General features: G+C 41.4%; 5 protein-coding genes across 6 annotated transcripts; 2 read left to right on the top strand and 3 right to left on the bottom strand.

Annotated features, from left to right (window-relative positions):
- Window positions 1-25,868: 25,868 nt before the first annotated feature.
- Window positions 25,869-26,651, bottom strand: lrrc3b (leucine rich repeat containing 3B; the record flags this gene model as incomplete). The annotated part of the gene is made up of 1 exon (XM_079175538.1): window positions 25,869-26,651. The coding sequence occupies one exon, from the start codon at window positions 26,649-26,651 to the stop codon at window positions 25,869-25,871; it is 783 nt and encodes a 260-aa protein (XP_079031664.1).
- Window positions 26,652-58,916: 32,265 nt separating this feature from the next.
- On the bottom strand, window positions 58,917-60,797 carry oxsm (3-oxoacyl-ACP synthase, mitochondrial). 2 transcript variants are annotated; one of them, XM_079175484.1, is made up of 3 exons: window positions 60,725-60,797; window positions 59,608-60,643; window positions 58,917-59,353 (listed from the first exon to the last, which is right to left on the bottom strand). In XM_079175484.1, the coding sequence occupies exons 2-3, from the start codon at window positions 60,597-60,599 to the stop codon at window positions 58,954-58,956; spliced, it is 1,392 nt and encodes a 463-aa protein (XP_079031610.1). In that variant the 5' UTR covers window positions 60,600-60,643; window positions 60,725-60,797; the 3' UTR covers window positions 58,917-58,953. The 2 variants fall into 2 exon arrangements, with proteins under 2 accessions (XP_079031610.1, XP_079031609.1); XM_079175483.1 differs by having other exon boundaries at window positions 59,608-60,732.
- A 281-nt stretch (window positions 60,798-61,078) lies between these two features.
- ngly1 (N-glycanase 1) lies at window positions 61,079-66,945 on the top strand. The gene is made up of 12 exons (XM_079176714.1): window positions 61,079-61,223; window positions 61,576-61,690; window positions 61,835-62,062; window positions 62,647-62,809; window positions 62,917-63,136; window positions 63,381-63,502; window positions 63,931-64,076; window positions 64,581-64,691; window positions 64,790-64,975; window positions 65,109-65,294; window positions 65,956-66,133; window positions 66,224-66,945. The coding sequence occupies exons 1-12, from the start codon at window positions 61,123-61,125 to the stop codon at window positions 66,397-66,399; spliced, it is 1,932 nt and encodes a 643-aa protein (XP_079032840.1). The 5' UTR covers window positions 61,079-61,122; the 3' UTR covers window positions 66,400-66,945.
- Window positions 66,946-67,155: 210 nt separating this feature from the next.
- On the top strand, window positions 67,156-85,386 carry top2b (DNA topoisomerase II beta). Its single transcript, XM_079176169.1, has 36 exons — window positions 67,156-67,664; window positions 69,133-69,297; window positions 69,958-70,048; window positions 70,951-71,014; window positions 72,361-72,506; window positions 72,604-72,701; window positions 73,584-73,796; window positions 73,938-74,111; window positions 74,208-74,309; window positions 74,399-74,536; window positions 74,624-74,762; window positions 75,004-75,161; window positions 75,622-75,747; window positions 75,835-75,945; window positions 76,053-76,158; window positions 76,263-76,372; window positions 76,740-76,832; window positions 76,951-77,065; window positions 77,321-77,442; window positions 78,122-78,270; window positions 78,380-78,611; window positions 78,875-79,009; window positions 79,144-79,344; window positions 79,479-79,674; window positions 79,998-80,089; window positions 80,336-80,491; window positions 80,882-80,965; window positions 81,091-81,288; window positions 81,374-81,509; window positions 81,887-82,048; window positions 82,628-82,841; window positions 83,064-83,149; window positions 83,798-83,896; window positions 84,115-84,246; window positions 84,342-84,427; window positions 84,933-85,386. Exons 1-36 carry the CDS (start codon window positions 67,530-67,532, stop codon window positions 85,089-85,091), a joined length of 4,923 nt encoding a protein of 1,640 aa, XP_079032295.1. The 5' UTR covers window positions 67,156-67,529; the 3' UTR covers window positions 85,092-85,386.
- A 7,063-nt stretch (window positions 85,387-92,449) lies between these two features.
- Window positions 92,450-179,751, bottom strand: LOC306708776 (retinoic acid receptor beta-like; the record flags this gene model as incomplete). The annotated part of the gene is given in 10 exon segments (XM_079176708.1): window positions 92,450-92,594; window positions 92,722-92,728; window positions 92,731-92,820; window positions 94,503-94,661; window positions 98,983-99,187; window positions 103,887-104,063; window positions 112,820-112,980; window positions 124,499-124,640; window positions 139,957-140,105; window positions 179,562-179,751. Coding segments are annotated over 10 exon segments (1,425 nt in total).
- Window positions 179,752-246,957: the final 67,206 nt, after the last annotated feature.

Here is a 246,957-nt window from a genome sequence, read left to right as displayed (position 1 = left end):
CTGTAGAGGCTCAGTCATTTTAACAACTTATTTTATGTAACTTTGCTGTATTTTTTATTTAATTCTTAATCTAATAAACCTTTTTTGTTGAGTACTGGATAGTTTTACCCCTTAGAGGCGCTTTAAAAATATGAAAATGTGAGAGGGGACAATCATTCATTGGTATAATAACAGATCACAGCTAGATATTTCTTTTAGATTTAATGGCTCACAAGCCAAAAAAAGTCTTCAGCCAGTTGTTTTCAGTCCAAAGTCTTTTCACAGAGTGATACTGTGGGTTCCCCCCCTACAGCCTAAAAAACCCTGAAAAAGCCGGTGTATGACCAGAGTGTGATTTAAAGGCTTCAGTGAGCGAACATCGTTTAAACTGTTAGCACATCACATCACTACAGACCTACAGTAGAGCAACTGTACAGCATCAACGAGCTGTCACTTCCTGTGTGTTTATAGGAGCAGTCAACGGTTAATGTGAGCGCTTAAGATGAAGCATCCTCCATTCGTCGCACTGGTCTCATTGCAACTACACTCACACACACACACACACACACCTGACAGACTACTACTGGCCTACAGTGCGGACCGCTCTCCCCGTTGCTTCCTGTGCTGGAGACAGTTGACGAACAGCAGAGCGGTCAAACATTCAGTCTGAAACGATGTGACCTCATCTCTCATGTGAAGGGTTGCGCTTAAACAAAGACACTACACAAATAGTGACAAGACACGCAAGTCACAATTCCTGGCTTTTTTGCATTGAAGATGATGCGTCTGGGCAGCACTGTGTACTCTCACATACAGGGCTAGAAATACCACAAGCACATGCTCAGCAGTGCTCATATAGTAGGTGCCCGGTACTATCCACAAAAAAAGAACGGTTCTAGTCTAGCTTCTCTGCTTCTCTGCAGTTGTTCAGATTACATTGTCAAATGTGGAACAAGTTCCACTCTCTCCGACGTCTGTGTCTGCAGCTAAAGCTCCAAGCCAGTGTCACCGACGAATGAAGTCGGTGCAGGAAAACACCGCACCAGCAACTGAAAAGAGACATGCACGGTGCATTTTGCTGTTCTAAAACTACCGGAAACAACGCAAGCGAGTCTCCAGGAAGCTACGGGTTACTAGAGGAGGTCCAACCAGCTCAAGAGGATACGGACGCTTTCTGACAAACCGCTTCCCACGACCTCAGACATCATCCCACACTATTATTCTTATGAACTTCTCTGTTGATACTACCGGGCTCCGTTCACATTGCCTCGGAAAAAAAAGACCCAAATTAGATTTTTCGCCTCTCAATTGAGTTTCAGAGATGGAGAGTTAACAGAATATCCCAATAAAAACGTACAAGGCAAGTTTAAGATGAAAAACACTTGTTACATTTTCATCACCAGGTACAGTGTTGAACTGCTTATGCTGCAATGTTATACCAGAAGATAATCTCTCATAGGCAGCTGTTGCGATGAATGTTACTTGTCTGGTAGTAGGAACTAGTAGGACTCGTTGTGGCTAATTAGCAGCTCTGTGTGAGCAAGAATAGCAGGTGTAGCCTTGGACAAAAGCTCGCTGTATGTCGTGGGGTATTAATCAAAATGTGTATTTAATGGAACAAGTATCTGCCGGGTAGAACAAGAGCCACATGTCACTGGAGAATGGATTCATGGCGATGAAAGAAGAGTGGAAATAGCAGTACTTTGGTGAAGAGTCACATAATAAATTGATGAAATTATTCATATGAGAATCTCTACAACACAACACTAAATAGATCTCATTTTGGGGATTTCAAAAATCTAATTTCAACCACGAGTCTTTGGCTTAAACTCATATGTGAAGGCATGACTTCTAAATACAACTTGCAACCTATTTCAATACACACAGCATTGAAAAAGTCAAGAATAAATTCACTGCAAGAGAGCAAACTGAAGAGCTCATCTATATTCGTAGAAAGATAACTACATTTAGTCAAAGCTGGACCACAAGCGTCCAAAACAGACGTTACACTTCGTCTTTTCTTTTAAACATCGCTGTAAAGATAAAGGCCGATTTAAATTAGACCTGTGGTGTGATCGCAGACGCACAAACCTGAAATAGGCCACGTGCAAGCCTCTCACTGCATATAGAGCATCTCCTCCATTGATGCCCTTAGGAACAATCAGGCTGAACTACATTACACCAACACCAGAACAAACTCACACACAGCTCTGTCATCACAGACGTCCCTCTTGGTATTTGCCTGCCACGCCATCTGACACTCTTCTTTCTCTCTGGCTGAATGCCTGACCTGCCCATCTGTGCTATGTCATTGCCTCTATATGCAAACAGCACAGACAATGTGCCACTTGGCTCCGACCGCAAGACACCGCCGATTGTATTCCCTCCATGATAGCCTGAAATGTTTAATCCCTGCTTGTACTTGCTCTTGTTTTGTGAATGTCAACAAGGTGAAGTGTACGGTTGTGTGGCTTTGTTATGGATGTAGGTTACATCCAATTAGATTAGAATATCATGAGTCAGACTGCAGTGGGCTTTACTTTGAACACACATTAAATAAATGACGGTATTACTTATGATCCAGAAATGTACCGGACATCACTTTGTGACTTAGCTGACAAGTTTTCTGCTTTCAGACGGACCTGTTTTACCACCTGAGAGGATAACATGTAGGGTTATCTACATAGTATCTATGTATTTATATATCTATGTATCTAATGAATATATGTATCTAATGTATTTAAGTATCTAATGTATCTTAATATATCTTAATGCATCTAAGTATCTAAAGGTATCTTAATGTATCTAAGTATCTAAGTATTAATGTATCACTGTATCTAAGTATTAATGTATCACTGTATCTAAGTATTAATGTATCTAAGTATTTAAGTATCTAATGTATCTAAGTATTTAAGTATCTAATGCATCGAAGTATCTATGCATCTAATGTATCTAGTTACGTGTCTAATGTATCTTTGTATCTATGTTTTTAAGTATCTAATGTATCTAAGTAGCTCATTTACCCCTTGACCTCATCCTCTCAGCTAGTTCTCCAGTAGTATTTCTGGTAAACAACGTTAACAGTCGTATCATGTTTGCGGTTGGTTTCATTGCAGCAGCAGCAGCAGCAGAGAGTTTACACCTCTCCCTCCTGTAATGAGCTTTCTTTCTTTGTGCAGCTACTGACGATAATGACAGACACAGGAAATGCCATGCTGACGTATTAACCGACTATCGTTAACATGTCGACGTTCAAAACTAAACGGTATTCATCGAGCTCTCAACCAAACCCCATTCATAAATCTGGAGGTATTACTCTGCTGGAATGTTTACTTTTAACGCTAACGGCTGAACGTTGTCCCAAAAAAAAAAAAAATCATTGTTCGCACTCGTTAAGAGACACTTTTTAAGTCGGTATACGTCGAAAAAAACAACGTTACAACTACGGAAATATAGACTTGGGTCAACTTTACACACTAAAAGAGGGAAATGTTTTTTAATAAACGGAGGAAACTTACCCATTATTCCGCCGTCTCCTTCACCAACCAATGCTTCTCTGCCTGACATATTGCCTCTCTCTCTCAAACTCAGCACTCAACTCTGTAACTAGCGCTGAAGCAGCAGCAGTAGTAGTCGAACCCAGAGCCGTTTAAAGAGAGTCGCGTCATCTCTGTCCACTCCGATGGAACGCTTCTTTTTTACAGCAATGGCGGCTCATGACGCTACGGAAGCCCATTTACGGCAGCAACAAATAAAAAAGATGAAAAGTAATATATATAAGATATATAAGATTGGGCTTGTGAATATAGAGGTGTGGATGTAGGTGATGGAATAAGCATATCAGAGTACGATGCATTATAATAAAGTTAACGGTGAAAAATAATCAAACCTTGGTGAAAAACACAAGGTGTATCTCAAATAAGACAGCAATAAGGAATCATGCTAAATGCATATTATACTGCCATATTATATAAGGAATCAAACTAAATATTCTTAGTATTATCATAATCATACTGAATAATATGCTATTAGAAAATAATGCAAGTTTAAGGCACTTCTGTATTGGCTTAAAACTTCTAAATATGTATATACTACACTTAAACTAAAGTGTTACATATTACCAGTCTATCAAAGGAACAAACAAATTTTACTTTAAAAAAAACACAAAATGTATGTATCTAGATACGTATCTCGTTGCTCCATAGGAATATTCTAAATCGATTCATTTATTTACTACTTATTAGCAAACATAACAATTCTGTCCCTCTGTTTTATGCAAATCTCCCGCCAAATACTTCCCTGAAACTATCTGACTCGTCTACGTGAATCACGTGACAATTAAGCATTGTGCGCTTCAGTTGACGCGACTCTCTCTTTATATGGCTCTGGTTGTACCTAGTGGGATCGTGGGATACGCACATTATTGGACGTAATGGCATGTGATTTACGCAAGAACGTCAAAGCAAAATGCGTAAACTGCTCTTGGAGAATCTCGACTGTGATGCCTCGAGAGAACCAAAAGTTACAGACAATTACGTCCTCGTGCTACAGTTAGTTGCAGTCTAATACCATCTAATAATATGAACTAGGAAAACAACCAAGTAGATATGACCAGTATGGGAGGAATAAAGACTTCCAAATGTTTACGCGTGTCTCTGATGATACTCTCTCTGTCTCTTGGGAAATAAGACAGCAGTGCCATCTAGTGGACATTTACATTAAATACAATTTACAATTAATTTTGGAACTAACCTGGAGCATTCTAATCATACAGATCAAAAAGAAGCCCATCGTTTTTTATTTACATTTAAATAGTTTTTGGATTTAAGAGAAGTGATGGCAGACAGTTGGAAAGCTGATTATCTGTTCTGGAAGTGGAGAGAAACAAGACTTGATGAATTGTCCAACAGCTGTGTGAAGTTATTGAACTTATTCCATTGCTGGTTTTTGGGAAAATTACAAAACCTTCCAATTCTGGTGAGAAAATCTGAAATGGAAGGAAGCTGCATAGAGGAATGATTGTAACAAGGCATCTCAAAAACATACATTAGAAATATAAAATGCAGTATATAATTATGAGTATATATTATAAAATAAAAGAGTAACTCAGATAAGCACAGTGCTTCATTCAGTAAATCTACAATGACCGTTAGTGAGTGAGTGAGAGTGTGAATGGAAATCCATCTTGACGAGATATTTCACTCTGGGCCGAAAGTGTTCGACCGTCCGACGGTCAGAACGAGAGAAAGCAACAAGGACGGATGGAGAGATACTGTACAGTGGATCTACAGAGCTGCTGCACTGCACGGGAATCTGGGTGTTTTTTTGTTTCTGTCAAAGAGCACAGCAGACATGAACCATCGCAAGGCAGCAGCAAAACAAACCAAAAAAAAAAAAAATCAATGCTCAGAGCTGCTTCACCGAGCTGCACATACGTACACGACAACAACCTCTGGCTGTGAAATCAAATGAAATGGAGTGTGGCAAAGAGGGGGAATGAGCGTGTCACATCCATTATGTGAAGCTGGCAGCTGATGTACACAAGGCTTTACATGCGCCATCTGGGTCTCTGTGTCTGCTCAGTGTCATTATATGCACAACTGATGAGGATGTTGTGTTGCTCTTGCGGATGCTGGAGCTGTTGAAGACTCTCAAAAGACTGTGATTGATATAATTACACTGCTTGATAAATATTCTTCATGGTTTCATAGTAATAGTGAAAGGAAAGATTTGCCTTCGTTTTGTAAATGGAGCTTGTTATCGTCTACAAATAGACTTTGTTACAACAGAAAAACATGGCATGTGTTCCTGTAAAATAAAAACACAGTGTTTCTCTGTGAATAGAGTTATTTTATGAAAATATGTGTTTGACAAATAGTCTGTGGCACCAATGACTAGAATATTGTGGTCATATGTTTAGTGTGTGTACATGTCTCTTCTTTTAGTGCTACATATCTATACTTTGTTCTATTGTTTTGCCTTTTTATTGTTTTATTGTAATCTAATTTGAAAATGTTTGTGTATACACACACCATAGACTGTATGGCTATTGCGTTACATTGCATTTGATTTCACAGTTACAACTAACGAAGTGGCTGCTAAGTGTATCATGTAAGACACATTATTAGTCATTTCTCCTCAACTACTTTATATACTGTTGGGGAATTAATCTAACACATATGTTTGCATTGAATTTCATCAGGCGATCGTATATTTTGTACGTAAAATCTTGATCTTCAAAGTATAGCTCCAGATAAATGTAGTGAAGTAAAGGTATAAAGTACAATTCAATCGAGGCACTCAAGTAAAGTGCAAGTACCTCAAAACCTGGCTTAAGTACTTGAGTAAATGTACTGTGTATAATATAGGATCTCTGTAATGACATACCAGCACATACTATGTGCTGGTATGTCATTACAGAGATCCTCGCTGCTGCTTGGTCCTCAAGTTATGGCATAACGCACACACAAGGTGTCAGTGTAGCATAGTAACAGTAAGCCTGAGCCTCGCACGTTTTGTGAATAATGATGTAGTTATACAAGAAAACTCTGACCTCATGCTTGATTGTTTTGCTGAGACGCCCAGGCGCTGAGGAATCCCAGTGAATGGAAATGTTTAGTGAATGGAACGACCGCCATGATGGAGCAGCACGAGATTTAATACCGGCACTGGGATCAAAATGAATGCACACACACAACAAAGCCATCTGGGATCCAAATAGTCCTTTCCATGAATCTAATTTCAAACTAAAGGGATGTAATTATTATTCAGCGTCACATGCACAATTCTAATTTCATCAGCAGGGAGGTAATTTGTTTTCTCGCACGTTTAGGATCTCATCGGCTGAGATGGAAGGGTACCATGTACCTGTCTGCCGTGATGATGCGTTGTCAAATGACTCAACTTGTGCAAAATGCTCTATTTATTTCCCCTCCGGTGAATTATTTATCAGTGGCAGAAAACAAACAGCAACTTTCCTCATCATCAACGCAGTTTGTCTCCGACCAGCGACAAACAATTGTTCCTTTTTGCCAAATCAGCGTGGGTTTGCTCAGTGCTCATTTTATCCACTGTATCTATTTACTGTCCTGGGGGGGGGGGGGGGGGGGGCGCGTATCATACATGAGCGACCTGGCCACGCAGTGTAGTCGGCGTGTGTAAGAGAGATAATGAATGGAGCTGCCTGTCATCTCGAGCAGCAGCTCATTAGGAGGGAGAAGAACGTGGGCTCTTCCTTCAGAAGCAGACCAAGGGAAGCTGGAGGCCTGCAGCAGCCCAACGGTCCTCTCACTTTAAAAAGAAAATTTAAATATACATAACCTCAAGAGAAAGGCGGGAGGACTTCATATTCCAGTCATTTCTTTGCAGGCAGGGTCGTGTTATTATGCCAAAGAAAAGGCTGTGGATTGAGGGCCTTTATTGTGGATCTTTCAGATTATTCATTTCATTTCTCGGGTTAATTTGATGGACACAAAAATCTAATTCACCAATCAATGGAGAGCAGAGATGATGGGGAAATCATCATAACATTTTTTTAAAAATAGCTTAAAAATAAATTGCATCAGTGGAGCACTGTAAGCTAAAGGTTTTGGGATTCTTGTCAAAGTATAATTCAGTTCAGGTAATGTACCGTACTGCAGTGAGTGCATTACTGTGCAATAACGTGTTTCAGGGTTAAACATCACTGTTAAATGATGCAAACAGACTACAGGAAATCATATACATATTCAATAAATAATTTGTTTTCGTGCCCTCTGCTAACAATTTAGCATCACCGAGCTTTAACCAGGGAAATAACAAGTGAAACTAATAACATGAACCAATGCTCTGTTACATTTTAGGTTATACCTGTGCTCCAGAATGAGCACACCTAAGTGGAAAGCAGCCATCATTAACGCTATTGCTAACTCCTGTGTTCGACAAGTATGCCTCACTGCAATGAGAAATGTCTTTTAGTTGTATGGAAAGCCAGTTAGGGATCATGTCCTTGTCAAATATGGATGTTTCTTAATTTTATTCCAGAAATGACCCCGGCTGCCTTGTAGCTCCTGGTTTGTTTTCTGGCTACTAGCATAAGAAATAACCTTAAGAATCCCGATTTGAACTACAAACTCGGTGCTACGACAAAAGCAGAGAGACACCAGTACGAAACACAGCCTTCACAATGCCAGGAGACATGTGACCTGGCGACAGGCAGATTTGCATAGTGAAAGTGAGGCAATAGGGAACCAATCTAAAGGCTGATCATTATTCTACAGCCGTTCCATTGTGCATTTACCTCGTAATGATAAGTTGAAGCAAAAATGTGTCTATTGCCACATTCCACAGCCCGTTTCCTGCATGTGTGAATCAAAGACGGTATGGTGTGAACACATTTGTCACCGCGGTTTCAATCTGGCTCCGCACTCCGCTGGCATCGCTCTCTCTTTGATGCCCCTGCGTCTTTGACATAAAAGCCCCATTGTCATCATTTATTTCCAATCCGAAAGTGCGTTTCTGTTTCATCTCCCATCCACCACAACACAAAGCCATCAGCAACGTGCTGCTGTTACAGTCGCAACCTTTTCCCATTGACTTGGAGATTGAGTTCACCCCAAAAAAATAAAAACGCCATAGAAAAGTATAGATACACAAAAAACAACAACACAAAGGGCTTTCCTTGAATAACTACAGTACTAATCCAGACTTCTTTTTAGAAATAATTGAACACATCCATTATTTGAGGTAGATTTATAGTCTTTTCTTCCTCCTCACTTTTATCTCCAGGCTGATTTGCTTCAGTGTAGGAAGTCCAATTACTGAAAAGTGAAAATGTCCAGCCCCGAGGCTGGAATTATAGCTCTTTCACAAGACACCACCGTCGAGATAAGTAAACAAGAGCTACTGAGCGGCTTCTCCGTTTATCAGCCTCCACAAAGAGCTAAAAAATCACATATGAACACTGAGGAGAACAGACGCGAGGCCTGCGTGTGGTGATTGTGTGTGCGTGTGAACAGTCTTTTCTCCTCTTTGTTCATATGTGATAACCGGAGCTCAGTTGCCCCATCTGTTGCCACATGGTGTTGGTCCCCACAGCAATGTGAGCAACGCTTGAGTGAGAGCACTCTGCCTGCGCTCGTGTATAGTGCATGTTCCAAATTACGTTATCGTAATAAGATAAGAAACATGACTAATGGTGGGTCACAATTAGAGCCATGTTAGGAAGGCTTGTATTTTGAATTAAACATGATTTGAAAGATTTATTGGCATTTCAAGGCGTGATGTCGCAATTATTGGAAGAAAGAATCAACCAAATGGGCGACAGGCAGCACGACGCACAGACACATGCAGAGAACATGGTTACAGTAATTGGTTGGAAAGGAGTATGTGCTCTGCTTACTGATTGAACGATTAGGAGGGAGTCGAGGTGGACAGTAGAAGAAAGGAGGATGAAAGGAAGGAAAAATGAGAAGCAGCTTTAGCTAGAGGGAAATGTCGAACATAGCAGCAGAGCACAGGTGGGAGAGCGAGGTAGTGTGACTTAACCGACCTTCGCTACACTCCATTTTTATCATAAATATTGAGATATGAGTGCATATATTGACATGTCATTGTGTGCTATAATAATAAGTGATATAATACTGCGGTATATTGACCACAATAGAACAGATGGAAGAGTTCTTCGAGATAGCCGAAGATAAGCAAGTAGCCACGCTTCTCAGCGTAATGGGTGCGGCTACTTATGGGCTTTTGAGAAATCTGGTGCAGCTCGGAAAAGCCAAAAGATGAGAAATTTGATGAAATAGTGGCCGTTCTAAAGGAGCATCATGAGCCAAAGCCTTTATTGGTAGCTGACCATATAACATCAATATACCACATTCCTGCTTATATTGACATTTGATTGTGTGCAATAATAATACTAAATGTGAGAAGACCCCATATTTGTCTCATTAAAGTTAAAAGAAGACTTACCGGAGCATAAACAGTCTCGTACAACATACAGATTTGGACTGAAACAAACTGACTGTCACACTCTGCTGATTGGGTAACCATGAAAGCTCTCGGCTAACAAGCCTCCCAAGTTACACACACAAAGCAAGCACAAGTAATTACCTCTGCAGGATTACAGGGAAAAAAAACGACTGGCCCAATTTTCATGGTGGAAGGATGTGGCATGCGCCGAGGAAGAGCCCATTACATTTTTGGAGCGGATCCGAATCACAGGGCCGATACTCGCATTATTATTTTTTTTAACTAATGGAAACAGCATCGGTGGAGGTCGGCCCTCTGCAGCTGCCTGGTTATCTGTGTTCTTCTATTTGCACTCACAGGTACAGACTAAAGTATGCATAATTTAGTCTAAGTTACGCAGTGTTGCAGTGTAACACAGTGAAGCTTGTGATTAGCCAGTTAGAGATGGTAAACTTAGATGTATAAAGAGAACTAGACACAGCGTTGGAGGCTCATTCTTAAGAAAGATGCTCAGTGGTGCATGAAGCAAAATAAAGTTTGACTTCCGAGTATAAAATTCAGATGAAAATACTCAGATCTTCGGTCGATCTTTCACATCTATGGGTCCATAGAGAATGTGCACTTGTGTTTCCTTTAACCCCGACTCCCAGCCCTCAATCCAGTCTTATTCTTGGGCTCAGTCACGTGAACGGAGGAAGGAAAATAACTCTGGATTTAGCTATTAGTGCAAATTAGGGCTATTGAAGTGTTCGTACTGGAAAGTTAATTCATGTAAAAAAAAAAAGAATTCTCTTTGGGACCGATGGCAACATGTGATGGACCCAGAAGTCTTGGACCCTGATCTTCCTGTTGGCTCGAATATTGCAGATTTCCAGGATTGGCCTAAAAAAAGGAAACGGGATCACATGATCACAAATCTATCGAGTCAGGCTTCAAGTAAAGCCGAGCTTTTTACTTCTGCCGATTGCATTCGCATAGAAATGTTCTTCATTTATGAAGATAAGCTTGCTGAACAAAAGGTGTATCATAAAGTATCATAAACTTGTGTTTGCCAAAGAGCTGATGTTCTGCAACTATCCAAAATCTAATGGAAATTGGCTTTTTTTGTCGAGGGAACCAGGTATGTTGTTAACTTCCAGGGGTTGTCACACAAAAAGACGTCACCCCTGCAGCACTCTATTGGCCAGATGGTAACTGTCAGAACAACTGTCTAAGCCGTGTCCTTCACAAAGTCCTGCTTGTTTTTATACATTTTTTATGCATTTGAGAGAAACTGCCATTTTTTCCATGACTCCTTTCACTCTCAAAGCTAAAGAAAAACATCCAGAGCCCAGTTGGTTCTGCTGGAAAGGTGGGATTTCTTTGAAACCACCTACTCAATCCTACGCGAGAGGAGGCTGCAATACAGAGATTTTGCGAGATGGTAGCAAGTAAACCAACTTACAGGATGATAGAATGAGGTATCCGCTTTTCCACAAAGCACAACCTAAACAAAGAGGCCTTTAGCGGAAGTCAGCTTTAATAACTCGGTCCATGAATCAACCGGAGACTCACCGATAGGAAAACACATCTTTAGAGGGCTTCAAAGATCCATACTCTAAAACTTTGCTGCACATTTTCCAATGCTTTCCGTCACCACTTATGTGCCTTCATTAGCTGTGTTAGATATGTAAAACTAAAACATGTTTGATCCGATTGCAATGCTGCATTGCCAAAGCTGTGTTGCGTGTGTGTATTAAGATCACTTTGATTATTGTGGAAACATAAAAAGAGCAAGTTTGTGTGTCTTCGCCTGACTCATCTGTGCACAAACACATGCAAGTTCATTCCTCAAGGATCAGGAGGTGAATCATTCCCAGATTGGCTGATAGCCGCGGCTCCACATCCTGTGAACGTTCCCTCATTATTACAATGCAGTCACAGAAACAGTGGAAATAACTTGGCTCCTCCAGCTACCCGCCATTGTGCGTTTACACAAAATGACATGTTTTTCTTTTTGCAAAGTGCAGCGTGTTAATTTAACAGCCAATGCTTTCTGTTTTTTTAATTATTCATTTTTGTAACTTAATGAGGTTTCGCACCTCCCAGTTCACCTGCAGCACCGTAGGAGTGGAGGAAATGAATGTTAAAGGAGTGAGAGAAACAAGTGAGCGTCGACAGTCATGAGGTGCGAAAGTGACTAAAAACAGATTGTCTTCACAGGCGCAGGCTCCTCCGGGTCAACCCACATACTGTACGGGCATGAAGAACGAGAGCTGTGACCTCATATGCAGGAGAACGCATGTTTGTGGTGTTAAAAACAACTACAGTAGCGGCAGAGGTAAAAGCAGAAGCATTGTGGGAGTTGTTGTGGCCTCAACTTCTCAGACTTGACACAGATGTTTGAATGCATCACCTCGATTTTACATAATGCTGACACCAACTGGAGGAGAAATATGTGTGTGAGAGAATTGCTTTTTTTGATAGACGTTAGGTGTCGTATATGTCCCTTAATGTTCAATTAGCGCTGTCACTATTGTTCAAATTACCCAAACTGAATATTGTAATCACACAGTATTTAATGTAATATTCTAATGGATGCTAAACAAAATTGGACTGGCATTGGATTTCTATGTATTTATACAACCAGGTTGATGTGACAGGGGGTTAAATTAGATGCGTCAAATTAAACTTGTATGCTCTTAAATTCTTGCTGGTGTAACATCACACTCCAGGTTTCTCCACCAAATATGTGTATATATCTGGCCACTAAGTACGGGGGCCCCTTGCTAATGTATCTTACTCACTAATAGCACACAGGTCTGCAGGTTGCATTCCCTGTCTTTAGTGGTTAATGTCCTTGCATAGCTGGACAAGCTATTTGCAAAACTGCGTGCGCACACTTACGTACGTCATCTTTGTTTACAAACTGTAAAAGGGTCTCTGTGAAAGAAGTTGCAATAGAGATGAACCCACAGATTATTTTTCCCCCCGACCCTGCAGTTCCCCTCAGCTCTACGGAGCGTTTTGGCCTCTTTCAGCTCGTTGTTTCGCAGCTCTCAACAGCATTGTTTTCAGCAGCAGCACCAGGGAGCAAAAAAAAAACTTTACAAACTGACTACAAACTACCTGCCCGGCACCAAACAACAGACAGACATCACGGGCGGAATACATTTGTCAGCCCAATTAACAGCAGCAGATGAAAAGCACAGTTTTTTGTCCCTTTTCTTTTATCAAACTGCTTGTGCATTGTGTTATTCGTACAAATGAGGACATCGTTTTCTGGGTTTCCGTGCTAAATTTAGCAAACCCTTATGAAGGGATCATTGTCAGAGCTGAGTAATCTGGCCGGGAGGTAATGATTTGTGTGAGAAGAACTTGTGCGCTTCATTACATCATCAACATATAAATATTTCCAGATGGTCCATATTGTCCCTTTGTAAGGCCGACAGGGTGTCTTTCCTCTGAGCTCTGCTTAATATATTATTGTCGACAGTGCAGGAAGGCAGACGGCAACCGAGGCAATGAATTGATAATAATCATGCCAAAACACAATATTCTCAGACAAAATGCAGTCAGGTGGAGGCAGCGCAGGCAGAGCCTGAAGCCATTCAGAGAATCTAAGAAGCATATTTTCAATGTGGCCATGACGGTGTTCAAAGGCCCTTTTGACTGTGTCCACTGAATCGAGGCTGCCAGACAATAAGCAATGAAATCACTCTGAACTCCATCCTTAGTTTGTGTCTGACCTCCATTACATCTATTTTTGTTCTGTGTTATTGGACGTCTTTGCTTTAAATGTAGTAGAAAACGTCAGGTCAAGACTATTATCTCTGGAGTTATTTCATTGTTTAAATTCTATTTCCCTTTTTTTCCACTCTGAACATGGCCAGATTGTCCTCCTCAGAAAAACAACACATCGATCAAGCTTGAATGTTCCTTTTGTGTTCAAGATTCACTAACTTGATTTCTTCTAGTACTTTCAGCCACATCTCATGGCCTTCAACATGCATTATCAGGAAGCTATGGGCATACTAGTGAGGTGAATAGTGTAACTAAGTAACAAGGGCCCCAACACTTCTATCAGTCTGTTTGTATTGTATATTTTAAATGACACAATGTTTCTCCAGTAATACTGTGTTTACTTTAACATTTTGATGGAAATAAACCTTCAGCAGAATCAGTACAGTTCAATATATTAAACTGAGTTATTAATTCACTTTAATGAAGGATTATGATGCGCTATCGATGCTGTAAAAGCTTAGCTCTTGTAATGGCTGGTAATTGTTGCAAACTAATCCACCTAGTTTTGCAAATAATACATTATAATAAAGACACTACAAAGAGTGTTGTTTGTAGTCAATTTGCATCTCTTTCTTGTTATCTTGAGTCTCTTTGTAGTCATTTGTGTTCGTCAGCGTCTCTTTGTAATTGTTTTGCTTGTCTTTGTGGTCGCTTTGTGTGTCTTTGTAATTCTTTCGTTTGTCCTTGTTGTCGTCTTGTGTCCTTTTTTTTGTCATCTTGCGTCTCTTTGTGGCCATCTTGTGTCTCTTTGCAGTCTTTGTATTTGTTTTGTGTCTCTTCGTTGTTATTTTGTCTCTTTGTGGTAATTTGGGTCTCTTGACCCTCAGGCCCCCTGACACCTCGCTCTGTGCCCTTTAGGCCTTTTCATGAATCCATCCATGTTCAGAATGTTGTCCACTGTATTAACTCAGTCATTCAGTATGCTTTGCATTTTATAAGATTACATTTGTGCGCATGAAAGTAAGTCATTACATATGAAGTGTTAATAATGTTAAATTAGTGAAAACTGTGGTACTGTTCCAGGAAAGATTTGACAGCAGTTTGCTGCAAAGCCTTTATAAGGGTTGTAAAGCTGTTGTTGCATGTCGTGAATTTACAGGCAACGGCGACTCTCATCCTGTGAAGCAATTGTCTGCCACATGAGGAAAGTGGTTGCCACTGACCTCCGGAGTCTAGAGGAGATCCATCTTCAAAGTGCTGTCTGGGTTACTCTTATAAAGAAGCCTGCAGACCACACTGCCCACTCTGTGGGCCGCCCTCACTGCCTTCACCTCACTGCCATTAGGTGGAAGCTATTGTGCTGTTACAGTAAGTACTAACAAGCCCTTTCAGAAGAAGGTTCTTACCCGTCGCTATATGGATCTTCAGCATCATAACTGCATTTTTTGTTGTTAATGGTAAAGCCATTTGGTTTCTATTGAATGCTTCACCTATAGTTGTTTAGGGGGAACATGCTTTGAATGGTTTAGTTGTTGTTTTCTTACTGAAATGTAACGTGCTATGCACACATTATGTTAAATGTTATGCTTTGGTGTATCTTGTAGGTTTAATATCATTATATTTGCTTAGTTTTGACCTTTAAAATTCCAGTGTGGCTCACCGCAGTTGGCGAATACACAAACTCATCCTGATTTTACTGGCCATCAAAATTGAGATGAAATCAGCAGCAGAGGGTTTTCCCACTGAGCTAATGTTTCTAGGAAGGCTCATTCTGGGGAAACTACCCCGTCTAGTTTGGCGGTGCATTCCTTTCTTTCGTCGTGATTAAGACAGCATGCAAAATATTGAACGTGAACTTCAGTCATTATAAATGAACTGACGCTGGGTGTGAGGTAATTATCTTACAGCACATTCATAATCATTCTGTCAGTGGACAGTTTTACCTCCTCTGTGAAATCCCTGGAGGCCACCTCGTGTCACCCACCACACTGATGGATGCAACTGTTTATGACCACCTGACCGATAAAAGAACCCAATATCACATCACAGAGTCGGTGAGTCACAGTGGTTTAATATGCATCTTGTGCCTCTATACATACAGTAAACAGGCAACAATATTTTGTATCTTATACAGAAATCCTGTCAGATTAATTCCAAACAACCAGCAAACAAACTGAAAGCAACAGCAACATAAAACAGCATAAAACAGCTAAAAAACAGGTAAACCAAACAATACAAAACGACACAACCATCAACAAGGAAAATTAATAAATAAATACAAATAAACATACATTTTTCAAACAGATACATTCAATATCTCATTAATTTGGGGAAAAAGGGTGTCAGTCTCTACTGATCATTAACTCACTACTTTACTGTAGCAAGTGCACATTAGTCTAACTATGTGTTTTATTAAAATTTAAAACACTTCAATTTAGTAATTATTCCATCTGTTATCTTCAGGACATGAGAAGAACCACGCTGAGTTAAGAAAAATCACGAATATCAAAATCATGATGGGGCGAGAGGAAAAGTGGCTTCATCCTCTGGGGTCCATGCATGTCTGAATAAAAGTTAATGGCAATCAATGCTGTTTCGCCTTGGTTTGCTCCTCTTTTGCTGTCTTTATTCATGCTCACACGTTCACATCTACATTAGTGATGTTACTCACTGACACACTCCACGGTTACAAATTCATAAATACCTTTAATTAACCGTCATCCATTGTGTCCATTCCTGTATTTGTCGCGGCTTAGAAGCCGGGTTATAAGAGTATTTATCTTCTGTCGCATCCCAATGTTAAATCGTGTCTTGTAGTGAGTGGCTTATGTCTGATGAAGAATAATATAATATGATAAATGATTACAAATATCTGTCTATTTGTAATAAATGGTATTGACATAAAAAGGCGTGCGTCAGCTCCTTACAACTGCATTGCTATGAGTAGTCATTACACTCTGCCCCACACGTTTGTATGAATCATGAGAGTCAATCAGTGTGACTGAGATCGACTCTACGTCTTAGTGACAGATCCAAGTGATCAATGTTGGCTCACATGGCTGCCACGAGCCAGGAAAGCTCCTTTTATTCAATATTAATCTCTGCGTTGTTGCAGTGAAATTCAATACTCAGGGGCAGCTGCCTCAAGAAGTGGAAGTGATCGGACAAAAAAAGATGTAAAGATGCATGAATAAAATGAAATATCTTCTCTTTTGGAGGATGATAGCATAAACTTTAAGAGTCGGTACATAGTCACGCTCTACTTTTTCTCAGTCAGTCTGAACATTTTATATATATTTGTTACTGTCAGACAAAGCTTTCAAAGGCTACATTCGGGTTTGCATTAGGATAAGCAAATCCTTGTGGACCAGCAGAAAATGACAAGTGATTTACCTTGAAAATACCTTGAAGTGCGATTAAAAAAAAAAAAATAGACGAGCACATTCTGTTTCCTGTGATGAGGCAAAAGAAAATTAAAACACAGGAGTGAAATTACTCTCGAGAGTTGAATGCAAGCTCTTATCTTGTTGGCTGAGGAGAAACGTTTATGTGCTTCATTTCAGAGGGACTTTAAGGTAAAGTAAGGACTAAATATTGGAGTTACATGAGTACAATTTCTACCGTAATGGAAAACTGAATACAACAGAAAGTTAATTGCACTGTACTTCCTGTTTTACCCAAGGACACAGTGCACAGCGGTTTCATGTCTGTGAAGGTCACCACTTGCCGACTGAATACGTTTTGTTCAAATAATTCAGCTTTCAAATTACAGGGTGACTTTTAGAGCACATTCATCATCATTTTATTTCATACTGGAGCTCTGTGTTTGCGACAGCCTTCAGGGAAACAAGACAAATTGTATAACGATGTTCTGTTTTCTCCTTCTTGATGGGCATTTCATTTACAAGTCAGGTTGTTACATAAACTGTGTGATGTACACAGAGGCTCAAATATCTTTGGAAAACATTTTCTAACATTTAGTGATAATGTAACACCGTCTGTATAAAACAGACCAGACTTAACCAGCAGGGAAAGCTAACTAAAGATAAACCAAAATAGACAACACAGACGTTAACTAATGTACTGCAAACAATACTAAATGAACCATGAGTAAGACGAAGCAAAGTCTATGTATCATCCTTTATTTGTTTGTCGATGTACAGTATGTGCACTGTGACAGTGTGCATAGGCAAACAAACTAAATGAGGAGATAGAACAATGAAGTGTAAACTATAAATAAAACTCAGGTGAGTGCAGAAAGGTTACAGACATCTGAATAGACTTACTTCCAATGATTAGCATCGTCACCATCAACACATGCTTTATTCATGATGTGATACGTTAGAGATTTCTGTCATGTGCAAGTGACAAGAACAATATCTGAATCTCACTTCTCAGTAGAAAAATATTTGCCCTTAAGGGAAATGAATGTCTGATTAAAATACAATTGCATTGAGGCTTGAGATAACAAAACAAATATGTGTTACTTGTTTTTTTAACCACATGCATTTCCAGTGTTGATGCCTTGCTTGTTACTCACCAAAACACAATAACTCTATAATACTTTACTTGTTACAACAGCAGAAAAAAGACTACACATTAATAATCAATTCCTTACTTTCTGTCACTCAGTCCTGGTTTGTCAAAAGGGGCCTTTAAACATCTCCAGAGCCTTCACACCCACACGTCACATCTTCTGTATTTAATAAATGCAGGGACAGAATGTGAGACACTGTAATCTCTTCACTGCCAGGTAGCCCACAGTTTAGAGATATTAATGACATCTTGGCAGAATGATGGGAACCCTTCTAGTCACACCATTCCCGACTGAAATCCGAGTTATTCATCCCTTTTTTGTAGTTGTAAATAATTTATCCTAATGTTTTTTTTATTTTTAAAAGGAAGTGAAAAAGGTACTTAAGGAAATTTCAGAAATGCTGATATTAGTCTCAGCTGGCTGGAGGGGTATGTCGGTGTGTTATTTGAGTGTGGAACGCTGGACGCTTCCCACCCTCAATAGTCGCCATCTTGGCTACGTAGCGGAAGAGAGCGAGAGGTCCCGGGTCCAAATCCCGGACAAGCCCCCCATATGTTACAACCCGGCTCGAAGGAACAACATAAATGGGAGACCAGACGAGTTGAAAGTGATAAATAAGCACATTTGTATAAAGGATAACGTTAACTAAAACAAAACAAAGCAAACATGGAGAGTCAGTAATCAGTGATGTCACGATATGGAAATGTCTTCAGCAAACAAAACGAAACAGCAGCCGTGTCAGCCAAGGAAGAGAACGTCCATGTTCAGGTGGAGAGAATATTTTCTTTCTATGGTACTAACGTAGTACCTACATGGTAGAAGCCTACATGTCGTGGGTAGACAGCGTGTCGGTGGTATTAAAGAGTGCGGATCGCTACGTCATCTAACTGGACCCAAGTGATATTTACAGGTATATGCCGTTTAATAAGCTGCAGCTGAGCTGCTAATCAGCTAGCCTGAAAACTTACGTTAACAGTGCACTTTTGTTTGGATGTCAGTTCAACAAGTTAAAGTGCGGGACAAGACATGTGTTTTTGTTAGATAAGAAGGAGACTTGAGCAGGAACGCTGTGGCTCTTTTGTTGGCGGCTCAGTGTGACCGTGTGCTCTGCCTCTGATAGAACGCTGACCTTTATCAATAAAACGTTGTAATTGGATTCAATTCAAGGCAATCCCGTCCCTCTATTAACACATTGTATCTATCTTTCAGTACCGTTGCCCTACAGTTAACCTTTAACACTTGCACAATGCATCGTCTCATCTCAAAGAGAGGCCTTTTAGATGGCAGTTGACCTCAGTTCTTCCTAACTTTCCCATTGATGAGAGCTTTATGGTTTTTATAGTATTTCTGGGCAAATATTTATCCTTAAATATTTCTCTGAAAACAAAAACAAGAGGCATCAGAACAACGGGGCCTGTGCAGACAGAAAGGTCACCTACGTTTGATGCCTTGTGTGTTGTTACACTACTCATTTCTGAGCTGTCACAATCCTGTAATGCAGTGCTCATTTACTGCCTAAAGCTGTTTATTTTTAAATCAACAGAGAGAGAAAATAAAGCCATGAACCAATGCATACCTCCTTTATTTCATTTTCTGTATGTCATGCTATTACAACACAACCATGATAGTCAGTGCTAACATTTTCATCCTCGAGTGTGAGTTTGTCTATCACATCCTGTCTGTGCACGGAAAACTGTGATATGGTACAGTATAGTTTAGTTGTACAGCTCTTTACATCAGCATGGTTGAGTCCGTTTATTTTTTTTTTTCTTCTTCTAATTTGCTAAATAAACCTAAATCGACAAATCCACTAAACAGAGAGAATCCTAAACTAAGAGAGGCTTCAGAACAAAGACCAGAGTTGGAGAAAGAAGACGTAAATAAAAAAATAAAATGGTGAGAGAAGTATTCAGGCACTTAGAAATACTCTCGGGTCCTTGGCTACACTGTGCTTCATTACATTGTACATGCATTTTAGAGCCTATCCTGATCCTGTCATGAGGAGTATGAGGTTGCCTCTACAAGACAAGGCTTTAGCACATTCAAGAACAACTAATTAAAGGGATTTCAAGTATTTCACACAACATCAACGTTCCTATTTACATGTGATCCTAGCGTTCTCTACTTACGTATTCTCATTGCATATCCCCTAAGACGTCATTTAACAACCATTATTGTACAAAGTCAGTGACAAACGAAACATGAAGCGAGAGGAAATTTCACAAGATATCAGCAACACCCAGTATCCAACATGTCACCGATCATGTGCAGGGATTCTTTTAGGTTCTTATTTAAAGTAGTTAGTATTTATAAAATGAGCTTTTTTTTGTGATAATCTATTTTCCTGTACTTTTACATACCAATCTTGTCTTTCATGTGGCTTACATTGGATTTCTCTAGGCGTATGTTCCAGCGGCCATGATGGAAAGGAAGCCATTTGAGAAAATGACAGCATCAATTTTCTCTTCACCCACTGCCGGGAACATTACTGTACACAGTGTTATTAAAGGGAAACGATGCATGCACTTGCTGCTTGGCTTGAATGGGGATGGTTGCGTTGATTTGTCATGACTGAGATGATCGCATACGTCTGCCATCCCCAACTTTGAGAAATCTGTCCTCCCCTTGAAAGGGCCCGGTAAGAATGAAATCGAGTGAAGGCAAACGGTAACAATTAACAGTAAACAGCATTGACTCTGAATGACTGAAGTAACCACAAAACATCAACAAGAGATCACTGAAACTGACATTTAGCCTTGTGCTTTCTTCTGATCAGTACAGATATACAAAGACTGACTGACGACAGCTGACTGAAGACAACAGGAACATAGACTTCACAAACTGAGGGAAGTAACGTACAGTACAACACAGCAACAGCCTGTTCACCAAATCCCTAAAACCGTAGATTCCAAAACATCAAATCAGACACTCTTAAATTCCTTGACAGAATAATCGTAACTCACTTACTAGCTAGTTTACGTCTCGCAGTATTCATCTGCAGAGGGAGTTTGCTCAATTGTCACAGAGAGGGTTCGGTTTTTAAGGAACTTCGGCCACGTGATAACCAAAAAAACAACAAAAAAAAAGTGAATGTGACCTCCACACCTTTAGTTTCCAACTCGCAACCTAAAGGGCGCACAACTTCCTCCATTGGCACTGATTGATGGCGTTAGATGTAACCAGATTTGGATATTGATGTCCTTGTTGTTTCGCCAATATAGCGTTCCTTACTACTGTTGCTTTGGGAGCCATTCACGAGGGTCTTGTCTTAGTGAACCAGCAGAGATCTTAAGGTGCTGAATGGTTTCTGGTAAATACTGATTCCCATTGACTTGAATACTTTGGCTGGTTCCCACTGGGATGCTTTATGCGTAATCAAACAGTGTCCATCTTGGTCTTAACTTGAGAATCTCACTCCTTGTAAGTATTATTAACGACCACTGGTTGTGACATGATTGAAGTTCCTGTTCAAGATAGCCATGTCAAGTGAGCAAACTCCATCTGCTGATGCAGAGTAGAGATTAAATGAATTGTACAGTGAGTCAAGATTATTTTGTGGAAACTATTCCCAAGGTCAAGAATTAACTGTCTCACTCATTCAAGTTTAATTTTAAAATGCCATTGGATATCTACTGTTCAATATCCCGTAACATTCAGGGTCTTCATCAATTACAAATTTCTTTTGGCAAGAATATACTGTAGTTTCCTGCCATAGTAATTCAGGTAGCCGGATTAATTTTCAAAACCAATGGATGTATTAGATAGCATTTGCTTTCAGCTAACTGTACCAAGTTTGTTCATGTTTTAAGGCATACAAATACTAGAAAAAACAATTTAAATGCACATGTTCATACAAGCAGAATGGCCAGTTTGGAGCCCAAATAATGCTGTACATTTTTATGTTGAGTAGCCCAAACTGGCGTGTAATGATGGGATTCTGTAGGGGTGCAAAGCATACACTGGTTGTCCGTTAAATTCTGAAAAAAAGGAAGCTGTAACGGACAACAAAGCTCTTCGGCTAAATCTGGAGGAACCTTTGGAATAGGACATGCCTTGTTGACCTGCAATGACATACTTGTTCTTATGAGACTGGTGCTAAAATGACGTATCCTACTGTTTTCCACATGCTCTATCTGGTTGAAACTGTGAAGCTATAGCGTCACCTCTGGCCACACACTGTTGGGTCTGTTCAGAAGAGGTCTTTATTGCTCCTGAAGCCACACCCAACAGCGATGTAACGCTGTGCTGACACACCCGGGTGTACACTTGTACATCACTGCAGCAAAGGTGAGAATTTAAACCACTGAAGGTCAGTTTGTGCAGTTCAGCTGTGATTTGATATGATTTTAGATTGTGCGACAAAGACTGCAGAACCTTCGGTGTTTCTATGCAACTGTAAAGAGAGAAGGGGGAATCAGAAACGCTGCACCAAGAATAAACTGATGATTGCTACACATAGCACCATAACCCAAAGTCATATGACAGACACACTTTCAAATTCAAGGTTTCTGCATCGTATGTGCAAATATTCTGGAATTTAAGTACTAAAATAAGATTAAACCCAGGCATAGGTTAAAAACACGTAACCCTGTTTTAATTACGTAACGTGACATATTCTTTGATCAATGTAAAATGAATTTTGATAATCTAAATAAGTATAGAACTGCAAGACAGATAAATCAATCTAATATAAATAAACATTAATCTTAGTATGCTGCAAACGTCAAGAGTGTTCTTTGACATTATTTACATATGTCTATTCAAATATGTCACATTTTTCATGATTGTTAATTGTTGTTTTGCTAGCCAGGACAACCTTTCAGGGCATGTTTATTGACCTGTTGGCACACAAAGACCGTAATGTGTTTGGGGATAGTGACAGAGCAGTTAATGGAGATGACTCACTGTTTGGCAGGTTGTGCAGCCATCATGACAAAAACTAAAACTCATTATATCAAAAAAGATATGATCATGTCATAATGATGTATTTTTCTTGTTTTGAATACAAACCACTTTATTAAGTATGAACAGGAAACGTATCACTTCATCCAGAAACGTTCTCGTTATTACACACAAGGGTGTAGGTTTGGTTTCATATTATATGAAATGATCTACTATTTCCAAAGTCAGCAAAGAACCTTTGAACTCAGTTACGATCAAATTAAAAAGCTTTTTTGTTAATTTACTGCATTATCTTTGATTGAAGGTCAGCTCTAGAATGAAGAGGAGTTTGTGTACTATTATTAACGTACTGTCTGCGGTCTTCATCACAATGTGCATACAGCCCTAACAACCTCCACCAAGAAGGTGGAGCAGCTTGTATGTTGCCTAAGAGGCGAATGTGGGGTAAAAAAAACAGTGTATTACAGTGTGGTGTCTGTAGTTTACTCACGATTGCTTGTAAAGCTTATTTACTGTGAGTGCATAGTGATAACTGAGGGCGACCATATTAACATTCAGATTAGAGCTACTTCCATCTGGGCTTTGGTGGTTGGAGAGTAAGAATGTGGTATCTCTTTTTACTTTATGACCATGATGTCATGGTTTGGTTGTTCGGCTAGAAATCAATTTAATATGTAGCAATGGACCGATATCAGTTTTAACGAGCTAAAGTGCTGCGTCGTTATAATAACAAATGTTTTTTTGTTTTAATTAAATATACTGATATTGTGTAACGAAAAGAGTTTCTTGGTATGACCGGATAAAGTGATATGTGGTTGTGAAAGTTTCTTGTTAAAACTCAATCATTTAGCATGTAGTAATAACAAAAAACGATGTCATTGTCTTGTCCACCATGAATACATTTTCCTCATAAAATCTCCTCAATTATTAATCCCAGAGCTACTCAGGAGCCTCCAACTAACCATGTCACCTGAACTAAAAAGCCTTATTCTCAAGCCTAAACACAAATCATAATTTGGATTAGCATTACAATTATAAAAACGTCTGTATAAAACGCATAATCCATAATGGCAGTATTGAAAAATAATGCATGCTATTGCATGGGCTATTTGCCCCCACATTTACATCCACAGACCACATTATTGTTCAATAGCTGCACAAAAGTAGATTATCCTGCTTACACCATGGCCACTTGCTACATTTAAAATATAAGTGTTGTTTCTTTATTGTTTGGGGCAGTACATTCTTTAAATATAAACTTTGTGTGGGCACTATCTTTGTCAACCTTGTAATGAACGTTTCATTCCTACTCCAACAAGCTCAAGACTCGTAAGACTTAAATTAGCAGCGTTCCAGCAATGACAATTCATTCATAATGCCAAAGAGAACATTGCATCAGACAAATGTGATTATCTGAAAATAATCCAGACCTTCTGACCAATCAGGAAGCTATGGAGGCCCATTTCCGCCCCAGTAAAGGAAAAAGCATATTTAAAATCCTAGGTCTGACAAAAATGAATGGTAAATGAAAAATAATGAGACAGCATGGCCCTGATCAGCTGCTGCTTTCCATTCCTTATCAGTTTTAGGTTGCTTTTGTGTCATGAACTTGTAAAAACTGTGACCCTGCACCGTGGCTGAGCTAATTCAACCGGACTCGTAATCGTGACGTAGCAGGTTACCGTTGACAAGCTAGCTAAAGCCAGCTAGAATTTTGACTCACCATCTATTAATTTTGACTTAAAACGTAAAGGTTTTGAAGTCATTTAATACATTTATCATTTTGAGTGGGAAGGGGAAACTTTGTTATATCTTCAACAGGCTGACGCAAAAGCCGAACATTGTTCATTTGCACCCACATTGCAACGATACGAAGACGGTTGAAAGGTTTCCCTTTAAGACAACATATCAACATAGAATTTGCACTTAGAAAGTCAACATTTCTACAAAGTATTTGATAATGTTGAGTAAGTCTTTATATTTCTAATCATTCCTAACCTTTCCTTTGTTTTGTTACAGAAATGGGCTTCCATAGCATCCAGCATTCTCTGTGTCTGCGACGTGGTTTTCTAAATGCTTCAGTAAGTGCTTACCTGTCTCTATTGTCACTATATTTTTCATTTTGAATTGGCTGAATAAAAAGCTCAAGGCAAGCAGGGATATAAGACTACTTTATATCTGAATACCCCATATCCAAGGCCTTACTGGTCTAAAATATAACACAATGTACAGATCAATTAGTCTCCATAAGCAGGTAATGGCCTCAGAAATGCTGTCAGTATAAATATTTAAGCTCACATTTAATTTTAAGGGGAATGAAAGAAGCAGTTGTGTTTGCAAAACTCAGTGTACATTTTAACGTGGGGCTTTGAGATACCAAAATGAAGGCTCTGGGAAATGAAGTTTAGGGTGTCAAGTCTTACAAATATATTTCTTTTTATCAGATATTCCAAATTTTCATCTATAAAAAGCCATTATCATGTCGATGTTTGCACCTGAGATTAAAATTTTCAAAGCTCCATATGCAATTTTTGTAGAAAAGACAATGTTGGTGTTTGACTAATAGACTCTCTGGCCTTCCTTCTCATCTCATCTCAGACCGGACATCAACAAACCCTGGTTAGAACATATACGACAGAATCCCTAAAATACAAAGATTTCTCAGCAGAGTTGATGCTCACGTCACCTAAAAGTTTGAAATAGTAAACACTACAAATGTGGGTCCTGTTACAATAAACATTTTGGTGTTCATTAGGTTCGTGTCACTTTCAAACTGTCAGACAACAGTGCTTATGTCGTCAGCCTCGTCGGGTTTCTTGGGCTTGCTGGGGAGAGACTTGAGGTACTCCAGGTGGCGTCGGGCGTCCTCCTGGTTCTGACGGACATAATACACTACATATGAAATGACCATGGCAAACCAGCCGAACATGGTCACCAGCATAGCGTAGTCTGTGGTCCTTTTCGCCAGGCTACAGAGGTCAGTATCCACCGCCAAGAAAGGTCGCCCCTCCTGGTCACGGAGCTCCGAGCTCCTGCAGAGGACCCGGGCGGAGGCCTCGTGGTTGTGGACCATCCCGCCGATGGCCTGCTGGAGGGCGCAGTCGCAATGCCAGGGGTTATCGTCCACAATGACGCGGGCCTTGAGCCGAGCGAAGGCATCCTTGTGTACGCTAGTGATGCGGTTGTGGGAGAGGTCCAGCACCTGTAACGTTGCCTCGATGCCGCTGAAGGCACCTTCCCCTAAGGTCTCCACCGCGTTGTATGAAAGGTTGAGCTCCCTCAGGAGCCTGAGTCCGTGGAAGGCTTGATCCGGCACGGCGCCTATCTGGTTGTGGTCCAGCCTCAGCAGGACGGTGTCGACCGGGAGGCTCGGGGGGATCTCTTTGAGGCGGGACTGACTGCAGGTCACGTTGAGGCCGTGGAGGTGGGGGTCGCGTTGGCAGAGGCAGCCCTTTGGACACATGCTGGCCGAGGGGAAGCACAGGGCCATGAGGACAAGGCTCTGAAGGAGCAGGCACATGGGGATGGAGCGCGACAGCCACAAGTCCAGCAAAGTCATACTGACCGGCCGTCAGCAGCATCCCGCCTGGGGCCACAACACTGCCACTGGTCCCTTACACACATCGCATAGTGGCGACTGGTCCTCACTGTCTGCCTACTGGGGATCCTGGAGTGTGAACAGATGTTATCATGCTGCGTTGAGGCCTGAAATAAAATTAAACAGAAATACAAGGTGAAAAAATAAGATATACCTTATATATACCTTAAAAGGTGAACCTTTAAACTTGTTGTTTCATCATCACCATGCAATTTGGATACTTGTGTTAGCTTGATGTAATTGTTGACAATTTGACAGGAGCCCATTTTTAAGTAAGTCTTTGCCGTCCAATTCCAAACTTATACTAACTTAAATATCAAAAAATATGTACCTGACGTATTGAAATAATAGCTATAGCCTACTAAATCTAACACACATGTTTCGTATGTGTGTAAATTGTTCCACCTTTTTGGTCCAGACTAAATAGTTCTAAATAATTCTTTAGAAGCATTCATGGTGTTCAGACTCAGAGGATTATTCCGAATGACTTTGACACCGGCTCATTGTGCCACTCTGATGTTGACAGTGTTGGTTCACAGTGAAAATGTCTCAACAACTATTTTATGGATCAACATACATACATTCAAGGTCCCCACAGGATTGTAATCACTTTGTGACTCTTTATCTATCGCCTAATGACATTTCTGCCCTTGGCCAGATATCCCTTGGTTCTATTACTGTATTTTTTTACATGCATACCTCTGTCTCTGTTATGTTTAATCCTTGTACTCATATTAGGTGTAAGATATGGAAACTTGTATTCTCATCTCGTATCCAGGTTGCTGATCATCTGTGAGGGTTTCTTTGACTCCTCAACAAATGATAGTCTCTCATCTCCGTACTGAAGTGCAGGGAAATCAGTATCAGACGTTTCAGCACACACAGTCAAGAGGACTGCATAGAAATGTATAAAGAAACTTTGACGTGTTTTGCAGCTGAATATATTCTGCATTAGGAAAAGATGACCTGAAGCTTTCCCTTGATGCAATTTTTAGTGTTTTATCAGGACAGAAGCGGGCATTTTTTGACAGCTGACAGCAAACATCTGCCTCCATAGCTGAAAGCTCGGCAATATTATTTAAAAACGACTGGATTTTCCCCGATCCTGAGCCTATGGTTCAGTTCAGGACATCCTTAGATCCACTTTCATTTTAGGACGTAAATCATTAAAAATCTTCTGTTTTACTGATTAACTGGAGTTGACGTTGCTGCACGGAACGTTTGCATGGAACATAAGTATGTGGTTGTAATTAATTATAATCTGGTTATCCAGAGAAAATAAACATCATGGCTCACAAAAGCGACAGCCAGCTGTTTCAATTAATATTATGACAACAAGCATCAGAATCCTCTCAAAATGAGGTGTATATGGCAGCGCGACCATTAACTTCACTTAACAATGTAACGCACACAGAGACATCTGTTAGACAGAATATTTAAAAATAGATTAGGCTTCTGAGATCAGTTAAAAAAGTCCTCTTCTTTTATTCCCCTCCAACTGTCCAGCCTAAACACATTATGCATAGTAAATAAACACAGTTGTAACTTTCTATCTGTGACAGAAGTAGGAAAACTAGAAGTACCGCCTCGCGGTTGTACGACTCTGCCAACCAGACCAGTTCCCAAGTCTGTGCAAAATGTCACCACTTCATCATTTTATTCTATCAGACATTTGTGTGAAATTGTAAGTAAGTAACATATAAATTATTGAGGTTAACTAAAAAATGATATAATCTATAATCAGGTCATTCTTGAGTGCAGGTGGATGTTTGTGCCAAATGTAAAGAAACATATCACAATAGATATCACGTTTATGGAGCGGGCGGACTTACAGACACAATATTAATGCCGAAAACATAATGCCACCGGCCACGGCTGTCTCATAAAAATACCTGTCGATAGTATTTCCACAACAACATTGATGAACTTCCTGATTTGTGTGGATGGAAATAATATGATTTATGATAAGCGGTGAATGAAGATGACTAATTCTACATCCTTCACCTCACACTGATCTCAGACACTTCTTATTGTTGGAGTGAGTCACGTATAACCAGTGGTGTTCACATTTAGTGTCCTTCATACCATCATCCGCAGAAAGAAGCATCCTTTCATATGTTCACTGCAAAGCTTTACTCTTCATTGAACCCCGGTAGCTCTTTTTTTTTGTCTTCAGCAAAATGTATTCATGCACAGAAAGTTTTACAGTCCGAGTTTGTTTACGATATATAGGGGCTCAGCAGAAAAATAACCTTTAACTTAATTTCCTTTTTGTACACTTGAGGGCATTAAGATTTATCTAAGAGACCTTGAGGAGTAGAATAGAATATATGAAAAGATATAGTCTTTAATTTCTCTGTCCCAGCTCAGGACTGTCTAACAGCAGCCTAGTGGGAGAGGCGAGGGATTTGTGAGGACCAGTGGCAGCATCCGGGCCCACATCAAGCTGTTTACCCAGCTGCTGCTCTGCCACGAGAACCTGTTGCTGTATAGAAACTGGCTTTGTCTATTAAACCTGCACTGTGCTAATGGGAGGCATGAGCTTCTGACATGTGACTAAAACCATGTCATAGATTACCTGCTGGTTTGATCAGGAAGAAGAGTCACTGCATACTGGAAATAACAAAAGCTGGATCAACAGGGAGTGGGGGAAAAAAATTATCTTACAATAAAATTCAAATATTTACTTTGTCGAGATGATTTCTGACCATTTGCTAGTTCACATGACACAACTGGTGAAACAGAAGGCGGCTTTAAATTGTTAAATTAGGTTAGCGCTGATCGCCATTGTTTGTTCATAAAAGTGCCTACAAAACAACACAATGGCCGTTTTATGTTTTGCAGGTATTTGGTCGTAAACCAAAGTTTTTGACGAATATAAAATTTTGACGTGAGAAGAAAAGTCTGAGGATCACCGGATTTATTACAATTCGTCCTGACGGAAACACGAACGTCTGCGCCAAATTTCATGGCAATCCATCTGAGACATTTCTCTCACAACTTTTTCAACAACAAAAAAATCACAAGAGTCCTTCATCTTCAGGGCAGCACAGATGTGTGTAAATGTCAGAGAAAGCCATCTGATGCTTTGAGATATTTGAGTCTGGACCAAAGTGATGGACCGCCAAAGCATTTCCCGCCCTGCAGCCACACGGCCGGCGTGACTAAGAAACAATTGAGCTGTCAGATGGAATTTGGAGCCATTAGCTTGAGATGATATGAATATGCTGCTACGTGTTTAACCAGCAGCCCTGTTCTAGAGTGTTGTCCTAAACAGCTCAAGGCTCATAGATAGACTGTGTGCAACATTCTTAGTTTATATTTAGCACGCATTCCTAAAAACAAAGATGTTCAAAAGTCTGGTGATATTCTGTCATATATAGTTCTGTCGACAAATTTCATGAAAAGTCCAACATTCTCCGTTGAGCCATAGAGCTCCATTGTTGTCCATAAACTATTAAAACACATCACTGTGACACACTGTTGCTCTACCATGAAAAATGTTTCACTCATATGAACTCATATTTTGACTCAATCCCACAATCACCATCCTCCTGCCACAAATACTCACTAGACCACCAAATGTGGATTAATCTGTCGATGAAAACCCAAATAACTGCACTATGCTCTAATAATGTTTGCAAAGAAATAGGCCAGCTGTTTAAAAAAAACTGGTGTGTGACCTTAGTATCTCCAATTTCCGTGAGGTTAAGAGTCACTGAGTGGGTAGATTTGTCCAAAAAGAAAGGAGGCGGACTAACACGTCGGTGGTTTTTGGTGTTTTCATGAGATTTCACTGAAAATAAGAAAACTATTAGCATTGTTAGCTTATCTTGTGGTCCTGACTTGTAGAGGGCTTTTTCCTGAGAGACGATGGATCAACAAAAGTCGGGGGAAAAAAAAGCACAAATAATAATGGGTTTGGGTTTTTATATTTTAGGATATTGAACTGAATTCAAATATGAGAAAATCTGTAATATCTTTTGAGCGTATGGAGTAGATTTGCATTTAGGTCATAAATCGATCAACTTATAGCTGGTGCCCAGTGCACATCAAGATCCACTGGCTGAATGCACTCATCCATTTCTGATATACTTGACTGCTTGACTGCGTTTCCATAGCTGCCTAAAAGACCTGCAAATATTAGGCACATTTGTCAGAATGGAAAAAGCAACATGACGTGGGACGAGGGCTGCTGGTGGCCGCCGCGTTAAACATCTCTGCAGTTCAATTTGCCAATTTGCCACATAGTATTAACTGATGCACGTTTGATGTAATGAATGAAATGCAGAGAAGGAAAATGAAACCACTGTCTCCACAGTAAATCATCTGTTGATTGTTTGTTATTTATTTATGCTTTAGAGCGCATCCGCCATGAAACAATCAGTCAATAACTTTGTTTTTCATTCACTCTCTCTTCTACCGCTCGCCCTTTTTGTTTTTTAGAACGAGTCCGGAAGCCGAGAGCAAAGCCAAATTTTACATTTAAATGTTAACTAACAAAGAAAAAAAGCTCTCCTCTCGTCCTAACACGGCCTTAAATCGATGCTCGAGATCTTCCTTGTTTTTCCTATTGTTTTGAAGCAAGATGTGGGAACTTCAGCAGCTGCAGTGTCTACAGACAATAGCAGTGCTTTTATGTAGTTGCAAGCGACCGCCACATATTAGCTCTGTCCCGTCATACGCTAACCGTGCTAAGCCTGTCTTTCTGTTGTGTGTTTTCCCTTCTGATTTATCCCCACCACTCTGCCAACAACTTACCCACGTTTTGGCGGCTTCTAATTTCAGACCCTGCTCTGTTCCATCGCTCTGCATTTAATATTAGACTTTTAAAAAAAAAACAGTTGAGAGAGGTCGTTCTTAATTTTCCTCCGTGTGAGACAAGATTTCACTTAACCTTCTGAACCAACAGTTCGTCTCATCTTCAGTCATGTATTTTAAAACTAACTCACGTTTCAGGATGTGAAATCCTCCATCGAGCATTTTTGGTTAAGCCCCAAATTGAATACAGCAGGGTTACCAGTGGATGGATTCCTTACACAAATGGATTTGTATTATACTCGTTTTTAGAAGGTAGAGAGAAGTTGGTGTTCTTACACAGAATTTCAAGCAGTGTGTGCAACCGAGATGTCTCCTTGTCATGTCAGAGGTTCTCGAGCAACACCTCCGCAAAAGTTGGATTTGTCTTCCCAGTGTTTCAAGGATTCTTGGCCTGGGTTATTAAACCTCCCACTAGTATTCATTGATTATGTAGCAGCACATTAAGGTGCCTAATGATTCAAGGCTGGCATGGGAATAAATGTCCCATTCACAGAGACAGAACAATGCTGCTGTGAGTAATTTAGAAAGCTTCCAGGGGATTTTCGGAACTTTCCTCAATTTAAGATATTCATTGTTTCTGCTTGATAAAAATGCTCAATAGGCCCGGACTAAGAGATGACACAGAGTGTTAAAGGAGGGTGGGGGGCAACTTGATGGGGCGTTCACGTTTATTCTCCTCGTTGGGATCTTATTTTTCTGATTCTTCCGACATGAATGCAGTACAAAGTCTTCTGCATTTTATTATGGACTGTTTATGAGACGTCGCCCACTGATTTGTGGACTGACATTTTGAAGCCTCGAGTTTTAGCATTTTAGTCATCGCCATCTTTGCTTTTTGGCTTTCGCTATTTTGTTTTTTTTGTAACTAGAACTGACACTAAAGGGCGGAACTAAGTACAACCGAACGCTGAATGAGACATTTTTAGGCGACCAAAATGTTACGACTAACTTTCATGAACCTAAAACACACCGAGAAAGGGTTAAAGTTCTAAGATAAAAACAGATCGGGGGAGACCCGTCAATCATAAGGTAGCCACGCCCTAAAGAATACTCCGCTTTATGGTCTATTTTACTAAATGAACATCACGCTGTATCGAAGAAGACTTGAAACTAGAGATTGAAACTCATGTTTACGATGTTTACTGAGGTAATAAATCAAGTGAGAAGTAGCGTTATCTTCTCATAGACTTCTATACAATTCCATTTTTTTTGGCAACCAGAGGAGTCGCCCCCTACTGGCCATTAGAAATAATGCAAGTTTAGCTTAGCGGCTAGCTGACTTCTCCTTGCTCATAGCTCTTCTACTCTTACTTGGTTTAAGTCACTGCATCTCCCGACCTCAGGTTGAATTTCAGCCTGCATGCACGTCTTTTTGTAGACTAACAATGTTGACACACAGAGCAGCTATTATCGTTAGCGAGAACAACAACTTAGTGGACTGTCGAGTGTTTGAATGCCGTCTAACTGTCCGAGGGAGAGACGAGGGAGAAGTGGTTGGAGGATTTGTAAATGGAGGATAACAGCGCACGCGTTCATAAAGTCTCTCCTCCAAAGCGTTCATAGTGGACGGACGCAGTTGTGAGATGAATTAAAAGAGGAGCACTTGTGAGTGAAGAGGGCATGCTTGTCGGATTGTCCATTTTGTAAAGTTACAAAAATTGTAAAGCAGCCCTCTCTTGATTCCACTACGGAGGTTTCAAACACTTATAGTTGATCCAACAAGGACCTCATTTGAAGCACACCGAGGCCTTAACCATCGTTTCAGCATTTCAACTAGCATTTTCATGACTATAATTCAGTGTTTATCAGGTCTTGACTACACACACTTGACTAAATAGCCATCGAAAGGCTGTTGGAACAATTTTCTCTTCTCAGCAAAGTCTAATCTACTATCTGATGGATTTAGAAATAATTTACCTACATGGCACATCAGAAGAGGTGGCATTATCTATTTATATTGTAACTTATTGTGGAAAAAAGTGTGAGAGAGGTTAAGTGTGTGTGTGTTTGTGTTACTAAGGTAATAAATAAAGTGAGCAGTAGAGTCATTTTCTCATAGACTTCCATACAATCTGACTTATTTTTTGCAACCAGAGGAGTCGCCCCCTGCTGGTCAGTGGAGTGAATGCAAGGAACTTCCGCATTGGCTTCACTTGTCAAAACCAGTGGTTGCCGCCTGTCACACACACACATTCATACACTGACGACAGAGGCTGCCATGCAAGCTGCCACCTGCACATCGAGATCTAAACTAACACACATTCATGCACAGACTTCTGGAGCAATTTGGGGTTCAGTATTTTGCCGCCGATTAGAGGACGAGCCGCTCTACCTCTGAGCCACAGCCGCTCTAACATGTTAACAGCATGTTCAGCAACCCCAAGGCGGCCAAAAACTTAAACACTTAATGCAGCTTCAAAACATAAAGCATAAAAACATTATCGTAAGAAAAACACATCGATCGGATAGAACAGTAACAGGAGTCGAGATTAATCTATCAGACTGTCAATTTACCATTGAGCTGACGTCACTGTTAAAACTCTTACATCATCATTTGCACAGCATATTGTCAACATATGAAAATGCTAATAAACCGGTCTGATTCATACACAGCAGTCCTTCATGTGTCTGTCTCTGGGTGAAAGCTGATAGCTCTACCTTTAAAGGAGGCAAGTTTTAGGAGAATACGGTGGTCTCTACCTGCATCAAAATTGCCTGCAATCACAATGTCTGTGCTATTCCTGAGAAGAGACGAGCTCGCAATCAAAGAATTATTAGCCTACTGGTGAGAAGCACTTACTGTCCCTCTGTCTTTTTTACAGCAAGACTGATTGCAGGGCAGGGCTGGCAGAGCCGACATAGCTCAACCTCCACAACCTCGCAGCAAAGCTGCTTCGCTGCTGTTCGAGGGTTGGATTGCGAAAGGTCACAATACCTCACCTGTGAGAATGAGGGATTATATGCTGTGCATCAGCTAACAGGCTAAAAGAATAGGGGACATCTGGGACAGCAAGTGGACAGCTCTACGTACATGTCTGCATGCAGAGATCTGATAACTCAAGCACAGGATTCTGGTGTAGTTTCTACTCCTGAGTTGTATACAGCTCTTATTTTCCTATTCTTTCCTTTTTCTTCTCCATTTATCTGTACTTACAACACCTGAATGTCCCCTCATTAAAGGCTTATCTGCAAATAAACAATTCAACAACTCCACTATGAATATGCAATATGCACAGACTGTGTAAAGTGCCTTCCACATTGGCAAACATGCTTGGACACATTTAACTCGATTTAACATCTTCAGTTCGGCTTATATCTAATGCAAGCATTAGCACTGCCTATTCATTTCATTTAAGCGTTTAGAATCGGTTCCCCTGATATTCCAACAATGTTCTCCTACCAGAGTAAATCCATAAGAAAAAAAAACATCTATTTCTAAAAGTTGTTTGGGTTTGAATAGCAATTGACACTCGGCCAAACAAATAACACATTAGGCCTAAAGGGGCAATTTTAATCGAGCTTGTCTGAGACGCGTTCTCTATTCCAATGAGACAGGACTCCATAATTGGTGTGGGGTTTTCCTCGTCCGTCAGTAGTCGGGTTGACGCCTTGAGAATGTGACAGGCGGAATAACCAAATAAGAATCAACGCAACACCTTCTGGCCGGGATGCACCTGCGGTCTGCACGGACAGCAGGGATACACAGAGAATCCTCACATGTGGAGAACCTCCCTGCCTTAATCCAACTATTGAATTGCCGAATGCATTAGATTCAAAGCTCTGCTTTTACACGACATGGCTTTGCAAACACAGCCTGTCGTGTCTATGACCTGAGCAAACAGCAGCAGACAACAGAACAATTACCTTCCCAAATAGACGTAATGTTATCAGCGTTTGCAGTCCAATAAACTGTGGCCCCGATACGCCTCAGAAATGGAAAGAACGTCACGCTAAACTCCATTCAAAAAGATGGTGTTTCAATATATCAATCTTTACTGACAAGCAACAGTTAGACTTCTTGTTAAATAAAACACAGCTTCTGAATCTATAGGGGCAACAGTATATTTCGGCATACACCGAACACACCAAGCCACAATTATTTCTGCAGCATTTTAACTTTTATAAATGGTTCGCATTGGTAGCTGCCGCCCTCCGCGGTGCATTTTATTGGAAAAAAAAATCCTAAGAAATTGCAGTTGAAGCAGGAATAAAGTTGGAATTTTGCAAAAAAAATAAAAACGGATTGAGGCTTCTTCCTACGCCGAATGAACACATTGCTTTTAAACACTTGAGATCCATATTTAATTTAATTTGATATCTAGTGTATTTTTGGTAATAACCCAAAAACATGAAATAGTTTTTTCTTTGATGGCGTTTGGCACGACGTTCCTTCTGAAAACATCACGCATCAGCCTACCTGAACTGCCGACACCATATCAAAGCCTGATGTCTAATTGTGAGAAGAAGACAAAAAACAGAACGCAAACTGCCAAGCACCAGTGCACATTTATAATCATCCAATAGCTACACTGTGAATCAAATGTATAAAAAAAAACCAATTCCTCCATGCACAAATTAATAAAAAGGCAGCCACCATAGCAGAGGACAGACAGCGCAACATAATACGGCAGACAGGCATAAGAGCAACAGGCGTCACAAGTCTCCTCACCTGCAGACATAGTCATTAGCTGATGAAATGAAAACGCTCATGTCATATGAAGCAGTTCAGACAGGCTGTGGGGGCAGCCTGCCTGCTGAAGTATCCGCTCACTGATGAACAAGTCGCAGTGTGAATTCGCATCTTTACCTTTCAGTATGAAACACTGCACAGGAGTGAATGGGGAGAAAGGGAGGGGTTCTCCCTGTGAAGCGACCGGGTATCAAAGACGACGCCACGTCCGGTCTCAACTTTCAGTGTAAAAACATAAATGCTGATTGATGTTAGAGGGAAATGACTGGAAGGTAGTGTAAAATATGGACTCATAATTAAGGGAGAATCAACGAAGTATAACTACAAGTACATTGAGGGTTTTGTTCTGGATCTTTTTGTGTTTGTAAAAAGATATGAAGCGACTGGAAACAGTACCGACTGGAAACGATTTAAGGAACCCAGTGAACCAAGGACTGGACTTACTCATCCCCATTATTCAGGGTCGGATGAACCTGAGGCTCCAGAGGAAAAGTAAGATGATGAGCCTCTATAATCTTTGAGTTAACAATGTATGAAAGTCTTAAAATATGATTTTAAAACAGGCAAGATAAGGTTTGAGTGGCTGAAAGACAACATGATTTTATAATAATAGTGGAGTCGGTCCATTACAATTTGTTGATCTTATTTTATTTATGTCATTTAATAGAATTTTTTTCTGTTTTAAAAACGTTTTTGGCATTTTACATTTATTCAATTGTGACAGTAGAGACATGAAAAGGGATGCAGCTAAGGTCCCCGGCTGGAATCAAACCAGTATATATGGTGTGAGTTTCAACCACTAGGCCAATAATTCTCTTTTTATTGTGTTTTTAATTGATGTGTTTATGCATTTGTTTTTAATTAAATACATGTAAAAATACAAATACACGACTCTTACCTTGCATCCCACAGTACTGCACTTTAAAGGCCCAAACAATCAATCAATCAAGCTGTCTCCAATCCTCAATATGCGACAAGACGTTATACAAGATAGCTGACCTGTCTATCAGATACATAGTAGAGGAAACACTCCCAACGCTCCCCAAAGTGACAAACGCTTTGCTTTTATTTTGAAAGCAGAATCCCCTTGTTTCCTGGCGGCGCCGTGGCTGAATACAGCAGCTTGATGCAGCTGTGGCGTTCACCATGTAGAGAGCAGATGAAATGAATGGGAAGTCATCATGTGGCAGACAGCCAATAGATCTTGCATTTGCGTGTGTCTGTTAATGACAATTCATTTCCAAAGGTCAGTTATTGTTCTGATCTATTATTGTTTTTGAGTATTGCTGTTGGTGTCATGTGGTTGCAGTTGGGGGTGGGAGGATTATTTGAAGGACCAACAGCTGCTGGTGCCCTGGAACATACCAGAGATTGCAGACAGACTTTCTATGTCTATATCTATACAGTATACAAATGCTGTCTCTACAACAGAGTTCGTTTTTAATAATATAATGTAACATTTTACAGCTTTATACCTGTAACTGAATGTGAAGCCGTGTTTGGGAGAAATTAAAGTTATGAGTGGTATTTACTCATGAATTGTCCTGGTGTTTCAGCGGTTCACACCGACCCAAACAGAACCAGGTCACAGCACCGCACATTCCTACCAATCCTGGCCACAGCCATGTGCCTGGCAGCCAATCATTCTTCATCCTCTGTCAAACAAAGCAGATACAGTAATTAAGCCATCACCCAAGTGTTGTCCACCTCTGATAAAATAATGGCAATCATACAGTCGTGGGCGGATTATGAGACAATGGGCCCCTGCACATGGAAAACGCCCCATCACGTCTCCTGTACTGAGCAAGACACACAGACTTTATAGTGGTTTAGCTTCTTTTTATCGTTGTTTAGTGTCTCTTTGTAATCATTACGCATCTCTCTGTGGTATTGTGTCTCTTTGTGGTCATTTTGCATCTCTTTGTAGCTGATTTATGTCTTTTTTGATGTCATTTTGTGTCTCGTTGTAGTTGTCTTGTGTCTCTTAGTGGTTGTTTTGTGGCTCTTTGTAGTCATTTTGCATCCCATTTTCATCTTCTGTCTCTTTGAAGTCATTTTGTGTCTCTTTGTAGTTGTTTTGTGTCTCTTTGTAGTCATTTTGCATCACTTTGCAGTTGTTTTATGTGTTTTTGTAGTAATTTTGAGTCTCTCTGTCGTGGTTTTGTGTCTCTTTGTAGTCATTTGGTGTCGTTTTCTAGTCATTTGGCGTGGCTTTGCAGTTGTTTTATGTCTTTTTTTAGTCATTTTGCGTTTCTTTGTAGTTGTTTTGGTTTCTTTACGGTCTTTTTGTGTATCTTTGTTGTGAAGAATGAGACACGGTCTTGCTATGTGACACATACGGCGTGTAACTGGAGCTGTGATGTTGGAGTGCAATTTTACGTGTTTGGATTATTTGTGTGTAGTTTGTATGCCTCTTTCTTTCTTGTTAAACAAACATCTGTTTTATAGACACATCTAATAGTTATTTTTGTGTGAGTGTTGGCAATACGTTAATAAATGCAGGTTGATCAGTCTGCCGGCATGCCCCTTCAGTCTTTCCCTTTTTGATTGATCACCAGGTATTGTGAGGCTAAGTGTTGTCTGTAAATGACCAACCTGTAAATAGTCAACTGTTTGAACGAGGCTGAGACTTGAGCTGCAGACAACAGTCCGTTGCTGCTCTTCTGTGTGACTGTACTGCAGCAGCCTCCCACTCAAACTAGCTATCCATCAGTAGTAACTGTCACCAGCATCATTTCCCCATTTACCACACTGACAGTGAATATTCACGTATCTTATGTGTCTCAAATCTTAGTGTGAAAGCCATGGTTATTAATATTGTCATCAAAAAGGAATTTACTCTGCTGCCAAAATGAAGAATTACAGTTCTCTGGAGACTCGTATACATTCCTCAGCGGTGGATGCGTACTTGTCGTATTGTGCTTGACATTGGGTTTACGCTCCGGCCAGTGAATCAGGTGAGTGATTCTGCTGTACATCAGATTGATCCATCTTTGGAACAGGTCCTGTGCAGTGTTGTGACGTATTAGGTCCCAAAATCCCATTCCCATGTGAGTCATGACTTTGCATGTCCTGTCATCCCCTAACACACTTACCAGAGAGTCGCTCCAATAGCTGTCAAAGCATTGCTCTTCTTTAAAGCCAATCCTTCTCTTCTCAAATGTTGTATTTCGGCAGTGAATCTGTGCTCGTTCCCTTTCTTCTGGAGGCTTAAACAAACCTTGACTTGGATTTGTCTCTGATCAAGCAATCAAAACTGTTTGGTCTCCTCTTATATAACTACAGGCAGACAATATGAAAAAATTTGTTTTTTGAACTCTAAAGCATGTAATCATGTTCTAGTGGAAACCAAAAATGTGAGTATGAATCTGTCCTTTTAATTCCATGGTCTCTATGATTTCATTTTAGGTCGAGGGGCAAGTGGCTTATAAGTCGAACATAGAAGGAGCAGAAACCTTAGGCGGACAGTTTGGGGGCAGGGCAGATTGACTTACTGGAGGGAGACTTACTGTGCGTACCCATACTATATAGTATGCCAGAAAAAGATTTAGCATGTCCCAATACATAGCATGTAAAATGCAGTATTTCCAAAAGTGAAGGTCACAATAAGGTACGAAGGTACGAGCCATCTGGAGGTCGAGCAGGAGGCCGACGGCAACGGCTTCACCCCTCTGGGGGCCAGACAGGAGGACGACCAATGAAAGACCCCGAGGTCAGCAACGTAACGACCACTCTGGTAGACGGCTCAAAGGTCATGGATGAAGGCTCAACGCGGCCACGGGACACCACTGGAACTTGGCCATGGAGAATTTGAGGCCAGGGAGGGCAGCCGGCGACCAATGACCCGGCTGGAGGTTGAACCAGTGGAGAGCAGATCAGGAACCTGGAACTTGCAGCAGACGGTGACAGGCATGCTGGGGGCTAACATGCAGAAGGCTACCCGATTGGGGTGATGGCTGGAGGCTAGCAGGCTAGGACTGCAGACTGCAAACTAAGGCGAATAGACTGGAGTTGAGTAGCAGTCTGGGAAGCCAACTGGAGGTTGGCTCACTATGAGGAAGGCTGGAAATCAGGGGTGTATAAAAAAATCCTTCAGCCACTCAGGTAGAGAACGCCTTAGTTTTCCAGTGTGCCACCTTTGGAGCAGCATCCTTGTCCTTGTAAATAGATGAGGGAGTATGATAAATCATTAAGTTTATCCTCAAAAGAGTCTGCTGGGTCCATACCGGTTCAGGTTGTGTTGTGAGCAGGCAGGTAACAGACGAATCCAGAAAACAAACCAGGAACACAAAACCGCTGGTAAACTAACACCGATAACAGGCTGGACTTCTTCTCACAAGGAGCGATGACCAACTGACAATGTAACAAGGGAAGCACACAGAGAAAATAAAACAGGAAACACTGAACGAATGAACGAAACCAGAGAACACAACAGAAAACCAAAACCAAAACCCAAATCCTCCACACAAAACAGAACTGATCCAGACCGTGACGTAGAGAACTAATAAGCAATTTACCAAATGGTAAAATCACAGCTGGCTGACTGGGAACAGAGAGATCCACGTATCAATCCTGCAAACAATCGTAGTCTGATCTTTAGTCTCGATCGTTGACAACGGGCTCCGTTGGCGGACTCTGGCGTGCTGGTTGCCATGGAAACCGAGTGCTCAGTTACTCACTCCATAAATTGAATAAGTTTTCGGATCGACGTGAACGACAGTGAACGGTCCACACTGCAGCAGATATGAGAGAGACTTCCCCACACGTTTTCTCCGTTGATGTGTCATGAATACTAATTATAAAAGGTGAACCTCCGGGAGGAAAATGATGTCATGTGACGTGTACACTATGCACACCTACACACACACAGTATTTATCATAAAGGTAAATGATGCTGATGTTGTTCTGATATTATCTCTTCAGACCTTTTGATGCAACAGACAGCATCACAGGCAGGCGCCTGGGCGATCCACATAGATTTTGTGTTGTGCTGATTTGCTTAGTTTTATTATTCTGTTTTATTTACAGTTGTCCTAAAACTTTTGATCCACAGGGGCAATCAAAATACTATTTACCAAACTCCTTTACATTCGTAAAAAATCTGCCTTAAAAGTTTAGCTGTGGTAAAAGTTTCAGATGTGGACGAGAGTCATTTGCATAATTCACTTCAACGTTACCAAATCCACTAATTGGATTTTAAATGCTGGTGTGAACAGGCCTTAAGACTAAAATCAAAATTGAGAGCCAAAAATTCAACACATTGTCATTCTCAAATGGTCCGATTCCACCGCTTAGTCCCCCTCGGCATCTGAGACTAGAAACCCCCTCTAGTGTTAGTTTCAACATGTCAATATACGTGTCACGGGGTGTGGAGGTGGACCCAAACGCAGGCACAGACCAGGGAGTATGGGTGTAGAGGTTTATTAACCAGGAAATCAAAGTGGGGGGAAAACAACCAGGGCGCAGCAGGGAAATCCAGGGAGGGCGAGGGTGGAATCCAGGTAGGAGGAGGTAGGGCAGGGCAGGCTTCTTGCATGCACACGGTCTTTTCAAAATGAACTTCACTGGAAACAACTCAGTTAAGGTTTATGCAACAAAACTACTTGGTTAAGTTCAGGAAAAGATCGTCATTTTAAAATATCTTTGTAAAAACTACTGAAGGACTCAAGTCACGTCATAAAGAAATCAACGTTGACTTGTCCTGTCACATTGGGAACGAACTGCGACTCTTGTTGCCGACAATTAACAATGCCAACCACTTGAAACACAAGCGTGGGGCTTTGGGGCCAATTTGTTGGACATCCATCTTTGAAATTTTCTAACTTTAGGGATTTATGGTAAATGATTCTTGTTGTTCTTATAATCGCTAAAATATTGATACTATCATGATTAATGAGACGGCTTATGATGATGCTGGGAGTTGTCTTTTAAAACTCTTGGCAACTCCGTTGTGACGAGGAACCGAACTGCTCATTTATTACAACGAGTGCATCTCCAAAAGGCTCATTAGCACAAGATGAGTCATTATCCCACAGTGTGAGGACCAACGCCCGTTTCCACTGCGCCCGCAGGACTCCTTCAGACTGTTTCCACTGACGTTTAGAGGGACACAACGCACAGTAATTCTATGTAACTTACAGGAAACATGGTCTTGATTTGTTCCCGTCTTTAGTAAGTGGTCAGTCTTCCCGTATAGCCTGGAGATGATTATGGGCTGTGTGAGCAAAGAGAGGAAAGAGAAGCATAATAAATGCTCGGGAGGCTTTTATCTGCTCAGTACACAACTCATTATGCCGTTCACCTGATGTGAGGTATATAAACTCCCTGTTCAAATGTCACGGGACGACTCAAATGTAATCTCACAAATATGTACACACACTGAAGTCTAACAGAAGAAACACTTTGTCTGAGAGGCCAAAAACTTTTTTTTTTACACAATATATCAACTAATAAATCATTCATGAATTATTATTATATCGCATTAGGATGCAACGGGCCCTGGCTGTTTCTTTGAACATCAACATGACCATCAAATAACGTTTTATTGATTAATTCATTATTTTACTGTGACGCTCTAATGGAAAGGTCAGCCGCTCCGATGCTGTGGGTAAGTAGAGTCTCGGTGGTCGATACTTGATGGAGGAGTGTTTAACAGCAGAGCACAGATGGAGGGATTTCTTTAACTGGCGCTGAACTGAGGCAGAATGTCCTCCGTTTGATATGCGCTCAGAGAAGATTAAAAGGATAGAAATTCATTCATGAGTCCATGTTCATTTATAGATGCATTGTTTTATTCCGCTGTTATACGCCTAATCCCAAATATTTCTAAATCTATTGATCCATCGTTCACTCCGTCAGTCCACCTGTCTGTTGAATGCTTTCACAATGACTTTTATGGATATTCAAGGTCCCCATCAGGATGATTCCCAATGTTTTTGGTGTCTCATCATTGGATAAAATCTTTTACTTATTTTCAAACAGAATGGAATTGGTTAAAAGGATAGTTTGAGTGTTTTGAAGTGGGGTTGTATGTAGTACTTATCAGTCAGTGTGTTAGCCCGCCCCCGGTTTGGAGAAACAGATGAGAGCAAAGCAACGTAATGCTGTGGACGGGGGCAGCAGCAAAACGTGTATTAGTTACCTAAGAAAAATCAATGCTATTATCCGACGTGGTACTGGATTGAAAGTAAAACTTATTTTTACTTGTGGTTAATGGAGCTGGTGTCTTTGCACATGGACGGATAGAAGTTTGCCTCCACCTCCACCACCAGAATTCCCCTCAGGTTTAGGCAACAAACCAGCTTGGTTAGGTTCAGGAAAAGGTCATGGTTTGGGTTCAAATAAACCCTTTCTGGCAGAAAGCCCCTGAAGGTATACTTCCCCCATGTGCAGGCTTTGAAGAAAGCATAAGTTTCACTTTTGGTTCTGAAAACACAGTCTGACAGCAGGAATTAAGCGATGAAATATAGCATACACTTAAACTGATGTAGATTCTTTTAGATGGTTTTGCTGATACTTGTTGCAACAAGGAGCCTGACGTGAAACGTTTTTCCCGCTCGGCTGCTCCTAATACGTACAAATGATAAATGTTGACGGCTTTAAAGACACCATTGGCCTAATTTAGTGCCACCCTTAGGACAATCTTTACATTTTTAGGTCAACTATGAGCAATGCTGTGTGAAAGAAACTGAAAATCATCAGTATATTTTACATTCTGTTCCGCACTTGTATATCATGGTGTGGAATGAATATTGCAGCAGCTATGGGGTTGTCAGTGGAGCTTTAGACTTCAAATATTATTCATATTAGTTAACTGAATTGAAGCTGGTATATGTGTCTCAAATGTGGACAATAACAATACAGATATTGCATTCATTTTGGCATTGTCTCTGCATGATGTAATGGTTAGAAATGGAGGGTCTTTGGTTAAATAAAAGCCAAAGACAACTACACTAACGCAAACAAAAAAACATCTGTGATTTGCTGCCTCTTAATAGATATATTACAAAGACGAGACTTATTGAATGGTGGCAAGTGGAATGCAACACTGATACCCCCATAGATTGAAGACAAGCACTCCAGTTAAACCTGCCCTGCAGAGAAAGGGGCTAAAAATGGCCTGCCTTCATACAGTAATTAAATATGAAGAGGACATGATTATCCAACCATTTCACCCTCTGATCTTCTATTCTTGCCCTTCTGGGAAGACTCTCACATTCATCCTCAGCCTGAAACTTCAGCATGAAAGAATGAGGGAAAACCCTCACTGTCATTTACAGTTCATTAACACTTCACAGCACTGAAATACAGTCGGATCTGTAGGTCACATTTTGATCTGCAAGGAAAAACTATAAAAGACTTCTGGGTGAAACTTTTCAGTCTAAATTTAGAAGCAATCCTTAACATTTATGTTTGGAGATTCAATGCACATTATGGATGATAATTGCATAAAACTGCAGCAGAGAGAAGACAAAGGTTGCACTGAATCCGACAGTTAAAACTGTAAAAAGGGAGAAATTAGACCATTTGTGCCTGTTTTATATGCAAAATAATACATTTATTCTAGTCTGTTTTAGTCTAGTTTGAGTACACATCCATTCACAGCGCTTCTGTGCAGCATCATCAGCTATAGCGTTGGTGTCCAGGGTGTCCGTATTGGCGGTGAACACAGGTTTTGGTCTTTGTAGGCACGAGGCACCAAACCTGGTAACCCCACTGTGACGACAGACTCCAGGAAGATGCACACAGTCACTGAACCCGGGTGTTTGCCAAGAGATAGTTCAGCTACAGGGGCGAGAGCTCCAAGCATGAACAAGAGGCTAGTTTGTTCTTTGGTATCCAAGAACTTATTTACCAGCTGCTTTCTAATTGTTGTCCTCAAGCTGTTTGGTGCTGGACAGCTACCACATGATGGGTTTATCAGAGTTTTTGTTGTTGTTGTTGTTGAAAACAGCTGCCTGCTGCTGCTGGAAATGCTAATGATGAGAGCACAGTCAATTATTCTTCGTGGGTTCTTTACTACAAGGCGACTCCTTTCCTTTGTAATTTGCCTAGCAGCCATTAGCCAGTAGGATACTTTGGAATTTTAATTATTATCTTTATCTACAATTTCAAAAGCTATATAAGTTATACAACATGATGAAAGAAGTGTCCACTAGGGCCCAGTGACTGAAGATTATCCATAATAATGAAGTTCATTATATAAATTAATGGACGTAGCAAGAAAATATGGACCTAATTGTAGCGACAGCCCCCCGCCACCTCCACTCACCGCTGGTGCCCCCCATTATTACATCTCCAATATGAAAATCATCTGTCTTCCATCCACCTCCTCACATACATTCACGATTAATCACTGCACTCAAATTGGAATCATGGGCCCTTGATTCCACTAATCAGTTGTCATAATGACATTTTCATCAGCGGTTTCCAAAATCTGTCTTGTGAGGGATGTTTTGTTTTCAAGATTTTCAAATGAACACAGCAGTATGAAACACTTAAGGGACAAATGAAGACATTTGTTATCAGACAGTCAAACAATGTCACACTGATTTTCAATAAAGGACTGCTTCTTTGTCAAGGAACTAATGTAGCATGTAATTATAGTTATTGTACACTGTATAAATTCTTGTTCTACTCTAAAGGAATACTTCACCCGCAAAATGATCATTTGTAGATCTCTTAAATTCTTGAAGACTTTTTTCTGTTTTCCTCGCATGACTCCTGGCGAACGGATAATCAAGAAATGGAGAAAAGTCTTGATGAAATGAAGTAAATGCGTTTAACATCTTTTTAATAACTCTCACACTCATATTACTTTGTTACCTCCTTCTCTGATATAGTGCCACAGTGGATTATGAGATGATATGTGAAACCATCTGATAAGATAAAATATAAAGTACAACGTAATAGAAATGGAAATGCACATTCGTATTCCCTCTGACTTCTTACCCTGAATTCTGAGGTGAATAACCTCATTTTGATCAACAGTGGAAGATGGAAAAAAACGTCATTACTCTCATGTATCACACCTCCGGCTTAAACAGCAGACCAAATATTCTTAACTCATCATAATCCACTAATAGCTTTATCCTGGAGCTTTGAACATCTATAGATGCAGTAAGTAAGATTTTGAATCAAGGACTTTTTCATTTTCATTGTTGCGTTGGCACATTTACTTAAAGCCCCGTTCTGAAATGTCTGAGATGAGTTCTGGGCCTTTTAATATTTATTCAGATGAATGTAATTCACACAAAGATGAAGTTGACGCAAAAAAGTTTCTGACCAAGTGTCGGTGTGACGAGTTGGGATGAGAACATGTTGGTTAAGACGTGTATTGAGGACACAATGCCGAGGTCGATGTCAAGTACGCAATGTGCAGACGAGAAATGGAAAATGGACGATGCAGAGACATTAGTTACCTGGGTAACACAGTATATGGATGGATACAACCCTTTCCCAGTTTCATCTTGTGTGTGTTCAACCTTCGTTCTATTATACTGAACTTATAGCAGATACAGTAATAATACCTGCAGTGGACCTTGAATAACCGATAAAGCATTCCTTCATTTGCGTCAATGTAGTTACAAATCTATTGAAGCGTAACCTTGGCCTAAAAATATATGAAAGCGGGCCGGTCGCCCTGCCAGTCCAATCTAAACCTAATGGACAGATTGCAATTAAATTCAAAAAGCATATTCACAGTCCACAGAGGACTTTAGGATGCATGAACTTTCCTCCAGCACAACCCTCGGGTAACGTCCACGATATCAGGCAAAGAGTAGAGCGGTAATGCCGTCTACGAACGCACAGAGCTTGACAACAGTGGTGTTAGAATCAGAACCGTTTATTGCCAATGTGTGTTTCAGATACAAGGAATTTGTCATGGCGGGTTACTCATGCACTGTGACGCTGATTGGCTAGTCGTTCATCTAAATTTGGAGGGGATTGGGGGATTGGTGGGACACACAAACAAACACACACACAAACAAACACACACACCGCTCTGTAATTACAGTACAGTAGATAATGGCCCTAATTGTCATTATTGTGTTGTGACAGAAGGCTGTAAAATCCTCACACTAAAGTTTATTCATAGCAGAAAAGAAAACCCTTGATTATAAAGATATGCTTGCCTAGCTTTTCTATTTTCTCAGTTGTAACTAATTAATAGATTGTTTTGTAGATATCAAGATGTTCTGTCTCCTTGTAAAATACTGGTGAAGCTATGAGATACGGCTTGTTAGAATGGCTGCTCCCTGCAGTGCACAGATGTACCGAATGGTAGTCAATAGGAATAGGTATTGTGATCAACGGCGACTACAGGCATTCTAAGATTACGGTGGTTGTTTGTGCAACGTGAATGAATAAGTGACGGGCCTTTGCATTGCATTGATTGAAGGCACGTTTTTGCTGATATAGGTTTGCGGCTCAGTGTTTTGAGAAATCTGTGCTTTGTGAGAAGCGTGTGTTGAATTCCTGACAGCCCGAAGGAGGCGGCCTAAACGTCCACCCTACAACGGTGCCGCTCCAACAGTTTCACCCTGTCTCATGAATATCAACACTGTCGAAAGGCCATTTTAAAGAGAGCGAACGACCTTGTCACCAAACCTGCGGAGAAGACGATAATTCACAACGAGGGAGAGAGTAGCTGCAGCAAGACGGACGTCATTCGACAATCTTCCATCATCTCATGAGACCTTGTCCCTCTGTGGATACGAAAAAAGAGCAGATGGTGGAGGCCTCTCGTCCATCCCGCTACTCACTGCAATCTGTCAGTGGAGGGATCCACTCAGAAGATGTTTCTCGGTGATTTCCCGGACAGAGCGCGGCACGCAAACGCTATTAGCCGATACGGACTCTCACAATCTACAGCAGATAATTAGGCCGCGTTTGCAGAGCGACGCTGCTCCTGAGGAGAGCTTATTGAGTGGTCGGTTCGTCGTGTTTTACCATGTGTTCTTTAGTGGCAAAACAAATGGGTAGTCCCCGAGTGAAGGACGAATATACATGTGTGAGAGAATCCACAGCTGTGACGAACAGATGGCAATCTTTACCTTTGCTTTACCTTTATGTTATGGTTCAAACATTAATCTGACAAATGACATGAAATACTCTAACTACCATCTGTTTCTGTAAGACAGAGATTGATCACTTTTGAAGCTGTGTAATAGTGTTTTACAATTTCTAAATCATTTTGAGACATTAACACATACAAGCCTCCACCAGCCTTTACACTGATTGGGATAGACACCACAGGCGTAGATTTGGGTAAAGACAGTATAAAAAGGTGCTTTTGAAATGAAGTGTCAATCTCTTATCACGTAGAGTTACCAGTGAGGTTCAGCAGAGTTGCCAGGTTTGTGTGTTTCCTGTAAGAGTGAGACATGTGGGATCTGGCAACCCTGACTTTCAATGTGATACAAAGGAACACCTCAAAATTTGAAGCAGGTGGTATTTTCACTCAAACAAAGTTCAATCAAAGTAAGAAACTGTATGGTTAAAAAAAAAAATGTTCGTTTAGAAATGTTCAGAAAACGTGCACACACACAAACCAAACTGTTTTAATCAATATTTCCCAAAACTCTTCCTTTAAGTAATAATAACTTTATTTATATAGCACCTTTAAAAACAGAGTTTACAATGTGCTTTGACAGACAGCAAGACAATAATAACAACAACAGAAAGCTCAACAATGAGGCCCAACACAGCAACTAAGGTAAGAGTTATACCCGGATACAACACTACAATAGATCAAATGAAAAAATCAGTTGATACAATAAAAATAAAATGATAAATAAATAAAATAGTTTTGTCAAATAATTTTGTGAAATACTTTTTGTAAAATCTACAAATAAAAATAAAGCAGTAAAGCGATGACATCACATAAAAGTCAGTCTGTAAACATTTTAAGAAGTGATCCCTGCGACCCGTATCTCCTCAGGCAGGTCGTTCCAAAGCCGAGGGGTCCTCATGGCAAATGCACGGTCACCTTTAGTTTTGAGCCTGACTTTGAAACAGCCAGAAGGGCCCCATCCCAGGATCAAAGGTGGTCAACATTTCCTCTATATAATTTGGGGCCAGACCCATACGTGATTTAAGTGATCAGTAAAATCTTAAAATCAATTCTAAAACGAACAGGGAGCCAAAGAGAAGCAGGATTGGAGTGAAGAGATGCCGTCTGTTAAAACCAGTGAGAAGCCTACATATACATTATTGGTAGTTGTATTGTTGTATTGTTGCTGAATATGAAAATATATAAATACTGGTATTGAATTCCCACACTTTAGTACAACCCCCCCTCTAACAATAGATCAGATTTGGTGGGAAAGTGTTGTGTTGTTTATGCCACAAAATACTAACAGAGCTGAAGTTTTCAGTGCTGCCGCAGCAGATGGTGAAAGGTGTGAACAGCTAATGAATAAAAGTGAAACAGTAATAAAAATGTATGAATGAATGAGTAGCTTTCATTTCATGTTAATAATACCAAGCTGTCCCAAATGCTACACTATGAGCCTTTTGATACCGTCATTTACATGTAATTTGTTTGATAATAATGTGGAGAGCAACAATGGGGGATTTCTCTGATGACTCTTTTTTTTTTTCTAACCAGGATGGAGAGACTCATCACATTATGCAAAGAGATTGCTGCAGTCCTTGACTGTAATTGTCCACAGCAGAATATTCTCTTTTGGAAGATAATTACGAGGACTACGGCAGAATGCAGTACAGAACCAACACATTTCAATTGGCTAATTATAGTACACAGGGTGCTTTATAATGACTGATAATCACCAAACATGATTATAGCTTGTAGAAAGCTCATGTGAATGTCATTAGGATTATAATTGCCACTTTAATGAAAAAAAAGAAACTGTGTTGGGTGCATAAAATTTGCAAGGAAAGAATGATTGAGATGCAATTATTTGACTCCTCGAAGCCAAAAGGCTTTTTAGTTTGGGACGTCAAAGCTGTTCGCTTCACTGTGTGCAGAATCTCTCGAAACATCTTTTTGTCAACATTTCAATAGCGAGGCTCTGCTTTCTGAGGGAGAATGTCAGAGACGGTATGCAGCTATTGATTCTGTAATTTTGGTGATGCAAGATGGTCCTGTTCACTTTTAAGATGAACAGCAAAAGAAACGTTGTGTACAAATATACTGAAGACCCCATGTCACGGACACATCATTTGAGGTTGGTATTTTTTAAATGAAGGACGAAATGAAGCAACTTGCTGGAAACCAGGCAAGATAATGTATGAAGGTAAACTGGTTTGTGGCGCTTGTCCTTGCGTTTTCAGATTTCTTTTAACCACATTGTCAGCTCTGGCTTTCTACCGATGCACGTGGAAGTCCAGTCTCAACGGCAGCTCCTAATCAAGACAAACCACAAAGGTATCTCTACAGGTGGAGAGACATTGTGTGTCCAACATCATCGATTACCATTAAAAGCACTCAAAACAAACTCATTACAGATTTAATAGGTATTATTGATTGGTCGTACAAGATTATGAAAAGAGACTGCACACCTGCTTGATTATGTTTTCTCTCTGAAAACCTTTGAGCGTAATAACGTGATGCATTTTCCATTAAAAGTAATAAGCAGCTGTATTGAGCTGTCACCGGGGCCCAAACTGATGCCAACCACACGTCAAACTAGTCACCAAAGTATTGATCACAGAGCCTGATGAAACGCGGTAAACAGTTTGAGCTGTCTTTGCTCGTTCCGTGTAAAGCTATCCAGCACCTTACACCTCCCTCTGCTACAAATGTAACTTGACAGGCTGGTCATTCGTAGCTATACCTATGAAAGATAATGCGCTGCAATTCGTACACACAAAATTAAATCGTATGTAATCCAGGTGGTCATGAAGCCCACGCTGGGCAGGCAGGATGGCTGGTGGATGACTCACACAATAACTGTCGCCCAGGAGACCGTCGTTTGCGAAACGAGATTTATTTGTGACGTAACTGGCGTGCTTCAGTAACAACTGCCACACATGCTGCTTGTCCTGGAGTTGACTCCACCGTCAAAGGATGTGACTGATGAAGTAAACAGTCAGAAAACTTGTGAAAGTGAAAACCTAAGTGAACCGACTTTCTCCAGAAATCAAACTTCTTAAATGTCTACTCAACGAGAAACCTTGCTTCTGTAATCCATGTCGAGAAACTTGATTTCCTCCGTTAGATTTCTGCTGAAGGCCGATTTCACTGCCATGCCTGTTTTCTGATCAGCTTTTCACATGTACACATGTGCAAAACAAAGACTGCAGAAAGGGAAAGTCGCAGTGGACTGATGGATGAAAGGTGAGATCCCTACACAGTGCACTGCACTCTCAGGTCTCATTTAGAGTAAGATCTCTTATGTTTTGAGCAGTTTCATGTAAGAACTATTTTACTTTCAACCACTGTTCCTACATGACACTGCTCACAAGGTCTGTGGATTATCAAAAATACGTATCTTTTTAATTTGGGGGTGACCTGTCACTTTAATTGTCAGACCTGTAGTCTTCAGACCCAACTGACGCTGACTCAAGTGACTGGAGGACATTTATCAGACTTCACACCGCTCCCTCTGGAGGCACAAAAGACTTAAAACAACTTTTTTTTCCACCCACATATGTACTCCCTAACACCTGGAAACACACTGGATGTGTCAAATTGGTGGAGGTCACTTTTAAGTGCATGTAAATGCACCGAGTGTTAAGTGCCTACAACTGGCCTGTGGAGAATACCGAACACCTGCCACAGAAAGTGTGGATTCGGGGGGGGGGGGATCTCTTTGCTTTGTGTGTATTTAACTTCATTTTGCTTCAAGTTTAGTTTAGTGTTTTGTTTGTTTTCTGCTTAGTTAACATTGAGTTAGTAACAAACTGTCACCCTAGTGTCTTGGTTTTGTCCACCCCTCATTGGCTGAAATGGTTTGGCCAGCCACCGTATATGTTCCCCTCATGTGTCTTCTATAGGTCGGTTTGTGTAAGTGCCTCAAAGACTTTTTGTGCCCAATGATGATCCTTTTATTTATTAACATACTAACAAGGACCATGTGCACTTATTTGTCTTATGATGTTCTAAATATGTAACTTTGGTCCAACAGAACTGTTTCTCATGCTTAGAGAGAGAAAACAACAAACACTACAGTTCATTAAACTAGTCTGAAATATCAGCCTCACACTTTACTTTTCACAGAAAGGCGTCTCTTCAAGTGAAGTGATTTCACAAAGTGCTGTCCCGCTTCTCACACAGCATTTTCAGCATTGCAGCCCTCACACCCTGCTGCACTTAGACACCGACGGCGATGTCACATGAGACGTTTAAAGTGTGTGAGGGTTCAGGGCTTCGGCGCTGTTAAAACAAACTCAGCTCCGTTTGTCCGCTTAGTCCGGTTCGTTTGTTTTAAATTATGAGCAATCACAGTTAGGATGTTAACAAATAAATCGGACGACTCACAGGAAAGTTAGTGATATCCACACATTTTTTAATCCGGTCTTGAAATACAATCCATGTCCTCTTTGCCTGACACAATGCAGTGGATTTTCGAGACGAGACCTTGAAAAAGTGGTACTGAGACCGGACAAATCTCAAGTACTACAACACTGAAAGACAGTGTCCGGTTTTCTTCCAGCTCTGTGCATCCTTTACACTGAAGCTACCTTCTATTGTTTTCACATTGTTATCATAAAAACAGAGCCTTCCTCATATGCTTTTACATATTTATGATTTCAAGCATTTAGAGGGACGCAGATATGTGATTTTTACTCCTATTCATTTATGAAAGCAGGAAAACATTGCTTTGTCAATATACTTATTTTTTCAATTTCATTTACACCATAGTGTGAATGAAAAAATCCAACTTTTCACAAAAAGCCTGAGAGCTGGAGGAATGGCAGTCGCTGTAATCTTTCATATTCCTTAGAAATGTTAATGAATGTGAATTCACATTAATGCCTTTGGTGAAGTTCGTGTTCCTGTCTGTTGATTTCTCTACGGTAGAAAAAAAACATTCACCAGAGAGAAAGTTTGTAGATGAGTTTGAATAAAAAACCAAGTGATAATTACAGGCGTGGAGTCAGTTATTACTACAGCTTTGTGAAGGGATCATTAGCATTTGTCTTTGTTGGTTAATTATACCGTACGGGTGTCAATCAGCAATTACCAACAATTAATTTAAAACAAGAGCTAAGGAGAAGATAGAGGGTATGAGAGAGACACCGGCGCAATAAAATACTTCATCTGTATTCACCTTTGAGGAGAAGCTGATGCAACAACATACAACAACAACATGTGTGGCACCATCCTTGACCTCTCCCGTATGCACTGACCGACACTTTTAGTGATGTGACACTCAGGAACGACAACAGCATTTGGGTGCTATCTATTAGTCAAATGGGCCTTCTTGGATCATATTTCATCCTCTCACCAATATCATGAACACACAAATGCTCCTTCTTATCTGTGTAACGCAGTGCCGGTTCTTGGTCTAAACGCTGAGTAAGTACAGTTTATATTCGAATAAACCGGAATCAACGTCAGATTTCACCGGGACGAGGGCGAGATGTGTTTGATTCTTTGGGGAAAGGTCAGCAGTGTGAAGTAACATGTGGCTGGCAATGAATCAACGGAAACATTTCCCAACTTTTCAGGGGGGTGACCTCCTCAACTCGTGACTCATTGTCAACAGTTACACTTGTGTGCACTTCATTTTTAAAACCCTGAAGAATAAGTAAACAGAAAAAATATCTAATTTAATTGAACATAATTTTGTTCCTGTTAACCCTCGTCTTAGCAACACGTTTTCAAGGAATAATGTGCAGATAAAGAATACATTACTGTCAGAAACAACCATACAAATATATTTTTTTATTTCCTCTCAAAACTTTATCAGCTATGTAATCAATGTAATCTGAAAGAAATATAAATATAAAAAAAGAGTATTGTTATTGAAGCAAAGTTACAATTAATTTGCACACTCTGTTGAAACGAAAATAGACAAAGCTCATGAGAATCTATGTCTCCTTCAAAATGACTGACAGACGGCAAACCCCCTGATAGTGAGATACTTTAAACATGACCTCAATGAATAGTTTTATCTATTAAAAATGCATAGGCAAGGGATTGAGGATTTTTTATTTATTTTTGATATATTTATTATATATATTTTAAAAGTTCAATGCAATGGCATGTAGTTTGTGTTAAATACTGTTTGTTTGTGCAACAATCCTTGTCTAAGGTACTTCATGTACAATGAGATTCATGTGACAAAGTCAATAAAAAGTTGATCTCAAAAACAATTCATATGCAGAACTGGTCTCAGGTCAATACATTGATATTGAAAAAAGCACTGATTAAAGCAGAAAACAATGATATGAAGGCATTGGGAACAGATTTATCTGAAGGGGACCCCAGGTGGCCGGATTAAAGTTAATCATCTCATGGCCACTCAGACGACTCTTAACTAATTGGATAAGTATACATTCAATTGCACTATAATGTGTTTTTAAAAAAAAAGAGTATTACTGCAACATCCCGAGTCCATTTGATTAATCCAATAACGGCTAAACGATCCAAAGCATTCCACAACTGAACAAAAGGCCAAAACATTGGATCTGCATAATGACCACAGCAGAGGAATGAAGGCTATCCAGTGTGAGAGAGAGAGAGAGAGAGAGAGAGAGAGAGAGAGAGAGAGAGAGAGAGAGAGAGAGAGAGAGAGAGAGAGAGAGAGAGAGAGAGAGAGAGAGAGAGAGAGAGAGAGAGGTCTAATTTTAGAACCTGGTGATAAGCTGTGCTCCATGTGGGACAGGGTGATATCAAAGGGAATGCATGCTGACTCTGTTGCCATGGCGATCATAATTCAGCTTGGATGTCTCCTTAATTAGGAGGCAGGGCTGTGCAAAAAAAAGAAGAGAAGAAGAAGAAGGAATAACATGAACGAAAGAAAGTCATCATTACAGCAACAGGAATCAATAGTTCCTGCCCAGCTTGGGCACTATTGATATGGAGTAGAGTGGAACGGGTACACTTAGCTCTCTCAGAGTACACAGGGCAGGGGAGGAAACATGCATCATCATCATCATCATCATCATGATGCAGTGCTGCTGCAAAATCATCATCCTCCTGTCTGTGCGTGTCATGCTGTAAAATTCTTTTGGGGCATAAATGTCCATTCACTATTATTTAAAGGTTGAAAACCTCGTGCATGTAATGGTACAGTGGTTATAATTTATTCCATAATGTAACACATCAATGGAGCATGATAGCTCTCGCTGCAATGATGCAGAGTCACAAACTGCTGAATAACACCGACTCACGCACAGTGCATCAGGGTAGGAAACCAGAGAGTGATGTACGAGACCTGAGGCCACAATATTCCCCATGAAGATGCCGGGCTTTCCTTTCTTACGCGAACAAAAAAAAAAGAAAAGAAGCTTTGTTGCAACTCATTCATCTATGCCAGATTATTTCAAATTAAAAAATGGATGAATAATTGATACATTCATTAGCTGGCTGTGACATCCAGAGGAGCTAATAAAACGTAATCTCTAAAAATGGGTCTGGAACGACATTCCCCAGTACAGTGATTCATCAACTGTGTCCGGCTTTACATCATGCTACTAAATTCAGTCGGGACAGTACAATTACTCATCAAGTGAAATGCAGAGCAAAACGTCCAAGCTTGCCACAGACAGATCAGGAGGCGAAGGTTTCAGTGTGAAACTTGGCTTCATGCACTACTTATATAGGCATCAAAACAGAGAGACAGTGTGTGCAAATTGAAGGTATATTTAATATATAAGGAGCATGATTTATTTCATCCCCTGGCTGCAGGATCTTAAGATGTTGGTTTAAGTTAGTTGGTTTGTGGATCAGTCCATTTGGTCCAAATCAGGGTATTTCCACTACTGGCCTGATTACCACAACGTTCGGATGGATATTCATGGTCCCCAGAAGATGAATCATGATGATTTGATAACCCTTTGACCGGTTTAAAACACCTTTGTTTCCATGGCTGGTTATCTGTTAAACTGTTAGGCTTGTTCCAAGGCTTTGACTGCGGACATGCATGGTACCCAGAGGATGAATCTAATGTTTCTTGAAGCACCACCATCGAGGCCAAAATCTAATCTCATTCACAAGAAAGATCAACGTAGAACATCAATACTCCCCAGAGTCAAGGCTGGATTACCAACTGGGCAAAGTGGGTAAGGGTTTGCGGTACTTTGATTAATTAATTAATTAATTTGGGAGTTTGGGAATAAGTAATATCATCTGGCATAATCATGGGTGGATTATGAGACAATGAGCCCCTTTGCACACATCACCTCTCCTACATAGGCGCAAGACACACAGACTTTAAAGTTGTTCAGCCTGTTTTTGTTGTTGTTTTGTGTCTCTTTCCCCCTTTTCTTAGTGATTTTGTGTGTCTTTGCCAATGTGATCTCACAGAAATACTTGAAATGGCCACGGCCTCATCACGGTTGGCCTTAAAATAAATACGGAACGTAAAATGCATGTATTTGCAAAGATGTCAATTTATTCCTGCAACACTCCGAGAACAATGAAATGGTCTTTTGTGGTGTGTAACGGACACCGCCTGGAGCCACTAATGAGGCTTTAGTCTTGTTTAATGTCTGCCCACTAACAATATCCTAAAACCATTTTCTCTCCTACTCGCAGTGGTTTATGGGTGAGGAAGGGTAGGATGAACATATTTGGTTAGTGCATAATAGAATTGGGATAATTGTTTACGAATTGTGAAATGAATAGTAATTGCTTGAGCTATGGAGAAGTAGATGCATTTTGCACATGTAATATATATTTACATTGTTTTCTATATTGTTTCATTTGTATATTAAGAGTTTGCTGCATGTTTAATATTCTTTTTATTTGTTATTTTAGTTTTTACTTATTTGCATTTGGAAAATGTGAACACATATGTTCTCAACAATGGCCACTCATTGTCCGTTCATAGACATTATATGTCTCGCCAATAGGATGCCTGACACTAACGATGTGTTTCTTATCCCTCATGAAGGAGGAGAAGAAATGTTGTTCAGTCTTTAAAGAAAGGTAGCTTGAAAACCTGTCCTTTTCCCTTCGGGGATTTCTTTCATTCAACCCTGATATAACGGTACTATTTAACCTCTTTTACCCTCTGCTCTGGTCATCCCTTGCCATTTTCACAAGTTGTGAATCGCAAAATGAAAATAAAAGGCCGAATCCAAAGGACAACAACACAGAGTCAGAGGTCTTGGTTTTGAGAGTGCCTTCATAAGTGATCACAAAAGGCACTACTGTTAGATTGGCCTCCATTAGGATGTTATTAAAGTCGGCTGCACACACCTATACAGCACCACTTATTTCCTAATTGCAATAAATTGAGCTTTGAGGCGTCTGGGTTCCTGTTTAAAGAAAACACAGCTTGGATATAGGACGCTAACAAGAGGCAATTATCATATATTATCTTCCTAATATGATTATTCATATCAACCTTTTAAATTGGATGATTTCCTCTCAATCTACTCTAATGGATCTAAAAGCTTTCTGAGTCTCTCTTGCTGCTTCTCTTCAGAGCACTTTGATATTTTGGAAAAGCTCTAAAGGGACTTCAGAGGAAGACCTCCAGTCAGTTGGTGCTGCTTGTAAATGTGGTGGTGTTTATTTTTCTGTTGCACTAATGTGTCTGCTGAATGTCTAAAACGCTAAATGTACATGAACGCAACACGCATGACTCGCTGTGAACCAACGCCACCTGCTGGAATAAAGAGAACGTCTGTTTCAGAGTGACTGTGGAGCTCAGTGGATATTCCAGGTCCAATGGTGAAACGCTCATTTAACAAAGGTATCGGGAACGGGTCATACATGTAGGAAGAGTACATTTACTAAAGTACAGAACACTAATGGCAATTTTGAGGTACTTTTTTTAGAGGCTACATTTCACTGGGAAATAATGTACTTTTTAATCCACTACATTTCTTTGACAGCTACAATTACTAGTTACTTTTCAGAAAAACAAAAACATATGATAGCTTATAAAATACAACATATAGTTTAAGATATTAAACAAGTGGTTCTCAACCTTTTGGGTTTGTGCGGTTATAAAACAATTAATGGAGTAGTCGCTGACTAGAAATAAAATAAGCAACTATTTCTATTTTGAAAATCAAATAATTATAGAAGTAGCTTCAAGCTAAAAATAATGAAAGTTCCCCGTTCAAGATTTTCTGCTTTGCTTTATATATTTGTAAATGTTATATTTTTAGACAGTTGGTCAGACAGAAGAAGACATTTGAAAATGTCACCTTTGTATTTAAGAAATGATAGAGCATTTTTAACTATTCCTTTAATAATATATAATACACATCTTAATCTGTAAATCTGATCCGTTGGCCACTGAGCGGCTCTATTGGAGCCTTGCTCTACGGCACCTCGGTAGTGGTAATGAGTGAGAAACAAGGGTGGATTGGTTACTTTCCACACCCAGATTGATCCTTCCGGTCACAAGCCTGCAAATATTGACAATAATATTGTGGAGCAAAGCAACACACGAGCCAGATCCATGACACAGTTTACTCACATTTTTAAATTTCATAATTTGCATGTAAAAACATTTAAATGTCATTGACATTTTCCTTAAATCAGTTCATAAGAACACACAAACAACTAGTAGTACTTATCAATTCTACAGACAAAATACTCATCCAGTGAAACTCTGTGATACAGATGTAAAGAATACACAATAAAGACTTGTGTCATCAGATGCTGGTGAGACACAGTGAGGCGTTGGTGCCGCCAAATCCGAATGAGTTTGTGAGGGCGACCCGCCGGCCCTGAACGCGCCATGGCTGCGCAGTGTGGGGGACGTAGTTCAGGTCGAACTCCGGCTCGGTCCGGTCCAGGTTGAGGGTCGGGGGCAGGACCCCGTGGTAGCAGGCCAGAGCGGTGAACGCCGCCTCCAGGGCCCCCGCGGCCCCGAGCAGGTGTCCGGTGGCTCCCTTGGTGGAGGAGACGGCCAAGTTGTCAACTCGCTGGAAGAGCCTCTTGATGGCGGCGTTTTCGGCCGCATCGCCCAAAGGTGTTGACGTGGCGTGAGCGTTCACGTACGTCACGTCTGCCGGTGAGACGCCGGCGTCTCTGAGGGCTGCAGACATGCATCTGTAAAGACAGTGGACAAAGTTGAAACTATGAATGAAATGACTATGTGTAATGTGAAAGGCATCTCTTGTAGTGACAAACCACAACGAAATATCACCCAACTTCTTCTATTCTGTTAATCTTGTGTGACCCTTTGAATAATGAATGACCCCGATCCCCAGACTGGGTGCAACTGCTGAAGTGACAGTAGTTGCAAGCACAAAAGGTTGTCTCTTGCGTGCTTGAACAAACTAAACAAACTAAAAAGAAGTCACCTGAATGCTCCATCTCCATCTGCAGTGGGTGCGGTGATGTGGCTGGCATCGCCAGCGAGTCCATAACCCAGGATCTCTGCGTAGATCCTGGCTCCTCTCTTCACCGCGTGGTCCAGCTCCTCCAGGAGGAGCACCGCCGCTCCTTCGCCCATCACAAAGCCCTCTCGCTCTGGGTGAAAGGGCCTTGACGCCCGCGTGGGGTCGTCGTTCCATTTGGTGGCGAGGGCGCGTGCCCTGGCAAAGCCGGCTACTGACAGAGGCCCCACACAGGACTCTGTTCCCCCTGTGACCATTGCATCTGCATCCCCGTGGGCAATGAACCTGGCGGCATCACCTATGGCGTGTGCACCTGTGGCACACGCTGTGGACACTGCATGGTTGGGACCCTTCAGTTTGTGTCTGATACTTATGTGTCCGGCAGCCATGTTGACAAGGATGCGAGGCACGAAGAAGGGACTGACTTTTTTGTAGCCCTTTTCTTGGAAGTCGACGGAGGTGCGAGCGATTTCATCCAACGACACCATGCCCATGCCAACAGCCACCCCAGTGTTGACCTGTTCCTCTGGGGTTTTGGGGTGCCACCCTGAGTCCTCCAGGGCCAACCGAGCAGCTCCGAGGGCCATCACAGTGGCGGGAGACATGCTGCTGATCTCCCCACGAGAGGCAAACATCTCGTCCTTAAACTCTCCCATGTCATTTCCTCTGGGCACCAGTGCCGCCACTCTACAGGGAACAGACTTGTACTCCTCTGAGTGAAGGGCAACAATCCCACTCTGGCCTTTGATGAGGCGGTCCCAGGTGAGGGCAGTCCCTGTGCCCAGAGGACACACTAACCCTATGCCAGTTATGACAACCCTCCTTTTGTGCTTCCCAGAGCTGCAGCGTTGGGAAGGTTGGTTTGGACAAACACAGACGGTCTTTTGAAGAAGTGCCCTCATGTTATGTGGCCTCAGCTGGAGTTTAGTCCAACAGGATAGCGATAGAGCAGACATGCTGCTGTATCTGTCAAGTTCCACACAGCTTTGGTGAATCCCCTCTTAATAACAGAAGAATAAATGAACAAAATCAAAGTTTAAACGTGCTTACAGACGCAACTAGACTTCAGTTTGTTACTTACCCGGCCGAGCACCGCTTCAATGTGAACTGTCAATTCTTAATGCATTCGTAAAGCGAGAAAATCTATCTTTGAATCACTCCGTAGCGATTCTTAGGTAGCAAATTTGAACGCCGGATTCGTTTAACATGTAAATGTCACATTTAAAAATATAATCAAACCATTAGAACAGGAAAACAGATAATTATATGGTATAAAACACAATTATGGTAAAATAAAATAAACGTTAAATAGATTCTTGCATTCTTTAAAGCGGCAAACACGCATTCAGGCGGTGATGGGTCAGCTAAACAAAGGACCCAAAACATCTAGCTACTAGCCACAATTGCAACTTTAGCTTTAAGGCTAGCCTGATACTCTAAAGTGAAAGGACTTGTTTAGTTTGTTCACGAAATACCAGTATGGCTTTGTCACCAGCAGTGACGACACTGGGTGAAAATTCAGACGAAGTCTTTCTAGACGTTGCGAAGTTGTTACTCACATACGCGGATAACATTTTAAGGTAAGGTTTGTGAACTTAGCAACGCAATACAACAGCGGTGTGTTGCAATGTTGCGATGTGATGTGTTGGCTTTCTGTGCATTACAAATGAAGTACGGTTTGTTTATATCGTGTCAACGGCCGCCCAAGCGCCGGTAGAGCAAACTTAACGTTAGCTGTACTGTTACTTGTACAATAAACAACACAAGTGAATCTAGTGAGACCAATTTTATGATTTGTGTGTATATTCCTCATTCATGAACACATAACTCATTGGTTTGTACGTATGTGTCTCTTTCTGCCTGAGAGGAACACACTATATTTTCTGAAAGGCCTCGAGAACAGCTACTTCCTCATATGTCACCTTCCAACAGGTATCCCAATGAGGAAAAGTACAGGTCGATCCGCATAGGCAACCCTACATTCTCCACCAAGCTGTTGCCCATCAAAGGTGCTGTGGAATGCCTTTTTGACATGGGATTTGTGGAGGTAATTAATTATGTAACTGCCATGTGGCTGCTGTAATAAGTTAAAGACGCTGTACCACTTGCTTCATTGCCTATGGTCTATTTGTTCGTCTCTCATTGGCCCAACTGTGAGTACATCTTATGACCATTTGCACCTCATTTTAAGGCTGAAACACACCTGGTACTCCCCAATTCTGCATCCGTGGAACAGCTGAAGCTCATCAGGGACTCCATAGCAGCAGAGAGGGATCAGAGACAGCGTGGAGGACAGCCTGTCGAACCTACTGCTCAGACTGTTGCACCCTTGGCCTTCGTCTCAACCTCAGCACCAGAGAGCTCCGCTGTTGCCTCCAGCCAGCCAGTTACACCCGCTCCATCGCAGCCTTCATCCTTGGTAAAGATGTGCTCTTCCCCGATTTAAATGGCAGAAACTGTGATTGAACATATCTGAAGTGTTGTGCTGTAATATTACTTGAGCAGAGTCACAGGGAGTCTGAAGACGCCTCAACTTACTTTGTTCTCTTTTAATGGCTCAGATCATTTTTATATCGAATTTAAGAGTCAACAAGTTTCATGATAGATACCTAAACTTAATAATGTGAAACCCTAATTAATGCCAATTTGCCAGATAAGGAGGGTGGGATCCACATTGCTTTAGAGCATGTCAAAGCCCTGGTTTGTGTGCACAAAACATTTATAATGTGACCACGGGTATTCAGAAAGATCGACCCTTGCCAGATTAACTACAAAATAATATGCTCTTCATTAACGTGGTTGGAATATTCTCCATTTCTATGTTGAAATTGGTATTTCCGCTTCAAATATGCTCATTGGTGGTTACAGTGATTATCATTAAATAAACAAGATGTAGGGTTTTAAATTAGGGAACTTCAACTTAAATTATTATTGTTTTATTTTAAGATGTTGGGGTGTAGGGTGTTGCAGTTGTGTAATCTGGATGTTTTCTTGTCTTGTCAGGAGGACAGTATGAGCTTTTTTCTGACCCTCCAGTCAAACTTCCAACATGTGATGCTTTATGAGAACCTTGAGCTGCAGCAGAAAGCCAGGAGCCACATCCCTCACCAGGAGCTGTCCTCTGCTGCTGAACACAAGCTGAAGGAGGCGAAAGAGGAGGATCCAGGTGAAGTCCCCTCAGTCATTCAAAAGAATCAGCTGTATATATGGATTGTACTGGATGCATTAAACAGTGATTCAAAGGGACCCTCTGATTTGCTTTCCTCTGTGCAGAATGTAAACTTGGACTGGAAGACTTCCTGGTGCTGGAGTTGCTCAGATGGTTCAAACAGGACTTCTTCTCCTGGGTGGACTGCCTGCCCTGCAGCCAATGCAAAGGCAAGACCCAGAACATCACGGCCCTCAGTCCCACCCCCGATGACAACCGCTGGGGAGCCCAGCGAGTGGAGAACCACTACTGTCAGAGCTGCCAGCTCTCCACCAGATTCCCCAGGTCTGTGTGTAGTTCTTACTACTCCGATAAAGGAATTTAGGATCTGCTTTTGAAGTAATATTCAAATTAGGATTAAGTTGCATAAAGAGGTAGGCAGGTTTTTACTGCTTTTATTTTGCACCGTTTCTAAAATGGTACAATACACTTTCTTTCAAACAGTTATAAAGAGTCTGAATGAACTTCACAAAACATATGGAGAATAATGAATGCTTTGATTGATTTTTCTCTCTGTTGTTAATACCAGGTACAACAACCCTGAGAAGCTTCTTGAAACCAGGAGGGGGCGCTGTGGGGAGTGGGCTAACTGTTTCACTCTGTGCTGCAGAGCCCTTGGCCTTGAGGCCAGATATATCTGGGACAGCACGGGTACGTACGAGACTGACAGATGTGGCTCAAAGATTTTCCTTGGTCTTTAGTGATAGTAAACTGGATATCTTTAGGTTGAACTGTTGCTCTAAAGTTAATCAACTGATTAATCAATAATGAAAATAGCCAGTTTACTAGCTTAATGGAAACCAATAGTTGACCCGTTCACAAGGTCTAGAATGAACTAACTCTGCCTTCAAGAATAGATTCTGTGAAACACTGAAACCACTTATTATAAATATTTACCATTGAAATAGTACAAATTTAAGATATTTAATACTAATTGTATTGCACACTTGAGTTTCATATATTAGGAACATGTCGTCACATTTTTACTACATCACAAAATGTACTTTCTTACGCGCTCTGAATTCATGAAGTGTATGAGAGGCTCATTGAAATGAGTTTGGTTCTCCGTGCTGTTTCAGACCATGTGTGGACAGAGATCTACTCGGTCTCTCAGCGTCGCTGGCTGCACTGTGACTCATGTGAGAACGGCTGTGATAAACCTCTCCTGTACGAGGTTGGCTGGGGGAAGAAACTGGCCTACGTTCTGGCTTTCTCCAAGGACCAGGTCAGACAAATAATGGACAAATGCATATTATTACTGCTTCTACTACAACTCTTAGTACTAATCAGTCGTTAAAATCTAAAGCGGTGTCAATCCAGTTTTATTGTCACTTTAGATTTTGGTCTTATTTCTGGGGGTTAGTTAAAAAATGGCCACATTTACATTAAAGTAACATTTTATTTACATTCAATGAATTACAGGAAATGATCAGAGAAAACAATGTTTTATTATGATTATATGTCATGGAGATGGTAATTATAGAATTCCTGTATGATGGTGTTTTCTTTTATGGGTTGTTTTGAGTCTGGCCATAAAACACTGTGGTTGTTCTGATTCTTTTCATATTATTTATTATATTTTATGTGATAGTTTATTTTCACCTGTAATGCTTAGCACTCCCTTTGGGCCAGTAAGCAAAGAGCTGTGCACTGTTTACTGTAGCTTAGGCCTGAACACTCTTCCAGCGGGATCAGACCGTTCATACTTCTGCATGTGTTTGTGATGCAGGTGGTTGATGTGACGTGGAGGTATTCCTGCAAACATCCAGAGGTTCTGTCGAGAAGGACCAGAGTTCAGGAGGCCTGGCTGCTGCACGCCATTACTGGACTTAATGTCTCGGTAAATCTTGACCCTTTTTAAACTCCACATGTAAGACTGATTGTCGCGTTGAGTCTGATAAGTAAGTAAAGCACTTTCCATCTGCTCTGTTACTGAAGAGGCAGCAGACCTTAAGTCCAGACAGGAAGAAGGAGCTGACAGAGAGGCTGCTTGTCGAGCTGGTGGAGTTTATTTCCCCCAAAAAAACAAACGCAGGAGACCTGGGCGGACGCAACTCTGGCTCTCTGGCCTGGAGGATAGCACGGGGGGAGACCAGAAAGGCTGATGCAGGAACCTCCACACAGGTACAGTTTGTTATACATGGTGTTATAATTGAGCGTACTCAGCATTATGTAATGATTCATGTCTTTATATGTATTTTAATCAGCAACATGATCTTTATTGCTGTGTGTGGGTGTGTGTGTTTTTTTTTCTCAGGCTACAGGTTATGTGTTCACTCCTACTGAGAAAGAGAAGAGCGACCGGTTGCTGCATGTGCGCTACAGTGCCACCAAAGACCAGTACTGTCGAGTGTCCAACAACTCTGAGGTCGTTCAGAGCTGGGATCAGTGTGTGTGGAGGAAGGAGTCGGTCTTCAGGAAGGTGGAAGATGACTGGCAGATGGTACGTTTATTACCGTCTGACTAACAAACCCATGGGTTTTAGTATTCTATGGCTCAGGATCGGACACATTCTTAATGCTATTGGGGAGTGAAAACTTAAAATGTAAACACTCAACAAAGTACTGTATAAGAAGACCTTCATCATGCGTCTTTTAAAGAAAAGGCTACTTTACATTTTTTTATGATTTTGCTCCCATAACGGCTAAACTAGCTGCTCTGTGAGGCTGTATTTAGTACTAGCTTAATACTAACATGGACATGCTAAGTGAAGCTTCCTGTATGGTGCGGTGGGTTCGGGTGGGAGGGGACAGTGGATTAGATATGTGAAACAGTCCGATAGCCTGAAGATAGAAGCCGTCCCTCAGCCTGGATGTCCTGCATTTCACTCCCTCTTCAGCCAAAGGACAGAGGTGTGAAAAGCCTTTGTTAGGGGTGGAGTCTTTAATGATGCGTGCCCTGTTTGACCCATTAGCTAATAGGATACATTTGCATTTTCAAAGAAGTTATAGTCATTGTTTGATTTAATCAGAGCGTGTGAGAACCACGCCGAGACAAGAGAGGGAGGTTATGTTTAGAGAAGGCACCTTCTGTTTGTCACAGACCAGTCGACCCATTGTTTTGATGTTATTTTGAACGTTACCAGATTGTATTCCTTCCTTCAGGTGTACATCGCTCGAACAGAAGGCTCCTCTGTGGGGACAATTAGCTGGAAGTTTGACTTTTCTCCGGCTGGAATGAAGATAAAGTCTGTCTCGATCATGGCCAGTAGCCAGACCTACCAATCTGGGAAAGTCTGCTGGCACTTGCAGGCGGGCCAGAGTACCACAGAGTTCTCCGGAGGTATGGTTATGTAATAGATATTCTGATTGAATACAACGTGCGACGTTATCCCTCCTAATGATTTCCTCTCCCGTGTTTGAACCCCCGCAGATGGGAAGATGCAGTCATTCCAGAGTCTCTCCGGCTCGTCAGAGTTCATGGTTGTAGCGGCGCTCAGTGGTGGAGAGGAGGAGACGTCATGGCAGCACTCCCAGCTCTTCAGACGAAGCTTGAAGGAGACGGAGGAGTCCTCCTTTGAAATCCTCATCCATTTGGAAGACGCTTAATTAACAGTTGTTTTAAGTCTTTTTCAGTGTTGACCGCTCTGGCGAGTTCAGCGCTAAAATTACTGGATGATAGTTTTTGTATGATGACAAATCAGTGCAATATTTAAATGTGTGTCAGACCTCCAGGATGATTGAATATGCATGGCCTAATAAAGACATGAATTCTGTACCTATCACAAAGTACAGATGTTGTCACATATTTTAAACATTATTTTTGACTGAAGGCCATATAACCTTCTGCAACATGAAGTCTAAAATATACATGTAAAGGGTTTTAAACATAAAGACATTGTGAATGTGTCTGTAATTCGTGATAAATGGAGACATTCCACACAGCAACCCCGGGTTGATGCCGTCTTCAGCTTAGTTTGCTCTAGTTCTCCTGCTTTGTGCTCATTAATGTTGGTGAGTGTGTCATTTAATATTTGGCTATGGCATCTTTACACCGTGTTATGCCAGTTTAAGTGTTGTAAGTGTGGTGGAAAGGGCCGAATGTTAGGAAATATATGGTGGTACAGGATAATAAAGATATTTTTTGTAGTCTGATAGTCTCTATGGCAATGTGTTCATTACGTTTAGTTAGTCTTGATGTTGAAGCTCGGCGTTTTTGTCGCCATCTTGCGTTGGAAGAAAAAGCCCCATGGGCCACTAAATATTGACGTTTCCTATTGGTCGAGGTACCGGCGCTTTTGAAAAGCCGCCATCTGATTGGTCGCTTTATGTGCGCGAGACGATTCGCCGTCTATCATGCAGATGGCGGAGCCGGACAGCTGAGCCGCTGCTAGCAAATCTCCGTTTTTATTTCTAAATGAAATGTATTTAAGTACGTCGTTTTCTTAGCTTTTTGAGTTGAACTCCTATTTTATTCTGTTGTGTTATCTCATGTAATTGTAAGTCTTATTTAACGCGAGCATTTTTTTTACCGTATTTATTGTAAAGCAAGTAGCACGTTAGCATCTTTGTTGGAAGTGTAGGCCTAACTGTGCCTCCGCTGGTCGATTTTAACAATAGCCGCGATACACTCCCCCCTGTTCCGCTTTGTTTTGATACATTCAAAGGATTACCTTTAACGCAAACTGAGGAAGAACATGGAAGATAAACAGGTCCGAGTACCTTTCAGCAACTGATACATGTGTTATGCTGACGGACATTTAAATTTCACCGGAATTGAAGACATTTTACGAGGGGCATCATTAAAAAAATTAGGACCACAAAGGAAGAAGATGTCCAACGGAGCAGCAGGAAGCGGGGGTCTGGCGTGGATGGTGAGCTAGTTTATCGTTAAATAAACTCAGGTTTATAACCTGAATTGTTGCTTTTGTATCACATAAAACCTGATGTGTTCACCTTTTAGCTTCAGCTCATATTTAACGTAGTTAATAGCCTCTAACGTTATTAACGTATTCTCATTTCCAGAATACGCTTGTTAAAGACCAGCCAGCTGTTGTCACGGGTTTTTAAACCCTGATGTAGGTCTCAAAGGCGTGAGCCCTGATACAGGACCGGTACCGTAATTTATACAGATGTGTAATAACATCTTGTCTCGAGGAGATAAAATGGACCAAGGAGTCCATAGCTAGTATCCTCAAAAACACTCAAATTAAACTTCCAATTGAAAGTTGTCTCCTTCATTCCTAAGTACATGTTCAATACACAATAAAACTTAATGGCTTTAACTTACTACCTTCATTATGTAGCAGTGCTACAATATACTATACTCTTTAAAAGCACGCAAAATGATCATTTATTCAAAATCCTACTGAAGTAGTATCGTCAAGGTATACTTTAAGTACCAGAAGTAAAAAATATACATTGTGCTGAATGGCCCATTTCAGAATCTTATATATTACATCACTGAATTATGAATAGTGATGCATAATGCATTGTGTACATCACTTTAATGTCACAGCTGGTAAAGATTCGCTGCATACACTGCTGGGTATCCTAACCTATAATAATATATCCCAACGTACTTGTTCAAGTATATTTTGTATTAAGAATCTGTTACAGTAAAGTACAATATGTAGCACTGAACTGTAGTCAAGCTTTCATTAATTCATTTTATTTCATTACATTAACTGGTTTTGATTACAAAGTATTATCTCAGCATAGTTTCCCTCACAGCACTTTCATGAACATGAACACTAAAAACATGGCTGCAGTAGTGGAGTTTGACAACATTGTTTATCTGCCTTTAAAACAAGGCGCCTGTAACAACACAGTAAAGCACATACTACTAGTACATAGCTCCTTATGGTGGAGGAACATTCGCTTTTTAAACCCACCACTCTCCCTGCAGAAAAGCATTGCAAACGTTGAAGAAACACTGGCTGGTATTGTGGAATATTCTACCTGATTTATTTTAATTTAAGATTTATGTATCTACCAATAAGAACGAGAAAGCTGCAATTCTTCTCTTCCTAAAAGGATCAACGAAGATAACAGGAAGATGTCAATCAATTAATCTAATCAGACAGATAAACTGAAAACCCTTGTGTGTGTGTGTGTGTGTTCAGAGGCTGACAAATGTTTGTTTTCTTGTCTTTCATATTAAATGTTAATTGCAAGTGCATCCATTATTACTGATTATTTGAAATCTCACATGCTCTGGAACATTTAGAAGAGACGTCTACTACCTATGATGGCTTGCACCGATAATCTTCTTGCCGGTCCAGAGACTTTCCACATAGTTCTGTGTGTTCGTCTAATAACAAAAACAAATCTGCCAAACAGGAGGCTGCGAATGGTCGAGGCGATGCTGGCAAGATGGAAGGTGCCAAGAAAGACAAGGCGGCCTCCAAGTTGTCTGTGGAGCGAGTGTACCAGAAGAAGACCCAGCTGGAGCACATTCTCCTCCGCCCGGACACGTACATCGGCAGCGTGGAGCCGATCACCCAGGTGAGTCCGGAGCAAACGGGCCTTCAGTGACGACTTCAAAGATGGACGCAAGAGCCCCTTTAAGCCCACCTGTGATCAAAACTAGTCAGCTGGACGCTTCAGCTGCTCCCGACGCCGTTGGAAGACTCACTGAAAACAGACACATAGCTAAAATAATCTTACGGCATTAAAATCACATTTTAACACGTCGCTTCTGCATGAAATATGTTCAGGAAATACGTATCCTGTTATAAATCAAATACATGTTAAATTAAGAGTGATAAATTACATGCAGCTGTAAAACCAAAGGCACAAACAAAACTAATAAAACAATTTAAATCATGAGTAATGAATATCATTCAGTTCCGCAATGCTTGAGATTTATAAAAGAAAATCCGGCGTACGTTCATCTTCATAAATCTGCCGATGTGTTTGTATATTTCTGTCTTTGCGCGCGCACACACAGTTTTAGTCGTGGTATTGATGATGAAATTAAAGAATACTAATAAAATAGCATTTGTTGTATCCCCCAATTCAATCATTCAAAACGTAAAGCTTGTTAAACTATTACTTCTGATAAGGTTACACTGGACTGTGTTAACCTTTCTGCTCATTTGCGTACTCTTTGCTTTGCTGCTTTGACAGCATTTCTCATGATCACATATCTTCTTTTTTTTCCAGCAAATGTGGGTTTTTGATGAAGAAATCGGAATGAACCAGAGAGAGATCACCTACGTTCCCGGACTGTACAAAATCTTTGATGAAATTCTTGGTGAGTTCATTTGCAACCGTCGGTGCAGATTAGTTTCCCTGAGAAATGAAAAGTTGACTGAGAAATCATTTCAGTGTTTGTGGCAGCTCACAGTCAAAGCTGCGGTCTTTCGTCAGATCCCCCGGTGAAGCGCACGCGTGCTGAGGTCAGCGTGCCTCCGCTAGATAACGGTGTTGATAACGCCGTCTATCTTTAACGCGCTAGTTCTAATGACTCGGTACAACGTGGGAGTAATGCCTTCCCCGATGCCTCGTCTGGTAAAGTGCACCAGTGTAATCGGATTTTAAACGACGCTCAACGCGGTGCTCTCAGCATGCGAGTGTTGTCGGTGATTGCTTCCATCTCCGCTCACCTCTTAGCCTGTGTGTTTATAAAGGTGTTTGACTAATGACGGTCTCTGTGTCTGGATATTACCTCTGTGTCACAAGGGGCACAAGCCGGCAGCAGATATTTAAGGCAGAAGAGCTCTCAGCAAAAATACAAGTTACATATATATATATATATATATATTATAATGCTGCGGGACTAATAAAGGATTATCTTATCTTAAGATGTTTGGAATGACAAGCATTCATTTCGCCCACTAGAGCTGCAACTAATGGTTTTATCTTTATTATTGATGAACGTGCTGATTGTTCTTATGAATTAATAAAACATTCTCTGGTTCCAGCATCTCAAATGAGAGAAGCAAACATTTGAAGATGTCACCTTTTTATGATCTGTGAAATCCTGATGAAAACCTTTTGGTATTTAATATTACAGATTAAGCAATTGATCGAAGAAATTGCTGACAGATTAACCGATGATGAAAATAATAATTAGTTGCAGAAGTTTAACTTCTGAAGGCATCATGTTGAATGTGTCTGTGTGTATAACTGTTTATATTTATGTTTATATGACAGTCAACGCAGCAGACAACAAACAAAGGGACAAGAACATGAATGGAATAAAGATCACCATCGATCCGTGAGTACAATGTTTCAAAATACAACTACCAAGAAAGAGCACAAAGTAAACCGTGTACACTTAGATCTCCTCCACATGTTCATCATTTCTTTCTTGTGCCATGAACAGCTGTTCTGTACAATTTCATGTAAATTTATTCATGACTCGTGAGCTCATTACATCCGTAACACTGATTTCCTTTTGGAATAAATGTCCCTTCTCTCCTCGGAGACTGATTTTGTCTTCAGTAAGTCGCTGCCTGTTTCCTTTACACTCTGAACATGAGCCGGGCTCGGAGGTGAAAACACGCGGTAGATGGATGAGGTTGGAGACCTGGATCCTGGGGGAAACTGCAGTATAATGAGCCTGTGCTGAAATGCACTGAGCTCTTGTTTTATATTCGGTTCACCTTCAGCCTGCCAAGTGCATCAACATCTGACTGCTTAAGCAGCGGCGTGTCCTTCAGCCGAGCTGCTGCTCTCCCTAATGTCCCCGGCTGTATAAATGATACCATTAGCCCCGCCGCGCTCAGGGCTCGGCTGCTAATGTGGTTTTACGGAGACGTTAATGCTCCTCGCCCAAAGCTTCCTCCGCCGGTTTGTGGCTGAGCTTATTATTAAGCACTGGTGTCAATATTTCGAGTCACCACAAACGGGTATTTACTTGACAACCTGTTTTTGCTTTAAAGCATTGACTCCCAGAACTGCACCCCCACTGCGACCTCATGACCGCTGACGTTCTCCACTGACCGATCGTTGCTCCTCTATCTGTCCGCCCCGCCGTCTAAACCAGACGCATTCTTCGGCCGCATCAATGCCGAGATAAAACATCTGTCGGTCGCCCAGAATTCCCAAGAACCCGAGTTACATTCTGACACTCACCTTAACGTGAATACTGGCTGCAAAAGCAGAGAGAGAGAGATTGAATACGGATGTTAATGATTGGTAGGAATGATTTATATTCACCTTTAAAATGTATATTCTCCGTACCACTAACTAACGTACACACACACACACACACACACACACTGGGCCAAACTTAATCATTTGTTCTTTTAGTACTCGTAACAAAATTGAGCAAAAGGAAAATGTGTTTCTATAAAAAGCTTTTTTTATTTACCAAATTAAACTTCTTAAAACAAAGAAGCCTCAGAAGAACTTAGCCTAAATAATTTACAGTCTTAAATACCATAATCTTTTTCAATAAAGAATACATATTTTTACCAAAGAATAAGTAAACCACAATAAGAATCCGACTGGATATTTGATGCCATGTTTCAGTACCCGTCCTATCCATGAACACATGTCAGTGTCCAGGTTCTGTTCTCTGTAACTCACCCTGCATCCGCTCTACTCTGCCTCCACCAGTGAGTCCAACACCATTTCTATCTGGAACAACGGTAAAGGAATACCTGTGGTGGAGCACAAGGACGAGAAGATGTACGTCCCGGCTCTCATTTTCGGCCACCTGCTCACCTCCAGCAACTATGATGACGATGAGAAAAAGGTCACGGGTGAGCGGAGACGTCTTCACGTCCTCATCAGTGGTCGTTGAAGTCGGTTCTCGGAAAGGTGAACGTTGCTAACTGCTCACTGTTTGTTTGTCCGCAGGTGGAAGGAACGGGTACGGAGCTAAACTCTGCAACATCTTCAGCACCAAGTTCACAGTAGAAACCGCCTGCAAGGAATACAGACACAGTTTCAAACAGGTGAGGGTGTCTCTTGTGTTGAATATGTAGTGAAACCACCAAACAAATGATCCCCGTTCATGGTCATTGATTTAAATTAAGACTACGTACAGTTCCTATTGCTTGTCACAAAGAGGATGTTTCTTTTTCACTATAATAAAGAATAAACTAGTCGGCTGTAATCAATATTTTTTTGTTCTTTCTCCTTCCTTCTGAATGCTTTGTTCCTACAATTACAAACGGCACATTTTCTGCTTTGTACTATAAATACAGTAAATGCAGCAGATATCCTGTAAGGAGCTGTAGAAGCTGCTAGAGTTGGGCCTGTAAGAAGACATTTAAACCTGTTTAATATTAAGCCATACGCCTGACCGCTACGCCCATTCTTACCACTAGTTGGTGCACCTAGGCTGCTGATGTGGCTACTTTCTTTAAGCCCGATAGTCTCGTAATGACACATGCTCGTTGAAGTTCGTTCACCAGAACAGACAAAACAGGAAAAATCCACCCAAATCTGTCGACTACAACTTCAGTGATTTTCACCCCAAAGGTCTTGTGTGTTTACAGACAGTAGTGATCGATTTATTATGATTTGTTGCAGATTTTAATGTAAAATCTTCGTGATCTTTGAAATACGTAATTGCTGTTTTATAGGGTTTTGAGATGTGGTCCTGTCTGAGGTAAGGGTGTGTATATTATCACTTTCTGTGGTTACACCCTTGAGGGTTGTGTGGGTACATTCGTAAGTCACCGGGTGTTTGATATCACGGTTGTTTCGGAGAAGAACTAACTGCACTCGATACAGTACAGGTGGGTTTAAGAGCATCATAGAATAGAAGTGGATGTGGCAAAAGCCTGGTCTGTGTTTGTGTGTTTCAATGTGTTTCTCTCTATCGTCCACAGACGTGGCAGAACAACATGAGCAAGGCTTCTGAGCCCAAGATCAAGTTCTTTGATGGGGATGATTTTACCTGCGTGACGTTCCAGCCAGACCTGTCCAAGTTCCAGATGGAGAAACTGGACAAGGATATTGTAGCACTTGTTACCCGCAGAGCATATGATGTAGCCGGATCCTGCAAGGGGGTCAAAGTCACGCTGAACGGGAAAAAATTACCTGTAAGTCTCTCCATCTCATTACGGATTAATGTTTTCCTTTGTTGCACTGAAGTAACTATAAAGATAAAAAGGGAGACACTACAGCAAATTAATTACGCTTGAGTTCCTACTTTGAAACTAACTTCTCTTCCGTCACTACAGGTGACCGGGTTCCGCAGCTATGTGGATCTGTACGTGAAGGACAAACTGGACGAGACGGGCGTCGCTCTGAAGGTGGTGAATGAGACCGTGAACGACCGCTGGGAGGTTTGCCTCACGCTCAGCGAGAAGGGCTTCCAACAGATCGGCTTCGTCAACAGCATCGCCACCACCAAGGTGTCTGAATACCCACCGGGAGAGACTGGTCGAAGTGAACATGGAAGGCAGAGAGCAGAAATGGGTTTCTAACAAGGAGGGTTGTGTATGTTTCAGGGTGGCAGACACGTCGACTATGTGGTGGACCAGATAGTGGCCAAACTTATTGAAGTGGTGAAGAAGAAGAACAAGGCTGGAGTGACCGTCAAACCCTTCCAGGTAGGCAGATGAGTGATTTCTATACCGCATTTTTGACTCGAGGCGACTGTGTTGCAAACTGATGGACGCTCCTCTCCTTTGTGCTTCAGGTGAAGAACCACATCTGGGTGTTTGTGAACGCACTGATCGAGAACCCCACCTTTGACTCCCAGACCAAGGAGAACATGACACTCCAGACCAAGAGCTTCGGGTCCAAGTGCCTTCTGTCAGACAAGTTCGTCAGAGCTGTAAGGACACTTCTCATTCGCTGCCACCTCCTCACACACTCCTCACACCCTCCTCACACGCAAATTTTGTGTCTTTGTCTTCCTCAGGCAACCAACTGCGGGATCGTTGAGAGTATACTCAACTGGGTGAAGTTCAAAGCGCAGACACAGCTCAATAAGAAGTGCTCATCTGTGAAGTACAGCAAGATCAAAGGCATCCCCAAGCTGGACGACGCCAATGACGCCGGTGTGTTAACAGTGTGATTATTTATTAATGTGTCTCCTTGAACGTCAGCCGCTGACTGCAGAGATGATGTTATTGCATCTTAAAAGAAAACACGAATGTTGGAGTAGAGAGAAGGGTTTACAGAGCACGATATTGGTTATGAAGTGTTGCTGTAACGGCATTACAAGGTGTCAGGAGACATGAAATATACATACAGTGATGCACAGTAAGATTATTAACCGTTTTCACATCCGTGTCCTAGGTGGCAAACACTCTGCTGATTGCACGCTCATCCTCACGGAGGGAGACTCGGCCAAGTCTCTGGCCGTCTCTGGACTTGGAGTCATCGGGCGCGATCGCTACGGAGTGTTCCCACTGAGAGGAAAGATCCTTAACGTGCGAGAGGCGACACACAAGCAGGTATAACGCTGGATTATTGTGAAATGATGCGTTGGTAGGGCTGTGCACCTTTCGCTCTCAAGACGTGTCTCGATACATGGGCCCAAGATGATGTGACAACATCCCAGCATTCTAAATTGAACAGACAACTGTTATTTCACTGTATCCACTGATAATAACCAAAAACTACACAATGTTAAGGTGATATGGGTGTAGCAGTGGGACACTAGCACCCCAAGGAGACTCTACCATTGGTACACTCTGCGATCTAAGCTAGAGATGCTAATTCATTAGCACTTGCTAACATTTAGCCATCAATCCAAAAAAGACAGTCAAAACTCTTGTGTTGCTGCTGTTGAATGTTGCTCAGTCTCCTGCATACAAAAATTGCTCTTTTTTTTAAATGTATATAAACATATAGCTCAATGGAGCTTCATTACGTTCGGCCGTGCAGCTGACATTAGCTTCATTCTTTCAACAGATCATGGAGAATGCTGAGATTAACAATATCATCAAAATCGTCGGCCTCCAATACAAGAAGAGCTATGAAGACCCAGAGTCACTGAGGAGCCTTCGCTACGGCAAGATCATGATCATGACTGATCAGGTGAAGTAGCTCATGAACTCTCACACGGCGTTGGTGTTATTAGCAGCCGCTAAACCAGCAGCTCTAACATTTCTCGTCTGTTGCCAGGATCAAGATGGCTCCCACATCAAAGGTCTGCTTATCAACTTCTTCCACCACAACTGGCCGTCCCTGCTGAAGCACACATTCCTGGAGGAGTTTATCACACCCATTGTCAAAGTAAGACACACACACAATGCACATTACCATCTCCACACACAGATTATAACTATTAAAACACTCAATACAAACCTACAGACATTATATTATGAATGTGTTGTCCGCAGGTAAACAAGAGCAAGCAGGAGTTGTCCTTCTACAGCATTCCAGAGTTTGACGAGTGGAAGAAAAACACAGAGAACTTTAAAACCTGGCATATAAAGTACTACAAAGGTTTGATACTCAAGTATTAAATATATCAATATAAACTTAGCAGTTTTTGTATAAAATCTAAAGTTCCTTGTGTTTGAATTAAAAATGTTACATTTGTGTTCCAGGTTTGGGAACAAGTACAAGCAAAGAGGCAAAGGAATACTTTGCGGACATGGAGAAGCATCGCATCTCATTCAGATACAGCGGAGCCGAGGACGACGCTGCCATTACTCTGGTCAGTCTAAAGCTGCAGTTACACACTGTTCTCCAAATACCGTCCAAGAGGCTGCAGTCAAACACGACCATGGAGTACAGCGTCGAACATTTAGTAGAACTGAATCAGCTCCTCTCTGACTTTAGTATCAAAACCTGAAACCTTTCTCGATACCGTAGCTTTTCAACAAAACAAAAAAAGGCTTTCATTTTACAAAAAAGGAATCTATACCAGAAGCTGCCTAATCAAGTCATAACAATAGTGTACAAATATTAGCGACCGTTTTGGTATTTTGATAATCTGTGCTTTAAACACATTATGGTCCATACTATAAATATGACCTAAAGTCTGTATTAAATGGAGGCTGACCGGCTGCGTTTCGCTCCAGGCCTTCAGCAAGAAGAAGACGGATGACAGGAAGGAGTGGCTGACGAACTTCATGGAGGACAGACGCCAGAGGAGGATGCACGGCCTGCCGGAGGTTCGTGGCTTTGCTCAAAATTATGAAGGCAGCAATGAGAGAAAGAAAGTCAAGATGAGTGTGTGTGTGTGTGTGTGTATATTGAATTTCATTTCATTTGTTGTTGTTTTTTTCTCAGCAATACCTGTATGGAACTCAGGCCAGGCACCTCTCCTACAATGACTTCATCAACAAAGAGCTGATTCTGTTCTCCAACTCTGACAATGAGAGATCCATCCCATCCTTGGTTGACGGTTTGTACATCCACTCCATCACTGTGAACTGTTTGATACTTCTCTGTAGAGATCATCTCTTTCCTTAAGGGCGTTCGATTCGAACTTCAGAGCATATCTTTTGCTCTCAACATGACAGCTCAGCGGACGGCTCGTAGCTAAATCTGCTAACAGCGCTGGCAGAAATAACAGTTTTTGCCTGAGGGAGAACAACACTTCCTGTTCCGTCTTTGTAGGAATAGTGATGTATTGATGGTGTCTGTGTGTTGTTTCCAGGTTTCAAGCCAGGCCAGAGGAAGGTGCTGTTCACCTGCTTGAAGAGGAACGACAAGAGGGAGGTGAAGGTAGCACAGCTGGCCGGTTCAGTTGCAGAGATGTCTGCCTACCATCATGGAGAGGTACGGTCAACTCAATGTCTTCCAGACGCGTGACGCAGTGTGTTTAGAGTCGTTACAACAACCGTGAGGATGTACAAGTGTAAAATAATGAACCTTGAAGTGAGTTACCTTTTGCTGTTGTTTGCTTTGTGACAGACATTCATTCTGAGCAGAATGTTAGCTGTGTAAATCCCTATTCACAGGGGACTAGTATCATCAGAGGACCTCGTGTAATTTAGGAATGATCCCCCTCATCTGTGTTAGTGCGGCGCATTAGCAGGGGATGATTGAAGTCTGTATTTTATTCAAATGCGTTGATGTTATCCCCGGGTATGATGTCAAGGCTCTGCGTAACATCCGCTTATATTAACAATATTATACTATATGATATTTAATATTATAAATACACAAAAAACACATTATATAGGCCTATTTATGTTTATTTGATACTCACAAAGACCTCTCATGTTGGACATGGTAGATTCTTCACGGGATTAAGATTATAGACCTCTACAAATACAAATTAATCAAGGTCTCCAGGTTGGCATGTTCATATTAAAATACGAATACGTATTTATTTGGTATTTTATATCCTCACACTTTATTTACTCGCCTACTTCTGTGAGTGTATAAAGGTATTTCAGAGATTCTCTATTCTTTTATTATTACTGACCACTCATTTCCCCATCTGTCCCTGTAGCAAGCTCTCATGATGACCATCGTGAACTTGGCCCAGAACTTCGTGGGCAGTAACAACGTGAACATCCTGCAGCCGCTGGGTCAGTTCGGTACTCGCATCAATGGAGGCAAGGACGCTGCCAGCCCTCGTTACATCTTCACCATGCTCAGGTAAAGCAGCAATGGACATAATAGTTTGATTCTTTTGTTTGTCTCTAAAGTCGTGATGAATGTATTTTTAATATGTAAGTCTCATTACGGTGGTCTCTTTTCCCCACAGTCCACTTGCCAAGCTGCTGTTCCCATCTGGGGATTCCAACCTGCTCAAGTTCCTCTACGATGACAACCAGAAGGTGGAGCCTGAGTGGTACATTCCCATCATTCCAATGGTGCTAGTCAACGGAGCGGAGGGCATCGGAACAGGCTGGGCGTGTAAGATCCCCAACTACGACACCCGAGAGATCGTCAACAACATCTACCGCATGCTCAACCACCAGGACCCGCTGCCGATGGTAAACATCAATCTTCTGCTCGTCACGTTTTCATCATTTTCTCATGTGGTATGAGTGGTACCTTCCACCAATCTTGTTCATTAGCAATAAAAAGTTCCAATGGTGGCACACGGTGCTTAATGTTATCTACTGCTGTGCTTTCCACATTTCTCATGAGCCTCATGGCTTGTTGCCTGTAGTGTGGATGCAGACAGGAGACGAAATCTTTATTTATATGAAACATTAGATCTAATCTCCCTGTGTAACCTTTGTCCCCCAAACAGCTTCCCAGGTACAAAAACTTCAAAGGTGTGATCCATGAACTTGGTCAGAACCAGTACCTGGTCAGTGGAGAGGTGTTGGTCATCGACAGAAACACCATCGAGATCACAGAGCTTCCCGTTCGGACATGGACACAGGTACGGTTACGCTTCTTTTCTCTTGTTTCACTCAAGATAAAGTATGAAGAACTGGAATATTTAATGATAGTAATAAGATACAATAATGCGGCGTATATCAATATATAACTGTGTTTCTTCCCTGTTGTGTGCAGGCGTATAAGGAGTCTGTGCTGGAGCCCATGCTGCAGGGCTCCGACAAAACACCAGCGCTCATCCATGATTATAAGGAATACCACACAGATACTACAGTCAAGTTTGTGGTTCGCATGTCTGAGGAGAAACTGGCTCAGGCCGAGTCAGTCGGCCTCCACAAAGTCTTCAAGCTGCAGTCCAGCCTTACCTGCAACTCGATGGTGAACTTTGATTTTAATTCAACATAAAGTGTAGTTTTAAGTCATGGAATGTGTTTTCTGTCTTGATTAATGGATGGCTTGGTTTGTCCATTTTAAAATCATTTCTTGAAGTTGTCATTAACTGATTTTCTCAGGTGCTGTTCGACCACATGGGCTGTCTTAAGAGGTATGATTCGGTCCAAGACATCCTCAGGGAGTTCTATGAGCTCCGCCTGCAATACTACAAGCTGAGGAAGGACTGGTTACTGGGCAGCCTGGGATCCGAGGCCGCCAAACTGAGCAACCAGGCTCGCTTTGTCCTGGAGAAGATCGAAGGGAAACTTTCCATCGGTAAGAATGTCGATTTGAAATCAGATTGTTATGCATGAGTGAGTGGTTGAATATGTTCTGCCCCTGTTTTATGGTCTATTTTACTCTTAATGGACCATGTTTTACTAAATGAACATCATGCTGTACAGAAGAAAACTTGAAACTAGTGATTGAGACCATGAACTCATGTTTACCATGTTTACTGAGGGAACAAATCAAGAGAGAAGTAGACTTCTATACAATCGGTCTTCTTTTTGCACCCAGAGGAGTTGCCCCCCGATGGCCGTTTGAGAGAATGCACGTTTAAGGCACTTGCTTCTAACGCATGTTTTTAATCCTAACAGAGAACAAAACCAAACGTGAACTGATCCGCATGCTCGTCCAGAAAGGCTTTGAGTCCGATCCAGTGGTTGCCTGGTCCAAGTCTCAGGAAAAGGTACTGATACAGCGGCTTTAACGGTGCAGCTACACATATAAGTTCACTCAACAACACCACCAGAAGTAGAAATTCATTAGGAAATATGAAGTACTATAATGCATTATGTCATCTTTGCCAAAACTGTCAACAAACACTAGAGGGAGCTTTTCTTGCACAGCGTGTCAATAAATACACATTAATCATGGAAGAAGGTTGAAAAAGCAGCATTTATATATACATATATATATTTCTTTTCTCTAACAGGCTCAGGAAGAAGATTACCGTGACGGAAACGAGAGCGACGCCTCGGTGGACTCGGGCTCCTCTTCAGGGCCAAACTTCAACTACATCCTCAATATGCCTCTGTGGTGCCTCTCTAAAGAGAAGGTGGACGACCTGCTCAAACAGAGGGACCACAAGGTATCATTGATTTAACTCTTTTTTTCACCATTCACACATTAATTTATTGTATTTATTCAGCATTACCCAACTCTGGGACAGTGGGACAGTGCACCGTAATTAAAATATTCCTGTAAAAGTTAGCCAAGAGGCTATTTTTCATCTGTCGTCCCTGGACAGATGTTACAAAGTCACCCTAAATACAGAATACTGTATACACATACATACAAAAGTATGCAAGAGTATGGGAAATATATGAGTCAGTCTGACACAGACATGCATGCAGGTAGATGAGGGTCGACAGACCGACAGACAGGAACTTGACTGATCCAGGACCACAGTTCAGGTTGAGCGTATGCAGTTGTGCAGTTGAAGTGTTGATTAACAAAGTGAGTGTGTGCTGACGTGCAGAGAGCAGAGCTGAGTGATCTCCAGAAGAAACATTCAGAGGACCTGTGGAAGGAGGACTTGGCCGTGTTCATTGATGAACTGGATGTAAGTGTTGTGAATACGTTCATGATGTTGAATATAGCCACGCCATTATTTCAAGACTGGCTTTTCATCTGATAGTTATTTAGAAAGTTTATGTAACTGAAGACTTGCTGTGTTCCGTCTGCCAGAAAGTGGAGCAGCAGGAGCGAGAGGACCAGAGTTTAGGAAAGGCCGTCAAACTGGTGAAGGGGAAGGTGGGCAAACCTAAAGCGAAGAAGCTGAACCTGGAGGAGACCATGCCCTCACCGTTCGGTCGCAGGGTGGAGCCGCCGACTCAGGCGATCCGGTCCGACGCAGCCAAGAAACTGTCAGCCAGAAAGAAGAAGGTAACACCTGCCGATGTAATGCCCGAAATAGAAGAGCGACATCGGGGATACGGGGTGGTTACAGGTTGTGTTTTTTCTCCCTCAGAGTGACATAGATCCCGCGCTGAAGTTGGAGTTTGAGGAGGATGGTTTGGGCGGTGAGGGAGCGCCGGGAGCAACGGGAGAAAACGCTGTAACCAAACCAAAAGCCCCGCGAGTCAAGAGAGAGAAGAAGGAGCCCGGTCAGTACTGAACTTCAGCTGTTCCATCAAACATTTGAAATTCATCTGCTTTTTATTTTTCTCATTGTGAATTTTCTTGGCTTTTGCTATTTCTGTCCAAATGTAAAAAATACTGAATTAAAAAGGTCAAATGTTTTTGAGATGGAGGTTTTCAGAAGTGATGGACTCTCTGTATCAGTAGATGAATGATTCATCAGCTCAGACAGACGATACGGCGGTTTCCTCCTAGTTTACTGTGTGTTGGGCCTCTTTGATGCTTCACAGTGCTGTGAGAAAAACTATAATCCATTATTGAACAAGCCGGAGCTCCTCAGCCCCGAGTGAGAATATATCGACTGTCAACAAACGGTCTTATGATGGTGTTCACTGTGCTGCAGGAGCTCCCAGAGTGAGAAAACCTCCCGCACCCAAAGGCACCCCCGTTAAGAAGGTGAAGAAGAGGAACCCCTGGTCCGAGGACGACTCCAAGTCAGACAGCGACGTGGAGGACAGTCAGCCCGTCATCATCCCCAGAGAGACCAAGTCCCAGAGGGCATCAGGTACATTTGAGCCAAATGTCTTTAAATGTAGTATGAATATTCACTGGCGACACCAGCACCACCATCTGTCCAGTTTATGGCAGCTATTATAGTCTAAATCTTTAAAACCTTCTGTAAGACACTAAGTAATAATACTGAGTAGTCTAAATGTTAACGGGTAAGTCAGGTGATATTTTTCTATTTCTCCCTCCACAAATACCAAACTAACAATGAATGCATCATCATGAAGTGACTCAACTAGAACAGAAACTTCAAAGAATTTGAGTAAATAAAAGAAGTATTAATTCATCATTCGTTTGAGATATTTTTTCCTTGTTTCTCTTTAAATCTGTGCAAATTCTTTTGATTTTTGTTCCTTCAGCGTCGGGTAGCTGGTGACAGACTGACTGCTAACATTTCATTTACACCCACTTCATTCGGCCCCGGGGCCCAAAATAACTTGTGAACCGGGTCTACGTGTCGTCAGTTTGATTAGCGTCTGTCTGCTCCAAGTGTCTGAAGGTCTCGGTCTGATGCAACGCAGCCGCAACATTTGATAAAGATTAAAACCATGACGCGGACTCTGCTCTTGTCTTTCAGCTTCCAAGCCAAAATACACATTTGACTTCTCGGAGGAAGAGGAGGAGGCGGACGAAGAGGAGAACGGCGGCGACGACGTGGCTTCTTCTCCGGTGAGGTCATTTAAGGACGACTTCCCTTCCTCTGAGACCAAGGAGCGCTACGACGACAATAACGACGACGAAGATGACGACGATGTAGAAGACTCCTATTTGGCTCCCAAACAAACGACCACGTAAGATTTTGAACCGCAGTCCGGAGCTCACCTGCTGTCTTGAGGCGATTATCACCTCACCATAATGTCTCAAACAGACCTTTGTTGCATGTTCCATCCCTTCTCTCACCTCATTTCCTGTCAGCCGACCGACTCTACCGTCTTCCATCTAATAAAGGCGTAAAGGCCCAAAAAATATCTAGCAGAGAAAATGCTGAGTACACTGTTTCTGCTTCTCTGAAGGTCTGCTGCACCTGCAGCTAAAAAGGAAGAGACCACCAGCATCTTCTCGTCCAAGTCCGCCTTCTCTGAAAAAAGCAATGACAGCGGTGAGTAACAGCTCGGTGTCGGTGTGCAGTCAAACCTTTGTCAAACCTATTTGCAGTTATGTTTTCTAAAATGTTATGCAATGTAGGGTTTGGTCATGTGATTGTTTTTTGACACTAGTTAGGGTGTAGCTTTTCTGTACTTTAGTCTTCCATGTCATCATTCACACTCCTGCTCATCAGGATCCAAAGTAACATTCATGCACAGTAGGCACAGCTACGGGAGCAATTGGGCGTCTTGCCCAATGACCCACGTCGACGTGGACCAGCTGGAGCCGGGGATCGAACCGCCGATCCTCTGATTGAAGGACGACCCTGCTCTACCACTGAGCCACAGCCGCCGCATAGTCGAATAGATAAACAAAATAAACTCTTAAAAATGCTCTCACATCTGCAATCAATGAGACGTTTTGGCTCTCGGCCAGTTAGATCCTGTACGGTGAGAAGTTCTCTGTCTGTCATAAAAGCATCTGAACAGAAGACACAATCATAAAAAAGAGAACCGTAGCGTGAGAAACAAAACAAGAAGAAGTATGTAACGAACACCAAAGTGTGAAGCAAAGCTCCTTTTGAAGGGTACCGTCCTCTACATGCCGGAGTGATCGTACAGAAAGAGCAGCAGGTGAGCGTTGGCCTGTGTTTGTCTTGTAGATGGGTCCAAGTCTAACAGCGACGACGACGACGTCGGCCCCGTGTTCTCCACTTACTCCAGCAGCTCTGCATTCAACAAACTATCGCCAGCAAAGAAAGGTAATGACTCACTGCGTTCAACAGAGGGAGCTCTAATGCAGCACCACGGCTAACACATTAGCAGACAGGATCACCATTAAGACGGATTTAAAAAGAGGACACGGTGGATTTAACTCATCAAAGCATGATAATGGTGGTAAAACATGATTCATAGTGGTAGATAACTCACCAATGCGTAAGCGGTGTGTAATGTCAGCGTTTTAATCTGCGATGTGTAGCAGCTAAGAAGCCCTCTGATGCAACTCCCAAACCTAAGAAGCCACCAGCACCAAAGGCAAAGAAGCCAGATAAATCCATCTGGGACTCTGACTCCGACACCGGGTCCAAGAAGCCAGCGTCAGCTCTTAAAGGTACAGCGCAGATCCTGTGTTTCCCTACAGAAATACATGAATACGATGTTCAAAGCTGATGATGGACGCTTTGGTCCCTTTCTGTGCACTTGCAGGTAAAGGCAGAGGGAGGAAGAGGAAGGGCTCAGCCTCTGAAGATGAGTACAGTCCAATGAAAAAAGCAGCAAAACCGGTCGCCAGAGTGAGTATCCATCTGACTTTTGTTTATTAGATGCGATGTTTTGACATGTGAGATATATATAAACCACTGCTCAGTGATGGGAAAGAGGTTTACAGGGACCGAGGGACTGACTCTGTTTCTTATATATTATGATCATATCCAAAACCTTAGACGACATCTCGTCTCATATCCAGATATCAATATTATGTTGATTTATTGCCCAGCCCTAGTATACAGTAGTTGAAGCTAGAGTCACTACATCAGTAAAATGCTGCATACACATCAATGAACCAATAATAATAATATGTGATAGTATGACACTCACATGGGCCATTTTGCTGTATTTAAGAGTACATTTACATTTCATACCTATAGTGTACTTTACTGCTAATACTTATTATAGTATTTTTGTATTGCTACTTCTACTTCCTCTACATGTAGCCCCATGTATCTTAGACGCCAACGTATGTTTTGAGTTTTAGTGCAGTAATAACCTTGAATGGTAACTCTAATATTATTATTGCAGAAACCGCCGTCGGACGACGAGGACGGCGAGGACGGCGACAGCCTCGGAGCGCAGGGCGCCGCGTCCCGTGACCGGCCGGGCCGGGCCAAGAAGGAGGTGAAGTACTTCGTCGAGTCCGACAACGCGGAAGAAGACGACGACGACGACATGTTCGACTGAAGCGACACACTTTGAAACACACTCTGCTTGTATGGAAGTTTCCTCCTCCCTTCTGTGTTCCCACAGACTTTTGTACATTTCCTCTTTCATTTTCCTTTCATTAATGGTGATGTTCAATGATTTTTATTGTGTAGGTGTTTTACACTTTTTATTATACATATACAGGTTTCTTTTTTTATTGCCCATTGAAATGTTCTGTATTTGTCCGAAGCGGCTTTTAGAAGTTTAGAACGCTGTGCTTTAGCACATTTTAACTGTTAAAATACGATGTAACTTTTTGAACATGAAGTTGAAAGTAAACAATGAAATATCCGTGGGTTTCTCGCCGGCCTGGTTCTTTCATGACTGAGCAGCAGTACACGTAGAAGCACTTTAACAAAAGGCTCGTTGCAGGCGGTGAAACCAGAATGAGCAGATACGAATACGCTCTGTAAACATTCAAGTAATGAAATGCTTTTTTATTTTGGACAGTTAATGGAATTACCTCCAGCACCACCAGGGCAAACTTTTATTTTAAGCTCCACTACTGGTATGGCTTGAAGAACAGCAAAAAACCTTTTATTCATCATTATTCTGACTGTTTTGTAATGAACAATTTAGCATAAAGCAGCCACTCTGATTTCAACTCAAATCGCTCCTTCTGAAAGCAATTCAGAACAGATGAGTTGAACTACTTGCTGCGGTGAATACGACACATTCACTGTACATCAAGGTGCTTCTCTCTCTCTAATGCGTTAGTTATATATTATATTATGGATGCACACACCAGTGTTTTAAAATAAATATATTTTATTACTTTGCCAGGACAGTTCATGGTAAAGTTTAACAGTATATGAACATAAAAAGCATATGTTAATGTACAAACAAAGACAATATTCAAAATGGAGAGCTGAAACAGACTTCAAACCTCAGAGCCGCTCGTGAGGTCGACTTTCACTCTCGCGACCATCATGTTTCATATTAACACGAATATACAACACTGCATTATGATTGGTGGTGAGGTTCTCTTGACACCGATGGGGGGGGGGGGAAAAGAAGGCGACTGTGGACAGTTTGTGATGCCTACCAGGAACACCTCCAGGACGGACAACAACAGAGCTACCCACGGTGGATGATTGATACTGAGGTGCATGTCGTAAGCTGTTCTATCTAGGGTTAAACCGATATGATCTAGGGTTAAACCGATATGTGGGCTTGAGTCTTCACACCCATAATGCTATGTTCTTGTGTTTTAATTAGTTGAGAAGCTAGAGAGCAAGTAAGCTAACGCTGCACTCAAGTTCAAGTTGTTCAGACCGCAATCCTGAGTGGAAAAAAAAAGTTAAGTCAGCCTCTTACTCAGATATTGGAAATACGTGGTGAAGTGTTAACAAACTAGTGACGGTTACATTGGAATAAAATCCAATATTGACTATAATTCAGTTGATTCAGCTAATTAAGGTTCAACAACGAGTCACAAATAATATGTAACATGTTAAAAATTGCTAAATTGTTTTTTATCTTGAGTCTTCAAGGTTAGCAAAGGAGGCTAACCGTCTTCTAATGCATTAACATTTTCCAAGTCAGAATATCGGAGTTTTATCACTTTTCCCGCTCTACGTCACTGCAATTTCAGATTTTGCAGCAACTTTGAATTTTGGATAGATTTACCATTTTATTCCTGTATATAATTGCCAAAATGTGAATAATGCAACCACACTTCAAGGCTGCGGTAACTTTTTGTTTGGCCACTTGGACGCAGTAGAACAAGCATGTGAACACAACATTGACACATCATAAGGTCGTTACGGTAAACGTGTTAGCATACAGTCGCCTATATTACACATCCAGCACACACAAAGCAACATAAGCATTCATTGAGTCGTGTTTCTGGCCATTTAGACAAATGTAAAGCAAAAGTCACTCTCTCTTTAGCTCTGATGCTAGTTAGCTTATTGCTAACTCTGTCTGTGTTTAGCTCTGACCAGGCATCGTGTACAGTGGGTGTAGCAGAGCTTTTAGATTGCAAACAGCTGGTGGCTGCAGTTGGAAACTAGGTTGTTTAGAGCGCCTTTGAACCAAAACTGTTATGTTGCGTGCTTTAAAACTAACCCAAAGCACTAAAAGAGGCTAAAAAAAAAGATTCCATAGGACTGCAGAGTTTGTTGATAGTTCGTCCTTGATCATAGAAAAATATTGATTAGTGCAGCTGTGAGATATTCCCAGTGAAGGGAGGTTGTGTGGGTGTTGTTGAAAGCCTTTCTTGGGAAAACCCTGATTGCACTCAACACCCATGATGTCAAACTGTTTAAGAGTATCGGAAGATCATTTTTTCCTTTGACCAATCATTGACCCAAAAAGAAATCGACTACAGCTGATTCAATCCCCAAAAATGTCTTATCAGTTTCTTAAAACACCATATCGGTCCAACCCTAGTTGACCTGTTAACCAAACAGCTGTCGACTGATTGGGTTTGATTGATTGACGACAGCTGATTGGCTCCGTGGCCCAGGAGGGGCACGAGCAGCTCTGTTGTTTGACATGGAACAGGAACAGAACATACTGACGATATCGTCTGCTGAGGTGACTTGGTCGTCCATTTCTCCCATTCGTGGGCTCCTCTGACTCATTGTCCCCAAATTATATATATACTCGTGTGTTGTGTGGAGTCCGACCTGGATGCTCAGATCCGCCAACCAAGTTGTGTTGGCGGACAGCCTTTTTTTTTTTTTTTTTACACTTGGATGTGAGTTGATGTTCCCAAGGACACATAACAGAGCGTCTTTTCCACAGAGCTGCCAATTGGAATGCAAAGCACACACCATTTATATAACATCTCTGCAGTGAGCTAGATAGTAGAGTATTACAGTTACGTCGGTACAACATTCAACAGAAACGAACAAGAGAAATTCAGCATTGTGAATTTAAGGAACAGATAACGGTCCCTGCCGCGGTCAGGCCGCCTGGCGGCTGTCCTGGCGCTTCAGGGGTGGATGTGGACATTCTTCGGCTGTGAAGGTTTTCCAGCTTTAAAAAAATAAAAGAAATAAAACAGAAAAAAATAAAACACCAAGATGCCTCCCTTCATCTCTCACCAGGAGAGCAGGACAGAGAGAGAACCAAGGGAGAGCATTTCCTATGTTACATTGAGATAGAAGTAAGTATTCCTTAACACTGCATATCATTCTTCTGACAGACTCCATGACATTATTCACATTCAAACACGTTAAAACGAAAAACTGAAACAGCTCTGGTTTCCCTTATGATATGTATTTCTTAGCAGGGATGGAATGCAGATGTGTTGTTATTATGTGCTGCCGAGACCCAGAACCCTTCACCGCCCTAAAGGGGTGCCTAACTTTTCTATTTGGGATCAAATACGAGGAGACGAATGACTCATCTAGTCTCTGCAACTGTGTCAGTATTTTATCACTGTGTTGAAGACGAATGGGAAGATATTTGTGCCAGGTTTTGAAGTTGGATCTGGATTTAAGCAGCTCAGTGTCATCAAACTTAATAATGTATCATGAATATGGACGAGAAGTCCTAAAAGTGCTCACAATCAGCTAAACTGTAAACATCACTATGCTCAAAATCAGTCCCCTCATTTCCTACAAACCTAATAAATAGACACTCATTAGTTTATTCTATAGTTAGCTGTTAATTATATACGTGTAAAGATTTGAATAATTTCAGATCGTCACTGACGAGTGCAACACAAACTTGATTTCATCTCTTTCAAATGCGTTATATTGTGTTTTGGGTTTGTTCACTTTCTTCCCATTGTTGACGTTTTTTAAAGGAACTATATAGAGCATAAATTAAACACTCAGAATTCAGACGCTTAAAACAAAGTGAGGGTTCTTTGCACAGCTTATCTGATTAAGACTGACCAAAAGCTCTAGAACAAGCGAGCAAGTTGGAAACAGGGGGAAACAGTTAGCTTAGCTCACTGCAGTCTTTATGCTAAGCTAGGCTAATTGACTCCCGGCTCTATAGCGAATAAGCTAATTGTAGCCGACATGGACGTGAGAAGTCCTGCAACTGCTCATGATCATGTGATACGGTTGAAAGCTCCAGTACAAGCGAGTAAGAACACCTTTAGGTCGTTTTGTCAACTGCTGTTTACGGGGTTAAGAAAGAACCGTGAAAGCTGACACAAGAGTACAAACTGCGAGAAGGATATAGTTTGAACTTGGATTTAATCCAGTCTGGTTTCATACCTGTTTACAAAGTCATATTCAATACTTGATATACACTTTGAAATGACTTCAAATTCAGATAAAACAATTTAAACTCCTCCTGGCACAAATAACTGCTTATAAACCTTCACTGGTTGCTCATTTTGTGTCCAAACCGAGACCGAGTCATCTGCAGACCTACAGTAGTTCCTGCATCATTTACAAACGGAAGCAGTGCTGTTTAGTTTTAATATTCTCTTTTGTGCTTAATTTCTTTAAAGCTGAACTTTGGCCTCCATTTGGGTTTGCGAGGGAGGGTCTGTTGTTAGACCTTCCTTTCGTTCAGTGCTACACCTACGTTTCAAAGATTCAAAGGTGTTTTAGTGCTACAGTTGGTTTTGTCCCCTGTGCTGTAAGTGAGCAACCTGTTGCCATCAGAGCGATTGGAGCCGTTGTTCAGCCAACAGGGCAGTGAGGGATCTGGGTCTTTATAAAAGGGATATAATGGAGTTCATTTCTTTTTGTTCAGTATCATGTGTGACCTCAGCTGTGGAGAAAAGCAGCTTTCTAGGACCACCTCATCCGATGCGAGACACTGCTTCCCCGCCAATGAGATCAGTCGGATCTACCGTCCAAAGAGAAGCTTCTCGAAGAGCTTCAGGAATCTCGTTTTGCATCATTAAATGTAGCTTACACCGTCAAGTCTGAGAGAGCAAGGCGAACGTTCGGAGAGGGGTTTTGTGGATCCCACCCCACTGTGTGCTTTCTACATTAAGTGTACAATCGTCCTGAACCCACATGGTCCGGTCATCAGCGTGTTTTTAAGGATTGCATTGCCCCCGTGTTCCACCGGTTCTAACAAGACACTTCTGAAAAGGGAGAGAAAAGCGGGTTGAGGAGCTCTGCTCATAAGGCCATAACAGAGCCCATGTGCGTTTGTAGAGAGCAGTTTGTAGTACATGCTGTTAGCGGTAGATACACACTCATTAGGTTGACAGTCAGGCAATGAAAAAAAATAAAATAAAAATCAAAAGGCTGTGATCAGACTGACCGCTTGAATATGAAACGAAGCAGCGCTGTTTTCTCTAAATTAGATTTTCCAGTTTCATTCCTATCTATATTGTGAAATGATTGTACTGAGGGGTTTGTTCATACATCATTCATAGCCTAATTTATATAACATTTTATTCCTAAATATATGGCAAAAGCGGATTTTGTTTGTGGCTGTTGTGACAGTAGTTTCTGATTTATAAAGTGATAAAAAGAGAAATCCCAAATTCTCTCTGTAAAATCCTTTGACTCTGTTATGTCAACAAAATGAGATACGAATATTGAACCAGGCTTTATCCAATTTCTGCTCTGGAAATGTATACAAATTAGCACATATAAGATCATGCCTCATTGCATATTTAAAACAAATTATTTAAACATAATTTCAAAAAACTTGAACTCACTGTTACTGCTGTAAGAACAATATTGGCATCACTGATTAAAAGGGATGGCCAAAACTACGACCACAAAAGACCAAAGTTGTAATAAAACTGGATTAAAAGTTAGATTGTTGCGTGTAAAGGACAATACCTCAAGTCATAGATGGACAATATGTTCCCTTTCTTGCCTCTTGCTACACAGACTTTCTTCACACCGGGCAAGAGGAAGCGGGTGCTGGCTCTGCTCGCTAACAGGAGGGCCACATGCCAGTCTGGAAGGAGAGAATGTGGATACCTGACGTCTGCTTCAAGGATTTATTTTCATCTCAGTTGTTGTGCCAACATTTGCATTCTCTGATAAATTAGTTTCCCTGGCAATCAGACCTTTTTTTGTACTTTTCCACTGAACAATGAAATCATGTTGGTGGAAATTAGATTAACAAATAAGTAGACTAATGTGAAGCCAGACTTGTTCTTAATCAGACTCAGTGACTTGGTGGTTTGAGAGCAGTAAAACATAAGCGTGATGATGCCGTGGGGGGATGGGATTTCTTTAAGGGAAACAAACTGTGGCACAACATTGGCTTGTTAAACGCGTTAAACCCCTCAACTGACCAGGTGATCATAAAGTGCGACACAGTTTAAGTTGAATCACGGTCCAGCTGAAGTATAAACTAACAGGGAAATGGATACAAAGAAAGCGTCCTATGTGATCACAGCCTGCTGCAGAAAAAAAAAAAAAAAAATCTCTGGCATCTATCAGCAACCTCAATTTCCCAATTTGTTTTGACAGTGAGGTAAACTGATTTAGTGAGGAGATACAGCCACCAGATGAGTTGATTTCATAGACTGGCTCATGCTAAATCTAATCTCGCTCGGTCGCGTCTCTGTGATTCACGTCGAGACCGAGACTCAGACGGACGCGATCAATCTGATGAGTGTGTATCGAAGGCTTCTGCTGTTGTGCTTCCCTCCTTTCGAGGAAACAGTTGAACAGACGCGGCTGTCGATATGGAGAGAAGCTTCGCATTCTGGCGGCGTGGATGTACACTCATTCATGTGGAGACATGAACCAAGAAGTGTTATAAAAGACAGAAACCGTTTTTAAATATAGGAACAAATATAAAATATTAGACTTCCATAATGTCTATATGCAATAACATTCTAGATAACTGTTTGAAGGACTTACAATTTAGTCCCGCTCTTAACCTTGACGTGTCGCCTCAAAGATAATATTTAAGACAATGAAAAAAGCACCACAAAATTCATCATAGAAACAGAGATCTAACCATACAATGGTATGTACAATGTACGTATGCCGACAATACGAGAGATGAGAAGAGATGAGGACAGAGTAAGAAAGAGAGAGAGAGAGAGAGAGAGAGAGACCGAGAGGAGTAAAACCACTTATCAAACTCCCGTCATGCAGATAAGAATTTACACAGGAGACCTGAGGAGTATCATCTCTGGCGGTTTGCGAGGGCCACGCCCTTCCTGTCACAGCCCCTGTCCCAGAGACACCACGCCAAATAAGAGCTGAATTCAGAATTATACACAAAGCACTGATCCTTTTGAGGCCTCCGTGTTGACGTTTTCTTTTTTTTTTTTAAAAGGAGGGAATTTCAGGAGAAGAAGAAATAGGGCGAGGATATAACGTAATACCAAGCAAAGGAGTTGGGGTTGAGGGGGGGGGGGGGGGGGGTTATAGGGGGTCGGTGCCTTGCCTGGCTGTTCCTTTTTTGTGCAAAGGAATGTCATAGAGAGCCTCCTAGGGCTCGTCGCTGGGCGGCGTGGCCGCAGCACCCTCGGTGTCCAACGACTCCGGCGACTCAGCGGCAGCGGCGTCCTCGTTGGGGCTGCCCTTACTGCTGGGGCTGCCCCCCCCCGCCTCAGCCGAAGTGCTGCTGCTGCTACTGCTAGTGCCGCTACTGCTGCTGCTGCTGCTGCTGCTGCTAGTGCCGCTACTGCTACTACTGCTGCTAGTGCCGCCGCCGCTGCCGCTGCTGCTGCTGCTGCTGCTGCTGCTGCTGCTACTGCCACTGCTGCCGTCTTGGCCCTCCGAGTTCTCCAGCATCTCCTGGATAAGCGGCGGCATCGAACCTGGGATCTCCATCTTCAGAGAGATGACCCGCTCTGCTCCTGAGGAGGGCAAAAAAACGCGAGGATTAAGACCGAAGCGTGACAGTCTGTTCTTGACGTGGTCCACTTAACTAGCTATTTTGTGACCATATCACGGTCTTCATCATGATAGTTGACACGTCAACGTTGCATGTGACTGTACTTTACGATCCCTCCTTACTGAGGAAAATCAACATGATTCCTCTGGTTAAAACTCTAGTGTAGAAGAATAAAAAAGTGATTTCATGTCGTGCACTTTAAAAGCAATGTTAAGCTGCTTTAGAGGACACCAGATAAGGAAGAGAAAATAAAACAAAAGAGTAAATCCCAGAAGAATTGATACTTTCAAAAACCCCGAAGGATTAGGAGACAAATAAAACCAGGACAAACGGTAAAAGCATGAAGCAAGAACATAAGCTTGCAATGCAACCAGATAGCCCTATGCAAGATTACAAAAAGGCAAGTTTAAAAGATGGGATTTATTATTATTCCAAAGTCAAGGGGCCAAGGTCTGCGGAGGAGCACGAGGGCCTTTGAGGATCATAAAGTAAACTCAGGCTATGAGCCAGTCCACAATGTGCTTTAAAAGTTAGCTTCAGAAAGTTAAAATCAATAGGGACTTGCAGACAGCCAGTTGAGAAGTTAAAAGCCGAGTAGTGTGCTCGCTCTTCCTGTTCCTTGTCATTCTTATGCTGCGTCAGCTGAGGAGGACCGAGAACTCCACAACACAACTGAAAACATCATCACTTCATCTGGCATGAAATGGCTTTATAAAAGTTGTTTGCCGCGACGTGCCGCACAACCTAGTTTGTTTGGTTACCGCATACTGAGGCCTTTAGCATTCATGTAGCCGCATTTCAGCTCACCTGATGAATATAAGAGCAATATTCTCCTTTTAGCTTTGTTTTGGTCTCCACTAACTCCTGAGAAAACGTATATCTGGCTCTTTAGCAGCTAGATGTTTCACGTTCTTCACCAGCTAGTAGTCGCTAACCTCCTCGGTAGGAAGTGTAGCCTACACACAGTATGTTGTTAATGCAACAATTATTATCTTATTCCAGACACACATTAGAAGAAGTGAAGTTAGCAGCTGAGACTTGAATCTCTTTTTGAAATAGTGTACCGATCTTGTATTTCAAGATAGACGTTAGAGCATTTTCCTCTATATTGACTTCATCACACTTAGTTTCATGATACAGATGTTTGCTGCCTGGAGATCGACAAAAGAAGAGGAGGATAATATAAAAGAATTGTGGTTCTCGTGGCAGAACACGGCTGTACGAAACCTCAGTGTGCATCAAATTAAGCACTTGTGTATCGTCTAGCAGCGTCTGAAACAACTCTCTGGGAGCAGCTATTTCGGGGACACCTATTTCTGGAAGTATTATCGTCATTCATTCCTCTGAAAATTCCAGGTGACTCACAGTCTGAGCACTGAAACTCTCCTGTTTGAATCATCAGTGCAAAAACAGTGTTAGAAAACACAGAAATCTGATTATCTGCATCTTAAAACAATTCACTTTCACACGCTGGATTCATTTTGGATCCATTTTTTGGTGTTTTTTCTTTTGCCACATTCAACGTTTTTTTTAATTTTCTGATGCTGTGATTCGCGCCTCTGACTGGCTTCTTCTCCATAGCAACGGTTGTCAAGGCAGCAGACATACATACATACCATAACTTTGAGTTGATATCCCTCCTACCTTTAGCGCTGATGCTGCGCAGGTCTGTGATCTTCATCAGGGTTTTGGGGAACATGTGCGGTTTGCTGGGCCGACGCTTCCTCACGTAGATCTTCAGAGCTTCCAGGAGCGGTTCCTGGAGCTTGTCCACCTTTGAGGGCTCCTCCAGGTCCTGACGGTCTGGTACACAAACACACACACACACACACACACACACACACACACACACACACACACACACACACACACACACACACACAAACACACAAATCAAGTCAGACTTGAGGCTCAACTATGACAAATCCATGTGTTGGCTTTATCTGATGTAGACGAGCTAGAGGCTAATACATGTATCACAGCATGACGCCGGGTTTGATTAAGAAGGAAGAGTTTTATCTCTTTATGTCAACTCATTTGCTGCAGAGAAGAGACTGCAGAGATGGTTACAATAAGATAGCCGAAGCAGAAAACTAATTTGAATCCTTTCTTTTTAGTCGCAGTGTTAAGCTCTGATAACGGGGGTTTTTAAAGTCTCACACAGCAGGGAAGCAACAACTGAACGCATTAAAACTAATCAGCAGACGTGATATTCAAAGCTTTGCATCTATTCACAGACCACATTTCTGCACTCAGTGATTATTAGGAAGACTCGTTGAACCAGCGGCTCTCCTCTCTGATCCACCATAATCTTTTTTTGGACCTTGTAGTTGGCAGTTTTTCTTTTTGACTCCAGATTTCTTGGAGCCCCTGTGCATTCATTTAATCTGCTTTTATTATATATTGTATTCAGCCATTGGCAACATGGAGAAGACCAACCTTCATTTGAGTTGTACATGATTATCTCTCTACTATTTACAGAGGTTTTTTTATGGTGACTCTGCTGTTTGCATTGCTTATGCTAGACTAGTGTCTTAATGAGTTTTTTCAGAGCTTGAACTGTCATATAGCAGCCTAACTTTTGTAATACTTCACAGTGCGAGGCTGGTAGTTTTCATACCGGCTGTGAAGACATCCCTTCTTGAAGCAATTACAATGTAAGAAATCTTATCTTAAGACCTCGTTCTGTGTAGAAATGCATGCTAGAGTTCAGCTGAGGATAATAGGTGTGGCGACTCCTATGGACTCTGGTTAATTTCACTTCCTGTTTTATTTTGGATTCACTTGCCCACGCTTCCTAGGTTGCTTTACTTCCTGACATTGTTTAAGTTTCCCGCCAGTTTTGTTCCTCACCTGTGTTCCACTAACTCATCAGACCTCCCAGTACTTGTAGCTGTTCACTACCTGTTTGCCAGATTGTCTCAGTTCTTTGCACAAGACTAGCTCACCAGTGTTTGTTTATTCCCAGTCATTTACCTCGGCCTGTTTCTTTGTTTTGCTTTATTAGTGAGCTCTTTAGGTTTTTTTGTATATGCTTCTTTTGTATGCAACGTGACTATTCTGCTGACTGCCTCAATTCTCTCAATAAACTTTTGGATTCTTGCACTTCAGCAGTCCGAAATCAAGTGTGTATCGTCCAAAGTTAGTGCAAAACTAGCTTTTTTGTTTTTATTGTAAACTTCCTCCACCACTGAGGGAGTTGTTGGTTTAAACAACAGTTAAAATGACCAACTAAGCGGTCGTTAAGTCATCATATTATCAGTCACTTATTAAGCATAAATGCCAAACATTATCTCGCTCCACCTTTTAAAGCTTGTTTGCTGCTTTTCTCTGTTTGACTGTAATCTGTAATATTTCGACTATTGGTTCGCGACAACTGAAGACGTCACCTCTTGGAGCTGATTAATTGTGATTGGTAATATTTCACTATTTCTAAACGTATAGACTACAGGATCAATTAATAGAAAAAAAGAATATCAGCAGGTAAAATAAAGGGTGAAAATAATTGTTGGTTGCAACCCTTCTTTAAACAAAGTAGACTGATGTCCTCAAAGTGACAAGAGACAAGACAGATAGATCGTTAGATCTGCGAATGTTCAGTAACACATTGAGGAACACGCACTACACCATGGAGCCACGAGGTGGCAGTGTGTTCACACGAGATCAGCTGCTGCTGCGTGATAATGGATGCAGTCAAAGGTGTGCACTGTCCATGGATTATGCAAGAGCCTGTAATATTTGCCAAGGCTCTGGGGATTGAGTATATCAATATATATTGTTGAATGAAACCCCAGCAGGGAAAGAGCCTGAGCAACAATGTAAAATGAAAAGTAGAGGGGAGAGAGGAGCGCGGTAGTGAGAATGGTGTAACTTGTGGTGGACATACAGTAGGGCTGGGCGATGTAGGTCTTTTCACATTTCGATTTACATCACGAAATAGCATGTTTTCTGGTAATTCAATAAATAAATAGTATCCGTGAACACAGGGTAAAACCTATTTTTTGTATACTGCTCTGTGACTTAAGTACTTGAGAAATTAACATAACCGTTTCAAGTGAACCTAACAACCCAAATGTGATATTAATTAATAACAGCTGATGCATTTTACAGGACAGGTGGCGGACATTAGGGTCCATAATAATTGATATACTGATTGATCTGAATGAACTGTGTGTTAGGTGTATATAACCCACTGATTATTATATCATTGGTTATAATAACTGAGGTTAGAATGTGTAGAAAGTAGTTTTTATGCTCCTGCATAAACGGCCACAAACAAAACACACGCAACGCATTTCTGTGTCCCGTAGTCTTTAAGGTGAAGAAGAAAACAAAAGCACGTCGTGCCAGTTAATGACGACAGATGCACTTTATTATGCCTGTCGTGGGGACCGGCATAGATGGTTTGCTGACTTTTGTACAAACTCTTCTTGTTTTGGTTGGGCTGAGTCTGAGAAAGTTTCCACATATGGAAACTTCGCTCCCACATGCAAGGTTCTTCCACATTGATATCGAAAAAAATGATAAAGGATAGCCATTTTCATATCGAAATGTATCATTATATTGGCCGTATAATGTACAGTAAAACTTTGTGTGTGTGTGTGTGTGTGAGAGGGGGAAGAGGACAGAGACTTGTGTGTGTGTAGCCTGACATGAGGGAGTTAGTCATGCCTCGGGTATCTCCGTGGAAAAAACCCAGAGTAGGCTTATTTCCTCTGGGAAGGCGCTTCAAACATCTCACTCAGCTATCTGACGCTGCTGTGACATACCTGTACGTCACCGCTCTTCACACTCCCCCCCCCCCCACACACACACACCCATGTTTGGCAGACGGGATAGTGCTTCCTCACTGATGGCAACCTGTGGTTGACCTGGTTTCAGACTCCTGTGGATTCTGGCTTACTTTCATCCCCAAACTGGGCTGCACTCAATAATTATCTGGAGGAATGAGTACGGGCTGACTGTGCTAAATGGGAAGCAGTCAAACATGGTTTGGATGTGGAGTCGAATCAATTTATTCATTCCACTTGATGTACTCCAAGATTACACTATCAACTCTGTTTATATCTTTAAATCAGAATTTATGCTAAATTGATGATGTAATCAGGCAGCAAAAAGCCGTTAATTTGACATATCCATCTGAGATTATGCAGACAAACATTGATACCTGGTGCTTTTAAATCAAAATTGCATGATTTCTTTTCAGGTACAGCATACAGATTTGATTTAAATTGTATATTTCTTAAATGTTCAATGTCCGTGCATATACCAGATTCTTTCCAGATCGGCAATCTAGTCATTTCAACTTAAAGCACGTAGATGGAACATTTGCTGAACAGCTACCACATTGGCCACAAATGAAAAAAAAACCTGAATATCCCATCATGTCCCAAGATTCTCTTTAATCAGTTCCTTTTAAAGATAATTTGGTGAGCTGACAAAGCAAGTGGGGTGGGACCACATAGAGGAAACAACAAACATGTCTCCTCCTGGTGAGGTTTTGCTTCTTTTTTTATATTCATCTGAAATGTTATGTAATAGAATATCTATCCAACGTTTGCTCGTAAAAGTAAGACTGTAACATAGAGCAAGGGTGTGTTTGATTGCTTATGAATTTGTCTTTTCATTAATGAGAGAAACTTGGGTTGTATCCTGTTGAAGTTCTTGTCTGGCCATCGTTCTATCTTTGCCAACAGCTGTGACACAACACAAGAAGAGCCTAATGCCTCATTGACACGTCCTTTGTCCTTTCTCCTGCACCTCAGCTCGTCAAACCAAGCCACCAAAAGAACATCATGTCAGGTAACTAATTAGCTAGTCAGCCGTAGCACATTGAAAAGCTTCAGAACGTACCTGCGAAGGTCGACGTCTGTCTTTTCCGTTGCTAAATGATGTGGTTCTTATTCCTGAACAACACTACCAACACTAGTTTGTTTACGTTGTCTCTCCCTGGCCCTCCCAGCTCAGTTGTCAATCAACCATGTATTCATGTTCGCCCACTCAAGAGGCTTGGCGAACTTTCTGCTTTATCCCCAGAGACCTTACTTATTCCCTTCCTTAACAAAGCTGCTCTCCCCTCCCCTCCCCTCACTTAATGCCCAGCGCCCTGCCCCGGCTCGCCCACCTCCGGAGATGAGACAGATGGCGCTGAGGAGGCCTGTCTCCGTGTCGTCCATCTCGATGGGCAGCAGCTGCTTGGCAAAAGTGAACACCAAGTCGGTGAGCGGGCCGAAGCCAGCGTTGTGCATCTGCGTCCGGTTGAGGGTCAGCCCATCTGAAAAGGTCATGGTGTCCTTCTCGGGGGTGTACCTCGTACAGATGCGCAGGATCTGATATGGAGGGAAGGAAGGCAGGGAAAAGATTAGTCAGCAGGGATTTAGTGCGCAGCAAACTTTAAGTGATGTACAGTTGGGCTTGATTTATAGAGTTTGGCTTTGAACATCTTTAAGTTGAGCAGTTTTATTGCAAAAACTGACAGATTGAGTGTCTACCTAAGGCTATTGTCAGTGTGGAAAATGTTCCAGAAAAGCACTAAATCATCAGTTGCCAGGTTGTGAAGAATCCCTTTCACTGTTTGGACCATATGGCCATGTACTTTCCGAAAAGGGCTGCAGAGGATCTGCACGGAAATACATTTATTAACAATTTATTTAGCAATTATTAATGGATTTGAACCAAATACAAGAACACGCAACAACTTAATTGTTTATAACTCGTCTATAAAGCATGAGTAAATTATTTATTAACCATTAACAAAGCCATTACTTAAGTTTCAACAAAAAAAACAACACACTGTAGTTTCATTTGCATTCTTTCTGCCCTCTGGACTTCCTCAAGATCAGAAAGGTGTATTTTTGATGACTAGAGATACAGTCAGTGATATCATCTCCCCTGTATTTTGCCAACTTCTACTCAAATTGAACATCAAAAGCTGTAAAATACGTAATAGGTTCATGTTTTTAGAAACACTTTTAGTAATGGTAGCTAACCATGCAAATTATTTTTGTTTTATTTGTCCAGGTCTTTGAGATTTTGCCTTCACCACTCGTTTGTGCAGCGTACAGCATTGAATAAATAAATCAATGTAATGTACTCTTCAATAGTTTTCGAATAACAATTAATCACAGAACTATGTGTAATGTCTGTCACTCATGGTGACAGACCCAAAGGGAATTATCACTCATGCAGCCTCTTTTTAGTTGTTTTCCTGTATGTTCCTTCCAGCAGCAGGCAGCTGTTTTCATTGAAAACGATCTGATAAACCCTGCTGGTGACAATATATCAGGTGATATGTTTACAGCTTTTTTACGTAGCCCCCAAGTGGCCCAAAAAGATCAGTTAATGTACCTTTGAAAGTGAGACAATATTGGTAAATAGGCTGTGTAGTTTCGGGTGGACCAACCCTTTCATCAAAATCAAATACGGAGAAAGAATGCACAAAAAAAAAAGCACCATTCTTTACCACTGTAACCGCACCGATGACTGATGATAACCTGCTAACCTGGGCAGGTAGACTCTATGAGACTCTTAAGTCCTAACCAGGCTCACAACAAGCATATCCAAAACAACGACCTTCCTCACACTCAAAAAGAATAACCTTTGAGTCTCCTGCTGCACTGCATGTGTGTGTTTGTGTGTGTGCGTGTGTGTGTGTGTGTGTGTACACCTAATGAAGCCACTGATGGTGGATGTGAAGCCGACAGTAGCCTTTGAAGCTATTTGAGTGGGCTGGCTCTGACAGTGAGTGGCAGGCGTGTCTGCAACATGAAACAGAATAAAACATGGCTACTGGCGGTGACTCGCACCGGCTGGCCAGGCCTGCGCTTAGACACACACACACACACACATATATATATATACACACACAGTGTTTGATCTTTCCTCTGACACTCCCTCAACCGGCCCGTGCACAATATCTACGCCCTTCACCATAGAAATGTGCTGGTGAGCGGATGTTGATGGCTGAGCGAGAGCCAGAAAGTCATCACAGCCGGCCTTCAACTTCTCACCTCTGCGTCCCTGGGACTTCCCCTCCACTGCTTTGTCACTTGTGACAATGTGACTTATAGCCAATACAAAGTCCAAAAATCCATCTATTAATATGGCACTGCTACTGAATCTGAGCCAGGCAAACACACACACACACACACACACACACACACACACACACACACACACACACACACACACACACACACACACACACACACACACACACTGAATAACAAATAGTGTACGTACAGCAAACTAATGCTCACTTTCATCAGCATTCATTTATCCAGGTTGTGTCCGGATATGATTAAGCTACTTTGCATTTACAACTCACATAAATATGCATCTTCATGCATAAATTGTTGATTTTGCATTCCCTTACCGAAATGCAGATGAACCTGGATGTCACTTCCTCTCTGTCATTTTAACGACACATACACCAGGCTGCAGGGAGCATTTACTATTTTGTAAAAAAGGTACCTTTTATAAAAGATTAATGGTTAATAACTAAATAATTCCCTAATACTTATACTAGTATGTATATCAGTAATAAACCAGGAAAAATAATAACATTTGGGTTGCCAAGTTGTAAAAAATCCATTTAGACCGTGTTTATCTGTTGCTGTTTTTTTGTAATGCTGTTGCAAGAACAGAGACGCACAGATTGCAATTGGCCGATTCCAACATTTTTTTAAGTCTAAACCTGCCGATTCCAGACTAACTCTTTTAACCGCCGTGTTTTCTGTTCGTCATAAAGAGGTGAGGAGGACAAGAGGAAAGAAAACTGCTCTACTGGCTCAAAATGTAAGACAGCTGTTTGGAGAGAACGTGTTTCGACTACAGCGTGCTGGCTGGTTCTCCACAGAACTATTAGCAACTGACAAGTGAGCAGCTGCTGCGAGCTCCATCATATGCAAAAACTGCAGTCTGTCTTTACTGTAACTAGTTACACTTCATTTAGTCCAAAATACAGAACAAGCGAGAGACAGACTTGGCAGGTTTAAGTACCACCTTCTCATACGGTACTCATTATAAAGGTTTTATTGTAACTTAAGACTTTAAACTGTTAACAAATCATCTCATTAAAGCACTAGCAAATGATTTATCAATTATTAATAAAGCCATTAGTTACAACAATAGAAACAGAATGAGAGTAAAGCGGACATTCACGTTCAAATCAACATAGCAGGATGGTCGGAGTGTAACTTTGCCATTGCAAAGACTGTGACCGTAGTAGTGGACTAACATATTCTCCTATATCCTCTGCACAGTGCTGAGTGCCATTTTATGTTGAACTAGTCAACTGAACACGGCAAACAGTTCAATGTCCGTTCTACTTCCATTCTATTTCTATGGTTCCTACTTGTAAACCTTTAACAAAGGGTGACTTTTGAGAAAGTGGTACCAAGACTTAAATACAATCTTAAAGGTACCTTATGTAATCAAATATGTTTAAAAGAAAAATCAATCAAGGTTTAGCGTTCTACTCATTTTCTCAGACTACTGAGATATTGAACTTCGGATCTGAAAAGTGAAGACAATGTGGAAGGCTCTTAAACTTACGTTCTTTCTAATTGCCAGCAGGGGGCGACTCCTCTGGCTGTCCCATTGTATAGATGGCTAAAATGGAAGTCTACAAACCAATGGGTGAGGTCACGGTGACGACGCCCACTTGAGAGTCTGCGCTCGTCGTTACTATAGTTAATAGTGTAATACAGTAGTTCTGTCAAGTGTTTAAGCCAGCTGTCTACAGCCATGGGCTCAAAACTACTATTGGGTGCTGAATTGTGAATTATACTCCGGGTCACAAATTATGACCAGATGACACACAACAAGCCTGTCATCACTTTCTCTTCCTTCCTCTCCCTCTGAGAAATGAATGCTAATCAAATTCCCCCCCCCCCCCTCCCTCCAACAGCCAAGCATGCATGAGGGAGACAGAAGAGGAAGAGAGGCAGCCATTTGCCTTTTTTTTTTTTCCATCTCATTACTGCGGCTACATTAGTACAGTACATTGCTCCACTTAACAACTCCTAAATAACAAACAAACATTCAGCCGCAGCAGCCGGCCGACTCTGCAGATATTTCTGCATCACTCTGCATCTGTAGATTAGAGGCTGAAAAATGTTCCTGCGTGCGTATAATCTAATCTCCGCTACAGACAGCTACTCCACGTGAAGAATCGAGTTGACTGGCACGATCAATTAATCGGATCTTCCTTTGCGCCCATTTGGCCAGCTGAGTAGGTCATCCAATAAGATTTGGGGATTGGTCTAGTGGGAGCAGGTTCAACCCACCAATCCCCCAGAGATCTGAGGCTATATTGACTCGCCACACATTCAAACGAATGAATGGATTCTTACACAACCAGGAACGGCAGGGAAAAGAGAAAATAAATATTAGAATAAACTGAAGTCTGGTAAAGAGGTGTGTTTATATAACGGTGTTATGTCACTGCTGTGAACAGCTCTGGGAAGGTTTTTAGCTCATTACTGAATATTTTAGAGTTTACTGAAGAAGCATCTAAACTGCGTCTCTTTGAGTTACTCTGTTCAAGGAAAACTCGTTCACAGTATGGTGCCCAATATAGATAAAAAGGCAGGAAAGCGACCGGGACTGGAAAACTAAGCAAACATGTGAAAAGTATTCCTTTTGTTTATGGCCAATGTAAAGATTTAAGGATTGTAAATTAATGGAACAACCTAGGAAGGAGACATACCTATCAAAACACAGTGCTAACTTGCTATGTTGTGATTGGTTATGGACAGAGTCACACTACTGTCACATATGTACTATTAAAACATTACATTTGAAGCCAGTTGTATTGCCAGGTTCTTATTTTTTGCTTAACATCAGCCAATTGCAGTTACACAGAGATGATGCATGCCAAGTTTCGAGATGTCTGAAACAATGCTCTAAAATACGTCATTTTGAAAATGAATTCGTAAAGAAATTGATGTAATCGTGTAACCACTTCAACAACATGCCTCATCCCCGAAACAATAATGCCTCCAAAATAAAAGCACCAACACCCACCAGAATGTCCAGGCAGGCAGCTTTCAGGAGCGTGATCTGGTCCGCGATGGTCAGCGCTGTGAAGCCAGGCACTCGTTTGGCAAATTCCACGATCTTGATAATGCACTTGGTGGCCAGCTCGCTGAACTTGTCCCACAGGCCCAGGTCCAGCCTCACACGGTGGTCTGCACTCGAGTTCTGCAACACACACACACACACACACACACACACACACACACATATTCAAACCCACACGAACAGAGAGCAAGGCGTCAGGCGAAGAGGCAGCTACTTTTGTCATTGCACAGACTGCTGCTAATGATCTCCTCAGTGCACCCTCTTCACGCCGCATATGTGTCACACTTACATACAGTAAATAGGCTCCATAAGACCTGAGCTCTCAGAAACACACTGGCAGGATTGTTGTTGTGAATACGCTGAGCTGAGCCGGGTGGCCGGGCCCTGCGATAATGAGCGTAACAGTGTCAGTGGGATGCTTCGGCAATGATGGGTTGCAGATACGGAGCGGTGACAGGTAGCACGGAGCGGTTTGAAGCCGGAGGGGCCATTAATACAGCTATACGGTCCAGAAGCTCCACAAACACTGGAGGGGGAGCGGGGATTGGAAGAAAGCCAGGGAGCAGTGAAGACATAGCCACATATTGCAATGTGCAGAAAGAGTAAAAAGTGTAAGTAAAAGTGCTGTAAAGACACCAGAGAGGGGAAAGAAAGAGAGGAAAGTTAAGTATGTGAGAAAAGAGAGGCATTGTGGGAGGGAGGAGGGAGGAGAAGCATGAATGCTGGGAGTTTTTCTCATGATGCGTGAGCTAGGGTGAGATTGATGCATCAGTTTGTTGGCTTTTGATTAAAAAAATCTCACGACAGCCGGTGTCATCCACCTCTGATGTGTTCTTTAAATGACGGTGATTATTTTGGATCAGATGGAAACACGCGTCTGCTCATGGACGAGAGGCTCGTGCACAAAAAACAATCCAGGTTGATAAATAGCGCTGCAGTTAGGAGGGTACATATTATGTATTTTTGAGTTTGGGGTGAACTTTCCCTTTAAAGTGTTGGCAGGGTTTTGGTCTGAACCCGGTCTGATCTTCTGACTGACTGTTTTGCGCCACCATTGGTTTTCTTTTCAGCTCTCAGTTAATAACAAAGTGAAAATGATGTTATTAGCACCATCACAAGTGACGGCCCAAATGCTGAAAATACACCCATGTTGACTGAATTAGAATTATCTTATAATTCCAGCGTTTAGACCTCCTGTTTAGATGCTGTCGTACCTTGATAAGGACACAGTTCTGAGGGGAACCCTTGCAGTACTTTAACTATTTTTGTCATTACAATAAACAAATGGAACTTAATTCTGCAATGTTGTAGCTGCTGTTAAACACTGGCGGGCTGCATCTAATGATATTTTTTCAGTTATAGATTATTGTGTTGGTCATTAAACAATTAATTAAAAGAATATTGACTCATTTAGTCTATATTGTGTGATGAAATAGTAAAAACGTATGACAATATTCCAAGAGCCACAGGTGACAAAGTGGAGTAATGAAGAGGTTGATTTTCCATTCAGGCATATAATGTTCTACCTAAATGTTTCCTGCAGGAATGTAGTCCAGTCAGAAACAGCAGTCAGACCACGATGAGACATCCAAACTCTCCAGTAATATCCCAGACTGATGATTTTCCAAATCCTTTACTCAAACAGACTTTATTTCAAACAGAGCGTTTTTGAGTGAACATCGACCAGAGCTGCTCTGAGTTTGAAACCGCCAGGAGGAGAAGAGGAAGAGGAGAAAAAGAGGGAAAGAAAAGGCCATTCGAGCAGGAGACGGTGTGGTGGACAGATTCAGATGCACAGAGGGGAGAATGAGCAGCAGTTGGGGAATTGTTTGGGTGTAGCGGGGGGAAAGCCGTAGTGTGCTGTCTGATGGTGGGGACGGAGCATCTGATGATCATTTGTTTGTTTTCTGATGGTTTACATGAAATAGCCCATCTGTTCCACATGAGTGAGTCTCCACATGTAGCAAGGACACAGCACACACACACACACACACACACACACACACACACACACACACCAACACTAACAAAGGGAGGAGAGACGAGTCTTTACCAAACCTACTGTGTGTACAGGGCGGACAGCAGAAAAGCCCAGACAGGACCAACTTGTGTTTGCTTTAACGTTTTAAACTGGATTATTGTTTTTAGGTGTTTTTAACGAAGGGTGACCAAGATAGTGACTGACCAAAACATTTACAGTGCTCTCTGCTGGACAAACTATGTATCAGAGACGCTGTGTATACACTCTCTAGAGAGAAAGGTGCTAACTAGAACCATATAGGGTTCTTCAGCTTAAGAGAACCCGTTTGGGGTTCCTGGTAGAACTTTTTATAAAGGTTCCACCTTAAACCCTTCCAGAGGGTTTAACCTAGAGCCCAACATAAAGGGTTTAACATAGAAACATCTGTGAAAGGTTCCACCCAGAACCCCGTATGAGAGGTTCTCCAGAGAACCCTTCTATGATTTAAGGGTTCCACCATAACCCTCTCTGAGAGATTCTATCCAGAAACTTTCCATCTTCTAAGGGTAACAAGAACCCATCCTGGCGGTTCTACCAAGAAAACTTTTGTATCGCAAGGATTTCATCTACAACACACCCAGGGGGTTCTACAGAGAACCCTTTTTACATTCCCAGGGTTCATCTAGAACCCTAAAGGGCCGGGGCCGATGTGATACAGTGCAACCCACAACAATCATGGTTCACAATCTGTGAATTTGTGTGTGTTCTCTTTTAAAACTCACACCTCCAACTATCCTTAAAAAAAACTTTTCTTCAAAAAACTTTTCTTTAAAAGCAATTGGTTCTGAGCAGAACCTCAGCCCTTCAGGTTGAACCCTTACTCCTAAGAGTGTAACTGACCTCATTCATACCTCTGCTGTTATTTTACTACAATTCATTGTCAGGTATCAGCTATAGCATATAAGCAGTAATATATCAGCCATGACCGTGTACCAGTCTGGCACTCCAGTGCAAACTAGAGCGTTTGATACATTTCCCCCCTTGCAGCATACAGTACATGTTTTTATAAGACTCCACTGCTTCCCCTCTTCCTGATTTTGCAACAGGGCTAGAGCTTCAGCATATAAACAAACAACAAAATTAAAATTGCTCTTGACAGCATCAACAAGGTTTATGCCACGGCCCGGGTCTGCAGGAACATTGTGATGTGTTAGGAGTGTACACAGTATGATTCACAGGCCCTAAGAGATGTGGAAACAAAGCCTCCGTGCTGCTGTAATTGACTGTTACATAGCCTTTTATTTTCAGATCATAAATTCATCTGCAAAGATACAGAGTGCTTTTGTGTCTCCGAACAAACTCCTTGGACATTTAGGCTACTCTGTTTTTCAGCATAAACAACTGTAATGAAAAAAAAAGTCAGTGGCATAAAGCAAAGTGTCTCCAGCCAGACTGGATTCAGAGACGGAGACAGAAACATGCTCTCTTTGTGTATTTTAGCCAATATTATTGAGACAACCTAACGTTAACATTGTAGCTTGACATTTTGTATCTCGATACCAAAACTATGACTTTGATACATAACTGCCTAAAATATCTCGATACTGAAACAAAACCCTAAAACATCAGGAGAAGTTATGGAATAATAGATGACAGAACGTGGAACTTCTTTTTTGTGCATCAATTAATAAAATAAAAGGAGAAACAAAACATATTTTGACAAAGTCAATGCAAGGCAGTAGAGGGTATGAAAAGAAGCCATCAAATAACAGGAGATAATTATTTTATCACAGCATGATCATACATTTTAACATCCAACCGGGAGAAGCTCTTAGTTTAGATCTCTCCACCTTCACATGTCACACTGCAGCTTATAACAGGATACAATCCTTGCAGAGATAAGTGCGAGCGGTTCTGTGGGTGAGTTCAGGTGCCCTCTCACGGGCAGCGATGCAATGTATATGTCTCGGGCTTTTATTGTGAAAGGTAAGAAAAGTGAAGCTGTAATGCGACGCTGCTGCCGTTAACAAGGTGGGAGCAATAATGAGTTTTCCGTCTTGGTTCGGACCACAGATCCTACGTGTTGTTATTGTATATAAGTATAGTACAGCAACTTATAGCCCTCGGCTGCAGTACTTCAGTGCCATATTTTGCTCCGTGAGTCTGCAGAGCACTTGTATTTGCAGCGTGCACACACACACTGCCCTGATGCTGACGCATCATAAATAGGGCTCTTATTAAAACAATGTGACTCTTAATGAATTGCTAATAATGAAATGGGGAATTGCAGCGTTTTTGACGGCAAAGTATCACAATACTTTTCAAGTATCGGTATACCGTGAAACACTAATTTGGTTACATCTGACTTTCCTGCCTTTTTGGGGGAAATGGGAATAATCCTTGCTTTCAGACTTCTCAGTTTTAAAGTAAGCTGCATAAGCAGATGAATAATGAATAGAATATACAGACAAAAATAGCATTACATAACTAAAGTATGTCAAAACCCAGACAAAGGGAATATTACAGCTGGACATAAATAAGAAAATCAGTCTGTAGCATTAACTCAAACTTTAATTCAGATCTTTTTTTACTTTTAACAGTCAAACCAAGGGAGCGAACACATGTCTACCCAGCAGCTTTCAGACGAATACGGCAAAAGAAAAAGACAGACTGTGAGATTTCTAGTCACAGGGGTGTTATGTAATCTCTCTATTTATGCTAAATGTGGTATAATTTGTCTGTGCGTCATTCTCGTCAGGGTAGAAACAACAGCAACAGCATTCAGACCAACAGCTCTACACTGGAACTGGACTTATTCCAATGAATCACAATAATATCGAGGACGTTTTGGAAAACAATGGAGCACTCAGGTTTTTAGAAGTTCATAAGTTCTTGTTCCCTAAAAGAAGGTCTCTAAATTTCTTATTATCTGAATTTCTTATTTAATCTGCCATTCAATTGAGTTAGTGTTAACTTATATATGTCTAAAAGCTTATTTTATAATGCCAGGAATCATATTTTGGTGTAGAAATACAAAATAATGTATTATCTATGGTCTAAATCTGGAATCTGCCTATAAAACATAGACCATGTTTGAGTCTCAAATTGTAGATCGTAAAGTTTTTCCATTTTAATTTGATAAAAACTTTGAATATTGAATAACAGATGACATGATCTCTGGACAGCGCACCGGTTTTGAGCTGACGAAGAAAAAGGACCAGGTGGGAAAAGTGGCCAACTAATATGACATCCTGCTGAAAATCCAATATCTACTTAATATGTCGGCGAACTTCAACATCGGTCTAAGCCAAAGCCCCAGGAGCTCTTTTAGTGTGAGAGGGCTCGAATACAGCAGCGACCTGCAGCCCACTGAAGTGACTGTGGAGACAGCTGGAGCAGCCCTCTGCCTCACAGCACATCAATCCCCCGGAGGTTGTTACTGCGAGGCAGTTAGCACCGCGGCTGCTGGACACTGTCACGAGCAAACAATCTATTGTGGCCACCCGCGAGAGACAGAGAGAGCGAGAGGGGGGATATAAAGGGAGAAGGAGAGAGAGAGAGAGAGAGAGAGAGAGAGAGAGAGAGAGAGATCATTTAATATGATCTGGGGTTAAGTGAGAGGCACATTAGGGCCGTGCTTAAATCACGGACAACGAGCTGCAGTCGACACAACAGCACTACGGACGCACATTCCACTGATTGACATCCGATTTGATGGGGGAGGAGGAGGTGCCGACACATGAGTGTGTGTGAGTGTGTGTTTGCACAATGCACATATGTTGGGTGGGGGGGGGGGGGGGGGTGGAGGTGGAGGTGGCTGATATTAAAGCAACTTATCTTGCTCTCCCCTCTGGGTGGAGAGGGACAGGGAAGAAAAAAAGGGGGAGCTGAAGAGGAAGGAGGGTGAGATAATTCGCAGTTGGATTTTTTTATTTTTTTTTAACACCCCCCCCCCTACTTGCAATCTCAGTCAATTACACAAGTCCCATAATTCAATAGAGCGAAACAAGGAAGTTGCCGGGGAATTCTAATTTCATTTAAGAACATTTATCCAAACAAATTAGACAACTTGCGACATTAGAGCGGGCTTGTGTGTACAGACGCAGAGAGGCAGTAAAAGCAGCCAGCACCTGTGACCAATAGCGATGGGGGACAAACTGTAATGTGGCTAATATCTCCAGGCCCGGGCCGCGTACTGTACAAGCAGCAGCCGCCGCTGCCCGGAGCCACCGGGGGCCCGCCGAGCGCTAATGTTTTATTTTGTCTTTGAAACTGCCAAGCTCGTTTTTCATCACCATCACTGTCAATGAAGCGTTATTCATTGTCGAGCTAAGCCCTCTCACTCGCGCGGCTATCTCCGCTAACCCGGCAATGAACTCCTAAATCACCGCAGACTAGGATTTGAATATTTCACCACATAATTGGAGCTTTAACCTAATCTAGGGGCGCGGGAGCTCCTCTTCTGTTTCCGACGAGGAGGACTCAAAAGGCGCATCAGGATCCAATCGCTTGTAATAATGAGGAACTTCTCACAGTCTGTGAGCAAGCATAATTACCACTGATCCAGATTAAGGCTTTATCTGAGGCCCGACTGCCACTCCAACAAACAGCAAACACTGGCTTATATCCTAACCAGGGAGCAAGATTTCTGCTATTATGTCCTACTCTTTTTCCAGCAGTGGATTTTTGCCTCAATGCAGACTGTTTATTTTGTAAAAAAAAAAATCATTGAAGTGTCTCGTGGGAGAGGGAATGGGATGAGGGCGGAGTAGAGAGGGGTTACAGCGATTAGGAGCTTTGTGTTGGGAGTGAAAGGGAAAAAATACAGAGTTATGGAGATGGGAGCTTACTGTACACTGAAATGACAGCAGCGGCAGTGTACAGCTGCACACAGCGGAAAGCTAATAGCTACTCTCTCTGTAAATTTGCTCCGTTTTAGCATCTCTTAACTATCTCCGCTCCAAAGTGTATTGTCAGGGACTGAATGACTTTCATCACTGGAACAAGAGATCCATTACCTACTGCGCATTGTGGCTCCTCAGCGGAGTTGTGTATTTTTGTATAAACAGTATTTGACATGATTGACAGGTGTCGTGAGATTTCCAAAACTAGCACCGCCAAATCATTAAACATGCACCCCCCCCCCCCCCCCCCCCCTCCCGCTCTCACACGCTTCCCTACAGAAGACTGTTTGTGCAGCGTCGGTGTCAATCACGACACACTCGCGCCGGCTGTAATCTATATGTAAGTCATCTTAAAAAACAAACGCATTTAGACGCTGTCAGCTCCCCCACTGCACAATGCTGCCACGCCAACGTGTCAATCAAAGCGCCGCTATCTCTGCCGCCCTCGCTATCAAGCCATCAGCCGTCCTGCGGCTCCGACCGGTACCCCTGTCAAAAGCGTCACAAAACGAGGCCTCGCTGCGTCAAACGCTCGCTCTAGAGGTTTCTCCTCGACATTTGCGTGACCTCCAACTTTTGCACCCAGTCATGACGACGAGTGCGGGGAGGAGAAAGAGGAGCTCGTTGTCACTCAGATGAAGGGGGCTTTACGGTTCCCTTTGTTTTACAGGGTGGGCCGCTTTGAGGCTGCACGAGCGAGGCCTGGCGTGTCCGACTGACGGGACTCTTCTTCAAGGTCCCGCGTGGATTAGCATCCCCTCGCTATCTGGCCTTTCACGGGTTGTTAGTTTAGCGCCGACGTTGGAGGGTTTGAGGGAGGTTCAGGGACGGCACAGTTCCCTCAACCTTGACGACGGGAGATGACGGGGATAATAAACCCTTGATGAGCATTCGTAACACCCATCTTGGCTCCGTCGCACATTAGCGCACAAATCTGTCACTTCTGCACCCGTTTTGATTTACGGAAGCACATAATGATTAGCTGGAATAGCTGCATTTATTCAGACATGTGAGGCTCGAGTTGGGGGCCAGCCTCAACCAGACTGATGGGCAGCTGCCTGGCTGGCAAGTATTTCCAGACGAGGGTTTGAAGTTGGCAGCTGCAACGTCTTCCAGTCCTGACAACCTCGTTTTATTATCTCCTCTCACTGTTGCAACATTTAAAAACTGGGGTAAACACACCCTGTTAGTCCCAATACAGACAGCGATACCTGTGCTTTGGGTATTGGACGATACAAAGTACCAATTTGATACCAGTGTTTAATTAATAAGCTGTATGCCTCACTGTGTGGAAGAGACTAACTTTTTAAGACAAAATGTAACAATTAAATATGTAGATGAGTTTACTAAATTGTTATTTTTGGTTAAAATAATAAAAGCATACACCAGCAACCAGTAAAAAAGCTTCAAAATGACAATTATACTTTTAAGTGTTAACCTTTTTGAGGCACTTACTCACTTAAAACAGGATTTAAAGTTCCATTATATTGTGTATAAACATAGAAGTGACTTGAATACATCTGCCCTGTTGTCACTGATACCTGATCCAGCTTTTTGACTCAATATCGGCCCGATATCTGATATCGGTGCACCCCAGTCTCACCAGAGGCTGGAAGTCATAGCGTGTTAGCTGCACAGTGCTATTATGATGCATGCTTTTTTTTTACTGCCTCTCCATCCGACTTAATGTCCAATCCATAGCTATTGAGAGAAGAAGAAGAAGTGTTGTTGGGGAGGATTTGCTGTACAGTCAGCAGTCTACATCTGTGCTCTCGAGGTGCATTAGAGGGGGATTAAGAGTACAGTAAAATAAATTGATTACCATTATGAGCTCTGCACTTGCAGCTAGACCGGATCAAAAGGAGCATACGGTGCCGTCGGCGAAACAAGGTCAAGGAGTCAAAGACACGTTGTTATGTTTATGATTCAAAAAGAAGTGCAACCAAAGCTGAACACTTTCTTTAATCTGCTGTAGAGATCTTGCAGAAAGCACCACAGGACAGTGAACTCACCGTGGTGTATTTGCCAAGCTGGCAGAGGGAGGGGAAGGTTTCTTGATGGGCCTTACGAATCTTTTCAATGATGGTCTCCAGCTCGGCTGTCAGCTCGTAGCTCTCTGCCAGTTCCAGCTTTGGGCTCTCCTTCTTCTTCTTATTCCGGTCATTTCGAACAGCTGAAGGAGAACAAAAGATTATGGATTAGCGTCAGCAATGACATGCACAACGTTGACTTGAAACAATGTGAAAGGCAACAGAACTTTGTTGCTAGAAGGCTTTTTTTTACCCCATTCTGGTTACTTTTAAGAGATGCAGCAAGTTGTCAAGTGTAAAACTGAGAACTTACATAAGCACAAAAAGTTTCGAGCTGCAGTCGACTCTGTCAGCTCAACCGGTCTCTGTCAGCTTAGTGCCACTGGCAAAGGCTCCAAAAAGGAGGAAAACAAAAGCGTCTGGAAACTCAGGCGCTTCACAAATGGATTGTGTGATTTTTGTGGCTCCATTAATTCATTTTGTTAATCAATGAATTACCTCAGAGCTATTTTGGTGCTCTTTTGTGTTAAGTTCAGGTCTAAAGAGTGAAGTAATAGTCACTGGATGTAGGTTTGGTTTTAAACGTCAGAGGGACAAAACATAATTTGTCGCTGGTAAATAAACCTTTTAATAAAATCTCCAAATGTTCAAAGGTAGGGTGAGTAGTGATGTGATTAATAAAGTGTTACTGATGGTTTCATGCTGTTCCACTGATTGACAGTTGGTGACATAACAAGAACTAGGAATAAGCTAACTAATCAAGCAAACAGGCTTGTAAACAATATATGTTTTATATTTCTTCCAAAAACTGGCTTTGCAATTGTTTGAGGAAGGAAATGCATTCAGCGTGTTTATTAAGCATCAAGGACACACGCAACGCGTAATGGTGAGAAATGAGTTTCCCTGTTTAGTGATTGAAGTCGATCTAGATGAACACATCTACTTCTATTTATCATAGGAGCTACAACAAAAGCCCAGGTTGTTGTGTTTGTTGTGCGTGAAGTGCACCCTGAGAGACCGGAGTCCGCAGAGTCCTTCGCTTCATTAAGTGCAGCTCTTTGAAGTCTGTCGCAGCAGGAGACTCAAACAATCCGACCAGGTGTATTACTCAACACGCAGCGTGATCATCCCAACATCGCAGATCTCCGATCAGCTGCACGCTCCCCTTTAGAATAATAAGGAGCGGAGCCAGAGAGAAAGCGCTGGGCTCATTGTCAGCGCTGAGACACCCAAGGGACCTAAGGGACCTTCCATGGCTGACAGCACAACAGACACATCCTCTGCCCTAGTTTACAATAAAGCCCTTTATATTTACGCACTAGAGCCAACTCGTGATCCCATATTGCACTAAGATGGTTGAATGGGAAAAGAGGATGGCAGCTGAATGCAGGTTGGTGTTTAATGCTGGTGCAGATATACAGTATTGTTATGTGACTGTGTAGAGCCCCAAGGCATTACATTTCATTTAGATTATTATTCAATGTATAAGTATTTTTATTTGTTAAAACTGCAATAATAGATTCTTTTTTACAACCACAATGGATCAAATGAATGTGTAATGTGAGTCACAAAATTGTATTTCGCCAAATAGAAGATAAGATGCTGTCAGAAATTCTTCATATCTCTGAATAGGAGGATGATGTGAATTTGTTTTCCCTTCCTGGCTGTTTGTATTAACGGTCTGAAAGCACGACATAGCAAATACAGCAACACTAGTGGCTCAGCTACATTTCCCAGCAGCATTTGGTGAGCGTATAGCTACGGAGAGCCGAAGTGAAACTGGAACTTCCGGGTTCTGTTTCAGAAGTAAGAAAATCTCATTCAAATTCCCATTGACATTAGTTAGTGACAGCTCAGCAGTATGTTGTGTGGGTCATGTCATATGTCTTAAAAAGGACGGTAGCGATTTGAAAAACAATCCATTCCTTTTTTTCGCTGCCTATAATGAACACGATTACTCAGAAGCCTTAGAGCTTTGCTGGCTTAACTTCACGGTTTTTATTTCTATTTTCTTTTCAGGGGCAATACACATTCATCAACACGACTGTAAATATGCCAGTGTTAGCCACAAGGCTGCTTCTCAACCGTTCGGCCGGACGTTAAAATTGGTCATTAAAACAAACAAATAAAACACTTAACATATCAAATTTGAACAGGAGAAAGCAAAACATGAACAGCTGAGCAGGATTAAAAAAAACAAACGTAGAGGAGTAAGTCAGCATTATGCAAAAGTAGGACATCTAGAAAACAGGCAGTAAATACAAAACAATGTTAAGCGGCACAAACAGTTAAAACATGAAATCACATGAAATCACAGAAGACGGGTAAAACCAGAAGGAACACAATCTAACAAACAGACAAGAAGCCAAGCAAACGAGCAGGAGAGCTCAGCAGGAGACTGAACAGTGTCAAAGATCTTAAACAGCAGAGATTCAATAATAATAGACAGATAGTTAGCAGCCAGCTGGTGGACATAGTGGAGCATTTAGCAGAAAGAGAGACATATTTTGGAGTTGGTAGAGACCAAAACAGAGCTACAGGCTAATAAGAGATTGAGTACTAGACTTAACATCCATCAAGGTGATCACTAGCACCACTCCTAATGAATGCTAATGCTGTTCTGTGTCTACTGGATGTATACATCGGCAACTGTTTGCAAACACTTTTAAAAGGTTATATTAAGTCAGTGTTGAGTTTATAGTGGAGATCACTAGTTTAAGTGGCCAAAACAATCGATCAATTCCGATTGAAGGCATTTCTATGATGTTATAAAACATAATTCAGTTTGGCTCGTCAGAAGCGTCGCCATGATGAGTGTTAAATCCTCTCATTTCTATACATGCTCATGTCTGCTGACCTGATCAACAGTGTCTATTTTTAGAGTAATGCAATTTATACACTCTAATCTCGCAGTCTCGAGTACTAATGTGTGATCGGCGATAAATCGACAAATCTCCACACAGTAATATGATCACAGCTGTTCTCCCTGGAATTTTTATTCACCACATCTAAATACACTGAACCAGTTAAAATTGCATTGGAAGAAAATCTTTCTCAGGGTTGGAGAATGTAAATTACACAATGTTACGGTAGAAACAAATGTATTAGTACCCACATGGTGGGGCTCTTCTTACAAATTGTGTTGGATTTACTTAAGTCTTTGTTTCAAATGCATATAAACCCTGCAAATGATTGCATGTTGACAGAGCGACGCTAACTCTCTTTTCAGTCTTAGTGCTAAGCTAGCCTTAGCGTATCTTGGACCTATCTCTGAACTGGACGCAAAGAGAAAGAGAGAGAGGCTGATAATATCTGACTGTGTCATGTTGGCATAACTTAAAGAGCTGTAGCAGACTGCTTACATCTCCTGATGCTAATGCTATCAACCAACCGCTATTTTCCCACCACCACCTGCACTAAGACTAGACTCTACTTGGTATTGACAGATTATAGCGCTTATCCCCATAATCAGGCATTAACCCTCGATGGAGTTGACCTCAAACGCCTCATCTGTTTTACCAACAAGGCTTTGTACCCTTAAGCCAGTCTCTCCTGCTGCAATCAATGCACAGAATTCAGTGAAGATACAAAAATATCATTCATACAGCTGGGATCCAATCAAAATATGTCAGCAAATGCACACAGTCTGCGAGCCAGATCGGTCACAGCCAGGAACTCCGTCCATATGCTGAAGATGTCTGTTTAATTTTGACACATTGGGACATATTACACCCACGTCTCACATCCCAGCGGACCAACTCAAAGCGTCAACATGAAAGAGGAGTTAAATCAAATGTTCTGTTCCAGAGAATCAGACTGAATGTTTTGGTCAGCCATGGCCTGGTGCAGATTACTGTCACTGCTGCGAGGCAGACATTAATCACTCCATACATTTCGACCCACATCTGTGACCTATATGTCCATTATATGGGTGCATGTATATGTAAGAGACGTTCCACTGCGTCAACTGTGATTATACATTTAGTAAAAGCAAACTTTGACAGTGACAATGTTAATTAATTCGTCTTAAAATGGGATTCAGATAAACGTTAGCGATGACTGAATTTAACTAAACAAAAGACTAGCGGGATACTGGGCACACACTGGAGTGTTAGCATCACTTTTTACTGGTGATTTGCTGCTTCGCACCTGGCAATGCTAATCTTTATAGAGGTAAAATGAAACCAGCGATGGGAGAACTGAACCTCACCGTGTCTTTCATCTTGGTTTATAGTGTCGGTGTGGGGGCAGTGGGAGGGGTTTGACTGACAGAGGATCGAGAGCCTTTGGGCCTCCTTCAATCTGCTGCTCCACAGAGAGAAGCTGCTAACACTGAACACAGCAGCAGCAGATAAAGCAGGTTGGGAAGTAGCGATTCAGAGTGGAGCGATAGACACCTGCCACACAACTCTCCGGTGCAAGTATACAATCAGATATGGGATCATGGGAAAGAAATTCAGATAAATGTTGTAATTGGGGAGGAAAGTGATGAAACGAGATGATGATGAAATAAAACATGCACAGAATCCTGTCCTTAAAAAAGAGCACATGTGAAAAGTATCTTCCTAATGTTGGATTTGATATTTCACGCATCAAAAATACACATCTGCTTACTGTACAAACTCACACATGTAATGCTGTTTCACCTTTAGTGTCACATAAATGACATGTTCCTCTTTTTGTCTCTGTGCCAGCGACAGCAGTTGCAGGAAGCGTTATGTTTTCGGGCCGTCCTTCTGTTCGCTCCATTCTTGTGAACGCGATATCTCAGGAACGCCTGAAGGGACTTTTTTTTTTAATTTGGCACAAACGTCCACCTGGACCTGAGACAATTGAGAAAGGACACGACCCACTGGGGTTTGACACGAAAATTGCATTTTTTCGAACAAACAAATCGGGAGAAAATCCACTTTTCTTTCTCTCAGAGACGCACTCTCGCGAGATCTGGCAATGTTCACGAACGCCCTAGCACACACATTTTCGTACAGCTATATATGGCTGTTAGCTGTGTAAATATCTACGGTTAGCAAAAAGAAAATATAAATACATTATGCAAATATAATCTCTGCTCTCATCCATCCATGCGACGTGCACGACGTGCAACACTTCCAAACAAGGAGTTTTGACCTCACAGAGGAATCATCGTAAAAGCTGGCAATCTTGCTTTCGCTCTTCACACTTAAACTGCCAGCAGACTTTATCAGATTCACTTCAGCCTGTGCTTTACCATGTGTGTTGAGCTGAGAGAGTGAGCTTCTCTCTCTGTCACGCATATATTTCTGTTACTTGTCATGAAAACAATCAAGTGCAACAGCATGAATATCCACCAGGAGAGACCGTCTAAAAATGTGTGCTATTGTCTTCATATTTAAATGATGTAGATCTACAAAGCTAGTGAGGGAATATTTTCTTGCCACCGTGGCCAAAATGGCATCTTTTTTTTATCCTGATCACCATGTTTCGAAATTACCAGCAGCTGTGAAGTGTCATCTAAAAGAGCAACGCCTGATCTCCCAAAGCTCTTGCTACTTTTTCTGTGCAAAATACTGCTATCAGTGGGTTAGTAACGTCCACAACAGAGGACACACAGTCGTGATGGTGGGTCGAGGTCAAAACCATGAGTCTCTCTCAACACAACACAGAAAAAACACATTGCCCCTTGGAAGAGGGGGGGGGGGGGGGGATGGTACGGGATAATGGTATAGAAAGGGGGATGGTACACAATCTGTTCCCGTGTGTCTGAGTGTCATTTGTCATAGTGTGGTGACAAAGTGTCTGGCGGAAGGGGGGGGTTGTGGTCCACACGGAGGCAGGCGAGATGTGATTCAGGAAGACAGCGGCGTAGCGAGTGCACCCTCCCACTACCCACCCAGGGCAATCAATTACCACCGCACTCCAAGCAAATTACTGCGAGCATGAGCAGATACATCCAAATGATGCATCGGACAAGAGGCCATGAAAATATATGGCTTTTTAATACCCAGAAAAGGGGCAGGGGGAGTCCACCCAGCTCAGGGACTCTCATCAGTGCCTGTGATCACTTTTCGTGACTTCCACATGAGACGTATCTGCACTTTTATCTCCACTGGTCCACAAGTGTCTGTTTGCCTCCTATTGTCTGTGAAAAATAAAGACTTATTGGGCCCTGAATTGAAAAGAAAAGGACAAGGGGCTGCGTTGGCAGGTACAAGTGATATGATGAAATAAGATCCAGGAAGGTCAGTTTGAGTATTAGGTCCACAGGTGCACCCTGAAATGAATGAGTGCTGTCTTTTGTGACACAGTGCTGTTGTTTATCTGAACATGGCTTTACTCCTCTGACTTGTGCACGCAGAAAATACAGATTCATCATTATTTACTACAGAAAACAGTAAAACAGTGCATATCACAACTTCCTATAAGATGATATCCTCAAATAGCTTGCTTCGGTCTGACCGGTGGTCTCAAAGTAAAGCAGAGAGAAAAACTGCAAATATGACTCTCTAATGAATGAATGACATTAATGATATTAAGTCACCTTCTGTTTCAGTTATGGTCTCCACTAAAGTAGTTGGTCTTCAGCTGCTAATAGCTCCTTTATGTTCACCAGTTAGTAGTGTGTGCTGAGCAGGTAATGAACTGTAAGTGTATCAGAGCCATTTGACTGAAAACAGCTGCCCGCTGCAGCTGGAAACAAACTATGTGAGAACTTTGAGGCTGAACCAAAAGAGGAAAGTTTGCTGGTTGCACGGCAGAATTGTTGATGATTCTCTGTGGGTTCATCACCGTGAGCAGCCCCTCTCAGAATACAGTCATTTGAACCACTGTTAATACCGACATATTGATCAGTGCAGCTCAATATCTCTGTCGATCAACTACAAAGGCTAATTGTTCCAGCACTACTTTGATATTTCAAAATATTTCACCTTATTTAGAACCTTGATCGACCAGGTCTTTTGCTTTGACTCAGTAATGAGAATATGAATTGGAAGTCCTGGATGTCAGATTTTTCTATAGCACATAAATCCCAACCAAAATGCACTTAACTGATGCTATAACTGTTACCGGGGAAGCTTGCTTTAAGGTTAAATGTTTTTCCCATTTTAAGTCCACTCCAGACACAATTAACTATTCAAAAGAATAGAGTTAATTTGAAACGGGTAGGAATGTTAATTTTGCGGGGTTTTTCTGACTCGATGTGTTGAGTGGATTGTTATTGCACACATACAGCCTCTTTTGAACACATTTTAAAACTTCTTGCAACCGTTTAACTGATTGCATTAAAGGGTCAAGATTATCATAGTCAGTTAACAGTTAAACGGCTCGAGAAGTGGGGTCGCTGGCATTAAAACACATGAGCACACAATGCGCAAACCACGAGGACTGTGTTAAACCCTCCACCCAGCGGCTTTGTCAGGCTTTGAGGGAGCGCTGTGAATGAGCGAGTGTTTCTGAAGTGCTCTCCAGAGTGTTAGACCAAGGGATGAAGAGTCATTGAGTGGAGTTCAGACACGCTGTTAAATACACTCTCCACAGCGATGCCCACTGTCGCTCTCCCGTCCCTCTGCTTTCCAAGACCCTCCTCTTCCTTTCCTTTAGTCACTGAGCAATGTCCCACCCTCTGTCTTTTGTCCTCCTCTTTTATTGCTTTTCTTCTCGCCTGCCTCTAGCCCACCGGTGCAGCATGGCGATGTTTTTCTCTGCTGCTTTATCGGGATGCTGTGTGGCTCGGCAGCAGCAGGCGTGGATGGCGGCCGTTTTTTGAGAAACCCGACGGCCAGCCATCTGCGTGCTGCCAAGCTCTACGCAGCGTCTCTGTGAGCAAACAGATGCAGCGCTAAATAAACACTATTTATTTGAGCCCACGTGATGCGGTTCGGGCCACTTGCCACGGCACTTAACATGGCAGCTCCCTAACACTAACCAGGTGGGTGTCGAGCAACCGCGATAATTCTTCGCTGCCACCAGAGCATTGGGTTTAAGCTAATGGTCCTGATGGGACCAGGGGGAGTGGAGAGGGGGGTTGTCAGATGGGAAACCTGCGCTGTGAAAATATGACCTTGGAGCAGGAATGAGAATGAGAGAGGCGCATACGCAACTAAATTAATCTCATGATGGTCCTACAGCAGGTTCAGAGGCTTTGCCACACAGATACGATTAAAAGAAGAAAAAAACAGAACAATAGTTTCAATAGTTGACCTGCTGATCCTGGAGCTGTGCATGTACGATGGTGTATTAGTGTCATCGTAGGAAAAAAATAATTACAGAGCCAGGGGAGGGGGGCAATATTTCATGAAAAAACTAGATTAATGTCGCAAATTTATTAGAAAAAAACACACTAATTTACAAGGAAATACTTAAATATTCTCTGAGTTTATAAAAAATCTGAAATTCTCTGAGATTAAACTCACAAATATACAAGAAATGAATTTGGAAAAATGTATTTTTGGGACATTTTTGGAACCACATCGCTTCACTTTGCAAGGCTGGATAAACACTTATCGTGAACCACTGAGTGCAAAATATATTATATTGTAGCAGAAACTAAGGACATCCATCCGTGCATTCTCATCCGCTTATCCGGGGGCCAGGAGCAGCAGACTAAGCCGGGTACTCCAGACGTCCCTCTCCCCAGCATACTCGAAGGACATAATTCACCATAATCTGTGGTTCAACACAAGCAGTTATGTTATGTGTGTCACGGTTCCACCCCCGAGAGCCCTGTGTGAGTGTGATTTATTTATTTTTTAAGTCTAGTATGAATGCTGTGTGCTGTGTTTTCTCTCTCTCTCTCTCTCTCTCTCTCTCTCTCTCTCTCTCTCTCTCTCTAGGTGACAGCTTTCATGGGAGGAGTTGCACACCTGTGTGCAATGTCGTCAGTGGACTCCTGCTGAGAGCACACCTGTAAAGGATATTCATGAGTAGCTTAGGTTGTGAGCATGCAGCTGCCACAACGTCTTAGTTCATTGTCTGAGTAGTATATAAATAAAAAAATAAATATATGCAGAATTCCCTGTGTTGGACTATCAGCCCTAGTTTTGAGTTTCAGCTGCTGTTTCTGAGAAAAAATAAATGAATATCTGAATCCCAAAAAAGGAATACCTACCCAGCAGAGGATTTTCCAATTAGTTGAATATTTGTGTATGTTACATCATAAAGCCGCTCAGATATTTGATAAAGTGGTAAAGTTGCAAGCAACAGTTGTCAATCTACATTGACAACTGTCACAAAACCAAGGACAAGGCAATTTCTTGTTCTTGAAACGTACACACGGAAATAGTTTAGCCACACTTTAACCCCAAGGATGCAAAATACACCTTTGTGTATATTGGACTGTTCTTTTAAAAACTAATTTCAGTCAAACTCTTCTCTGTATCATCCCATGACACTGAATATTTGAGGCCCAGGGAGCTGAACAAAACACACACTCACGCACACACTAATAACAAACACACAGCGCAGTCTTCCTCCTCCTCCTCTTCTGGCTCTGCAGATCCACCAGATTAATAATGGATCACATCAGTGCTCATGACTTCATGAGACTCATGATCGCTTACCACTGAAAAAAATACAAAGACACAACTTGTGTAATGACGCATTCAATCGCATACCTGCTGGTGCAGCGTATACACACACACACACACACACACACACAATCATGTACACACACATAAAACAATGCTCCCCTTTGTGTTGCATGCTAAGTAGCAGTTCAGTAATCTCCAGAGGCACATGATAGCACGAGTCCAGTGTCCAAAAGCAGATGTTACCGTCCGTATTGTGACTCAGGCTTCAGACTGAGCTCTCAACACCGTACTTTCACTATGAAATACGTACCGCTACAAATGTAAGCTTTCAGGTGTTATATTGCCTGTGGCGGCCATATTGGACGCGTCCAACCACACGGACAACAACTTTGTTAGCAGTGTTTCTAAACATGCAGCCAGAACTGAATGGAAATCGTTCTGTGCTGTCTGATTATGTGTTTAGTTGTCTGCTTAGCTGATTAATTAACACAGTATATGTTCGGAACAGTAGTCGCTAATGGCTGCATAAAAGCTTTATGTTCCATTTTTATATTATATTTGAAGGGCACTGTAGAACTGAGGGGAACTGCAAAGCTGGGTGATAATTTCATAAAGGTATGTCCCAACGAGCAAACCCTTTCACAGTGCCCATGATCATTCAATCCATTAATATGAAAATATGGATTTATAAGGCTTGCATTTTTTTTTTAGCCCTGCTAGTAGTTGTTCTTCCAGAAATTTAGTGCAGGTGCAACAGCATAAAAAGTCAGTCAGTCCAATGGATTTGAGGACAAAGTCCTGTTGTCCCTACAGTGAAAGCAACGTTCACTCGGCACAGACCTTCTGTTGTCGACGTTCAGAGCAGGACGCTGAGGACACCACCCAATCACCTCCACCCCTGAATAAAGGATAGTCCTCTTTCTCCCCTTTCTCATCAGTGGCCCTGTGGGTGTGAGTGGAGGTGCAGGAAGGGGGGGGGGGGGGTGTTATAGCCTGAGGATATCAAGACATCATCTTTTCCATGATTCCTCTGCTGAGGTGTGAAACAGCGTAAGAGAAAGGAATGGTCCCCCCCTGAGGCTAATGGAGCACAAAGTGGACCTGAGCTATAAATGCTGATGCAATCAAAGGATGCCAATAACCTGTGAAATGCAAACTGTTCCTATGGATGACAATGGAGCAGGGGGGACATGAGGGCAATGACGGCAGCAAGACACGGGGTTTCCTAGATGCAGAGGTTCTGCATCCCGTTTTGTTTGTATCGCTTCATCACATCATTTCTCAAATCCCAGCTGTGTTGGATGTTCGACAACACTTTGTGAATTATGCAACTCTTCCTCGCTGGCTGAAATACTGGCCAGTAGAGGAAACATACATGCGATTGAATAATGTATGTGGCGGATCAGCTATCGGGAGACTCGGCAGCTCTAACTCAGATAATTAATCATCCCCACATCATACTCATGACAATACAGCCAATACTGGATGAGATCTTATCTGACAGTGCTGTCCATTCAAAAATGGATAACTTTTCACACCTGAAATGTACTATACCTTAGGCCATGTGGTGTCCTTGCCTCTATACTGCAACTTATAACTACTCTATATTTTATTGGGAGAGTTCAGGCCATTTTTGCCAACAATACAACTCACAGTGACTACGTTCAGATGCACAAAATCTGTTTTTGTTGCCGTTGTTCCGAGTAAGAGACTATCTTACGAAGCTCTTTACATGTTACTTGCAGCTTGAAAACCCTAAAAACACACAAAGAATGTAAGACTCTTCCAAGAGGAGCTCATTTGGCTGATAAGGTGGTGGAGTTACATCTCGTCATTCAATATCAGTTTTGAATCCACAACACTTCTGAGCCAAGTGTCAAGATTATTATTGGATGTAAGTCAAGTTGAGCAACAGAATTCAGTGCTCTGCTCAAACGTTTACCAGCAACCTTTCATAAGGAATGTGTTCTTGCATGTTACTCAAGGCACAAGTTGATGTACCCATAACTCATCTTCATAACAAAAAAAGAATAAATGTCATTTTCATAAATATAAAAAATAAAAATCATTAATCTCTGTGAGTTCTTTGAAACACATGACAATATTTCATTCAATTCCACATCCGCACGCTATGTAAATGGGGTTTAAAACTCACACTCTTTGGACATTCCCACTCCGAAGCACTTCTGCAGGCGGCAGTACTGGCAGCGGTTCCTCGTCACCTTGTTGATAATGCAGTTCTTGTCCCGGTGACACGTGTACACCATGTTCTTCTGGATGCTTCGGCGGAAAAAACCCTGAGGAAACAGACGGGGGGAGGGGGGGTTCATGAAAAGAAGGCTCTAACAACGTTAACCTAATTTTTCTCTCTAATCTCCCGTAGCCGCATATTTTCTAAAACATCCGCACAGCTCCATTGAAATTCTCCTGCCACTGGATCTCATGATGTCACGACAGCCTGTATAACAATGCGCTGGATGTTTTGTCTTTTCCGTTGCCATTAAGGCTGAGAGAAAAGAGAGCCGGTGTGTCCCTGCTGGGGAGCTCTGAGGAGCTTCAGATGCTGGATTTAACCTCAGAAACAGAGCACTTGTGGGAACAGAGAGTGAAGAACCTCAGGGTATCAAACAGTGAGGCTGCTGATGCTGTTATGGAAGAATAACCGAGGACTTTGGTTCAGCTGTGGGCAGGGAGCTCCACGTCTGAAGGTGACATTGAGCTTCTGTGGAAGACCAAAGACACTTTTTCCTCTCAAAATAATGCTTTCATTGTAATCCGGTAGAACAGAAGTTACGTGGTATGTCTTAATTGGGCTCATTCAATGTTTTAGTGTCCAAAGAGATATAAGTAAATACGTATAAATCCCACGTAGCTCTTGTGATAGTGGAAGAGCTGTGGTGAGAGGAGGGATCTTTACAGTTTCACTCCTCGATAGCCAAAAATGACAAGAACATTTGAATAATGTAGCCATGATCATTTCATTTTTAACACAGGTTAATATAAATAACCTAAATAGAGGAATTAATGTCCTTGAATTTTATAAAAGTTCAGTTGCGGTGATGATGTAAAGTCTACTTTATGAGGCCTAAAAAAAACATTTTAACATGTGTGTAAAAAGGCTGGCACACAAAACCCACGGGACACACGTTGACAAAAGGGTTTAATTAAGTAACCGCTTTCCAATTAGTCAAGTGATTAAACTGGTTTTCATGTCCAAAAGCAAAACTGGGAATTTCCGTGTTTATTTAGAGTTGTATGGAGAAGCTTAAAGGCGTATATAAAACACTGCAATTTAAACAGTCGTTGCAGCTTATTGGCCTTTTCTTTTTATATTTTATTATGTGAAGTATATTCTGGCCTTTTGATCGCCACAAGAGGACCCTGATTACTGCAGCATGTTATGAATTTTGTTAAGCTTTAGAAACTTTTAAGGGATGAAAATGATTCATATTTGTATGTAAATGGAACAGTCATGGTATTATATTGGACACATTTTAGTAGCTTATTGTCATGTCTACCTCAGGTTCCATTATAATATTTGTCTGACCAAAGGAGGTTAATTCAAGCTTGAGAATACCTTCCAATCAACATGATGCCGTCCATCAAAAAGGCCGACACAGCATGCACACACTTTTTAAAATCATTCTCGCTGTTTTGCTTTTGTGATGTCAGAAATGACCCTTGATTAAAAGCAAATTTAAACATTTTGTGTGCGACACGGAGAGCAATAATACATATACAATGTGGATCCTCCTTGAAAGTCCTACACAGAAACAGAGGCTGAGCTCTGCTACATTTGTTTCCAAGGAAAGTGACAGAAAGCAGAAGAGCATCTATAGGAAGCGGGGGTCGTCACAGATTATTTTTTTTCCCCCACTCAATATTAATTTGCCATTGCTCTGGGGTCTTTTGCAATGACCGTCTATCATCCAGGCCCTTTTGCACATGTTTGCAGGCGTTTTTGCCTGAGGAGCTTCGTTCTTCATAAGGAAGAGGGGGTGGGGGGGGGGGTTAAAATTCCATTTACCATAGCAGCCTGTGACGGATGGGACCTTGCCTTTTCATTAGCGAAGCAGGATGCACGATGGGTAACAGATTAGATCACAGGACTGAAACGGCTGACTCTGTAGCCCATCTCGCCTCGGCCTCGAGCATCCGTCACCCTCCGGACCGCCCCACTCGGTAGCACCGATGCTAACCAAAAGCAGCCAGTCACGTGTCGGTGTTGATGACACGTGATCGGTCCGAGGTCACCTCCCCTCAGCTGGTATTATTCATTTTCTTAATAGATGCCTTTATCCTGGCTGATGTAAGCCAAGTGTGTTCGCAGACATTACCTGCGGGGGTCTGATGGATGACCATGGAAGCGGCCTGCGTCGCCATCAGCTGCCATATAAGTGTGTTCAGGTTGGGTGCAGAACCCAAGGCTACTCAGGTACTTATGTCATTCAAAGCTGAGAGCATGCAGGTCACTTAGCCTTGGAAATCTACGTGTGTGTGTGTGTGTGATAAGTGCTGTACAGTGTGCTGTGGGTTTTACTGGGAGCTGGAGCTGCTGCAGTTTGCGTGTTGTGCACTTGCTGCAGACTGCTTCCCCCAAGACAGATTTGCATTTTGTGAGCTTCAGCTGTTTGGGGACGGTTTGTTGGCAGTTCAACGCCTGAGCTGCGATGCATCTCATTTAAACTTTCCTCATCCACATTATTGATACATCACATCAAATATATACACTGATGGGGAGAGAAAAAAACATTTGCAGGCCTGACAAAAGTTATAGATTGTCTACACGAGCAAATCCCAAACTATCAGCTCAACTAGATACCAGTCGTGGTAATTGACATCATTATTTAGTAATTTGGGTGAACTTGCTTTAATTAATATTATTTAATAATGTATTTAATATTTAATGTAACGAATCAGCCAAGGACCAAATGACTGTAATGTGAAATGTGTCGCTTGTAGTGACAAACCCACAGAGAATTATCAACACATTTATATTAGAGGCTGACATTCGATCAAAACTCAAATAATCAACGGCCTCATACTGGTTTTCTTTAAGCAATAACACACCGTATGACTGTACGCAGAGCCAGTATGCACCAGTGTAGCACTGTCTCAATTATGTTACTGATTTATTAACACAACATTCTGCATTGACATACACAAAGTCAGAGGCTTTTGTTTTGTTTCCATGAATCTGTTTTGGTCCTTCGCCAAGATCAGGTCATTGCGGGTTAATACATTTATCCGAATGTGCCTCAGCTCATTTGACTCCAACTCTGCCGCTGACTAATCGTCTTCTCTTAGATTCAGGACAGGATATCTTGCTACAAGACCAAAGCTAACAGGTGCTATGCTAGCAAAAAGCCAGCCTCCTTACTGGCCAATAATCCATGAAATAGGCAAATAAAGACACAGCATTGTTCTTAAGGTACTCCTTAGACAATAAAAGGCTAAAACAATACACAATTTAATATATTTCTCACTGCAGCTCCATGCACACGACTTGTGGAAAGAATCCAAAGGCAGACCTGCCATGCCTGGTTACGGTTGGCAATCTATTGCTGTTGAAGGGAGGGGTTAACCAAATGATAAATTAAGAGTCAAAGTCATGATGTCACGTCTGGGCAGGAGTTTGTTCCACTGGCTTCTGTAACTCAATGCAATATGTCATTCGCTGTGTGTTCCTGAGGTTTACTTTCCATGACAAAGTGACACTGACGATTTACCGACGTAGCAGCGTGGTTACTAACACCATCATCGCAACTTGGTTTCGTTTACATCTGTAAAAAGTCAGTTTGGCTCCATGTTTAAAATCTTAGGACTAACAAGGATGGGGATGTAATAGTCACAAGACAAACCATCTTTATATATATATATATATATATATATATATATATATATATACATATATATAAACTATACATAGTATACAGTATGCAGGCTGTAATTGTGTGTATAATACATGTGTAGAGGAGGCTGTTTGTGTATCTCCCGTTTCTCTGCAGCAGTAGTGAACAGATGCCGCGACTCGGAGCACTTCATCTCTACAAGCCTCCAAGGAATCACCAGTGTCTGAGATGACACGACGACTCACACAATCATCTGCTCCTTTGCCTTGATTCTTTTTTTTTGACTTTGTCTTATTTTTTGCTCGTCTGTATTTCCTCTTTTGTCCTTTCCTCCATGTCCTCTGTCTTCCTCTTCTCCTTTCACTCCTCCCCTCCGCCACAGGACACCAGTGTGGACCTGAGACTGTAGACCGCTCTGATATTTGCCAGCGCGTGTCCTGCGGGTTTACCCATTTGAAGCTTATAAATGTGCAACCAAAGGACACCCTTGAGCTGAGTGTTGTACAGAGGTGTTTACCCAGGTAGAGGGGGGAGGGCGGGTGCTGCTGGGCTAAATAAATGATAGGATCAGAGGTTTCAGCTGTGGGGACACGCTGAGAATGAATCACACCCCGAACACAAGGATGCAGACGAGGGCAGAGCCGCTAAACTCAGTTTACCCTCCTACAGTATCTGTCTGTTATCTTAAAAGTTTTGTTTTAAAGCAGCCGAATAGCTTTAGAGCCAACACTTCTTTTGAACAAGATTTGAGTCCAATATGACGCTAAAATTATCCCTCGAACCCAAGGATAAGAAAAGCAATCAAATGTCTTCACGCATATGTGAAATTAAATTGAGAGGCACTATAACTTCCCGTACACAAGTAGTTTTAACTGAACTCTGATAATTGAACTGCATTGTATTTACCAGACTGTGGAAGATAAGTCTGTGGAAGATAAGGCGCTGGTAAAAATGGGTCCTGTATAATTTCAATGTCAAAATCTATGACAAAAAGACAAATCAAATCAAAAGACGCAGGCACTGCAATACAGTTCAGCAGCATCACAAACAGCTGCATCAACACCTCTCCAAAACAGTTTCAACAAGATTTATTGCAGGACTGTTTTATTGGACTGACTCAGTTTTAGATCTGGCAAATCTTGTTGCATCAATCCAAATATTTGCATTATCTGCGCCAGGAGGATCGTACGATCAGTCGCGTGTGTCTGTGAGTGAGTGTGCATCCATGTGTCTGTCCTCGGCTAATATTCCATTCTGGTGCTGCAAAATGCATATTATTTTTGGGTGCCCGGTTATGGCTGCATGTTAAAGGACCTCTTGTGGTTGCGGTGACACTTTCTCGAAACACCTTTATCTTATACTGCCATTGTCTCCTCACTGCACTGCTCTTAACCGGCCCCCAGCCGGTAGGGGCCGCCAGTAATAACACAACACGCTGCTGCGTACCTCTCGGTCGCTGCTGTGCGGCTCACTTCTATTGATTTGGACGGTGTGTTTGGCTAACCTGCTAACAGCTAACGGGACTACCAGTACACGCACTGCTGTACCTCGCCACAGCTCAGGCGCTAATAAACGGGCAAACAGTCAGTTTTTCAAATAAAACTCTTTATGACCAAAACTTAACAATATAAATAATATCACTCAATATCAGACAGATGTTTACTGAACAACTCTATCTGAGGCTCTCTGGAAAGTGCATTGTGTTTACATTTATACTAATCTTTGCTCTTCATACCACAACTCTCTCCACTCTGTTCTGTAGATAAGGCCATGTTGAGATGTAATGTCAGGGCATCAGGGGACATGGGTCCAGCCACCTGGGAGACGAGGCCACTTCCCCCTGGACTGATAAACTGCACCTTTACCGAGATCATTATCCAACATCTTGTTATCTTAATGGGCCAGGGATAGGGTGTCAGAGCGATGGCCCCGCCATCTTAGGCCTTCTCATTTACAGATTAAAAAACGAAAGTGCCGCCCATTCATTATTTAGCTACAATCCAACCCCCCGTCCACCTGGCCTCCTCCTCTTTCTCCCCCCCCCCCCTCCTCTCTCTCTCTCTCTCTCTCTCTGTCTCTGTTCTTCCCATCGACTGGCTGTCCGGCTCTTTGGACTCGGCCACGGCGGCTTTGTGTTGCCTGAGCATTCAGTACAGCAGAGGGGAGAGAGGCAGAGCGGCGGATTAGCTTTCGCTCTTAATCGTGTCGACATCTTATCACTGCCGTGGAAAGTGGAGAGGACACTGGAGACCCTGGGGGGTTCCAGAAAAATGAGGAGGAGAGGTAGAGTGGAGAGTAGGAAGAGGGAGAAGAGGGAGGGGGGGGTGATATTTATCCAGTTTATCCAGTCCAAGCTATTACTTACACCTGCAGTTCACTGGAAAGAGACGACAGAGTTCAGGAAGAGGACTTGGCTTGTAGGACGAGTGGGCGCGTTAGACATGTTAAAGAAGCAGGACAACGAGTAAAGCAGGCTTCCTAAAATGTCCCCGTCCCATTGTCACCGACTGCTGTCTAAAGAGAACTCACATTTTTGTCATTATAATGTCAAAGATACACGATAAAGGCTTGAATACAAAAAAAGAAGAAGAAAGAGCTGAAGATTAATTTAACCAAAACAAATAATGAAAGAAAACAAAAAAGGATTTTTGAATATGTGAAAAATAATGCAAAAACGTCAATGGTTGACACTTGTGACCAGTTTAAACACAGACTGATTTAGTTTTTCAATATTTTGTTTGAATTTTTCAAATGTAACGACCCCCAAGTTAGGACCCAATGTGTTGAAGTACCTTTTATTCTATCGGTGTTATTGAGAATTTGTATTATTCACCATTTTATATTATTGTAATTATTGTAAGGGAAGAAGACACACTGTGCTTGCAAAACGTTCGTTTCTTTAGTTCTGTGTTATTGAAAAATGTAAACTTGGACTTTGACTGAAAATTTCCAATTTAATCATGTCCTGTGGACACAGAAGACAAAAAATGCAGGTCACAAATCCAGCTCAGGGACACCGAGATGAATGGGCTGAAAGCAGCAAATAGAAAAAAATTTTTCACAAACAAAAACCGTATGCCAAAAGAATCATTTGAGAGTCATGAGCACAGGTAGTTGCCAAGGTGAGGGAGCAGTTTTAGCATTAGAGCGGACAAATAGCAAGATAAGAACAATAACACATGCATTTCCCTTTAATTCCAAGATTCTCTTGAGTCATTCGCTTTAAAAGACATCACTGTTCAGCCAACGAGTTTGAGATTTTAAAGAAAGCCACATTCTTCCAGTAAACACGTCAAAAACTGAGTATATGTGCTAAGTGGGGTTTTTGTTAGGGGGGGGGGGCAACACAAAATGGGGAGAGCAGTGTTGTTGTGGTTCACCTGCCATATCAACTGAAGAAACAGAACAACAGGACAAAAAAAAGCAACCTCGGCCGCACAAAGACCTGCATTGTTACCGTGGCAAACGTGAAACCTCAACAGATAAGGCACAAACAGAGCAGCAGTCAACAGCTACAACAAGGAAAACAAGAGACAGCTCTCTCAGACCCCCACTCTTCTGCTCTGTTCCTCCCCCTTTCCCCGAAACCCAATCAGTGCTTATCTATCCATCTGAGCACCTGAAGTGCACAGATGGACCAGGAGATACAGTACAGATTGAAAGGCGAATCAGGGGAAAGTAAAAAAAAAAAAAAGGAAGAGGAAGAGAACAAGAGGAGGAAGAAAACGGAGCGATAGCTAGTGAGAGGCCTGAACAGAGGAGCTGTGTGACTCACCCAACCGGCTCTGAATAGCTGCAGAGACAGAGAACCGGAGACCGAGCGAGAGGCATAAAAAAAAAAAAAAAAAGACAACGGAGGAGAGAATGAAGTTTCAGATCACCCGGTCCTCCACAGACGCCCCACTGTGGCCCTATTCTTCAGGTTGCCGCTCGCCATTCAGCGCTCGTCTTTCGGCCCTGGGACCTGGCGGGGGCCCCCGGAGTGATCGGGAGCCATCTTTAAAAGCTCTCTCACCCTCCGACGGGAGGCCTCCGTGCTGCTCGCTTACATATTAACACACACCGCACAGAGTCGGACCTGTTGCTGACCTGTCCCACCCAGCACAGCCAGTAAACTCACAGTAACAGTAGCGCGTTTCCAAAGTAAGGACATTTTGTCAGGCCTACTTCAGGGTGTTAGTTTCGGATTTGGTTGAGGGTTAACGGATACATCAAGTGTAACAAGTAACAAATGCGTATGGAGAAGGGTTGACATTGAAGTTGCCATGATGCAAACAGGAGAGGGATGAGCTCATGTTTGGACATGAGTATGATGTGTCGGTCCAACCCTGGCCCCTAACAACTGCGTTCCCATTATCAATTTTGTTGAAATGTGTTTCTGCCGAGATTACAATCGTAGTTTTGAACGCGTGTTTTAGAGTTGACAGTTGACACATAAAATAACTTAATCTTGACTTTGTTTCACACGAACAGCAGTGTGATGGGTGAAAGTCCTGTGTTTGTTTCACCTGGTTATCCACCCTGATCTCCTCTAAAAGTGTGCCTATGCTATAATTTAAAACTTATTTGTGATACGTGAAAACCAAATTTAATCTGTGAGCTTTAGACGTATTGTTAGGCAATTATTTTGAATAGAACCAGGCTGGCTGTTTCCCCCTGCTTCCAGTCTTTCTGCTAAGCTAGGCTAACAACATCCTGACAATACAATTCAAACTATGATAATAAAAAACTCACTTTGACTTAGTTTCCTGTATATGATGGAATTAAGTCCTGAGATGCATCTTATCCACATTAGACCAAAGATCCAGCGAGTCGTGTGTTACAATGAAATCTCCACACGGTACCTTTAATAACAAACTTAAGACATAGAAGACCATCAATGAAACCTGTTTTAGCAGGCGAGTGCTAATTGTCCTGACAAACAGTAGAAAGAATTAATTCCTCAAACAGCAAATCACCCTCAGTATCACCGGTTGAGCAGCAGATTGTACTGCAGGGAGAGGAGAAGGATGTCGTGGCGTAACAGTCATATCTATTTCCCGTCACACCTCCGCGGCGCTGACCCTCTGTTTGATTTTCTCTCTCTATTAACGCTCTGGCCTCTTTTATGTTGTACACTGTTGACAAATCACATTATGGAGTGTGTGTTAGCACCGGGGGGAGCTGTATAGATTATGGTGACAGGCAGAACGCAGGCAGAGAAAAGGGCCCAGCAGATCCATGTCCTCTTTTTTCGCTCTCTATCTCTGCAGTAAACTGTCAACTCAACTGGGCTCTTCATCATCGCCGTCCTGCAATAGCAGCGGACAGCGGGGAGTAAATAAAGATACGGAAAGCACATGGGAGGAGGGTGTTGCTGGGGTATGAAGATGAGGGTTTAAAGGGGAAAAACAGGACGGATAACTAAGAGCAACAGAAACAAATATTTCAGCTTTTCTTTTAATGTAAGTGACAATTGAATGTGCAATTTGCTACCGATTATATACATATTTAAACTAAACCCAGGGCCGGATACATCTCATAGCAAATATGTGAGTGCACATTCCCAAAATCTGTGTTTCCACAGTAGCAGAAATATGCATATGCATTGTTGTTACCAGATTTAAAAACTCCTGCATAATGCATCGTTACACCAAAGAGGGTGTATTTTTAGTCGTGTTTGTGTGTTTGTCTGTTAGTCAGCAGGATGTCTCAAAACCAGTGTGCAAAATACCGTCTGACAATCCATGCTGTGCACTTCCAAAACCGAGAGGACCTACTTCAACAACACATTAACATCACAACATTATTTATTCCATACTCAGCGAAAGAATAAGAAATGTTATTTAGAACTTTTTGTAAGTCTGAAAGTCACGTTCACTTTTGCAAAGACTTACCCCAAACCTGCAATTCTCAACACCAGAACCAAACTTGTTTTTTTGCCACTAACGACAAATTAGCTCTTAATCTATTTTAATAATTCGTCGTTTTCCACCCAAAAAATCTAAATGACCATTTCATTTTAAGTTTATTTAATTTTAAACAACACAGTAAACGTTGACTCTGCTGGTAATAGCATTCATAACCTTATTGATTTGTGGCGTAATTGTTTTTTGCAATATTTCCAAACAGGTTATTGCGCTCTTTGAAACTCTTTCCTTTACTCACTGCACAACACTTGTTAAAAAACCACAAGTCATCTCCCAGCAAAATGAAGACTGTCCTAATAATACACACCAGTCTAAAATATTTCTGACTCGACATTTAATCAAATAGGCTTAGTGCTGCTGCTGGGCAGTAGAGGCAAAAGCTGTGGGGGCCCACAGCGGTCTGGGGAATAAAGTAAATTATAAAAAGAAATACCTGACCCGCACAAATACGCAGTGATACTTAAAGATTGTGGAGGCAGAAGCACCCTCAATGCTTTCAATAGATTATGCTCACCGCCTGCACATGGACCTGTTTATGTGTACTGGATTTAAAGATCAATGAGGCTTTTTAAATAAGGCGAAGCTGAACTGCTTAAACTGCATTACTTCGCCGATATTTCTAATTTGCACAACCGTGCTTTCATTCATGCTTCACAATCACTGGCTATCAGCTGACTTGTAGCGCCCAATGATATTCTTGGAGATGTACAGCGAATCCATTTTAATCTGACACTTGTCACTATTACTTAATGTTTCTTAAGTAGGATTAGTTCTTCCAGACGAATCACTCATTTAATAAGCAGAGCCTTTATGAACCAAATTCAACTGTATAACCGATGCAGGATAATTGCACTTGTAGAAAGACAGACGTTAACATTGGGGACATTCAGTTATTTGCTTTCCTGTGATCGTTACTCATATTTATTATCGTTAGGTACAGGGCTATTAGCCTAGCTTAGCAAGAAGACTGTTGGCTTTAACAGGTAAGCGTTTCCCGGAAACAATGAAGCATTCTATTAAATAAAATATGGTTTGTTAAGAAATCCGATTTGTAGGTGAATCTCAGTGAGTTTATACTAAACCTGAACCTGCCTTTTGGTTTTATTTGGAAAAAACAGAGAGCAGAGAGTTCAATGTGAGCATTCTGAATTGTGTTTCATTCAAAGAGGTTATGGTCTCCCGCTTGTCAAACCAGTTCCATCAAACTAATCCCGCTGTGTCAACGCCTCGGGACCCACCAAGTAAAAGAGAGAGGGGGAGGAGTGTTCACGGCTCAAAGTTTTGTCCTCGTTCCTAAAGGCCTGTCAGCGCTGACGACACGCGTATACAGATTCAAGCCTCCTTTTCTTTCTGGACGTTTCAGGGCTTATGCAAAGCAATGTTAAGATGTCATTTTGTAAAGTGCTTTGCACACATTCTATCCTCTAAGCTTTCCTCTAGTGGTATCTAGTCATACAGATAGCTCCCTGTTTTTACAGTCCAGTTTTTTAGAGATCCATCTCTGAGAGTCCTATCTTCACTCCACAACATTAGTTTAATTTTGTGTCATTAGGGCAGCAGGTGTTCATTGTTTGTTATGGCTTTATTCCAGGGGTGTCAGACATACGGCCTGAGGGCCAGTACTGGCCCGCCAAAAAGTCCAATCCGGCCCCCTGGATGACTTTGTAAAGTGTGAAAATTGCAGAGATGTCATTAATTTTAATTCATTTCTGAATAAATTGCAAGTGTTTCCAAGAAAAATGGACCAGTTTCTATTTCTTCAAGGAAGTAAATGGGAAGCCTGTGTTCACAGCACCTCTCAGTGCTCCCGGTTCGGCCCACTTGAGATAAAATTGAGATGTGGCCCCATGAACTAAAATGAGTTTGACCCCTGCTCTATTCAAATTAGACAGGACCACTACAGCAAGAGCCACAATGCTCACACTTTATTTTGGCATCCAAAACGTTGTGTCGCGTTGTGTCTGGAAGGCCCTAAAGTCCGAGATTCATGGGAGACCAATATGTCAAATTGCCAGCACATTTAGGGAACAAAGTGTGTGTCAGAAAAAAGGGCTTTAAAAATTCCAACAGACCTTACTGTGTTTTCATCAGAGCAACTTTCTTGCAAAGAAATAGTCCCTATGAAATCTCTTTACGGTCTGTTCGCTGGAATTAGAAAGATTTTTCATCATTTGTCTGCAAACAGCCCTTTAAGTTTCCTCTACCGTGAGAAATTCGGATGGACTTGATTAGGAGTGAAACATTAGCTGCAGGAAATGATGCCAAAATATGAGGCTTTACAGGTAGACAGATATCTGATAGCCGGCAGTTCCTCATGCTTGGAAAGACAAATATAACCAGATATTTCATTTTTTTTTCTTCTTGTGTTTGTCAGCTGAATGAACCGGAGAGGTAGAAAAGTAATCATGCTCAAATAAAGTGGCAGAAACGTTGATCAGATTGCCTCTTGGGTCTTTGAGATGCTCCCACGGTGCCTGGGACATTTTGTGTGAGTTTTCAGAAGGACGGTAATAGCAGGAAGTGTAGGGGTGACTGAATGTGAAGGCTGCCATGACTTTGGAGGATTTCTTGACTTTGGGTCAACACAGATGAAACTGTCATCTGTTGCATATGCATGTGCTTCTGGAGGCCCATATGCCTGCACCCCGTTTTAACAATTCAAATCAGCTCTGTCCACACAGCAGATCTGTCAAGGCCACACACACTAACTCAGTCACGCTAGAAGAATCACACACTCCTAAAAGTTCCACCACTACTGTACCTATTGTGTTACAGTAATGTTGTTTTCCCTCTTGCTCTTTGTGCAGTGGGTATCCTGCTAGTAAGTGGATTGACAGAAAATGAAAAAAAGTCCTTTATTATCTAAGAGTAGATTCCAGATTCTCAAATGGGAAGCTTTGCCGCTTTTCTGTTTTATACAATTGCAAACTGCTATTATTTTACATTTTATAGATTAAGGAATTATTAAATAAATGAGTATTTGTTCAATGAAATATAATATAAAATACAAAAAAAACTCAACTAGTTCTAGCGTTTCTCGTAACCTTATTAATTAGCTTACTTTGGTAACCTATATGTCACTGCTTTTTGCCAACGTCTGAGTGGACCCTTTAAGTTCACATTAATGATTAGATGCAGGGCTGGGACTGGCCTTCTGTGTACTGTGAGATCATTTTTATTATTGCAACATATGCATGCATGTGAATGTGCATTTTTTTTAAGTGCTTCACATATATATATATATATATACATCCTACAAAGCACACACACACACTTTGTGTCTTTGAGTCTATTTGTGGCTCTAATTGGCACATTCACTGGGCGGTAAAAGGCTCTTCTTGCTGGCTAAAAGCCTACAGCTGTACAGCATGCTTGGTTGCATCTACCGAATAGAAGGAGCTCGCCCCTTGCACCGCAGACAACAATGCCTTCGCCATGGAGACAGAAATACAACACAGTGAAAAAGAAAAAACTATAATCCGCTGCTTAATCCTCTTGAGTCAGGATGTCACAATAATCAAGGCCATTCTGCCATGAAGTGAACTATTTTTACATCAGCGGTCTGGAGTGAGAGGATGGATGGGATGAAACCATATTGGCTGCATTCTCAGGAGCACTCTGACGGAGATTCCGCTTTATCCACCACCTGCATCCGTCATTAGGGAAGCACAATCTGCACTTAGGGTGCTCAGTCCCAGTCTGTTGTGCCCAAACTAAACTGTTGTGTACATACTTCATAAACAGCACCGATATCTTTTTTTTTAATAGTAAGTTTTCCTTAAAGGTGCAATGTGTAAGATCTGGCTATCTGCTCCAAACAAATAGGGGGCAGCATTTCACCCCTACTTCTTGGTCCATACAATCTAAATGTACAGTTATCAGTTATTTAAAAGGAAAAAAAAAGCTAAATAGTAACTAACAGCAAGGCAAGAATGTTTAAAAAAGAACGACCAAACTGCTGAAACTCAGAGCCGGTCAAAACAACACTGCTATGTTATGAAGTGCACGCTTTTGTGTTTACCGTGCCATTAACTGGGGTCTGTACAGGCTGTGTACGCTTTCATAGTCTGTTTATTGGATTAAATCCAAGGCAGAAAGTCCTGCCCACCACCAGGACAGTATTTTACGGAGGAGAGCGTGCGGCTTACTTACAGTTAGCTGTAGCAACTCAAATTCAGCCTGCGCTGGATCAGCAAACTTTCTGTGCCAGCTGAATGCTAACGTTTGTTGCTACGGCTAACCACTAACTGAAGGTCCGCCTGCCGTCCTGGGGGTGAAATAGTCTCCTGGTGGCGGGGAAGATGAAGGAAAAATACAGGTTGTTTTCTTGTTTCTGCCAGTTTTGATTAAATCCAAACTATGAAAACATTACACAGCCCCTGTGCCTTCAACGTGAAGCCTTCTGGGCAGCTCTACTTCTTTGTCCTCTCATGCTGGACTGAAGGCAGACTGGACGCTACAGTCTCTCACTTTCGCCTCTCGAGGTACACGTGGTATTACAAGCCAGGACATGTCAGGGCTAGCTGGTTAGCATGCTCGTTTCATTAGAAATCTGTGCAACACAACTTTCTCTGACAGAACACTGTAACCTCCTCACATCCTGTTCATAATGTCAGTTAATTTTTTTGAACCTTTTAAACCAAAACCACGGCCAGATCTTACACATTGCACCTTTTTGAACAGAGGCCAGAGCAGCGAGGTCAGAGGTCATGACAGGCCCTTTGCGATGAGGCTTATATCGGCGCGTAAGCGGCATGGGAGCCCGCGGAGAACTTAGTTTGACCCAGAGCCTAGTGAGTGAGCTGATCACCACCTCCCTCTGGGCCAAAAACTCCAAAGGATTCCTGGCATACCACTGCTTCAATTACAGAGGCTCGAAGGAGAGAGAGAGAGGACGTCGCAGCGCAGTCTGGCTGCATGGGAGAAAACAGCATCGCCTGGGAAGGAATCACACAGGCTGTCTGCGAGGAAGACGCGTGCATTTCTCCAGGAGACATCACTGTAATGTATTAATGTTCCCAATAAGTAACGTAAAGCTTTACTTCTTTCAGCAGTTTTACGTAACGTTGCAGACTTAATAAATAATGTTTTTAAAAAGGTACAGCAGCCTTTTCACTGACTAGGCTCCTGAACGTTTGTTCATATATTATGTGTCTACGTGCATGCGGGCGTGAGCGGTTACCTAGCAACAGCTGCTGTAAGTAGGAGACGGACAGACAAGTGCTGGCAGAGCAGATGTTGGAAGGAATTTCCAAAAGTAGAACATTTGGAAATGGCAGACTGAGACAGAGGAGGTACTGTCACGTCCCGAATAAAAAAAAAAAAAAAAAAAAAACATTTCCCCACTTACCTCTAGTGGTTTTAATCCCGCATTTGTTTTTTGGTTTTGCTATATTCGTAAAGGTGTTCTGCAGCTAAAACAATGCGGCAAATGGAATTAATTCTGCGTCGCGGAAGGCATTAAAAGAATAAGCCGGCACAAATGAAAAACAAACATATCGAGATGACTTATTCCTTCGAGAGGTATGTGAGGAACTGACTCTTCTTCTGTGTCCACACATCAGTCTCATTATGAGACAGACTGATGGTAACTCAAACAAATGTAAAGCTATTTGTTTAACAATTTTATATAAGTTATAATATATACAATGTATACTTATGTTATACAGCCATTTACACTACTGATTTATCAGCCAATATTATAATTCTTTACTTAAAGAGCTCTTTGTCACACTGAGACACTTCACTCTCACTTCAGGGTTTAATAATAACTGCTCGGAGTGCAAATGCCCGCTGCGTCACAGAGAGGAAAACACAGCATGTCACAGTGTGGGGAGGTACTGGAGTCCTACCTTGCAGCCCTCACAAGCGCTGACACCATAGTGGTATCCAGAGGACTTGTCGTCGCAGACGAAGCAGGGCTTGTAGATTCTAGGAGGGGGCAGCGGGGACGGCGGGCTGGGGACGAGCTCCTCAGAACTGGTGCTCTGCGTTTCAATGGCTGCGGGGAATGCAAACAAGAGAAGAAAGAAGATGAAGGTTTTAAATGGCTGGAATGATTCATTTAGACACCTGGAACTAGAGAAGTATTCGTTGATGGTATTAGTTAACTCTCTAAATTCAGAAAACTCTTCTGTTGATTTTAGGAGGTTGAAAATCCAAAGTTTATAGCCGTACTAGTAGTTCCGGGGATGGTAATGGTCGGTACGTCTGTCAGAATCATAAACCATTCAAACCTCTTGCAAACACACTAAACTAACATGCTTAACATCAGCATGTAGGCATTGCCATTGAGCGCATGTTAGCATGTAGCACTAAGCACCACTGTAAGCCTCACAGAGCCGCTAGTGTGGCTTTTATCACTTTATGTTAAAGGTGCCCTGTGGATGTAAATGAACAACATTTTTGTTTCTCACCAAAACACATTGTGTGTATCATTTAGATCAAACAAAGAGTTTAATGCATTTCCTTCCTCACAAAACATTTCTTCAACCTTTTTTAACAGCCCATCACGTGGTTAGCACATTTAACATTTAACCACTTAGAAAAACATGTTTGGGCTCAGAATAAGTACGTACACCAAGTACTAAATACTTAACACGTCACAATAACTCACACATCGGTTTCAAGACCAGCCTCACCAGAAAGAAGGAAAGAGACGTTAAACTGTATTATTTATAGCAGGGGTGTCAAACTCATTGTCGCTCTGGGGCCACATCAGCATCATGGTTGCCCCCAAAGGGCCGGTTGTCGGCGGGGGGGGGGGGGGGGGGGGGGGGGGGGGGGGTGCTCCTTCGTCTTCGGTGGGGAGGGGGGCTGCTGCTGCTGCTGCTGCTGCCACATACGCTGGTGGAGGTGTGCGCGGCGCGTGCGGATCGGGGAGGAGCTCCGCCGTGCGCGATACAACGGATATTTGTAAATTGTCCGACTTTTACATTTTTTTTTTTTGCTGGCGGATTCGCGGGCCACATAAAATGACGTGGCGGGCCGGATCCGGCCCGCGGGCCGTATGTTTGACACCCCTGATTTATAGTATATGTGCTTGTAATTTGGAGACTACTTGAAGAGTACTTGAAGATAGAGCATTCATAACAAACTTAGTGAAAACGTACCAGACTTTGAACCTATGCACAGACCGAACTGTTGAGTGTCCACATGCACACAGCCAATCTGCATAGAAAATGGAGAACAGTCTCTCCAGCATCTCTACTGATTAGATTACATTCTTCCGTACTTCATCAGAGTAAACTCAATTACTGATGGTAAGGGACACGCTCTTATAATTACAGGACCCTCGTCCTTGCATGGAATTCCCTGGCGGTTTAATCTAATCTTCGGCTACATTCACCCTGTGTGACTTTTTGCGCATGTTGAATTTGCAGCTTTGAATTCGGCAACTTCCAGTGGCTCCAGGGAAGACTTAACAAGTCTGCAGCACATCAGCACTGTACGTGAGAATGAATGTTACCTCTGTAATAAGGGATGGCAACGTAAGATGATCATCGAGGTTAATTAGAATGAGATGATTCATAATTCTATCGATTCTCGCTCTTATCTGGGTTTGAGGAACAGTTCGGGCAGCAAGGAGAAGTCTCCGTGACTCGTTGCGAAACTGTGAGAGCAGCAACTGCTTAAAAGTTCTGCAGAATCTTTAAGTAGACTTGCATAAAGCTGACATAATGGTGCTGCGTTGGGATTTTGAAAAGTTCGCCGGTCTGAATTTCAAGTGGTATTCATCTGAGAGTAAACAACTTCAGTCAGCCACGTTATTTCTCCGTTCTTTAAACAACTCCGGTGCGACCTGGTTTCATTGACGAGGACAGACAGACAGACAGACAGACAGACATTTGTTTTCATTGAAGTCGGGTCATCTCATCTCTCCAAATGGTTTCCTTCTGTTGTTGGCAGAGAGCAGTCAGAAGCAGCTTGCACATAAAGCAGATGTATGGTGAGACACCGCGCTGGAGGCAAGCCAGTGGTCTGACACACAAAGCCATCTGATAGGGGAGAGAAGGGGGACTAGACGCTGTCGCGTTTTGTGTCTAAGAAGCATTTAACTAATACAGCGTACATGTTGGGCTGGGGTTTCAGTACTGATACCAAAACCTTTTCAAGACCTTTAAGGAACAGAAACATGTTTTTTTTATATAATGTGTTCATACAACCAAAGGCCCTGTTTACACGTTTCATTTCAAATGTCCAGCATCATATACATGCTTCATCCACAGGCTGAGTTCGTCCCTTTGCCTCCTCACTACAGAGACATCCACACAGTAATATCTCTGTCCTGCATCAAACATGTAATAAGTGAAACAAGCTGTTCACCTGAGATGAGGATGAGGATGTAGGACTACTGGAGCACAATCACAATGTGTATTAGCCTTCCCCGCACTTTAACATACATCTAGAGGAAAAATACTTTTGTTACTGATATGGCTTCGGAGCATTTGTGACGGCTGGGTAGTCCCACATTGAGGAGCGGCAGCGCCAACAATTCAGCCTCACTGCCTATTTGAAACTCATGGCTGCGTCCGGGAGGCGGTGTGACCACCTGCAGACAGATGGGACGCATAAACGTAGATTCATTACACCCCTCAGAGTGTGTGTACGTGTGTGTGTGTGTGTGTGTGTGGGTGTGTGTGTAAGGAGGGGGTGGTCAATGGGTACCTGTGTGGTGGTGTATAGGCCCTATCAGGTGCAGGGGAGCCTTTTTCTATTTTCTGCGTGATTAAACTTTGAGTCGACTTCCCCGCATGTTAACATACACAGAAAGCTCCATTAGAGGAATAAAGGCTGGTGACAGACAAGCGCACACGGCGAGTCCGGCTTAAGAGCAGCCAGAGAAAAATCTGTGGCTGCTGAACCGTTAGCCTCTGGCTGAACCTGCCGCCGGGGTCAAACAGGAAAGCACACACACCCTGCTGGAGGCTGCAGGCTGAATGAGGGGAAAGACGAGAGAAAACAGCCCCTCTGATTGGCCCGTCTACTGGGACGCAGCCTGCGGACACCGGGAGCTCCCAGATAAATACTGGCCTGTATAAGTATCAGCCATAGGGATGAGCTCTGAAAAGCACACAGCCGATGAAAGTACACATGAAATTGAGTTACTTTTAAAAACTTTGCTTGCAAATTAGAATTAGTTTTGACTGATAACATTTAGAAAGATGTGATAATCTCCTCGTGTCTTGATCTGATAAAGGCGCCGCGACTTCATCAGATCAAGACAATCATCTGCCGCGACAAGTGCCGGTTTAAAAATAAAAGTGATGCAATGTAATGTTTAAAAGAAGAAATAACACAACTGACAAATATAAAGTTCAGAATAAAATACAACCTTTGTGTTTTTCTGTTAAAGCCTTACTTGGTTGGATATGATAGTGGCTAATGTTAGCTCAAGTTTGGTTATAAATGGCTGTGTAACTGACATTAAGGTCATCAGTTCACTGACTCTTCTCTACTTTGTAACTGTAATTGTAACTTGTGGCCACAGTCGCGGCAATCCAACAAAAATTGCATCTAATTTTGGTTTATAACAACTTGGGTCTCATTTTGGCCAACATTTCACTCTCTAATGTTCAAACTAAACGACTTCAGCCTGGATTTTCCACTCGCTAACAGAAATTGGAGCCCCCCAACAAAAGCTCCAGATCAGAGACAAATTGGTGTTTGCATATACTTTTCTCATACTCAGAAATTCTGGCTTGCGTAGTATACATCCAGGCATTTCTCACATACGCGTAATCCACATGCTATGCACTACATACTAAATTTTACGTCAAAAGAATGTATGCCATTTCGAACACAGCCTCGGTCTGATATCTTCCAGACTTCTAAAGTTACAACCTGTCTGATCGTAATGTTTGTGTCTGACTTCAAAATATCCAAATGTTCCCGGATGTCATCAAAAAACGTTAGGAGAACAGCGTTACAATTGCCAATAGTATCGGATGCCAATAGAAAATGAGGCCCAACTGGAAACAATTTTTGTAAATTGGCAAAAATGTGCGAGCAAGTTATTATTGTTTGCTTATGTACTGACAATACTAGTCAATACCCCCCAGAAAATTATCAACACAGAGTGACCAAAATTGTAACTATTCGTTTTTGTGTTTAAAAATGTCTCTAAAAAATATAATTTATGATCAAATCTGTGGGCAGAATGGGCCATTGCATGCTCAGAATGGAGACACAAATCCAATGCAACAGAAAATGGTCATTACCGGTAAATTGTCTACAGGCTCTTGGCAACAACCGTCCAAAAAAATATACAGTGGGCGTCGCGGTCAGCTTGAAAAACCCGAACACTGACACTGGTCCAGCTCCAAACGAGCAGTGTGAGGCAGGATGTGAGGTTACATGTAGGTAATGAAGAAATAATCTGCAGAGCTGCAGCGTCATCTATCCGCTCTGTGTCCTCTACATCCTTATATCCAGTTCCCCCAAAACCAGTGACATGTAAAACTCTCCCCACATGGTCCACGGGACCAACAGATGGCAAAGAACCCGAAGCAAAGTCTGTCGCTGCACACAGGCAGTTTAACACAACGATGCCGCATTCAGAATTAGGACAAAGCTGCCTCTCTGCTGCAGATAATGGAAGGGAAAGGTGCACTTAAAAAAAAAAGCAGTGCTTAATTTTAGTTTAGAAAAAAAAGAAAATCAATTGAAAGGCAAGAACCATAAGTCAAAGTGATTGAATTAAACCTGACAAATTATAAAGGATCAGCAGAAACGAGGAGAGAGAAAGAAAAGAAGGGAAAAGAGGCAGGATGAAGAGAAAGAGAGGCATTTCCTGGAGCTCCTCGGGGTATTTGTGTATTTGGTTTGTGTTAAGGAGAAAGCTGTGGTGATATGGGTGTGGAGCGGCGGGCATAGCCTAGGAGGATTAGAGGAATATTACTCCCAGTCGGTGGATCCACTCTCCCCCCTACTCCTCCTCCTCCTCCTCCTCCTCCTCCTCCTCTTCCCCCTTCACTCAGCTGATGCTCCGTCCAGTCTCAGAGTGTTTTCCTCCAGGTTGTCTCTGCAGGAGTGCCGAGCGCATAGCTCACATACAGCAGGCCCAGTCAGAGGAAATGGTCAAAGTTCACCCAGAGTACACCAAATGAGAAGCAGCTTTGCTCCGCTCTCCGATGCGTTTTACAGAGGGGGGATATTTGGAAGAGCTTTAAACACTCAAGGAAAGGAAAATAACAATGAGGAACAAGTCATTTGACTTCATGTCTGCTGAGGAGAGGATCTGCTTTTCATCAGAGCTTTGAAATCCACATTTGACAAAGGAAAAACTCAAAATTTTGACTCCAGTTCTCGATTTCATGTACTGACGAGGCATTATCAAGCGTTTAGGTTTAAATATTCCCAGGCAGTCATGTGACCAAACCCGCCGCCCCCCCCCCAACCCGTCCTTTTGACCACCGCTGTGACCTCGCGGCGACCCGCGGGGCTGATAGCAGCGCCGAGGTCAAACTACACGTTGACGGGAAGCAGCAGCGCCAAACTCAACAGGTGCCGGCCGCTTCAAAGCTTTCATAAAAAGCGAGCGAGAAACCAAGACGGCCATAAAAGCAGATGACGAGGGAGGGAGGAAAGAAATAAGGTGGCTGAAATGCGAGAGGTTTCTTTTTAATCCACAGGAATTTGTGGCCTTAAAAGCACAGCGCCGCTATGGTTTTTATTCTCCCCCAGCCAGCACTTTTAGATGTAACTGGATTCTGGAGTCAGCTCTGTTAGAAAACAGTCAAGAGAAGTGAGGAGCTGTGGGAAGGGTGTGGCAAATAAGGGATGAAATCCAATTCAACAATCGGAATGTTTCAGCCGACACAAGGAATAGATTATTTTCAGCTGCAGAAATCATTTTGTATAGAGGCTGATAACATGTTGCTAAAAAATATTTATATCTGAGGGAAAACATTTGCCTTATACAGTATTCCTTTTGCTAGACCGTAATTTTGTCAGTATTCCTGCTGGCATTTACAATCAAAATATAAATGTTTAATGCTCTGGAGCGAAAGCCTGTAACTCTACACCTCCACCAAGCCCCTTAAACATTCTTTAGTAAAGTTACGGTACATGTGCACAAAATAAGTCAGTTTAAGGGTTAAAAACAGCTGAAGTTGATCCTTAACAGATTGAAATCAAACCCAACATGTTGCGGTATCCTCCACAGTCTTACATTCATGATTACGTTTTCAAATGTAATTCCAGCTTCAAGCTGTCCCCTTTTCAAAAAATATATGAAATACGTTTATATTAATGTATCTAAATGAGTGATTGTTCAGATGTTTGAGGCGGTTTCTAAGGTTTTTAAAGGATGTTTTGCCACCAACTGATTCTACTCTGTGTAAAAAAAAAAAAAAGGTTTGGGTTGTTATGAGCAACAAGCAATTCATAATGAATATGCAAATGAGCTGGTTTGAAGCTGTTCTTCAGGAAACAGATAAATAAATAATCCGCAAAATCGCTTCTGAAGATCTGAATGAATTCATAAAACGTGCAAAGAGGATCAAGCAGGAACTCCATCACATGGCACACCTCAGTATTTTATTGTTTCATTTTGGGAATAATTTCAAACATTTTAATTATTTAGTTTTTGGTGCCAAAGAAGAAGAATTAAAAGTCAGTTGGATCCGTAATGCTAAAGACCACAAGCCAGAAATGTTTAGTTATGGACTTTGAAAGTGTTGTTTTATGAAGCACCAGACCTCTCGGCTGTCTTTCTGCTGGGTCACGTCTGCTTCCTGTCTTTCGACACACCACATATGATATGACTTTATATCTCTCAGCTGTTTTCTTTGGTTTCTTTTATATCTTATATGTCTTTTTTATGATTCATGTAAAGCACTTTGAATTGCTTTGAATGCGATACACAAACACACTCGCCTTGCATTAATGCCAAAGGATTTAGTGTTTTATCTTTCAAAGAGTTAAAAAGCCTCTGAAAACAACAACTAAACCATCAGGACAAAGTAAAGTTCTCTACTGGACCCAGATTAAAACATATATAGTTTAGAGTTAAGCAGCTTGTTTTAAGGCTACAGCTATGACTCGTGAAAAGCTGCTTTTTTCTGCTGCTGTGGTCGAGTATTTGATATTTATTAGAAGACCAGTATCGCTGCTGGTGGGACCCCAACGCTGTCCTAATCATGTCGATTAAACATGCCTGGCATCAGAGAGCTTCCCTTTCATTTCACTGTTGTACACCGCTTTTTATTTCCCCCCATCCGCCTTTCATTCCACACGCCCACTAAATTAACTTGGTGTGCAAGCTGTGCTAATGGCTTTTCATGTCCATATCAGAGGCGCTTAAGCCTTGAAGACAAAAAGGCCCCAATTATCCCATAACACACACCAGCCGTACATATACGTATCACACTGGAACATCGCACTCTGTCTCTTTTTAAGTCACAATAGCGGCGGCGTTTACAGATGATCACCTTTCCACTTATCTGATTTTTTTGGGGGGGATTTGTTTTGATGAGATACAATGACTTGATGCTTTTAATGTGAACTTCATTTGTGTCTTCACACAGGCGCGGGCATCATGTGCAGCCATTCCTTAGCCGCAAAGCCCATTTCATCTGTGTAAAAGGAGGTCCTTGATCATTCTTAATTAGCATCTAAACTGGAAGAGGAAGTGCATTAATGGTTGGCTCGTTGTCAATGCAGTTAATTAACACCCAGGAGGTTTCCATTATCCTGAACAAATAAATTAATAAACCAACATTTCAGTGACCCTGAGAGAGGCTTTCTCAAATGAAAGTTTAATTTAAACAGCGCCTTCTTCAAACAGGAAACGGTCAAGGGTCTGACAGCACTAAAGGCCAACATGGCGCTTTGCTAGCCGAGAACGACTTCATCGTGAGAAAACATGAAATAAAAATCAACACTCTGTTCTTTTGTCCCATTTAGAGTCTTATAAGGTCAGCGTGAGCATTTGTGTCGTACCGATTGTCTAACGGCATGGCCAATCAAAACACCTGAGTGTTAACCAACGCACACCAAACACTAATGCTCTGAGTGACAAAGGCAGCCGAATTCTGACTTTGGTGTATGTGGGGACCTAGTCTTGACCTCTGTGTTGTTGAAATCCTGGCTTCGGCCCTGTCAAAGAGGGGCCACCGGAGCAGCTTAAAGTCTGTCCAAACCTTTTAACAAGCTGCTCTACAACTGTTCAAACCTCACAGGACATTTTTTTTTGCAATTTTACCTGACTGCCACTTCATAATAGAGCCCTTAAATGTATAAAAAAGTATATTTAAGATGTAAAAAAACTAAAGTTGATCTTTAACGGACCACAACGCCAAAAATATTATCTACTCTCTTCTACATTCATGATTAAGATTTAATAATTTAATTGAATTGTTTTTATTTTAAGCTAACTATTTTAAGTATTTAAATAAAACCATAGACTATATTGACTGTGATTGTATAGGTGATTCATTTCTAAGTGTTTTGCCACTAATTTCTAATTTTTCAACTTGACTTTGAAAAAAGGTTATGGATGTAACGCACAATAAGCGATTTATAATGAGCATGACAATAAACAGATTTTATGGAGGATTGATGACATGAGTGACAACAACGTTGAACGTCATGAAATAAATAAAATAATCTACAATTCATTGAAGAATTTCAAATTACAGAAAATATAATACAGCACTTATTGGGATTATTGATTAGGAAAAATCCAAATATGAAAACTAATTTGAGACCTTCTTTTTGGTGTGAAATTTTTCTGAGAATGTTGACAGGTGTTAGGACTCTAATTGTCAGAAATAAGATGATAATATATAATAATTATATGGGCGAGATGAAAGTTATGCGGTTCATCTGGAAGGATGAAATTACATTTTTACTGAAAAACAATTAAACAATCTGTCCAATTTTTCAAATACATTTTTATAAATTTAGTGAACAAACTCTCATGACGTGAATAACAACTTTAGTTAAAGAAATGACTTTCACATCACTTCAGATTATTTTCACGCATTATCAACAAGTTTACCATCACGATTACGAAGAAAAAATAAATTACATACGCTGCTATATTTTTATTATCGGTCTAAAAAGCTAAATATGATTAGATGATTAGTGGGCTGCCAAAAACTTCATTGTAATTCATTATTAAAATACTTTTTCTAGCAAACACTCCATGAATTAAGATTCTATAGCTCACTTTGTCACGTACAATAGTCATTTAATGTACTTGGATAAAAGATGCAACATTGCACTCTGGGAACTTGTGATTTGAATTTAGAGGCAAAGCCATTAATCGCAACAACAATAATAAGTAATTTGCAGATTTCTATCATCTCTCAAATTTTGCTTTCAGAGAGCTTCTCATCAAACACTGACCTGCAGCAGAGCGAAGTGTTTAAAGTGGCAACTGTCCTTTTTGCACTTTCCCTCCACTGATAAGAGCCTCTTTTTACCCAAGTGCCCTTGAGCAAACACTTCCTGAGGAATGACAGCTGGAGGCTGGTCGTTATCAGATGAGGATAAATCACGGGCAGCAGCAGCAGCAGCAGGGTGACAGTGAAAAACAAACAGTGACTAGTGCCTCATGAGCTCACAGTAAGTGATCCAGATCTGGAGAAGATATTTACAATAAATGTAGTTTTTGCACCAGAGTAATTTTTATATATTTTCCAGCCAAACTATTCACCATCCTACATTTCTTTTGCTCTCATTATGATGATGATTGTATCCTCACATGATCACCTAAATGTAAATTCTGATCAGATAAATTAGGAATGCAGCTGCCCTTAAAGCATCCACTTAGTCTCCTGGACAAAAAACTAGAGGCAGCAATCGATCAGCCTCGGCCAATTGAAAACGCGAGAGGTGGACATGTTACGATAGCAGCCCGCTAATCTTGTTGAAAAGTCCGCGGGGTCATTTATCTAAATCAGTGTCACAGAGCGGAGGTTCGCGGCTCGCCATGGCCGCCCCTCCTGTCATGTGCGGCCGGGGAGGAGGTGTGGAAACGCCGCCTGTGTTTACTCTCCACATTCCTCCAGCCCGCTGCTCTCTGAACTGAACTGATCTAAGACAAGCCATACATCAGCAGGTTTGGGGCTGCTACCACTGCTGAGAATGTATGACGGCGCACGGTGGTGAAATGTGACGTTTTGGGAAAGTTCTGAAGAGTTTTCTGCGGAATCTTACAATCAAAAACAAACTTTTTGTGTTGTCATCACACACAATTTTACTTTATCGTGTCACTCTAAAAATATCCCCCCTCTGTGTTTCGAGAATTAATCCTCCTATTGTTTTTATGAAGCGCCTGTGATGCGTTCAGGCGTCCCGTTTCCAAGAGTTTTCCAACAACTCCTAAAGTGCAATTCCCTAATTTGTCTGATTTGAAACGAGCATTATCAGATCAGCAGTAATTATCAGATCTGGAGGCCCCCCTTTTTTTGGCAAACTTGTTGACTCATCAGACAGCACTCATCATCACTCAGAGCTGCATCCACGCGGCGTTAAGTCGAGCCAATAAACCACAACACCAACAATAACAAGAGACGAGGAGAAGTTGGACCTACAGTGTGCGCTCCGGCGGTGTTGCCACTCTCTGTGCGCCAGTCCGCTGATGCAGGCTTTCAGAGCCTTCTCCTGCAGCATGCAGGAGGACGGGCTGGACGTGTAGAAATCCAGCATCTGCCCGGGACTCACGGCCAGCACGTCCATGCAGTCAAACATGATGACGGCGCGTCGTTCAACTAGTCTTGTGCGTTATGGATAAAAATCACCGGCATAAGCGCACACAACTCCATCAAACTCCGCTGATTCTCCCCCCTCCTCCTCCTCCTCCTCCTCCTCCTCCTGCTGCTCCTCTCCTCCTCCTCTTCTTCTCCTTCTTCTTCTTGGCACGGCAGATTTCGCTCCTCTTGTTCTCCTTCGTCCCGCACCGGAATCATGAATTATTTCGGACCAAAATGCTCCACGACTGCTCTAAATGCTCATTTGCCATTTTATCGCATCGTGTCCAGTCAGCGCGCTGCCACGGACGTGTGAACGGGACTTCTTCATAATAATAGTAATAATGATGATATCCCGACGTGTTGTCATTGAAGTCGTCCCGTCCCGGTTACCAGCAGCGGCAAAGCCCGCATGAACTGGAGGATCTTTCTTTTCTATTCTCAAAAATAACACGGACGGCGTTTAAAAGCACGTTCTCCTCTCCGATGACGAATGGGTTATCCGTCCCCCAGTGCAGCTCATTTCCAACTAGTTTTGCCACCGAGAATGAAAGATTGAATTGCCTAATATATGCGAGTGAACTTTGCATGAACCCTTCCGAAGCTGCTGACCTTCATATGACCCAGGCAGGCTGACATCACTGCAGCTCCGCAGCGCGGAACAAGGCGGAGAGAAGAAACGCAGGCGGACAAATTATAAAGATCCTTTTTTTACTTCTTCATTCTTGGAAAGAACAAAATACAAGAGCGTCCCTAAAATTTGAATCGTTTTTTTTTTTCGTTTTTTTTTCTTGAAGCTGAGGAAGTATTACCACAGCTCTATGTGCTCTGAAGGGTGCTGCTTTTCACGCACAGTGACAGGAAAATGCTTAATTCCTACAGATATAAATGTCCATGTGCGTTACAGGACCAATAGGTATTTATATAATAATAATGCAAATAAACAAAAGTATGTTTTTAATGTCATAACATTTAACAAACTGCAGAAGTTACAGACGATATTATCTGCTCAGTGTCATTAATTTGTAAAAAGGAAACATTTTTTCTGAACTTTATTTTGACATATCTGGAGCATCCTGTTTTGCTTTTTCTCTTCAATAAAATGACACAAAGTCTTGATAAAATGGGCAAAATCAAGATCAGTTGTGGTTCAGTCTATAGCACTGAACAACTTAAAATGTGAGAAGCATGTTGTGAAGGTAATGTATGTGATTGCTGTACTGACGACGATGATGACGACTGTATAAACTCTTTGATCTTAATGTATTGGCAGAGCTTTACAGTAGATGCAGTAGAGTGAATGGAGCCAGGCTGTAACGGATTACAGTATATTCTAATGTTCATTGTGTAATATTTGGATTTTAGACATTTGAAGGGAGTTTGTACTCAATAAAGATAATGAGTTAGAATGTGTTCTGAGTAAAAAAAAGGCTCAGCATCATAATAAGATAATAAGAAGAAGAAGAGAAGACAAAAAGACATAGAATCAGTGTGATTGCTGCATTTAATACGATTTATAATGTTGGCTCATCTCCCTTTAGTGATCACAGATATAGTATACCTGCACTTTACATGCCACCGAATTACTTTTAATAAAATAATGCAACTGAGCTGTAATTTTATTATAAGAAAAGTCATGTGCCAACTGTAAACTCAGTTAAGTAAGTGAACGTCTCTGTTGTAATAAAATATAAAAAATAGTATAAATCTGTCAAAAACTATAATGTTAACCGTTAATGATGCATCATAATCAACCTAAAAAAATAAATGATTGGCGTGTAAACTCTAATCACACTCAGTCACATTTCTTGAAAAGTAAAGTAGCAGGCCTCTTAAAACAAAGCTCATGGTGAAACATCGTGTTCATTTTAATTTGTTAATTGATTATAGCATCTGTGACCATGTTCTTTCAAACACACACACACACACACACACACACACACACACACACACACACACACACACTTGGTTATATCATTGTTACATAAGGTCATATACACCATTGAGAAGGATACTTGAACCAAGTCCTACATTTCAAAACAAAAGTCGGAGTTGATTGTTATTCTGCCGGACAGTTTCCACATCTGATTTTGAAAGAGGCTGCAAACACCTCCATTCTCTAAAGCAACAACATGATCTCAGAGCACTACATTTATTTGACTGCTTCAATTTTACACACAAAACACATGATTTGTTTGTACAAAGCAGTACGATGCTTTGTTACAGATTAAACCAGCCAACAGTTCAAATTCAACTCAGCTTCGACATAAAAAAGCTGCTCATAAAGTATTTCATCACAATAATCCAATAATATAATGGTCTAAAAGGGGCCATTCTGCTGCGTAATGAGCACTTCTACTTTTCACAATTTAACTACATTTTGCCGAATATACTTCTGTGTCTCTACTCAAGCTCAGGACTTTTACTTGTAACAGAGTATTTCCTCACTGAAGTTTTGCTACTTAAAGTTACTTACTTAAGATAAAAAAGAGACATGAAAAACAATTCTCCCCCAAGGTTTTTTTTCTGGTGTATCAGACCACAGACTGAAGTGAGAACAAATAGTGCTCGGGACGGGAGAGTCCAGGATGTAAAACTGAAGACCACAAGGTGCATAACTGTGGCCTGCAGCTGACTTGAAGGGAAAATCAGTTCTTTCTGAATGCAATTCACTCCTTTCAATAGTTGGTTAGTGTAGTAGTGGCCAAAAGAAAATGATCCAACTGATCATTCACTTAACGCATCAAAAGGTGTTTTTTTTAATACACCTTGTTTTCTCATTAGCATACGTGCTATTGTGAAAGTCTTCTCTTTGTTATTAAAAGGTGGTTACATGATGGAGTCGTGTTATGTGTCTCATATCTGATCAAAGAGTAAATCTCTCAATCAAGTCATAGGTAACATATCTATCAGCGCTGATGCTGGTCTGAATGTGGCTGCTGGCAATACAACAACAGCTGTTAGAGTCACATGCTATAGCTCATGAGGGATCAGCCCGACATACAAAATACAACTTAAATCAATTAGAAACGTAAAAGTTATGAGTACGGTCAATGAACAGATTTATATTTTAGCTTTGATTGAAAGAACAGAAGTGAAACTTTTATTTTTATTTTATCATAAATAAAGATACATTTCTGGCTTATTTCACACACACAGCTCTAATTCCATCCTCAAAAGTGTTGCTGTTGATGTGAGCATGACATGTCAATCACTTAAAACACCAACTTCGTGACTGAGCGTGTTGCAGCTACCGCACGCTGATTTCTAACAGCATGAGTTGATAATGAGTTAACAGGAAACTGAGAGTCAGCTGAATCGTGCACACAAACACAACCTCCACCATTTCATCGTTTGCTTAACTGACAAGTGACTCACATCGTGATGCATTATAATCAGATATGCCCATTATAATCGTATATCGATTACATCATCGTGTCATTAAAAGTCCAGCAGCTGCACATTCAACCTCCTACTATGCACATTACGTTAATGAAATCATGTTCTGATTATATCAATCATCATAATGCATTATATGCTTATGTGATGCCACATAATGACTTATGAGGACCGCTACAGGTGAAATGTCATAATTTGACATAGCATTTGTAAATTTAAAGATGCTTGTGTTCGGTTAAGCTAAGGTGATAATAAGTAATCATTTAACAGTACAACATGTTAGTCCATGAGGGTCTGATCGACATCTGAGCACATAATAAGTACTTTTAATTTTGGTACTTTCAGTACGTTTTGAATGCAGTACTTTACGTAAGCATCTGGGCCCCAGGGGACCTAGTGGTGAGCTTATGCTTTAAGCACTGAGGGGTCCAGGGACCCTCACAATGCAGATGCAAAGGGGCCCAGGGGCCCAAGTGGTCAGCTCACTCTTTAAACACCAAGGGGCCTGGAGGCCCCACACTGCAAGAGCTGAGGGGGGCTCTAGTGTTTAGCTCTCCCTGTGAGCACATATTGGCCTTGTGGTCAGCTTTCGCTGAGAGGGCCTTGGTGTTCAACCCTCATAGTGATGAACCTACAGAGGATTATCGCCTGAATCTGCAGCTCCATTTGACTTTATAGAGTTTTAGCTCATTGTTTAGCTCTAAAAAAACACTGTATACCTACTCAGTACCAAACAGCAACTAGCTGGTGAACATAGTGGAGCATTTAGTAAGAAGCAGATATTTTTGAGGAGTTGGTAGAGACCAAAAAAGGAGATTGAATTACACTTTGAGGGTCGCCAGACACATGATGAATTATAATGTTGCTCTGTGTCTGCTGGACAGAGACTGTTTCATCATATTAGCTTGAAAAGTTATATGTCAATGGAGAGTTCACAACTTGTTTCCACTGCCCCCAAGTGGCCCAACAACATAAAAGATAAAAACTATTAAAATAACTTATTTTCTAATTTAAAAAGAAAGAGGGGACAGTGAGGGGGTCCCAAGATGTACAACTTCAATCCAATAATATCATCATCAGCTTTAATACCGACATCATAAACCTACTAAAAAATTCAGGCATGAAGAAAAACTGTAAATTGTCTATAAATTGTCTGTAAATCGACTATATTGACTATATAATATATACAGTATATATATATATATATATATATATATATATATATGGTACCTGCAGCCCCAGTTGTCAGTGTGCTGAAAGCCAGCACACCGACACTTGTGATAGTGTTTGATGGAGTAAAAAAGGCAGTTTGAGAGGAGGCAGCGGCGCTGCACAGCACACTGATCCCCACGGAGCTCATGAATATTGCAGAGAGCCTACAGCAGAGCTGAAACAGGAACCCCTGGACCCCCCCCGACACACACCGGCTGACCCCCTGCAGTTCAGCCGATGTAACAGTAACCCCCGGACACACACACACACACACACACACACACACACGCACGCACACAACCCCGGTCAGCGCGGGTAATGAATACACCTGAAAATCCACCTGTAATTAGAAGGTGATAATGAACCCATCCATCAAGATAAGCCGCTTTTTGGCATCAGTGCACCGCAGCTCGTGGCCGCCCCTGCCAAAACTCACCAGGCTGTGACAATACACAGCGTAGCTGATCATTTAATAAGGCCGGGCAAAGCCTGACAGCTTCGCGGACGACACACACATGCGGCGGCTGCTGTTTTCACTCTGTACTGAGCTTCGACACGACCAGTAAGTGGATAACTAAACCACCCTAATCTGCAGCTTCAGGTACACTTTAAATTCCCATTTCTTCTCCACAAGAAAAACCCTTATTTCATATCATATTTATGAGCAGAGCTGAATTTGGTCCTCACAATTCATCTGTGGGTCAAACCTCGTTCAAACAGCTATATTTAGTTACACTTGCACTTAGTCTATTGGTAATTTAATTGAAGCTGCGTGGCAGAGGCACATATATTTTCCACTCCGGTTGTGTATCAATTCCAAAGCGTGCATTGGAATTATGCCTTTGTGTAGGCAACATGATACACAGAGTGAAACTGAAGATTAGGATTAATTTTGGTGTGCATCATTAGCATAAATTCTTCATATTGAAACAGTAAGGGAGCATTGACAGACTTAAATACCTTCCCATTTCAGAAGTTTTTAATCTTATTAAAATAAATGGCACAGATATATATATGGTTTAAATATGTGTATATTTAGAGGTGTGAGCAGGCAGAGGATCAACAGCTTGTTCCCTCCAGGTTGTATTTAAAGCATTGATTCATATCGTCACTACAATTAAAGCTGAACCATCCATCAATGGATCATTAACCAACCGAAACAGACAAAAAAGAACACTCTTTCACAATAAACGGAGCACTCGTAGCAAAGGCACATGCTATATTAACCCCTCACACTGTCAATAAAACAACACAAGAAAGAAAACATCTTTTATGCGGTGCTCCTACTCTGCTCTGGGTCCCTCATTCAAAGAGCTTTTCCTCCCATAGCCACACTGAACAAAGCTGTGAGCCAGAATGAGGCAGGGAGTCTGAAGAGGCACAAAAAAACAACACAGAAAACATTTTATTCTGAAAGTGTGTTGTTGTTGTTTTTTTTACATTATCTGGTGCAGCAAGAGTACGTACCCTCACTTCGACAAACAACATTCACCCAAAAGTTTGTAAAATGAGTATATGAAATGTTATGTATTTGCTTCCTGCACTAAAAGCCAGAACAAGTGAATTGTCCCATCAGGAAAAGACAGAGTGACGGATACGCAAAAACAGGAAGTTTGACATTGAGATACAGAGGAAAGTGAGAATGTTGAGGTTGAGTGGGATGTGACCTTCAACTACGACCAGCAGGCCTCAGTAATACAATATGACTTTTACCTTTCTATTATTAAAAACGTTGGGCAAACACCAGAAACAAAGTGACTAAATAATCTTTAGGTCCATTTACTCGACTGTTCTTGTGCTTTCAATCGCATCTCACAGTCTTCATCAGAGGAAGAAGTGACCGTGGCTGACATCATGGGACAGGTGCAGGGGATCTTGGATTGTTATTTTGTTTTTAATGAAAAAAATAAAGTGGGTTACCAACACAAACAGTCAGTGAGGAGAAGACATTAAAATGTCAGCAGGATTCTAAAGAACGCTCCAAAGCGCTGCGAGTCAAACTGAAATTAAAATACACCGGACTAGTTGTCAGGAGACTGCACTGTGAACTCTTTCCACCGATTCTGCGTCTGTGTTTGGTTTAGTCACCGTCTGAGAACAACATCGGAAGTCAGCTACAGTCCCGCAGTCCCCCTGTGACCCCCTGACCCCGAGGGGAGCTCTCTGTGTCCCCTTCCGTCTCACTCTGCAAAGGGCTCAGACAATAATACGTTTCAACAATAATAAAAACACAGACTCAATGCTGCCAGTTGATCGCTTATGGACAGCTATTTCCCCCGCTTAAACTGCAATACTATTGTAAAATGGTGCAAACTATGATTGAGAAAAGCACATTGAGGGTTGTTAGCATGAAAGGTGACCGTATAAACCTCTTTTACAGCACTTACATCACAATGCTTTTCAAAATGCACTGAGTCAACAAGAATCATTATGAACAGATTGTGACTTTACGGTGGATATAATCAGAACATTATTTAAAATACACATTTGTATTGTATATTTGTAAGGAGTTAAGTGCAGGGTGGATAAGGTTTAAGAGCCCAGTCACACGAGGAAGCCACAGAGATATTTATTCATGTGTCCTCATGAAATAGGTGGAGCTGGAAGCCTGGTGAGGTAGTGAATACTTGCACTACTTGGTAAATACCTAAATAAATGACTGTATATAAGATGTGGACGTAGTTGCAGTGACATCAACCATTGGTTTTTGGAATACGGTGAGAAGTGTAGGGTCATTTTCTCATAGACTTCTATACAATCAGACTTCTTTTTGCAACCAGAGGAGTCGCCCCCTGCTGGCCTGTGGAGAGAATGCAAGTTTAAAGCGCTTCCGCGTTGGCTTCATTTTTCCAAATCGGAGGTTGCTGCCTGGGCGATACGTTTTGCTACTGCTGGTGCAAAACATAAGTAAGTGATATCCCCTTTTTCTAAACAAGCCCCACCCTGTTTTAACCAATGGGAAGCACCCAGACAAAAATACAAATACAGAAATCTTGCATGCGAAATAACTGTTCTACCTTTGGCACATCATTTTTGGGTTCATGTTGGACCCGTCGCTCATAGGTTGTGAACTGAATTTAATGTTCCTCATACAATATTTCTGATTCTAAAAACCTCCATTGGGTCGACTGTATAATCAGTAACATTAAATCAAATGTAATTTTACTTGTATCATTATTATTCAGTAGGAAAATTAGTATGTGCCTCAAATGGGATTATAATATGCTGTAATACAGAAAAATAGCCCTGAACTAAGTTTAGTGTGTCTACAATGTAATAGAATCCATTCTTTCTATTATTGGAGGGCATAAAAAATAAAGTATGTAGCAGCCTAACCAGTGCCGTTGGTGAATTATTTTTGGTCCAAGAAGAAGAATTAAAGCAGACAAAATGTGTTCAGTGTGGTAATTGTCAGAAATATAGAGAACATCCATTAGTTGCATAAAAAGCTGTTTATGGAGATGAAAACAAATGCAGCTACACAACGTACGGCAGCAGTATAAAGCTGTGGAAGAGCTGTAGGTCAGTAAATCGCTCACTTTGGTTTATGTTTGTTTTTTCTTTGTAATCACATGACCATTTGATTGACCATCATGATTAATGTTGCTGTCACTGCTGCCGTTTGAATGACATTAAGATGGATGATTTCTACCCTCAGCTGTTTCCGACGGGTCAAACTGCTGCCAGATGTGTGAATCTCAAAAATTCAAATGCAAATTATCTTCTTAATGAGCAAATACAAGAGACAACGACAACAAAATGAGCAATTCATGAGGCTGGATCCGTGACATGGGAGACTAGTAACATTCATACAGAGAGAAGTAGGGTGTTTATCATTGAACTGTGCTTTTTTGTAGACACAGAAACAGTGTTTACGCCATCTGAAAGTTTGAATGTATTAACTATATGTAAGCTAAATGAACTTAGTTCAACAACATTGATATCAAGTTAGGAGTGAGGAGTCGGGTGTGGCTCTATGTCTCACTCCTGCTAACAATCAACCTGCACACCTGTAACTCATCCACTCATCAAGCTCCTGCAGTATATCTTTACCCCGGCTCTGCACTCCCGACAGATCATTAAGTTCACCAACGTGGTCCCGACGCCTCGGCAAAACTAAAGCCTTAGTTCAGTTTTGTGTTAACCTGAGTCCTGTCTAACCTTGAGTTAATGCGACTCAGGTCCATAACCTGTCTGCCTGTCTCATCCTGCACCTCGTCAGTCTGTTTCCCAGCCATCAGTCCGTCTCTCTCTGCTTGCCCTGCTCCACTCTGAGGCTCTCAGCCTACAAACCGTCTCTCTGAATTAATCCACTGTGAACAGTTGCCAGTCTTTTCTTGAGTTCTACTTTTGGGTCCAAGAAAGTTTAGTTTCAGGAGCATAACACATACAGTGTTTTGGTCTCGCAAAGAAAGTTTAGAAAAAAAGAAACTTTTCCTTTTTATAATGAAGTGGCCGGAGCTTGATAGAAATGTTATGACAGCCATGAATCTCTGCAGTGCTTTGAGACATTCTAACACGCTCACAATGACAACATTAACTTGCTGATGTTTAGCGGGTGTAATGTTAACAGCATGCTAACATTTGCTCAGAAGACTCAAACAAAGCTTTGGACAAATTGAATTTCATGGCAGTCCTTTCGTCCACTTGTTGAGAAGTTTCTCTCAAAACCACAAATGTAATGTCAACCACATGGTGGCGCTAGAGGAAAAAGTCATTTAGGATTCATCCTGTGGGGACCACAACCGCTGCTAACGTGGTCTCAACCTGTGTACCTGTTTTCTCAATGGCTGTAGGAAAACTAGAGGTTTTAAGTGGCTTAAGTGTTGCATTTTCCTTTTTCACAGTTAAGACCACATTTCACATGAACCCGTTAACTCCAAGAATGTTAATCATACAAAGTCAGGGAGCTAGTTCATGCAGACAGCTCCAGCGTCGGTGTGTTCTGGACGAGCTGAGATTGCACATTGCCAGTGGGCGGTTTATTGAATCTGTTACTCTCATGTCCGCAAGTCAGTCTCTGCTGCAGCCGGTTGTCATCTCCCAACACCAACATCCTCCTGCGAGCTATTTTATAGCTTTAAAAACAGGAAGCAGAGTCTCGACACCAAATACAATCTAGATATACATAGTTGCCGATCCAACTCAACTGCATTCTCAACTACGTTTCAAGGGAAACTTGTTTTCTCCTGGAATACTCCGCAATTTTAAACACGTGGTTAAAGTTGTGAAAAACGCACAAAACTACTTAGTTAGGCTTAGTAAAAAAAAACGTTTGTTGCGTTATTTAAGTCGTGGACACAGACGTCCGCGGAATATGATTAGAAATGTATTTGTGACCAGACTGAAAGATGAGATGAGCATTTTTGATCCAATGTAGGAATTTTTAAGGGTTACATCATCAAAGCATGAGTTTAAAAAGGGAATGAACTCAAGTTAAAAAACACATAGGCCTTTTACATTTCATCTACTATTCAATATGAACTAAACAACACATTTAGAAAAAACACTGGAAGAAAGATTTCGAACCTGCTTTGGTTTGGGGCACGCTTTATTTAAAAAAAAAAGAAGTAATTCCGTACTAATGAATTGACGCTAAAATGCTACACATAACACCTAAAATATAAGACACATACTGTCTCACACTCTGCAATAGAAGCATGTGCTGCAGATATAATGTCGATTTTTGACCAGCAAGCCTATAAACAAAAGCCAGATGTAATAAACCACCTCTACCTCTCAGCTGCACAGTTAGAGATTGAACTGCGCTGAGTGGAAGTTATAAGCACAAGCCTCCCGTGGTCATGACAGGGCATTTCATGTCAAGTGCACATTATTGTCTGCTCAGTACAAGACAATAGCTAATAAACATTGACTGCGCGGGCTGATTGTGATTGGTTAAAGACGTGCACCGCTGGCCAGAGGTATGGGAGAGAGACCCATTACAAACTAGAAGGCAATAAAGTGAGCTCATTTACTCCTAACAGCTAAGTACCCTCAGCAATGGGTCCCCTGCTGGAAATTTGGGTCGATGGAGAAGCAGTAATTACACTTCTGTCTAAGTGTCTTAATGTGACTGCCTCCATTGTTTACTTTTCTGTCTCCTGCAAAACACTGTCTGACGGATCATTTTCATTTCCAATCAAGTCCGTGAGCGTCTCTGTGTATCTGTGTGTCGCCACATGCATGTGCATGAGTGTGTGTGAGTGTGTTTTTTTCTAAATATTGTATCAACGATAATGCAATGTAATATCATCAGTCCAACACAATTTGTTTGTTCACTCTACAGCAAAGGCTTTATTGGAAATGTGTTCATGTTTTTTTGTTTTGTTTATATTGTGTGTGTATATATATATATATATACTTCTTGGTTATTGGTCAGATCCAGTGGTATAGGCCCAATCCCACGCTTGTGGATTTTGTCTTTGTTGGGCAATAGAGTGATGATGTATTTTTGCAGGCCAACCCCGGAAGTTGGCATCTCACTGGTTCCCTCTTCTAAAAGCCAATGGATTTTTTCATTGGATTTTGGATTATTGCAGAAAATAAACCCTGTGGAAAACACAAGTTCATGATACTTACTTGTTTTGTTCAGCTAATCTTCACAAATGAGCACCACTTCTATGTTTTGTGAAGCGCCAATGCATTCTTCAGAAGTTTGATCTACGTAAACAAGCGAAAAGATTGGCTATTTCTATACAGTTATTAATGTCTTAAAAAGGGACTCTTGTGCTCGGAAACACTACCGCTTTCGTCCACAGGGACACGAAATGAAAGTTCATTGTAGGAGCCTTTTAAACAAGTACAAGCTTCAAAATTCACCGACGTATTACATATAGTAGAACAAAAATCTCAAAAACGTTTAAGCTTGTGTTAACCACCGAACTTACTTCAAACTAAAGACCCGTTCAAAAAAACCATTGACTTTGAGACAATTGATAGATAATAGCTCCCTGTGGACGACAGACCCAGAACACACTAAAGGGAGTAGAAATCCAATCTACCCTGGGAACAATCAGGGATTCCCCCACGAGGTGCTGGAGGACGGCGGTGAGGAGAAGGACGTCTGGGCCTGTTTGATAAGCTTGCTTCCACTGTGACTAAAATGTAAAAAAGTTTCAGAATTGGGTTTCCTTTTATTTCTGTTAGTTTAAACTCAAACGTCTAGAGTCATGTATGAGTCCTTCTCAAAGAAACCTACCAAATGCCAGCTGTGAAAAACTATCTAACAATTCCTTTAGAGTTAATGGCAAAATATCCCTTTTGTCATTGCCTTTAAATCAACAATTAGTCTTTTATGACTGCTGTGTCAAAGCCATCGAAGCATTCCAACCTATGATGTTTTGCTGCACTTTAATAAGAAATTTGATCTCCTGTGTGAGTCATAACTCAGCTACAGTAGAGATCCGACTGTGTTAGGCGTAAATATAGATCTGGAACTTAAACTGCATCAACTGCATCTCTCAGTCTCTATCAGCAGAAGGAGTTTGCTCAGTTGCCAGAGGGGGTTGACATCATGAAGTCTATAAATTCCAACTGCTGATGAAGATGTAGTGGAAAAATCAGGGTTAAGAGTTGACAACTTCCCTGTAAAGAAAGCACCAGGCATTTTGCAGAGTATGACTTGTGTTGCAACTTTTTATGAGAGAGGAGTTTCTGATGAATTACTGTTGTGTTACATCAATTTATAAATAATAGAGCAAAAGATAAAAGATACGTAGTAAATTATGATGCAAGTAGTGTAACTTGGTCATATTTTACTTTTAAATCCAGAAATGAAGCAGAACTGTTGGACAAAAGCAAAGTAACACCGCTGCGATTGCACTGCTTATTTGACAGCGAAATCAACCTTCTCCTCATCTCTCCCCACTAAGCCATCACCTCAGCCCTCACCTCCTTAACCCGCCCGTAGTCTTCCCAGTCGCGGCTGTGATGAACTGTTGAGGCAGAAGCCGGGGTGTTTGCAGTGAGGGGAGCTGCCCATCAGTCAGGCGGGCTTCTCTGTGGCTCTGGGAGGGATTACCGGGCATTCAGGCGGCTTCACACGGTGAGCCACAGCCCGTCTGATCAGAGAGGCACTCGCCTATCTCCCCACCTCGCCCCCTGGGCCCGTGATTTCACAGGGATTAGCACACAAAGTTGCCTAATCTCTCCCTCCACTCTGTTTCTATTGATGGCCATCTCGAACATGAACGCACACACACACACACTGGTGCTTAGACACTCACAAAAACATAGTGAAATGTAAAGACAATAAAAATAAAATGACTTTTGTTAATAAATTATGCTACACTGAATCAAGTTCAGTTTCTTGTAGTCAGTTGCATGAAGCATCTAAAAATATTATAACATTTTGGGAGGTACGTTTATTCACCTTTGTTTCTGAGTGTGAGACGAGGAGATCAATATAAATCCCAAATCTGTGTATTAACTGCAAAGTTGGAGATAGAACATCGTTAGCATAGCTTAGCATAAAGACTGGAAGCAGTTGGAAACGGTTAGCCTGGCTCTGTCCAAAATTAAAAAAACACAAAAGTTCTGAAGCTTGCTAATAGCACATTGTGTCTTTCTTGTTTAATCCATACAAAGAAAGAAATGTTAAAATAAATCAATACATTTTGTACAATCTTTCCTGTACAGTTTTGTAACAAAATGTGTGTATCCTTGATGTTAAACCAACATGTTGAATGTATTTCTATTTCTCAACACGATCTTATCCCAACTCGCCACATACTGATTCTTGGTGCATCAAAGTATAAAGCTCTTCCACAGTCGCAGTAAACAAGTATTTGACGTTCAAACAAAAACACATGGTTGGGCTTATAATAAATGCGTAAGTAAAACACGAACAAAGTAACAAGTACGGAAAACACCTAACTTTAAACAACACTACAGGACTGAAATGCAGTCTTCTGGTTGAAATTCCTGTGTATTCTTCACCGTCTCATCTGTTTTTTTTCTGTTTTTTAGACTCACGCTCTTGGAGCATTTTCTCTGAGCGTCTAATGATGACGCGGATGGGTTTACATTGTAGTTACTTAAAAAGCCCGGTGCATCTAGACCAGGGGTGTCAAACATACGGCCCGCGGTCCGGATCCGGCCCGCCACGTCATTTTATGTGGCCCGCGAATCCGCCAGCAAAAATAAAAAATGTTTAAATCGCGCACGCCGTAGCTCCTCCCCGATCCGCGCGCACACACCTCCACCAGCGTATGTGGCAGCAGCAGCAGCAGCCCCCCTCCCCGCCGACGACAAAGGAGCAGCAGCAGCAGCAGCACCCCCTCAAGGGTGTGTCAGGGGAAGAGGGGAAAAGAAACAAAAGCACCTCCTGAAATACATTATTGATCTTTTAGGTAGTTTTTTTAATCTCAAATAATTAGTTAAAATGTTTTCTTAACAGCAGACATCTTGATACGCCACACTAAATAACGCACAGATGGAAGTACAAAGATGGATAATTTCTGAATTCTATTTATCTGCTTCAGTTTCAGGATTCTAGTATTGTTCTTGCTGTCTCAGTTTCATATGCATGCTGTTCCTACAGTGACAAGTCAAAATGTCTGAAATGTGAGAATTTGCACAAACATAATTAACGATCTACTTAAGATATATATTTTTTGCTGCATCACCTTTTCTTTCTCAATCCAATTCTGTCTTGTGTTTTTGTTGATTTCTTCATATTTCTCTGTGTGTAACTTAAATAATAGTTAACCTAAATGTATTAGCTATGACAGTTATGTAGCACATTCTGTAATTTCTTTGCAATACTGGTTGGAGCTGCTATGTGTCTATATACTGTACTGCAGTCACAGTCAAACAGGCATTCAGAATCTAGATCCCATGTAAAATCTGCTGATGTATTATGTGCATAGGCAGTCACAGCATGGCTTGTTAGGATAAAGTAAACATTACATTAGCTGTAAGAAAGCTGGGAGACTCCTAATTGCTGAATTTATGAACAGCAACATTGTTCTTTTTTTTTTTTTTTTTTTAATCCCATCTTTGGAAACAGTAAATAACTTCTGCCCCCATTAAGTGTTGGAAATACTTCAGGCTAGTACCAAATGGCAGAACACAGACGCCTAATTCAATCAGAAAGCCCTAGGGCGGCCCAGCATGGCTAACTACATCACAGTTAAGCATCTTGATTTTGTCAGAATTATAGAAAATGACATGTGAACTCGACGTGAACCAGAGAGTCGGGGTGGAATCCTCGTATTGGCATTTCTTAATCTGAGCAGGGCGGTGCCAGAAAATCAATACTTTTCAGCGTGCTCTTTTTCTGCCGTTTTCTCCCCCACAAGGACTCCCAACATCACGGTACAGTAATACAATAACAACACAGACTGTACATTCATGAGGCACAAGGCAACAGTATTAGAAAAACACAGTTTTCCCCTGTTTTTAAAATTCTGATCACTTTATATGGACTGTGATTTCAGCTGTTGATAAATTGCACTAATCTCCACTGTTAACTCACTGTTAGGATCTCTTGCTTTTGCCCAAGTAGTCAAATAATGAGTTGCTAAAATTGCCAGCAGAATCAGAAGCTGTGTCATCCAGGATATATTAGAAGAAGCATTTATTATACCAGGTCTGGTAATCAAAACATATTTGTCTGTATACAGTATGAAATATTAAAATATTAGTTTTAACACCCCGTCTACACCAGAGACATTCCAGCAATGTTTTCCAGTATAACTCACACATGTCTAAAAGAGCAGATACGCTTCTGTTTTAATCAGTGCAGCTGTGTTCAACAACCACATTAGAACTTCAATTTTGTCGTACACAATCACAAATCAAGTGTGTTTTTTGGCTCAAAGGCTACATTAATTGTGTATTGTATGAGTGTTGACTTATTGTACCTGAACAACTTTCATTTCAGAGTCATGAAAGAAAAAGTGTTACGCAGGGTACGCAATTATTTATTACGCCCCACAATATGACATATTAAGGTAAGTTAAGACATAACGCAAATTTTAGACACGATTGCTTGCAAAGGAAGAGGAAAGATGCATGATTGTAAATACAGTTAATGAAATCAAACTGAGTTTTCATATCTACATTTACAATGTTTTAACAGGATCGTAAAACCGGTGGCCATAATAAGCAAAAGATCAAAACAGGACTGAACGAAGAAAATAGATAAACCTGGAATTGCTGGGGAGTTGTGAGATCAGTCGGACATATAGATGGCACACAGACACAAACACAGCGTATATTGCTAGCTAACTACAGCAGTCAACACATTTGATACATTGAATGTTTAGGAAAATAACTGCAGAAACAGTCCAGCGGTCAAATTCATGTGAATAAAGTAAGGTAAAAAATATGCTTCACTTTCTATCTGCCCATATCTTTAGAGCTGTAGTGTGGCTAAAAACAGGCCGCAGGGGTCACTAAAATCAAAATAGTGTTTCCTAAGAGGAGAGAAATAGAGAAAAGGAGAAAAATAGTCAGTTGTTTTGAAAATATTATTATCCAGACAGGATGAATACACACATTAAATGACTAATTTACATTGGCATCTTTATCAGCAATCCCAGCATAAAAACTTTGGTACTGCAATTTATTCTCCTCTTTTTACAATGTTCTATCCGGCTGAAACGTATTACTAATCTTTATTCTGTTCATGAAAGCCTAAAAAACTGTTTTTGCAATGAAAACGGTCTTGGGTTTCTCTTCCCTCTAAATGTAGTCGTTTCCTATTCCTGATACAAACAGAGGAACATGGGGAGAAAGCAAAACACAGAGCGAAAAAAAAAAGTGGACGAAAAGGAAAAGAAAACTCGCAGGGACTCCTTTCAGTACAAACAAACTTACTTTTCATCAGGTGCTATTACACGTCCCATTCACATTTACTGGATTGAGTCCATGCAGCATAACCAAGGTGCTGACAGGGGCTGATTACTCCAATAAGTCTTGTGGGCCTAGAGGAGGGGTCACCCAGAGGACAGGAATGCAGAAGGGTCTTCCTGAGGTCCAACACTGACCCGGACTAGAACCCTGCCCAAAGGATGGCTAACATCCCTTCACCCCCCCCCCCCCCCCCCCACACCCCCACTTTCCCTCTGCTGAGCCAGTTCTTCTCTTCTCTGGCTCGCTGTCTTCCAAAAGTCCTGCTTTCCTACAATTCTCCAGTTTCCCTTTTTTGGCTCACCGTTTAGTTTGTCTTCCTAATTTAGGAAAAAGAGCTCGATAACATTTTAACGTCAAATGCCCCAAAACGGTCATACAGAAGTGGAACTATAAATCAGACCAGATGTTCTCAACCCCCAAAGGGTCCCAACATAAGTCTGACAAATATATATATATGTTACATAAAAATGCTTTGAGGATCAATGGTTGATGTTTGACAACTTCTGTCAAAATCATCTTTACCCAAGGCCCAATTACTGGCTTTTTCTGGAGCTTTTAACTGGAGCTTTGTCAGCAACCGTTTGCTCAGTTTCTAAGTATGGAAATTTGGTCATGTGACAACAGGTGAAACAATTGAAATATATAAAAGGATAAATAATTGTTTACACTGACTGCATTTTGTGACAAAGCAAGGAAAAGGGATCCACAGTCCACATTGACTTCTGTTGTGCTGACTGTGTGAAGAGTTGAAGTGAATTCAGTATTGTCAAATGTAACAGATAATGGTGCACACACACTTCTCTACAGTCTCTGCACCTGCAAATTGATGGAACTATAGCTGTGTGAAGAATGAAAAAGCTTGAGAGAAAAGTTCAAATCCTGCCTACTTTTACTCCTGTGCAAACATGGCAAGTTTCAAAAAAGTTGGCAATATTGTTGCACACAGCCCTCTCAAGTCTGATATTGGAAAGGTATGGGGGGGGGGGGGGGGGGGGGGGGTTCCATTACAGATCCACCGGGTCAGGTCTTTTGCCAAAGGCATCAAGAGTGCTTTGGAGGGAGAGTAAGAGGGGGGGAATAAAGGGACTTATTATCTCTTTGATAGAACATAGCTTGACTGAACAAGTAAGGTTTTTCTTCTGTGAGATTGCCCTGACCATAGTGGTAGAATACCATCATATACAGCCGATGTCACAGCTTAGGAAAGCACATAGCTATCGCCAGATGAGGGACGACTTTGTCCGGCTTATTTTCTGAAGCATTAAGAGATGGTGGAATTAGCAAGCTAGCTATCTTACTAACGTACAGCTGGTTAGTTAGCTGGCTTGCTAGCTATAATGCTAACACTGTTTACAGAAAATGCTCCCATCGCCCCGGATAAAGAACAAGCTAGCCAACTAGCCAGCCATTTGTCTCTGGAGGTGCGTCGGCTGTCTACGCTGAGCTGCAACAACACACACTTGACGTGTGTCGTCACCATTACGACTAACAACGATCGCCAGTTACTGTTGTACCAGTCAAATGAGCACAGAAAACAGTTCAATGTCTCCTCTACTCCTATACTATTTCTATGGTCCTGACGTAAAAATTGCATGCAAAATCATCTTCAATCAATAACCAGGCAATATATAATGTCTTTGTATTCTGTTTCCTTGTCCGTCATTACTCATTGAAATCATTTAACGTCTTTTTAAAATGATGTTGAAGCAGCCGAGTACAACGTTGTTGCGTGTGAAACTACCAATCTGTCACTGAGGCTGTTTGTTCTTCGTCTGTCTTTTGTCTCTCTCGGCTGTTTTCTGCCTCGGCTCCATACATCCAGCGGTTGTTAATCAGTCGTGCTGCTGCCGCTGTTCAACAGAACCCAGGAGTATGTGGCTTAGCGCCTTTCAAAGCCTGCCTGCCTGCATCGGCACAAACGACACAGCTAACCCAGCTCCCTGTATGAGAGAACAGCCTCCACACATAAACAACCTTTTGTTCGTGTTCTCAACCCCCCCCCCCCCAAAAAAAAGAAAGAAAAAAAAAAAAGGACTCCACAGTCTGCTGGCCTTCCCCCAAGACAAACTCACTCGATTACAGGGATCTGTTCATCGGTTGTGTGTCCTGGTGGAGGCCAGGAACCTGAAGCCAAGCAGCAAATGAAGAGACTGAAGAAAGCCGCCTCTATGTGATGCCCCTCCAGTCCTGATAATGCTATCTGTTCAGCCTACCACTGTACCAACAAGCACGCATTCAGTCGCCCCCAATACTCGCTGAGTGCGCTCAGCCTACTGTAATTGATGAGCTAGGAGCTAAGTTGTGACTAGGGGCCAAATACAGCGCTGTGGCGACACAAAGGGCTCGACCGAGGCAGACGCACAGCAAACACCAGCGCTCAGCGTGAAGAATCACAGCAGAGACAGCATGGCTCTGTGGGAACTGGCGTTTTTCACACTTAGAAATTTGATCTCTATATTTACTTCTTTGTTTATCAGGGACATCGATCGTCATTAAATGATGACTCCAGCCCAGCATTCCCCGCAATTTAGATTCATATCAGCATTTACATTCACATGATTTATATCATCTCTCATGAGGGATGACTTTTATGTAGCGAAACAGAAAGTAAGAGTGGAGCTCAGTGTGTAACGCTTCCAACGTTCATGCAACCAATTGCATCAGCAATATAGAGTCTTAAGAAGTGGACGCAGTCACCCATTGGTATGTGGACTGTCATTTTAAAGCCGTTTTGAGTTTGGCATTTGGGCAGTCGCCATCAAGTGACACTAGAGGGTGGAGCTAAATATAACCGAACACTGAATAACACTTTTAGGCGCCAAAAATGTTACAATTAACTTTCACAGTGTGTTCTCAGTTCATGAAAGAGATAAAGTTATAACACAGAAACACAGACAACTCCCAGACCGAACAACGTTGTGGTATTGACCTGTCAAATGCAACGTAGCCACGCCCTAAAGCGTAGCCTGCTTTATGGTCCATTTTACTCTAAGTGGGACCAAAATGTACTGAATGAACATCATGCTGTATTGAAGAAGACTTGAACTAGCCATTGAGACCATAAACTCATCTTTACAATATTTACTGAGGTAATAAATCAAGTGAGAAGTAGGGTCATTTTCTCATAGACTTCAATACAATTTTACATTATTTTTACCAACTGGAGGAGTCGCCATCTTCTGGCTGTTAGATATAGATTAGATATAAGAATGCAAGTTCAAGGCACCACTGCATTGGCTTCACTTTTCAGAACCGGAAGTTTGCCACCTGATGGGAAATAATCACTTTTTGCACATGGAAAAGTATGCGACCACACAACTTTGGTAGATGAAAGTTGAAGCAGGAAGTCGGTCTGGGAAATGTGATGAATAGATTACAACAGACGTTTGGGGGGTTATTTTAAATGTGTAGCAATGTTGCAATAATCCCAGGAACATACTTGCTAAGTACAGGGCTATTATTACTAATTGTGGACAAAACTATGAAAATAAGACCCAAGTTGTAATAAATCTGAATCATCCTTTCAATATATTTACTTGCAGTCAATTTGCAGTCTCATATGAGGATGTGTTTGTGTGTGTGTGTGTGCACATTGCTTATATGCACTCGTGTGTTTGTCTGCGCCTTTCCATTGATACCTCCATGTTTTTCCATCTCTGTGTGTATTTCAGAGTCTGCCTTCATGTTGTGGAGTATCCGTAGCCCATTTAGCAGAGTAAAGCGCTCTGGCTCTCTATGAATGAGAGCAAACATCCGTCCAACTTATCTCTCAGTGCAGACTTGGGCTCTCTGCCTCATCATTACAGGTTCATGCACACAACTCACGGACACACGTTAAATAGCTCCTTTGTGGGTAGCGTAAGAATACCAACTCATTTCCAAACTCCTTTTTCCATTTCTGAGTCCAAACTAAATTGACGGGAAACACTGTGAAAACTGGACTTTGCGTCTCGTTTTGCCGCAACTACCAGACTCTACTTGCAGTGCCACTTGAGGCTCTTATAAAAACCTCAGTTGCAACAACAGGATACACTTCCTGTGATCATTTATCTAAATCTCAAGCCTTGCCCATATTTCAGAGTGTTCGCATTCTCTCCAGGGCACAAACCTGAGTACGGTAAAGCTTCCTATAGATGTGAACCAAATTTAGCACTGGAAAGTTCACGTTGGCCTGCGTTTGACTCCTGGATCTCCATCTCGCTCTCCCTGCCCCCACATCCCTTCCTGTGATGAAATCCACTCCTCACGGTTAGTTTTCGGAGCCCCTCCTCCACTCCCTTACCACCCACCACCACCGAAAAAGAAGCGATCTTTGAAGCGAGCCGCATCTCTGCTTTCCATGTCGAACAATGAGATGTTCTCCGGCTGCTTTGTGCTGCGGGCCTCTCAATGCAAACACAGCTCTGAGAACTGCTTTTTCATTGTCTCATCTTCAAGGGGTAATAAATAAGAGCGCGGACAGCTAGACAAGCTGCTACAGACCGAGAATAAGAATGTCGCTGTTAAAAAGGCCGACTTTCAATCAAAGTCCATTCAAAGAATAGTTGGGGTTTTGTATTGACGCATGTTGTGCCTATTAATGAACATACAAAAGGAGCCATTTTCTTGATTTAGGGGCGGCTACCATGGAGAATGCACTGTGACCACAGGCAGGGGAGACCATCAGTTAAGATGTGCATTTGGATATTTACCTCCCACAAAACACTAGCGCTGCATTAAGAATTGTACCAGTTTGTTTGTTGACTAAGAAGTCCCTTTTTTTTTTTTCTCCAAAAAATAAATCTAAAATGAGCTTGGATTCAGTCCCAGTAACAATCTTTTACCTGTCATCGGACAAATCCTCAAGGCTGAAAGACACAAACGCGGTGTAGAAAAAGCCCTCGGTCTGCAATGAAATCATATCAATAAATTACAGTAAGCTCTGTAATCAAGACGCCTCGCATCACAGGTTGCTTATTGCTTTGGGGAGTAAACACCACAAGATGTACTTCCAAATTGAAGCTTTCCCCAATTAGTTTTGCTCATTTTTTCTTAATTTTCCCCTTGCAGGAGTATTATCATTCATGTATCGACATCGTTGGGCTTTCGCCAGAGAGGAGATGAGGGTTGAAGTATCTTGACAACTCCAGACTGAAGCGGATTGATGGTGGGCTCGAAGTGAAGTGTCAGGCAGACTGAGCCTCTCATTAAACAGCTCCAGATGTGTGCCAGATGTCGGGGGGGTCTCTCCCATTAAAAAAAAACCTCACCATTAAACCCCCCCCCCCCCCCCCCCCCCCCCCCCCCCCCATGGCCGATGTGATCACAGTGGGTAACCGGTGTTGCTCGCAGCAGCTCGGGCACCTTTCCAAAACTCGAGACAAACTGTGGATCATGTCGTAAACACGTTTTAGGATATGTGTGGAATGTGCGGCAGCATGTATGCAAAGGATTCTCCGAGTGCTACATGGGGAAGGTGGGGCTGGGGGGGGGGGACGGGTTGAGGAGACTCCTGGCAATGTGAACTATGGTTGAACTGTAGGAGGGAGTGCACTGAGAGGTTGGAAACAGTGGGGGTAAAAAACCTCTCAGCCCCTTCTTCAATCAGTCATACGGCCCCGACAATGGTCTGGTTTTCAGACGTTCTTCTATGCTAACCGGTGACCAATAATCTTGTCCGTACTTCTTTTTTTTTTTGTTCCACGAGCCTTGTTCTCATCACATTCAGCCCTCAGTGAACGAAGACGCGCCGCCCCTCGCAGTCAGCAGATGAAAAGCATATTGTATTTTGTAAAGGCTTGGAACCTGTTAAAATAAAAAATGCTGTTAAAACCTTTAGGGTACACCACGAGATGAAGCCCTCGCTCTCCTCGCTCCTCTTTTGGCGGAGCGGCTGGCGAGGTAGATCCATTCATTCGCCAGCCACTTGAGTGCACATTGATTTTCAATCCAGAGGGTTAGCACATGGTGTAATGAGAGAAGTCTGCATTATTCATACCTTGCCAGGGCTAGAAACCGCATGTGACCTAAATACCCTGCGATGGATTCTAAAATAACAACAGGGAAACACTGACAGACAGTGAGGCAGACAGTGACTTGAAATGAGCGAGGCAGACAAAGGAAAGGGTAGCGAAAGAGGAGGGGATGCATCTGGGGGGGAAGGTGCGAGTGTGCAATTGCCAAGTTGGAGAGCAACCTGACAGCTGAGTCTTTTTTATCATCGGTTGCTGAGCAGACATGTTGTATCAGCATGTTAAGTGAGAGGAGCAAAGACAGCGTTAAAGCAAACACTGTGTACAATGTATGTCCATGCGTTTGTATCATGAAGTGGGTCTCAGGCCCGACGCACTGCTGCACAGATGGGTTTTATTACTAGAGTAAGCTTCCTCCTTCTGCAGTTGCATTATGAATACTGTCTTGACGTCGCTTCCTCAGCTCGTGCATCACAGTCTGTGTGACGTGTGTCTGCTGCTTAAAAGGTGACGTCCAGCAATTTTGGTTTAGCGTATTGGGAAAGATGCGATCGCGGATAATAAAAAAAAGGCGACCTCCAGTAAATGATCATCTTAAAGAGAACATCAAAAAGACATCTGTTATTTATCCGAGATGCAACGGAGGTGAATGGAATTATTTATCAATGCCGAGTTCATTAAACTCCTCACACAGTCAGCACAACAGAAGTGGATCACTTCTTCAGGTTTATTTGTACTACAATAGATAAATGCAGCATAGTGTCATTTTCCACAGCATCAATTCCATCAGTGTGACAATAGTCATGTTGAGTTTCTCTTTTTTATTATAGAAATACATTCACTGATTTAATTCTAAACTATGATGTTTTTTCATTTTGTTAAGATATTATTATTGAACTCAACAGTACTGTTTCACATTAAAAGCCTATACCCCATTTTTATGTATTCATTATCTTCAGTTTAGTTGGTATTTATTAAGGAACTGACAATGACTCAATGTTTCACATTAAAGATTTCCAGCTGCACAAAGGACCTACAAATTCACACTTCTGGTGTTTCAATAAAAACTGGATTATACAGAGGGACTGGGACACTGTTAACAACTTTTTTTTGTCTTACAGTATTACACAACATCTTTCTATGACACCCATTTGAAATGTTTCCAGCCAATTGAATAGGCACTATCAGTGGTTTTCACTGACAATTCTACTGCTTCAGAAGGGCCAAAGTGTGCCTGCCTCGTTATGAAAGTGAGACTTTGCATTGTGGATTGAAAGAAAACAACTTTAGGTTCAGGCAACAAAACTTTCATTAGGTTAAAATAAGTACTGCGTAAGTTCCGTAACCAACGTTAGGTGAAATAAGTCAACGCTGACTTTTGGTTTCACACAGAACACGAACCTCGAGAGTCTGGTGTTAGTCTGACCCATCCATCATCCCCAACCAACATTCCAAGACGACTTTGTCGCTCTTTTTACTGCGTCATCTTAGTTCTTCCTTTGCTCCCGTCACGATTACTGCTGCCCATAGAGGTTGACGTTGTTTTCTTCTATTCGTATCAGTGATCAACCACGTGAACATACGATAAAGGTCTTCTGAACCTTCCAGTGATGTAGCCGGCTCCCTCCAACTCATATCTAAGAAATTGACCTGAAAAACATTCACCACCTTCAAATACTGACAGGACGCTCTCTCTGCTGGAGGCCCGATGCTGCCAAGTGGATTTCAGGGAGAAGAGAGAAAGAAACAGTTCCTGGGCGATGGAGCAGTCAAGATGAGGAGCGTGTTGGACGTTCCCCTGTCAGATGAAGGCTTTGATAATCTGTTGGGGTCGTGTGCGGGTAGGACAGGTTGGAAGTACCCCTCAAGGCCATATGGGAGGAGAGTATGGGGAGGAGATGCGACAGATGGGTGGACGGCTGGACGACAGGATCTATTAACCAGCTCGCTGACATGACATTGTGTGATGCTTTTTTGTACTGTTTTACAATCTGCTAATGACGCCTGCAATGGGTTCGGGTTTAGATGTTGTTTAGCTGACCAATATGTTGGTTTAAAGTGATTTTACTGGTCTTTAATGAGCAATGTAACTAGTTGGTTTCAGCCTTTATTTGTACTGACAAACTGATAATCTGACAAGCAGCCAATTTACAGCAACATATCCTCAAACAACGGGTCGTCTGATATCTTCCAAAAAAACTCTTACTCTTACAAACCTTCAGCATCACATTTCAAATTCCGCTCATTACATGAAACAAGTCTTCAAAACACGCCCTCTTGGGTTTCATGGACAGAATACACGGACACAGTATGGATGGGAAGTTTGAGGCTCCTTAATAAAACATATCAGCGTGTTGCAACGTACAAGTTTTAGCTTTTTAACTGCAAAACATATAAACTATATATCAGATTTATGGATGTTTTTGTTTAAAACTTTGAAGCAGTCATTAGTTTCCATTCATTTTTCTACAACTTGAAAAAATATTATATGCAGACCTGCTTGACTTGTTTAAGCCACAACAGGACAGTAAAATAAGTACAGATTGAGTTGAAAAGTCTGTTTTAGCTCATAACAATAAAATGAATGGAAGCAAATGGCTGCCTGGAAAAATAAGTTCAAACATAGTTACAGTACATAAAGGAACTAAAACATGCAAAACCCACTGCTATGTTCTTGGGACATTGTTATGATCTTTGAAAGAGAATGTTCCAAAACACTGTTGCTTGATTATAATATTTCCTTTGTCTCTATTTCTTCTTTTTTTTATCTCTCTCACACATACTCACACTCTCACGCACCCCTCAGTGATGTTGACTGGGTCACTGGAGTTCCCAGGAGGTATGTGGTGTTTGCGGTGGAGTTAATTTTCCTTTGTGAGTCTCCCAGTGGAGGTGGAAGGCAGCAGGCGGGGCGAACCGGACCGCTGACCCAACAACGGCAAGTGTTTGAGTCTGTCCCCAGGAGACGCTGCGACGTCCCAGATCATTTGTGTGAATCCACAAATCTCATTCAACAGCAGCACTCATTACCTTACTGTTTGTTTCATCTGTTTTTTTTTTCTTGATGTCCAAAGTTCAGACGTGTTCAGACATACAGTATCTGTATCAGACAGCCTCGCATTTATTCTTTTGTCTCTAATGTGGAGAATAACACGGTCTCTGCTTTAGTCTATTTCACACACCAAAGGATGATCAAGGAGAAGACGGCATCTGTACTCTTTTTACTTTTTATTGTTGTTTTTTTTTATATTTATGGTGCTATATTTGATGCCTACACGCTGTCCTGCCCCAGTCAGCAAGGCCAGATCACATTAACGTATTGATATTCTTTTCATCTTGCTTTCAAATGCAGGAACTGACTTTGTGCATTGGTATTTTTAAACTCGAAACTCTTTTGATATGTTTGACTGCACTGTATACTTGCAGTATGAAGATACAATCATCTGTCCCTTTGATTGAACTCAGTGATCTTAATCAAGGATTCCCAACCTAAAGGTTAGGACCCCTAATAGGGTTACTAGTGGGATCAAAGAGGTCACAAAAGGATTACCGGGGTCAGGGATCTGGTTAGATTCCTAAAAAAAAAAAATCCTTTCTTGTGAAATATATAATTAGTTCATCCTCTTCAGATCATTATTCTGGTGAAAAGGTCTACGGCAGTCATTCCCCAAAAACTGGGTCGGGACCCACAGGTGGGTCGCAGGAGATTTTATTAGGTTTGGTAAAAAAAATGAGTTACGTTGGGCTAATATCGGCCATGTTTCATGCTGTCTGGAGATGAAGACAATATAAATATACAAAGAAGACAGTGACAGCGGGAACAGCTGGTCAGTCATGGGAGTCAAAAGTCTGTTACATCAGAATTTATTTGGCAAATCCGTTTCCATAATCCGTTTAGTGCATAAACTTTTTTTTTTGACAAAGGCAAAAACCACAAGTCAGCGTGAAAACTTTTTTGATTAATTGAGAAAGTTTCATAAAATGTTGCGCTTCAGTAAAGCTTTTTTAATGCGATACTACAAAATAAAAAAACATCTGAAGGGAAACATGTCTGTAACTGAACACCAAAAGAACAAACAGCTGAACAGAACTTAATGAAATAAAAAGATGAGGAACCGTTTTGACAGCTGGCAAGCTGACAGCTGACAAGAGTCAAGTGTGTGATTCTGTATTAAGGCATTACGTTTCGCTGAATCAAGACAGCTTTACGTTCACAACTTTTTTTAAACAAGCAGATCAGAAAGCAGGGAGGCTTTGTTTTAAATAAAGCCCTGGTTCCCTCTGCAGATGCTGCAATTAAAGGCTAAAATACTAATCAAGAGTTTACACTGTAAACTGTATGAACACTGTTTGCTGGTTAATATGGATGAGATGATTCAATTTTCATATCTGGCTTGTGTTTAATTAGTCAAATAAGGCAATTTCTCAACAGCAATAAAAACTCTGCTCAACAGAAAACGACAAATATTGAAACTGACTCTCTGCATTGTGTCTATTTACACTTCAGAGTTCAGCAGCACACAGAGCTGCACACCTGAGCTTCTCACTGGGAGAGGAATCCCCCCTGGGTGAACCTGCCTGCTGGTTTTCATGTCGGAGCAGATTTTTGAGGTGGTGGAGGGAGGTGAGAGGGAACGAGAGGGAGTAAATACGAGGAGCTGAGAGTTGAAAACAGCAGCGCTGAGGCAACACAAGCCAGAGTGTGTCAAAATATTGCTAGAGTAGCGGGAGACATCGGGGGCCACTAACAGTGAGGAAGTGATCCAGCAGCAGCCGTGCAGCTATCTGGATTACTCACTACTGTCTGAGATCGTTATCGGCATGTTCTGTCTGATTAATTTCATCTCCGAACAAAGTCCTTCACATTTTGTATATTGCAGCTCGTCTTAATCAATCTCAATGTGCCCCTTTTTAAAGCTGCTTACAACACACCTCGGTGTTTTTAGAGTGTTGTTGGAAAAAAGCCAGATATCTGAGTTCATTAATGTTCAGAGAGAAATACAGATTTCATCACACTACATTTAGTAATTGAAGAAACTGGGGAGTTCACACAAGAACAAATCAAAAATAAATGGTATGATGAAAAACGATTTAATAATTTAAACGGCAGATGTCGAGATGTCTTGGCTTTTAGTCATTTGTGTGAGTCAAACTTTTAAAAATGTTGAAACGTACATTTCCCATAATGCGAATGAACAGTCTTTTTGTTCGACCTTCTATGTTGGGTGAATGCCGGCGTCTTTCAAACTCTATGCCTGCTTTTTGTAGCTCAGTGTTTCTGTTGTAGATAATCCCAGACTAAAATAACCCTGATGACATCATCAGATACGACACATCAGGCTGACCTTAGTGTGTAAAATTGGTGATTTAACATTGAACTACTATAACACTGTCGGACTCATGGTAGGCAGTTAATAAAAAAATGTCAAATTTGATATTGTCTTTTTTATTCCACACACTCTATAGTCAAGACACAGTGCCTATATTACCCACAATGCAACTTGATTGCCGATGGCTTTGTCAGAGATTGGGTGGGTTATGGTAGCAGCTAATGTAGCCCTGAGGTCTGGTTCGCTCACTTCTATCTAACTCAATACCTCCAGATTTTTATTTCACTTTCAAACTTCTAGTCTTCAATCCCAAACAACGCTGACTCAAGTGACATCACTTGAGGACATTTCTCAGAGTTCACACACCTCCCTCTGGAGACAGAAATGGCTTAATACAACTTTATTTCACATAGTAGTAGTAGTACTCCCCAACACCTGGAAACGCACTTTGATGCGTAGGCCTCAGCGAGGTCGCTGGGCCCAGTTTGCGCTCCATCCTCTCCCCGGCTATGTACACACTCTTCATGTATAGAAATTGAACCAGTCACTCGTCCATTCTGGAGTTGCAATTCCTCTCCAAGACTTTAACGATTCAGTGCTACAGATTTAGTTTAGTATTCATTCATGTACTGAGCACCTCTAAAGCCACAGGAACTGAACGAATCCACAAGACACTGGATTAGGTCCAGTTTTTTACGATATTTGCAACTACGATATGGTTATGGTTAGGGCACATTGTGGTTACCGTTAAAACGTCAATCACAGGTCTGTGACGGGACACAAACTCCGGTCCCCTGAATGAAAATGCTACACGACCATTCACCACTAGGGTGATGCCACGAGAGCAGTTAAAGGTAAAGCTCAAAGTTCTTTCCATTTGAGAGGCGACATCACTGCTCCCATAGCTGCCTGTTTACATACAGTGTTTGTCAGGTTTCATGAATGTGCCTTTGGGACAAGGCATGCACAGCCAGTATCAGTGCAGCAGCCGGTGAGTACTCACCAGCAGGCGAGGGTGTGCTGCCGCTGCTGGACGGCTGCTGGATCTGCAGCCTCTGCGGGGATGGTGGCGGCAGCTGTGGCAGGGAGCCGATGATCGACGGGAACAGGAAAGGATACACCCCGGGTGTGTAGCGCCTCATCTGGACCAGCGGAGGACTGCTGCGGGGCTGGGTGCGGCTGGCGGTCTTCATCGCAGCGATGGGTGAAGGGTGCACTGAGCACTGAGCGAGCTGAGGCTTGGCGAGGCTGGGCGGCCATCGGGTGAACCCCTGGCTGCGGTTAGTGTGTCTGGAGCAGGTGTGGTACCACCTCAGCACTCCAGAGATGCATGGTGGTGGCGTTTAGTGTCGGCCAGGTCGACTCAGAGGCTTGTTCCACTAACACTGTAACACAGACACACATTAACAATGAGTTAGTGACATGCCTGTAGCTCTACCAACAATAGATGATGAATGAGACTGTATATACCCATTAATAAACATAAAATCCTCATCATTATCACGAGTATGACAAAGCGTAGCTCTGTTAATCCTCTGTTGCTCTTTTCACTGTCTTCTGCAGATCTCAGGGGAGTCCCCATACATGTCTAGTACAGGTCAACCTCTCATTGACTTGTTTGAAACCTGCTTGTTCATATCATCCCTCAGAGTGACACTACGAGCTCAGTTCAGTAGCTGAAAAAATTCCCAAGTTTCCAAGTTATTTCCAGCAGAGACATCGTCAGCTGCAGTTCACCTCCAGGTGTCCACCCCGAACTCTCCTCACATGGAGGAAGCTGAACGGGGAGCCGATGAAGACGAGCGGGGTGGAGCCGGGGTGCGATCAGGCCTCACTGCTGAATTCTGTTTAACAGAGTTATAAACTGCCACGGTGTGATGGTGCTCATAACGCTGTAATCTGCAGTCAGGGGGCCATTAAAGTGATCTGTAACCATACTTCGTAATTAACAACCACCAGATAGCGTCTTGCCGCTGTGCTGCATAACACTGAGGAAGGTAGAGACGGAGAAGAGGTGAGAGTAGAGAGAAGGAAATGGACGGGCTATTAAGAATATGATTTGTATCTGCTGTGACTGGAATCTGAAGACTCCGATCTCTGAGTCCTATAATTGAACATGAAGTCCATGTGGCAGGATGATTCTTTTCTTGAAATAGCTCATTAAATTGCCACTTTATTAACTTTTTTTTCCTCAAGATATCACGACTTTATTCTCAACTTCATAGTGAACACAGCTATGTAACGTGGGATATATTTTGAATGTGCAGAAAGTTTTGAACATGTGCAGAAATCTTGCTGAAACGCATATGAGCAATTACAGTCCAGGAGTTGTAAATGAATCAAGATAAAATGACTGTATCGTTGAGGTGAATCTGTGCCACATGCATATTTAAAGAGGTTACTTCCCCAAACAAAAGAGGAGGGAAGAGTAAATCATAACTACATGTGTGTTGACTCAGTAAAGGTGACATTAAATGACAAAGGGGAGGAGGATAAATATTTGAAAGCAATACGGAATGTATTTTTGTAATTTTGTGTTTTCCTTTACATAAATTAAGATACTTCACCTAAAAAATACCAGAATGCAGGAAATTTATTTCTAAGATTTCTTGTGGGGGAGACCCCATATGAATATTATTTATACTGCTGTGTGTATGGAGTCATCCAGGGTTAGGGGTCGGGGATTGTCTGTTGTTTCAATAACAGGTGGAGGCAGTGGGAGAGAAGAGATGCTGCAGCTTCCAGTGAGAGGAGAGCTGCTGCTTGTTTGGCTCCAGCAGTCTTCTCTCCGTGGGGTTCCCTGCTGTCATACACACATTACTGTAATAGTTAAATCAAGATTGACAGAGGAAACACACACACACACACACACACACACACACATTCAGCAAGTTCTCCTCTCACTTACAGGAAACCCAGTCTTGAAAGTTTTGTCCGCACAGTTCTGTCAGTGTGGAAGAAAGGATCAGAAATGGGCCATTTAAGATTGAAAAGGAGGTTATTATGAAAGACGATCTTCCTTCCTTTCATGAGCTGATTGCAGTAACATTACCACATAAGACAGTGCAGAGGGTTCGTGATACGTAAGAATAACCAGGGAAACAAAATCCATTAACTTCAAACCTCAAAGCACCCTAAAACTCTTCATATTAGGAATGAAATGAAGCATAAATATAACAAAGTTACTGTAACACAATTGCTTTTGGAGATGTCAACCACCATTAATTTCCTATTAAACAGAAGTCTGGATATGGGGTCCCAGAAGACCGGTCAGAGTTGTAAATCCATGAGTTTTAAGGTGTGGTGGGCACCAAAACACTGCACATTAGTTTATAAAACTGCAAATGTATCACAATAACAATCATTTTCATCACGAGCAAAGTTTCAACTGAGCATCTTGTGTACCTGTCTTGCAGTCATGGCGATGCTACGCAGTCTCTCTAGTCTAAGAACACACTGCACCATTATAATAAAATTATTCCTGATTGCTGCAGAAAGTAGTTAGTGCCTTTTTTTGCAGGGCAGTGATGAGCCACTGACATAGGCCATTATTATTATTGCTCCTGTAAAAAGTTTAATAAAATTATCCAATTTACAGGTAGCGAGTGAAATTATCAAGGTCCTGCTAATGCTTCTAAGCAGTGGTCCATTTAATAAGAAGGCATTTGAATGGTGAACTGCGTTGCTCTAATGATTTGACAAGTTAAAGAGAATGGAGGCTACAGACGGAGGAGGAAGAGCCATTCTTCTGGGAATACTGTTTCTTCAGTGGTGTTATTCACGCAGTAGTTACTGTGTCTTCTGCAGATGCATCTTTGCTCTCAAAACAATGTCCTTCCTTCCTTCATTGTAGTGAGAAACAAGAAGCAATGCAATGCAAGAATAATTCATGAGGCTTAATTTAGAAATGTAGCTGCTGCTGCCGTAGCGGATAGAAACCTGATGACAGCGCAGCCAGTGAACACGAGCTGAATAAAAATAGAAGACGTTAAAAAAGCAAGTTGGAGTATGTAGAGGTGGCAATGGGATGGAGCCACTCGCCTGCGATACTGCAGTACACACAGAGAGTTCACTTTCTTTTTTCACTCCAGCCTCAGCTTGGCTTGGACTTTCTGTGCAGCAGCGGGTGGTAAAAACAAATGTTCCAGTTATATGCAGAGACTAATGATATGATTAATATGGTGACATGATGGAGTTTAATTTATTACATGTTTTCTTTGTGAAGTATTCAAACTGAATGCAATCCAACACATTCTTATGTGATGACAAACATAAATACATGAATACAAATCCAAACATACAGTATATTAATGTGTGATATACTCACTTGTACATCAATATACAGTATATATACTTTATTGAATACTGCATGCAGTTACCTAAATACTGTCCACTCATTATGCTTTACAAACTGCAGAAAACAATCCCTTTTATTATTTCAAGTCTTTCTTCTCAAGTATTATCAACGTCCTCTTATGTTAAAGGATCATTTTATGTTTTATGACAACTTGATTCCCTCCCAACTTTGAATACTCAATTACACACTTGTTTTCCAGAGATCATTCAAGGGTCAACTGTAATTATCAAAGAGGATATTACGGTTTGTATTCACATGTTATTCGTGAGTCTCGTGAACTTAATGCTGATTTTGCATAATCTAAAAGTACAATGATATGGTAAAAGTCTCCTATGCCACGGAGTAGCAGGGCCTTTGTCAGTCAAAGAAACTATGGCTCTGTTCAAAGTGAAAATAAAATGCACCTACCATCACCTCTAAAGCTAAGCTCATGCTCAAACCATGCAGCAACTATCGGGTCTGAAAAGTGAAGCCAATGTGGAAGTGCCTTAAACTTGCATGATGTTAAATTACCCTAATTTGTACTTAATTTATTACCTCAGTAAACATGGTGAACAAAAGATTATGCCACAGTGTGTTTTTAGTTTGTGAAAGTTCATAATAATAGTTAAAAACGTCTTATTCAGCGTTTGGTTGTACTTCGCTCCACGGTATCGTGTCACTTCTGGTCGCAAAAAAACTAGATGGCGACGGTCAAAATGCTGAGGGCTTCAAAGCGGCAGTCCACAAACCAATGGGGGCCGTCATAACGGTAAATGAACATGTACTTGTAGAGCCCTTTATAGTCTTCAGACCATTTAAAGCGTTTTAATATTACATGTCATCATTCACCCATTCATACACTGGGGTTAAGTGTCTTGCCCAAGGACACATCTACACGGACTAGGGGAGCCGGGGATCTAACCGCCGATCCTCTGATTGAAGACGCAGTCGCTCCAGCCTAATCAGCTGATTAAGAAGAAACGGAGGAGTGAGAGAGAGAAAATTGTGAATGAATGAAGCATAAAGATGATTAAACTTACGCTGAGCTTCTTCTCTGAAAATGTTGAACTACTTGTAATACTGATATGAATAAGACAACAGATGTTTAGACTTGTCAGAGGTTCTGGGCCAGATACACATGTTTCACCATCAGTATCTATATTGTCTACTGTACATTCCATGTTTATCGGTTCCTTGTGTTTCTCTTGTCTCCGTCCTCTTGTGTCTCCCTTATCGCTCAGTTTAACTTCTCTCTCTCTCTCTTTCTACCTGTGATGGATGGAGACTCCCCCGATGCCGACCTCTGGCATCTGGATCACAGCCATAATGACCGGGCCAAGTGGTGCTAACATGCCTCAGAGAAAGGTCAATAGACCTGAATGGCAATACAGATATCGACAGTGCCATCCATCAGAGGCTGGCGGGCTGCCTCGACAACGGCAGGACAACAATTGATTGTGCATCCGTCACTCCGAGATCAATTGCAAAATCATTTCTGCATTGTTTTCAGGTGCAGGGAAATCAAAGTGAGCAGCCTCTGCACCCTTAAGGGACAAGATATATGACAGGCTCTCACCTAATCAGACAAACTGCACAAACACATTACATTCATTATACATACAGCCACTGTTTTTTTTTTCCCCTCCTTGCTGTGCATTATTCATTATGCTCCATGAAGGGAACTGCTTCAGTGTGGTAGACACGCGGGGAGCTGGGTGTTTCATGTTGAGCATGAAGCTGCTCCAGCTGGGAGTCTAGGGACCCGTTCTGAGGTGTTATGAAGCCACTACGGTGCAACTTGTTTCATTAATTCACATGCACCCATGGTCACACACAGGCAAATACAAAGACACGCACACTTGAAACAGTTTCACAGGCACCGGCTTGTAGAAGATATCAGTCATGTTGTACATGCTCATTATCTCGTACTGTAGGTCTTTGTTAGAAAAAATGCCTTTACACACAAGTAGTTGTATTGTTTCAAGGCTTGTTTCCAAGAAACAATTGGCAAAGCAGGTTAGTACATGAGAAGTAGAACTACGTCCATACAGAGAAACTGACATTTACTTCTGATGACATCAACAGGGTCATAGAGATAGAAGCATGGTGATTGGATGTTTCTTGCCAATCTGCAACTTTTTCTCCAAAGTGTTGTATGTACACAAGCAGGCACCTTCAACTTTTTATTAAAGATATTTTCTAACACAGTTGTTAATCTAATTGACAGAATCTAATGCCGACCCAAGGTTTAGAGGGTCTCCAAATGTGAGTCACGCAACTTTGTCGGTGGGAAAAATGAATCAGACATTTACTTCCTGAACCAGGAGTGCCTCGCTCTAAGTTTTCAGACTTGAGTAAGCTCCTCCAGAGCCACAGAAGACCTTTAAGAAGCGGCAGCTTTTATTAAACAATATTCCTACTTTAAAAAAAAAAGATTTCACAAGAAAAATGGACAATCCTCAACTTTCTTTCAAAGTGCAGAGATACAAAAAGGGAATGCTTGAATGATTAATGGCAGTTCAGACTAATACAATAAACAAATGAGACCAGGCGAGGGATGTAAGAAAATATTGATACACTTGAGTATCGCGATATTATGTTTCTGATATTGTAAAGATTCTGAAAAACACTATACATTTTTAATAAGTAGTTTACATGCAATGATTTGTTGCTAAGATGTTGGATGCTGCAGGGACTGTGATAAATGCAGATTCCATTGTTCTGATGGTGCTCAGATTTTATGCATATGATGGTGTGTTCTTTATACTATGACTTATTTTCATAAAACTAGATTTAATAAATGACAAAACGCCGCCATGCTTACAGTATCGCAATATATTGAATGTATCGAACCAGGAAATAAAGTCAACTGAATGTTAATTGTGATATTTAATCTATTTAAAGCTTCAAGTTTCAAGTCAGCAAGGTCGTTGCCATAGCTTATGGAAATAAACAGAAACTAACCACTGCTTAGCAGGTCGGATAAAGTTATGGTTACGCTTTAAATGATGAAGAGGAAAATGTTTTTGCAGTGAGCTCACATCCACTGATACAGATACCTGCACATGTCTGGCAGGCTCAGAGAGGTGTCCAAACTGAGACTGTTCCTCTGGGTGTTGTTATCTCCACACAGAGGCACACTGGGAAAATGTCTGAACGCTGCTCCTAATCATGCTTAGTGTGACTAACCAACCCTGGACACCGTCTCCTGAGGACTCACACGTACAGAAGTATGACTGTGATGATAACTTCTGAAGGATACGCCGTTACAAGCAGCCGTTTAGCCCCCTGTCACTGGTGTGATGTTTGGACCCGTCTATTCCAGCAGGTACAGTATGTATGCTGTGTAGTACGAGGACTACGGCAAGCCACAAACGCTCTTGTGATTGTCGTAAACACTATTAAGAGGCTTACAAGTAGGAGGCAAGAGAGGTTCTAGCGTACATAAGGACCCTGCATGCAGTATAGTTTAGTGACATTTAATGTGTTATATGTAGTGACCATAATATCTTAACTCATGATCCACTTACTAGTTTATTTTGTTTCTATTCGCTCTGCTCTCACGCGACGGTTTCACCGTTGTGTCGTTGCAGAAGCGTCGCACCCAATCTCCGGTTCCCCTTTAGGTAAACACAGTTAGCTCTGTCAGCACTTTCACCGTAGTTTGCACTGTTGGCGCTATTAGCACCGTTAGCTCCTAGCTGCCGGCTCAACCGTCGCCATGCTGAGAGCCGTTGAGAGGCAATCTAAATGTTACAACCGCAACTGGTTGTATTACAGCTGGTGCTGACTGGTTGATCTCAAGGATTGAGCTCATAGATTTGACAGGGTCTGGGAATGCAATGAAATATTACTGTTCAGTGTTATACGGTGTAAAATGCAGTGTTGAGGCAGGTAGAAGCTTGCAGGCTTTTCAACAATGACATTTACTCAAATGGCAATAGTTCAAAAAACCATATTGATGTCATTTTGCTCCTAAGCTCAAGAGGCAGTGTTGACTGTAACTCATCTGTCACCATGGTTTTATCAAAAGAGCTGTGGTCTGAATGCTTGACAAGTTCTGGTTTGTTAGAGATATTCTTGCCCTTTCAGCTTGTTTTGCTCTCATGTTCCTATAGCAGCCTTGTGTATTTCATCAGGAAACAGCAGTATAGGTGCTGCCATTCTATCATACACAAAAGACTAAACATAGATTTTGGTCTTTGACCAATTTCACTGTTTTTGGCATCCATGTTTATTCGCTTCCAACATACCGACTGTCTGGACATTAAGTGGAGCCAGCAGAGTATGCACTGATGACAAACCCACGTTTTTTAGTTTTTAACTCTCCAGTGTTTCTCATGTTCCCTCTGAAGTTTTTTACTTAAGTTGAAACATTTTCAATATATTCCATCTTATTTTCAACTCAATTCATGCCAACCAGGGAGAATTTGTGTCATCTTGCATCCTTTGATTTTTTCATGAACCCTCTAAAATTTACTGCATTCGCTTTTAACACACATTATAAATTCTGGGCAAACTAGATGATGCCCGACTATTTTACCCCCAGTAATTTTAATGAATTCATAAAAAAATATTAATGATGTACTGCAGCGAAGCTGCAGTTTTAATCATGAATTGAAATACTCGTAAAGTACTCATGACCCTCTCAAGAGCACCAAAATAAAGGTAACATTACATCTGGTACAATAACACCTAATGTAAGTTTATGAGTTTTAGATTCACACTGAATCAGGTCCACTTTGCCAGACATGCTGAATAAAATAAACACGACATACTATCTAAATCTAAAGAAAGAAAGGCTCAGGACAATCTTAGACCGCCTCAGTGCACCAAATGTGGATTACAGCTTTTAACAATCCCCTTCTATACAGCCTGTCAGCCTTATCACAGCTGTCTTTAACACAGAATGGAAGCAGTACTCAAGCAGTTACACTGACTGCTAATCATGACGTATATTTTTTAGCTCTAAAGAAAACATGCTTAATGTAATATGTGATTTTATCATCAGCGTCAACATAACTAGAAAAATATGCTCCTTCTTCGGCGACAAGCAGTTGACAGACAAACAGTGCTTCCATCAGGACTCTGACACCTAATATGCTGCGCTTTATATTTCTCATTTCATCAGGGCCAAAGGAAGTCGGGTCATTACATAATGGTATAATTAGTGGGGTTTGGTATAAAAACAGGCTCAGGAAAGCACAGTGCCTGATAAGATGCCAATAAAGAGGGGAGGCGCAGCATGTTAACACCAGCTCCGAGGGACATAAGCCCCCTTTTAGATTCGGAGAGAAACACTTAAAGACAGCCATCACAGCTACATCCTCTGCTGTTTTCATAAACTCGCAGCCACCCCGAGCTGTCCGTCCCCTCGCTGAGCCTGGAGCCAAGCCAGGAACAATATTGTTTCATTTCTCACCGAGGCTCCAGAGGAACGAGGCCTTTTCTCCTCCTGCCTCACACACTTCACGCATCTACAAACTCAGCTCTTTATCTCAGAATTGCGAGCAGACGTAACAGCAAAAAAACTTATTTCGTGATTCCATGTTTTAGGATTTGCATGCCTGTTTTTTTTGTGTCATCACCGAGTGCATATGCTGAAGTTAGGAGAGCCACGTTCACGCCCCCGGGGCAGTCAACCAGCTCGGCTCATCACCTTATTTGTACGAGCGGTGCTGCCAACAGTCGCCAGGCTCTGTCTTTTGTTTCCTGTTCCCCCCTCAGCATCCTGTTGTCTGCTTTGCACGGAATAGCCTTGTCCTCAATAGCGCTTGTTGTCCTGATTAAGCTCTATCCGTCCAATTAGCTCTGCCTGCTCATGAGATCCAGCAAAACTTTCTCAAGTCTGAGAAACTGTTTCGGTAACACTTTACTTGAGGAGCATGGGGATGCATTACAAGCAGATTATAGATCCAGCTGAAGCAGTGATAAACCTGTGAACAGAATTACTGGAGGTAATTCGTTCCTACAAAAACCGGTGGAAATTGATGACGTACTCGAGGACATTCTGCCCCCGTAACTACGAGGCAACATTTATGTATTTAACCGTGGGCCCTGATGACAATTTGTCCCTGTTTGATGCAAGCTGTAAACTCAGGTTCAGCAAGTTCTTCATTTGTCTTTCCCTTTCTCTGACTCCTGGTCCTCAAAATCTTAACAATACACACACAGACAAGGCAGGAAACAGCAATATCATGTGCATGAATAGATATATAATGTTTCAACGTACATGGTTATTGACTCATTGGACTGTCTGTGTCATAGTTTCCAGAGATATAGCAAACAGAAACAAGCTTAAAGGGAAGCCCCTTTGGAAAAAGGTTTGCACGTTTTAAACTAAGAAAATAGATACAAACGTAGACGTACAATAATCTATATATATATCATCTGAAACTAAGCCTGGTTTTATGAAGCCAGTTTGATCTGCACATATTGATTGTGCAGTATATAACTATAAAGTCATAAGTGGCTCTCATCCGGAGGGAAGGACTTTAGCATATGCTTTAATGTGTGCATTCAATACTGATCTATCGTAAGTTATTTGATCTTTATGAAGAGAATAAATTGGTACATTATCATACTAGTAACAAACCCTTAATAATCATAATATAATAATTATTCTCAACAAACATGAGATCCTACTATTTCATTCTTTGTTAATCCCCTGCAGGATCTACGCATGATTGCAAAAACATCCTTGTTTACTCCATGTTTGTGTACCTTTTTATGGATTATTCTTTTGGATGATTCCTGTCTGTTTGACGCTCTTTTGTTTGCTCCTGTCTCAGGCACTCAGTCCCTGTGGCTGGTTGACAGTAGCCAGGTTCCTACACCAGTTTTTTTTTATGCAAATTATGATGAGTTGAATAAGAATTGCTGAATGGAAGCTGCACATTTAAATACAAATTTAGAAAAAAGTGTTCAAGTTTGTACAGTCGCTTGAGGCTAAAAACATTTATGATGCTAAGTTGCAGTTGAGACACATTTGTTGAGAATGTTTGGCATCAGATGAATATTAAATAGCTGTCGTAAACAGCTCAGTTTTGGACACAGCTTTGCAAAACCTCCCTGCAATGTAACTATTTATGAGTGGCTTTCTTTGTTCACCCCTCTGGGCTGCGCGTGTGAAATATGGCCGAAGAAACACTCTCTGGTTCTTGACAAGAGTATGTTTTTTTCTTCAACTCAGTCACATCATTTATTTGTGACATAATGACGCTCATTATGGAGCTCAGACACTCAGACATCAGGCAAAGGGAAAATAAGGGAGGAAACCAAGCAAACTCTGTTGCTTTCAAAGTCACTCAGAATCATGGTCGCAGAGTGGCAGTGAAACAAGCGCAGTGTGTTGTGATAAGCTGCGTGCAGCTGGGTATTAAATTGACTCAGTCAGGATTAGAGGATCTGTGGCGTGGTAAATCTGTGCCTCACTAACTGAGCTAAACTCCGAATGATGCAGCAGTCTGGCTCAAAGGACCTTCATTGCTGGATCCTACAGCTGCACGAGTGATGTCTACTACAAGAAATTATTTTCAGGACAAATCGCCAGATTAATGGAAAGAGTGACTTTTGCTTGCACCTCATCAGAGCTCGAGTTATTCCTGGTTGTATAACATTCGCGCTATCATTTAATATACAGTATAGTATATTGCTGCTGCTGAGCATCGTAAATAGACCACACCAGGGCCGAACAAAGACTTTTTGACTCTTTCCCACGATCTGTTAAATGTCTAAGTTGGAACAGTGCTTTTTAAGATTATTTAAAATATAATAACACACAATACCACGACAAATTACAATAATATTTAGCAAAGCATTACTGTAATTATTACTGTTGGATGGCCTGTTATTGACATAAATTCTCAGGCACATTTTCAATACTATGTTTACAATCTGCCCTGTTTCCACATGAAAATAAAACTACACCTAAAACTGCATTCATGTTCTGGCAGAAGGTTTCCAGACACAAACCAAAAGCCCTGACATGACGACAGCACTTGGGAGGATGATGGAGCGGAGCAGAGTTGCTGTTTTGGAGCAGAGGTCCAACACAAACATCGAGAGAGAAAATGTCTAATGGAGTAATAATAGTGCTTTGTCATAATTTGGCTTTTGCCTCTCCATCTGCACCGTCCTCCATCTTTGAGGAAGGCGGGAGGGGTGAACTCAGAGGGGTGCAGACTTTTCATTCTTAGAATTTTAGTATGTGTGTGTATAAAAAATGTAATGAGTGTAATTATGCCACTTTGGTTATCTCACCCAATATGTGATGAGAAAATTCCATCTTTGAGTCTTCTATATATATTGATGTGCATATCAATAATCAGTGCATCTTTTCCAAAGAAAATAAATAAAAGATCACTCAGTGCAGCTGCTGGATATTCCTGTAGTCACGACTGAAACATTTTAACATTATAAATGCATCAAGGTCGACTTCAAAGCCAGACTACTTGTCAGACTTTTCTTAAAACTGGCTGAATGTTGTGACACTAGAAGGTGAAACTTCCCAACAAATCTTACACCATTTTTCAACCAAGGTTTTCTCAGCAAAGGACAAACTGCTAAAAGTATAGATAGATAGATAGAGTCCTCTCTCATTGCCAGTAGACGAGTATGCATGGATGCATGATGAGTTTGCTTCTCTGTGTGTCACATTCAATGTCACGAAACCCGTCAGGGTTTTTAAACTGTGAAAAAACTATCCTTTTGGAAGTCACCATCATAACGTGGACTTCTGTTGGAACAATCAAAAGACGGTTTTGATGAGTCTTATTTGTTGTAATTTGAATGAAGTGTGTTTTACAATAATCAGCAAAATGAGTGATTCTGTCGATGGAGTCTGGTAGCTTAGAGGAGCGCGTTTCTATGAGGAGCGTGTTTCTTTTCACATCTAACATATTCAGGGTATGTTTTGTATAAAATATAGTAATTGTCCAAATCCCTGTTGATTTGATTTATTATATATTCACCTCATAGTCACATGGCAAAAGGGGTGAAAACGAACTTGTCTGTGTCATTTTTTTCCATTACTGCTGATCGGAGCTGTAGACTACAGGAGAGTAATTTATCCTGGGAATGAATGCGGATTGTTACTTTTCCCACTGAACACAAAAGCCAGATGTTTGTTGGTGTAAGGTTTTTTTTTATCCAGTGGGAAAGGGGCTTTAGTGACGAGACCTCAGAAGAGCAAAACCAAGAAAACACAAACTTCAAATCACTATAGAACAGCTCACGCAATAAAAAAAAAGTACATTCTATGTTGTGAAAGGTTGACGGGTGAATTTACTTTATAATTACTGATTATGAAAGTCACAGTAATGACATTAGCTGCTGGTTTTGTCTTGCGCCCCACTAATCATGTACAGTATGCGCCGCTGACTCAAATCAAATGAAAGACTTCCAAAGAATCTGCACTAGTCCAAGAACACGCCCTGCTCCCATTTACACAGATGTCACGCATTTAAAGTAACTATCTGCAGGATATCCAGTGACAGGAGAACTCATTAGAATATTTCTGTCATTTTATGATAATTCCATATCTTTGGAGTGGAGTTTGTTGACTCATTTTCATGCTTCATTTATGATTTGAAAACAGCCAGCAAAGCCCCCGTAAATCCCTTCATTCTGTCAGCGAGTGACTCACACTGACTCGACAACACACTTCATTTGGTGATCATCTTGGCCATCATTATAGGACAAACAAACAAACGCCACAGTGTAATGGATTAGATATGCAGCGAAAAACTGGGCCAAGTGGGGCGGGTGGAGTTTGTGTCTAAGCGGCGGAGGGGGTTGAGAGATGCTGGGATGTGGCATAACCGCGGTGCAGAAAATTCCTTTGAAGGTGTCAGAGCGTGGACAAATTAGAAAGGAAGACAACTCCATCCCATCCGATTCTATTAGGAGACAAAAGGAACATTAAGTGATGCAGATTAACATCGCACACGTAGGAGTAATAGTCATGATCAAAGATGGAGAAATGGGGCTTTTGGAAACATCTCCACTTAACTGCGGCTGCGGCAAAAAGCTGGGGGTCGTACAGCTGTCACAGCTCGCTCTGTCTCCTTACCATCGAGGCTCTTCCCCATGTTTTTTATGTGTCCTCCCCCCCCACCAATACCCCAATGCCAAAAGCCCACAATGCATGCTGGAGCCCTGAGGAATAGTGCATCAGCTCAGTGCCAAAGCGAAAACAGAAGAAAAAAACAGCAACGAGTCAGGGGGAAGGAGATTAACATATAACACAGAGGAGAGAGAAAGAGCTCCATTCATCAAACATACAGAGCTTTTTGCACTAAAGAAGCAGACAAGCACACTGTACAAGCCATCGCGCACTCTGCATACAGTATAAACACCAGAGTACTCCATATATACTGTGGATGTAATGGTACTTATAGAGGGAAGAAGCTTTCCTTAATGCAGGAGGTGATGCTGTCTTCACTTCCAGTGCATTTCTTTTGACAAACCCAACAGAGTCAGGTTCCTTTGTTGAGTCCCAAAGCTTATATGAGGACGGCACTTTCACAGGAGTTAAATGTCTTGTTCCCTATTTGTTCTTGAGCTGGATGTAAAATATCCAGTGTGTGAGGGTGAAGGGGGGGCTTTTGCGATGTTGAAGGGCAACTTTTAGCTTGCTGAGTAATCAAAGTAAATAAACAAATTACTTTATTCTAATGACTGTAACTTTTTAAGTTGGTTTGATTTTTTTTTTTAAACTTCACGGGAAAAAGCTAAGTTAGGTCAAGGCAACAAACCTTCTTGGTTTGGTTGAGGAAAAGATCGTCATTTGGGTTACAATAACTACAGAAGTGCCGTTACTGAAGTACACAAGTTACACGACAAAGAAATCAACATTGACTTTTCGTTTCGGGAACGAAAAGCGGACTCCTGAGTGAAAGATCACTGTTTGTTGGACCCATCCACCTCCTTTTCCACCCACCTTGCATGTTCATTATTACGTACAAACATAACAACATACTAAATTATTTCGTGGTAAAGTAAGATTACGAATGCTGGATGAGACTAGTGTGAAAAATACATCTGTTACCCTGCTAATTTAAAAATGAACTGAGGTAGAGCTGAACTTGAGATAAAAAGTTCAATAAAGTTAAGATATCAAGTTGAATCAACAACTGTTCAGTCAAGCAGTTAGATATTACAGTAAGATTGGCTTTACATGTTCTTAGTATGAACCAAAAGACCATAAGACTGAATTTGATTCCATTCAGTTTTTTACATATGTATTTCTACTGCAAGAAATGCATGCTGGGAAGTCTGTCTAAAATGCTTCTTAGAAACTTGAGACGTTTAGTGAACCCTCAGCGCTGCAGTCATTTAAATCATCAATTCAAGTTAGAAGAACTTATACGTTTAAAAATGCTCTGAAGATTAAATTCTAGAAACCGTAAGTTAAATTAAATAGAAATCAATAAATCAAATATATATATTTACATTAAGTTTATTTATAAAAGATATAGTTGATTCCACTCAATCTTTGTATGATGTTTGACAGTTAAGGCTGATTAATAAACTAAAACACATATATTCTTTTCTCTCTTGTCTAGCATTTCAAAAACAGTTATTGAGATCACTGTATGTGGCACAATCCTGTGTAAAATGACTACTTCAAGGCCCAAATGCTAAAATAGGTTCTACAGTGTCCGATGCATGAACAATGCGTGTTGGTTAAAATACTGCTGCACTGGCACAGGATGAAACAAACAGCACAATGGATCATCATTCTCATATTTGTCCGAGAAGCGGGCGCGTGGAGCTCTGCCGCTCGAGCCCAGTGACTCATAATCCATGTCGTCTTTCATTTAGCGGGAAGAGTAGTTGGCATATTGCGATATGGAAATAAGAGGAGCTGATCAAAGCTCTCCTCCCCTGGATGAGCTCCTCATCTGTCTCTCCAAGGACTCGCAGCCTGCCAAGCGCTGCGGCTCCTAATACAGACGTTTCAGCACTCATGCCCAACCACCCGCCATCATTAAAATTTCACAGTGACACGCGGCATACAGATTCCTGCGAGCCCTACAGGCTCCACTGTATCCACCTGACTGACTCAGACACTCTCTCCTTCTCCCCTCCTTGCTCCAGTCGGCTGATTGGACTGGTCAGAGGAGGTATGCACATCAGTGGACGACTGATTTATTAGGGCAGTATTGAGAGGGAGAGTGAAGCAGGAGGTCCAGATTTAGATATTTCGGCTGCACAGAGATTTTGCAGGAGGGTGGTGGACATATTTTTAACTTCACTGAATGAACAGAAATCTGAACTCAACATGCCAGATGCAACATTTCAACATCGAGTTATCGTCAACATATTATGTATTAGACGTCAGTTTAAGTACAAAGGATAAAAAAACGATTAGTTTTAATGACATTTACCAGCCAACATTTGACTTCTACTGATGAATCAGTATCTGATTTATAGCTGCTAATACATAATACGATATACATTGATCCGAGACGTAAAAGCTTGTTTTGATATTCACATTGATGTGCATGCCCTTCATGTTCTAGAAACTTCTAAAGAGACTTCACATCAAGAAACATAACTTATAGCCTATTGGTGTCTCTTGAAGAAAAACATTTTTGACATGAGTACTTAGAATATCTATAATATTAAAGCGATACTATATATGTATGTCTTGCTGCAACTGTTGCTACAAGTGGAAATTACAGAAAAGGACACAATCAGCTGTGATAAAACTGCATGACATGATCTTTTTTTTGTGGCCACTTTGGGCCAACGGAAAGAGTTGAAAACACAACACTGATATATAATCACATTGGCGTGTTAAACGTTTTAGCAAAACACCGGTTTGTTCTCCACCAACTCCTGAGAAAAATGTATCTCCTTAGCTGTTAAATGCTCCACTTTGCAGCTAGTTGGTAAAGGTCGGACTACTAACATGTCTCCTGGTGAAGCACAAAGGGTTGTATGATTAATCGAATTACGTTTATATAAAAACAAGATAAGAGGCATTACATCATTATTGCACCCTTTTCATTTGGGGAAGGCCGCTTGTTTTGGGAGGATGCCCTTGTGGGAACTCTGCCAAGCGTTGACTGACTGGTGTTTCCTGCGCAATCGGCTCGAGTTCAACTTGAAAACTCCTCAGTTGAAGGTGACACTTTCCAGCTCTACTTGCCTTGTTGCTTAGTCCTCGCTGTGCCCTCTTTCCTTGTGAAGGAGGGTGACGGAGCTTCCTACTCCCTGTCAACCGGGGCCGACTGTCGTCAGCGCGGCGATGTCGGCAACCCACCTGACCCAAACGCACCCTGTCTCGTTTAATTCAGATAATGGATAACACGCTGTAGCCATCGTACCGTTCAATAACAACATAAGATTCGGCAAAAAGGATAAGAGAATCACAAGTTTCATAGCTACTACAGCAAGACGAGATCTTTTTGCTTTCTCACAAAACAATCTTTCACCAGCGTTTTTCAGCTCGTGACGTCACAGAAGCATTTAAAGCCCCTCACCATCCCTCTGTCACACTCTCTCCAAACCTTTCACAAATATTCCTCCAGCATCTAAAATCCATGCTAGTCGTTCCATCTGTTGTGCGATTGATACGTTGAGGAAAAGGAGGGGATGCCTGCTTTGATCAACATTATCTCCATGCAAATTCCAACCCCCGGAGGAGGGGGGGGGGGGGGCACGTGGCAGCTCTGCGCCCTTGCTGATTGTATTTGGGGGACACCGGGATGAAAACGCATCAAGACGCCAGGAGAGGTGTTCTATCTTCCTCTCCGTCGTTTCTCAGGCATGGCAGAAATGAGCGCCGAGACGCCTCCGGTTCTATTGTCATTCAGCTGCAGTGTCAAGACAGAGGGGAGAGGAAATGATGCAGGGGCGCCAAGGCTAAATTTGTGTCATCTGCCAAAACTCTGTTCTAGCACGATACACCCCGTTTACCCAACTTGACTGGAAACAATTGATTTTGCCCATTTTAACCGAAAGCAGCAGGGAGCTGGAAGCAATGAAAGGGACATGAGAAAAGGAATGTTAAATAAAGAAAGCTCCTCTTTTTTTTCCACTCCCATGCTTCATACTTCACACTGTAGATTTGATGCGGCGCTGTTCTACGCGGGAGACACATAAGAAATCAACCTGACATCTATAAAGGCAGCTCTGTCAAGTGTGAGGGGGAAGGGAGGCAAATTTAGTGGAGGATGGATGTCAGAACAGCTGTAGGATGATAACTCCCTCAACAACACAGAAAACTCTAATGGTAAAATATTTACTGTGCTGCGCTCAATGATAGCAAATGTGCCCACAAATTAAAAAATAACAAAACAGCAAATTTGGGAACAGATTTGTAAATATTTCAAATGTGAAATCTAAAACACTACATATGAAAACATACATTTCACATGTAATACCAGAAGTGTAACAGTTTCACATGTGATAAGCACATGTGTTTAATGGTGGAAGTACTCTGATCTTTACTTGGGTAAAAGTAGAAATATCACACGGTAGAAATAATCGCCACCTCTCACAAATTGAAATGAGCCGATGTGAATTTGGAAGTTCAGTTGTTCAAATCTGAAACAGGCTTTTGGAAAAATAACAGTAACGTATTGTTGTCCAACCTCGTTTGTGTGGATTTGCAGTTTTGTATCGTGAACTCTATAGCGTACATTTATTGCTAGCTTAGAATTATAAATCATCAAACTTCTGATTTCTGTCATTGCATAATTAGTCGAAATACAACATTTAATCAAAATCAGGAAAAGCTGAATTTAAACAGTATGATCATTCTATATTTTATATCGTATCTTATATTTTAACTTGTACATTTAACTTGTTGGAGGTTGTTTGTTTGAATTGTTGGAGGTTGATGATTGAAGAGTTTCACTGCCAACGACTTGTTGTCTGTAACTGTTGTGCATATACAGTATATGGCAATAAAGAACCTGAAACTAACACTACGATTACAATTTCGGGCCAGGAAACGTATGAAAGAGATTTTAAGTTTCGTTTAGCCTTCATTTCAACTAACCTTTATTTCTATGGCATTTAGATGAACAGCTTCTCCAGGATCATCTGGGCCGGCTTCATACATTACAGCATTTTTGTGTGGATTTAAATGCTGCTCGTTTATTTCTGCCTACAACCCAAATGACAACATGTGTTTTCTTCACGTTTCACATGTCAAATGAGATAAATCACATAAATTGCATGGAAACGTACATTTCTCAGTTTCTATAACTAAAGCGTCATTTAGACCTCCATGTTGATAAGTAAAACTAAAAGATAATACCCCCACAAGTTGGAGGTATTGTGATGACTTTGACCTCCATATTTGTAAAATTCAGTTTCCTGACTGCAGCTACACTGACAACACAAGTGACAGCAGCTCTCTGCAGTGCAGCAACACGTCTTCCTTACATTTCAAAACTGCTGACTGCTTGTACCGAACCATAAAATGCCAAGAAAGAAATCCCAGAAAAGGCCAGTGAGTTTGTTGAGACATCATCAATAGTACAGTATAGCAGCACCATTTAACATAATGTGGATCATAGTGGGCACTGATACTCATTATGGGCCGTGTCAAGGCTCCGAGAGAAATCAATACGCGCATAAAAAAAGGTCCACGAGGGAGAATGCCGAACATAACTCCTGAAAAAAAAGAAGACGTTAGAGCTACTGTATAGTACATGTGTACTGGACTGGCAGGTTGGAATGTTGTTGATGCGCTCTGCATAATCAGCAGCAGACATGCTGAAGCTGCCCAGTGTAATTTAGGCTTGCTATTTAAAAATAAGGGCAAACACTGATGGTGCTCTATTGTGCAATCCTTCATTAAAAAGCAATAACAAGAGTAATCTGTTAATGATTTCCCCTCCTGTTAATGGATGTTTCTTTGTCTACCAAGGTCTTTCTGGAATAACATCCAAACAATGCCTGGCATTGTTGTGCGGGGCGGAGGCGGACGATTGTGTACGAAGCGTTGATGTTTTTAAGAGAGCTTCTGGGAGCACATGACTGATTTGTGGGGTCCGAATGGAAAGGCAGACAAAAAACAAAGATGTGAACTTCCTCCGGTTAAAAAAAGAAAACACAGTCTGCTAAGTCATAGGATCCTGTGAACACTAAGTCACTGTTTCCAGGTCAGCCTTGGGAAGTGCAGGCTGCCCTGAAATGTTAATACTGTTTAATGCTGTCAGTGTGCTGAGGAGATAACAAGACTTATTCCTGTGAATCCGTTCACTGATCTAGCTATGTTTTATATCCCTTTGATCCTAATCAGGTTTAAAGGACCCAAGCTGATTTTAAACGTGATGAGACGAATAGTGAGCAAATGCCATGCAGGGCTTCATTCTTTCTACCTGCAAATGACCTTTTTGTGTTTTTCTTATTTTACAATGATGCACCCGACAAAGATGCTAACGACTCAGACTTTTACATGAAGCAAATTTGTATTTAAGCTGCCACGAGTGGCGCGTGAGGTAACATACTGTAGAGGGGTTCGGCAGGGTTCACCAAGAAACAGAAGTTTTAGAATGCATTTGAATACCTGTACAACGGTCACGCTAGACAAAGTATGATGGAAAACCAGTCGGGATGATATTGGGCTGACATTTCTTTCAGTACTACCCAGCAACAGATCACAATTATTCCTAATAATATAATCAATTTAATGTATCTGCCCTTGACCTGAAAAGGCAACAGGAAGTGGATAGATAGATGAACCAAATAAAAAAATATTAGTTATTATTAGTTTTTGCTAAAATCCTCATGTGTCCACTGAGAGATGACGAGCTTCCCAGCAACTGTAGCTGCAGTGGTGACAGTGCTCGCTGCAGGTCTGATGGTGCCGATTGAAACTCCCCAGAAAAGAGGATTGAACAGCCTCCTGCAGCACAATGCACTGTGATGCAATCACATGCAGAGACACTTTATATCATTACTGCCTACAGCAGGCAACTGACAAGTTTATTAAACTCAGTCTTGTTAATTCTAAGGACTTTTTTTGAGGAAACGGATTTCAGTGCTTTTAATACTTTTAAAGATACCCTGTACATATATATATATATATATATATATATATATATATGCTTTATCTATGTACATTTTTTAAAACCAGAAATCATTTTGTCAGTTGCCCAAATAGCTTCTTCTTCACAGCCACATTATGTTTGCTATAAGGGGCCCTATAGGGCAACAAATGGCTGTTGAACCTCCCCCACAAGAAAAGAAAAATCCACCAAGTGAGCACAATATCAACTAAATTAACAAAGTTGTTTAAACTAGATTTTGAGACAGGGCCAGTGAGCGAGACAGTGTCACAAAATGACTTAGTAATGCAGAGGTTGTACTTTGATTGGGCAGAATCTAATCAGGTGTCACACAGTAAACCCTGGAGGTCTGCAGCCCCAGTTGCCCATCTTGCCATTTTGGTAATCCAGCCTTGGTGACAACAAGGATGCCAGTAGATATACACACTGTGTGTTCATAGATTCAGCTAATACTTGTCACTCTCAGCCATGTTTATCTTTGCCTCTAGTACAGTCTGTGCTGTGGCAAAGCTCCATAACTCTCAATACTTGAGATTCACCTTCAAAACAACAGCTTTTCTGATTCAATAAGTTTGCAAAGTCACATAATTCTGTTCAAAGTGTCAGCATCTGCTTATTATTTTGTCCTTGGGTTTGGACCTTTTTACAGCATACATTTGTAAACAAAAACCAAAATAGATCTCACATAGGCACCTGAATGTTACACGCCACACCAGCACAGAAAGCGTTTCCACACAATAATGATGAACTAAGGAACTACAGGCTTGAAGTCAACTCTATACAAGGTGACCTTGAACTTGACTCAAATTCAGAAACCTAGAAATGATTTCATGATTTGGAAAATCTTAATAAAAAACACGCTGACTGTATTTTACTGCAGTAAACAATAAAGAAACAAAGGGAACTTGAGGTGTTCACATGATTTCATATTGGATCTATGTTATAAATACACATGTTCCTTTGAACTGAATATGAATACCTCACATTTTTTCAATGTATTTATGTTCAATGCTTTATTTGGAAACAAGCTCTCTTGATATGGTAATGATCACATCACTGATGAAGAGAATGGAGACCTTTTGATGCTGCTGTAGTGTTTATGGATGTATATATGAATACAGTATGGGTACTGATTTTATTACTATCATTCAGTGGGTTTTTCCTTTTCTTTTTTTCTTTATGTATAAAACAGTTTTAGTGGCATGTTTATTGTTTTCTGTTATTATTAATAATAACTTTATTATAAAATGATTTGTATCTCATGGCTGTTCAATTAACAGTTCAACCATTCTTCATTGTGGCTTCAGTTCATGGTTAGTCCATATTTCTCTGCACAGAAAGCTCACTCATTGCTTTTTTAAGAAACTCTTTTCTCTATTCAGTTTCAATTTCCCCCTATGAACATAGCTGACAGAAGAACGCTTACGTCTACTGGGTTTCTTTAGTTGGAAAATAAATATATTTTTACGTGAAACTCATGTTCAATCATTGCTACTGACCTTGAGCTTCTTCTGCTCTCATAATGTGCATTGCTCTGGATTACAGAGTCAGAAATGCTTGCTGCACATGCCTCCAATAAATGTAATAATATGGTCGGACTTTGAGAATGTTCAGTTGACAGAATGAGCAGCAGAGTTTGGTAGTACGTACTGCAGAGTACTAGGGCTGAAGTCAAGGGAAGACCCCGCTCTTTATGGTGGGATAATCAGCCTCCAATCCCTCTCCTCTTTGATAGAGCCCTGCAGCCCGGGGGCCTTGATCCAGTGAGAGAGCACTCATTAAAACCCCAGCAGAGCGTCCAGACAGGCCCTGGCACATCATGTCCTGCTGATACTACAACCACAGTACACAGAGACAACTCGTGGTGGGAAACTCACAGAGATTAGGACTTTTTTTTCAGCCCAGCTTTGTGATGTTGAATGACCTTAAATTTAGAGAGGACATCTATTGGTGCCTTGATGATTGGTTTTTTGAGTGATCAGTAATCCTCAGTACTTTACTTTCGTCTTTAGACGAGGCAGCATCTCAAATAATTATTGAAAAAAGCTTTTGAGTGTGCTTCATGAGGCTACTCGCGCGGGATTTAGCAGGGCTGTAAAATTATGCAGAAAAGATGCTGGGCAGTCTTTTACTGTATATACTGTCATATATTATGTTATGCATTTTAATTATTTTATTATTGGATATTTTTTACTGACGCATTACTAGCATGCTATTTTTCTTGTTTGTTGAATGTCATTTTAAGCGATGAGACGTCTTTGCTGTCTTAACTTTTACTGCATCAGGGCAGACCTTTGATCTTGGTGCATTTTCATCGACACCGTCTTTATACACGTTTCCTGTATTGTACTACAGTAAAAAGAGGCATTTTCACTATGGTTGAAGAGGCCCTTTTCATTCTTATTTCAGAAAGTGATTTTTCATTGTGAAATATGTTTCTCTTAGTTAATATTTCCACAGTATGTGGTTGGGAACTGGTTCTCAGGCTTCTTCTTGATCCGCTGAAATCTGTGGAATCAGTCCTTCCACAACTATTTAAGGTATCAATGGCCCCGTGGTAGACCTGCAGATGGCTTTCCCTTCTGGCGGGAGTGGTTTCCAGAGTATGCCGCGTTGTACTCTCTCTATGCTGTGGTAAATAATCAGCAACTGGTTCAACTGGGTTTTTTTACTTTACTTTTTTTCAGCTGCTGAAACCAGTAAAATGTGAATTGATATAAGATGCTTAAATGTAATCACATGATTGCAGGAACATAAGTTTATTCATAAAAAGACAAAGTAAGGTAGTTATAACTCTGCTCCCACTTATTGGACAATGGGGATGCATTTGCTGCACTTACCCCATTGCCTATGCAGAGTAACCTACGCTGTTGAATAAATGTAGTGAAAGTACAATACATCTCTCTGAAAGGTAGTTGAGTAGATGTACAAATTAACATGACAATAGTCGAGTAAAGTGCTACGGCCTAAAAAAAGGAAAAAGACAAACTATTTTGAATCCTGTGTCCAAATTAAAGTAAAAAACACAAAACAAGTGACTGTTCATTTACAGGAGTGATTCTCGTTTACTTCCCGTCTGTTTCCATGATTGACTATAACAGATCAGAATCGTCATTAGGTAGTCAGATCACATTAAATCAAATAAATAAAAAGCGTTTCTGTTATTTGTTAATGTATTTCTGCATAAGATACCGTTCATGTCTGCAGAAAACTGATAACGATCCAAACGAGCCGCATGGAATGTCTGTGGCTGGGCACATATCTTATCAATCTAAATGATTTTTATAGCTGAGCAGTGGATTTTCTTCAGCCCCGACCATGGAAGGAATCTCCGTTTCCGAGCTCTCCTTCAGTGCAGCAGCTGCAGAGCTTAGATCCCACTAGAATATTATGAAACTGACCTAATTTCCCAAGCTCGCTGCAGGCAGTGATATGGCTCCTTTGTACTTTTCATTTTAGCCTAAATAATTGATTCAACCCTCCTTTGCCTGTAATCTTTCCCATAAAATACAAGCCAGTGATGGACTCATAGCTTGCGCCATTATAAATTAAAATGGATAAATATGTAATAGCTGTTGTCTCAATCCAATTGCAAACTCATGAGACAAGAAAAAAAAAAAACACTTTTTTCATACGCCACTTTCTGGTCATATTTAAGCAGCGGCACTTCATTTTCTATCAGGAAATGGATAAAGTGCCCGGGCAAATAAGTTCCCATTTCTATTTTGAAAGATGAGCAGTGTGGGGCTCCAAATTGAAAATGCAGCACGGTTCGTAAAGACTATTTTACTGATACATGCACCCACACTCAAACATGGGCAAATATGTACATAATGCAACTGTGCAATTGGAAGCATGCCAGCCCAAAACAGCCCCCCCCCCACACACAAAAAAAAGCCCCCAATACAAACATCTTCCAGTGCTGATATACACTGCGCCTCGGGACTTTTCCACATTCTGTTTGACACCTCCAGTCAAGAGCTCTCCCGGCAGCTCGGAGTCTGATAAAACATTCAGAGTAGGATCCTGGCGCTCGGTGCTGCTGCTGCTGCTGCGGCTGCTCCTGTGATAAGGGCCCTCCTTCTCTAATTAAAGCCCAGTAAGCCCATGCTGGAGCTGCCTGCAGTGAGAAACCTGCAGAAACTGCTGGGGATGGCTGTTTGAGGAAGGCTCTGAAATATTAAGACGCTGCTGACAAATGGAGGCTCAGGTGAGCGTTCTGCTGTCAGCCTCTCAGCTTCACTTCCATTACGGCTCATTGAGACGGCTTACCGGTGGAGCGAAGCTGGAGGGTACTCAGCTGGGTTTGACCAGGGAAGGGTTTAAAGCGGCATACTGATATTATTTGAGACAAGTAGCAACGTAGATATCTTTAAACGTGACAATTTTGGTGCCGAAAAACATTTTTAAAAAATCAAGTATTAAAGGATAGGGCAACTTATTGAATTTTTTTGTCAACAAATCCCATGAAAAGACCAAAATCAACTTACTATAGTATTATCTGTAGCTTACTGTACAAATGTATTATAATTATACAAAAGTCAATATTGTGTTTTCACCCTGTGCTAAGACGTTCAAAGTAAAACCCATCTTCGACAAAATGGGGGGAAAACACTTGTTAGCATGATAAGTGACCTGAGAGGCCCACAAAGACAGAATAATTGGGTCCCATATTCTGTAATGAGATTCTCCATTCGATCACAGCTCGACAAATGAACTGTGGAAGTATTGACACATAATGAATAACCTTTCATCTCGTGAGGGGAAAGGAAGCAATGGAAGCCATAATGCCAGGACCATTTTCCACAGTTATTCTATTTTCAGAGTAATCATGCCATTAACAATTCATTACCTTTTTTTATGAAATATAAAACGACAGTGCTGAGAGCAGCTAATATTCCTCACAGCGCATATTTATATACAATATGTACAAGTCATGCGGGGTATGACTGCGTGGCCTAATCCATGGCTCTGACGACTGAAGTCATTTACCGGGCTGCCGAGGACGGCGTTAGTCATTAGTGTCAGATTTAAGGTGTCATGGAGTCAACGCATTAGCATGAGTGTTGCAGGCGAGCGGAGGGTTGGGATCATTCTGCAGACGTGATGGGCTGTGAGTGGGCGTGGCAACATCTGACGTACAAAAGCAAAATCTGCAAGTCTGTGGGTGCATATTACATATTCCAAACAGAAAGTGCTCAGAGCAAATATCCGCTTTTTATAATATTTTAGAGTCAGTTTAGAAAAACCGTTGAGAAAACAAAAACATTTCCCCTCAGTAAAATGGACGTGAGTGGAGCTTCCTTTGTGGTGCTCGCAGCAATGAGCGATTACATTTAAACTCAATGTAGAAATTCAAAAGCAGCTCATAATACTTAATTGTGAACAGTTTTCATCTGTACTACTTTCTACCAAAGAAATAGTCCCACTGCAAACAGTTTGGTCTGTTATAAAAATATATTACTGTTGAGTTTTTCTATTTGTTTATTTTTACCTTCGTTGGCAGTAGGAGATGTCAGGAAGCTTCGTCTTGTTGAGGGTTCTCACACTCTTGGCGGCCCTGAAACAATGAACCTGGTCTTGTATGATGTAAAGTCTGCTTCCATTGCTTTCAACCTCATCCCCCGGTCAAGATGAATCTGACCAAACTTTAACTGTGAGATGTTGTTGAACGTCTGGAACAAGCTAATGACAAGAATTTGAGTTAAGATTATTTTTTCAAGTTAGTATTTCCAATATCAAAGACCAATTAAATAAAGTAAGTGGGCTCATAATGTACCCATTTTAATACTTGCAGGGGGAGTTTTGTTGCTTACCCGTGATTCCTGTATGCCTCTACCATAACTATCTAAGGCCAAAATTACTACAAAAGAAAATACAAGCAATATTCATATCAAAACAAAAGGACTCTGGTGACTAAAGAAGACATTCTGTATTCAGGTAACCAGCAAACCCCAGTTTCGGCACACAACACCCAGCCCTTGCCCACACAGGGCTGCCAGATTTGGGTATGTTTTGGGAAACATCAGTTCCAGCTGGGAGTACTTCGGCCCATGGGGTCGGGCCAAGTACTCTGGCCATTCATTCAAGACCATTCTGGCAACCAGGCGTATTTAGGCCACTGTTGGATTACTGGAATTTTTTGTATAGATTATAAATTTCTGGCTCCATGTTGGGAAAAAGTTCACGTTTTTTTCCAGCTGTATCAAATATATTGTTCTAAGTCAAGTACAAAATTATTCTCTATGAAGACTTGCTTAACTTATCAAAATATAACAGTCGCGCTGCTCCGGGGTGTTTCCTCATGTTTTCTCTTTTTAGCATTTGCCCATTTCAGCCAAGACATTTCTAAGATAATTCAATAACAAGTCTATTGTGAATATTTGCACAGAGCTTTGTGAGACATCTAAATAAGAAACGGTTCCCTTTGTTTATAGTGTTGCTGTTGTTTTTTAAGCATTTTTTTTTCTTCAGTTTTTTAAACCACAGAGTCCTCGATGTGTAAAGTGAGAAAATGTGCCCGGGTGAGGACGCTCATAAATACAGTGAATACATTTCTAAGAACACCTCAGAGGGATTGGAGAAAAGAAATCCCAGTTGTGGAACAGCGGGATATTTCTGTGAACTTCTATTTACCTCGTGTTGAACTTCATCTCACTTATTTACTTTTTTACTCTGCATCATCCAACACAGGCGCCCATTCATCTATGTGTGAAGGACTGGAATTACATTTTTCTAGTTGAGTACAGCATTTACAGTATTTCTCATTTTGGCACGGTAATATTAATGTACCCATAGCCAGTAAAGCACTTTATCTCCGACACACACATACACACAATATCCTCTCTCTTTTTTCCCCCTCAGCTTCCATTAATCTCTCTTTCCCTCTCTGTTTCTCTCTCTCTGTATATCTCTTGCTCACTTTCTTCCTCCAATGACCTGTGTTTCACTCCTTTGGAAGACCCGTATTAACAGTAACTGAACCTTTACAGTCTTTGAAACTCTATTCAGCGTGGCCAGAAATGAGGCTATTTAAACGGCTTCTAAAAACATTCTTTAGCCTCGCTGGAATGTGGGTGATGGCTTCCATATGTGCTGAATGCAGATCAAAGTTTTTCCTTTTTCTTTCTGGCCCAAATGATTCGAGACTATTAATAAAGTTAGTGTTCCATGTTTTGCAACCAAGCTTTGCATGAAATTTCTTCCGATGTGTGATCACATTCATGTTGTGAGCCAAAGGGCCAGAATAGTGCATCCATCAACTGCAGCTGCCGCTTTCTCTTGAAATGGAATGAGACTGATCGGTTCTGATAGTTATTACAGATATGTGTTTGGTCTTGTGTAAGCGAGCCTTGACCATCAGTATTTCATACCTTCATCACTGATGCTGCGATCCCTAGTGGAGTGTGTCTTCAGATTTAAACATAAACAAACGGCTGTTAAAACAGAACTAACAGTTAATAAACGGGTTGCCCATTTTTAGGCAATCAAGGATGCGCTAGCAGCAGGGGGGTTGGAGGCTCATTGCTCCAATGTTATGAGAGCTGATTTAAATGGACATTTCAGAATTTAGAAATAAAGGAACTTGCTGGAAATCAGCAAAAATTACTGCTTAGAGCTGAATTTATACACAAAACACATCATTGCGTCCTTAAAAAGCCATCTGCTGGCTATAGCGAACCAACATGACGCATATTGAAGATATGTTAGCTCTATAGCTAGTGAGAAATGAGCTATGAATGTCCCAAAGCATCAACGGAAAGCATGCAAGTACCCTAAGCCCAGTGCAAAACAATGGCACATTGTGCTATTTGATTACGACGAGATGTATCTCTGGCACCAAAGGTAGGCACTCTAGCACAGCTCCTGGCTCTACACTGGAAACGCAGTTTAGTACCAAGATCACTTTTTCAACTTTATCTTCTCTGTTTGTTGCAAAGGATGAATTATAAATAGTCGCTGGCTGTTGAAACGTCAGATGTGCTACTTTTAACTTTTACATAAGCATATAATTAAAAATTCAGTACGCCTTCTTAACCAGTCCTTGATCATTTTCTATTCTCTCTGCACCCTACTGTCTGCGTCATACTGTACATTAAAAGTCCTCATTAAGAGTAAGTCGCAGTTGAGAATCCTAGGAAAGCAAACTTTTTGCACAGTAAAATGAGGCCATTATATTGTGTAATAATGAGATGCTGCAATTTGTTAATTGTTTACATACCAAAGGAAAGATTGGCCGTGATGGGTAAATAAATCTTATGCTGACATTTGGAATGAAAAAGAGGAAATTTATCAATTACGGAGCTATAATTGTCTGGCGAGAGCAATCCCTCCTCCCTCTATTGATTTGGTTTGACAGGTTCCTTCAAATTGACAAATCCAGGCAGGCGGAGCAGTGTTCAGCCACCTCCTGGTGTCATCCATCTCCCACCCCCGAGTCTCTGAGCAAAACTCACGCCTTAATGCTCATTTAAATGGGACACCAATCATCATCTAAGATAAATGGCCTATTCAGACATAGTGTAGCATCAGCAGCACCGGGGTCTCTGCAACAGCGAGAAACTGGAGAGGCAGCTCTCACAAGAAAAATTGTGCAACTGTGTGGAAACTGATATGCAGAAGGGTTCTGATTTGCTTGATCTGGTGACTTATCTATTTATGTGAAACTTAATCTCAATGATGTACATTTACGCTACATGTAGAATCCTTTAAACTGAGCTGAGTCTTAAAACTGTAGACCACCAAAACAAACTTTTAGTTTAGTACATAAAATTAATTAAATATAAATTGCAATTAGACAGTTTTCTCAAATCGTCCAGCCCTATATCAAACTGCGACCAATGCTGAGCCTCTAAATCTAAAACTAAGGTGCTAAAGCTCACCATAAGACACTACTGAGCTGTTTTCTCAATTAACCAAGCTGTATACACAGCTACTCTAGAGGCCATAAAAGACAACTACCCCTTGTAGAGCTGTAGAATGCACTCCCCCAGTCAGATCACAGCTATCCGTTCTTCTAAACACACTTTCATATTGCTTCATTTTGATCGCCAATGCTATAAAAGTGAATGAGTGACAGAAATAATCCATTGTTAGGCTCTAAAGGCAGCTGCAGCAGTTGTTGTAAGGGCCAATAATTCCGACTATATAAGACTTACAATTGGTGTTAAGGCACCATATGACATAAAAAAAGTCTTACCCCGAGGACACATCACCACAACCGCTGCCATTGCTTCAAACAGGAAATGGAGCTTGCTACATCTGATCCAGCGCGCTACGGATGATTTGGATATTGCATCGCTCTTTCATCAGACATTAAAAAAAGCATGGAGGAGTAATCATTGCACCCGTTACTCACAGTTTTGATGAGGAGTGTGTGTGTGTGTGTGTGTGGGGGGGGGGGTCTTAAAGGTACGTGAGCAGATGTGGCCTCTGTCCTGAGGCAAGCCCTTGAAACCTTCAAGTGACAGGTTCATTGGCTTGGCCGCCAGGTGGGACCCCAGCAACCTCCTTTCCATTTTCCTAAGCCTGCTCTCATCGTAAAAGAAGCAGCTGTGTAAACACACATCTCATTTTAAACGCACGGAGCAGAGGAGGAGCGTGGAGGCTAAGTGCTGAGGGGACACATTAAGAAAAGTTGGACGATTGTAAAAACACAACATATTTATGTGGTTTGGCATGTTGGGAGGGTGGCTTTCACTTCCTGTCGGCAAAAAAAACTGAGGAAACAGTGTGCTTGTAATAAAATAGGTTATGATTACAAGGCTTAAGATATGCACTTCTCAATACTTCTATATAAACAATTGGTTGATTGTTAAAGTTGTCACAATTATGAACCAGTTCCCCTCAGCATTGTAGTCTCTTTCAGATCATTGTTTTGGTTTTATGACCGGCAACTCTCGTGTTTTGGTTCTGTGTCGCTGCTGGTTCACCCTCATTTTTGTCGCAATCAACCTCATATAATCACCCTATTCAATTGGCCGGGTAGCAAAGCCTGAAAAGCCAAAGTTAGCAACAAGCTAGTGGACAAAGTGGAGCATTTTGCCCGCTAAGAAACCAAATATTCTTAGATTAAAACAGAACTAAATGGAGAGCGAATATTGGACTCACTGGGTGGTCCAGAAACATGGCCCCAAATAAATGATTATGTTGCTTCGTATGCTGGATGTGTAAATTAACACTCTTTGCTAACACATTTGCCACAACAACTTCACAAGATATATCACTGTTTATTTTACAGCTTATTACGGCTATCCCCAAGTAGCCAAAAAAAAAGCACTTTAATTAGAAGCTCATCAAGGAGAATTCGAGTCCTCGGGGGCCTCGAACTTGCCTCGTTCTTGTGGTTTTTTTTAATCATGAGCGTCTCCGGTTTGATAACGTGAGTGATCCTTTTTGGCCCAGCTCTCCCCAGCCCATCCCCTTCTCTCATGATTTGGAGGGAACAAGAATTCAGGAAATAAACAAAACAGTAAGGATGTTAAGCTAAATACGGTTTCCCATGTAGGACAAAACCCTGGACAACGTCACTCCTCAAAACTCAATGTGAGTCATAAATCAACTCGGATGAGGATAATTACTGAAGAGAGGAAATGCTGATGGATATAGATTTATATAAAATGTATGTGACAAATTATAGTCGCACAAACAAAGAAGAGGTTGGAAGGACTGTGTGTGTGTGTATGTGTGTGCGTACAAAGGATATGCACAGAGATAGAAAGCCAAGGGGCAATAACTCTGGTGAGATTATCTGAATAGTATGTTGCATCTGATGGACCATTATTTTATCATCCTTTAGGGTTTGAAGATAATCTATACAAGTGCTCCTCATGTGTTCTGATGCAGTCTGTTTCCATAACAGGTTGATTTTTTAAAAGGTCAATCTCAGGTTTAATGTTTGCAAGTAAATCTACTTGCACAGTGCGTTGTCATCTTTATAGTCGAGCACTTTCATCCGCATGTACTACACTACTTGTGATTTCCTGGCTTTTTTGTCAGTCTTGACTCAGTTTTGGATTCAGACTTGCTCGGTTTTGGACTCAACATGATTTGTGTCGACTACAATCCAGTCTGTAGGAATCTGCCGGCTTCAAACTCTACATCTGTATATACAGTATCCTTTCTAGGCATTTTCTCCCTCCCTCCCCATTAAGGTCTTTTTCAGCAACACAATCATGCTGAAGCTTATTAAATGTATCAGATAAATGGACGCCAACTGTCACGGGTCTAAATCATGACCTTCTCACAGGGGTCCCACTCAGGTCACATCCATCAATCTCCTGTTTATTTGACAGCAGCAGTTTGTTATTTAGGGTTTTAAACATACCGTGAACTTCGGTAATTACAGAGTATACAGCTGGAGACGTATACAACTACAACCTCATTCTATGTCCTAAGAATAAGAAAATTACATGAACAGTTCATTTATCACACTATATTGACTATTGTAAAATCTAAATATTTTGCTAAATCCAGTAATCTATGACGTCCCCTCAGACGCTCCAACCCCCCAAAAATAAGAGTCGACATCGTGCTCACCACATCCCCCGACATACATATAAATAAAACTGTCCTCTGTCAGCAGTGTGGACAGTATATATTGGGAGCATGGAACAGAGAGTAGAGATAATACAGCAGCAGAGACAACCGAAAACAATGATCCACTGATAAAGAATCAGATTTATAAAGCATGGTACCAACGCCACAAACCACAGCGTCACAAACTAAAACTAGTTTGCAAATGTTAATCAACGGAAAGATCGGGGAGAAGACCTTGAAATTGCTGTGATCTGGAGACATATAGCTTAAAATTATAACAAGAAACCCAAGCAGTCCCATGTTGGAAGAGGGTTTAATCAAACCTGCAGGTTGGACAAACGGGATGAGGTGATGAAGGGGAATGGTAAAAAAAAAAAATCAGTTGTCATGGTGATGGTTCAGCGCTGTGAAATACCATCACCCTGGCTTCCCCGGTGCGGATTACTCTCTTGAAACCGGCACTGAACGTGGTGAATCAAAGTGTATAGAGCAAAGCATCCTGGGTAAAGAGCCTGAGAGAACATACCAGCTATGACAAATGGAGCTTTGGTGGATACAAATTGAATTATTCAGACTCAGAGGCATTGGGCTGGATGGGGAAAAAAGATCATTGGTTTGTGTTCTCGTGTCCATCCTTCATGCTGTGGGACAATGACAACAGCTGAGGCAAAACAGAGGTCACCATCTATCGCCTGCTGCAACATGCGATTAATCAGCATTTTTGTTTGTTTTGTTTTGCTATTGTGTGTGTGTGTGTGTGTGTTTGAGAGAGAGAGAGAGAAAGCTATAGAGTGATGGGCGTGGGAGAGGGAGGTTTATTTCAATCCTGACTTGATCAATGCACCACATTACATTTGTCTGACTCAGTGTGAGTAGTGAAAATCGAATAAACAGCATCAAGGTCAAAAGAGCTTACTCGCCCACAGTACACACGACTGTATACAGTACAACACACACACACACATGGAGGCGGGGGGTTGATAAGTCTGTTTCCACTTTAAAATGAAAAAATATACATTATTTTATCTGTTTAGCATATCAAAACCATTTCATAACACCACTGGATTAACAGTTTTTGTCCCAATTCCATACTAAATATTAACACATTGTCATACTTATTCTGATTAGCATACAAGCCTTGACTGACATACATGTGCTCAACTGTTCATTTCATTTAGTCTTTAATTTAATCAGTTAGTCAGTTTGTTAAAATCAGCCTGAAAATGAAGAAAGTCTGAAACCATTGCACGAGAGTCTACAGAGCAGAGCCGGATAGTATGCTGCCCTATGCTACGCTGTGATTGGCCAGTCTGCGTCCAAGGGGCGGGACTTAGCAAAGTAACTATGTAGAAAACTTTGTCTTCATTCCTAACAGAATAAATACAAAATAAAAGCAAGGACAGAAATCAGAATTACATTTGACATACGCGAGATTGATCGATTTGTATCCATTTATTTAACTTCTTTATCAGCTCTTGCCCTTGATGTCACCTCACTAATTATAATTTAAATCACTTATTTTGTATTGGTGAGTAGCTCCTTTCTCTTTACTCTGCACTGCATTGTGTGTTTTTGTGATAGTATCACGACTCAGAATATGCTTTGCTACACCTCAGAACTCCTGACCACAATATATTTTAGATGTTTTTTTTTACCTTTCTTGCCGGTGCTGACGAAACAAAAACAACTTGATTTGCATCTCATTCAGTCAGATGTATTCCTGCTACCGTGCACAGAAATTGGCCAAATGTGAACACAACAACATTGTTTTCTGGTTCATCCATATTATTCTTATTGTTGTTATTCCTTTGTCTTCAGATGCTGTATGCAACACATTTTCCTTTGATATAAATGATTGTATACGTTCCTTTGTTTGTTCTTATTTATCTTCTGTGGTCCCTTTGTTGTATCCTATTACAACACAATTTGCTACAACAACCTCAGTTCCTCACAGAGATCACTAACATTTCACCTAATCATTAATCATATCATATCTTATCCTCCCCAGGACACAGACTAAGTGCTGCTGGGATAAATAAATAGAAAGCTAGAGTCTGTTGTCAAAAGCTCCTCTCTACAGCACACAGCAGATCATTATGCCTTTGGTGCACATGAGTAACACATTTCTCCAGGGCCGAATATGAAAGTGGCCATTTGTATTCTGTTGGCCGTCCCGTCAGCGACAGTCTCTCTTTTTTTATTTTATTTTCCTTTCTTTAGATGGCTCTGCGGAGTCCATCTCACTAAAGAGGTGGAAATCAAACCACCATTTGAAAGGCTCCTCATATCCCGGGCATCATTTGCCAGATTGGCTCTGCATTGTGAAGTCCGAGAGCTTTAGTATGGATTTTTGCCTCTGAGAAGCAGGTGGCGTCTCTGTGAGATCAAAAGCAGCTGAGACCAGATGATCTGTGCGTTGTTTAAGACAGCTCTGAAGGCCCCGCGGACGTGACTGGACTGCCTAGACCAGGTCAGAGGCCCTCAGAAGAGGTGATGGGTTTCATCAGCCTCGAGGTGAGATGGATGAAAATGTGAAGAGATGGAAGCGTGTTGCCTCCTGAAGCGATCAGAGGAGGAGGAGGAGGAGGAGGAGGAGGAGGAGGAGCTTTTGAATGTGGTTTTTGTTGAGGCATTTTACCCGAGAATGATGACTACAGGTGGGACACACATGACATGGTGGCTAATGAATAAAGACTGTCGATAAGCTGGTTGTACTGTACAAGACTTATGGACTAATCCGCCCCCTGATGTATTGGTGGTGCTCTGGAGTGAGACCACCGTTACTGTGGCAGCTTATTGGAACTCGTGTGATTGTCTCAAACTACCACATTAGTAAAATTGGGTAACAAATGAACATTAACACATTTCTGACCTAAGTATGATGGATGGGTAGGTTTGCTGTAATTAATCAGTATTTCTTCCATTGAATTCTGATCAACTACTGCAAGTGGAATGTACTTCTCTATGGCAGGGACACATTACTATACAGACGGCATGGCTTTAATGGAGCACAGTGATGACTTGTACTACATATTAAAGTCGTTTCTGATTCAGGAATAGGCAATCTTCGTAGCATCTTCCAACATGAAGACCCACTGCACGCGGCACAACACGATGCAAAGTTCGCCTCTATTCATTTTCACGTTCAACATTATGAATCCTCTTTCCACGTACTGTGAGAGAGCGGAGAACACACTGCAGTAAAATATACTAATAAGAATCGTGTGAAATCAAAGAGGCTGCAGGATTTCTTTTGCTCTCACTGACTGCGGTGCTGCTCAGCAGCAGCGTGCTCGCTGCTTCCAGAGGTTAGCTTGATGCTATATTGCAACAATACTAGTGAGTAAAGCAAAATGCTCATTTGTCTGGTTTATGCTCTTATATGCTTGTTTAAAAAAGGAGATGCACTTATGACTTCTGGTGACTAGTAGTTCTCTTGAATGCCTATGTTGAATATACTTATTGTAAGTCGCTTTGGATAAAAGCGTCTGCTAAATGACTGTAATGTAATGTAATGTAATGTATAGCTTCTGACCAGCATTATATGTTAACAATTCTTCCTGTGACAAAGCATCTTGTTGCTTTCACTCTTTGATTTTCAGCATGGCCACATAGAAAATGTGCTAAATATGCTATCAAGGTTATCTCTAGTCTATATGCTAGAAGACTCAGGGGCAGAGAGGATGTTATGTTAACTGGTTTATTCATGAAAACAGAGTGAGGCTCACTAAGAAGGTTCATGTAGGCAGATTAACCTGAATAAGACCTGAGACTGAGCACAGACGACAGCTCAGCATGTAAATGGGACTTGTTTTACAAAGGCATAGCTTGTTTAAAAAGACATAACCAGATCATCATATGTTTCAACATCTTGACCTTACATAGATAAGAATAGATGTACTTTTTTCATGCTAAAAAAGATTAGATTATTAAAATCGCAAAAGATTTCAACTGTAATTATTACCATTAGGGGTTTCACTGACAAGTCGACTATCAAAACCCCAATTCTTGGCACAAATGTTATAACCAAAAAAGTGTTATTTGTCACATGTACACCATGAACTCCTAATTCGACATGACCAGGAAGAATAGCAGCGCTGACAGCTCAGTGCCTTCACACGGGACAATAGACAGACGCTCTGATTTCCGTTTATTCTAAAAATGGGCAGGAATGTCAGGAATGTCCTGCCCAGGGCCGGAAATTTGTATTTACAGCGAGTGAAATGACCAAGCCTAATTGACATTCCAGGTCCCTGTTCGTGATCATGCTTGCCCCTGGATTCCCACTGAATACCCAGCTGAATTGGATTTTGACAATGAAAAAAAAAAGCAAAAACTAGAATGAGCAGAAAGAGGATGAGAAACAGTATTTGGTACTCAACCTTTCTTACTGGCACACAGTGACATTTAGAATGTGCACCCACTACTACGGGGAGAGTAACCCGACAGCAAAGAAAACAGGACTTTCGTCCCGGAAACCAATGTGCATTTCCCACAATTTTGTCACGTCATTCGTTCGCGTCGTCAGTCCCGTGACTCGAGCGCCATAGTCAAGTTTCAACCACACTCTTTTCCTAAACCTAACTTCCTGTGAAGACAGTTTATTTTTGAAAAGATGCTACGCATCTAACAAGCGTGTATTGACAGCTCGTCACTGAGATGTGCAAAACTGACGCTAAAGCCTCGTTATTTGACGCAGCGGAGTGGGAATGTGTTGTACGTACAGTTTTTCCTGACAACCAATCAGCAATCCCCCTCATACATCCTTTTGTTTTTTTACTTAATTTACTATCTCATATACACAGGTTTACTAATTAGGGTTGCCTTCATAAAAAGGTTGTGGAATTATAGTTCACTTGACCTACACCTTCACTTACTGTGCCTAAACTCATCCTGTGTGGACAGATGAAGCACTGAAGCGAAGCTGCTTTCCATCTATTATGTTGATCACGCCCTGTGTGTAGACACAGCGTCAGTGCAATTTCAAGTCAGATGTTACGACAGCAAGTCGGCTGCAAATGTTGTTGACAGCGATTTTAAGCAACAAGGTGAGTGAAACGAGGAGAATTCAGTTCTCATGCAGTCAGACCGCTCTATGTCAGCTGTCACAGAGGACGCTGACGCTACACAGGGCCTAAGAAACGGACAGGGCCATGGCCCGGCCCGCTGTGTCCCGACAGGAAGAGAGAGGGAAGGTGAGCAGGAAGGAGAGGCTCGAGGAGGACAGGGTGGAGTCCAGAGTCATGTCCTCTCACTGAACCAGCCTCCATTTCTGATAACTTCCCAAAAATAACCTCAGGAACGCCGTACACACGAGGCATAAGTAAGTAACTGTTAAGTACCAGGGCGATGCGTGTCGATACAGTGCTCCCTCTGCTCGTCTTCATTGAGGAGGATTTTCAGGAACATATTGAATGGCTCTGGCTCCACAAGCTGAGAATCTGAAGAGGATTTTCACACCCCGACCTCCCCTTCCTCCCCTCCCCCCCCCCCCCACCTCTTATCATTGTCGTCTTTGAGAAGCAGGGGGAGGGGGGCGGCGAGGTGCCAGGGACACCCCCCACCCCCCTCGCCAGACACAGCGAATGGGTACAAACGCTTGGCACAGTGTGGCAACGAATTTGCCAACAGCCACTCTGGCAACCGTCGACTCTGAAGGTTCAGCGAGAGGTGAATCATCACTCACCACCAGTAAACACAGAAACACACTGCACGCTGTACAGTACACGCTGCCGCAAACCAAAATAATGGAAATCGTGTTAAGTGCTGACTAATGACAATATTTGTGTGTGATTGTGAACTGAAGCTGCTGAAACTAAGTGGTTACAAGTAAGTTAATGTAAGACATTTTAAATTTCTTCTTCAGTTATTTGAGTATAGAACCTATAAATTATTGGTATTATTTTGCTTTCAAATAGACTAAAATCATTGTTCGGACTTTTCTTAAAGAACCGTTCTGGTAATTTCATGTTAAAAAATTGTCTGTATTTAAATCATTTAAATCATTGCTGACCAGTTTTCATGTTGATTTTCCACGCAGCCACTTCTTTCTGTTTATTCGGTTTCCCGTGTGGAATAGAGCACAATAATTCATATTATAATAATCTGCAGTTAATGCTACCATAATGCCATGAATAAAATGAAAGTGAATGTAAAATGTGCTCTAGTCTTCCCCATGTTGTATGATTTTCATTTCTGAAATTCAGTTAAATTCAGTTAGATCGTAGATGACTAACAAAATGACTAACAAAATGGGAAATGTGGCTGCTGAAGAGCAGCTCGTATGAAGACATACACATATAAACATAACTATTATTTAGAATGAAGTGAAGAAGTGCTCATGGTCTATCTTATCCTTATATTCGGAGGGCTGGAGGTTGAGACTGATATACAGGTTTTAATTTAACAGAGGATCAAATTCTGATGAATTGATTCAGACTGATCATAATTAGTGACTTGACTCAGCACTCCGGAGGAAAAAGAACTTGAGTTTAAGCAGAATGAGTTCGTTGTTAACTAGTCTTACTCATAGTTCATTAAGGCAGACATCTTTCTGCATATTAAAAGGCAGCTAAGTCTCACTGCTGAGTGGGGAGTGTATTTGAACACCATTTTCCAATGTGGTCGTGTTAATTACCTTCAGAAAAGCCCGGAATAGATAGAATTAAACTAATTTGAGGGGGAGGAATGAGGGAGAGGGAAAAAGAAGAGAGAGGGAGAAGCGGAGTGAAAAGGAGGCAAAGAAGTGAGAGAAAAATAATTGAGAAATAAAATTGGGGTTTGTCTCTGCTCCTGTTACAGAACGACTGCTATGCACTTGTCAACCATTATGTCAAATATAAATCCACATTTAAGAAAGTTTGACAGCAACTCTGCTTGCTATGGAAGGAGAACCACCACCTGTACTGTGGAGACGGCAATGACAGGAAGAAGTTTGTTGCTGAGCTAAAGCCACCTTACAGAAATACACCAACTTTACAAAAGTCTTTAACTCTGCAGCACTGAACTAATGTACCAAACGAGGTCCGGCGGCGACACGCTCTCGATTAAGGTCTGTTTCTTTAGGTGTGTTTAGACAAACACAGATCATATTCAATGTGAATATTTTTGATACGTTAAATGACTGATTGTTGCTTAGCAAGATAATTTAAAACCAAATTACAACAATCATTAAATAACATAAATGATTGATTTAATGCACCACCCAAGCAAAGTGACCCAAATCAACCCAAGTTTGACAACCCCTGTCACATTGGTCACAGCTGAGCGGTTTGTCAGCTCAACGTCGTTAAATACTATTAGAGGACGTCATATCATGCCTTGAGAATGAACGAGGGCTCGGGCCAGATTTGGGGAGGATGAACTGTAGTCAGCCATGATTTTGGTGGTTTTTATATTATTTAAACATAAATGTGTTGTCTGCCTTGGTGATTCTTCATTCTAGGGTTGAATTCTAATTCACCTTTTTTTACTTTATTGTTGTTTTTCGTTTTGTGCTTCTTTTGGACTAAACGTAACGTGGCCATACTGTGTTGTATCTTTATAAGTGGTATGCTGTATACAAAATGCCCTTTTTCAGGAGAAAAAGGTAATTGGACCGTTTGCACTTGGACCCAGCGTGACATTGTTGTATCAGTGCACTTCTGATAATAAACATATAGTTGCTTGATTATATATTTAACATAGAATTTAACATAGCATTGACTATTGGCTTCAGTCCAAACGTGTCTGTAAATTAACTTTTGGAAACAGTCCAACAACGTTTAGATTTAGTGACCTGCCCTGACTTGGGAAGCCCCACTCAGCTGTGAGAAGGTGTAAGACCAACACCATGCACGTGACCTTTTAGCTCAGGCGGCATCGAGCGAGCAGGGACTGACAAAGAGCGTGAGTGGTTTACCACAGCAGCAAGCCTGCTACGGACACGATACAGAGCATGATGATGCCAGAGTATTAACCAAGAGGATTATTCAGATGAGAGTCATTTGCATTGCAAATTAAAACAGTATTTAAAGCAGAGTAACGTGCCCTTCAAATAACTTCTGCTGCAGAGAAATCCCAGCTCTCCTCCCTGCTAAAATAGTTATAAGGTGGGAAGGGCAGTACATGAAAGAGTCAGCGCTTCCACACTGAACATCACCATCACACTGAATTATCGTCGGCTCTGCCTCCTCTCTTAGATATGGCAGACTGTATCATAATCATTTCATGGACAGTTTTGTAAGGGACTTCAGCATGTGATTAATTCATTAAAATCACTCTCTGTTCCTCCCGTAGGTTAAGTAGCTTAAAGAATCAATAAGCCCTCGTGACGAACTGCGTGGTGTCGAAACTGCGCAGGGAAGTGGTACGGAGATAGACGGGGATGCCGTGTGCCAGTATTGTGTTTATGTGTGTGTGGGTGGGTGTGCAGCACGCTGTCGTGGATGATGAATATATTGAAAAAAGAAGGAGAGAGGAAAAATGTAAGATTTTGTGGTTGTGAGTCTGGACCATGAGTCATGACATTGATCCTCCTGCCTAAAAAAAATAAATCCAACATGTCATGTGTCTGTTTACATGAGATGAATGATCAAATTAAAGTGGATCAATAATCACGGTACGGATTACTGGCACGTTCAGTTTCTGTCCCCCTGCATCCTCCTACTTATCCGTCAGTACAGTCACTTTCTAATGAATGTAGTTACTCAAGGTGTAGTTACTGTAAGCGACTAAATGTTCACAAAAATGTTACGTTGCTGTACGAGGAACAATACGTTGTCTAGAGCTTAACTCTAACAGCATTCTTTTTTTCATGAAGTTATGTTTGTGTACTACTAATTTGCAGCAACAAATATGTTTTGAAGAAAAGTAACAGCTCCTACATTTCTTGAATGATTTTTTTATTTTATTTATTTAAAAAAAATATGAAGTGAGCGTTTTTTATGTCTGCAAAGTTGCAAAATGCTCACACTGACAATTCTGCAAAATGTTCAGTGTCAATGTATTACATTTGTTAAATCCATGTATGGCATCTAAAACATGATCAATGTTTTTTATGTCAATGTTTAGGCACTTAAACACTTGATTGACGTTTTGGAAATAGCATGGTCTTGGTGTTTTTTCTATGTTTTTGTTGTTGTTACCAAAGATTCTCACTTCTGTACCCATTGGTTCCTACTGTCATTTCCTCAAACAGCTGTTCAGAGTAGTTTTGAACAAACGGGACTCTAACAGTAGGAGTTCATTAGTTGGGGACTATTTTCAGCAGTGGATTAATCCACATTTGGTGCTTTAGTGAGTATTTGGGGCAGCAGGACGGTGATGTGGGATATAATTCAAAAATAAACTACAGTGTTTATGTTCATGGTAATGAAGAAACATGTCACCCAGTGCTGCCCATTTATGTGTTTTTAATAGTTGTTGGACAACAATGGAGCTCTATGGCACAGAGGAACAAGATATATCAGGCTTTGATACGCACACAATAGTAAAAGTAGTAAACATTTACTGTTGGTTTTGGTGTATTCATGGTACATAATTGTAGACAAGAAGAGAATCATACAATAGCACCAGATTTCAAAAGTGACTTGAGACACATCAAGTTACATTTTCTGTGCCATGTGTTCTTTCTTGCCTTTAACCTTTAAGCCTACAGTCCTGCAGTTTGATTACCTCCATACGCGTCATCTTTTATACCAGTTGGAGCGCTGGATCAGATGCCTATGAAAGAACTACGAATTAAAGACATTTTCCATGGATACTGTTTGTATACTTTGCCATGGAAAACACTTCATCAGTTAGGAAATTATTCAAAACAATGGAATTTGATTAAAATAAGACGCACAAAGGCTTCCGTTTTCTGGGTTATTGTTTGAACTCCCCACCCGTTCTACCTCCATCATCATCAGCGACTGCTCCTTATCTGGCTAATGAAGCATAGCAAACATGTTGATGCAATTTTTACACAAGGTTCATGGTAACAAATCAGTATGCCAGTTAAGTTCAGTCTTCCACTGAGCAAGATATCTTTCATTCATTATTGATGTTGTGTGAGAGGAGCTTTCCCCTGAAGGCACACTAGGATTCCCATAGCCAGACTCAGCATCAAAGGCTTCTCTATAATCTTGTCTTCTCTTTTCCCACCCCTCCACTCCCTGACTCTCCACATTACATGGTCCATCTTACTCATTTACTGCTACACCTCGCCATATGTATTTAATTATACCATCACTTGTAGTAGATAATGTGATAGCGAGATCAACAGTGCAACGGCTGCTATTTGTGATATCCTCAATAAGAACTGCATTCCCATGTATAAGCGCATTGGTTGTGTATGGATGGATTGTACTCTATAGCTGGCATTGTTTCATCTCTGCATTGCTAATGTACAGTTACAAATATGAATTAATTTGAAAACTTCAAAGAGAAATAAAAGGTTTTGATATGAGATTTGTTAGCGTCAGAACAGAACTAATAATATTCCCATTACCCTCAGCTGAACTTTGTGTTTTGTTGATTGCTCAAATATGAAGTAGACCGCAGTTCTTATGCCGTCCAAATAGCCAACATATATCGTAAATGTGTCTGCATACACTGCTGGCACAATAGATACCTTTGGCTTAGAGTAGCTAAAGCAACATTTAGATGCAATATGTTGCTTCCAGGATCAGGAGACCCATGACTAAGGTTCTGAGTTAACTGAAAACCCAAACTTTCCGTCGAAATCCATAAGAGCTAAATATATACTCTAAATTGGTCAAATGGATACTCCATTGCTTGCAGCTAACAGTGCAAGCAACCGCAACAGTGCTGACAGAGCCAACAGTGTCAACCTGGTGGGTAACCGCAAGTTGGGCGCTACGCTTCGGCAACAACACTGTATCATGCGTAACCGCCATGAGAGCGCAATGCCGAGGCGCGGCCATGAGTGGGGCACGCTCACATGCACTAAAAGGCATATCTTGAGTACCAAACAGTTGTTTCTAATATTAACGCTCTGCATATCGTACAGTTTTGCAGTGCAACAAGCCAAATTGGCCATTTCGCTTCTGTGACATACTGAACAATGCTTGGCCCTCTGCTTCAGAAGAAAAATACTTTGGACAGGCTGTCCGTGACTAACATGGTTGTGCTCTAACACTGCCAGAGTTTGGGGTTCCATTCCCCAGAGCAAGGCACGGACATCGCCAGGGTTTCAATCCTGGTATGAAGGGAGCGAGAATCCAAATCATTCCATTGTACTGCTGTAAATAAAAGCCTACGACATGCATTCGTCATTAGCAGCAATTTCAGTCAATCTCTTTCTGACATAAATTTTGACTTCCTGGCACATCTGCTCCTCCCCTTCTTCTTGAGATGTGTGGAGGGGAACATGTGCAGCACTCTGCATCACTGTATTAAGCGGCGAGTACTGCCTGGAACTGGAATTTATTTCATTCAAAGGTAATTGTTTTCTAACCTGTAAGCCTGTCTCTTGTGCTGCCGTAACCGACTGTAACATTTGATCTCAATTCAAACACAACTTCATTAAGTAGGACTTAATAAAAGACATTAGGATATAAAAGATTTTTTATATCATAATGTGCTCACATGATACAATTTTAACACTGGGCCTTACAAGACGTGACCACAAGATTAAATAATATAGCAGGACCAACTATAGGGCTTACGGTAGTATTGTACTGAAGTAGTGCAAATTCCGAAACAAATTTGTTGAGAGTTTCTTCTTGAACTTGGAAACAGCACTTACTCACTTTCGACAGCATCACGCTATCTAGTTTTCCCAGTTGTCACAGAGCTGATGTTGAAAATGTACATTATTCTTCTATTTGTCTTTAGTTATTCGTTAATGTTGGCACAAAAGTTTAGCTCAACTTCAAGAGAGGAGACCTTGGGTTTCCCGTCTGTGATTGATTCAATTACAAACAACCAGTAGACACAGTGGACATGTGGCTTTTTGGGGCCCCTGGCTAGAAATGCAGTCTTGGAGCATATTAGCAACAGCCCTCAAAACAGAGCATAAGTGTAACACGGATGTGCGCTCTGTTATACGGCACACCACACAAATTACAATTCAGCACTTATTCCTCAAGTGCAGTTGAGTCATTTGAAGCCTATACTCTCTGACAGCACAGTGAAGACAATTCTAGCACTGTAATAAGGTTGAATCTGTTTTGTAAAGAGGCCAGAGTTTCATCCTCAGTAGACTTAAATAGGACGAGACAGAGAAGCAACAGCGATGTCTTTGGAACTCAGCTGAGCATCTCTGACAACAGTGAGCTGCCCTTCAGAATGTCACACTGGCGCCCTGATAGATCTCCTCTTTTCCCTGAGAGCATTTTGCCACCTACTGACTGTTAGTGGTAATCACATGACTAATCCCATTTCAGGTGCACCTTCCACACCTGCAAATTTGTGTTATCCGTGATTAAAAGCACATTTGAAAAATCCACAATGACAAATGTGAGGACGATATTTTACTGTGCAACAAAATGTGGATACTGAGCTCTGAAAAGAGACACAAAAATGTAAAAAAAAACGTACAAAATCACAAAACAAGGCACACATCTGAGTAATGTAAATCCTGCGTGAATAGAAATGTATGGAATAATTAAAAAGCTTTGATTTGGGCTCAACATGAAAGCGCTGAAGGAACACTGGACTCGCTGATGGAATTAAGCACATTATTAATGTAGGCTTACTTCAGGCTATCGCATCTCTGAGGTTCATCCTTTGATATCTTCCAAAGTCATTAATATTGCATAGTGTAGCTGAAGTCTTAATCACCAGATCCTATAAAGCACCACTTTTTTTTTTTTAATTCACAGTGAGGATTTCTCACAGAAATAAGTTGCAGACAATATCAAACCAGCGATCATTTAAGCACAAACTGCCATTGACTTTGAAATCCCCCATTGACAGCATGTCAGTCTGTCACGGCTTCGCCTCTCCCTGATGGCATTTCATGGAGGACAATGCTGCGGTGCGCATACAAGTGGGTTAATTAAAAGATTCATAAGTCAATCAGAGAACATTAACATACTCGAGAGCAGTTTCAATGCACAGGGTTCAGCGTGAGAAAACATCAAAGGGTTTAAACTGCAGGCATGAAAGGCATGGGAAATGAGCTTTCCAAAGGAGAGGCACTGCTAAAGCCTGCAGGAGGAGAGGAGCCTCTCGCTGACTCTCAGGTACCCTGAGCCTCCAATGAAGCCCTCATACCCCACCGTCTTCAGGAGAACGAAGGAGGAGGAGGGAGGCAGAAGAGGGGCTCAAACAATCATGTTGTGTTTTTAAGCATCCTCTCTGTTTGTGGAACAAGTTGCATTATTGGTTTCTACGCATTTCTATAATAGTGTTGCCTGTGCTGCTGGATATTTTTTGCACCACTGCAGAACCAATTCTCCTTTCTCAAACATCAATCAATTTTTTTTTCATTAAACATGACAAGAAATAAATATGCAAAGTAAAACTGCTATTGTGTGATTTTTATATGAAACGTGCATGCTGGATGCAGTGTGTACCGTGCACCTTTTTATGTCAAGTGCCAGAGCAACAAATATCCAAAATGCATCACTGCACTTTTCTGGACAATTGCCCAATTCTACACTGGTCAGTTATGTGTTCCAACAGGTAAGTGTCATCGCATTCACTATCATCTTCATCATCATTCTAATCTTCATCATCATCATCATCATCATCATCCAAACTGTCTCCGAAAACGCACCACAGTCATGATGGCCAAAAGCAGCAGCATCCGCACATACAAAAATAACTAATACAACAACTAAAAATGCAAGCATGCTGGGACTGAAAGATGGCTGCATGTTTGAGGGTCCACGGTCTGATGCTCTGTCACCTCCAGACGCCCCAAAACAAACCCGTCAGGTGCGTGGATGAAAGCACCCACGCGCCATTCCCTGACCCACTTTACCGACCGAGACTGAGTCAGCCCGGCGCTTGATGGCTCCGACGAGCTGCAACATATTTCCATGTCACACAACTTTTTCCTCCGGTGTTTTCAATTCCACACGTATCAAAAATATGCATTCGCCATAAAGAGTGAAACCCTCCGCATAATCTGATTCATCCAGACATGCCAGCGTGGAGAAACTTACCCGCATCCCGCAGCTGGTCCTGACATCTTTATCTCAAACTTGTATCCTTAGTTGACGCTCCTCGCCCTCCGCAGCTTAACCTTTGCCTGGATGCAGCCGAGCAGACAGGAGAGCCGCCGTTATTTCCTCTTGGGGAGGTGGGGTGAAGTCCTTTTGGCACAGGGTACCCGACCCGACGGCGCGCAGCCGCTGCTCGCAGACGGAGCGCTTTATTTCTAACGGGCGCGCTGCCGCAACATGGCAATACGGGGTCTAACCCAGCGTGATGGGAGCGCTCGCTAAACTGACACTGTTAACCACATGACACGAGCATTTAGGTGGCGCTTACAACACAGTTCATCTTCACTGATGACTTCTGCTGGGCAACAATACGGAAACCCTTCTGTCTGGCGTGGAGAACTGTAGGCTGAATTCCCTTTGAAACGCGGGGGGGGGGGGGGGGGGGGGGTTATGGGAGCATCACCTTGTAGAATCTTTGAGGTGAGCTTTTGAATTTTGAGCATAACAATGATCCAGCCACGCTTTCCTTCAATAAAAGCTCAACTCTTACAAACTATTACCACAGTTCCCACACTCGTGCGTTAACTATTGATTAGAGAGAATTAATAATACATCAGTTGTTCCAGTTGATGTTTTACGAAATGAAGTTTATTTTAAAATGTTTGATTAATGGTCAAATGAAAAGTAGATCATTGAAATGTATGCAGTCTCTTAAGGCATTTTCTATCGACTATCAACTTCTTCTCCAATCGTTAAGGAAACCTTAAATTGTTTTATTTCAAAAAGGATTTCGACATAAATCTCTTTCTTTTTCACACATAAATATAGACACCCTAAACTACTTAAATAGCCTACTGCTTTTTTAAGTATATGAACATTAAATTAATGTAGCATTTCCTGAATCAATATAACACTACAAGGCAAGGACATCAGGCTGTTGTTAATTAAAGTATCCATCCCACTAAGCAGCAATAGGCCACTGAACTCCTCCAGCTCAGAGAGATTATGGTCAGCTGAGGCTGCATGACCCCTGACCTGCATGTTCAGCACGGATGCCAGAAGGTGTACTCTCCTGAATGCAGTTAACGTACTATTTAGTTTGAGGAGAAACGATGATGTTAAATATCAAGCAAAGACAAGGAATATATTTTAAAAGAACATTTACAAAAACATTACAAGAGGGGAGAAGTATTATTTTCCTGCATCAAATAAATATTAGTCAATCATCATTTCCACTTTCTCTATAACAGAAATGTGTGCCCATGGCTATTTAGTTAATGTGTGATGATGCAACACATGGAGAGACCTGTCATTTGCAGATTCAAGCTGCTTGTTGTAATTTTTACAACCACAGGAGATTTATTTTGTGGAGATGCAATTAGTTTCTAAGGTGAAAATGTGACTTAATCTCTGGAAAATCATATTATTAACCTTTTCCCCTTTCCTTCATTTGATTCCTAATGTGTGGGAGGAGTGTCACTGATTAGAAACTAAGTATTTTTCGACGGGTTTTTAAACAGAAAGTGAATTATATTTTTAAGGAACAGGTATGAAAACAGTCTTCATTTGTTATTCACACAATTTCTTTGGATGTCTTACCTGGGTTGTTGTTCTAATGGAGTTGCTGTATTTGAGAATAGCCTTTTGCTTCCTCGTAAAGGCTACAGCTATGGAATTTCTTGTGATGTGTAGGAATGATGTTGTGTTTCTCATCTTGAGGCCCCAAAAAGCCATAAACCTTGAATGTAATACAATACTGGCACAATACCTTTTCATACCGAACGCGACAAACAACACCACTCTCTTATTTCCAATGGCTTGTGCAGCGAGCCCCTCTGCGAGTGCTGCAGCAAAAGGTTTTACCTGATTGAACGCACCACGATGTGCGCTTCTGTAAAAGATTGTGAAAAGTTTTCACTTGTTATAGTCTCTTTTCAAAAAAAAACTTTCAAAGTAGGTTTACTAAGCTTTCAGGTTTTCTTACGCATATAACCTATTTGGGTAGCCAAGATTGTGGTTTGGGTTAAAAGTAGTAACATTTTTACATATAATAATGTTTGTTTCATAACCGGCATTAGTAAAGTACGTAAGTGACAAACAAAACTAAGGTCAAATAACGCAAATTGACTTGGTTTCCCCCAAGCGTTACCGACCGTCTCCTGGGTGAAAGTCATGAACTTTCTAACTCTTTGTTTGTACTACACCGGTTGCTCTGACTGGCTAATGATGACGCGGATGGGTTAACATTGGGGTTGGTTGAAAGCGAGATACGTCTCATCTAGACGCTAAGCGGAGGGTCGGTGTCACACGTCGAGGGGAAGTAACTAAGTGGTGGTATTTGATGAGTTGTGAGTGACAACTGGGTTTCTTGGGCAGGTAGTGTAACGTGGGTCAGGGCAGACCCTTGTAACACTGAGCACAATGAGTGACACTTTACACTTCCCACATAGTAATCTGATCCATTGTTAGCATAAAAATATCGACTTTGTATAAAGATTGACAGTAAAAGCTCCCATATTTGGATGCTGCAGCCCACTTTTAGCTGTCATGGCCTCAGGCCTTCTGAGCTTTCTTCTGCCTTGTTTCCCCGCTCACTTAAACACTAAACATTCTGCCAATAGTATGTATACAACACAAATGATCTGGGATGCTTTGAGGCAGCATACTGATACCATAAAGTAATATGAGAGCTTTTTCAGTGTAACACATTTCTATGGATATATAGATGTAGAATACATAGTTGTGGTCCTTGGACTTCACTGGTGTTACTCCAGCTCCAACTCAGATATTGTAGTGTTTGCCATTTACTTGTTAATGTACTCCATGCCGCCACACCGCCCCCCCCCCCCCCTGCCTCCCTACAGCCCATTCAGTGGCAAAAGATGATGTTGTTATCAGCACTAAGGGCTGACTATGCATTCCTCTTCCTGAAGATATTATCGGAGCCCTTCTCTGCAGACAGGCAGAGAAAGGAGAGAGTGATGGCAGCAACGTGGTGGGAAACTTCTTCTTGACACCATATCAACTCAGTGCCCCTTATCGCTCCCATTTGCTGCTGAGCCAGACGATTACCAGAGTGGCTTTATTCACACAGCCTCGACACTCAATTAGTCTCCCACACCCACTCGCTCTGCAAGCGCTCCAGCGCCGGGGACCCACAGCAGCAGACGCAAGAGCGGCAGAATGCAGATGAGTTGACCCGCATCAACAGATCGAAGCTCGCTGTGTTTTAAGGAATATCCACCCCTGACCACAAGTCTTAGATAACGATTTTTTTTTTGTAGTGTTAAAGGAAAGAGAAATTTGTCTCTAAGCGCTCCAGTGTTTTGTGCTGTGTTAAGGAGAGCTGACTGAAAACAGATGTCAGTGACTCCTGTGGCTAAAGATTTCAGCTGGAAGGGATGTGTCCCCTTACTCATTTTGTTAAATGCAACAAAAATATAACTGTGTAAAGTACACATTTTGTAAAGTAAGATAATATACCTGTAGATGAATTATCCTGATAGTAAATAGTGTTGATGATGCGTCACGCAAGACAAGAAGGCAGATACAATGTGTCACCTCCAGGTTTAAACAAGCACCAGATTTCTTTTTTTTACAGCCCATGGAATATATTTGTTTCAGTTCAACACCCACATTTCTAATGTTTTCAACAATTCAAACAAGTCTAGTGCTGTGTTTAATGACAGCTGTTTACCTTTTGCTTTGCAGACAGTTAAGTATGGTGACGTAATCTTCCTAGCTAGCTACCTAGCTTAATCCCTGAAAAATAGCAAGAGAAAATGTTACGCTAAATGACAACAAGCATGGTTTAGAATGCTATATACAGCTCAACAGGTTGTTGTAGGCCTACTTACGAAAATAGCATTTCAACATACTAAAATCAACTTACGCTTCAAACTCTTTCTTATTTTTTAGGTTTACTTCTGCGACACAACTACCGTACTTGGTTAGGCTGAGGAAAAGGTTGTGTTTAGTGTTAAAACAAGTACAATTGTTACGTAACTAGGGAATTCCCTTATCAAAATACAGTAAAATAAGTCCACATTGCTTCACGTGGGACACAAACAGCGATCTCCTGGGTGAAAGTCCTGTGTTTGTTTGAGCCATCGATTGCTCTCAATGTACAACAATGACACCGATTGGTTTATATTGGAATCAGTGTGAGAACGGCTTGAAGTGGAAACAGCTAGTTTCTTCCATGCTAGCAGCTTGTCATATTAATTTGCTTTGGGGTGCTGGTTAAACCTTTAGACAGAGTATGGCTAGCTCTTTATTGCTGCTTCCAGTCTTTATGCTAAGCTAGGCTCACCTCCTGCTCGCTCTAGCAACCAAAATGGCAATTCTAGTGGTTATCAGGAAGAGGAGTCTGAATGCTACATCACAATATAGACAGATTTTCAGATATGAATGAGTCCAGACTCATCGCTTCATGATATTTTCAATCAACATCAACTTTGGATGAAGGGGTATTGATTGCTGCGGTGCCCTTTTGATAAACTTTTGTTTTTCCTGGACATGTCTGAGCCTTTGTGGGTCGACTCCATCCTTCAGTGCAGAATATTTGTTCTAATGTCACAATAGAGGCCCCCATTTAGTGGCCCTGGTGCCCCTCTGTGGGCCTGAGTGCCCAGTCCAGATGCTTATCTTATTAGCTCAAATCTTGTGCTGGTGTGACCTTAAAATTCACGGCTATCCCTGATAAGACTGGAGCGCCAACTGGGCAACTGCTCTGGGGCTCCAGAACTGACAAGAGCCACAAAGGCCGGAAACATCTGTAATTACTGGACAGTAATTCTTTCTCACAGTTGTCATTCCTGCCCGACAGTCTTATTCCAGTCTCTACAAACCAAATGACATCTGTATCAAGTCTGTATCTGCTCCAGAGAGCTTCAGCTGCGACAGGTCATCTGTGATCTCAGATCACAACTCAGCTGGCACTTTAATAAATGCCCTCATGTCGTTCTCCTTCTCTGCTAACAGAGACCAGGCTGTTGTTAATGTGAAGCGTTTGACAGGAAATGTTGTCATTTGTTCATCTATTGACTCACGCTCAAAGTGGAGAAGACAACTTTGGTGTGTTTTCCAGGAGCTGAGAGGATAAATGGTCCTTCCCTCGGCGCTGCGCTGCTCCAATCACCAACATAATTACACCGGGTCTATTTGCTCGGGAAGATTTGCTATAGCGCTGCTTTTGATTAATTTCTGTGCATGTCGACCCCGGCCCCCCTCCCTGTTACACGTACTGTACACTTATCTGTCACCGTCGGCTCATCTGTTTCTCGCTGTTAAATTCCTCTGTCCTGTTTTTTTTCTTCTTCACGCTGCACATATTCACAGGATTGCATCTTTTTTAAAGAATGTGAAGTCAGCAAGCGAGGCCTAATGTCTGTCATATCTCAGTGTGATAGGCATGGATGGCGCCACATACTCCTCTCAAAGAGCTTTTGATTATTGCAGTCAGCTCGCTTCCTTGCAGATGCAGCGATGGTGGCGGGATTTTACCTTACCTACCTCCTTGAGGAGATGCTTTTCCTCAAGACACCCCATTATGTTTCATCTGTGTTCATTCATGCTTCTTTAACACATTTCAGTGGTTGTGAGTTGTGTATATATTTGAACTACACTTACCCGCTGGTATATTGTACGTATACCTCAGCACCACTGAAAATGAGGATGTGTTTTCCAAAGTTTTAAATAGAATTAATGTATAAAATGAATAAGCAACCAGTTCAATATTTGGGGATACATTCTAGAACTTTGGAGAACATCTTTAAAAAAAAAATAAGCTCTCAACTCAATGTTTTCTGTAACTTGTGCAAACCAAGGTAACTCCAAATGACTCCTAATGTTGTCCACTGATTATTTAAATAGATGTTGGCAACTTTTCGTTAACGCCATAATTACTTAATAAGGTGAAATGTTGTCTTTACAATGTTGGGTTTATGTGGCAAAAGAAAATCATTTAATGCAGGTTTAAATACATCATGGGCGGAAAAACAACCAATCGACAAATTATTTTGAAGCATTTCTTTCCATATATATATATATATATATATATATATATATATATATATATACAAACATTTCCCCCACATCATACAGATATGGAGCAATATAGCATTTGTTTAGTTGTTCTTGTCGTCACTAACTCTTGATAAACATGTCTCTTTAGTTGCTAAATGCTCCACTATGTCTGCCAGCTAGTTGCTAACTGTATCTGTCTGCTGAGCAGGTAGCGCACAGCGGGGTTTTAGAGCTTATCTGCAAAAAAGCTGCTGCTTATGAGAGCGGAGAACACAGGCATGAAAAAACTAACGAGGTAAAAGAGGCTTTAAGGCTCTGTAGAGCTGAGGGGAAGTGCAGAGTTGGTGATAATTCTCTGCGGGTTTGTGACTAAAAGTGACCCCTTACACACAGTGAGGCCTATTTGATCCATTGTTAATATGAAAAATATTAATTAGTGCAAATTTAAAATCCCAAAAACAAGACATAACATGTAAATAAAACAGCTTTGAAATAGTTTTTTTGTTATTTTTTTGCTTTTCTTGCTTTTGATAAATATGTTCTTTCTGCTTCCAGTCTTTGAGGACTTTGTGTACTGGAGGGACTAAATTGACAATGATCCTTTGACTGTAGGTTTGATGAAAAACAGGCTTATTACCCGTAATGAGTGTCCCCCTCAAAGGGTCTCATAAAAAGCAATGTTCCATAATACCTCAATTCCCCTTTTCATATTAAAAATACAATAGATGACACTGATTACATCTTTTTCAAGAGGTGTTCCAAAGCACAGAGTGGTTCTGTCCACATGAAGATGAACATTAAGCAGCTGGAGTCCATCATCTTCCTTTTGTCTCCATTTTGAATGATGCTTCCGGAGCGGATGCATCTTCATCTCTGAGACAGCACAGGGGGACCAAAATGTTATTAGCATGTTTACCTCACACACACACACTCCACACAGATCAATGCCCACTTTGTCCCGATGCTCGGAGGGCTCTTACTTGCCATTGATTGAGGGAGAGAGAAGAACTGCCGGGCCTGTGCCGGACAAAGAAATAATTATTGAGCTGATGTGAGAGGATAAACTGTGGCTCATCCTGGCTTAGTGGACATCTATACAGTAGAGGAGAGATGCTGCTGATACACTGGGCGTCATGCTCACTGAGCCGTTCTCATCCTCAGCTCGCCACATACAGACGCCTGGTCAGGACCCTTGGCGTCACTTTTTAATGCGCTGGGTACCCCTTTTGGGTCACTTTAAGGGACAAAACTACTTGGTTAGGTTACGTAAAAGGTCATGGTTTGGGTTCAAATAATTACGTTTGTCCCATTACTTCAGGTACGTAGCCTACGTTATGCATGTGACGTACGCTATGAAACGTACTTGTAACTTAAAATAAGTCAAAGTTGACTTTTGGTTTCACACGGGACACTAACAGCGGCCTCCTAGGTGAAAGTTATGCCCGCCTATTAACTCCGACCTCCTCCCTACTGATGTATAAAGAGAACGGGATACAGCGTTGGCGCTCTTTTTGTTCTTATGAAAGTAGCTCATTGTTGCATGAAGCAAAACAAGTTTGACTTCCAAGTATAAAACAACCTGGATCTCCTAGCGAGCTTGCAGCAGCGATCTTCCACATCTTAGGTCCCCAAAGATGGACTGTATAAAAATATGGACAAAGTCTCTGTGATGTCACCCAAAGGTTTCTGAAGAGCCCTTGAGAAGCTCAAAGTGCAGCCCGCTCTCAATAAATGGCACATGAATGACACAACACAACGTTTGTGTGTCCTTTGTGTGTTGAATTCAGTGCTCGTAGCCCAGATTAACAAATGCACTCACAGTAGAGAGGACAAGAAAGAAAAAAACAGTTACCTATGAACTGTTGACAATCCTAAAGCTAAATTAAATTAAAGCTATAACCTTAAAAAACAAATGTGGAATTAATAATAAACATTCATAAATGAATACAAATATCCAACAAAAAAATCCAATAACAGATCAATAAATACACAAAATAATGAGGCCTAAAGCATAAAATATGACCTGCGAGGAGTTGATAAAACAACAGACGGGATAAAGGAGTTTGATTAACTCTTGGTCTTCCAAGTAGAGCACAACAACATCTTAAGGTCAGCAACATAATCCACCTGCGACATTAAAATGTGCTGGTGTAGCATCAGTGTGCTGTGTTTAGTTATTTGTGTGTGTGTGTGTGTGTTTCCAAGAGTGCATGTTTGTTTGTGTTTGAATGTTTTGTGTGGAGTGGTGGTTTTTTTCTTTGTATGTGTATTTGTTATTTTTTGTGTATTTGTTTTATTTTTGTGATTATTTGTGAATTTGGTTTGTTTTGATGTTTTTGTCAAATTGTTTGTGTTTCTTTGTGTTTTTGGTTTTGGGATGTGTTTCTTATTTGTGTCTTATGTAGGGTTTGTGTTTTGTGTGTGGTATTGATTGTTTGTGTTTAGGTATTACATTTATTTGATTGTTTATTTGTTTTGTACGTGTTACAATGCGTGTTTTTGGTTTGGTTATTCGTCCAAATGTTTGTTTGTGTTAAGATTTGTTTGTTTGTTTAGCATAAAACTGCCACATTTAAAGATATTGAAAATATTCAACTCAGCCGTCAGTAGCTGCAACATTTAAAAACTCATCTCCAACTCTTCAGTGTGTCATTGGAGCACCTGCAGTTAACTCCCTGCAGCTCCCGTTCTTTCTTGATCACACAGGCTTAATCACATCAGGTATGATGTGGGGAAAATGTGTGAAATTTGTGGATCTTAAGGATGTCTTTGTGCCATGGTTTCATCAAGCTCTGGCCGACGTAATTTGATCTTCTAAAGTCTCTGTGGGGGGAAGCAAGCAGGAGGAGAGAAGGCTTAATCCAGCCCTAGAATGGCAGAAACAGAAGAATTCATCACGATAACATGAAAACACTGACAGTGGAGGTTCATCAAAACACCCAGCATTCATCATTCAGTCTCAGCTTCAAACACCACACAAGTGCTTCCATCTTGTTCACTCCCGAGAATCTTCTGGATTTTCCCGAGCTCCACACAGACCTTCCGGAGGAGCGCTGATGCTGTAGTTAAATGACATTGTTCAAAGCGTTTTTGCTGAGAACAACACCTCTCATTTCAGATGGATGGAGGTCCGTGTCCGCCCTGTGGTGTATGATTTCTTATCTCTGTCAGCAGGCAGTGTTGTAAGCTCACCAGGCTTCAGAGGACCATCTATCTAAGTTTGCAGCACAGCTCAGGGGAACTATTGAAAGGGTCAAACTGAGGGCAGAGCAGGAAACAACGACACGGAGCAGATAATGACACAATACAATACAGTGGCCTGAAAATGGCTGTCTTATCATCAAGGATATCATATGTTGAGGAATATTGTGACAGCAATATGACAGACAAGTACTCCCCCTAGTGAGGGAACACATTTTTTAAGAAGCTCATGTTCCACCTGCATGTTTGAGGTTGAAATAACTAGGAGCACTGTACTCAGATCCTACTTACAAAGACACCACAAGGTAAAAAGTACTCCATTACAAGTAACCTGCACCTAGTAAATCCTGCATTTAGAAGTATACTCAAGCAAAAGTACAGAAGTATGATCAAAATATACTGAAAATACTGTCCCCTTTCATACTTATATACAGTATATTGTAATATTATACTACTCCACTACATTTTACTAGTATATATTGTACTTTTTACTTTGTTACATTTGTTAGACAGCAAGAGGAAGTTACATTTCAGTGTACAAAAAAAAGATATGATGAACTACATGTTAAAATACAACAGAATATGAAGTAGCTGGCCCCACCTCGACAAGCTCCAACAGTAAGAATTAGCAAACTGTTCCCCCCCCCCCCCCCCCCCCCCCATTGTGTCTCTGGGTGCAGAGTAGTTGCTGTGGGTCGGCGGTGCACTCAGCTGTGCTATAAACAGCGGCCCCTACCGGCCGGGGGGGCCTGTTATGAGTAGTATAAAATTGCAGTATTAAGGCAATAAAATGTGTTTTGAGAAGGTGTGAATCAACTCAACCACGAGAGGTCCTTAAGCATGCAGCCATAACTGGCCTCACACAGAGATAACAGAGATAAGATAAGATATACTTTATTGTGCCCCAGGGAGATTTGTCTTGGCCTTCCAAGCGCGCTGCATCTCACAATCCACTTAGAACATCGATCATACATACACTCATGCATAAACATGCTTGAATACACATGTCGGCAATAGTTAAGAACAACAAAACCAGGTGTGATCAACAGAGGTAATAAATATTCATGTCGCAATATGAAATCATATCTTATTATCCTACTTGCTATTTAATAATTTGATGGAGGAGGGAATGAATGAACATCCCACAGAGGTGCACACTCACTCACCCAGGCACGCAAACCAGGCAACAGATCACATGATCCTCCTGGTGGAGGTCATCAGTATGTAGTACGGAATTGGGACACAGCTTATGAGCTGCATGAAATTGAAGTTGAGCTGTTGATACGTGTTGCTAAAAGTATGATGCAGATTCCTCCGCTGTTGTTCGTTGCATGACTGCTTGAAGAGGTTGTTCAGTTTATCATCCTCACAGTCTTATCAACAGTCCGGTCTTATCATATGCTGTGTGTGCACTTACATAATGTAGAGTACTGAGATATGTCTTATCACTTTAGGCGTTTCCACAAACCTACAACAATTATAACAGGATAGTGATATGTGGAGAAAATGAAGTTCAAAATATCTTAAGTCATTGCATTATAATCCAAATATGTTTTGGTTACATATGTTATGCTTACATTAGGTCTATTTACAGTAAAAACTACTCTATTTTGCATGTTTGCGTTACTTGGAAATTATTTAATTGGAGGTATTGATAGTAAGATATGGAACAACAAAATCAGAAGCTCAAACATAAGTGCAGTTCTCACTCATGACCACTTGATGGTAGCAACAGACTGCGGTTGACATGTTACATAATGTGGCACAGGACCAACACTTTGTCCACCAATCAGATAAAACCATTAAACTTACACATAAATAGAGCAGATAGCTGATTCATTCGTATATATATGTGTTCATGTGAGGAACTACGATGATACAAAGCGCTCATATCAAAAGCCACATTTATTAATATTGTGCCAGGATGCAGAGATTTTGAGATTTGGCAGCTAGGTAGGTCTTCATGGTGACAGGAGAGAGACTGAGGTTACTGTGTGTGTGTGTTTAAACTGTTTTACCAGCTGTTGGGATTACACATTAGGAGTCCAGACAAATCAAACCGGCTTCAAGCAGTACAGTACTCGTCTTCACCGAATCTGTGACCTGAAGCGAACCCGGCAACACTCACTTGGTGTTAGTCACTCTCACTAAAAGGCTCTGTTTTAATAATGTACTGCCTTTTTTTTTACTTTGTGTTTCAGGTCTGCGCTTTGAACCCATCAGACATCCAGAGCAAAGTTTGGACACAGGCCAAGTTTCCAAATTTCCCAACTCGCAGAGTGTGAACTGAACACTTATGTAACAAGACATTATGTGTCGTTATGCAGGTTAAAAGGTCTTCTCTCTCTCTCTAAAAAATAAAAAGTAAAAGATAACAATACTAAACTACAATAAAGAGAGACCTCCACTACTATCTACATGGTATCGGCCTGATAATGGCCCGTCAGATGTCAGCAACACAAGTGAGTGAGTTATTGCTGGGTTTACTGCATGTATTTAGTGGTGGAAGTGTAATATGTGTGTAATGGTACAATTGAAACTTCATGTCTTTCAACCTGCAAAATTCATAAAAATATCACCAAGGACATGACCTCAGACTCAGAGTCCTGAATGCTTTGGCCCTGAATACGACACATATTACCGAGTCCAACATCAGAAACGTAGAATACGCGAGTATTTCCCTTGCATGCTGTTTTACATTTCTATTCCACTACATTTCAAAAGGGAGAGTCATACTTCTTACTGCTTACATTTATATTGTTACTCACTCTCCAAATAAGATTTGACATTAAAAAAAAATACATTACATGATAAACAAAACCCAACGTTTTGACCTGTGTCTCCGTACAAAAAGAGTGTCAATGTCTAGTTGAAGCCTCGTGTCATGTTTCAGATGTCGAGGAGTTTTTAGCGGTTTCTCTTCAGAGACATTGCCCCTAAACTGCTCACATTCATTTGAATAACAGTTTGAGGCCCAATAAATACAATTATTCAATATTTCCTTAAAAACATTACAAATAATTTAGTAAAAGGAAATTAAAACAAATATGTGCATCTACATTAGGGGTCTTTTTTTCATTCATCCAATATGCAATTTCTTAAAATATTCTTGTAAATAAACTTAATTACGTGTTGTGGTGTATAGTTTAGTTCAGTTTTTGTCTTCTCTTACAGTATGTGTACCACATAAAGTGGCAGATTGAACACATGTTGCTGTTGATTATTGAGAGACACTCCTAAAGTGGGAGGAGCATTATCTATTTAATATCAATGTTGCATGAATTATGTAAAATGATCAATAAATTGTGATGCTGATCAAGAGCATTTTCTCAAGACTCAAGACATTTTCCAAAAAACCTGCATCTCACATGGTTGGATGTATATATATCTACTTAGTAAAAATGACGATGTAATGTTGAAGATACAAAGTGGTGGCTTAGGGGTAAGAAGCCAAACTTATACCACAGCGTCCCTGCTTGGAGTCCAACCAGGATCCTTCGTTGCATGTCTCTCCAATGTTGCCACCTACAGTAAAAGGCATAAAATGCCCCAAATAATAATGAACTCACAGAGCAGCATGCAGGCAATCTTTTTAGCACGGTTTAAAAAGTTGTGACACGTAACAAATCAAGACCGAAAATCATCTTTGATTTAATATGGTTTGTATGGACTGTAATGAAAGAAGCCGCCCTCGCTAATTGCTAATAAGATACCAGCAACTAAACATGAGGCCAAAGCTGGATGGGTTTAACATGACAGGGACAGGTGGAGAATAAAATATTCACTGTGCTTCATAGAAATTTAACTCCTCATTCCGGCATTTAAACCATCTGGAAATTATTGGATATGGTCTGTAATAGACAGGCACGTTCAGCAGGACAAAGCCAAAAAGGGAAAGCCAAAAGTCCTCCCCAGGGCGGCGTGGAGGAGTTGAATGGGAGGTGCGGAGTGACATATGTGAGACAAAGATACTGGGAGTGTAAGTGTGAGTCATTATTCAGTCAAATCTTAACAGACAGGCATGATACACATATTGATATCACTCAGAGTCTTACACCTCCCAAGGGTAACATCTGCTTAAAAAGACGCATCAGAACTTGCCTAAGAATTTCATGTTTTTTTAAGTTTTCTTCAGTGTCAAAGTAATCCAGTAATAGTTGTCTGAACATCCATGGGAACACTGCAAACAGGAACTGCTAAAAGCAAATTCTGCATACTTTTAATGGTGCCAATGTGCCAAAATGTTGACAAATACAGACTATTAAAACGGGTCTTAGAACTGTATACCAGCTGTGGTATTACCTGTCAATACTGACAATACAACAGCCCATTTGATGAGCTTTTACTTGTATACTTTTTGAGGTCTTGCTCTCCTGATGGTTTTAATTTTTTTCATGTAAAATAGGCCTGAATTTTGGTGTTAGCATGTTAAGCACACTTGTGTCTTTCAGCTGAAATAGATAAATGTTTGCTATGGTTAATACGCATAATACAGCCAGATCATAAAACAAATAAAGCCACATGCTCACTTTCACTTTTTCAATCTTTTCCTCCATCAACAAACCAACACATGGATACACTATCCCTTATCTTAATACCTCAGTTTTCAATCGGTCTGATGCTATACTGCACAAAATCGCAGTTTGTAAATGTCACTTTGTCTGTTTCTGAGACTAAGTTCAAGAATCTTACAATAATACCAAGCAAAATAAATGGGAAACCGTCTAGTGAACAAGGTGGTGGACATTAAGAAGTAATCTAGGAAGGTGTTTTACGAGTTTTCCATGACTCGCCGGAAGTTCCAGAGGGCTCACCTTTCACCATCCAAAATTACGACTCCGTTGGGCCATTTGATATATTTGACGCATGACCTCATACGATGCAGCAGTTTCCTGAAGCATTTGTCCACGAGACATCATATCTCTGCAATAGACGGGTTTAACCACCAGAGGCCCGGTCCAGAGCTGGTTTCACTTTCTGGTTAATGTCAGTTCACCTGCATGGTGACCTGTGAAACAACTAATAATGAGGTGTGTGTGTGTGTGTGTGCATGTGCGCGCGTGTGCACGTGCGTGAACCGGTCTGGAGGCCTCTGTGCTGATGTTGATTGTAACTCCACTTGACAGCTCCCAGAACAAAATGCCCCAGTTGCTAAAGGGAGCGGGCACTCATCTACAGACAGAAACTTTATTTATAGGTGGAGGAGATCAGAGAGGGGGCGGGTTCATGAGGTCAGCTGTTTGTTTTTTTACATTGCAGGATGACACTTCAGACAAAACACAGAAAACGAGAAGAACGCTCTTTGATGCAGGAGGAGCCTGGGAAATATAGAACAGATTGATGCAATTTTTGCTCAAGACGTTCTTTTATGAGGAATGAACTTTAGAGGCATGCTCACCATGTGTGAGTGGTCTTATAATACCAAGCTTGACATGTAGAGTTCCACGATAGTCAGGAGGCAGAATTAGGAAAATCGTTTGAATAAATACGTGAGTAGTAAGAGTGACAGTGATGCCAAAGCAGAAAACAATCATAACAGAGTCTGCTCGGATCATTTCAGACTCTATGTCAGAAATCATTTTCACTTGTTTTGTTGAGTCTGGGCATGGCTGCAGTGAGAAATCATTTTGCCCTAATAGCTGTGATAACATTTCAACACAAGCACTGTCTCTGTAAATAGTAATACCTGGTATGCTTCAGTGGCCCTGACCAACCCCACCCAGAGGCACACAGAGTCTTGGCAAAATTAAGAGGTGATAAGAAAATCGTATAAATCTACGTCAGATTTACAGGGAGAAATATTTGAATGAGTGTTGACACGTCTATACAGGTTTCATTATCTAATAACACAATGTTGAATTTGTTTGTTGTCATTGGAATGAGTTAGTTAGAGTGACTGTTAGCTAGATAGTATCAGCATGACTCCTGCTCCAGTTTGTTAGTTTGTTATGGTGAACATGTTAGCACAATTGCTTATACATCCCGCACATACAGAGCAAGATTGGCATTCATTTGCAATCATGTTACTGACGACTAGACCGTCGTACGTCTAATATCAACTCTCCTTTTAGCTCTGTTTTGTTCTCAACCAACTCCTGAAAAATATCTGACTCTTAAGCTGCTAAATGCTCCACAACGTTCGGCAGCTAGCTGATAACTTGGTCTGTCTGCGACCTGGTGCTGGCCAGGTAGTCTTCTGTGGGTTTAACGGAGCGTTATGTGTCTGGAAACAAGATTGGTGAGAGCCACGAGACTGAACCAAAACAGTGAAGTTGCGTGTGGAGAAACTGGGTCACTGCAGCAGGCAAAAAAAGACAGAAATTAAGTGAAAATAGGGAGTACTGAGGACAATAAAACAATGACAAAAATGAACAGTCAACCCAGATACAACATCTAAATTCCTCTAATACAGAGCTCCTGTTGAACAGACTTCACAAGTTGGTGGATGTTTGCCTTTTACAGAACTACAGCTGTTAGAATATATGGATGGCGTGTAAATACGCATCTGTGTCTGTCTAGACGGCAGTTACAGAGTGGATGTGCAAATGTGCATCACCACCAGCTGTTCACATGAAGAACATATGTTCACAAATGTGTAGAGACTGTGCTAACGAGGTGATGTTGATGTTCTGTATTTTGTACCATCTCCAATTCTACTGTACCATAGCTACAGGTTGATGTTATCTAACTTCTCCACTCTCATCACGTAGCCAACTAGAGTGGGTTGCAGTTTAGAAAAAGAGAAAACGGTTTCGCTATATGCCACAATTGATACAGCAAGTATTGCTAACTTATAAACCAGACTGGATAATCAAACCCTGAAGCTCATGTTTGTTCAGTGCTGGTAAGGAGGTATAGATAGCCCTGTGAAATGAAATAGTAAAAATAGTTCCTCTATCATTTTGATCACTGTGGATTCTGAGGAGCCAACAGCAAGTTTAAAAAGTTGAGGCAAATAGCTGCACGGGGTTCATGACAGCAGCAGCTTCCTTCTGCTATATCAACCATCTGCAAGCTAGCGCCGCTATGCGTTCATGCACCGTTGGTGTGTTTTACTGCGTGCTCTTTCAGGTGCATGGTGTTGGAATTCTGTTTCGTTTCGGTAAAAATGGTTATCACACGATTTTAGCCGAGCTTCTTCTCGTTATGTTGGTATGCCGGATGAATATGTTGCTGCATGTATACTGAACATGATTTATCTGGTGTGTGTTGTGATGTTCGGCCCCTGGTACTGGTTCAAGAGTATTTTGGGATCGAGTGACAGTTTATTGAGGTGTTAACTCAGTGTAGTATTTGAGGGAAGAATAGATGCATTATGCAGAATAACTGGACCCTACCCTCTATCACTGAATGTAGCCTGTCCGTCCCAAAGTATTTTTGTAACCTAACAATGAGCCATCTGCACATCGTCTCTCTGGATGACAACAGTTATCAGCTAAAAATCAATTCCCACTCTTTTTATTTCACTGATGTAAAGCCGGTTCCTCTTGAACCACTTGATGAGATTCTCATCAGGCTCTTGCACTCCTCGTTACTCTCACTGACAAAACCTGGAATCAAGGGCATCTGGAGAAGTTTCCCATGATGATGCTCTGAAACTGAGCCAAGCTGGTTCGAAGGTAACCTTGACACTTATTCAGTTGCACATTAAAACTTTGCGATGGTTGAACATCTGGTGCTTTGTCAGTTTGGGGGCTTTAGAGACATGAAAAAGGTAAAAATAAGACTGTAGACAGGCAAAGCAACTCTAAAGCTATCTAGGTTATGTAAGCTAATTATAGCTAAACTTACTGACCTTCCGAGATAAGGGGATGTTTGTGTAACTATACCTCCAAAGTGCCTGTGATTCATGATGTGCAGGTGTTCTCACTGCTCTGAGCTTCTCCCCGAGCACAAATGATTTGTTTAAACACACTTAAAGAGTCCGCTTAATGGTTCTCACCATGCTCCAAGGACTCTCTAGTGGGAATAAGTAGCACTGAGCCAATAGGCTGTATGAATGTTTATGTTGGCCTGGATGCAAACACCGAGAGAGTTCTTCAACGTAAGACAGTAGGCAATAATCCATGAGATGTGCTAATAAATAATAATTTTTTACTTTGTTTATTTCATTCTATGATTGGCTAAAAATGCTTTACCATATAACTAACAGACACGATGACGGTATATTAACTTAAATATATGCAATGCAGACTTTATTTTATTTTGAGGTAATTAAAATAATGTGTCCTATTTCAATCGTGCAAGCACAAGCACAAAGTGCAACGGGCTGTATGAAGGTGAATGTAGATCTAAGGGTGACGCGATTAACACGTTTGTGCCCAAAGACTTTATGTATGATAAGGGAAAAAAGCTGTATTATTTGTTAGATTGGACTAAAGTCTTAAAAATCTGACTACTGTTTTTTAAGTATATTGCAAAAACATATGAGAAAAGCTCACTCTTCAGCCAAAGGGTTTGATATATTTTTAAATGTTTTGCCTTAGGCAGACTTTAAGCATGCCAAGACAACACTTCCACCAAATTAAAAACATTCCGTTGCAGGTAGAAATGGGTTAATAAATATCACTGCTGTCATCGCTCTGAAATAGCTGAACCAATCACAGTCAAGCGTGACAACAGCAGCTCAACAAATGAAGAATCGGCTTCTCCAGGAAATAACACAGGCAGCACCACACATCTGCAGCCAGAGGCCGACATATTTTTTTGAACAGTTGATTAGTAGAGTGATAAATGAGCAATGTTTTCACCAGCTCACTAACTTTGTCTGTCTGCCATTTGGTGCTCAGCAGGTGGAGTACAGTGGGTTTGTCAGAGCTTTTTTGCTGCAAAGGGGTTTTGACAGCTGAGTGACTGATCCCAAAAGCAAATATTCTGTAAAACCGAAACAAGCTAAAAGAGGCTAAAAAGCTTGTTATATCTGCAGAGTTGGGCGAAATATGTCTGTGGGTTCATCACCCCTGTCATACTACAAACACAGTTGATCCAATGATAATATCAAGCTTCAAGGCAGGGTTAGTAATCGTGAGAAGCAAGATCACACTGGCTTTCTAAACTCACTCAACCAAAAAAACAAGCCCAGTGTTGCCAACTCTTTTCAAAGTAGCGAGCCCGTCCCTTCAGGTCTTTTTCTCTTTTTTCGGTCAGAGCATTTGATTCATTGATTGCTGTCAGGATGTTCTGAGAATTTCAACAAAAATATCAGAAATCTTTTTGAAGAACATGATATTGAGTTTGCAAGGTTGCAAACACAAAAGATAACTCTTCAATTCTGTTCTGAAAACTTTGCATGTGTTTAGAAAGCAGATCATCCAAATGAAATAATCTGTCCTGTTAAATAATGAGACTTTTATAAAGTGCTTTGAGCACTAGATCAGTAACGAAGTGTTCTTTTCAGGGACAAGTGAACTTGATGCAAACAGGTTCTGTTTTTATCATCCTGCATTTGACAACACTTCATGTGATTCTACGCAGCTGCGGTTTGGCATGCTGCAGCGAAACCTTCCTGTTGTGTTTGAGCTCTCCCTCATCCTGCACCACACTACATAATGAAGGTGTGTGCGTGTGGTTTACCTTACATTTTCTTACAGGTGGTTTAAGAGCTCTTGAAACAAAAATCCACCTTGATGTCAACAAGATTTGAACATAATTAAATTGGGATTAAGAGAAGTTGTAGCTGCACTGCTCTTTGCATTTAGCGCATTTTTGTTTGGTGTGTTGTTCTTGTTCCTGCAGTCTATCATACACAATGTGACATTAATAATGTCACATTGTGTTGAGAGATATTTTCCAGTTCAGCGGTTTGACAACGAAAACTGTGTCAGCTACTAAAAAAACACCAACAGCAAAGTCAAGCTTTGGTGTGAGTCCCTCAGAATCAAAGAGAGGGGAAGGAATCCACGTTAGAAAAGACAAGGCGGAGAGAACAATTAGCTCAATAGGAAGATACCCATACACACCTTTAATAGAATGCAACATGTTCTTGCTCATTCACTACGTGGAAACTGGAAGTGCAGACATCACAGAACAATTCCTGGAATGCTCTGAACCTAAAGGGACAGATCGTTGATTTTCAAGAGTTTCATGAGTTAGGGATATAGTTTAAAAAACCCCAGCAGTTCTTGCCGATGTTATCTGTGTCTCTGGGGCACAGCTGCAAAATCTGTTGTTATTCCTTCATGCGACAGCAATGTCGTTGGAGAAACTACTTCCTGCTTTAGCTTTGGTAACTGTGGGGCGCAATGCCGCTCAAAAACCTCCTTCTTATTGCTCTTGTTTGCGTTTCCATCAGCAAATATGGAATTCCCGAATATGAGTGCTGAGGATGTAATGGGCGAGGATTTCTTAGAGTGTACATTTTAAAGTGTTTGGGTTGACTCATATATTCAGGGAACAGTGGAAAGACTAACCAAGACCTGTTTGGTGAGTTCTATGTTGTTTGCTCTTTCAATGAAGCGTATTTTACAACGAGTTTACAAGGCAATTAAGTCTGTCTGTCAGTTTAGTGACAAAGAGAAACTTCTGGGTCAATATAGCGTGCTACTATATTTACCATCAGCACTGATAGGACATCCACATAAATGGTGGTAAATGGATTGCAGCTCACTGCCTGCTTTTGCATTTAAACAAAATACCATTTTCCATAGATGTCGTACATCTGTTGGATGTCTTAGAGTAGATAATATATCAAGCATGCTTCTCTGTCCTCTTAGGCCATGTCCACACTACTCCGTCACTGCGTTTCAGCATGATCAGATGATCTCCGTCCATACTAACGCCTGAGAACGAATATCACGTGACTGTTCAAGTACACTGGGCATGCGTGTGGGTGTCAATGTAAACAGGAAGTAGATTGGTTGCTTAGTTTAATAAAATACGACAGAGTAATAAAGTAAGGTCAATAATGAAAGGTCGTGTTTGATACTTAAGATCTTCTCTAAAATCTTCCTCTATAAACTCAAACAAACACATTTCGTGGAAAGTTTTAGAAGTTTAATTTTTCAGACTAAACGTTAGTTACAGCGCTGCAGGTCTTGCTCTCTCTCTCACACATCAAATTTAGTTTAAAATCAACACTTAAATGTTTACTAGATTATTGGTCCATAAATATGGTCAACACACGTCTCTCACTCGTTCCCTCTCAGTTTCGTTGTTGTCTGTTCTCACTCGTAGCTCTGCTGGTGGCTTAACTATCTGTCAGAGCAATTACTGTTTTGTTCCTTTACATTTTATCTGCGGACTTCACAATAGTTGTGCAGAACACAATAAGCATTAATAAGGACAGGAAAGTTCTCCGTTTTGTGTCCATCACCCTCCCTGAAGCCGCTAACCGTGACTTCAGACGGCCGCTCCGTAGGGCTGATAACGCCGCTGGTCACGCCGCTCGCTAATCGCTCCAGTAACAGCTGCTAGTAAAGACAACAAGGTCAGTATCGCCTGTAATCAGTTGTCCATGTTAAATTAACCTGGTAGTCTATCGGTAATCAATGTTGTTGTTTGTGAGCTTCCGGGAAAGGGTCACGTGATAGGGGAGTGACGAATCAGGGAAGGACACGTCGTGACTGCTAAGAACCAATCAAGGAGCGAACGCGGGTGTGGGCGTCATCGTTTCCAAACTTATCCGTTTTCGACCGTCCACACGAATACGCAACCCCGGCGTTTTCAAACGTATCCGTCCTCGGGAGCGTTTTTTCAAACTCCTCCGTTTTCGGTGCTCGTAAACGCCGGCGTAGTGTGGACGCTCAGTGTAAACGTAGTAAAACATATGCGTTTTCAAACGGAAACGGAGTAGTGTGGACGTGGCCTTAGTGTCAGTCATAATTGGTGTCAAACATTGACTCATGCATAAAAAGCAGCCAAACGTCCTTCTACACACTTGAAACATACAGCACACAAAGAAAAGTTGATGTTAGGTGAGCAAACAGGGCTGCGCACACTGCTCAGTGTCATAAGGCACGCTATGCATGACAGGGACATCACAAATCGCTGCCAGAAGACTTTGAAACCTTCCACTAATTATTTACCTGTAAGCTGTAACTCTGCCATGAGAGTCGATCCAACACTAAATCCAGTGCTTTGAGAAGCAAATGAGATACAGGCAACTGCTTCTCTCAGGTAGACTTAGAAGACCCCCCCACACACACACACTAGATAAATTCA

This window comes from Pholis gunnellus (genome assembly GCF_910591455.1).
Source record: "Pholis gunnellus genome assembly, chromosome: 16".
Classification (NCBI taxonomy): Eukaryota; Metazoa; Chordata; class Actinopteri; order Perciformes; family Pholidae; genus Pholis; species Pholis gunnellus.
Note: the sequence above shows the minus strand (reverse complement) of the source record. Positions and strands in the feature narration are given on the sequence as shown.

What these genes read in the sequence shown, in the direction of transcription:
- oxsm (XM_079175484.1), bottom strand. Translation starts at nt 60,599, where the DNA reads ATGTCTGCTCTATCGCTATCCTGTTGGACTAAACTCCAGCTGAGGCCA. An exon ending in GATGGAGATGGAGCATTCAG is followed by an intron (nt 59,354 to 59,607) that starts GTGACTTCTTTT and finishes CTGTCTTTACAG; the next exon opens with ATGCATGTCTGCAGCCCTCA.
- ngly1 (XM_079176714.1), top strand. Translation starts at nt 61,123, where the DNA reads ATGGCTTTGTCACCAGCAGTGACGACACTGGGTGAAAATTCAGACGAA. An exon ending in GGCGAAAGAGGAGGATCCAG is followed by an intron (nt 62,810 to 62,916) that starts GTGAAGTCCCCT and finishes TCCTCTGTGCAG; the next exon opens with AATGTAAACTTGGACTGGAA. An exon ending in CTCTCCACCAGATTCCCCAG is followed by an intron (nt 63,137 to 63,380) that starts GTCTGTGTGTAG and finishes TGTTAATACCAG; the next exon opens with GTACAACAACCCTGAGAAGC.
- top2b (XM_079176169.1), top strand. Translation starts at nt 67,530, where the DNA reads ATGTGTTATGCTGACGGACATTTAAATTTCACCGGAATTGAAGACATT. An exon ending in CCGTTCGGACATGGACACAG is followed by an intron (nt 79,010 to 79,143) that starts GTACGGTTACGC and finishes TGTTGTGTGCAG; the next exon opens with GCGTATAAGGAGTCTGTGCT. An exon ending in TGAAAAAAGCAATGACAGCG is followed by an intron (nt 83,150 to 83,797) that starts GTGAGTAACAGC and finishes TTTGTCTTGTAG; the next exon opens with ATGGGTCCAAGTCTAACAGC.